Source organism: Thunnus albacares, chromosome 23 (genome assembly GCF_914725855.1).
Source record: "Thunnus albacares chromosome 23, fThuAlb1.1, whole genome shotgun sequence".
Classification (NCBI taxonomy): Eukaryota; Metazoa; Chordata; class Actinopteri; order Scombriformes; family Scombridae; genus Thunnus; species Thunnus albacares.
In genome coordinates, this window is record NC_058128.1 from 5,892,443 (window position 1) to 6,180,800 (window position 288,358).

Here is a 288,358-nt window from a genome sequence, read left to right on the forward strand (position 1 = left end):
TGTTTTTTTGTAATTTTTATTAGTTTTTGAAAGTCTTGGTACATGGAATACATACATTATTATCTCCAGAATACAGGAGCACATGGCACATTTTTATATTATATTATGGAGGTAAACCCCAGTACATAAATCCAGTAAAAAATAAACAAATAAATAAATAAATCCTGAAAAAAAAACATCAACAGAGGGAAAACATATGTCATACACATATCTTGATTCATACTACAGGATGACATAGTCAAAGAGGAGACTGATATCTATTTAGACCTATCTTCTGACTGTTGTTATACCCACAATAATGACAGAAAATGCACATGTGGATATGTTTTTGTATTTGGGACCAGTCCCCCCAGTAAACATACCTTTGGTCTTAATCAAAGAGATTTCTGAACAAAACCAACGACTTAAATTTTTCTAATACCTGCATCCAAAGTTTTCTGACCAAATTACAAAAGAGTAAATTGTTAATTTCTTGGCAAAAATACAGAGGTGTTAATCTTTTACAAGATTACACTCAATTTCACAATATGTCCTATAAACACCTAAACCATATATACCACTATATATTTCAATGCAGTTTCAACTTTTATATCTATGTTATGGCAACCCTAAACCTCCATACTTTTAACTGAATTTGGTTAGGTCTCATGCAAAGAGATCTATCAGTGTGCTTAAAGGAGAAGACTACTTATGGCATACTCACGATATGAGAAATAAAACACTAAGATTACATTCATAAACAGAACAGAAAGAGAGCTAATAAACTAGATGCAGCCTCAACGGATGCCTTTGCAAGAAGATAGAAGATGATTATCTATGTTTTTAGGTGACATTGCAGTTTATTTCATGACACTGCTACATCAACAGTGAATTCAGTCTTTCCTAAAAACCGTCTAAAGCTTTGACTAGTTGTAGAAAAATATCTGTTAGCTTACTCAGGCCGGGATTAAGATAAGCAGGATGTTAGAGGTCAACAACCCCAGCAGACTCAATCCATATGAAAAAGCTTATGTTAAACACTCATTTAACTTTTCAACTTTTACATGTCATTGTTCTTGTAGTAAAAGTAGTTTATCCCACAATTTCCCTGCATGGTGATGTAGTGAAGAAATCTCTGAAAGCACTAAACTGTTGTTTTTCTCATGCATTTCAATGTTTTTAGGACTATGTTGGTATCATGACCTCAGTGTGGCTTTTTTTTGTGTGGTTTAGACATTTTAAAATCCTCAACCCAAAACTTTTTGTTTCCCCTCTTTACTACGTCCCACACTTTTAGACTTTAAACTTATAACAGCTCATTTCACTTAGAGTATATTTGACATATTTTGTTGTTAATTTCTGTTTTATATTATTTATGATTATAGATATATATCCATGCAGGTAAAAGTCTCACTGAGATTAAACTCTCTTTTTCCAAGAGAGCAGCATAAACATTGTTACAACAATAAACACAAACAATGCAACTGTCACACACTACAAACAAGGTAAAGGACAAAAATCCAGTTATGATGCATAAGCAGGCACAATTTTCTTAAATGATTTCAGTGTAAATTTAGGAGCAATCACATTGACCTTGACCTCCTTTAAAATTCCCCCCACAGTAATCAGCTCTGACACTTTCAGGTCCTTAATTTACTTATTTATTGTGCATATATTTATTGTTACGAACCACAACAACAAGGCAAATTCCTTGTATGTGCTCGGCCATAAACCTGTTTCTGATTCTTTTAATTTGAGGTGTAATTCGCCACACTTCCTGTTGCGGGTTGTCTGACTTCACGCAGGTCTGTGCGACTCCCGCAGCAGAATTCCCTGAATGTGCGCGAGGCCGCCTCGGAGCCCTTTTGTTCGTGCCAATGGCGCTTGGTTGTGCGCCCATACAGTCGCGTGCACGAGTATACCCACAAGACGAATCACTGCCTCACCTGGAGGTGTAATAAAGGAGATATTTGGGTTCAAAGCCTGTCAGGTTCACCTCATTCTGCTCAAAATACTACACTTATAGAGGCTGTATTTATGGTATTACAAAATGATGTGTGCCAGTTTAGAGACTTTACTGGTTTATGTCTACCTGGAGCCTCAGGTCGGCACAGAGCCAATATTTATACATGGTGGCCTGCAGGACCCAACTCAGAAAAGCTGTTTTGTTTTGCTCAGAACACATGGCACTGGTAGGTCAGACTAAAATAAAGTGTAGGCAACAAGCTGTTCCTTGGAGGAAAAAAGACAGTTTTCAGAGGAAGTGATCCATCCAGCCCTCATTTTGAGGTTAAATGTATTTAAAGGTTTATTTGAAGCTAACATGAGCCTTCAGTCGTCCAACTGGGTCAAATCAAGTAGATATCTTTCAAAGCTACTGTATTTTTAGTGCCAAATTCCTTCTTTTTTACTACAGTCCTTCCACTGCAGCTGAACAGGAAAACACTGTCATCGAGACACAATGAGGGGATTTTTTTTTTTACTACAAAGACTAACTGTGGAAGATATCCGCTTTATTTGACTAACTCAGACAGCCGAGGCCTCATATAATCCTCATATAAACTTTTAAGTACATTTTTTTCCCCAAAATGAAGACTGTGGATTCTGTCCCTCAATCATAAGCACATTTGGATGAGCTCTTCTAATGGTCAGTATGAACAGCAGGAATGATTATAGCAAGAAAAAACCTGTTTCAATGTTCATTTAGGTTCCTGACTGTTGTCTTAAGACAGACGTGAAAAACTGTGAACCTGTCCTTGAATTAAGATCATTCCACACATTATAATGGGATCCACAGGCTACAAAATAAAACCTTTACAGAACACAGCTGTGACAATCTAAGAACAGTAAAGTTTAACATTAAAGTTAATTTAAATTTCTCTAAATAACCAGCCATGCAATACCCCTATAGCCTATGGCTAAATTTTGTTGGCTTTGAAATATCACTGATAGACAGACACCTGATTGCTTGTAAGGAACAGGTCTGTCAACACATCCACGTTTACAAGGTCAATCATTAAAGAGACAGCGTTACACTGAGCTGTCTCTGCTTCACTCACACACAGACAACATGAAGTTGTGTATTTAATATATTGATCTTTTTGGAGTAGACCTATATTTACATTACTGAAGTGACACCTTTTTTTGTAAATAGAGCACCTTTTTTCTCTCCCTCACTCTCTTGCCTTATATAGACCGTTAATTGTATTTTGGTTGCAGATATTTTGCTAATTAGTGGCCGCCCGTGACTCCGTCTGTCGTAGTTGGTTGGACATTTTGGATTCAAATAGCTAAAATACATAAATTACATTCTTTATTTTAATGCAAACGCTACATAAATGCATCTAGACAAGTTCTAATATAATTATTTTAACAATAACAGACTAATGATTTGGAGATGAAGCTCCAGTAGCTGTTGAAAGACTCTTCTTCAGATACCAGGATCGTTCATCAGTGTAGCCAAAACAAAAAACAAAAAAAAACGCCTCGTGCAGAGAGGCCGCGGGCCCATGCACAAGTCGCACGTGTCCCTATGTGTCCTTGTGTGTGTGTGTGTGTGTGTGTGTGTGTGTGTGTGTAAAAGGGAGTCATAATCCTTTCTCCCGCGCGCTTGGAAAAGCCTCTTCTCTGGCAGATTAATGGGGCACCATGCGCGCTCCAACCATCTGTTCCACCAGCGGCATCGCATCGGCACGAGCGCCTCTTCTTCTGCTCTTTATGAGTCCTTTGTGTGTTTTTTTTACGGATCAGACCTGCCGCCGTAAACACGACACTGAACTTCCCGTTATACGTTTCAAAATAAAACCCATATCGCGATTAATCGTGCCATTATTTGTTATAACGCACTGTGCGGGTTTCTGGAGGCTTTCTGGCGTTTTAAGGCTTAAACCAGCTGTTTTTGACCTTTTTTTGGCTTGTGGTCACTTAATCTGGTCTGAAGGTCTGAAGAGGTGAAAATATCAAGTTAGCTATTTTACAAGAAAAAAGCAGAAATGAGAGAAAAGTGACAAAAACAACAAAAATTTGAGCGACAGATATATTTTTTCTTTCTTATCTCTTTCAATCATCTGGTGACCCCTCAGATTTCGGGACCCCCAGTTTGGGAACCACATCCTTAATCTTAATCCTACCCACTGGGGTACCCACAGACCCCAGAGGTATACTTTTTTGTTACATCTCATTATTCTATCATTCCAGTTTTTCATGACTTTGTCAATCAATTTGTTCCTAATGACTTCATATCATTGTTTCATGTTTCTGTTTTAATTAGTGCTTTTTTAAAAATACCCATGTACTGGGGTCCTCGGGGGCCCCCAGTCAAAAGCACCCAATTCCATCTATGCAGTTTTAATAGATGAAACTGTTTATTGAGCTCATGTTTGATGTGAGAACTAATTTAAAGTCTCACACTTTATTTAGAGGGGGGTGGGTGGAAAGATTGTATTTGGGATAAAAGCTGCAATTTGTATTAGAGAAAAGTATATATTTTCCTTTTGCACAACATGTAAAATAACTGTAACTTTCCTAAAATAATAACAATCTAGTTTTTTTTTCAGATTACATTAATTACATAACTAATAATGTTTTGAGAAGAAGTAGGCTAAGTTAACATTTTGCTATGATGGTTGTTTCTTACAGTAGTTTATTCTTGTTCAGTCCTTGTATGTTAAAAATGTTTGTAGGATGATGGTTTAACCACATAATGAGAAGTGTTTCATGTTATAATATATCTGACAGCTGTAATTTTAGACTATTCAGTTGCTTTTTACCATATTTCACGCAATTTTCGTCAGACACCAGGTTCTTTGTGTCTTTACTGACTCTCGGAGTCATGATTTATAGACTAAAGCAGAGCCAGGATAACTTTTATATCCATGTATTCTTCTTTCAAGGAGCTTTTTCTTCTATGTTGGATGTTACTGTAGCCACAATATATCAGCTCAAACGACGCTAAACAGACAAAAACATGGCAAAAAATTTATAGTAATACGCATAACCTTTATATTTGTTTTCTAAGAATATGCAGTAAAGACATAATGTGGGTTTAACAGTTATAGCTTTATAGCTTTTACAAACGGCGGGTGAAAGTCAGGTGTTCCTGTTGGTGTTTTAGGGGATTTCCAGCAAAATGAGGAATATGCTGTGTCACATAATCTAAGCTCAAAGATCCACTTACTAAACTCTTTTTTTTTTTTTTTTTTTTTTTTACACATTCAGTACCCAAAGGTCAACTTCCACGCTCAAAGAGGAACACGCTACTTTAATTTCACTGCAGCCTCGTGTTTTAACTCCAACAAACCTCGTGTTATTGGCGACCAGCGGTAATAACAGGTTTCACTTTCTGCAGGCGAAAGGCTTAAGAGTTCAGTTATCGTCCAGTGCCATAAAACTTTCGCCATGCTACATCTCCCTGGCACCAACCTTTCCTGTGCACAACATGGAAATACAAGAACCTTTGAACTGTACAATGTGTGTGTGTGTGTGTGTTTCTCTGTGTGAGTGTGAGTGAGTGTGTGTGTGTGTGATGCAATGCGCTCCTAACCACTAGAGGATACTGTTGACTTTGATAAGATATGGCCATATGGCCATTAAAAATAACAAAATCTCAAGCTATTTCTCAAGAGCTGGAGAAAAGTGATTAGCAGAACTAAAAAATAAATTTAAAAAAAAAATCCTCAATGGACCAGAAGAAAGTGGACAAAAGAGCAAATAATGAAGCGATAAGAGATCACAGCTTATGCCCAAATAATTGAGTTTTCAGACTTATTTCGCGGCGGTTATTGCTCCTACATTAATATATAGTAATATATACTTCATTAAAAGTATTATCGTTTTTATTATAATGAGTATAGATCTATCTGTTTCTGTTAATAAGAAAACTCTAGATGGGTCTTAGATATTGGATCAAATCGTGGCTGTAAACAGTAAAAATGAGACATTAAAAACAATATAAGCAGCCAACGATGACGAGTTGATATATATAATTAATATATATTTGTAGGTTAATACTATCACATTTGAATATGCTTTAATTCGCATAAAAAATATTTGTTGTGTAACACACAGTTTCTAGCTGTGCTGTGTTTGGTTTTGTCGGTGTCGACTGAACTTCAGTTCCCTATTTATAACAGGGCTGAAGAAATGTTTTTTTGCTATTGCACTAAAAGGTCAATGAAGGAGTTGGCTTGGAAATATCTGTAGATGTTTTGGACATGCGCAGATGGGAGATGCCATATTGGACTGGGGGCAGCAGCAGCAGCAGCAGCTGAAAGACGTCGCTCGCGCTGCTTTGCTCGGGCTCACGCGAACGAGGAGAAGGAAAAAAAAAACAGAGGGGGTCTCGTGAAGGAGAGGCTACAAAAAAAAACTTGGACAGGTAAGACAGGTGACGGCTCCAGCGGGCCTGGACGGATTTTCTTTGGCTGCAGCGTTTTGTTATTTTCGTTATGTCGACGAAATAAACCACCGAGAGAGTTATTTTCCTTCCTCCTCCGCTTTAAAACCCCCTGAAGTGCTCCTGAGGCGGTTTCTGTAGAAACGAGAAAATAGTCGCGAGCGTTCGCTCACGAGCCCAAGTTGCTCAGAAAGTGTCTCTCACGCGCTGTAATTAAACAGCTTTCACAGGCGGAGAGGACGCTGTCTCGTGGCACTCTCGCTAATACCGTTTATTGCGTTGTTTTTCCTTTCTGTTCACATGTCTCATGTAATTAAACTGTTTTGGAAATGACGTGAATTTTTAATAATCTGCGTGAAAAAATACACCGCGTCACCGCTGAAACGTTATTTTAAAGCTGTTTAATGCTGGCTTTAGGAGAACCACCACGCAATTTTTGTTTAACGTTAACGCGAAGTTGTTTTTATAGAAATGACTTCTTGCAGTCATATGCGTACAGATGAGTCATTTGGGATTTTTTTCGTCACCCTGAGGTGCGTAAAAGCCAATCGGAAAATACCGGACACTGCCAAAATGTCAAACCACTCAACATGGCGGGTTATGGTGTTCAGGGGGGAAAACTGCGCCTTAAAATCTTTGAACGAGGAAAAAATAAAATGATGGCAGATAATGCGCCCGGTTCTGTTTCTTTTGATGGACATACACGAGATTTAATCAATTAAATTTAAAGTGTGCATTTGGCAACTCCGTGGGAGTTTTTTTCCGCTGCAGTTTTGAGTGTGCAAAGTACATGACCGGAGTGCCAGCCAGCCTGCTGGTCGGCTACACCCCTCACTGCCTCATCTTCCTCATGTGCACTTAACGTTTCCTCTTTCACTTTTATCATAAATGCTCCAGCTCATCCGATAGCTCTGCTTCTAGATCGCATTATATTAAATTAATGTCGCTTTTTCCAATTGAAATCGACAGCAGGAGGATTTCATTCCACCTTTTCTCTCCCCCCACCCCCCCTCCTGCCACCTTATAGATTAATATGTTGATGATTGTACAGTCGGACGAGATGTTTCTCCCAGTGTATTGTTTCACTATATGGGTAAATGTGCAACGATTAAGCCAGATAATTGGGTTTAACCGCGCGTATCTGTTTAATTATTTCTCTTTTGCGGGCGATCAGCAAATCCGGGGTTTACAGCTTTGCATTATTCCCGAGGATTCCTCCTCCAGATTAAATCCGTCACCAGAATGAACAGAAACAATAAAGACTGCACGTTATGGAGCCGGCGATAGACGTTCATGTGCAATGAATAAATCATGCTTTTAGACTTCTTGTTGCTCCAAAGACATTTTTTTTCCTATGGAGCTGCGACTGGGGATGGCTGAGCTGTAGATAAAGAAAAAAAAGAGCACTTTTAAAGGAAAAATTAAAGCTACATAGTTAAAATATAGTGTATGATCTGTTTTATCCATAGGGAGAAATCAATATGTCCTCCTGCATGTTATTGATGTTTTTTTTTTTGCAAGAACCCACCCAACAGCCTTTTTTCTTTTTTTTTTAAATCATTTATCTGTTTCTAGATAAGCCATTGTATGTTAATGTTCCTGTGAATTTCTTAAGAAAGAGTGTCACACAGTGAGCACGTCTACTCTCACGATAAACAAAAAGAGGTGGTCACTCCACAGGAAATAATGACGATTGTTTCTTTCTTGTTGGCCAACTAACTCCTGGCGTGTATTTGAATAAGGGGAGGACTTAGGCAAATAGCAGGTTTGACCTCTTCTTGTTTTTAGAAAACAAAAAAAAAAAAGTCCGTTAGTGTAGGACATTTGGTGCAAACGTCCGTGTTGTAGGAAGTTGTTTCCAGTCATTGATGTTGAAATAAGAAAGCTCTAAGGCTGAGGGAGTTTCCCCCTCCCCTCCCTTCCCCTCCTCTCCTCTCCTCTCCCCTCCCCTCCCCTCCCCTTGGCTGCTGCACTGTTTTCCTCTTCGTCTTCTGTTTTTCGTGGTCCACCAGGGGCAGTTTCTGTTTGCACTTCATCATTTATTAGTTTGCTGATCTCAGTGAGCATCAGAGGTTGTAGTGATCAGGCGTGAAACACATAGGCTGCATTTGCCTTGTGTACACAATCCACGTTTAAAAAAAAAAAAACTGTAGAAGAAATTGGAGGATAATTTGTTATCAAGGCTTCCTGTTGCCAAGAGGAAACAACTCTTGGATGGGTCTAAAAGAGGAGAACCTAATAGGGAGTAATGCAATAAAACCCCAAGCCCATGCAGTGGTAGTTAATCTCCTAAATCCCCCATTAAATCTTTGGCATGGATGGGTTTAGGGAAAGGCAGGAGGACAACACGTGGATGCCCAGTTCCCCATCAGGGGCTAATCAATTAAACAAAAAAAAAAACAAAAAAAACAAAAAACCCCTCCTCTCAATCTGAGACCATGGGGGCACAAATGTCCTGCGTCTGAGATTAACTCTCCCAGACTGGTTTAATCCCCTGATGCCCAATCTGGGCTGTTTCCTCCGGGACGCTGTAGCCCAGTAAGCTTCATCAAGTAGAAATGCTGAACTCTTAACTAACACTAGTTTAAAGATAAAGACTGAGTCACATAGTTGACACTGACGCCTAATATTCTGAACAAAAGCGTGTGGATGGTTTCCTCTCCCTGAGGGTTATGAAACTTGTTGAACCAGTGAAGGGACCAAATCAAGGAGAAAAAAAAACACACAACATGCTCTCACAGGAAGCTGACTGAATCAAGTTGACTTTTTAAATGTTGTTTTTTTTCTAGCTATGATTAATTACAATATGTCACTTTTTTTTTTTTTTTTTGGAAGAGGATGATTGTTTAGTTTCAGAAAGTCTTGATCTTTTCAACCCACAGAGAAATTACTAATAAAGACCCGGCATTGTGAGGAAAAACTGTTTTTTTACATATAAAAGTGGGTCGTTTTGTTTCTACAAAATGTGGAAATATGAAACAAGAGCATTCTTTAAGACCTCAGGGAACTTTTTTAAACTTTTTTTTCTTTTAAATAAAAAAAAAAAAAAAAAAAAAAGAGTAAAATATGTGACATTTTAGATTCCAGAGGACGTACAAAGTTCGCCAAGATAATAAATATGTCAGGGTGAATTTTGGGAGAAATGAACAACACAGTCCATAAGTATTTGGACAGTGACACATTTCCTGTTGTTTTGGCTCTGATCTCCAGCCAGAGAACTGGATTTGAAATGAAACAACTTTCAGCTGTAAAGGTTAGAGGTTTTTCATAGTGAATGATCAATGTAGGCCCTTTTTTTTTATTTTTTTAATACATAAAAAATGCAGCACAGTGATGAAAAGGCTCCAATTTCAACACTTTTTCATCTGATGTGGATGTTAAAACCCTCAAATTAAAGCTGAAAGTGGGTACTTTGCTCTCATGGTCTTGGCTTCATTTCAGATTCGATGTGTCGGGAGAGCGGAGCAAAAACATTAAAAAAAAAAGAAAAAAAAAAGTGTCATCTTCAAGTTTTTAAGAGCTCGCTGGAATACTTCCATAAGGGCTTTAACTAACAAATGTTTTTTCAACCATCAATTATCAATCATTTAGTCTATAAAATGTTGCCAGAGCTCAAGGTGAAGTCTTCAAAAACACTCCAAAACTCAAAGATACTGAACCCACAGTGATGTAAAACTGAGAAAAGCAGCAAATCGTCACATTTTCAAAGCTTGAACGAGAGAATAAATCGCGTTTTTGCTTGATAAATGACTTATAGATGACCAAAAAAATCAATTAATATTCTGTTCAGCACACAAACACCATTTGCTGTTTTTGATGATGAATGGTTGCAGAATATCTGTGTGATGTTGTCATTTTGTGTGTGGTGGTGGGGGGGGGGGGGGGAAGTCCTGCTTAAGGGGAATTTTAAGGGAAAAACCAGGATCTGTGAACAACTTGTACTGTTTGATACCAGTGTTTGAGTGCACTTTGAGTTTTAATGAGCACTGTACCCGCTGCTGCATGCTGACGACAGCGATGTGTCAATGCTGCAGAAGATTGTAGGGCACTTAAGCAAGAAACACTGATAGGCTGTGAGGTTGGTGGGTGGGTGGGGGGTGGGGTGGGGTGTGGGGTGGGGAGAGAGAAGGGCAGCAAACGGCGTCATGTGAGCCAAATTAGCTCAGCTTGTTGTTTACGCAATGGATGTATGCTGGAGCCACTGTGGGGCGTCAGGGGTGTGTGTATGTGTGTGTGTGTGTGTGTGTGTTTGTGTGTGTGTGTGGTGAAGGGGGTGACACACACACACACACACACACACACACACACATTCGGGTGGTTGTGGAGACTGTCACAGCCTTTGTAGCCTCACAGTTCTGTAAATACTCGCAGCAGAAACAGCAGCTTGAGCGTTTTCCGTGTGCTTTCGTTTTCTCTGGATCTTTTTTTTTTTTAAAGAACTTGTTTTCATCAAAGGATTGTCGGACTATCACGTTTTTTTTTTTAATTTATTTAACTTTTCCTGCCTGTGTACATATCAAGATGGCTCTCCTAATCAAATAAGGATACTTCCTGCTTTTTTTGGATATTAATTTCAATGTTTAGATTCTGGAGTTTGTTTTGTTTTTTTTGGCTTTATTTGAGGATTGCGAGCGTGCCTGAGTGTTTAACTGCCAGGTTGATGTAAGTGGGTGGAAGCCGGTAAGTGAGTCACTGTTGGTCCATGACTGAGCGATCAAGGACAACCACCAGGCAAGTGTCAATCATCGTCTGTTGTTTGAAGATAATGATTTTCAAATATTGTCTCACCGATTACTGAGAAATAAGCAGGTTTTTTTTTTGAGAACTGTCTGCTTTTCATCCTGTTTGTGCTTTGCCATTTTACTGTGGGTTGCCTTTTTTTGTCTTAAAGATGTAAATTCTGCTGGTTTTTTTCCATTGAAATAGTTTTTTTTCTGTAACGTACTCTTAGAGAAGTTTTGAAATCACAAGACAAATAGTTTCCATGTGTCATTCATTTATTTCTAAAACTTGAACAGGAGTGCATTAGGTACACACAGATATACTCAAACAGGCAAAAAATGCCCCAAAAATACTTTAAAAAAAGATGTATTCACTCCAAATATTGCTTTGTTCTTGTAAAATACCATCTAGCCAGTAATAATTGCTTAAATGAAACCACTCTTTGTTGCGACTGCTCACTTCTCAGGCTTATTAAGCTTCAGGAAAAACTACCAGCAAAGACCCAGATTTAACAAGTGAGTCGACTGTTTAAAGAGTCATCTAGTAACATTGATAAGGAGATGAGATACATCAGGATGTGTCTGATTTAGCTCAGCGGGTGATTCATTGACTGACTGATCATATCGTATGTTTCACTTCACAGCAATTAATCAAGGCAGCCTGTTGCAATTTCATGAAAAAAAAAACAACAAAACCTGCAGAGTTTTTTTTTTTACAAGTTTGGAAAAGTAAAGATTAATGATCCAATCAGTCACAATCAGGTGCTGATGTGTGGGGGTGAAAAATATCTCACCTCTGTACTACATGCCAGACACATCAGGTTAAAGTTAGTTTGATAATCACCAGTCGGACATGTTTTACCGGTGAAGTTGGTTTAAAGTAATACTGTCTTTTTGTAATGTTGTTTTAACGTATGTTCTTGTTTTTAGTTGTATCTACTGTTCCAGGAGTAGCAAAAGTCATTTTTGTTGTACTGGAAATGTGCAACATCAGTAAAGGCATTTTATTCTATTCTAATCTAAGCATAGACTGTGAAAAATAATGGATGTAGCCACCTTGCGTTTGCATTTTGACTGTCGCCATCTTGGATTTTTGGACGAGAGGGTTGAGCTGACGCTAATGCTAGCTGCTAGTTTAGTTAGCATGGTGCGTTTACAGGCAATGGTTAACTGTGCTAATGCTAATGCTAAGTTTTGCTAGTGAAAAACAGGCTTAAAACAAAACGTGCTTACCCGAAAAAACTGAACACCCGACTCCTTAGAAGGTCTTTTAGTTCAACTAAACACTGAACAAGACTTTTTAAGGCAATCAAAATGTTACATTTACCATGGTAACGTTACCTAACCAACGTTGTCACCGTGGTAGCGCCTTGCCTGTGACAGCAACCACCTGTCATTCAAAGCGGCCAAGCCCCCTGTACAGTTGTCATGACGTGGGGAAATTAGCCATAGAGACAAAAAAACGTTTTTTGTACCAGGCTGTAAACATGTTTATTTCTGCTGTGAGGTTGGGTATTTTAACATGGGGGTGTATGGGGAGTTTTTGAGCCAGATTCAAGCGACTGTACGACAAACTTGCAATTTTTGGCTCCATTTTTCAGCCTTAGAGGTTTCTGCTTGATTCAGTTTATTGGTGCGAACCCCTGAAGTAGACACCGCTTCATTTTAAGGGATCATAAACCAAAAAACTTTGGGAAACACCTTTCTATGGACATGATGGTTGTACTGGAATGTGATATCCACAGTTATCTTTTTATAACTGATGTGTCATTCCAAGATGTATGTTGATAAAGAAACATTTGCTAATTAATACATTAAATATCTAATTAATAGCCTTGTTAGTGAAACTGATTGTGAGTCATATATCATGGTGATTATAGCCTAACAGTTTATTCCATATCAAGCTTCATCATGACATTATTCTGCAGTTGTGTATCATTTTCTCTCCACCGTTGCCTGAATGAATATTTTCTAGTCTGACTAATTTGTTGTCTCGCCCGTGTCATTCCGGTTTTTCTACTTTTCTTTGACTCTGATTGGTTATCTGATGGCGTTTTGCTGTGGTATGCAAATCCAGGCTGACCAGACAATATGCATAACCAGATATTATACTGTAGAAAACTCACACTGAACCGGTAGAGGCTGGTCTGCAATTAGACAAAATAACAGGCTTTTCACTCAAGTTTAACAATGCTGAAAATTAGCTTGAGTGCTGAAAACTGCAAAAATCTTTTGTTTTTTTTTTGTTGTTTTTGTGTCTTTTCTTAAACTTTGTGTCTGCTTTTGTTGCTAAGTGCTCATTGCAGCATAGTTTTTGTTCTGCACGTCCCCAGAGATGAGCTGACAGTCAGTGCGAGCTTTTTTTTTTTTTTTTTTTTTCCTTGGATCTTTTGTTTGATTAAGTGAAGGTTTCTGGAGGTGGAGACTCTTTTCTTTTTTGTCCGTTCAGCCCTGTGGCAATCGCTATTCATTATAATAACCACCCACTTCTTCTTTTGTTTATTCTAAAGAAACTGGAAATGCATAGTGCATCATTTCCTGTCTGCTAGATGATTTTCCAAGGAAATACTTATCAAATAGTGGATGTTTGTCTGAATAAACGCCAAAGCTTTCATTAACTGTCTTCAGTTTCAGGGGATTTGGAGAGCAGTGGCAGCAGATTTAACTCTTTTTCTGGGAATTTTCTGGATTTTTTCTAAAAGATTTTTTCTGGCTATTATTAGATAAATCACGACATTACATCTGTTTCTCTTTTCTGTAACAGGGATTTCCAGGAAAGTGAAAGATGCAGTGAAGAACTGCCGCTTGCACCACGAGTCCAAGGTTAACTCACTCTCACCAGGAAGTAGAGGAGCAGGATGCAGTCTCGCACACAGGAGCAGCTGTTGGCTCCCACTGCTGTGAAGTCACATTATCCGACCAATGGGAAAGAAGAAGAGGTGAACACAGGTGAGGCTCGGAAGTTTTTTATCTTTTTCCTTTTAAAAGTGGTCAGGTTGGTTCAAGGATGCCACCCTTATTACATCAGCAGACTGGAATGTTAGAGGCAGGTTAGATAAGGAATCGCTTCTGTTGCTTATAATATGATTTTAAATGTGATTTTATCATATTTTTTTGAATGAAAGGAAACCTTGATTTTGCTTCTTCTCTGTATTATTGTGACTCTTTTAGATTTCCTTATTGTTTGCAGGAAAGAAGCTCACATATCTTAGCTAGACATGCCATATATTGTTATATTACACAACTTAGAAATGCCATAATTTAGCATTTAAGTAGTACTACACATGTTTTTCCCCCTGTAGATTCAAATGTATTTGAACAGACAGTAAATATCTATATATGAATGCACAGAAGAGGTGTATGAAACACCTCAAAACATTTAAGTTTTCTGTGTAACTCCACACTCCTGCGCCGTCTTGATGTACGTCATTGTATGTAAGTTGTCACTGTCCTATTTCCCATCCCCATTGTTAACGCGTCAACCCTCCGCTAAATTATTACTCCCGGGTCGCCACATCTCAGCTATTGTACCTCGACTATTTCTTCTTGTCTTTTTGACGTGTGGAATTTGTGCTTTGGGCATCACTTGATTGCATCAGATGACACAATGCTGCATGTGTTCAGTATTTGATGTAATGTATTGATAGTGTAAAATGAAAAGAGGGGAAAAAAAGCCAAGTTTCATGTATTTTTATCACTTTGATTGATTTTCTTTTTTGTTTTTTCCATTTGGTATGAACATATTTTTGAGTTTTGGCACCACAGTTTCCATAACAGCACCATTACACTCACTAATACCAAAGCAGTGGAGTCATTAAGTTAGCCGTGGGCTACACCTTCATTTTTTTTTTTTTTTTTGTTTTTTACATCTTGGCAAATCTGGATCTTGAAAAGTCTTGCATAATTAGTTAGTAGGAATTCCTGTTTGCTCTGTAACACTGACAGACAACTGGTTATTGAGACCAAATCATGTGTTGCGGTGTTCAGCCGCAGGATCAAGCGGACGTGTGTGGGGGTTTTGGGCGTAACCGCTGTGAAACAATCACAAAATAACATTTTTATCGATCTGATTCATCGGCTTTCTCGCTACCAGCGCTCCCCTCTCTTCATTGGCTCTCTAGCTCGTTCGACCACAGCTGCTCTCTCTCTCTCTCTCTCTCTCTCGCTGGTGCTCTCAGCTGCTCTCTCTCTCTTTTTTTACCTCGTCTTTTTTTTATAACGAGTCGGGAAGATGGCAGCAACGTCTAACTTTACTTTTAACGTTCGAAGAGAGAAACGTCCTCCCCTCGTCCCAGTAACGTCTTCGTCCTCCCTCAGGGCGGAGTTTACAGCTCTGATCAGCCTGATCTAAGACTGTGATTGGCCACCGCAGCCTTCAGCCGCAGTGACGTCAGGTCGCGTTTCTCCAGAAGTTGACTCTTGCTCAACTTTCAGGTTGCAGCGGCTAAACCTGCCTGATTTGGTCTGAATACGTCTTTACTGTTGATACTGAGGAAAAAGTCTGAATTTGATGATTAAGAACATTAATAAAGGAGCAGCAGACCTACACCAGACTGACAAACTGTAAACTGATGTGTGTCTTGACGTCTGTGTGTTTCAGTTTGACTGTGGAGAAGAAAAAAATCAGTTGTGTGCGAAGGGTTAATCTCTGTTTATTAAAAAAAAAAAAAAAAAGTGTGTGTGTGCATGTAAGCATTAATGAGAAGAAGCAAGCCAGCCCTGTGATCTATTTGAAACAAACTCCATCAAAACGTCAAGCTTCTTATCGGCCCCTCTCATTAGACGGAGCAGGTTCAGTCCCGCACCGTTCACACAGGAGGAGTCTCTAGAGGCATGTACACATAGGAAAACAGCAAAGAAAAAAAAAACCCCCTGACACATTATACTTCGGATATATCTGTCTCCCTCAGGCAAAGCAAACAATTCTCACCTGCAGGAAAGACATTAGTGGCATTACATAAGACAACTTGAACATGCTGCGCACACGGATGCACACTCTAGATTATTTCCTGTGACTTTTATGTTTTGGCACGACAAATTACATTTACAAATCAAGAGATTGTATTTAATTGCTGTTCTCTACACTATCATCTCCCGAATAAAATGCATTTTTAGCCTCCAGCAAAGGCGTTTTTTTTTTTTGATGATTGATGGGAGATTTTGTTTATTCAGATGCAGATTCCATGGAGGAAGAGGCGGAGTTTAACTGGGAGGAGTACATGGAGGAGACGGGGGCCGACGCTGCCCCTCACACCACCTTCAAACATGTAAGTGACTGTGTATGATCTTCACCTAGCGCTTTAATCCCATCCCTGGTTGATCCTTTAAACACAGCCTCATGGATAAGTACCATTATGCAGAAATCCTTTAACGACATATTGGAAGAGAGAGAGAGAGAGAGAGAGAGAGAGAGAGAGAGAGAGAGAGAGCAGCGCTGCTCTAACGCAGTTCAACAGTTCCCTCTCTGAGGCTTTGTTCCCTCGTGACGCACAAGTTGTCAGACGACCTTTGCCGGTTTTTGAAAACACAATTGAGGGTAATTACTGAAGCAATAAAAATACAAAACAATGCAAGAGATATAAGTGAGTGACATACTGCTGGGCTTCCCAAAAGGATGTGGAGTAGCCAGTAGCGGATGTGGCCTCCGTTAGCCATCATATACTTAATCATTGCATATTTTAATGAGTTTGCCTCCTTGATTGTGAACATGTAGTGAATTATTATGAAGGAGAGTTTTAGCCCACGCAGTGTGTAAAATAGCTATTAACATTTAAAACAACACCTTTTCCAGACCGACGAGAACTTTTGTAATTAAGAATCATTAGACCTTATTTATTATTTACTAATTGACTCCCTCGCTGTAACGTTTATCAAGACATGCCACAATGACGGTTAATGAACTGTTTTAATAGAAACATAAATGCACTCTCATTCAGGGAAAATAAACAAGATTATCTTAAGGGGGGGGGGGGGGGAGGGATGTTTTTAATCCCATATCTTATCTAGCTATGTATTGGTTTTAAATTCAAACCATTTATAAAGTAAACTTACGCCAAAAATAACTCTTAAAATAACAAATCATGTGAATCAAATCATGTGCATCTGCTGAGTCAACTCAACTTCCAGTCATCTTCATCTTCACTGTTATCCTGAGTGTGATTTACTTTGACAACATTGTCTGTTTTAATGTGTTTTGTAATGAGATGGCTCTGCTGTAAAAAGCTCAATGTTTGTAAAGATAATTCATTAATTAGTTCATTCATTAAGCCCGTAAACATCTGTGTGGCGTATATATAGAAAATACAGCGCTTTCAGTCAGTCGGACGTGTTAATACTTACTGTGCAGTCGTCAAGTTGCTGCCACCAGTATTTCTGAAGTAGCCCGTCTAACGAGGACGTCTGCAATTCTTATTTTGCTTCTTCTATTTTGGGGGGGGGGGGGGGGGGGGGGGCGGATCGATACAGACAGAAAGGCACGTTTCTCCATCATCATGCTTGTGTTGTTTTGAAGCGGAGGCTAAGTGGTCATAAATGTACACGCATAATGAATCGCAACTTGTCAATCAAAACTTTATTAGAGTCAAAAATCAATATAATAAAGTAGCCGGCGCTTGTGGGAAGCTCTGCGTACTGTTTCATTTCTGGTTTATTTGAACCCGAGGCATGTATTTTAATTGCAGCATCCTTAAGGTTGAAATCATTATCATAATATTAAGATATTTTCCCTACATGTATAGATATTCTTATACATCACATCATTTGACCAGTGGTTTCGGAATCACATGTTGTTTTCTGGTGTTTTTTCCGTAACTTCCTTATTTCTAATTTCTACTGAATGAACTAAAAACGGCTCCTACATGTATAGTTTCATGATCTAAAAAGGTTCAGTAATGTCCTAAAACAGCTGGGCACTGCAGGTTTCAGGAAATGCAACTGAAACCGGAGTAAAAACTGCATTTTTAAGGGGATATTTTCATCATCAGCGGATTAAATCAGCATATTTGGTGCTCTAGTGAGTATTTACAGCAGCAGGTTGATGCATGTGGGACTGATTTAAAATAAACTACAGTATGTGTGTGTGTGTGTGTGTGTGTGTGTGTGTGTGTGTGTGTGTGTGTGTGTGTGTGTGTGTGTGTGTGTGTGTGTGTGTGTGTGTGTGTGCACGGTAACAAAGGAAGACGTCACCCAGAGCAACGGTGTGGCTCGCTGATGTGTTTTTAATAGTTTTTTTTCTTTTGGATAATAATGGAGCTCTCTGGCACAGAGGAAGAAGATAAGAGGGTTTTTCCGTGGTGGTTGGGGTAATCGAATGTGTTTTTAACCACACAGCATGACGAGGTAAAAAAAGTGGTTTACCTGGATGACGTGTTGGAGGTTTGCTGGTTTGCGGAAAATCCAGTAAGAGGCCCTTCATCTAACGTCTCACTGTGGCTGTTTCTGCTTGTACTGTTCACTCCTGCAATGTTTAGAACTGATCTGTTGACCAAACATCTTCTTATCTCTTTGTGTAGGTCTGTTTTTATTGATGAATAAAGCCGCTAACTCTGTTATCAACACATTTAGCTTTAATATGATGTAGGAAAGGTTGAGTTTTCATCTCATACAACTGTAAAATAGTTGCTGTTCTTCACACAGAATCATTAATTTGGTCAACAGACATTGATAAAAATCATATTGTCAACTTATGATTATGCTTAGTCAATAGACAGATAGTTTATAATCAGCATTTTTCATGCAGAATCACAAAGCCTGTGTTGCACTAAAGCAAACTGCACTATGTGTTAGCCACGACTGTTCTGCAGGATGACTGATTTATATCTCGGATATCTGAGTCAGGAAACGGCTTAGTGCTTAAATTCTCTAGAAAACTGAATCATCAGGTTTAAAAAGAAATGGGGCACAACTTAAAAACCTGTCTGAAATCTATTTAAAGCAAGCGAGCATATCTACAAGATCATGAATGCAGAATGGTAATCATTCAGCCCCAAAGTAGAGAACCGTTATGGAGAGAAAGGAGGTGGCATGAAAGGGGAAGGTACCTTTTTTTTTTTTTTTTTTTTTTTTTTTTTGGCAGTGACTCTGCAGGCCAGCTGTGATCCGCTCTGATTCGCTGGAATGAAACTCATATCTGATACCAAAGTGAAGTGAAGCGCAGCCTGCTGAGTTAGTTCAGACAGTCTGACATAGTCCAGGTCAGCTGAGGGGTCAGCTGAGCCGCATGTTGCCATTACCAACTGGGCTCTGCCTGTTTAACATGTCAAACTCACCTGCTTATTCTCTGCTGCTGCTGCCTCGTAGGGATCTCACCTCAGGAGCAGGAGCAAAATCACATTTACATGAGTTTTTCCTTGAAATCTTCCTATTCAGTGTCTGATCTGGTTGAACCGATAGCTGCTGTATGTTAACAAGGCACGTGGGTGCAGAGTAACTGAAAAACTGAATCAGCTAATTAGCTTTCCACTGTACGTTGTTGTTCTTCGTGATAATGCCAAGCTCAGCAAAACCGCTGCCGTGCCAAAGTGATGAATTTACTTTCTAAAGCGAAGCTGAAGTTAATCACATGTTAATCCTGTCCAGATTAAAATTTGAATTAAATTCAAATGTAAAAACATATTAAACGTCACTTCTTCTTTGTGTTTGTCATAAACACGGAGCACAAAAAAGCCTCGTTGTCCTTTTGAGTCTCCACCAAACCATAAAGTACCAAAGGCTGGCGTTGAATGTTTGTTTACGGATTAATTCGATATTTTCTTATTTAAATAACTTATTTTATTAACATTTTATTTGGGTAAAGTTAGTGTGTTGCTGCCTTGTTGTTAAGACAACATTAAACACTGATGCATTTGAAATGTTTGGCTTTTTTGTGGAATGAAATAGGTCTTTTTTTGTTGTTTTTCTTTAGAAAATGTGCAAATTTACACCAAGTCAAGTGTTTTTTCTGCATGTTGTATATATTTATGTATGTATCTATGTTTTTGAGGCACTGTGGAAACAAATTTGTTCATGTGGACAGTAAATAAATCTGTCTGCTGCTGCTTTTGCTACACAGCTGCTGTAGACGAGGTGTAAGGTATCAAATCATTATTTTGGTACCTAAATGCAGGTTTGGTGCAGGATCTGGCGCCTGTATCGGCTGGACCACGTTGTTGTTGTTGTTGTTGTTGTTGTTGTTGTTGTTGTTGTTGTCAGCGCCTTACAAAGCGTCACACATGACCATTACAAAAACAATTCATGTGACTGTTTTCTGATCGGCCACAGCTACGGTTCAGGTTTAATAAGGTTTAACAAATCAATCGGTTCCTCACAGTTGGAGTGTCTTGAAGAGTTGTTTGGCTTCTTTAAGTAAAGTTTAAAGGACGAGTTCACAATTTTTCAAGTCTGTCTTAAAACAGCAGTCAGGTGTCCATATGAAGAGTGTAATCATTCCTCCTGTTCATACTGGATGCTAAAAGATCCTTCAAATGTGATTTCAATGTAAGTGATGGAGGCCAAAATCCACAGTGTGTCATTTAAAAGTTGATATGAAGCCTATATGAGGCTTCAGCAGTCTGAGTTAGTCATATCAAGTGGATATCTGACACATTTAGCATCAAATTGCCTCTTTGTGGTTCCCTTTTGAGCTGCAGTGGAAATATAATAACAAAAAGACAGACTTTGGCACTAAAAAGACTGTAACGTTGAAAGATATCTACTTGATTTGATTCATTTGGACTTATCTGAGGCTTCATATCAGCTTCAGATAAACTTTTAAATACATTTTTTGCACAGAAGGAGGACTGTTGATTTTGTCATCCATCATTTAAGACAGACTTTAATCCCTTTTCCCAGAATTATTTCTCAAAAACAGTGTTAAAGTAGCTGTATTTACTCTACTGCCAGCTATCAGGATTTCAATATGTTCAATATAACTTAACCAAACATCATAAATATCACTCATATTTTAGGAAGGTCATGTAATTATTGTGTTTCATCCATTCTGAGTGAAACATCTGAATGTCGGGTCAGTTTCATCAGCATAATTTTACCCGACTATCTGCAATCCAGAATAAACCGTCACCAGCTACGAGGCTTTGCCGCCGTTAACATGTTACATCACAGGAGACGGCCAGATGGGCGAGAGCAGTTGATCCTGCATGCGAGGTCTTTATCCACCTCAGCTGACTGTGTTTGACCGACGGAGCAGCTGTCCGCCCCGATGAGGCTCACAGCTCTCTCCGCTCTGGGCAGGGCCGCGCCGCGAAAGGTGGAGACGTGTCTGCTGGTAATTTAAGATTTAAAGAAGTGTGTCAGTGTGTTTCAGTTTCTTACATCACTCGGAGCGATGAATGTAATGAGGGCAGGAATAGAATATATGGGTTTTTATGAGTGCGCCACGATGTCGGACAAATTGTCTGTGTGGTGATTTGAACAGCTGAGGTCTCTCGGGAAGCTAAATTGCCTTGTTGGTAAGTGGATTGAGTCACTGGGAAACAGACCATGAATTCCCCAGAAAAATGTGATTCAGTAAAGTGCAGCCCTCATCTCTGTCTCTCTCTCTCTCTCTCTCTCTGCCTGGACAAATTGAAACAGTGATTTTTCTTGGGCCTGTACACACACACACACACACACACACACACACACCCACAAACACACATACACGCACACACACACACACACAGGCAGTGTTTGCTGCCGAGGCTGCCCGTAGCTCTCTTACATAAGCCAACCAGAGTGATACAGCACGTTTGCATTGTTGTAGCAGGAAGTCACGGGGCCATTCGTATTGTGTTTATTTCTAAGATGTTGGCTTTTTCCATTCACTTGTGAGTGTGTGCGTTTGTGTGAGTGTTGAATGTGAACATCCTGTTGGGCTTGTAGTGTTCTCAAGCATTGTATGGCAGCCTGTGGCTATGATGGAAGAACAGTATACTGTGCTGCGTTCACTGTCTTGCGGACTTTCTCCGCACAAGGACAAACTGTAAGACTTGTGTTTAGTACAGCAGAGGTTTGTTTTTTTGAGTCACCAGGTTTATTATTTCTGCTCGGTGATTAACTAAACCTCACCTGTGGTTTGTAACAGTGTGAAACTCTTCCCAGTTCCAACGCTCAAACTGGAAAATCCTTGCTTGTTAAAATTAATCACCTGGCACCAGATTCAGGTGATATTCTGTCAATAAGATACCAGATATCATATGAGATTTTGTTTAGCGCTGCAACTAACAATTACTGTAATTATTGACTGATCTCTTGATTATCTTTTCAATTAATTAATAAATAGTCTGAAAAATGCGCATCATATTTTCCCAAAACTGATGGAAACATCTCAGAATCACTTGTTTTGTCCAACCAGCAGAGCAAAACCCAAATATATTAAGCTTACAATGATTTAAAAACAGAGAAAACCAGCAAACATTTGGCATTTCTTACATGACTTAAACAATTAAACCAAAAATGATATTGCATTATAACTTTAACTTACAGTTAAAGCAGCCTCCAAATTGCAGATACATCTGTTTTGCACAAGTTCCAGAGGAATAAACACCTGGCAGCACCTTCGTGATCACCTGCTGGGAGAGACGTCTCCGGAGAGAATCCCATTAAATCAAATGTGCTTGATATTTGTCATCCTGTCACTGTGGACATGACGCTTCAGCATTCAGCAGCACATGAAATCTGCTGTGTGGCCACTAACTGAGTGTTTGCTGGGAGTTTTATTTAGTGAGTAACCACAATAAGAGAGTAACCACAATAGATGCTCTTTAGTTATTTCAGTTTCTGCTCTGCTTCTCTCTCTCTGTCTTTCCTCTCACTGTTTTCTGACTAGGATTTTTATTTGGGTTGCTGAGGGATAGACAGAGAGAACCAAAACATATGATATGATTCATGACTGGAAGGTGACTGTATCTGGTGTTGACTGCCTTTCCACAGAATATACTGATGGGGTATCAAGAGAGCAATTTTTTTTCACCAGATGTACCAAAGTTTCATCAGATTGTGATCAGATTATGTAATGTGCCTCCACCCTTACATGACTAATTTTTATAAGGTTATTTGGCTATTTTAGTTAAACTACTGTCATATCGGGGTATTCGGTCAAAACATGGTGATGTTAAATTTTGTTATTTTGCTCCACATTGTGACAGAAGCACAGATGAAAACCTTCTCTTATAATAAAGTTCTCTTTTGGAGTCAAATTGTTAACGTTTTTGGCCATTGTTACTATCGGTTATGATAACATTTTACTTGAGATCTGGGAGGCAAATTATTCCTGCAGTGCAAGAAACAAGAAACGAGCGATCAGACAGGCTGTAAACAAATTTTTATCAACCTGTTAGGGAAGTCAAACATTCAATTTGTTTCCCAAAACTGTCAGTAAACATCAACATGAGATTTTGCAAACCGACTTCCTGCTTCATCTCTGACCTGCTGTATTTAAACAGTTTTTTTCGTGCAACAAGGGATTAAAACCGAATAATAAAGTGGTTTAGCTAATAAACTGGTTTAAATAATAACTTGTTCGATAAAATGGTATCATAACTGATAAGAAGCTATAGTAACTATGAAAACAAGGTTGTGAAAAAGACGGAATATCCCTTTAATGTTCTGTTGTGTCTGTTCCAGGTGGAGATCAGCCTGCAGAGCAGCTTCCAGCCTGGTATGAAGCTGGAAGTGGCCAATAAGAACAGCCCGGACACATACTGGGTGGCCACCATCATCACCACATGTGGCCAGCTGCTGCTGCTGCGCTTCAGCGGCTACGGCGAAGACCGCAAGGCCGACTTCTGGTGTGATGTCATGACAGCCGAGCTGCACCCGGTGGGCTGGTGCGCCCAGAACAACAAGACCCTGATGCCCCCTGAAGGTAGGAAGAAACACTTTGATACACACATGCACCTGAACCTGGTTTCTTACACACACACACACACACACACACACACACACACACACGAGCCAATGTTAGATTAGTATCAGCAGAATCAGATATCAGACAGTCGTGATAAGGATGGAGGCTGCATAAGAAAGCAGCTACTGTTCTTTTAGACTAATCTCATTTAAAATTAATCTTTTACTTTTACTGTCCTATCATCAAGTTTCTTTTTTGAGGATCATGCTGAGCTATAAATCTACTTACTGTGCGTTATTTTCAATACAATCATGTGACGCTAATGAAATAACGTCGTTGTCTAATAATCAAATGACCTAATCTGATACAAAACGAATACATTTTGTTCTATAATTTGAAGGTACTGTACAGAGCTTTGGAAAAATGTTTTGAGTAGGGGTTGCTGCGCCCTCGTCTGAATACTTGAGATGCAGAGAGGCTGTCTAAATCCTGTCCAAACCAAATCTACCACACAACAGATCGACATGGAGAAAATACTCTGGCACACTATCATAAATATTATATAGCTCATGATAATCTCAACTGGGAGAGGTGGAGTGTATGTGGGTGATAATTTGGGTAAAAATCTTTAAAAAAAACTAACTATTTCATGTTATCTTGTGATTCATTATATTGAATAATTATTATATTTAATTTCCTGTGATTGTACAGTTTGTGAGCACACTTTGTCCATGTTACGCAGCCTTTTTGACAAAGCTTTCCATCCATGAATATGTAGAAAACCTATCAAAACCTACCTATTTTTTTGTCATGAAAACAAGAGACTTTCTATCAGCACAAAAGGTCAGTCAGTGGTTGATTCATTTCATTCGTTTAGAAGCATCTCACACACACACACAAAGGCTGACATGAACACACAAACCTCCCATCTTTACCTTCTCAAAGAATGCTTTAAATAAACGGAGCGGACAGACAGGTTTTCCCCAAAGGGCTTCGATTGTCAAGGCGGCTCAACTGTCATTTATCTCACTGACACATCGGACCCTCGCCGTCACGTTCAGTCGTACAGCCTCAGCAATGCAAGAAGGGGGTCGCCTCTTTTCTAAAACAACCGTCTCTACTCTCTTAAGAGCATCTTTTTACACCTGATCTCAACCTTTTCCCCCCCGAATAAAGCGTCATCCTCAACTTCTCCAGCGGTTATTCTTCCCGCTGTCCCTATCACAATATCACAACTTTGCCAAACCTTTTAGAGAGGAGACATTTCCACCTGCAACAAGCCCTCTCGCCCTCAGACAGATGACTCACCCTCTCCAACCTTGTTCAGACCATTTATTTTTCTCGACACTTCCCCGTTGATGGATAGCATGTGCCTCTGTTGTTGTGGAGACGACCTGGATATGTTTCCACCTGACTCAGGTGTCCTCGTCCTCACAACAACTCCATATGTCCTTTCCACTCAGCGCCGGTCTTTTCACCAACTTCCTCTTTTTGCCTCTTTTGTAGCAGCACTTGGTTCATAAAATGTCTGTATTCACAATCAAACCTTTATTTAAACTCAAAGAACCATTGAGGTTGCCCTCGTTTACAATGATGTCGAGTCACAGGCAAGTTAAATAGGACAAAACACAGATGAGAGTAAAGAACGATCAGTTAAAACAGTTACACATTAAAGGGAGGTTTGTGATCATGGTTTTACATTTTCCATTGGTTAGTAGAGTATTGTATCAGTCCAAGAAGTTGGGGCCTTTAAATAAAAGACTGACTTTCCAAATTCAGACCGTGCTCAGGGGACCTTAAGCATAAGCCAGTCATTTGAGTGAGTTTCATAGGGTCCAAAGTTCGAACCCAGCATCATAGCGATGTAAGGTGGTAGCTTTTCCTTTATAGATAAACAAATGCCAGTGTTTATTACTCTGCCAGAAAAGACCAACCCTCCTTATCATACAGGATACAATGGTGAGTACAGAAGCTATCACCAGTAATAAATCAGAGGGAAGCATGATAGACCGTGTCTAGTGGTTTGAAGAGTGAAAGCAACAGCATTTCTATAAATTACATCCTCATAATCCAAAAACTGATAGGGAAACTGGTTCTGTTGCTGTGAAAGAAGCCAATTTTGTGACGCAGTGTGCTGACAAGGTTGTCTTTAATGGTATTTAAATGTAGATTTCTCATCAAGCCAGATGCCAAGATATTTATATTCAGTAACTCTCTCAATGTTGGATCCATTCGCAGTGGATGTATGCATACTATTATAATCAATGGCTCTAGTAAACAGCATGGTTTTTGTTTTGTTTGCATTAAGTACCAGTTTTAAGATTAATAAGAGCATCTTGTAGAGCATTAAAGGAAAGTTGCAGGTTCTTAATGGCTAGTTGTACAGAGTCAGCAATGCAATACACAATAGTGTCATCAGCATAGAATTGGACTTGACAGCCACTCGGTGAAGAGACGGTATCATTAATATAGACAGTGAAGAGGACAGGACCCAATATTGAACCTTGAGGAACACCTTTTATTACCAACAAGAACTCAGACTGGACACTCCCCAACTTCACACACTGAAGTCTCTCAAACAATTCATTCTGAAACCAATCACAAGCCTTTTCCATCAAAGCCAATACTGTATAACCTTTGTAAGAGTGAAGGATTATCAACTGTATCAAATGCTTTTGACAGATCTATAAAAAGGGCAGCACAATGTTTCTTATTGTCTAAAGCGGATACTATATTGTTTGTAACTAATGTAATAGCTGAAATAGTGCTGTGATTAGCTCTAAATCCAGATTGGTGTGGACTTAATACAGAGTGGCTTGAAAGAAATGCCTTGAGTTGATGGTGAAATTTGCTTTCAGTACAGCAGTGGAGTGGCTTTTTCTTTGGCTTTTTCTCTTATAGTACAAGCCTTCAGACAGGATTTTGTCAGAAATATTAAATTGTCAAGATTTGGCAGCCAACTGAGATGAGCATTGTGGCGTTACTTTATGTGTCTTTGTTTCTTTTTTCATCTGGTTTGAACTCTCCAAACTATAACTCTTTGCACTGCAAATGATTATATTGTTTCTGTTACATCTACTATTATAAAACCATATTGCGTAATAATTTGGCAAAGTTGCAAAATCCACTGTCAACACTTCTGTTTTTAAAGGGGATATAAAATGCTTTTTAAGATTAATGTTACAATGTTGGATGTTTATGTTAAACATGGTCAAAGTTCAAAAACTTGAATTGAACGTATGTAGAAATGCTGCCTGCAAGTCAAAAGTCAGGGCTTAAGTCAGCTCTCACGCTCCACTTGCAAAGTTACCTCTACTTCCTCCTCGTGATGACGTTATATTGTTTCTTCACGCCCACAAACGATCATCCCTTCTGTAGCCTTTGTTGCTAAGGTTGTTTCATGGGTTGTTCTTGTCGTCCAGTCACGTATTTCAGATCTGATTCAAGATGTATTTGAGAAGGTCTTAAAGAGACAGGAGCTAAAACGGCCTGTTTCAGACAGAAGCTGAACTGAGGGGCTGATTAAAGGGCCAGTATTAGATAAATAAAGAGTTTATTGAAATGTGAACCATGCAAAGATAAACAAGTAGGGCCCCAGAATAAAAATATAGACCTGGAAATGTGCATGACTGGTCCCCTTTAAGATAAAGGCTTACAACTGCCTTATTCTGAAGAACAGAAAACTGTATTTTATGTGGATTGTTGACATTTGACGGTGCATTCTTACTTTATACTACAAGTGTTGCTGGAGTTTTGACATTTTTTCTTAGTTTCTTACATATTTGCAAGATGTAGAAGCTTAAGAAAGGTTAGAAGGTTAAAAAAAATACTGATATATAACACTTAATACTCAAATACAGGAGAAACAGCAGCTGCATTGTTCCAGTATGCGTTGAAAACATGCTTTTACACCAAAGTTAGCTACTTTTAACCATCTTCCCAAAAGCTTTTATTTCCAATTTTTCCTCCCTCCTCTGTAATTGTGACGGACAGCTGACATCGCTGCAAGTTTAATGACGCAAACAGCAGTGTAGTGTAATTGAAGGCAGTTTTCTATTGCCAAGAGGCTTCTGCAAGACACTGTCAATTTGTGAAGAAAGGGTACTTTGTTGCTTCATTTCAAGGCTTTGCATCATGTTATCCACATTTTCGTGTGTGTGTATGTGTGTGTGTGTGTTGCTTAGTCAGCTCTAATATGAGAGCAGAGAGGAGAGAGAGAGAGAGAGAGAGAGAGAGAGAGAGAGTGTACTGTTGAGTGCTTACACCTGTGTCACATTTACCTGTTTTATTTGTTCTCTTTTTGTTTGTTTTTTGTTTCTCAGATAACATTTACCTAAGAAAAGGTAAGCAGCTGAACAGCGCTTCTGACTAACTGCCCTTCTCACTAGTTGCTAACATAAAATCAACACTGTGTCAACGTTAGGCCTCAGAGCTGCATGTACAGTGTGCTTCCTCCTCCTCCTCCTCCTCCTCCTTCTCCTCTTCACCTCTTTTACAGGAAGTGACCTCACAGCTCAGTTGCCATGCCTTGCTTTTTTTTTTTTTCTTGCATGACTCCCTTCTAGCTGAGTGCAGAGTGAGTGTGTCTTAGCAGAGTGATAACACACACACACACACACACACACACACACACACACACACACTGCTGTTTGTGCCTGCTCCACTGTAAGAACAAGCTGTGTTTGTATGATAACTCGCAGCAGCTCAGTGAGAAATGTGATGCTTTGATAAACAGGCCTCCTCTCATGTACAACAAACAAACAAACTGTGTCCTACACCAGAAAAAAAAAAAACATGCACAAGTCGAGCAAAGACAGGTCAGAAATGTAAAAAAAAAAAAAAAAAAAAAAAAAATCGTGTTTGGCACGTAAAGTCAACATGTGTCACCAGACTGGCCAGGAACTTTTTTTTTTCTTCTCTCTCAAAGGAAGACATTAACAATAACTGCTTGCTAATTAATATATCAGTTGATAGTTTATTCTTTAATATATCAAAGTTATGTTAGTCAGGGTGATTTGTAAAGACATTCCACAGACAAGATGTGTGTTTTGGATAAAAAAAAATGAGAAAAAATAGGCTGCTCCAGTACTGCTTCCCTTCCTGCTTTCCTTAAATTATTTTATCATTGTTTATTGTATATTAGTTTTCTACTGCGGATGTTAGTTGGTGGGTAAGGATGTAATGATGTGAGGGTGTTGTTCTGTTTTGAGTTAATCGTGATATGACTAACAATCTATAAATAATATATTAAAATGAGTATTTAATGTCATAAATACTGACAAATGTAAATAATGTGCAACAACAGCTAAAGCATTTGTTTTACAAGTAACATCAGGAGCCTTGTAAGAAGTATTTCAACATTTTGTATATCTAAAGTTAAAGACTGTGTTGACAACCTTATTTAAAGTTGAGTCTAAAAGTGCAGCACCATAGTGATGTTCTTTAAAGGGTTTTTTCATCCAAATTTAAGAAGCACTCCCTGTGTAAACTGTTGACAGTGAGCTCTAACAGAGACGCTATTTCTGTAAAGTTAGTGTTGAATCTTTAAATGTAATTTTTCAACACTGTGAGCACCACAAACCACATCTGTTCACTTTCATTTTGTCGAGCTGGAGGCAGAAATCTTGAAGATAAATATCTCCAAAATCATCTGCATGGCTTGACGCCACTAGAGGTTAGTGATAAAATATGTCCATTTCACTCATTTACACTGAAAGTATTGGCATCATTATTTTATTTATGAGACTTAAATGAATAATCAAGTATCAAAAATCAACTTTTACTTGGCGCATTTTGTTAAAAAATTAAATAAAATACCAGACATTAAATGTACAAATAATAATGATAAAACTTTGATGATGTCAGTGAAGGGGAGGCCTTCACATAAAGCTTTAGTGAGATTTATAAAGCCGACTGTGATTTTTTTTTTTTTTTCCACCTTGAGATCTTCAGGCAGGGAAATTTCACTATGAGTCAGCCAGCAGGAAGCCAATCACATCCGATTGGTTGTTAACGTTGCTCTAGAAGAAGCAGAAGCAAACGTCTTCCCTCAGTCTCACCTCCATAGTTTCGGATGAACTTTTTACAGACTTCCCTCCCTTTAAGTTACAGTCATCTTGATTTATTTTCCTCTCAATACGAGAGAAGACACAACCACGATACATTCTGATTCGAAAAAAGGTCTTTTTTTAATTCAGCAAATCGCATAACAAACACACCTAAATCCCTCGTCAAACTCGCTTACTCACAGTTGCCTCACTCATGAAACTCACCCAAACACACACAAACACACACACACACACACACACACACACACACACACACACACACACACACACACACACAGTCTCCCTCTGAGCTCCTCCACTTCAAATGCTCCTCAGCTAACTCATGCGTTCAGCAAAGCTTTTGTGCTCATCGAATCAGCGCCCTTGTTAATCAGCGACCCTGTTTGCAAGAACAGCGCGCGAGTCTGCAGAGCTGCGAGCGGCTCTGTTGCGTAATTTGCTAATTTTTTTTTTTTTTTTTTTTTTACAAATTAAAAAGTCATTTGAAAGACAGTTTAACAGGATAAACTTTGTCGATCTTTCCATCTCACTCATAATTACTTAATATTAGTTGAAAGTTATTCATATGAGGCCACTGATGTCATACTAAATTATTAAAGGATAGGCAGGTGTCCGTATGAGCAGTGAAAGAGGTTTTTTCCCTCGCTGTGATCGTTCCTCCTGTTCATACTGGCTGTTAAAAGATCCTTTAAATGTGCTTTCAATGTAAGTGATGGAGGCCAAAATCCACATTGTGTCCACACAGTCATTTAGAAGTTGATGTGAGGCTTATATCAAGTGGATATCTTCCACATTTACAGACTCTTAAGCATCAAATTCCCTTTTTGTGTTTCCCTGTTAAGCTGCAGTGGAAGTATAGTAACAAAAAGAGGGATTTTGGCACTAAAAAGACTGTAAGATATCTACTGAAGCTTCACATTAGCTTCAGATACATTTTTGTACAGACTCTGGATTTTGTCCCCCATCATTTACATTATGAAGGGATCTTCTAATGAACAGGAGGAATGATTACAGCAAGAATCATCTGGTCTCCTCACTGTTGATTTAAGACAGACATGAAAAATTGTGAACTCGTCCTTTTAATGTGCAGGTTTTAGATAAAATTTGGTTCATTTCTTCAACATTTTACAGCTGCTTGACAACTTTAAAGTAGCTGTTTTGGTGATTAAAGGCAGATCTTGGCAGGAAAATCTTTTTCTCTATAAGCTTCTGGCAGGTGAGCCAAAAATGTTAATTCACCCAGCGCAAATATAATCCAACCTACTTTACATATTTATGGTATTTTGACTGTATATGAAGCCTCGAGGTCAGACTCAAGGAGGGAATCTTTCTCAGACGGAGTGGAGTTTCCGCCGTGAATTCCCTCAGTCTCTCCTTGTGCATGTGCATGTAAAGTGCGCCTGCGTGCATGTCGGATACATCCATCCATTCATGTAAAGAGAGCTTTTTTTAGGCTACATCACAAGTTTGGTGATGTGGTAAGGTAGCTGCTCGCTGAACAGATCCCAACAGAGGTCATTTGCATAATGAATTCACCACAGTGCTCCCTGCCAGAGCCTGCTGGAGATGAAGCTCTGAGATAGACCTGTCTTCTGTTTTGTGTGTGTGTTAGTGTGTGTGTGTGTGTGTGTGTGAAGGGTAGTGTGGTGTTTGAAGAATTGAAGGCTCAGGCTCATGCTGACAATAGGATGGTGTTGAGAAAAATACAAAGGGCTGCGTTGCTTTGGGTGTGTCCCTTGTTACCCTTCAGAGCCGGTTGCAGCAGCAGTTCATAAGTTCAAACTTAAACAACGTCCACAAAATCTGAAAACGCCGGCTTGGCGTTGTAGTGTGTGCAGGAGAAACGGATCTTTGTGGAAACGCTGTCATATCGGTGATAAAACAGATGGTTGCAGTGGCTTTTCATTGGAAGATGTAGGAGGACAGAATGTCAGGAGGCTGTCGATAGTATACGTTTCTTCTTCACTGGTTTTCTGTGGTTGAATAAATGAATAATTATCGTTGGTTAGCTTAGCATAATCTGAAATGTTCTTTTCACTGTAAACTGCATGAACACTACTAATCCTAAGACTCACGTCTTTCTCCTGGTGCACAGATAGAAATAAAACAAAGTCAGACCTACATTCTTGATCTACTTTACACGAGACGTCAGAAACTTCTGCAAGTTAAACTGAAGAAACACTTTGAGGTCTGACTGAAGCTGGAAGACTCACTAAAAACAGACTTGAATACACAACATTAAGTCTACAAACAACCTATAATGAAAAACTCTGCACTGCAGGAGCCGGTGTTACAGTAGAACGGTACTTTCTTCATTCAAAAAATGATCTCTGAACGCAAAATTGTTGTCGACTTCTTGTGATGTAATTTCCAGAATGAAATCGTATATTTAGACGAATGTGGTGGTTACTGTGCAATAAACCTGCAAAATAAAGGGACTGAAAACTGAGCAAAAACAGCCTGAAGTTCAAATGGTTGAAGTCACATTTGAGACAATCATTAAAACAATCATGTATTGATTTTTGTCCTCTGCGGCCGCACCCTCAGTCATCTCATTAACTGAATGAGAAGGCTGCGTTTTGAACACTTTCTACGATAAGCAAACAGAAGACGGTCGGTCCGCCAGGCAGACAGCTCTAGTTCGGCCACTTCACCTGCTGTAATCTCCAGATTTGCATGACGCCACAATGCTTATGTGTTTGTTTACTCTATAAAACAACGTATGTGTGTGTGTGCGTGTGCGTTTTTGCATTTTTGTGTGATTGGGATTCATTTTCATACACAGTTCGTGACCTGAGTAGGTTTTTTTTTTTTTTTATGAATGGAGGATAGAATCACAATAACCCTCACAAGCACACACATCTTTACTAGCATGTGCTAGAAGATCATGAGCCTGCAGGGAAAGCTCAGGGCAGGCAGGAAAGTTGCAAGGAGCCGGAGGACTTAAATTGATGTGTGTGTGCATGTGGGTGACGTTAGGCAGCAACATACAGATTCAGTTACTCGGTTATGGAGGCTTTGGTCAGCTGTAGAATGAATGACGGGGTGTCAGCTGTTAATTTTGCTTCCTTTTTATAGTTTTTTGTTGCTGTCCTCCAGTATTTCACTGCTATTGCTTGATGTCTTTGTCTTACAGTTTGGATGCTCTGTTATGGTGTGTGTGTGTGTGTGTAATGATGCTGATGTAGAATGAGAGTGTGCGCCGGTTTCGGTGCTTTGTTCTAAATTGTTTGCAGGCGCTGTAGCTGGATGACAGAAACGGTGATGTAGACGAGGACAGAGTGTTCAGAGAGCGGTTGGATGTATGTCGCATGTATGACAGGTGGACTTCAATTCGATTGTGTGATGAGGGTGATGCGCCATGTTTCCCCACATACAGCTTTAAAGATGATTGAGTTGATTGTTTGCCTTTTGTTCCAGGTTATTGAAAATAAGAAAGTAAAAAAAAAAAATGAAACAGTAAAAATGTGCAAATAAACAGAAACATCCAAGCATGCATACACGTAAAATCACATGTACATACACACATACTGTACAAATTCAGTGTGTTCATCCTTCAGACCCCCGGCGTCCTTTGCAATGGACGTCACATGTATGGTGTGGTTTTTTGTTCTTTTTTCTATGTGAATATATGATTTACATAACTGTCCTCTGGTTGGTTATTTAGTAGACCCTAACTAACCAATCAGGTGCAGGTACTGCCCAACTGGGTGACATTTCAAAAAGTCACACCACATTGAAGTGAAGCATGGCTGCAGTACGTCAGGGCCTTCAAAGTAAGTAACTTTTATAACAGCATTATATATATTTTTAAATATTTATTTCTTTTTGATGCATTAAATATAATATTTAAGCATTGAATTTTTTATTTTAAGCTTTATATATCTAATAGCACAACAAGTTTTTTTTTTAAAAATCATTGTCCATTATAGTGGTCATCAGGTTTAAAGAGAGAAAGTCTTTTTATATTATGAAAATTAAGTTTTGACATTAAAAACAACATATTGGACCACAGGCCCAACTATGATGATAAATCAGAAGATGTAGAGAAGCCAGTCTGTTCAGGGAAAGTACGACACACGCAAGGTGCACCTGTGTTTTGTGACTCACAGGAACTGTTTCAAAGGCTGCTCACTGAAAGTGGCCAACATGCTACGTGAAGCAGAGTAGCGGACTTTTAACGACCGTTTAGCTGGAGTTTACAGATTTAATTGACTATATACTGTAACATGTGTGTGTCTTAACGAGGATAAATTAACTAAAGCCGACTCTGTGGGTGAGTATTGTCAAAATGAACAGTTCCAAGCTGCTTGTAATTACAATTTAAATTCTAAATTAAGAGTTTTATCTATTGTAAAGTAACAGTGGGACACAGTTCGTTGCATTTGCCATTAATTTTATTACTTTATGTGATTTTACATAAAAATATCCCTACTAATATTGTCAGATTGATTGCAAACATGAAGCCTAAGGTGCATTTGTTTTGCTGTGGAAAGGGTATTCATTTTTTTTCTCTGTTGAGGTCTTAAAAAGCATTAAATTTGATTTCAAAAAAAGTGTGCAGCAACCCTGTAATATCCCCCCCCCGCCCGCCCGCCCGCCCGCCCGCCCGCCCTGTCATGAATGAGGCTATAAAAATGTTAACAATATGGCGTCTGAAACCGTCCAGGAATAATTCAGCCAAACACAACAGCCAGACGTCTCTCAATAAACACACTAATTGCACTGCGTGGCATTTTACATGCGGCCGCGTGCTGCAGTCATTATGCTCATGGCCTATTTGGAAAAGCCTGTCAGTTAAAATGGAAGTAGGTAATTGTTTGAATTGACTTGGCTTTTTTTTACCCTTGTGCGTTCAGGGGGCTGCTCATCTCCATGCCAGCGCATAATGACTGGATAAGACAGAGGGGGAATCAGGCGTAATTTGCTCCTATTAACTCTGATTAGAATCTGTTGCACTGCTGTGATCGCGGCTAAAAAAAAACACACAGCGCCGATTTTTCTTCTTTAATTATAACATTGATTACCCAAAGTAAAGCTTTTAAACGAGCTTTGTGCACAGAGCTTCTTTTATAGAGAAGAGGAGCTGGTAGAATATGCAAATATCAAGATTCATACATATATATATATTCATATTTGCTTTTTTTTTTTTTAATGCTAGATATTTGCTTGTAGACTCCAGCCGGCTTTGGTGCAGCCCTGGGCCTCTGGGGGGTTATCAGGAGGAAGGGGGAGGCTGGTTGTGGGATAGTGAAGAGTGTAGAGGAGTATGGGAGAGGAGGAGGAGGAGGAGGAGGAGGAGGAGGAGGAGGAGGAGGAGGGGTGTTTTGAAGATCTCCTCCCTCAAGGTTAATTATGCACTTATTGTTATGTGAAAGTCAGGCTTTCACCTCTATGTGTCTGCTGCCTTCAGGATGGAAATGAAGAAAAAATAGGTAATTATTTATATACAAAGCAGCGTAGTATAATGAAACCGCGAGAGGTGGGAGGGGGAAAAGGGTGAGGGGGGGCAGAGGGGGAAGTGGGGAAGAAAAAGAGGGAGAAAGAGGAGGGTGAGGAGGTTGAAGTTTGCATGTTTTAGTTTCAGCTGCTACCATTCGGCTCTAAATGTCTTCATGACTAATCTAGGCAGGATCTGTAAAAATAGTTTATCTATTTCTGCACACTTGAGGTGTGTGTGTGTGTGTGTGTGTGTGTGTGTGTGTGTGTGCACTTGCAAAGGTCCAGCAGCAGCAGCAGCAGCAGCAGCAGCAAGGAAAGAAAATAGTCTCACAGGAAAAAACACTATTATTAAACAGGCATACGGAGAGCGTTTGGGCCACAGAGACGTTCGCTGTTCACAGTAGCATCACAGGAAAAAGCCTCTCCCATGTTGACAAGTTGATTTACTTGCCAGAAAAAATCCACAGTTGTTTATTTGATTCGGTCAGGACTTCTGGAGTCCGAAGCCATGAGAGGATTTTTTTTTTTTTTTTTGATTTGGTCTCGTAAGTCAATTATGTATTTAAAATCCTGAGCAGCCTCCGTGGCGCTAACTGTCAGCCGTATATATCCAAATCTGTGATTCGGAAAAGGGATTATTACAAGTATAATAAGAAGGTTGAAAGCACTTTTTCTAAATAACTCGTATGAAGTGTGTTTCCAAAGCAAACTAGAAAAGAAAAGTGTTGTAAAGAACTACAAAGTGCTTAAAAAAAAGAAGAGAGAGAAAAAGAAGATTCAGCCTTCAGTTTTTATGGCAGTATATGAGAGTTTGACAGTGCTCCAAAACTCTTGTGTTAGATTTTCACATTTTGATGTATAATGTGTGTGTGAAGGATGACTTTTTTTTTTCTTGGCTTAAAAACCACAACGTCTCACTCTGTTAATAGCATCACCCACTTTAGCCTTCCAGTAAACTACACTGGACTGAAAAATAGAAGCACATGTACTCTTAAGAGGCTGCACATTTTGAGATTATTCAACACTAAAGAAATGTTCAGAATGAAACAGAAAGAACTCCAAAAAAGGCTAAATGTAAAAGTGTGTGAAGTGAAAATGAGATTTCTTATAATGTTCTTTAACTGGGCTGTCAAACATGTGAAATATGTGTGCGCTAAAGCCAAATTTGAAGCATCGAAAGGGTTTGAAGTGTCAGTTTAAGTGTTAAGTTTTTTTAGTTCAAGTGTTCAGAACTGTTACTACTTTTATCAGGAGTGAAGACGTGTCAGGATACGATGAAAATGACTGATAGGTCATCGTTTACGTCACGCAAAAATGCTTAAATGTCATTAATCAGAGCAGCTCGTCACACGACGGTAAGGGGAAAAACCCCAAAACTTGTTTTTACAAGTAGGGAAAAGCAGAATCGAATGCAGAGCAGATTAGTAGAATGATTCATTTCACTATCAATTAATCTGGCAGTTATTTCTTTTTCAATGAAATGTCAAAAACAAATGAAAAAGTCACCACTTCCCCTTGTGTCTTTAAACTACAAGTCCAAAACCCCAAAGATATTCAGTTCACTATTATATAAGACAAAGAGAAGCAGCGAATCGTCATTTTAGATGCTGTGAACAGAGAATTTCTAGCATTTTTTTCACTATTTTTACTTGGAAAAATGACTGAAATGAGTCATCGATTATCAGAATATTTACTCATGTCTCAATGTCTCAGTCAGTCACAGTCAGGAGGGGGGGGGGGGGGGGGGGGGTGTCAAGAGTAAGAGCTTCAGCAGTCAAACATCAGCCTCAAGTTTTAGTTTTAATTGTGTGATGTGCATCAAATTGAAGTTTGTGTAAAGTTCAACGTTGATCAGAGAGACGTTTTCAAGTCATTATAATCATATGTTGTTATTGCAAAAAACATCTGGCAGTGTTAGAAATCAAAAGCTGACATCTCTCAGTATTTTAGACCTTTAATTCAGCACTTTATGACAGCTTCAAGTCTTCTTAGTTAAGTCTCAACAAGCTTAAAACGTCTAAAAACATGTCGTCACTTTGGCAAAATCGAGAATTTTATCCATTTCAAAGTAAATCTACAACACAGTCAGATGTGCAGGTGGTAAAGGGCTCTGAATCAGTTAAACTCTGCTGTTTACGTGCTTCGTCTCAACCGTTAGCCAAGACTGGGGGAATGTAAACAAACTACAACCTTGACAAACGTGGTAAACAAGGTCAAAGGTCAGCTTCCTCTCTTGACTCAAAATCTTTATCAAAACTATAACAAGCAAAGATGTGGCTTCCTTATTTGTTCATTATCAAAAGGTCAATATTAAAGGCTTTACATTGGAAATACACGCCCAGTAAATTACAAGGAAACCGAATAAAAGTAAACAAAATATATATTCTGAGGAAAACAGGCTTGTATGTATATTTCACTTTCACTTCAGTTGCTTGATGCTTATCAGCGCTGCAGGGAATGACACTTCTCATTGCGTGTTGTAGTCATTTTGTAACTCTGACTCATTTGGCAACATTTCAGTGACTCCAACAAGTGCCTGCATTTGTGGAGGGTTTTTTGTGTGTGTTTGTGTGTGTGTGTGTGTGTTTGTGTGTAAGTCGCTGACTAACAGGAAGAACATGGAGGACACTGAAGGCCACTCAGCATCTTCCTTGGAATTAGAAGCAGTTTGGAGAAGAAGGAGGAGGAGGAGGAGGAGGAGGAGGAGGAGGAGGGGGAAAGGGATAAACAGGAGGCTGATATCGGGAATGAAGGGCAAACGAAAAGCGAAGGAAGCACACGAAAGCAGGAATTACATAACACTGTTGCACTGTGGGAAACAGGAAGCAGACATAAACCACATGTCCCTATGCAAATTTTCTGGAACTTGGATTTTTTTTTTTTTTGGCGTGGATGTGTGAGCGTTCGTGTGTGATGTGTTCTTGTACCGGCGATGTCGTGGGGATTTACCTCCTATGTGGGGATAAAAATCTGATCCCCAGGAGGTTAACGAGGGAATGGATTCTCTCTTCTTTCAAGTACAAATGTTATTTTGCATGATTGATAAGAAGATTAATGACATGCAACCCCTTTACTTTAGGGTCAATGATTCCATATAGTAGAGACAGTTTGTTAGATTTACATCCAGGAGCTGTTTTTTAAGTATTTTGGGTCGTCATTCATCAGCAGATCGCAAGTCTGTTGAAAGTCTTTGAGGTCTTTAGATTAGAGCTGCGACGATTAATCGATAAGCCGACAGACGGAAAATGAATCAGCAGGTTTTCATAAAATTTTCAAGCAAATATTTCCTGGTTTCAGCTTCTCAAATGTGACAGTTTGATTTTTGCTTCGTCATATATGACAGTGAATCGAGTAACTGAAGGTTTTAAGACTGTTAGTCGGACAAAACAAGCAAATTGAAGACGTTCTCGTGACTGCTAAGAGGTTGTGAATGCCATTTTTTCCACTATTTTTGAAGCGTTTTATAGACTAAACAATGAATCGAGAAAATAATCTGCAGTTTAATTGATAATGAAGATAATCGTTAGTTGCAGCCCTACACTCTGGACGCTGACGAATAAAGTTTTTTTTCTTTCAAAGCTGCGTTAACAGGGTTTTTTTTACATGACAGAAGTCCTTTAGTACAAAGGCCTGATAATGAATCATTAAACGAAGGCTGTGAGGCTATAAAAGTCCTGCCTGTTGTGTCTTGTCTATTATTTTACGAGGTAAAAGTCAAACCAACTCATTTTTGTGACTCAAGCGAAGAGCTGCATCTAAAGATTAATCTGTTCATTATTTTTCTTATTGTTCGATGTATAAAATGTCCAAAAATGGTGAAAAATGTCAATCACTGTTTCCCAAAAGCCAAAGGTGACGTCTTCATTTGTCCCGACCAACAGTCCACAAAGATATTCAGAAAATATTGATATTAAGGAAGCTTGAATCAGAGAATTCGGACAGGTCTTCTTAAAAAAAATGACTCAAAACATTTAATCAATTAATGAAATAGTTGCCGATTCATTTTCTGTCAATCAGCTAGTCGTTGTAGCTCAGGTAGTGGATATAGTTGAGGTGAGGATACGCCTTCAAGTCAATACAGAGTCCTCACAAATGACAAAAAGTGTGTTGGTGAGAAAGACAGATATTTGTCTCGACTGATGTAAGTGCTGTCCATTAGCGTCATAGACATGTTTGGTTTCTTATTTATTGGGTAAACAACTCTCAAGATTGTTTTTAAAAAGAGGAGATCGCTCTCAGCCGGATTTGTTGTCTCCTCAGTTAAAAATGACTCTGCTGCTTGCAAAAAGGGACGCTGTAGTCACTGTAGCTCGCAGTAAACAAGGTTGTCTGCAATGAGGACAAGTCAGAAAGCCGAGAGAAAAATGGGAAGGAAATGCTAACGACGAGTCTATTAACCATCCAGGCAACTGTTGTGGTTAATCTGACAATATTATGGGGTTTTTTTTTTTGATTTCTAAAACCTCATCAAACCTACACAGGTGTTTTCCCTTATTGTATTTGACACAGAGAGCTGCGCTCAATTCACATCTCCTGTCGCACCCGTTAAGGCGGGACGACTGCTATCATTCCTATTGATTCTCTGACTAAGGTGACCTCAAGTAATCCCTGTTATAGCTTAAATCAAACAACTAAGCAGAGGTTTAATCAGCCAGAATGACTGAAAGCACATGTGTGGGTGTGCAGAAGTTCCTGATTTCAACCCATTAAATCACATTCAAACTGAACAGAGGATATTACTACACTTGAACATGGATTGATTGTATTATAGCATGTGTAGCATATGTGTTTTTATCAGATTCCTCTATTTGTCCATCTGATATTTTCATTAATATTAGTGTTCAGACTGCCGGGAAAGTTCTCGTTCTTTCTTTCCCTCAGATCAGTTTCATAATGTCACGTTGAATCTGACGTTTTCAGTTCTGATTTGCTCTGCTTTGTGGTCTTAAACCTGAAATGAATCTAATTTGCGGCAGTTTGACCTCAGTCTCGACAGTCATTTTGGATTCATGCACTTTTAACCGCTTATTAACAGAGGAAGTTACTAATAAAACTAAATAAACTTTTGATATTCTGAACTTCTGGATGAAAACCTGTTTCTGTTCCCGTCACCATTGTGAAACAGCCACAACTGCTCCACAGAAAGCTGCGACTACACGTCTTTTGTTTTCTGTTTGCTCAGATTTGCAGCTGTTTTTTAAGCATATTAACATGGAAATGACACCATTCAAGACCGCGTTTGTCAGCGTCTTTCATTTTGATGTGTTTCCTCCCGCAGAAACCGTCCAGATGTGATGTCTTTTCTTACTCTTCTTTTGCATATGCAAGCCTAAAAAAAAACCAATCTCAGCTATAATCAGATTTGAGCGTTAAGGTTTGCAGTGTGAATGAAACCATTGAGGCTTCAGACAGAAATAATGTCACCTAAAGAAATCTCAGAATACTGGGATTTTCCTCTCCCTTCTTTTGCATAAAAACGATTCCATTCGGAGACACTCGTCCTTAAAATATTTCACATCTGCGGTAGAAAAGCTGTGTGTTTGTTTTTTGCAAGTATATGCATGCACTTACTTATGCATGCTGTTCTCTGGCGACTACACTTAGCAGCGCACTGCGGTGGCATAAAATAACACTTTGATTGTCTGCATGGTTTTTTTCAGTCTCTGTGTTGTGTTTTTTTTTTTTTTTTTTTTGTCTCTTTGCAGCCATCAAGGAGAAATACAACGACTGGACCGAGTTCCTGGTTCAGGACTTGACCGGCTCCAGGACGGCACCGGCCAACCTGCTGGAGGGGGTGAGCGAATCATATGTTCTGCAGTTCAGAAACAATTCCCCGGAAGCTAAATATGATGCTATAAAGGAAGAAAGAATAAAGACAGCCTCATTTTGAATAAAAGCAATTTAGGGCTGCAACTAAGGAGGAGAATATATTTTGTTTTTAGTTCACTGCAAAGAAAAACGTGGGAATTTGCAGTTTCTTATTTGAAAACAGTGAAAGTAGTTGCAGTTAATTAATACATGTAGACTTTTTAGTAGCAGTAGTTCTGTAATAATAAAAAAAGGATGACAAAACACTTGCACAGATCAAACTAGTAGCAGCTTTATTGATTTGGAGAATTGTGCAATCACTTTGTAATCCTATTGTATTGTATTTATTGGGATAATGTGCAGTTTTAAACATAAATGTTAACATTTGATGTACTGCACCAAGAGTTAGCTTTAAAAAGGTAGTTTTCATCTGCAATCCCTTATAAATAAAACATATAAAAGCACAATAACAAACAGTACAAAGCAAAAAAAAAAACACACAGGACACATAATACAAAGCTACAAACAACAGCACATCACATACACCCACAATGTCAACTAGAAATCAATAATGTAACCTTGTCAAATTAAAAGCAACATTATTTGAGAACTCAAATTCACATCATGAGCTGTTCTTTTCCAGCTCACATCACCTGCTCTTGTTTTCATTGGGGCTAAAACTTTATTTTTATCCTCAACGATTGAGATCATCAGCCCGGTTTATTCATTTTTTTGGCGAGAGACTTTTCTGAAAAACACATCAGCGCCTGTAGTTGCGTAAAAAATGAGAAAATGTAGTTATGCAAGTCATAAGGAAGCCAGCGAGGCCCATATCAGATATCAAAGGAACTACTTTGTGTCTGTGTCTGTTTATCTTCTCACTGAAATCTAATAGCTTGTGTGTGTGTGTGCGTGTGAGTCACGTACAAGTATTTATTGTTTAAAATAGTTGAAAGTAGAGAGGAAGTTTCTGTTGTCCTGATACATTTGCTGATACATTTCTATCTGGAGTTTGTAACGTCGTAACTGCGTCTCTCCGGAGACAACACTCCAGTTTTTCCCGGGTTTCTCTTGTATTTCATGGCCATTGCCTTCCTGTCGTGTTGTTTCCCATAATCTGCACGTCCCTCAAACTTTATGATGAATAATCGAGGGATGAGTAAGTTTTATATGTTTGTCTGACGTTGCCCACGTTGTCAGATCGTCTATGAAACACGTCCAAACACTGCACACAATTTCAACCAATCTGTCATCACAACCTGGCAACCCACAACCTGATTCAACGGACGACTTGTGTGTGCAGCTGCTCTCTGTGCAGAAAAAAAAAAAAAAAATCCAAATGCACTTGCAAATTTAAGCAGAGTGGGACTGAACAGTTTCCATTTATATCTGCTAGTCACCAGGACGGTGGTCATGCTTTTTGCAAAGCCTGTAGGAGTTGATTTTAATATAGAGTATGGGTGGCAGGTATGTAATGACCTTTGTTACAGTTCCTCTTTTTCACATCACTTCCTTTTTAACATCACTGAATGTCTACTTTACTCTGTGTGTTTCTGGCAGTTGTTGAAGGAAACGATTTAATTTAATTTGGATGTGTTTGAGTGGATCCCTACTTTATTTAAGATCATTTTATTTAAACAGGAGGCCCACGAAGTAACACATATATCATCACCTGGAGACGTATGGGTGATATGGAAGTTTAACTTGAAAGTTTCTTTCATCATTAGAATTGATTGGTCCGATGACTGAAACACTGTCTGTTTAAATTTAAGTATTTTCTGCATCGGCTTCTTTTGAGATTTCTCTGCCAATTATTACTAAAAAAAACCCATAAATGTCCATTTTTGGGCTCATGAGGTTCAGGTGAGGAGGCTAATTAACTATCCTGCCTCGATACCTGTAGATCAGATAGTACGTCTGGGTGGAACTAGGAGAAAAAGCGTGGCTGATACCTTTTTTTTTAATTCAAACCATAACATAAATAAGATATCAACTTCCTAGTTTGTTACTTCTCACCTTTTTTCACTGACTTTCACTAGAGGTGCAGGGTTAAAGGAGCCCAAATGAACATTGAAACATGTTTTTCTTGCTGTAATCGTTCCTCCTTTTCATACTGACCATTAGAAGATCCCTTCATTATGCACTTACAGTGTAAATGATGGAGACAAAACCCACACTCCTCCTTCTGTGCAAAAATGTATTTAAAAATTTAGTTAGTCATATCAAATGGATATCTGACACATTTCCAGTCTTTTTAGCATCAAATTCCCTCTTTGTGTTTCCCTGTTTAGCAGCGGTGGAATTATAGTAACAAAAAGAGGGACTTTGGCACTAAAAATACTCACTCACACACAAATCTGGACGACTGAAGCTTCATATTAGCTTCAGATAAACATTTTTGCACAGAAGGAGGAGGAGAAAAACCTGTTTCAATGTTCATTTGAGTCTTTTTTGGGCAGACTTGAGAAATTGTGAACCCGTCCTTTAAAGATTCAGCGTGTAAGAACAGTGATTCACTGCAGCCCCTGAGGTACAAAGTGATATTATGAGACAGGATGGGGCCAGAGCTAGCTGGTTAGCATGCTAACTACAGTAGAGATCTCTGCAACATAATAAATATCGGTCTTTGAAATGATGTCAAAACTGTTATTTCTTCACATTCTTTTGATAATTTTAGTTAATTTGATCTTAACTCAACCAATAAACCAGTGACTTTGCCTTTAGAGCTGTCCTGTGTCTTAGAGATTCTTGAATAAAGTAAAAACTCTCTGTCTGTCTCTCTCAGCCTCTGCGAGGTAAGAACACGGTGGATCTGATCGTCGACGGCTCTATTTTGGAGCTTCAGGACGTCTCGGATCCTTTCCTTTACTGGCCCGTCCGCGTCGTCCAGAACGTCGGAGGGAGGCTCCGTCTACGCTACGCCGGTCTCTCAGACGACCACCGGGCTCAGGACACCTGGCTGTTCTACCTGGATGTTAGGCTCCGCCCCCTCGGATGGGCTCTGGAGAACAGTTTCGCCTTAGAGCCGCCCACAGGTGATAATCTAATCTGCTCGCACCTTCTTATTTACCATCCGCCTGAAACTACCGTGGTGACAGGAAGGAACTTTGAATTTCCTACAATTTAATTACAGAGTATATGTGAAGCTTAATGATACTTAATGAGTAATGTGTGTGTGTGTGTTTGTGTTTAAAGTGTCTAAGGACTGCAGTTTTTCGAAATCTGATGCCAATAATTTCATGCTGAAGATGCAGAAAGTCAATAATATGAGACAGACTGTGAATCTAATGATATTCAGGCTCAGTGAGGGACGACTGCACAACGTTTCCAAATACTGCAAACATGTCCGGCTGAATTTTGGAAGATTATGTGCAAAACATGATGCACATGACATGATGCAACAGTGCAGTCATATAAATAAACAATGCATGTTGGGTTTGGATGTTTAACACCATGTTAGCATAAAGCTGAACAGCAGAAAATATATTCAAGCTGCAACGATTAGTCGATTAATCCAAAAAAATTGTTGTTTTTTAGTATTTTCTGACATTTTATAGAATCGGTTGAAGCTGGTGTAGGTAGTGCGCTGCAAAACAAACAAAAAAATTCTCTTCTTTTGCAATTCATGCAGTCCTGTCACTTCCTATCCATCAGCAGGAAGTGTTATTAAGTCATTAATGGCCTGCGTCAGCCACAGAAACTGGAATTTTTTTCTTTTGTATTGTCAGAACATTTGATATATTGATTGCCGTCGGGATGTACAGAGAATTTCAACAAATACAACAATAAATGCTTCTATAATACATAACGTACTAAAGCTTTAATGGAGAAAATAAGAGGCGATTAATCTATAATGAAAATAATCGCTAGTTGCAGCTTTGAATGTTGTCAAATGATTCTTTTTTTGTACATTTCAAGAGATTTAAGTGGAAATTTAGTGGTTTTCAGTCACTGAAAGTCTTTTTCTTCACCTGTAACAGCTGAAGAAGGTTTTGAATTCGATTTGCTTTTACAGAAGATGCTAAAGAGTATTTCCATCATGTTAATCGAGTTAATAACGAGTTAATAAAATCAAGCCGGTTTACGACTCTTCAGGTGTTGCACAGAGACTTTGGCTCATGAGAATCTAACTCGTGTATCTTATGTCTTTAATCCTCAGAGCTCAAGTCTCTGAAGAGCGCCTCCGACTGGCAGCAGGCTCTGGAGGACACCCGACTCGACGGACAGAGGAGTCCTCTGCCGCTCGAGGTGTTCAAGGTGAGACTCGCATACACACATCTCTGCTCTCCACACAGTGTGTTTGTGTGATTGTGTGCAGTGCTGGCACACAGCCAGACTGCAGGATTACCAGGGCGAGATGAGCTGTTTTTTTTTTTAACTGCTATTACCTCTATTGTCTTTGATTGATTGATGATATAAAACTCAGAGAACAAATGATAATTTCCTAATAATTTCCTGGAAAGATGTAAGTAATTTGGTACCAATTATAAGGAAATAGGAATAATAATAAAGAAAAGGCCAATTTAAACCCAAGTAAATATTAATGAAATGTTTATTCATTATTGGAAACTTTATTCTCTACATACTGTATGTCGATTTGTAAAGACCACAAAAATTAGGTGAATATCTCTATAAATGATGACAAAAAAAATCCATAAAAGAAAACTTATACAGTGCATCACAAAACCTGGCAAACTCTTAAAGGCAAAAGAAGTTGAAGATTCATGAGAGCAAATCATAACTGTGAGAGCAAATCATAAGAGTGAGAGGATTATGATTTTTATTAACTTCCTAAATGTGCAGCCCTTATGGTAACACTTGGTGTCTGGTGCAGGAGGTCTTTCTTTTCTTAAAACAAAACAAAAATCTCTGATTTCCAGATAGTTTAGCATGAATATATAAAGAACCAGGCACTTGGCATGAGTGGATGAGCTGAAAAAACAAACAAATGACAGAAAAAAGGAAAAACTAGCATCTATTTTGGTGTCTGCATGTGTGTTTCTTCCTAACGATCAGCACCGGCCTGAGATATCACTGAACTGGGAACAACACTTTGCCTCATCGAGGTGCTTTCATTCATTACATGCCCACCCAGCAGGGTTTGCATGACCTACATTGTCTTCATGCATGTGTGTGCATTAACAAAAATGGAGCACAATTTGTCTAAAACAGTCTTGACTTTACTGTGTCAGGACCACGTAGACCTGCCCAAGCACTCCTTCAAGACGGGGATGAAGCTGGAGATGGTTTCTCCGTGGGAGCAGCTTCAGATCTGCCCCGTTTCTGTCACCAAGGTGAGTCGGACTGAAGTCTCATCTGAAAAAAAAAAAAACTATCAAGCAGACTCCTCCCTCGAGCTTTCTTCTACTTTATTAATGTGATGGTAGATTTCTAACTGTGTTTGCCAAGGAGGCGGCCTTGTTCCTCAAGTTTGTGGATTCTACTGAAATTCCACCTTAATAAAGACTCTTTAGGGAATTCTTGGGTATTTTATCTCATCGGTATCCCAGTAATGCTTCAACTCACAGTATTTCCTACTGTAAAATGTGGAATTTTCCCTTTTTTTATAAACAAAACTACATCTAGCTTGTAGCTTTACATGCTGACTGAAATATTTAAGAGTTGTTTGTGCTTCATAATAAATACAAATGAACATGCACTTAATGTGACATGACATCAAATGTTGTTTTATGAGTAATGAGCTTCCAGTAGAAAACATTTTGTGCCAGTGTTCACTAGTTTAAGGATACAATAGCACCCTTAAATCCCCCTTTTTTTTTCTTGTAGCTAATTGTTGATGTTTAGAAGATTGTGATTTTCTAAACAGAAATAGGAAATGTAGAGATTTTTAGTGGTGATATTGCATGCTATACCAAAATAAAGAAGAGTATCTACATTAAAATTTGTGAATGTTACAATCAAGTTTTTAAATTTTCTACTTGAGAAAAGCTTGAGAACACATCTGGAGGCAAGTTAAATACTTATATGCTATAAATTCACTATGAAATATTCTCTCCATTTAAAATTAATTTTGGCCCTTTTTTGCTTCCATACATAACCATAAAAAGAAGATGAAGAAGAATAAAAACGATCAGATTCATAGTGCACTCCTGAGATCAAAATGTTTTATTACAATGATGATCAGGGATAATTTTCTTTGCTCTTCTCTTCAGGTCTACAATGAGATCTATTTCCAGGTCACGCTGGATGACCTCTCTGTTGACGTTAAGCCGCGGTTTGTGGTGTGCCACACCAACTCGCCAGGCATCCTGCCCGTCCAGTGGTGTCTGAAAAACGGCGCTGGCCTGGAGCGTCCCCGAGGCTACGAGGGCCAGGACTTCGACTGGGCCGACTACCTGAAGCACAGCGGGACTGAAGCGGCCCCCGACGCCTGCTTCCCTGATGTAAGAATGAACCGAACACCCCCTTTAAAACCAGGACAGTCCTACTTTTAAAGCATTTGTCCCCTCTGATGCAGTGACGCTCAGTAGAAATACCAGTTTTTACATTATCAGAGTGAGCCTGATCATTTCTGGGAGCAGTTCAGTGGGTGAAAATCTATTTTGGAAACCAGATATTGTGTGCAGAACATCAATACCGATCCATGAACTGAAACAGAACCCTGCTCTGATTTTCTTACGGCGCCTATACACTGTGCTATTTTGAGCTGTGAACAACAGTCCTACATCACACTATGATACACGTCCGCTGATGGCCACTTTAGAGATCTGGCAACCGGAGACAGCTTCCCTACAAACCAATTAATCAAAATATATCATTAAAATGATGTAGTATACGTCGGCCAACACATCACCAAAAGTTCAATACAGTGCAGACGAAAACCATTATTTCCAGTGGAGAGAGAGTGGTGGCTGCGGACTCTCAGGCAGCTGCAGAAGCCATAACAGTGAACACTACGCTGGTTTTCCACCAGGTTTTCAAGCCAAAGTTCCACCGAGTTAAAACTTTTCCCTCACATAAGCAGACTTCCTTAATGAGATTCTAGCCTTGACGAGACAGTGGCGATAATTTCACTGTAGAGAAAAATGGAGGAAAAGTCATGTAGCATCTCTGAAATCATGAAGTTATATAGCTTCTACTCTCCGATCCTACCTGGGACTTTGGTTAAAAGTCTCTCTAATATCTCGAATATTGTCCTCCTTCACTCACTCAAGTTTGAAACTACCATTAAGTGCCATTTTTTAAATACTGTAAGGTTAAAAAACAACAAAACATGATGTGTTCCCGCTTGTATTTACATTGTATGCTACGTCACAATGGTATTGTACAATCTGACACCTGTTTACAGGCCTTTTAAGAGGAAAATCAGGGTTAAGTCGGTGTGAATATCTTGTAATCGAAGCCTCGCTTTAGGGTTATCTCAGGTTAAATCATTGTCCTAAATGTAAAATAAACTCTCTCTCTCTCTTTCTCCTCTGTCTTTCTCCTTCTGTGTGTGTGTGTGTGTGTGTGTGTGTGCATGCGTGCGTGCAGACATGGCAGAACAGAGGCTTTGCCAAGGACATGTGGCTGGAGGCGGTGAACCCTCACCAGCCAGCGGAGGTGTGTGTGGCTCAGATCACACAGGTCAGAGGACGCCTGCTGTGGCTCCGACTGGAAGGTAAGACGTGTGTGTGTGTGTATGTGTGTGTGTTGGTGTGTGTGTGTGTGTAAGAAGGATTAAGTGTCAGAGGACTCCTGCTGTGGCTCTGAGTGAATGTAAAAACCTGTGTGTGTGTGTGTGTCGGCTGTCTACCTGTCTCCAGGTGTGGCGAAGCCCCTGTCAGAGCGCATCGTGGACGTCGAGTCCATGGACATCTTTCCTGTCGGCTGGTGCGAGGCCAACGGTTACCCTCTGACCCCTCCACTCAAACCTGTCTGTATGTACACACACACACACACACACACACACACACATATATTTCCCTGAGTGTGACAGTTTGATGCAAACTCTTTCTTTTCCACAGGCCAGAAGCAGAAGAAGATAGCAGTGGTCCAACCGGAGAAACAGTAAGAACAACAAAATATTCATCTATCAAAACTTTTTAAAGCTTTATGCAGATATGTTTTGAAGCCGAAGCTGCCACTATTAAACGCTGAGAGAGCTGAAATCCGCTCCTTTTTCGAGTTAGCGTCATTGTCATCAGCTTCAGCCACACAATATGCTGCACAGACACACGAGAGATTAAAGAAAATCTGAATAAATGAGCGGAGAAACATAACGAATGCAGATGTTTTCCCCCAAATAATGTGAATCATGTGTTATGTCTTTCACAACCACTAGATTAAGGATGCGACTAACATTTATATTAGTCATCGGTTAATTTGACATTAGTTTTTGGTCCATAGAAATGTCAGAAAATGGTGGAAAAAAAGCCCAAACTGATGTCCTCAAATGTCTTCGTTTATCCCAACCAGCCTGAAGGCACACAGCTACACACGGCCGTTTGTCTCTTTTCCTTTTTCTGCTCTCACTTAATCACCAAGAACTCCCCAGAAACTAGAAAATGTTGATGCAACGAACAAAAACACAACGCTGAACACAAACAAACCCGGGATGGTATGCGCTAGAAATGCTACAGATAATGATGATGTACCGGCTAAACAAACAAATGACAAGAAGTTTACACATTAAGTTACTTTTATCATTATTACGCCTCCTATAAAACTTGTTTTCTGAAGCCTCGAAGCTCTAAGTGGATGTAATTTTTAGGACAAAGGGTTCGCCCATCACTCGTTGCCAAAGATGTCTCCAGATTTTATTACTTTTTATTAACTTGTCCCCCAGAATGTGAGAAATTTCCCAATTAATTAAAGATCCCATCTAAAGACACTTTATTTCTGCAGTTTTTTTTCATCATTTAGAGCACAACTTCAATGAATCTTTGGTGGATTTTTAATTGTGTTTTTCTCTCCTTATGTATGAACATTTAACACTCTTTTAAAAACAACCGTCCGACGTGTTAAATGGAAAATGAAACTCACATGTTTCTATAAACCGATGTATCACTCTAACCCGACCGCACCCGTCGTCTGTTTCACTTCAGCACGGTCAGAAAAAAAATTGTTTCATTCACGACTCTCTGTTTTTTTTTTTTTTCCTATCTTCCACCTGTGAGCCAAAAATAAAAAAAAAGGTTTCTTCAGAAAAACCCTCGAGGGGTTTTTTTTCTTCTTCCTCTCTGTCACGCCGAAGCCATTAATTGAAACAGTGGCTTTTTTTTAGAGCAGAAATTGCTTTTCCCGGGGCGCTGATTGATTTTGTTGACAAATGACATGTTACACCGTTGGCTGGCGAACGCAGCCCCGGGAGTACGAGGAAGGGGGGGGGGGGGGGGAATGGCGGTCGGAGAGGCGGGAGAAATATGAGGTCTTCAGCAGCACTTTGTCAGCTCTCTCATCTAACCACTAATTCCATTTCTCACCTTCGGGGGAATCCTTTCATCAATACTTCCCCCCCCACCCCTCCCCCCCCTTCCTCCCCGCCGCCGCTTCACCTGCTTCTAAATCTGTCGGAAACTGTAGTAGCCGTTTTGTCGATTGATCAGTCGAATGAGCGATCATTTGGTTTTTGTTTCCCCGTTGGATTAGATCAGCTGGATAATTTTATTGATTACTTTGACAGGATTGATTGCCTCTCTTCTTTCTCCCCCCCTCTCCCCCTCCCTGCAGGTTGGCTCCGTCCCAGCCGCTAGAGACGGCTCCCGTCAGCCACTGCCAGCCCGTCGCCATGGATCCAGGTAATCAGAAGCCACGTTACACATGATTTATCTCCAGTAATTAATGCTAATGAGGAGGTATGATGGGGGGGGGGGGGGGGGGGGGTGGGGGAACCCGGGCTCTTCAGATTCTCCTGCACAGTTTGTGATTTCTGAGTGCCTCGTCTTCCTCTCAAGCTCCTTTCAGACATGAAAAGGGCTCCGTTGACTGTTTTATTTGGCGCTCAGGCGTGGGTGTCAGTTAGGTAAATGTTTGTTACGGCTTGATTCAGACATGACAGGACATTTACTGAATGATGCGTAATGCTGGCGTGATATTTGGCATCTGGAGTGTGATCAGCAGACATGAAGGTAGAAGAACGTTTCTGATGCAAAACTGATGGATTTTAAAAAGTTTCAAGAGGGACACTCACCCCTGTTTCTCACACTAAACCCCCCCCCCAATAGATTCTCATCAGTTTCATCATTTATTAGACTGTATGAGTGTATTTTACTGTCTATTGGGACTAAAACATGTTCTAGTTGAATGAAAATTGAAGATATAAGAATGGATAGATGGTGGGTTTGATTATTATTGTGACTTTAAGAGGGTTTGTTTTGCTTTTGGCCTCTAATACTCCACACTGCGAGGGGGGAAAAAACCACGAATAATCGCCTTAAAGGTGTGAAATTGGCTCGTTCACAGTGTTTCCTGGTTCACTGAAGTTATTTTTTTGTGTGCGTAAGGGTTGCAAAGCGATCTTAAGATTGGAAAAGATGTGTTATTATCCGTCTTTGTGAGTATTAAACCCCTGTGACGTCGTGATCCTTACGTTAATCTGACATTTAATCCAAACTTGCGTGCCGCGTTTGACGTATTACGCAAGCGTTCATTAAGATTACCGTTGTAACTTTTTGCATAAAAGTGAACCGGGAGCTTATTCGGGCACATTCGTGTGATGAGGTGCATGTCTGAAAGGCATTTTAAGAGCCCAACCCAAAGAGAAACACAGTTGTTTATATACAGGTGATGAAAGTGATACTGGAAGTAAATTATCCCCCTTGAGGAAAAAGTAATTGAAGACACTGAAGACAGAAGATTGTTGTGAGTGTCTGGTTTGATAAAAAGATTATTGAGCAGCTGAGACAAGATGCAACTTGTGGCTAACGTTTGCACTTTGGCCCATTAAGTCTCACTTCCTCTTCAGTGCAGATATTTTTTTCTCTCTGTGTGCTTGTAGAATATCGTTTAAAAGCCTTGCTCATCATAAATGCATTAGAAAGACGAGAGGTTAGTGTAGCTGCAGCGGAGCTACTACAGTATAGTATGTTTGGCCCGTCTAAGGCGAGAAAAATACACTCAGAAACAGCAACACTGAGTACAAAATATGACATCCTGTTTTTAAAAACCATGGTGAAGGGTATTAAGATCAATCTCTCAGTAAAGGAAACTTTCATTGTTCTACAACTCGGGTCTTATCTTTTATAGTTTTAACATAACAAGTCTTACTTATTTGACACGGCTTTCCAACACAAGCAGAAAACGCAGGATCTAAACCGTTTATTTGGAATAATTGGATTTATTTTATTTGGTGCTGAAAATTAATATGAACATTGACATTTGTTGTGCTTTCTGTGCAGTTTTATACATATTGCAGAGATTTCAAGTGTGTTTTTATTTGTTTTCACTTCCAAAAGCCTTCAAAAGCCTGAAATAAGTGGGTTTACTTGGGGTTCTGGTCTGTCTGCCCAGTAGAATGAGCTGTAAAGCAACCAGTGCTGCTGCAAACCAGGATTTTAATAAATGTAAAATATTATAACAGATGGGATTAAAGCCAAAATGTAGAAAACAAGGCCCAAATAAGTACTTGGAGGGATACTTGGATGCATTTTGGCAGCCAAACTAATACTTGGAGACAAATCAATAAATGATCAGTGACCTCACAACTCAACTGTACATTTTACTAAACCACACACATCCTCCCCTTATTGTCTCTACAATGTTTTGTTTTGAGTGAATCTGCATGTAAACAACATGTATGTTCAGGCACAAAGAGGGCGGAGGAGGTGGAGGGGGGGGGGTGAGCGTAGTTTCCATGAAAACCTTTGCCCTCTTTTCCAAGTTCCCCCGTCTAAAAAAAACACCCACTCGCTCATGCATATTCATCACCTCACCTAATTACTATTCACCCCTGGCGGTGTGGTTCCAGGTGCCGGCGGTAGTCAGGGGCTGCAGGAAGGGCGGAGTGCAGCATGCTGCATCGTTCTGCAGACCCTCGGTTCATGTCAGAGAGAGGAGGGGAGGGGGAGGGGGAGGGAGGGGGGGAGGTCACATGAACAGGACGTACTCGTAACCCAGTTTGACTCTGCTTTCACCTACATGGTAAAAGGCTGAAAGTTAACAGAGAAAATAAATGGACTTAGAAATTGCAATACTAGAAAAACAAACATTCAGCTTTTTAGGCAGTAAAATAAGAAATGTTAGGCATTAAAAGTCTGGTGAGAGACTTTTAAAAAAAAAACATGCTCTGTGGCCAATCATACAATAAATATGCCAGAAAAAACACTGAAGTCAAGTTTTCTGGAGCTTTCAGACACATTTTTCAGCTTTTTCAGCTTTTTCAGCATGACGGAAATTACAAATGAAGTCAATTTTATACTAATGTCCCACCATTCACTGACGAAGGCCACGAGATGTAGCTTAAACGAACTGTATTCTTTTTTTTTTTCTTTTTAAAAGTCCTATTTCAAAGGTCAATAATGAACCTTCAATAAATTCAGTATCGATCAAACTGCATCAAAGCAGCGTATTGAAGGAGGACAACATCACTTTGGCTCCCAGTTTATTTAACATAGAATCTTTATTAATTACAAATAATTTGCATGAAAATCAGAGAAAATTTACTGGTGAAATTGTTGCATCGGAAGTTTTTACATCTATAACATCTACCACAAATTTAAAACCAGTTATCTTGATTAAGTTTCATATGACAGAAGGAACAAATGATGGTTTGACAGTTTAAATATGAGATTTTTCTAATTTCTCAGTTTTTTTCATGGAGTTAATCCCTCTAAGAAATCTCACTGTTAATGTTTCTGGGTGTATTTGAACCTGCGTCCGGTGTGCTTCTGTGTTTTGTTGTGGTTGTGTGGTTTGATTCTGCACCGATCACTGAGACCAGAAGCTGCTTAAACCTTTGTGGTAAAGTGGGATAAAGCTTTAACTTTTACTTTTTACTTTCTCTATACAGTCTGTTGTTTCCGTCATTCATTCATCCAGTCGTGTTCTGCCATTTTTATTATTGCAATTGAATAAATAAATCTTAAATAAGAACTAAAAAGTGCAGTTTTTTTCACTTTTATCATCAGATCTTTGACCCTTTACCTCTCAGTCCATGTTCATGTGTGTTTTTGTTGCCATGACTCAATGCGGTGATGATTAATTTCCCAGCAGGCATTCAGGATATGCTTGTTGTTTTTGTTGCATGAGTTGTTAAAAAACCCCCCAAAAAACCTTCTTATGAGAGATTCATATCTGATTTTATTGGCTTAACTTTAATGTGTGCAAACTCTCATCATCATACTTCTATTTATGCGCTGCTTAACATGTCTGCGTTTGACCTTTCCTCCGTCAGGCACAGCCAACGGAAGATACTGCTGCTCCAAGATTTATGTCAACCACCGCTGTTTCTCAGGCCCCTACCTCAACAAGGGACGCATCGCGGAGCTGCCGCAGGCCGTCGGACCAGGAAAATGCACGCTGGTCCTCAAAGAGGTGGGCTGATGTCAGAGGGAGGTGGTGAGGGAGGGTGGGAGGTGGGGAGGTGGGGGGGGAGATGAAGAGTAGCAGGTTTAATCAAAGAGTTACACACTTTCAAAGGGAGAGGAGGGTCGGCAGAGATTGAGAGAGGGAGGAGGTGAAAGATGGAGGGCGAGACAGCGATGTCTTGTTAACCACCTGCAGTTTCCCAGCAGTGCCTTCATTTCAATGTGAGGAGCTGTCAGTCAAGTGTGTTTACACATACACACCGTCGCTGCCGCTCAGAAAAACAGCCTCTTAATTTCTCTAGAGACTGTTTGGCGTGCGTGTGTGTTTGTGCGTGCACGTATCTACGCGCCGTGTGTGTGTGAACATGCAGTTTCTAGCGTGATCTCTGCGTTTGTCCTTTCAGTTTTTGTTGCTCCTTCGGTTTTTCTACAGTTACTGTGATTCTTCTGGTGAATTGTTCCATTTATTTTATTATTTTTTTTTAATCTTAAGCGTTGCTTTCGCCTCCAGCTCTTGAGCATGCTGATAAACGCCGCCTACAAGCCTGGACGAGTCCTGAAGGAGCTGCAGGAGCTGGAGGATCAGAGCTGGGACTGCCAAGAGGAGACCCTCAAAGCCAAGTGAGGAGACCAAAAATACAAAAAAAAAAAAAAAACATGCAGTGGAACAGATTCTTCCCCCTTTTTGATTTGCTCATTTTCTGGTTCTGAGACACATTTCTATAATTATTAAACCATAAATTTGATTCTCTATTGGCTTTCATGCCTAACATATTATAAATCATAATAAACCCTCACATCTGTCCCACAGTTAGAAATCAGTATCAGGCCTTGCAGAAGAGCCTGCTGGGTTTTTTTTTTCCCCCCCTCTCTGTCCCTGAGAGTCCATCTTGCACCCCTCTATGTTATTTTTTTTTTTTGTTGTTGCTGCAGTGGTTTGTGTGAGGTCTGCATTTTCTTCTGCTGCTGGCTGCACGGAGCCAAATTATTCCACAGCTTCAGGCTGCACACTCAGTGTTTTCTAATCAAAAACTCGCCCATTTTTCTGGCTTAAACGAGAAAGAATCGGCCAGTCATAAGTTCTTGTGGTTTACCTGCAGCGGCCGACGGAGCACAGCGATCACATTCATGCATGAATGTTTTGACAACTTGACAAAGGGGTTACTTTTAATTTTCTGGGGGCTCTTATTTGCCAAAAAAGCCTCTGGTGTGAACACTGTGGAAAGTAAAAGCTGTCTGTCATTATCACCGTGATGTGATCCAAGTCTAATTTAGGAGATGAATCACTTTCATTAATGTTGGTTTTGTCCTCATATTGTTATGGTTTTCTAAAAAGGTACTGAAGGAAGAAATATAACCAGATTTAACCATTTTTATCAATATTTGTAAGTTTTGTCATGATGAGGAATTTCCTTTATAGCCTACAGCAAATATTTAACCTGCATATGCCTGTGATAAGAACTGTAATAAGGCCTTTTTTTTATGGGGTCTATTATTATCTGAATTCATATTTTTCCTATAATAATTTCTTCCAATGTTTCCTGGAAAGAACTTGGTATTCATTACAGGCACCGTTTGTTTTTCCTTAAGTTTTGTAGAGTTTATAAGCTGTTGCTAATGTCCATTTAAACCCAAATTAACATTTATTCATCGTTCATTTATTGTATGAAACTTAAGTCTTCACATATGTTGAACTGTTTGCTTGAACCTGCTGTTCACTGACTAGAAAAAGACTTTATTTTACATATAACTAGTGTCAAGATTCACTTCTTTCCAGGAAGCTTCACAGGGAATTTATTAGGAATGTCTGGACCCTTTTATCCAACAGAATCTAAATTTCTAAAGGTATCGCTATATTGCGTCGTTAAAACAAAAAGCACACAAACATGAACTGCGGTGTGCAAAAGTTAAAAAGCAACACATGAGGAACAGTTGTGCAGTGCTCACCTTTCCTAACCTTCGCTATTAAGAGAGGAGATTGCAGAATTGACCCTGCGTCACACTCTCTCCGCTCTCCTGGCTCGCCCTCATCGACCAGGCGATCTCACAAAAAACAGCCCCACTTTCACCATCATTACTGTACGGTGCAATCATCATTCATTGTTGAGTGCTTTGATGGATTACAGATCCATTGTTCTCATAAATAAAAAAAAGTATAATAACAGGCTGACAATGTCACGCCATCCCCAACCCTGCTCCCCCTCTTTTCCCTACAGATATAAAGGGAAAACCTATCGTTCAACCATCCGTATAGTCCGCCTCGCAGACCAGATCCCGGACTTCTGCCGTAAGGTGTGCGTGAAGCTTCAGTGCTGCCCGAACCTCTTCAGCCCTGTCCTCGTTACCGACAAGTGCCCGGAGAACTGCTCCGTACAGACAAAAACCAAATACAGTGAGTCTCTGTAATTATACGCATCACTTCCTTTCACCACAGTTATGAAGAAGACTCCAAATCAAAGCCTGTGACGCGGCAGAGTGTATAATTGCCTCTGATGAGTAGCCAAGTTTTGTTTTGGGTGCATTGTTTTCAACATCTGCTGTGCGTCTGCAGCCTATTACTATGGGAAGAAGAGGAAGCTGTCCAAGCCAATGGGAGGAGAGGAGACTGCAGAGGGAGAGCTGGCCAAGCCGACGCGCCGCAGGAAGAAGAGGAAAGCTATCTTTGTGCAGAAGAAAAGGCGCTCGTCAGCTGTGGACTACACTCCTGCTGGCTCACCGCAGGTTAGACAACGCTTCATCTCTTCCCTTCCCTTTTTTTTTTTTGTCTTGCTTATATTGTGACAGCGGGTGTCCTGTACACTCCTGCTCACGCAACAGGCGGATAATAAGGGTACCGTCATAATCAAATGCATAAATAACAACAAACTTGTCTCTAAATATGACAAATACAGGAAGAAGAGGAGCTTCAAAGGCAGGAAATGTAGCTCAGTGTTGCTTTTATGTTTATTCACTCATAATTTACATGCTGATCACAACCAATAGAAGGCCCCCCCCGACTCGGTTTTATGAGTGATTTTGTAAAAAAGAAAGAATTTAGAGCTTAACAAGTCTGTGATGAATGAACGTTTTGGGGTTTTTAAAAATAGCCGGCGGAGGTGAACAAAACAGACGTTACCTGACAGATCAAAGGAAGTGGGTGATGTGTGAGTGTGATAGCACTTTATTGAATCTAAATCTAGTATCAGATCAAGTTATTGAAACCAAATTGAACCTGTGTAGGTTTAGCTTTCAACAATTTTTAATAAAAGTTTAAAAATAACTTAATATTTAAGAAGTAAAACTCAAATGTTGACATTCAAAGAACTAATAGAAGTTCTGCTGGGTGTATTTGCCATCTAGTTTAATGATTAACCAAATGTTATATATATATATATTTATTATAATTCTTTCAAACATTGTCATACTTGTATTTTTCACATCTTTTTATGTGTGAATGAATTGTTTATATGCATTTTCTTTTTGCATGCTCGCTTGCTTCAGTAAAAATAGTGAGTTTAAATATTTTGCACATTTCTCTTTACTAATAAAAAAAAAGAGAGCAGAGATAAAAGATTCCTCAGGAGATCCTTTAGACTCAGATCTTAACGAATCTGGATATGAACCAACTTGGAACCGGAGCCAAATATGGACCCGGCTAGTGAAATCCAACCCTCGTTAGCAAACTAATCTAACTGCTGCCGCCTCCAGATCCTTTGCTCTCTCTGGAAACTAGAAACCCTGAAGAATCGCGGCTAACGTCACTTTCTAGCATCTTCTTCCTCCTCTACATGTGGTCAGCTCAAATGTCTCCTCCTGTGGGGAGAAAATGATGCCGACAGACCTGTCATGCGGTCCGGTTTGACCGTCATCTGGACTATTTATGTCACTCAAACGTTTCATTAAAAAAAAAAGAAACAGTTGATTAAAATGTTTCATGTCCCGCTTGAGGTAAATGTATTTATATTTATCTTGTTTGCATGGATGATGATATTTTGCAGCTTGAATCTTGCAAAGGAATGAGCGACTTTATACACCAGGAAGAGTTTTAATAATGATAAATCCACCTATGGCGAGATTTAAAGTAACAAACAAGTGAGTGCACGTCACCTCTCTGACTCTCAGCTTCTCCTCCTCCTCCCTCAGGACAGTGACGAGGGAGAGGAGGATGAAGAGATGGCGCTGCAGTCGGGCAGCGAAGGCACCAGCTCAGAGCCGCGCGAGGACCACACCGACGCCTCCTCGGTGGAGGTGACCAGCAGCCGCCCTCGCCGTGCCGCTACGCTCCGTAGGGCCGCCAGCGCCGGCAACGCCACGAGCAGCCAGGAGGCTCCCGAGGGCCGCAGGAGGTCGACTCGCTCGCTGTCGGCTTACAACCAGAACAACAACAAGTACCAGCCGCCCAAAGGACAAGACATGCAGGTGAGACAGGTGGACTGTCATCAATTAATCAAACTTTATTTGTACGGCGCTTTTCGCACAGGTTAGTGCCATTCAAAGTGCTTCACAGATGATTGACAGGCTGATAATAAGACAGAACAAATGTAAAAGGTAAAAAAAAATTGAGACTAATAAACACAAGAAATAAAATTAATGACCATGTAATAGAAATAATAATATTAATGATGTTAAAATAAAACAGAGGAGGTTCAGTCCTCACAGTGGCCAGTTAACAAACATGTTCTGTTGATGAATATATTGATAATTTGATTAGATAATTGGCGAGTCGCTCCTTTTCAGGCAACCAATCATCATTATATTAGATGGGGCGTCCTGCGGTTGTTGCTGATGGTGGAAAAACAACATCAAACAAATAGATAGTAGCCTTAAAAAAATGCTACTATCGATGCTAATCTATCATACAACAGCGGTTAGAGAAGTAGTATGTTGTCAAGATGTTGTTGTCATAGAAACAAAACACATGCGCTCCGAGCACCCTGTGTTTTTCCACCAGAGAAAAACACAACATAGACACAAACCCTAATGGGACATACAATATTTAAGTGTGTTAGTGTCTCCTCGAGACAGAGAGAAGCACATTTCATAGACGCTACAATAACTTTGGTCTTTGACTTTGCACACATGCGAGTGAGTCTGGTAATGTACAACTGACCTGTGAATAGATTAATACACTACGAGTTAACTTGACAGAGGATGAATGTACTGCAGCTCCTGTACCAGCATGAATCAGCTAAGTGATGTATGAAGAAGGATTATCTGATTATCAACTGCTACTGAGTTATTATTCATTAACTTACTGGGTCTTTTGTGTGGTTGTCAGGTGGAGGAGGAGGAGGGTCAACTGGTTCTGGACAGAAACCCTCTAGAGTGGAGCGTAGATGAAGTCGTCCAGTTTATCAACTCTACTGACTGTGCGTCCCTGGCCAACATCTTCCAGGAGCAGGTAAACAAACACAAAGCTGCGCCCCTCTTTTAAGTAAGAAAGTGGTGAACTGGCAGTTTCTCTGCACCTTTTTATTTATTTTACTCTCTTCAATCGTTTAACTCGTTACAACACTGAGCTAATATTTGTCTTGTAGTACAGCTCAGATGTCATGCAGGTGTTAGAGATATTTATTCAGCGGCTGTTGCAACATGTTGATTAAACATTTTACTCGCCCATAATTCTCCACTTTATATGACCAGGAGTATTTCTAAAACGTCTTTGCAACAACAATTACTGGAGAGTTTTTGGTGAAAATCGTTTAAAACCAACTTAATGAGTCTTTCACAGCGGTCAGAATGATAAATACTGAAAGTAACATGCTAGGGGTTTGTGAATGAAAATGAGTTGTTGGCCAGTTTCGTCTTTTTCTTTCTATTTTCCTCGCAGCTGTCGCCAAGAGCTTGCTCATGGGGGAATTGTTGGGTCTCTGTAAATTAAAGAGTAAAGAAGAAAAGTGTCCTGAGATGACTTTTGTTGTGATTTGGCGCTATATATAAATAAAACTGAATTGAATTAAATCTAAAAGCATATCAGTAAAAAGCTTTAATTTTTTTTTGTATGTCTTCCTGTGCAGGACATTGACGGTCAGGCGCTGCTGTTGCTGACTCTGCCCACAGTGCAGGAGTGTATGGACCTGAAGCTCGGCCCTGCCATCAAATTGTGCCACCAGATAGAGCGAGTCAAGGTTGCCTTTTACAGACAGTACGCTAACTGACCGAGGAGCAGCGACAGCGAGTCACCCACTGAACGTCCAGTGAGTCGAGAGAAATGTTGTGGTCATGCACGACTGGGAAATGTTGGATTAACTTCCTCCTGATGGAAACTTTGGACTACTTTTGTGGAGTTGTGGGGATTTCCAAACTGCAAGAAGAAGGGATATTTTCTTGGAGCTGTTGCACTGGAAAAGCACAAACTAAGTGACAGCGGAGTAAATAATGGAGGATGTTTCCCTACAAGGAGTTGAAGGATTCATATCTTGGATACAAAAACGTCCCCGCTGCTGGCTCCGGCAGAACAAAACACATCGGAGTCGATCCATGTGGCTTTACTGATCTGTGAAGACGTTATTTTGAGAAGCTGAGGACTTGTTTCTAAAGACAATTTTGTTTGTTTCTTACTTTTCAAATTCATTTTATTTGATAGAGGAGCACTATAGCATTTAATTTAAAAATTATTGACTAGAAAAACGCTTTAAAGGGGACCTACTATGCTTTTCCTTATTTTCATCATATATATATAATGTTACAATGTCGGATGTTCATATTAAATGTGAGCAGAGTGTCAAATAATGAGGTAAATGTAAGTAGAAGTTATCCCTGAGCAAAAAGCACCAGCTTTAGACTGCTCTGAACACTCGGCTTCCAACGTTTTTTTCTACTTTCAGCCGAGTCGACGGCGGCTCGTGATGGATTTCTTTATATGATCGTCTGCTCCACGCACAGCGCGCCAGTTCACTGCTCCGCTCCGCTAACATTATGGCATTTTTCCATTGTTTTGGGAGTAGCCACACTGAGCCATGACTCCATTACACAGCACAGCAAAGTGAAAAAAAAGATGTTTACCTGTTGGAGGTGTGCTGGTCGTCTGCAGCTCTTCATCAAACATCATCATCACTGTGGCTGTTTTTGCTTGCACTATTCCTCCCTGCATCATTTCTAATTATTCGTTATTTCTAACCAAATTTCTTCATATCTTGTTGTGTTGACCTGTCTTTAGCGCTGCTAATGAAGCTCTAATAATTCGATGAACACATTTCATTTCCTGTAAATTCTTCAGTGACAAAGGAAATGTCAACTGGGTTTTCATCAGCAGTAACTTAACACGACTCTGATACGGCTGACCCTCGGCAGGCTTCCTGAAAGCTGGCCAATCAGAACAGAGAAGGCTCGTCAGGAGGGAGGCCTTAAAGAGACAGGAGCTAACACAGCCTGTTAGAGACAGAGGCTGAACTGAGGGGCTGCATAAAGGGCCAGTAAAAGATAAAAAAGGAGTTTTTTGAAATGTAAGTCATGCAAAGCTACTCTAATTGAGTCCCAGAATAAAAATATAGAGCTGGAAATGAGCGTTATAGGTCCCCTTTAAGAGTTTACCCCCTTTTGTGTAACATAATTGGTTTCGAAAAAGCCTAATGAAAAAACATATTTAATAACCCAAGAAGTAATATATTTGGAATATTTATTGTTATCCTTATTTATGAGGAGTTATTATCTATTTGGGTGTAGAAAAAAAGAATCAAATATATCATAATATCTACATAAACTCCTGTTCCACTGAAACAAACCCTGAAAGTTATTTCACAACCAGAAACCAGAAACCGCATTAGTTTAGACTTACACTTCAGTTTGTGTCTGTAGGGGACAAAATAACACCTTCTGAAATAATTTAAACCCAGTTTTACTCTCTTCTCATTGTTACAATCACATGAAAACAATCATGTAAGCTATTCTGTGTCCATCTATGCAAATGTGTTGCAAATATTTTTGATAAGTAAGAAAATAAATTTCTATTGATTTTTATCAGTTTGTTTTGAATTTTCTTCCACAGTTTTTCTTGTTGCTACTACTACAACTGCCAGCTGTTTGTATCAGCGTGATGTATTGTACTTGCAAAACTGAAAACCAGTCAGCCAACTGTTGTGGAAATAGATTATATGAGTGTAGAATATGTACAGCGTTGATGATTGGAGTAAAGGTTTAGAAACACCAAGCTCAGCACAGCAGGGAGGGATGATAATAACTTCCCTCTGTGGGAACTTAGACTCAGAGCCTTAAAGGTGGATGCTAGGCTTTTGTAATGCTATTAATGAACTGCAGCAGTAGCAGGAAGTGAGGAGTATGTGACTGCCTGAACTAGCTTGCGGGCTTCACTTCATTAGTTTTGAACAACAGATAAATATAGATAATCTCACTTAAGCAAAAGTCCAGAAGACAATCCTGTTTTATATTTCTGATAACAGTTTCAATGAGTAATTTATGATGATTTAATAATTAATGTGTCTATGTGGAGTGCCTCTTTATTAGCTGTGAGTTAAGTTATATTTTATAACATTACAAAATCAAAACTGTCTTGATACATTATAAAGTATTTTTTGACAAAAAATCCTTGAGTCAAGGTAGACTTATCAGAAGCTTTTCACAGTCTTCACATTTAAAATGAATCTATATAAATTTTAAATGTAAAAAAAAGTTCTTCATTTCTCATAAAAAACAAAACTTATATTTCCTAGCAATAAAAACAGAGTATCAATGTGCCGTTTCCAGATGTGACGGCACATCTGTGATGAGCAGCGAGGTGTGTGAGAACAAAAGTTCCATCGTAAAAGCAGCGACATGAGTGAAACACTCGACAGGCAGTTATGAGTCACTACACAGCAGCCATAAAACAACAAGAAGAAGGAAAGTGACTGACTGACCACAATTCACATGTTGTGGGGAAATACAACAGCTACTATCAAAATGCTAGTGAGTGCTCCTTGAATTAAGAACTTTTTTTTTTTGTCAAACTCCTTTTTCCAAGGTTAAAATCAATTCAACAATAGATTTTCTTATATAAAATTTGTAAAACACAACCTGCTGTAGTGCAATTGACAAACTTCTGCTGGTTTGTTCATTGCAAGATTGATCAATTAGGTTGTCCTGTTAAAAAAAATCCAGTCCAACCTGCTGTGTATTGCGTATGCATCAAGGATGGAGCTCACAGCACATGGTCACTTCATCATATGCCCAGAAACTAACCAGTACTCCTATGTTGGAATACTACCTGGCTCTCCCAATTTTATTTGGGACAAGGCACTATGTGAGCTTCTTATAGCTCTGTTTGACACACAGGGCCACAAAATGAGCTTGTGATGCAGAGCCTGCTGTAGTTGATACCGTGTTTATAAATGTGCAGCTAATCAGACCATCTCAGACTTATCAACACACAGTGAATTCAGGGTTTTTGGGGGTAGATACCTGGTTTACCACGCTGGAGATATATCCGTTTATCATTAATGACCAATAACTCATTGAAATCAACAGAAACAAGGAACTAACTCAGGTATTACACACCCTTTCTTAATAAATTGTTAGTTTTACCTGTTTTGCATCCCCTAAAGTTGCCACAAAATAATGTTTTTTAATTGCTTAGCAATGTTTTGGTTATTTTTCTGTTCACAGAGACACTAAATGATGGTTTTATCTATTATAAATATAGTGTGTTACTGACATAATCATACATATTTAAGCTACTCATTAATTTCACATGAACACAAATCTGGGTTAGCATTAACCCATTCATAAAGGACTTACAAACATAATTATTTGAGATATTACTACAACTACTTCAAGCTAACAACCCTTCTGGTGAGAAAGTATCTTCATCAGCTCCTCATATGTAAAGCCACAGTTGTTTCAGGGACGATTAAGGGTTAACAGATGCTCGCTCATGCATGGTGAGATATAGGAAGTCAGACGTGACTGTGGTTAACAGAACAAACACACAGTAATGCAGAAAGTCACACTTAAAGAGGAACCACACTCCTCTCTGCTCTTCTGTTGAAACAAATTTCACACACTTGATTCACTTAACTTGCACTGTTCAGAAGAGGCAACTGAGTTATGCGATTACCTTTTACTTCAAGAAAGGATCGAGTAAAATGCATTTGATTAAAAGCTATTTTTAATTACATAAGAAAAAAACATACTGTAAAACTCCAGTGTTCATATTGTAATTAACAATCATTATTTGTTAAAAAGTGGTACAGTATGTAGGTGAAGTTTCTGAGCTCTGAAAAGTCACGATAAAATACAATTCTTTTTCACGATGTGAACAAAAACAGAATAATTACAGGATGCCAAATATTGTAAATTATGATGGTTTATAAAATGACTTTTTTCTGCAGTGACAAACAGACAGCGTTGACAGACACAAATGTATTCCACAAAAAAACCAAACAGCGCAATTACACGTGAAATAAGCCAGGCTGTCTCAAAACAAAGAAAAGGAAAAATACCACTAAGTGTGCAAACAAAAGCTGTAATTTTATCTTTCTTCCATGAATTAAAATATCCTTTTCAGACAGTGGGCGTCAATGCAAGAGCTCTGAAAGCTTTCTGTACAGACAGGGAATAAAGCTACAGTCCTTCATTCAAAAGCTGTTTACAAATCGAGTTTCTTTAACCTTTATTGATACAGGGTTGGTTGGCTGAGTAGAAATACTCTTTAACAGCAACACCCTGTTAAATAAACAGCTTGATGTAACATGACCAGACACAAACAGAGCTGAATAATAAAAAGGAAAGCAGGATCGGTTACAGCGGTTACAGGCAGGTGTGAGCTGATACCTGATAACTTGACACTACTGATTATTACATCATATATCATAATCCCACTGAAAACACTGGAGCAATGACTCACAGTCTAGTTACTAGCCTTTTCTGGATCTTTCATTGTCAGTCACTGTCTCCATCAGCAGAAGTTTCTATAGTGGCCTGTAGATTGAAAGCTCTGGAAAAAGCTGATACTTAGAGTAGACATTGAGGCAATAATCACGCATAATTCCCTAAGTTAGTTTGAGATTCCTAAAGCATCGATAGGTCTTGGTATTATTTAAAATTCTTTGACACCAGTGTTGATTTGGTGTAAATACAAAAACTTTATATGTTTCGAAGTAAAGTGTAAAATAAACACTTTTTTCTACAAAACCAAAGAAGACAAACCACTTACCTATCAAATGTCTTATCATAAGAGGCCATACAACATCTTGGTGTAAATGTGGTATGTGGCATTAGTTCATGCTATATACTTCCCTATAAATAAACATCAAATAAAAACTAAAATAAAATCAATCAGGAACCACGTAATCAATGACTAATTAATGTGATTGTGACCCCGAGTGGCAGTTTTTAATGAAGAAACCAAAGAATCCTGCGCTGTCAATCACTTTTACTCACTTTATTAACAACGTTTCAGTCTGCAGACTTTCATCAGATCAAATCTACACAATCAAACAGCACTGGAGCCAAAACAACAAACAAGTACGGTAACACTTTATTTTTACAGGTCCCTTAGTTCTCTACTCATTTTCTCAGTAATTTCCTTTAAATAGTTGCTATGTAAATTTAGGACATTTCTTTAGAAGAGTTGTGAAATGTCATAGTATACAGGAAACAGAGCCATTCTAAAGAAAGAACCACATATGCTAATGCATAGATTGACACAAAACTACACATCGAAATGTTTTTTTTCTGTCAGTTAAAGTTATTAAGATGTTTTGAAAATTAATAACCATGTATGAGCCCAAATATAATGAGTGGTTATCATCTGTACCAAATTGCACCACCCCCAATTTTTGGGAAAATGTCCTAAAAAATTAACTGGTAAATTTTCCAGCAAATTAGTATAAAATTAACAGACCTGCAAAATAAAGCATTACCACAAGTACCAAAAGCAAACTTCCAGTCAGATTTCTCATCTTGTTATCAAGTCTTTGCTTTTCTTACAGTGAAACATTCTTGATCCTACATACCTGTCTGATGTCCAAGAACTTTATTGTAATTGTTTCCAGCTTTCAGCACTGTACAGTTTCTGATCAATGTAAGGCTCCATACCCTCCCCTAAAAGCATCAGCTGTTCATTAGAGTGAGAGGCCAGAGTTCAGGAGATACTAAGATACAAGATGACATACTGTATAAGACGTCAATGTAAGGCTTTATAGATACAGAAATATTGATTCTCTTTAGAACAATTATTTGCAGAATGGTGGTATAGAAAGATAGGACACATGGGGGAAGAGAGAGAAAGAGGAATGCTTGCAAACAAAGCCAAAACTGAACAAGGGATATTGCAGCTACAACACATGGTATACACATTAGACCAGTGGCATCCAACCGTGTTGACTTAAAGTAGGTCTACGATATTCTACATAAGCCTTATTGTCTACAAATCCCATGAAAAAACCAACAATGTGTAAGTCCTATGCTGTCTGTAGCTCTGGTTCCTAGTGAATATGCAAATCTTTACTATATATATAGATTCATTTTTGTAAAGTTATTTCCTAAAACAGCTGGGCAGCTGTAGTTTTTATCAGACGTTACCCAAACAGGTGAAAATAGTGCTTTTGTTGGGGACTATTTCCAGCGGTGGATCAATACACATTTGGTGCTCCAGTGAGTATTTAAAGCAGCAGAATGGTGTGTGTGGGGTTGACTCAAAATAAACTAGTGTGTGTGTTCATTATAATGAAGGAAACATGTGGCTCATTGATGTGTTCTTTATATTTTTTGAACAGTGGAGCTCTAAAGCACAAAAGAACAAGACATAACTGGCTTTTAATGGGATTTGTCGACAATAAGAAAAATATGGAATATCGCCAGACTTATCCTTTAAAACAAAGAAACGACCCTCATCACATCATCATAATGTAACACGACCAGACACAAACAGAACTGAATAATAAAAAGCAAAGCAGGATCGATTACAGCCGTTACAGGCAGGTGTGAGGTGAGACCTGATTAATGGTGATGAAGTTACAGAGGAGTTTATTTTTTAACTTTCAGGTGACACTATAGATTGTTCCATGAGATCAGTGTACTAACAATAAAATAAGACCTACCTAAAACATTGGACTAAATAATTTTGACTCATAGTCAAGAACTTGATATCAAGTTGGAACGTTTTAACTGGTTGATGTTGAAACTCTCAGGAAAATAGTAACAGAAGCCCTCCACATGTTCCCTTGACCCAATTCCTATTTCCCTTTTTAAAACTATCTTTAACTCTGTATTTGAAGACATCTTTGCCACAGTAAATCACTCCCTACAGCCTGGTGTCTTCCCCATTGATTTTGAAAAGAAAGGGAACCTGGATATTTTAACACCCAGCAATTTTGGGTCTCACTTCTCCAATTCTTAAGCAGAAAGTTTGGAGAAACTAGTTTTAAATCAGCTAAGTACCCTTTTTAATATCAAACACTAGATTAGAAATGTTTCAATCAGATTTTAGGACACATCACCACACAGAGACATAACCCTGCTAAAGGTAGTGAATGACATCAGAACAATCTCGACAGCAACAAGTCTTCAGTTGTGGTTCTGCCTTTGATACTGTGGACCACCAGATTTAGACAGATTAAGTGAGCTTGTTGGCCTGTCTGGAATTGTTTTAACTGGTTTACCTCTTCTCTTTGCGTAAGAAAATGCTTTGTTTCTATAGGTGACCACTCCTCCAAACACTAAGAGGTTACCTGAGAGGAAAATTATTGTATGAATATGTATAAATCTCTACAGTAATAACAGTCATAAAAACCATGTTTGTGCATCTGAAAGAGACCCAAAGAACACCTGTTCATGCTGAAGCATATCCTGCCGTGTCTGTATGCGTAAAACCACGCGTAGAGTAGTCACAACAACTCCTGGAGGTTGTATGAAAGAGATAAATGAGTATTCACACCACTCTTCGAGGCTCACTCCTCTGCAGCAGCATGTATGTCTGTTTTAAGTATGAGTGAGTCACGCTCTGAGCATTAAAGAAAGTGTGACCATACTGTTTTGAGAAATAGTTTTTTTTTCCTCACTGAAGTCAAGCTCAAGAGGTGAAATACCCTGACAGAACTACAAGTATCAATTTTAGGACTGTTACTTTTTAATCTGTACACCTGGGCCGTGTCCGGGGTCTCTCTCCACAGCTTTGCTGATGACACTCAGCTCTATGTGGCCGTGTCTCCTGATGACACTGGGCTGATTGACTCACCTTTTAACTGGATGTCACAGAAATGTTTACATCTCAACTAAAATAAATCATTGGTTCAAAGGCTCAGAGAGAGAAACTGGGCCCCCAAACTTAACACATTGGGACTCAACCAAAGCCAAGAAGCAAGAAATCTAGGAGCAAATTTTGCCTCAGATTTTGGTTTCAAGGCCAGTGTCTCAAAAACAGTATTTTATCATTTGAAGAACATCTCAGAAATACGGCCTTTTCTCTCTCTGAGCAACACAAAGAGACTGATGCACACTTTTATAACTAGCAGGCTGGACGACTGTAATCAGCTACAATTGATAAAGAATTGTGTTGCATGAGTGCTGACTAAGACCAGCACACATTACGCCTATTTCAAAGTCTTTCCACCAGTAAGCCGTTAGTTTTCGTTTTGATTTTAAAATTCTTTTATGAGGCACTACATTGTCTTGCATGAGACTACTTCTCAGAAATGCGTTTGGTTCATGAATCAGGAAGGCCCCTAAGATCCTCTGGTTCTTCTCTTTTAGCTGTTCCACAAAGCAGAACAAAAACCTTCACTGACGCTGCTTTCAGCCGTTACGCTCCAAGCCGCTGGAACAACCTTCAGAGGATCTGAATGTAAACTAAAAACCCATCTGTTTAGTCTGGCTTTTATGTAGTGACTTATAATTTTATAACCTCTTATATATTATCATCATTATTATCCATTTTATTCTATTTAATTTAGTAACATGTTACTGTTTTATTATAATCTATTTATTATTATTTTGTTGTTTTTATTGCTTGTATTATCCTTTATCAATTATCTTTTATTATCTTAAAGGTCCAGTGTGTAGAATTTAGTGGCATCTAGCGGAAAGGACTTGGTAGCAATGGAATATAACATTCACTAGTATGTTTTAATCAGTGTTTAATCACCTAAAAATAAGAATCATTGTGTTTTCGTTACCTTAGAATGAGTCCTTCATATCTACAGAGCGAGCAGGTCCTCTTCCACGGAGGCTGCCATGTTGCATCACCATGTTTCTACGGTTGCCCTGAACAGGCAAACCAAACGCTGGCTTTGGAGAGGGCCTTTCGCGTATTTCGCGAGTTTGTTTGTAATCTGCCACCTCACCGCTAGATGCTGCTAAATCTTACACACTGGCCCTTTAACTACCCATCTTTTATTGTTGTGCTATTCAATTAACTCTTTTGCTTTTTAATTATTTTGGTGCACATTAGTCTCTAAATATATTTTTAACATCCCACTGTTTTGACAATTGCTTGTGAAGCATTTTGAACTGCATTTGATTTGTTTGAGAGGTGCTGAATAAATAAAGTTTGATTGATTGATTGATTGTCTACTTACTTACTAGAGCTTTCATTGTCATTCATTGTCTGCATCAGCAAAAGAAGCATCTGCAGTGGCCTGTAGATTGAAAGCTCTGGAAAAAATCTAACAAATAGACATTGAGTTAATTATTGATTCAATAATTGAGTCACTGTGTGTACAGCGGCTGTAATAGTTGTAACGATGGAGTTATCATTCCTTTCATAAACAGCCTAATTTGAATAATTTCAAAGGTCTGATGAGGTAAAACCATTCAGCATTTTTGCAAGAAAAGTCCAAAATAATCAGAATTTTGTGGAGCAGAAATACATATTTTATTACATCTCGTTCTAGACCACTAGGCCTAATAAATGAACATAAAGCAGATTATATCTACAGGTACATCTTACTGACATCTAAGCTAAAATTTTAGGAGTGATCACAGGGGGAAAGTATTAAAAAAAAGGACATAATGGTGGGGAATCAGACTTTACTTTATCAAAAAGAAACTGAAACAGAAAACACTGTCAGCAGCAACATAAAGAGTCCGCACAACACGTGAGATGACAGAACCATTAGGAAGGCGTTTTATTGGCAGAACATTTCCTTGGTGGCAAAATAAACACAATTACCCTCATATGTGTGGTGATGATGACTGTTTCATGTAGCAACATAATTAGAGGTAATGCAGTCACGCATGCAGCACATGACCTGATGTGCTGATTCATTTGTCGCTGTTTTCTGCGTAAGTAGAAGGAAATTCATAAAGGCGGTGATTCACATTCAGAGTGTATTCAGCAGCGAGAGGCGTCGTGCCTCACCAGCTCTCTGTACGGGTGCAGCTGAATTAATTTAATAGCTTTCTCTCTCTCTCTCATACACACACACACACACACACTAGAGCGCTTCCCCAACTCTGACACTTTGTATTGAGTCACTCTGAAAAGCTGCTACCTTATACTGTTGCCTGGCAACCTCATATCAAACGTCCGCTTTGCATGATTTTCCTCCCCTGTTGTATGTGAATACAAACTAAGTCATGACAGCAGAGGAGTAAACAGACGTTTTATTCAGAGGGAAGCCCTGAATGAGAGCAGACAGGGAGTTCATGTTTCATATTCAGCTGCTGTGGTTTCAAATAGTTTCAGTTAAAGGTTGGCGACAGATGTAACGGTTCACCAATATTGACAGAAGATCAGATATCTTGTCAGTCGTGTTGTCTGACTCCGGCTGATCAAAGCTCTTCTTTGTCTTTGTTAAAGTAGCGATCCATCACTCGTGCACACTTCAGCAGATATTGAGAATCTATCTTTGATTTTGAAGCTTTTTTTTTTTTTTTTTTTTTTTTTTTTATTCCTGTGGGAGCCAACAGACAATCAGACAGCTTGACATCATGTCTACATATTTCTAATATTCAAGTGTTGGAGTGGTTCTACAAAAAAAAAGCATCATTTATTGATAAAATTCATGAGAATTCATGAAAATTCAGAGTATAAATCCACAGAGTTCCTTGTTTGCAGTCAAGTCAAGTCAAATTTATTTGTACAGGCCAATATCACGAGTCACAAAGTCGCCTCAGGGAGCTTTACAATCTCTACTACATACATCATCTTCTGTCCTTGGACGCTTGATTCGAATGAGGAAAAACTCGCCAAAAAAAAAGCTCCTTTTAATGGGCAAAAAAAAAGGAAGAAACCTCAGGAAGAGCAACAGAGGAGGGATCCCTCTTCAATATACAGAAAGATGGAAAAATTCTTGACATCAAAGAGCACCTTTGTCCACCGAGACTTTTTGTTTACTAATCAAAGGCGCACTCCAGATTTTTCCTTCTCTCACGTTTACAGTGTTTGACTAAAACTTTCTTTAAATATGATGGATTTATGTCTTTAAACTATACTTGTCAACCATTAAATTCATATTTTTGTGGGAAACAATTAGGCAGCTTTAGTATTTCATTACTGTAGAGTGATTATATAAAAGTATCATTTATTCCAATAGTCAAATTCCCTTTTACATTCTTTAAATATGATTATTTTACACCTTTTAACTTTACTTTTTCACCTCAAACTGATGATTTTTATTCTTTCTATTGGAAACCAGCCAATCAGACAGCGTGATATCATGTCCAAATATTTCTAATATTCCAGTATTTCCATTAGATTGTTCATATTAGATGATAAACAAGCCTGAACTGTGTGATGCTTGAAGAAAAAAAAAAAAGCATCACCTTCTTTGTTGCACTATGAATTCAGGCCAGTGTAATATCCTGGTTCACCACAGACCGGAGCGGGTCATGCTGCAACTAAACTGGTCATGCTGGTAAAAACAAATATAAATATTATTCAGGTACTCTTGTGCAGAGCGAGGAGGAAAAGTAAATTACAAGCCTTTATTTAGTCAGGCTTAACGGTTTAAAGTATCAACTGGTTTCAACCTCTCAGAGCCTTCATCATGAGGGTGGAAATAATAAAAACAGGTTTGTTATATAGACTAAACACCAGGAGTAAACATTAGTCTATCACATAATGAAATGACCAAGAAATACAAAGAAAACAACACTTCCAAGCTTTTCTCCAGAGCTTTCAACCATGATGTTCCTCCTCAGTAGATGGAGATGCAAACTCATCTATTTATTTATTTATTGTTTATTTGTATGGGTATATATTGTATGTATAGATTGCGATGCCCGGCCCTAGATGGGCCTTAAAAACAGCACATAACATACAAACGACAAGCACCCGATCACTCACTTACCACATGACTGAACTTTTTCTAAACTGTTTCAGTTTGACTTTAAAATGTTCGAGTTCAGTGGGTGACGAGTTCCACATATTGATCATCCAAACAGAAAAAGTCGTCATCCGTCCAAACGAGGATTTACAAAAAAGGCACCTCATGATTCCCAGTAGACTCGCCTCGTGTTACCGAGCCGCACGTCACCATAAAAAAGCACCTTTAGTTCAGGTTTGTCTATTATTGTCTAAAGATGTGATGTAGTTTTCACGGATATATACAATTCCTTTAAAATAAGACCTCAATCTAATCACCAACTACTAAAATCAGACACCGATCTCTCCCAGAATGCAATGCTGTCAGAGGACATGTTGAACTTTTATTTGTTTATTGATTTATTTTGGGTGTGTGGTATGTTTTTTTTTTGTTGTTTTTTTTTTCTTGACTGGAAAAATCTATCTCTCCCTCCTCCTACATACCGAAGCCACAGCTGAATGGAACAAGCTTGTGCCGCCTCTCTGTGGGCTGTCAAGAGTCACTGGGTAATGTAGGAAATCACATCGTCTCATGTGCTGCGGAGTGGTTATACAAAAAAAAAAAAAAAAAGTACCATTGATTCCACTGGCAAAATTAACGCTTACTTGTTATTTTATGCCTTTAAATCTGCCGTTTTTCACCACAAACTCACGATATCTCAAGAATCTGAGAGTGGACTTCTGCTTTAAAAATATCAAATAAACTAAACTTTCTTGTTAAGACGAGCTGCCATCAGGTCATTAACCTGGAGCGGCTCAGTGAAGAGCTTCAAGGGCTGTGCTGCGGGTGAGTCTGAGAGGAAAAAAGTAGGAGGCAGAGGTTGAAGAAGGAGAGGAGGAGGAGTGCAACGGAGGACGAGTGAGGGGGAGGGAAAAAAAACAACTTGAGGTCTGGTGGTTGGAAAGGAGAGCGATACAGAAAATGTTTAGACGGATGCATCAGTTTGTAGATACAAAACGACGTGGAAGATGATGATGCCCTTCTTATTTATAAAAAAAAAAAAAAAAAAAATCTGATTTGGTCACGGAAAGAAATACTTATTCCATTAGACTGCATTCAATGCTTTTAAATAACACATAGGAACATTTTCAGGCACATGTGGGTGTAAAAATGTCTGCCATTCTAACCAGAGAATTTGCATGAGATGAGGTGATAAAACTCAAAAATGTGAACCCTAAAAAAAAAAAAAAAAAAAAAAAAAGTTTATAACACATTTTTATATGCAAATCTAATAAACTGTTTTATTGAATCTGAATGAAGTCAGTCTCCGTCTGTCGGCCCACAACTTTGGTCAAAACCGAATGTATTGCCATGAAAATTTGTACACATAATCCCCGGACTTTTCCTCCAGTGCTACAAATAATCCACACATACAAGTCAAACCGGACGACATGCTGCTATAATATTTACATCAGAAACCTACCAGCACATTTGTATTTCTGTTAGTGCACATTAATCAACATTAAAATGTAAATGTGAACTCTTGCCACAATGTTGAAAACTGACCTCTTTTATCTACGTGAGCTCACCAGTAAATCCACTGATATGTGTTTAAAAAAAACCTGTTCAAATCTATTAAAGCTGCAGAAGATACTCGCTACTAAAACCACACAGGACAACACACTCACTGCTCAACAGTTTAACCCCTCCGCTCTAAATCAGATTGGATGGTATGGTATTCAACTGCGGGTAACCATAGCAACAATACTTCTATGCTTCATACTACATTATCACATAACTCAGTGGTCGGACTAACCAAAGCATGTGTTAAACTGACTAGGGATTTATTTTAAAAACAGTTTAAGGGTCGAGGATGTTTTACAGATAAGAAGCCCTTTGAGGCACATTTGGATTTTCTGATTTTAGTATATGTTTGATATTTTATTAATGGTTGTTAAGTTATTCATAAAACAAAAATGCTAAACATTTGCTGTTTCCAGCTTCTCAAATATGAGGATTTGCTGCTTTTCTCTGTTTTTTTTTTTTATATATTGTTGTGAACTGAATGTCTGTTAGGTTATTCATTGTTGGTCAGATATAAAAAACAATGTCAAGATTCACTATGTTTTGACAATTTAAAGACTATTTTCATGGCATTTTTTTTACTTTATTTGACAGTTGCAAGTGCAAAGAGAGACAGGAAAAACATCTTAACCAGTAGGCTACGATTGTTTGTCTATAAATTGCCGACTATAAATTGATAATGACAATAATTGTCAGTTGCAGCCCTGACCTTTATAGAATATAATAAGTTTCTTTAGTCTTCTATGACAGTAAACTGAATATCTTTGGGATGTGGACTGTTGGCTGAGACAAAAGAAGACATTTGAGGACGTCACCTTAGGCTCTAGGAAACAGACATTTCGACATTTTATAGACCAAACAACTCATTAAGAAAAATTGATAATTGACAATAATTGTCACTTGCAGCCCCAATCTTTATAGAATATAATGTCACAATAATTCACACTCCATTAATTTCTAATCATGCATCATTGCTCCTGGTTAAAACCTGAGGCGGAGGGAGGTTACTTCCACAGTACTCGGAGATGATAAAAACCTGTTATACCTGCTAAAACCTGTTACAACTTATTACAATCTAAACAGCCCCGAGTATCAAGAGTCAAATCACACAAGACCTGCGACAATTACACAATCAAAATCTCATTAAAATGGGTTAAAGGATCCATAGAATACAATAGAAACCCACATTATAGTAGTTAGTTATCAATCATTATTTACATCAAATCATTTATTCAATCAGGAAAATAAAGTTGAGGTCAATCATGACTGACAACACAGAATAAAAAAAAAGGTTTATAGATGTTTAAAAAGAGGGTGCAACCAAGCAGCAACTATCATGACTGAAACCGATGCAGAAGTACCTTAAAGTGCCACAGACGGCCTCTAGATGCTCCGACTGACTCCCGTTCAAAATGCTTCAACTTCTCTCCGGAAACAGAGTCAATAATTTGTTTCAACGAGTCATTACGGTCTCAATCTCTAAATTCAGACCCTCTAATAAGTGTGCTGGTGGACATTTTGGAAATTATTGCTCCATTAATAAGATTTGAAGACTTATCTAGCTTATCTAGACTTATGTAGCTCTCCCCAACGACTCACAATGAGCCGGACTGTTGTTGCAATATTGTTGGTTTGCATTGAAGCCGGTTTGCAGAGTTACAGCAGATAGTCGACGCCATCTTTTACCGCTTGGAGCCAAGACCTTTTAAATAAGGAGTGCTGGGCATTGCCTTTCACGCTCGGAGCGAAGCTAATTTAGCGATTGAGACCGTATTGACTCGTTGAAACAAATGATTGACTCGGTATTTCAAGAGAGAAGTTGAGGATTGTTGAACGGGAGTCACACGGAGCAGCTAGCAGCCGTCGGTGGCGTTGCACTTCAAGGTACTTACACTTCAACCTCAAGCTGCTCCTTGCTTCAAAACAGCTCTAATGAAAACCAGTGGTTGACATCACACTGTCCTTACACCCACACTGGGTTACGACACGTTCACACAAATAAATCAAATTTGTATCAACTCAGGACACAACCAGATAAAACACAATTTGCACCCAAAACCCCATTGCATGACAGGAGACAGCTGGATGAAGGTAATTTAACTGTGAGTGTGTGTGTGTGTGTGAGAGTGTGAGAGTTTAGGTATGTGTGGATGTGGGGGAAGGCGAGGTGTATGGTTAACCATAGACTGAGCTCTCTCTGTCTGTTTCACACACTCATACACACAAACCATCTCTTGCATTGCACTGCAGACTTGAAATCTAGGTCATGGTAACGCACACACACACACACACACACACATGCAGTGTTTAAAGGCTCGGCAGTGAAAGAGAGAGAGAGAGAGAGAGAGAGAGAGAACAATCAGATGTGATGAAGATAAGGCTCGATCTGTCAGCTCACCACTGCACTACTTTACTAAACCTTTAAAGGAGAAATTCTCTCAAAACACCGTTGGGTTACGTCGGTGTTTCAGCAGTTTCGCAGTCTCTTACGAGTGATTTTTTTTTTTTTTTTTTTGATGAGGTGTTGCGATTTTTTTGCTCTTGTTGTACACAGTTTCTTTCATGCCTTTCAGCACAAGCCAGAAAAAAGTGTGAATTTGTTGCAGTCAGCTTCGGGTTAGAGGTGTGAGCAGAGAGACGTTAACAGCAGAGTTTCTGCCTGGGAAAAAGTCAGTCACGTCTAAAGGTCGAGGGTGAATATAATTATTATTATGCTAATGATATGATTTGAATGTTACAACTGATCGCATAAAGTTGAACTGATTCTACATTGGGTGTAAAATAATTAAATCTATAATGTTTAACGATGATGATCTATCAGCTCAAGAAGGATCACAAATGTGCACCACAGAAATAAAAAATAATGGAAAAAGAAAAGTTTGCTTCTGTTAAAAAGTGAAAATGTAAAAATAATAAAAGTCACATTTCATACTGGAGCAGCCTTGATCATTCTTTTATAAAAGAATTGGAAAAGGGGGAAAATGGAGAAAAGAAAACGCAGCGAGCACTGTGAGAAGTCTCTCTTTTCATTTTACGTATTGAAAAACCTGAGTGGGAACTAAAAAATTGATATATCAGAAAAAGAGAAGTTGTGAGAAAGAAAGAAACAAGTTGATGTTACTGTAGCCGCTTCTGCTTCTTCTACTGCAGATAAAGTATTCCTGCTACTCACTGATACAGACGTCGACGCCACCTGAAAGCCCCCAAAAATAGCCAAAATAATGAGAAAGTTACTATTTCTCAATTAGATATGTCATTTTCTCATGTCCTCTAAATTTGTTTATACAAGTGGGTAGTTGATAGAAACGTGTACTGACTGACATTTAATTTTTCAGAAATATCAGATATACCTTTCAAACTTTTTTGTTTTTGCATTTAATAGAGATTAGAGACAGCAGGGAGACCAACATGAAACAAACGTCTCTAATCAGACTCGAAACTGAGATGTTGTGGTTAGCAGCCATTAAGGCATCCAATAACTTGCCTGACATTTAAGGAGAAAGGTTAAAGGTTTAAAGTTTAATGGCATTAAATAAATAAAATTGTCAATCTATCTTTATTAAGGTAGATTTATGAAATTGTTATACTGTGTTTCTTCATTTCTCCAGTTTTTTTTTGTGTGTGGTTCTCCTCTCTGGGTGTTGTGTCTTGTTTCCTTCTTTTTTTTTATTAAAGCAGCTATAATCGATATTTTTTATAATAATGTATGAAATGACAGTGTGTAATGTGTTGGTTGTGGCTCGTAGTGATCAACCTACAGAGAGTTATCAATGACTCTGCAGCTCCTCTCGGTTTTACAGAGCTTTATAGTGAGTTGTTTCATTGTCAGTCTGCTGTGTTTCGGCAGCTGTTCTCAGAGAAAAAATCTCAAAAAACCCCTACTGTACCTTACCTGCTTAGCAGCAAATGGCAAACAGACACAGTTAGCTGTAGAGGTGTACTGGTGGGCCAGTAGGGGGCAGTGACGGGGACACTGTGCTGTAGGAGAAGCCGAGGTCCTAACTTACTGTGGTCATTAATGATCCCATGGCACTTATCGCAAAGGGTAGGGGGGTTCCTCGGTGTCTTGGCAAAATTCCCAACCTGGCTCTCTCCATCTGGCCACCTAATCATCCCGCAGCGTAATTGGCTCAATGATTCCCTTCCTCTCTACCTCAAGCTGATATGTGGTGAGCGTTCTGGTGCAAAATGGCTGCCGTGCATCAACCAGGTGGGTGCAACACATTGGTGGTGGTTGAGGTGAGTTTCCCCCCTTCACTGTGAAGCGCTTTGTGTATCAATATAAGCCATTAATAATAATATTATTATTATTGTTGTAGACAATCTGGTGAACATAGTGGAGCATTTAGCAGCTAAAGAGCCAGATATTTCCCTGAGGAGTTGGTAGAGAGCAGAAACAGAACTGAAAGAGAGTGAATATTGGACTTAGATTCACCAGATGGACAGAAACACGACTCCAAATGAATGTTAGTGTTGCTCCGTAACTGCTGGATGTGGAAATAATCGACTGTTTGCTCACAAGTTCAACATATCAACTTGTTTCTGCTGAAAACATGTGGCCAAAAAAAATCAGTTAATACAGGTTTAACAATCTGTTGGATTGTGTCTTCAAGCTTTTTCTCAAAACACAACATGAGGTTCAAACTGGTATCTTTCTCTTCTGCTATGAGGTTTATCAAATTTGAAAGAGTTCACAATCCAAAATGGCAGCTCAAGAAAGACTCTGTCACTGTGAGTAACAGACAATAAAACCTCACTTTTATTATTGATGTTTTAGGTTGTGAGCAGCTTCCCAATTCCCAATTTTTCAGCAGCTGCAACAGAAATCTGTCCTTGTGAACCTCCAACATTTGGCAGACTATCCACTGGATTAAAAAAACACACATTAGCCAATTTTTTTTAAAAAAAAAGGTCCAAGAAATGCAAAGTGTGTCGCCAAAACTCTAGTCTGCACGGCTAGTTTTCACTCCCGCAGAGTGCAAACTTCTCCTCATCCCTACCTTTGGGAATAATCTGTCTTTTGTTTCTAAAACGCGTCGCGACGAGAGACGCACGTATCTCCTGCATCAACAGATCGCAATGTCGAATCCGGCGAGGCATGTCTCATAAATTATGCGCTCCCCGAGCTTTTGATAAGCTAATAGACGTCTGAGTGGAGGCAAATTGATGCCGCGCTCATGTGATTCAGACAGTCAGACACGATTCGCTATTGATTAATGTTTAGCGGGGGCTGAACGGTGGCCTATCTTGAACATCACACTCCTGTTTATACGACAGAGCGGTTTCCTCTCTATTGTTCATTATTCATTAGTCATCTGGACTGCCTGTGGGACTCCCTCCCATCTGCTACGGCTCCATTTCCATATGCCTGGCTCGACCAAGCGAGGTATACATCTGATATGGAGAGAGAGAGAGAGAGAGAGAGAGAGAGGGGAGGGTTTAAACTCATCTCTTTCTGCTTCCTTCATCTCTCTTTCAAAAGGTAATGCATTCATTGATGTTATCATTGGGGGGGAATGGATGAAATGATAAAAATGGTAATAAATTGCTGCTTTGAAAAGAGACAGCACAGTACTGGGACACAACAGGACTGGTGTGGGAAGAAAGAAGTGTGTTTGAGTGCTGCGGGTGGGCGGCAGGGGAGGGAATTAAAAAAAAAAAAAAGAAATGCATAATTAGGAGTTGGCTGAGGAGTCTGCCTACATGGAAATTCACATTGAATAATTTGACACATAAAGATTTAAAAAAAAAAAAAAAAGTTTTGTAATTTTGCAGCACTACCTGCTAAAAAGCTCGTCCTCTTATCTCACATTTGACTTGGTTTTTATCATTTATTAACACATTTATCTCTACTCAGGTAGCAACAACATGTAGAGAAAAAAAAAAACTTAATTAAGACATAAAAAGGAAACAATGGAACCATTTTGTGCTTATTTTCAGGAATCTCTTAATTTGATGTATTCATGCAAAAAATAGAAATCCAGTAATTGAGTTTTCATGTTCCTGCAGGGTTTTTATTGCTTCTTCTAAATTAATGAAATTTTGCACCGGAGGTTCTCAATGTGAGGCTGCTTGATATGTAGACGAGGCCGTGAACGTGTTTGTTTGATACAGGAAATAGATTGAATAGGTTCAAAATAACACATAGTGTTTTATCTCTTCGAAATTTCTCACCATGTTCTGTAAATAGAAGGTAAAAGTAACACCCTACTTCACATGCAACTCAAAAACTTCCTGCAGTTAAATTTTGAGAGATAAAAAGAGGAAAAAAACATTGATTTTAAAAAACAAGGGACACTGAACTCTACAGGAAACCTGGACGATGATACAACAACCGCTGTGGACGCAGTGTGTGAATTGACTTTCAAACAGCTCTTCACAGAAACAGGCGTGTGAAAATGGTCACGATGTCTGACACCACAACCGAGGAACTGGGGGGGGGGGGGGGGGGGGGGGGGGGGTGATGCATTCATTTGTTTGTTTATCACCTTTTTTGGGAAGACATGTGTCAAAACAACATGAAGGCAAAGTTTCAGAATGAGAGGAGGAGGCTGAGACAACTGACAGGAAATCTACTTATAGGACATATTATAGGACAATGCACATTGATCAATATTGTTGTAAATGTGCAGGAAGTAGCTCAACGTCTAATTTGCAATTAAGAAGCCTACATTTATTTTTTTCTCTCTAAAGACTATAAAAAACCAGCCTGTTGTGAAGCAGCATTGTCTGTATTTATAGTGTTATTGGTGGAGAAATGATCAGGTTGTTACAATGAAGAAGCTCCAATGGAAAAATCTCACCGAGGACCCCAAAACGCACACTTGGGTGAAATTACATTGACATTTCTAATAGGAATTGACTCGACTTTAAGGTTGTTCTGTTTGTCTTCCTGTGTGATATTGATCTGTACGATACATAGAGGATGTAATCAATCATACGGCCTCGTCATCCGTCATATCAGAGATGGATGACATTGACTGACTGATGCCGGATGTTTAATCAAAGACCAAATTGATCCCAGATATTGTCGTCACCCTCGATGAATTCAGGTTATCAGTCAGATGAGATGATACAAAGCAAGAGAGAGTTTACTTAAGTAAAAGTGCAACACTGCGAAGGATAAATATTATATAACAAGTAAAAGCATTTTAAACATTTAGTAGCAGCAAAGGAAAAGTATTTTACATCTTTTCTTCACCGGTGTTGTTGAGTAAAGCTTCGTCTGCTCTGCTGGTGCGTTCAAAGCCTCTGAAGTCACGAAAAATGATTGATGTGTGTGTGCGTGTGTGTGTAAGTACAAGATAGTGATTTTCCATGAGATATGGATCATGGGTACAAGTTATGATTGAGTTCACATAATACATAATCCTGTACAGACAAGATATTATCTTTCACGCTTACACATAACCTTACACACATGTGAGATATTCACTTCTTGAACTTACTTAAAATGTATTTAAATGTAATGAATGATGTCAAAATGGGTTTATTCATCTAAAACTGAGATGATAACATCATTCAATCATCAAGTATCCAAAAACTGCAGATATGAAATGAGATATAAATGAAAGATTCAGTGTTTTCTATCAAAAAACTTGCTCTTTCACACCATTTTGGGGGATTTTTGTGATTTGAAGCACATCCACAGGTTGAGAAAAACCTCTATAAATCTGAAATGTACTGAGTCATTGAGCCGAAACCATCCAGAGACCCTGAAATATCATCCTTGAAAGCAAAGTAAGCTGAAACTACAGATGTCAGATAATTTCTCTCTGGAAAAATACTAAATTATAAAGTCACAAGTACCTCAAAACCTCACAGTACAATATTTGACTCATTGTTAATTATTACGTCTCACGTTTGGACCTAAACAATCACCAAACTAAAATACAAAGTCTCAGTTTGACCTCACTTCATTCAGTCAGACACCTGAAGTGGACACCTGGGGATCAGACACCTCGCCGGCTTGTAAAGAACATGAGTGGATTATCAGGAACGGTAATCTCATGTCATCCTGTCATAGTAAAAAGCACTGGACTGGGCTTAGCAGTGTGTGTGTGTGTGTGTGTGTGTGTGTGTGTTGGGCCCTGAGGGGTAGGGCTGTCAGTAATGTGAGACCAGGCCTGTGTTGATGGTCGAGGGGGTCCATCTCTGGAAGGTCGATGAGAACACTAAACACGGTTCTCCTCTTCCTCACTGCGTCAGGGAAATTCAAAACCTCACTGGAGTGGCAGAGGACACATTAGCACGCACGACAAACTGAGGCCGGACCGATTTATCCAACTGATCCAGGACTTTTTATTCGCTATCGGATATCAGTCCTTCAGTGCGAAGGCGGAAAAAAGTTTGAAAAACCTGCATAGACTGTTTTCTGCTTTGAACTTTTCTGATTAGTTTCTTATTTGTCAGATAACATCGCGATCTCTCACAGACTTTCCCCGACTTTAAATAAAAGGCTGAATGTAAAGCAGTTTTTAGTGTTAAGATAAGATAAATTTACCTCTGTGGATTCAGTCAAATGTCAAAGCAGCAAGAACTAAAAAACAAATGCACAGTATAGATAAATAACCTCATAGACTAGAACACTATATACATCATTAATAGCAAATACAAAAGCAATGATTGTGTTCTAAAGGTTGTTTCAGAGTATTTTTCTGCCTAAAAAGAATAAATTTGAGCTTTCATATGACACAGTTATTTTCTCAGCATCTAAAAAGAGATATTTCTTTGATTAATAGTGACTAGTGAGTGTTTTGTTTATGTGTTTAAATTACATTCAAACCAAATGAGATTCAGAAAACAAATAGTAAATGATTGTTGTCAAGTCATCCATCCATCATCATGCAGACTGTAACGTACATTTACTCTGTGTTTAAGTACAAATACTGTACTTTTTCAGCTACTTTATACTTCTATAATAGTAAACTGAATATCTTTGGGTTGTGGACTGTTGGTTGGGACAAAACAAGACATTTGAGGATGTTGTTTTGGGAAATATTGATCACCATTTGTCACCATTTTCGCACATTTTATAGACCAAATGACAAATTGACTAATCAAGAAAACAACTAACAGATTAACCGATAATGAAAATAATTGTTAGTTGCAGTCCTACTTTTTACTCCAGTGCATTTCTATGACAGCTGTAGTTACTATTTACAGTATATATTGTGATTTTTGATTTAAAACATATGATCAGTTGCATTTTTGCAAGAGTTTTAAGTATTTGAAATGAGCTGAACTTCAACCATCTGCAACATGAAAATGTGATATTTGATATGTAGCATATATGATGTACTCTGCATAATGAGAAACCTGAACTTCTGATACAGATGTTGACATTAAATTTACTTGTAATGGAGCATTTTTATTGTGTTTTTTTCTTTTTACTACTTTTACTGAAGTGAAGGATCTACTTCTTTAATTATTTCTTTATCTCTCTTTCATTATTTCTCTTTGTTGCACAAACATCTTAATTCCTCTTAATTGTTCTCTTGTATTTCATGTTCACATGTTATTCTGCACAGTGAGGAATCTGCCCAGATGTTCAATGCAAGGCGCTGCAATTATCATGCTCTATTTGTGTGCACATGTGTACGCATACAGTATTTGCACCCAGTGTGCATCTTTTGTCAAGAAAAAAAAAATATATATATATATATACACATAGTGGCTGATTCTCCACCTGATAATAAAAAGTATTTTTATTTCAAATTAAAATTAAATGTTGAACTTTTGGCTTTACAGTGTTGCGGTTATTCTGTTCTCAAATAGCTGACTCACTTCCTGTTGTGTCTCCATAGTGTATCAACTGCTGCACCGCCATGTCAAACTTCAGTTATGCATCAGACCTCTGCACCGCAGCTACGCAAAGGTGTGTGTGTGTGTGTGTGTTGTAGTCAGGTAGAGGGAGTGTATGTGTTTCCTTTCCAGTTTTTTAAATTTTTTTATTTGAAGGCTTCTTCCTTCTTTATACTGTAAAGAAACACTCAGCGGTCCTTTTATAATAATCCATGTGCTGGTATGCAATATGAATGTGCAGAGGAGAGGGGGGGTGTGTGTGGAGGATGGCTAGGAGGAGGGGAAGGTAGTGGTGGTGGTGGGGGGGCTTTCTCTTGGTTCTTGCAGCAGCTGGTTGGCTGCTGGGCTGGTTTCCATGGTAACGTGTGTAAAAGAGTACAGGCTCCGTCCCTCAGTCCCGTATCGATGCTCTGTACAAAAGAATACCGTTTTACAATTACATGCCCTCCACTCATCCTGTCTCTCTCTCTCTCTGTTTGTCTTTAATCCTTCGCTTAACTCAAAATGAGTCAGTTTTTTTTATGAGCATGTTGCTTTTAAAAAAAAAAAAAAGAAGACGTCTGATTGGAAATGAAATATTTAAATGTGAGTTTTATTAATAGACAATACACAGACTCTCGTCAGAAAAAATCTTAATCAGAGTGCGAGACTGATCTCGTCCAAATGCATATTCTGCACACAAAGGATAACTGATTAGAGAAAAAAATAAAAGCTTTGCTGGATTTGCTGCTGTTCATATTCAGCTTGTGCAGGAGGATTAATTCAGTACAGGGAAAACCCAGCGAAAGACTCAGTTAACTTGTGGTTCTGCTCACAAAAATAAAACTGATCACCGAGGGACTCTTAGAGGAAATGATATCAAGTCACCATCAGACCTGCAGCCGGAGTAATATTTGCTCTGTTGACAAAGCCGAGAGTTTGATTGTGCTCAGTGTGTTGACTGACCTTTTCACACGTCCTGCTTTATGAACGTGTGCTGCGCAGATAAGCTTAACATTTAACTCTAGCCAAACTTTTACTACATACAGTATAGAAGTCTGAACTACAAGGAAATATGTGTAAAATGATGCAAAAGACACATATAGATTTACTGTGTTAAGAGTGTGTTGAAACTCTAATGAAGTGTCAAAAAATATGAAAGAAACTGGTCTCAAATGTATGATATATATGGTCTTAAATGTATGATATACTGGGAGGTTTTCTTGGTTTTTCAGGATGGCAACTGGTCTTTAGTTTGCTAAATTGGTAGCCGACTGAACCCAAAAGGTTTCCTAAAAGGTAAGATGAAAGCTTGAAGGTAGAACAGTTCAAATAAATGAAGTTGTTGTTGTCACCTTTGAGCAACCTCGACCCTGCACGTAGCAGTTTGGTTTTGGCAGGAAATCTGCTGGATTTTTTCACATTACGAAACAAAAAAAAAAAAAGGTGCTGATCTTTGCAAACAGACCTAAAAATCTGTTGATGTTTGGAAGAAGCTAGAAGGAGTGAAAGACTTGGAGGAGGAATAAAGGGTTTGTGAAATACACTATTATTATAAATAAACTATTACTGGCACAAAGCAGTAAGGTTCCCTAAGGTTTTAGGGAAGTTATTCTTTGCCTGTTTAAAGGGAAACATGTTTTGTAAGTATGTAATGCTGCCTGCAAGATTTTTCTTCAACAGATGTACCATTGTATTGATATTATATAGTAGATATAAGCAATACATACTGCCAACATTATTCAAAGGGTAGACCTGTGATATCTGCATGCAGCCAAAACCACCAACAAAAAACATTATTTTAAAACTTCCGCTATAATGGCTAAATGCTTTCAATTCAAAACAGATTATCTCAGCTCATGGTTAGTTTGGAAACTTAAATAGTTGAGTTTCAACCGCATTTTCTATTACATGATGGGATGTTAATCAACAATAATGGTTGTGCAGTTTAAGGAAGTACTGTTCTGTTCACAGCTGCAATATAGCTCCCCCATTAAACACAGTTCACTAGAGGTTAGTACAGGGCAATAGAGCACAGTAGAGGACAGTAGAGGACAGTACTGCACTGAACAGTACACCATAACACAGGATGAGAGAATGCAAGGAGAGGACACAACAGTACAGTAAAGGACAGTATAAGATGGCAGAAGACAGTAAAGGACCATACAGTAGAAGACAGTAAAGGACATTTCACTAGAAGACAGTAGGGAGTAGAAAAGAAGAAGACAACACAGGGCAGTAAAGGGAAGTACAGTAGAAGCCACTAAAGGACAGTACAGTGGAGGACAATAAAGGACGGTACAGTACAAGACAGTAAAGGGCAGTACAATAGAAGACAGTAAAGGGCAGAACAGTAGAAGACAATAAAGGACAGTACAGTAGAAGACAGTAAAGAGCAGAACAGTAGAAGACAATAAAGGACAGTACAGTAGAAGACAAAGGGCAGTACAGTAGAAGACAGTAAGGACAGTACAGTAGAAGACAGTAAGGACAGTACAGTAGAAGACAGTAAAGGACAGTACAGTAGAAGACAGTAAAGGGCAGTACAGTAGAAGACAGTAAAGGACAGTACAGTAGAAGACAATAAAGGGCAGTACAGTAGAAGACAGTAAGGGCAGTACAGTAGAAGACAATAAAGGAAAGCACAGTAGAAGACAGTAAAGAACAGTTCACTAGAAGACAGTAGAGAGAAGTAAAGCAGAAGACAACACAGGGCAGTAAAGGACAGTAGAGCAAAAAATATTATAGGACAGAATAGTAGAAGATGGTAACAGACAGTACAGTAGAAGACAAAGGTCAGTACAGTAGAAGCCAGTAAAGAATAGTACTGTAGAAAACTTCACAGTATAGTAAAGGACAGTAGATCAAAAAATATTAAAGGACAGTACAGTAGAAGACAATAAAGGACAGTTCACTAGAAGACATTAAAGGACAGTACAGTAGAAGACAACAAAGGGCAGTAAAGGACACTACAGTAGAAGCCAGTAAAGAATAGTAATGTAGAAGACAGTACAGCATAATAAAGTACAGTAGAGCAAAACATATTAAAGGACAGAACAGTAAAATATGGTAAGTAAAGGACAGTACAGTAGAAGAGAGTAAAAAAAAAACAGTACAGCAGAAGACAGTACAGTACAGTAAAGGACAGAAGTAGAATAGTAGAGGACGGTAAGTAAATGACAGTATAACACTGCAGAAGACAGTAAAGGATAGTACAGTAGAAGACAGTAAAGGACAGTATAGTAGAAGATAGTAAAGGACAGTACAGTAACAGAACATAATAAAGGAAAATGTTAAAGGCCAGTAAAGGGGTCTAAAGTTAAAGGATGTCGAATGTTGTACAGATTGTAATTTGAGGCAAATGTGTGATTCCTGATATTTGGCCATAAACATAAAGTTTGACTTGACTTGAAGGGTCAGAGCAGTACAGTAGAACAGAGTAAAGTACAGTACAGTATAATAAACAACAGTACTGTACAGTAGAAGAGAGTAAAGTACAGTATAATAAACGACAGAACTGTACAGTAGAAGAGAGTAAAGTACAGTACAGTATAATAAACGACAGTACTGTACAGCAGAAGAGAGTAAAGTACAGTACAGTATAATAAACGACAGTACTGTACAGTAGAAGAGAGTTAAGTACAGTATAATAAACGACAGTACTGTACAGTAGAAGAGAGTAAAGTACAGTACAGTATAATAAACGACAATACTGTACAGTAGAAGAGAGTAAAGTACAGTATAATAAACTACAGTAGTGTACAGTAGAACAGAGTGAAGTACAGTACAGTACAATAAATGGCAGTACTGTACAGTAGAAGAGAGTAAAGTACAGTACAGTATAATAAATGACAGTACTGTACAGTAGAAGAGAGTAAAGTACAGTATAATAAACGACAGTAGTGTACAGTAGAACAGGGTGAAGTACAGTACAGTATAATAAACGACAGTAGTGTACAGTAGAAGAGAGTAAAGTACAGTACAGTATAATAAACAACAGTAGTGTACAGTAGAAGAGAGTAAAGTACAGTACAGTATAATAAACGACAGTAGTGTGCAGTAGAAGAGAGTAAAGTACAGTATAGTAAACAACAGTAGTGTACAGTAGAAGAGAGTAAAGTACAGTACAGTATAATAAACGACAGTAGTGTGCAGTAGAAGAGAGTAAAGTACAGTATAGTAAACAGTAGTGTACAGTAGAAGAGAGTATTGTGAGACGCCCTGTTAACTAGTTAACATTTCAACGTCTTTGGTTTGATTCCAGCTACAGACGTTTTATGCATGTCATACTCCTCGAGCCTCTTTCCCAACACTTCCTGTCTATCTCTGCACTGTCAATTACCAAGTAAAGGCAAAAATAGAAAAAAAAAATCTTTCAAAAACAAAAAAAAGGAACTTACACTAACAGTACAAGACAGTAAAGACAAGTAGAACACAATACAGCAGTAGAGAAGAGCTCAGCACTGTCAGCATCTGGGTTTCATCAATTCTGCTTAATTTATAACGAGAATATCATAAAACTGCTCAGTGGGAACTTTTAATTAGTATTTATGATCGTTTCCTCTGTGTGTCTCTACTATGTGGTGGCAGTTACACTCACAGAAAAACCCTTAAAAGGAGCTAAAAAAACTGAACATTTGAGTGAAGGAAGTGTGACCTCATCGACACAGTTCACACACACATTCTTCCACATCCTGCTTTTTTTTTTCTTTTCTTTTTTTTTTTTTTTAATTTTGAGTTAATATTTAAAAAGTCAGAAACTTTAAAAGAGGAGTATGGGTGAACACAGTTGGCAGGCAGGCATCTGCTGTGTTATCTAATCTCCTGATTTGTGATTGGCTGTGGAGGCGAACTGCTCCCTCTGCCTCTGAACAGGATGGATGAATAAATGGATAGATGAGGGAGGGATGAGCGACTGACTACTGAGAAAACTAGTTCCAGGCTTTTACTAGGTATACAGATTATATGTCATATTATAAACATAAATTAGATTACTTTTTCCAGGATTTACTGCTTTATCCAACATCATCCATCTAGTGGTGTTTGCCTGTATGCTGCAAATACAAATTACATGAACACTGGCACCTCCTGGTGGAGAAAATAAAAACTACTGCGTCTATTATGCACTCAACACTTTAGTCCTCTTTTGTAATGCTGCAGAAAATCTCCGTGTCCAATTTTCTTGAAAAAAAAGAGAAAAATCTGCTGATTATTAAGCCTGTTTTCAACTAGTTTCAAGCATTTTCTGTAATAAAGCATCATTTTCTTGATATTTGTGCCTTATTACAGGATGTTTTGTGTTCAAAAAGTTGATTTTTTGTGTCCAGAAACAACAGAAAAACAAAAACTGCAATGGAAACATGTGATTTTATATCAAATCACAGAGTTTTTTTTTTGTTGTTGGTTATGAGGCCTGATGACATGTGACGATAGTTGTTTATTTATTTATTGCAGCGTTGTACATGTGTGTTGTGTAATATATTATGAAACGCTCTTTAAAAGAAAGAAACCCTTGATTGCTCTCGTAATACAAATCCCTAAATCATGAGTAGAATACAGTTTAAAGCAATGACACAACAGTAACTTTGTGGTGTTTATAATGACCCGTTTTTCTTGAGAAAAGTATTGATTTAAGTCATTTTTGAGTCTGCAGTTTGTAATATTGCACCGGATTGCACAATACTGCAAGATGTTAATGTTACCCACTCATTTTGTTTGATGAGTCAGTGCGAACAGTCGTCTTCTGATGAAAAAAAATGTCAGATTTCCCCTCAAAAGGAAGTACGATAATATGTTATTTATAACTCAGTAGTGGGTTTTGACCCTGCAGTCTGCTCCCAGCAAGCATCAACTTCATCTTGAGAGATGAATGTCATGAATACCAAAACCCGTCACATGACCGGGCATCCAAAAGCAGAGCGGATCCATTTTGATCGCTTTTACATAAAGATGTTACTGTAGATGTTTAGTTACAGTCAGCGGTGGGCGAAGTACTCAGTTCCTTTACTTACTGTTGTGTAAAAATACTCTGTTACAAATAAAAGTCCTGGATTGAAGATGTTACTTAAGTAAAAGTTTAAAAGTATCATCAGCAAAATGTACTTAAAGTATCAAAAGTAAAAGTACTCATTATGCAGACTGTGTTATAGTATTATAGTATATTACATGTATGAGCATTTTAATGTTGTAGTTTATCGATGTGGAGCCAATTTTAGATACTTTGGGTAGATTAATAGTACTGCATCATATTATATTATACATAAGTGTACACTTTATATAGCACCTTAACACAAGCGACAATTTAAACAACAGAATATTAAAATGTATTGTTTTATGTAAAATCTCCATCTGAAAGGTAACTAAAGCTCTCAAATAATTGTAGTGGAGTACAAAGTACAATATTTCCCTCTGAAATGTAGTGGAGTTGAAGTATAAAGTAGCATCAAATGGAAATATTCAAGTAAAGTACCTCAAAGGTGTACTTAAGTACAGTACTTGAGTAAATGTACTCAGTTACTTTCCACCACTGGTTACAGTATAGATGTTTTGTCTTGTATCAGAAACTTTGCCCTGCTTTGCAAGGTGGTCAAACGTCACCTTCTTGAGGATATTAATGATAATAATATCATTGTAATTAACTAATATTATTATAATTATTAATTTTAAGTGTTTTACAGAATAGTATGCTGGTAGTTACATTTTTTGTCGCTTATAAATAAAACCTAAGTCTTTAAGCAAATTATTTAGTTATTTATTTATGCCTATTTAAAACAAAACCAAAAAAATATATAATGTGAAATAAATTGCAACCTATGAAACATACACTATATGTCTTAAGGAACTGGATGCAATTTACTTTATTTCTTTGTTGGCTTTCCATTAAATTTGATATGAAATATCAATGCAACACTTACTTAATTAAGGTGATAGACAGGTAACATGCATGTATCATTTGGATTGCCATCCAAGTAATTACATTTACGGTAAATTCGGCATTTACAGATCAACTAAAAAAAGCACATATATTGCACATATATATATATATATATACACATAGGTCCAGTAAGTTGTCTCACTACCGCCCTCAACTTACTGGAAAGAGAAGAGCAGGCAGTGAAGTCTGTGCTACTTTTGTTTGACGTGTATGCCGACATTGAAGCTAAAAACAGGCATAACTTCCCATAAGGTTCACCGTATGTGTCCTTTCATTTCTTCTTTGTCTGCTCGTTTCACAAAGACGTTTCAACTCATATGTGGGTGGATGGCTGCATGCTGCGTTCAGCGTCTCCTCGGAAGTTGCAGTACGCGATTTACAAAAAAAAAAAAAAGTTGTAAATACGTTATTAAAGAAAAATGCATGTTTTAAATTTTAATTTAAGGGGGCATTTATGTGATTTAGCAATCATACGGAATGAGAATGCGCTCATTTTTAATGAGCTTTAAAAATGCAACAATAGAATGTACTTATAGTTATACATAATGTTAATGCTGCCCACCCCCTTTAAATGTCATACGTAGGTCGGGTGCCAAGAAAAGGAAAATTAAATTTCCCTCTGTTATTTTTCTCTTAGCACCAACTCGTGCAAGGCTCAACTTATAATGTTGCAATATTCCGACAGTCTTGAACGCCTCATGGCTTCTCGGTTAAATGCACCGACTCTGCTCCTCTGCGGACTGTCACACAAATGTTCAGATGGAGAGCAGCTTCTGTCCGCGGGCACTGAACTGCAGTTGTCTTCTCCAGGTTGGTACACCTGTTTTCATGATTCACGAGCTAGTTTTACAGAGTTTTTAAAAAGTACTTTCAACTTTTCCTCGCTTTCAACACTATCTGTAAACTAAACGAACACCTTTCACACGTGATGAAAGTGATGCTGACATAAAAGTGAGCAAAACGTCTGCGTGTCTGTGTGACATGCGAAAGTAACCTCTCGTGTGTATTCAGGCCAAGTGTTTGTTTCTATTTGCCTGTTATGCTACAGATTTATAATAGTCATGACTGGCTTGAATCTCACTGAGTTGACCAGTAAAACCATTAATAATGATTTTTTTAAAAAGTGCCCATAGATCCCATATTTAAGTGAAAGTAGCATCACAACAATGTAAAAAAAAAAATGCAAAATGCACATAAAGTACGCAAAGTACTCATTATGCAGCAGAATGGACTCTGTGTGTGTTATATTATGACATAGTACATTAATGGATTATCACTACTGATGCATTAACATGTAAGCAGCACTTAAATGTTGTAGCTAATTCAAGGAAGGGATTTTTCAAACTACCCTATATACACTACTGTGTATGTAGTAACTACAATGAAGCATATTTTATGAATTTATTTATGTAGCAAGGGCAGCAACTAACAATTATCTTCATTGTTGATTAATCTGCTGATTATTTTCATATCAAATAGTCTATAATATGTCAGAAAATGGTGAAAAAGGCCTGTTTCTTTTCTTAAGGATCATGGTAAAAAAAAAGCTTCAAATCCTCACGTTAGAGAAGCTGCAACCAGCATTTATTTGGCATTTTTGCTTAAAAAAAAAGACTTATATGCATAACTTGTAGCTGTCAAATAAATGTAGTGGATTTAAATGTATAATATGTCCATCCAGTATGTTATAGTGAACTATAAAGTAGCATACAGTGGAAATACCACTTCAAAATACATTGATTACATCTCGCCACTGCAAATAAACACAACAGACTGTTACAGAAACATTAAATCTTAACATATTACCTCTTTTCACTGCCCTAAATTCGTTTACCTGTTAAGCTAATTCATTGATGTAAGTTGCAGAGGGTCACATCCTTGTGTTTACTATGTGTTTACCTTTGAATGAGCGACCACTTCAGGGACACTTTGAGTGCTTTGGCGCTTGTCAAAGCCGCAGCTATAGTCAAAGGCTTCTGTCACACACACGGCCCTCCTGTCAATAACAACAAAGATCTCCCCGCCCTCCTCCTCTCTTGGCTACTTCAAAAGGCTCTGGTGCGCGCACACACACACACACACACACACACACACACACACCCACTCACACACTGAGCTTTGATGGTGCTCGGTACAGACAGTCAGGTGGGAGGCTCGTTTGACTTTGCCCTGCCTCATCAAAGGTTTGTGAAAGGTCTCTGACGTTGGCACACCGGTACGTGACCTTCCTTGTAATGTGTGTGTGTATATGTGTGTGTGTGTGTGTGTTTGTAGAGGGGTTTTGGTGGCATTTGAGTACCCATGGGTGGTTGCAGTAAAGTGAATATACCGCCTCAGATGGCACCCTGATGCCTGCACACATAAAACAGCACAATAAAGTGCTATTTAATCTTTCTGCCGCACTTAAAAAGATAAATAGCAACCGCAAGAACAGAAAATAAAGATATGACTGACTCTTCTTCTTTGGCCTCAATATAAACTAACAAAAAACAAACTCACATGAATAAAAAAAAATGAATATGAGAGCTTGTGTTACGTCCTCAGGTGTAGAGAAGCACTTAAGGCTTCATCAGCAGCTGATTTAAAGTGTTTAAAGCTGCTGTTCAGTCCAACAATCAAAGGCGTCCCAATGTAAAGATTAGCAGCTTGTTTTAACAATGACCCCTGTGTTAGTCGTGTCGAAATCCACTTACACCTAGTGTGCGCTTACATTATGAGGAAGAAAGAGGGCATAGACTGTGTAATCCCATTAGGACGTCACCACAGGCCTGATACTTATCATTACATCAGTTCAAAAGCTGCACAACATTCGGCGTCTTTTTCCTTTCACTACTTTTTTTTCACCTGTTTTGCATTCTGTTAAATTTCATGTTAACTCTTCTTAGCATCACGCATCAGAAACTTCCTGGTTAAATCAAACCTGCAAAAGAAAGCAGATGTAAGTTCATTTAAGGATAATTCAGTTATTTTATAACTTAAATTGTACACACGATGACAGCAACATCGCTAGAGCTGCGACGATTAGATGATTAACTGAGGAGTCGATTGATAGAAGATTATTGTTATACTGTTTTGATAATAATTAATCATTTTGAGTCTTTTTTTTTAAAGACAAAATGTCTCAAATGTGAATACTTTCTGGTTTCTTTAGTTTTCTATGACAGTAAACTGACTATCTTTGGGTTATGGATGGATTTTTTTTTACCATTTTTGGACATTTTATAGACCAAACGACTAACTGATTCATCAAGAAAATGATCAACAGATTAATCGATAGTGAAACTAATCCTCCAAACATCGCTACAACAAAGTCAGACAGAGCAAGAAACACGAGAGGTCGTAAACAAACGGAGAAAACGAAGACAAACAGTAAAATCCTTACATTTTAGTCGTGCTTTATTTAGGTTTTACCTCCAAATAAAGTGAACATCTGGATAAGCTGCTGGTTTGTTTACAACCTGTATGACTGTCGGACTGCTTGTGTTTCTTGTCCTTTCTTGACTTTTTAAGCGACGTTACAGTTTCCACATTATGTCATTATCCAATCATGTCTAAACCTCAGTCCACATCCTTAATATGCAGATTCATATGCAAGGCTTAAAGTCACATGTGTCAGGCTTCGGTATAACGTGCGCTCCCACTTCTGCAAAACATGTGATCGAGCAATTTAATCACAAACGTCAGAATAGGAAGCGTTTTTCTTGAAGATACAATCTGCCAGTTACAGATCATTTAATACAGGAACTAAACAAGAACTAAATCAATAAGTTGTTAATGTTTTGTGATGATTTTAATGGTTTGTTGACATTGACACAAAATATCGTGTGTGAATTTTTAATGTCAAAAATGATGCTATGGACCTTTAAATCAAGTAATCGGCAGTATTTAGGAAGGTGAGATGATGCTAAAATTGTCTTTTATACAGCAAAAGGGGAAAAAACCCACCAATGTATTAATTTAGTATTGATTACCTATTTATTAGCTGCTTTTTACCTTCATGTAGTTGATTCAGCACTAGTCGTTTTTCTTCTACCTGAAATTTCATCACCGTCACAGTGATCGACCTGAATACTGTTAACTTTAGTAATCTTTTCTCTGCTCTCTGCCCACCTTTTCAAAGAGCAGAAGCATGTTTTGTATTTGATGGTGTTTTTTTTCAAATTCTTGTTTGCAACAGCCCCACCTGTGAAGCTTCAAAAACGAAAAAAAAAAAAAATTTAAAACCGCCCAGAGAGAGAGGAAGTGTGGTTACATCGTGACTTAGGCACAGGAAGTTTTACTCATTGTATAACAGGTTCAAACTGCACAAGAGGCTGCAGGTCTGCACATTTTCATAAGTATGAATCTGTGTTGGTAGGAGGGGTGTATGTGTGGGTGTGTGTGGGTGTAAGAGTGTATGACAATTTTAAAAAAGAAATCAGGATAAGTATCAGTCTGTGTCTATATGTGCACCATTATATTCTGCAGAAGAGACTGATGCTATTTAAATTTAATGATTGAAATATGTATATAAATATGCAGAAAAAGGTGGGAACTACACATCACAATTTAGCATTTAGCTGATATGAGCAGTTTCACATTATATCTGTTTATTTAAATGGGACGTTACTGAGCTTACAGCTGTGTCCCAGTTGTTTACCACAAAGTAACTCTTAATGATGTTTTGGCTATAAATATGTAGGACATTACCAAATAATACTTCAACATGCTAGCAGGCAGACAAAAAAAAGCGCTTGATTTCTGAACATGATGCATCACACAACAGAAATAGAAGAGCTGCTCACAGCTGGAAAAAGTGAATAAGGTGTGAAGGGTTATACGGCGGCTCCGGCAACAGCTCATAAAACAAAAGAGGAACAAAGATGTTGGAAGTAACTAAGTCGATTTATTCCAATACTGTACTTATATACAGTACAACTTTGGTACTTAACCTGATTTATTTCCATTTTGAGAGACTTAACGCTTAAACTTCTCATTTCAGGGAGAAATAATGTACTTTTTACATCCATCTAATAGTAGTAGGTATGATTTCACTTGCAAAAACAAACAATAAGATCATAAAATATTGTTATAGTTTAAACTACCCAACAGCATTATAACATACTGTAGTCAGTCTTAATACATCACATTTACATTCATGCCCCTTCATACAGGCCCACATATACATAAATACACATGTACACATTCCCACATATAGTATATATACACACACACACACATATCTGTCCATAGTGTAGAATCTACAGTACCTACAATATTAAAATACTTAGTTTAACACTGAATTTAAATTTTGGATTGGATTTTCTTATGGATCTACAATAACACGCTGAATGTAGTGGAAAACATGTTCAGTAAAATCACTTATTTCCCACATGTTAAATGTTTGTTTTTGTGGTTTTGTTTTCATTTTGAGTTTCGGTTTTCAGCATTCAGAAGTTGACCAATCAGAGCAGAGTGGGCTCATTGGGAGGGGGGTCTTAAATGGACCTGCATGATACATCCCATTTAAAAACCAAGACAAGTTATGTAACATCAATAAATCATTTAAAACAAAATTATAGACTAACCCAGAAATAAATATCTACACCAAAAAAACCTAAATACAACAACACACGTCTTATTAAAGTGTTTTAAAGTGTTAAAGTAAAATTTCATGAATAACCTGTAACCTTGTACTCTAGATGACCTCGGACTGACCTCTAAAAGTAGGACATCAGTATCAGAAAAGGGGGTTTCTGGCTGCATGAAAGAGGTTAACTTTAATCATATGTACCGTCACTTTGGGACTTTTTACTCAGCCTTTAAAGGCTGCAACAGTTCCAGTTTATTGTCATCTGTTTTGGGATAACTGGACTTCTTGTACCTAAGCACTCAATTAAAAAAAACACAAAGACGGTAATTTCACCACAGAGTTTTAGTGTTGGATACCCTTTCACACTGACAAGAATTGAACTGTACAGGTCATAAAGTTGAGAATAATTCTGATCTTAATCTCCGAATTCTGACTTTAATCTCGGAAATTCTGACTTTAATCCCGGAAATTCTGACTTTAAACTCTGAATTCTGACTTTAATCTCGGAAAGTCTGACTTTAATCTCTGAACTATGACTTTATTCTCAGAATTCTGACATTTCTGAAATTAAACTTAATTATCATATAAACTTAGTCATAGTTTTTTTCTCAGAATTCTGACTTTAAATTTAGAACTCAAATACATTTTTAAAATATGGCCCTAATCCTCTTCCGTAATGAATACTCTTTTGAGCACAAAATATTGGTTTAAATGTCACCTACTGTCTACTTTTCTATGTTTGTCTCTCCACATGACACCACTGACTTGGGGTCATTGAGGGTCACCATAAAAAAGGTGACGTGCAGGGTTCGACAATGACCATGATGAGTATTGCGGACTAAGGCACATGCGGTCGTTTATTCCTGATCTGCGTTTAGTATTTCAGCTCTATTAATAGTCACCTCTCCAGCCACTGGGATTCACACACACACACACACAAACGCACAGCAGCGCACACAGCCCTCCGGCAGGACTCAAATATCACATCGACCGTCACTAAGTCGAAGACTCTGCTATCAGGTCTGCTGCAGTAGAAGCGGCAGGAGTTTATTTTTCTGGTTGATCACATAAAGCAAGTTGGAGAGATTTTTTTAGATTGTTTTGTTTTTAAAAGATGCTAAAAGCTGAATGTGACAGCTGGTGTTTACAAGTCCCAAAGGTATGGCTGATTTTATTTTTGTTGTGCTGAGGTTCAGAGTCTCCCTCTGTCCCCACAAAATAGACACTTAGCTTAAATTTTTTCTTGTCCAGGGACTCCATACGAGGAGGTTTTTTGTTGTTGATTTAGTTTTAAACCCTGCCAGCTGGAGCAGACAGAGTTTTGAGTTTGCAAGGAAACTCGCTCTCAGCATGCTCTTGTGGTTATGGTGTCACGGGTGATGAAATATCTCTCTTTTTCTTTATCTCTGTCTCTTCCTCTCACAGGTTGTTTAAGGCGTCAAGGGCGGAAAACAGCAAGCCTCCTCCCCTACTAGCCCTTCTTTCCTCTGGAGGAAAAAGGGGCAGTCGGCGTGTACTGCGGTGGAGGAAAGGAGGTGGTAGCGGTGGTGACAGTGACACCGGGGCTATCTCCGAAAATCTGAGAAATCTCATCTTGTGAATCTACTTCACAAAGAGGCATCATCGGGAGGTTTTCTGGATTTTGTTTGGATATTTGCGCGGGGCTCTGAGAGTGAAAACCTAGAGCCATGTCACCTTTCCTGCGGATTGGTTTCTCCAACTTCGAGATGGATCCGGGTTTGGCCTACCATGAAGAGGTGCTGAACCCCTACTGTGCTGTCTACATGAAGGAGGCCATCGACACAGGTTAGTGATTGTTTGGGTTGGTTAGATTAGTGGTTTTACTGATTAGGGCTGCAGCTAATGATTATCTATCCATTCAAAATTGTATCTATAACATATCAGTAAACAGAGAAAATGCCCATCACAGCTCAAGGTGTCGTCTTTGAATCTCAATATCCTTAAAGATGTTCAGTTTACATTGATATAAAACAGAAAAGAACAACAAATCATCAAATTTGAGAAGCTGCAAGCACTGAATGTTTGGTGTTTTCTCTAGCCAACTGACTTTAATGATCAATCAATCAGAATTGTTGGTGACTGACTTTCTGTCGGTCGACTCATCCATTAACTGACTAATTGTTTCCACACAACCAGTGATATCACGAGAGTTAAACCAGTATCTCAGCCTTTGTTGGCTTTTTATTGACAATCACATGTGGTTGTTGTGTTACTGTCATCCAGTTCTAATGTGGTGATAATTGATAACGTGTTTCCAATACATGCTTAGGGCAGAAATGATCAAGACGGTGCTCTCACTGTGTAGGAGAAAACTGAATGAATTAAATGCGGCATCTCTATACTTAAACACCAACACATGTTGATGAATATGTTTCTGTGAATATGTGAGGCGTCTCATGGTTTAAACTATTCAACATTCAATAGAAGGTGAATCAGCAGCTATTTTGGTAATTAATCGTTTGAGTCACCTTTCAAGCGAAAATCCCAAACATTCATTCATTGGTCTCAGCTTTTAATATGTGATGTTTTGCTGCTTTTCTTTGTTTTATATTATAGTAAACGTCATATTTTGGGGTTTTGGACTGTTGGTCAGACAAAACAAGCTATTTGAATATGACACATTGGGCTCTAGGAATTCTGATTGTGGTATTTTTCCACAATTTCTATGATCAGTTGTTGGAGAAAATAATCAATAGCTGCTAGTTTAAACTGATGAAGACAAAGAATACCATTTCATGTGGCAATACGGTTAATTTGTAACACTTTGGGCATCAAAATGGACAAACATAAAACAACAAATCCTACTAATTTCTACTAGTTTTAACACACTGATAACACACACACACACACACACACACACTTGTAATTCAACCCTAAATTTCAGTTCATGGAAACTTTTACATTTGTTCTTGTGAGCAACATATGATCACTGGGTCTTTCCTAGAAAAAAGAAATTCTTCAGTCACTCAGGAAATGATGCATTGTATGCTCAGTAAAGCAACAACTGGGGGTGTTGGGAATAAATATAGAAATGTAGAAGTACTATCTTTATTTTTGGAGTATGTCTGACAGTATGTCAGTAACAAATGCTAATAAAACAGGGGTTTGCAACAGTTGTGCAACAGCACTCTGCTTTAAATGTTGTCTTAGAATCAGCTATTTTCACTTTCACTTTTAAAGAACTTCAATGCTGATAGTCGTACTGTTGTAGTAGCTGTTCAAATTGGCTCCATACAGCTTGACTATTAGATGTTGAGAAATTCAGTACAGCATATGTGAGTGTTTCCATTACATGTAATTTTTTTTTTTTTTTTTTTTTGAATCAGCCTAAATATCCCTCAGTTTCTGCATTGCGGTTGTTGATTCACGTCCAATGTCACAACTTTGGGCAACTTCCCAGCTTGATAATGGACTCACACCAGATATCTTTGCTCTGCATCTGGCTATCTTTAACCACTGGTGAATATGAGTGCAGGATAGAGATAGAAACAGTGTCACTGTGAGGAAAGAGGGGGGCTCTGATGTTTCTTTTCCTCTTCTGTAAACCACCAGACTGGTGCTACGAGGGAGCAGAATGTGTGTGTTTCAAATTTGTTCGTTTTATTTTACTTTACCTCTGTTAAAAATCTTTTTCAAGCCTGAATGAGCAACAAAACACTGGAGACATTACTATTATAAGTTGATATGTTCACATTGAAACTGTCTTGATACATACATGCATTAAATGTCTCCAAAAATGAACAATTTTTAAGTGAAAATTTACAAACAACACTATATTTTCCCTCCTTTCTCCTTAATAGCACATAACTGTTCATCACATAAGATAAGCTTTGGTGGTTTCAGTGTTTATGATGGACACGATGCTCAGTGGTACCATGCTGAGCTTGTGAAATTAAGACCTGATGATGAGAATCTCTCAGGCTGGTAAAAACATTTTTAATAAAAAAAAAAAAAAAAGGATATATAACTCCCATCAGGCACTTTGGCTCAGAGGGTCTAATTTCATCTTCAAAGGAAAAGCTGTTTAAGAAGGCTTTCCATTACTACATTACATTTATTTGTAGTAGTCTACAAAGTTGAGTGTTCAGGCTCTTTTGGGGGATTTTTCTTTTCGAGTCTGCCAAGCACAAGTCGTATACAGAACTGCAACATTAAAGGCCCGGTGTCATTTCAGTTTCATGGTTTTCGGAGTCAAGACATCAAACTCAACTTGAAGGAAAGTGAAGTAAACCTGCTTTTAGTGTAAATAATTTTATTTTGTTGTTAATCAGTTGTCTGGTCTACAAAATAATCTAACATACATACTGGTTCTGTATAAAATGGCCAAAATAGCAGCAATGCCCATTATATATTAAGGTATCTAGTAGTTAATGTTTCACCACAGAGATTTTACAAGTGTTAGTAATTATAATAGTGATATTTATGACACTCACTAGTCATTTTGCTTCATCACTATCAGCTGTGGGGTCACGTGATGGTTATTTACACATCAATAAAATGTGGAGCATTGCATCGTGGGATTGTTGGCAGAAAGTAGTGTACATGCCATGGGCTTATTTCATGCTGTTAGGAAATTTATGAGGGCATTATACAGTGGATATATTTACACACTCAGCATTCAGACACTCAAATAAAATGGCAGAAAGTAAATGTAGTGCACTATATCGTAAATAGAGGGTGATTTCGACACAGCCATAGTCTTTGTTTGAGGAGGCCTTTTTTGTCAAATGTTGGCAAGGCCAATATTTCAGATGGCATTTTCTTATTGCAGAAATCTGTGTTATGTTGGCTGATAAGTAACAAGAAATTGCAGTTTAGAAATATCAAAGATAGTAAACAGATTTTACAGTCACAATTACATGCTGTATTTCATCCACCAAAGAGCAAGTTTGTTTTTCCAATTGTAAAATGTAACGCTCTGTACATCCTTATCAAATATGTTGATATATCATTATATATCATTTTTCAAACTCTCAAATATTGTTATTGACTTCAAAAATGCAGCATCAGTTGATGTGTGCTAATTGACGGCTTGTTTTCCTGACATCAAGATATCTTCCTGCACCAACAGATAAAAACGCTACATTCATGAAATATAGTGATGGATGGATGCAGCTGTACATTGTTAATTGTACAGACTGTAGACGTACAGTCATAACTTAGACATATTTCCGAGATTGTGATTATGAAAATGCTGCTAGCAACACCTACGGGAGCCTCAGGACTGACTGAAAATGACACCTGAGAGACGAATACTTAGCTTGTTCCTGATGAGTTAGGCCGGGCAAAACAAATAGAAATGAGCTGACATGATACACAAATAATATCAGACTGAACAATGAATAACTCAACTCAGTCCTGATTATCAGGTCACTGTAGCTGAACAAACAGTAACACAATCCTGTACATCAGCTCGTGCACTACAAGTAACGACGAATGTGTTTGTAACTGCTCATGTGTTTAACAGTTTCCTTTTTTTGTTCCTGCTCCCGTGTTGATGGAAAATCTTGTTAGACAGCTTGTCACAGTCAAACAGAGGGCCACTCTTGTTTAAGTTCCACTTTTATAATTGTATTCAAATTAAGCAAAAAAAAAAAATGCTGAGTAAAGGTTTTTCCAACTCAAATGCTGCTGATAGGATTGCTTTTTGTTTAGTAACTGGAGGCAATGTTTATATGTCTATATTTATATCTAAACTGGTTTAAAACTGCAATAACTAATGCAAAAATATCTTTTGATAACATCTTTAGTGCGTAAAAAAGGAAAGAACTGAGACACACGAGAGTACACCCAACTCTAAATGCCACCTGTGTACTTTTTCACAGAATAACACAGGAACTGAGTACTGAGCACTTGCTAAAACCAAAACATGCCACCTCTAACTCTGCACAACGTAGCTAGGAAACATCTTAAAAAAAAAAAACCTCACAAGTCTGGTGTGGCCTGTGCGTCTGGGGAGAAACGGACATATTTTCGTCTGTGGGTGCTTTAATCGGCACATACAGCAGCTGGCAGAGCCGATGGACAGGCAGGCGATGAGCCCATGATGGAGAAGAAGATCACTTTGGGAGTAAAAAGCTTAGTGGGCTTTATTGTTGAAACAGCATGATGGCATGTGGCTGTTATGTAAGTGGATATATGGGATGTTATTGCAGAGAAAAATCAGCAGATGTCAATTATGAAAGCCAGGAGGGTTTTTTTTTTCTCCTGCTAATGTGACCATTAGATGATAATCATAAAGATCTGCTGGCCAGGTGGTCAAATATTTAGTCTGTATGTTTAAAATCCTGCAATGAATACCTAATGTATTAACAACAACAGATGAGAAAAATATCTAAAGCTTGACCATGAACATGATATACTATTAACATACTTTAACTGAGACAAACGATAGATATCAGCTTCAGATGACAGCTTGGTGCCGTTAAAGAGCATCTAATCCCCTGCGAGGGATACACTATACATTCATCCTATTTGTCCAGATTTATTCCTGGTGTTGGTTTTCCAACACAGGCAGGAAATCTTCTCCATCATCCGGATGTTATTTATCAGGATAAGGCCAGAGATATTGTACATTTTTGTTGGTGTCAACAAATCTCATGAAACCTGCAAAACCATCAATATGACGGTCCGTCTCTCAGTACTTTACAACCTCTCTAACCAGGCCCGCTGTTTCTTAAAAAACAGGTCATGAATGTATGGTTTCATTTTTACAGAATACCATACCGTAAGCATCTTCTATAAATGACAAATGAGCACTCTTCAGTTCAGATAAAAATGGAAACAGCAGTAGTGGTCTTGGCACTATTTATATACCCCACTAGAAGCTGAGAAGATATTTAATGTGATGACGCAGAGGGTTTCTAGGTATTGAAGTGAAAGTCAAAGTGAAAACTGCCCTGTGTGTGGCTTTAGTTTCATCTTCGCCTGTAGCAAGTAAAGAGCCTGCCAATACACGAGTGTCTTTTCTCATTATTGCATGTGTTTTTCTCTCCAGAGAAAGGCCAAGTGTACAAGCAGAAGAAGCCCACCATGTACCCGCCGTGGAGCACCACGTTCGATGCCCATGTGCACCGTGGTCGTATCATGCACGTGATGGTGAAGGACCGGACAGCGGAGCTTAAGTCCGAGGCCACGGTGGCTCTGGACTCGCTGGCGACACGTTGCAAGAAGGAGAACGGCAAGCTGGAGATCTGGGTTAGTGCAGTACTAACCGGCTGTTTGGATACTTTGGCAATATCCAGATGGTCTGACTCACTTTAAGGTTAAAGTGTTTAAAGTGATAATCCTCCTTTTAGCCATTAAAAAGACAGCAGTGTCCCTATTTTTGTTGCTGAGCATCATCACTTGCACCCCGAAGATGATATAACAGGATCTGATGTAGACCAGATATGAGTTTACATCACTGTAAACCAGAATCTTGTGAATTTTTTATGTAATTATTACAATAAAACAGGAGTTATATAATGTGTACAAAATAATTATTTCACAACGTTATTATGAAGGATAAATTTACATCGGCTATGTAAAGATCAATAATTACAAGACCACAAGTCATAAAAGTGATTATCAGACCTTCAAACTCATTGCCTTTGGGATTAAATTTGATGTTTTGAATAAAATACATGAAACCCGTGTTAGCTTACAAGTCACCAACAACATTAAGAAAACAAAACCTTCATCTTAAAGTGCACAAGAATGCCTCACTTACATGTTAAGATTGTAAAAATTGGAATATCCTGGTGACCTGCTAGAGGTTTAACATCTAGACCATATAACAAGTAATCCTCTCTCTATATACTCTAATTTCCTGTTATCTCATTATTGTATGTCATTGAATAGAGGCAACGATGCCCTAAAAAGCATATAAAAGCACTTACAATTTTGTAAATATTTAATAACGGCGGGATGCCAACAGACCCTCCTACAGAACTATCAGATCTTGACACATTTTTCATTCCTCCTGAATTAAATCCACATTATATTAAGGTCATGGAGGCTATCACTGCTCATGCTGATTAAACTGTTCTTCCTTAATATATTTCACATTAACATAAAGAGTTTTTTTCCTCTAGAAAGACTTGTCTCTCCTACCAAACAATGGATGAGACAAATCAAATACATACTGGGAGTGAATTTCCTCCCCAGTATGATTTGTATGAGCCAGCCAGTCTGCCGCTCTCCGTCATACAGTGAATGCATCATCATCTTGAACTCACATCCTTCCCTTTTCTTTCTAAATGCTTTTTAAAATGAGTTTCTCAGTAATTTCTTACATCATTCTGTTTTTTATTTATGTCTCAGCTGGACCTGAAGCCACAGGGACGCCTGCTGATGGAGGCCAGATATTACCTGGAGAAAAGCGGTGAGTGGTTTAAACCTTCATAACTTAACCTGCTGCCAGTTATAGTTATATAAATCCATATTATACTGTGACACACAGGGCTTCTCAGTTACCAAGAATAAAAAGATCTTTGAAGTGAAAGTCAGAGATAATGATGTGTTACTGTGTTGTTAAGATTATTAAAAAATGTATTTAGCTCATCTTTTATATTTCTGCATCTCCAGGAGATTATTTGTCTACCACCAAACCCTGTTTCATTTATTCCAATCTGTTGCTGCCAAAAATGGGAAATTGCATCACTTACTGTGCAACGTATTATATTTTCTGGCAAAAGTTGTCAAAATCTGCCAGATTATTATGTTACAGAAAGTCATGACAGAGAGCGAAAAAACATTTATACTGTAAGTTTAGCCACTTTCAGTCCTTCCTTCTTCAATTTATTTTCTTTTAATTGCTTTTCTACCTTGTAACGTGGGATATTCTTGGATTTTTTATTATCTATGGGGTTGAAAAGTTCAAATACTGCATAAAGATGATGAATATAATTATAAAATACTTGCTGTAATTAGTTTCTATCCTAAACTGTTGGTGCAGCCCTTCAAAATCCTGTATTGCTGGCGGCCTTGTTTGTTTTAATGAGCCTTAATCTTCCCTTCCTAATTACATTTTCTTAAACTAAAAATAGGAGTTTTGACCCTCTGCCCCCCTGCTGGTGCTAAGTGCTGCAAGTGGATATGTGAGCGCATTGTGTTAGATCCTTTTCACCGGTGCTTTCCTGACATTAACACCGTGCCAAGGGCCTGGCAAGTCAGAGAGAGCTAATAACAAAAAAGTCCTCTCATGTTTCTATAAATACACCTAGTAAATAGGAAATCCCTGCTCAGAACAACAGGTGGTATGGCAACTGGTGCATAGAGACAATTTGATCTGTACAACTTCCTCTTTAACACACACACACATCATATACTGTATATGAACAACTTATCAATACACATCAAACTGTATTACTCCTTTCTAAAGACTAACTAAAGGAATAGTTTTGTGAAATTTGCTTAATTTATTTTCTCTTCAAGAGTTAGATGAGAAGACTGTTTATGCACGGGTTAAACAAATGAGTAACGACACATTAATTAGGGAGCTTTTGATGCAGGCTAGCTGTTTGCACCTGCATCAAGTCTTTATGCAAAACTAGACTTAACACATCCTGACTCCAGCTCTGTACTTAAAGCACTGACATAAGATTGATATTGATCTTCTCATCTCACTAGCTAAAAGAAAGCAAATATGTGTATTTCCCAGAGTGTTCCTATTCCTATAATTTAATGCAGATGTTACCAATTGGTCAATCAACAAAAAGTTACTTGCCATCAAAAATCATTAAAGTTAAAGCTGCATTTTCTATTGCTATAGTAAACTAGGGCCAGCTATTTACTGGCAACACATTTTTTTTCTTTTTAACACAAACAACTGTCCCATTCCTGCTAGTTGAGATGATATAGATTATCACTTTGATCAAAATGAAACTTCTCGATGTTCAAAAGGTGAGAAATCGAAACTTATGAGTGAAATTCGAACCATCTTCACAGCAGTGAGTGATCACTCTGTCCAGAAAAGGTTGAGCTCATCAGCAAATGTATCTTTTGCATCTATTTTCCTGTTGGTTCTAAAGAGTGTGATGTGTTTTCAGATGCGACAGGGCACACTGAGGGAGACCCGGAGTCCGAACAGGAGAGGGAGGGTCTGTTCGCTCTCCATCACCGCCGTGGTGCCATCAAACAGGCCAAAGTTCATGTTGTCAAGTGTCATGAATTCAGTGCAACGTTCTTCCCTCAACCGACCTTCTGCTCTGTGTGCAAAGAGTTTGTCTGGTAAGCAACCGACCGACATATTTTTGAACTGCCATATTAGTCATTTCTTTATGATCATGAGTCATTTCACCTGTTTTTTCTCCACCACAGGGGTCTTAACAAGCAGGGTTATCAGTGCAGACGTAAGTGTCGGATTGCTTTCCTGTGAAGTTGTGAATGGCCAAGTTTGATACCATCAAACCACCTCCATCTGTCTCATCCTGTCCTCTTTGTGTCTTTCAGAGTGCAATGCAGCTATCCACAAAAAATGCATAGACAAAGTTATTGCCAAATGCACTGGCTCAGCCATCAATAGCAAAGAAACGATGGTAAGTATTTGCTTCACATTCGTTCTTAGACTCACTGATTCACGTAAAATGCTCTATGACTCTTTCTTCCCAGCAGAGTCAGAAAAATTTAGATGTCACAACAGTAATACAGTGCTGGAGGTGTAAAAGATTTGTAAACTTGTGGTTATAATGCTTACTAATCAAATAGTCACCTCACACAGAAGTATCATTACGCCAAACATTCTCATCTCGTCTCATTTGCCACTTTTATCTTCTTGCTCGTTTCACTTCCTCCTCAGCCAGATGCCTGCTGAGATCATGTGCATGAAACCATGTTGTAATACATAGCATAAAGTACACACCTGACACCCACTGTTTGGTTCCAGGAAGTGCTTTTACTGCAGTTTACTAAAGCAGGGCTTCCTTGATAAGCTGTGCAACGTGTCTTGTGTGTCTGTTGCAGATCCACAAGGAACGCTTCAAGATTGACATGCCCCACAGGTTCAAAGTCTACAACTACAAAAGCCCCACCTTCTGTGAACACTGTGGGACTCTGCTGTGGGGGCTGGCCAAGCAGGGGCTCAAATGTGAGGGTGAGAGGGGAGAGTTTTACAATTTCTGGGGTTTTATGCATTTTGTGTTTGGAAGAAATTTGAGCAAACCAATCAAGGGCTACATAAAAGGCCAACAAAAGATAAACAAGGAGCTTCTTTAACTGTAAAACATGCAAAGATATTCCACAAATATAGACCTGGAAATGTGTATATTGTGTCCCCTTTTAAAGAAGCGAGTGAGTGAAGCACCATAGCCTAAAAGAAACTGTTGCCATGAGGGACAAGCTCTGGATTTTGCTGTCTAAATGCCAGCTCGGCTTATGTGCAAAAAAATAAACACAGCAGATGGCTGCAACCATGTAAAATCACTGGCTCAGAACAGCTACACACAACAAGTATAGTATCAGATATTTTACATATTAGTTAATCGACAATATGACATGATATACTACACCATAAAACAGCTGACACAGCTGCAGATATTGAGACATTTCCGGTGGGCTATCATATTTATTGCATGTGTTAGTCCCTCGACCCAAAACAAACTGCAGCTGCCACAGCTGGAGGCAAATGCAGCATTCCATATCGAATGGATGAAATTTCCGATGCAAGCCCACACACTGATGCAGTCTATGTGTGCGTGAGGCTTTGGGGTCAACATATGTTGTCTGATGTAGTGTTTAGTGTATACTCTATGTGATGAGTACATGCAACAACACAGGGGGAAAATCTCTACAACAAAATCAGAAACAAAGTAATTTCCTTAGTAAAAAAATGAGACAATGCAACGGCCAAATACGAGAATAATATTCTTTATCTTGCTTTATCTTGCATACAAGTGGCTTAACTTCCATTTTTAGAAAGTATTGTTGCCTTATCATGTGTGAAAATATGTAAGTGTACAGTCAGTGGCGTGTTATTACCTGATAAACTACGGTGATTCTGTCTTTTCTATGCAGAATGCTGCATGAACGTCCACCACAAATGTCAGAAGAAAGTAGCCAACCTCTGTGGGGTCAACCAAAAACTGATGGCTGAAGCTTTGGCCATCATCGAGAGCAAACAGCAGGTCCGACAATCAATGTTCTTCACAATAAAAATACTTAAAACTGTGTAGATTTATGAGAAAATGTTTTAGTGAAAACTTTGACCTTTGATACTGTATGGTGGAGTGTCTTTTCTTTATCAACCCTCACCTTACCTCACCTTGGACTGCTGACACACCTAAAAAACGTTTGGGTAGTATTTACTTACCTTAAACAACACTTAAAATATCTCAATCCAAGCACAAACCCTTTAATATAGCCTAAGGATCTTTTAAATTGAGTCTCTTGAATCAGTCAGTCTGTTTTGGATCCATTTCACCTGTTTTACCCTTTAAATTTGAGTGTCCGTTTCACTTTCATTCTAAACTTACAAGGGTTTTAAGGTGTTTAAGATCTTCTGTTTTCTATTGACAGATTTTGAGTGTGTCAACATGGTTTAAATGCTATTTTTAGAGGCTTTTACACCTGCTTAAAAATCCTTAAGTCCATTAAAAAATGGTCAACAGAATTTGAACCCCAAAACCTCATAGCGTACCTTTGATCTCTAGGCCCGAAGCACCAGAGACAATGAAATCATTGGTCGAGAGGGTCCAGTAGGTGTTGGCCAGGCAGGGGTGGTCCGGGCTCCGTCTGGGTTAATTATGGGTTTACCAGCAACAGCTACACCTGCACCTGCAAGTAAAGGTACACAACCCTTTAAAATTTGTATTTGTCAACAAGCCAATCTTTTCTTCTTTATAGTTTTGTAACATCATGCATTTGCTTCTCATTCCTTTGACCTGACCTGCAGATGTGCAAGGTATTTCATGGGAGGGACCAAGAGACAGGTCGGTCACTGGGGCGTTGATGGAGGAAGAGCCTCTGTACGCTGTTCCGAGGAAGGATCACCAACCCAAATTTACCATCGAAGACTTCGTCTTGCATAAGATGCTCGGGAAAGGCAGCTTTGGCAAGGTACTGGAGATGATGAGATTCAAAAAAGCAAAGCAAATAAATAACATGATTAATGATCTTAACTGCAAACTATTTTGGCTTCACACAGGTCTTGCTTTACTGTATTGCCTATTATCAATTGTAAGTTATAAAATGTGTTTATAAGTGTACAAATAAGAAGCACAAATGCAGGGTGTGCCAATTTTGCCAATTCACAGTAAGAGATTTATTGAGTAAATGTGTAAATGTGTGTCTGTCAACATTTAAGATGGAAGAATAGTGACATAAAACCACAAGGTTCCACATGAATATACGAGCAGAATGGTATCAGTTATGGACGAGGGCAAAGAGAAGTGGGATACAGCACTGATGAGAAGGACGAGATGATTCCAGCAGTCATACAAAACCCCTTATAGTCACAATATGTTTCTTAATTCTTGTAGTGAGTGTTAGATAATACCTTTAGAAAAAGAGTTTTTCCTTTGGTTTGTCATCAAAGCATGATATTTTAGTCGTTCTCATAAACATGCAGCCGTCAGCACATTGAGGTTTGTGGTCACACTTGTTCATGCAGCCAGTTTCCACAGAAAACCTGACTTTGTCTCATTTTGATGTCAGTAGTACCAAAGTGCTCGCAAGAGAAACGGCATGAGAGAGGGGGGTGTTAGACATGGGTGGGCAGCACGCAAAAAAAAAAATAAACTGCTGTTTTTCCAGGTGTTCTTAGCCGAGTTGAAAAAGAGTGGGCAGTTTTTTGCGGTGAAGGCTCTGAAGAAGGACGTGGTTTTGATGGACGATGATGTCGAGTGCACTATGGTGGAGAGGAGGGTCCTCTCTTTGGCCTGGGAAAATCCCTTCCTCACGCACCTTTACTGCACCTTCCAGACCAAGGTTAAAACCCACTTCAATACACATCCGCAGTGTTCACTTCAACCTTCCTTTAGCAAACTCCACTGAACTCTCTGCATTTTTGTGTCCAGGAGAATCTGTTCTTTGTGATGGAGTATCTGAACGGAGGCGATCTCATGTTCCACATCCAGAACTGCCACAAGTTTGACTCGCACAGATCTACGTACGTATCAACAGATTTTTAGAATTATTTGTCCTTATTTGTCCAAGTATTAAATCTAAGAAGGTCATGTCAATACTAAGGCCTCTAGTTTCACAGCGGTACAGGGTGGTGCTTTGCGTTGGGGGAAAACCCAGGGGTGGTATGTGTAAAGCTGGTGGGCAAAGGTGGAGCTAATTCAAAATTAGCCTGACCTTCATCTAAGTTTAACAGACCTTTATCTGAAAAAAATTAGTTTAACATTCAGATCCATCAGCCTCCAGACAAACATACAGTATTTATCTACAGCTGTGACAGAAATCTGAGGCGAAACTCTCGATCTATCGTCTTAAAAAAAGGAAAAGGAAAAAGTTTTCATCACGCCGTCTTAGTATCTCATTTCATTATTTAACCAGTTCCAATTCCATGTGCATAAAAACAAGCCTAAAAATGAAATTTGTTATTGATTAAATATATTTCATGAAGGAATGTTATTCAGCAGGAGTGAATGAAAAGTTTAGACACACAACTGCAGCTTTTTGCTGTTTGGGTATAATACAGTCATGAGTATCATGTTTCCTCTTTTCATTCAAGTCAGATGAGTCACCGAGTAAGCATCTTTGTTGACTCAGTTTCCATATTTGCAGTGCCTTCTGTTACTCTGTTCTTCCATTTTAATTTCCAATACAAGTTAAGAAAAAAGATAATTTAAATAACCAACCAATCTGCTTTCCTCCTTTCCTCAACGTTACTCCCTTGTTGTAGACAATTGGTAAAGACGAAGGAGAGATTAAACAAGCAGGGGGAAAGTAGCAACTTGTTATAAAAATTATGATTACACTGTGTGTATAAGTGTTACTATTTTATCTAGATCATTATGAATTGCTCCTGTCTTGCACTGCAAATCTGCAACATCAGCAGATTCATCAGCTAAGGTTACAGGAAGTTCAGCAACATATTTGTTAAGAAGGAAGATGTAGAAATTAAAATTCGTTCGAGAAAGGGTGAGGCATGTCATCTGGAGGTCAGTTGGGCAGGATGGCTCCTGGACAGGAGAACTGAAAACAGACATGACGTTATCTAGAAGTCTGTATTTGATAGACTTGTACAATGTAAATGACAGCTGTTGGAATTTGTAACACCCACTTAAGTTGTATAAAACCCTATTATAAGCCCTCCACTGGTAGCCTTTTTCCTTGTAACCTCATCCTGTGTGTTGCACTGCGAAACGCTCCTTCTTGTACAAGAAAATAAATTCTGTTAAATTTTGATACTTCGGCTCCGGTCTCTATTGTTTAATGGTCATTACAAAGAAATTCTTTTAACACATCATCCATTCAATTCATTTTTTTCTTTCTCTCTTCCTCTTTGTGTCTTCCTGCAGCTTCTACGCAGCTGAGATCATCTGTGGGCTTCAGTTCCTGCACTCCAAAGGAATCATTTACAGGTAGAGAGTCTCAGCCTTAAATGAGACACAGGACTTGAATGGGTGGAACACAAAATTGCCAAACTGGAAACAGCTTTCTGTGATTTTCCTCTCTCTTGTGTTTGTCCTCCTGCTCCTCTGTAGGGATCTGAAGCTGGATAATGTGCTGTTGGACTCTGAGGGCCATATAAAGATAGCGGACTTTGGCATGTGTAAGGAGAACATGCAGCTCGACTTGCGGACCTCCACCTTCTGTGGGACACCCGACTACATCGCCCCTGAGGTGACCTACATGTTATAATAGAAACACACATTTCTATTTATACAACATTGTGGATTTAAGGGTAAATCAACACTAAATCAGACAGGGTAGAGAAATGCTGTTGCACTAACGTCTATGGGCCCCAAACAGTGATGTCACAGAAGATGTTTTACCTTTGACAGATGATGGAAAACACCTGCTGTATGAGCTGCCAATCCTTTTTCTTGTTACGGTCATATGATACTGTAGATATCTGTTGCAGAAAGAAAATACTGACACATTTAACAAGTTTATAATGTTTAACTCAAGTTATAGCCTTTGGAAAGTTGTATGTAATAACTTGGCACAATAGACTTGTTCCTCAGCAGATATTTCATAATGTCATGGCAGGAAAAGAACAGGTGTAAATAATAACATTAATGATGGCTCCAGTGCTCCAGTAAGCCATGCCAATGAGCCATCATGGACAGTACACGGGATATAAAGGAATGCAATCATCATTAATGTTATTAATAACACCTTTCTGCCCTTCATGTCAAATAGTCTGCCGTAGCAGAAGTATAGCAGGACCCTGGTGAGAACTGACAACAGCAATCTCTTGCCAATAATCAGATCACAGTGCATCAAGAACATGTGTGGAACGTTAAATACGCGGTTTTTATTGTTTGTGTTCATTATAAACAAAAAAAACCCACATAATCTCCTGTACAGCACTACAGTATCACATCTGTAAAAAGTGCATCATAGATCAGAATACTGTGGGAATGTGTACGTTTTCACTTCCTGCAGAAGTTAACTACAACACTAGTGGCCTAAAATTTAAATTGTGACATTTTACAACAAACAAAGCCATTACATAAGTTTTGTTAAATAAAACCAGGAACAGGTACTTTGTAAATTAAGTTAAAGTTGAGGTTTGTGGTTCGATCACTGAGTCCTCCTGGCCACATATCAAAATGGCCTTGAGCAAGACACTGAACCCCAAATAGCTCCTGATTGGTGTATATGTCAGGGAAAAACAGTGCAAGTTGCTGTAGATAAAAGTTAAATGGTTGTAATGTCCTTTAATGCAATGTTATGTTGGCATTAATCTCAAACTACTGTAGAGCTGAGGCTGATGGGACTTCAGTAATTCATTTTAGAGGTAGTTATTAATCACACTCCATAGATATGTTGAGATATTTCAATTTGGACTAAAGTGTTGGACCAGTAGACCCTTTTCATGGCAGACATTTTGTCTTGTGTAACTGATACCATTAACAATGGTTTCATTCCATTAATTGGCCCAGTAAGCCATGTACTGTAAGTCATGCACAATACCAGCTTTGGAACTGACACACCTATAGCAAGCACAGCTATCATTAACATGCTTTTCTGGCTTTGACAAATCAACCTGTCTGCCGTGAAAAGGGTCTGTTGTCTCCCTAAACTCAAACTGCTAGCATGGCTGAAACTGATCTAACAGGTTATAGATACCTTCAGGAAAGAAAAATATATTAGTTCTATATCTAACATCTATCTATTGTTTGTTAGATCCTTCTGGGTCAGAAGTACAACAGCTCAGTGGACTGGTGGTCGTTCGGAGTGCTGCTTTACGAGATGCTGATCGGTCAGTCTCCGTTCCACGGCCGAGATGAAGAGGAGCTGTTTCAGTCCATACGAACCGACAACCCTGTTTATCCTCGCTGGCTGACCAAAGACGCCAAGGACATTCTGGTCAAGGTTGGTGGTTGGTTAGTGTGTTTAGATGGTTGACTGCTCAGCGGTATTAGAGGTACTAAATTCATTAATCCCTCCACGAGGTAATCTATAATTCAGTTTTTTGGGAATAACCTAACCGGTCAGTTAAACGCTGTTCTAGTGATGATTATTTTTGTAGGCACACATGCACAAGTTTTTGATTGTTGATAAATCAAGAAAATCAGCTTTGTGACAAACTCTTGTTCAACATGATAATGTCCACAAATCAACACACTTTTTTATTATTTGAAGACAATATATGCAATCAAGAAATGTATCTAAAAAATTTCAACAGCTGTCATTTACATTGTACAAAGAAATAGGGACTTTGAAGTATATATGGAATTTTTAATCAATAAACATGGCAAATTAAATGAATAAAACTGAGAAGGGAAGGGAACCCATGGTTTAAAATTGCTTGTTGACCTCTGTGATTTTGCATCGTCAAACTGTAACTCCGTAACCACCATGAGCCACAGAATTCACTCAAACATCAGCTAAAACAGAAAATGAAAAAGGAAAAAGTTGTTTGTAGCGGCTACATTTTCTAATCGGCAGCTGGGCTCTGAAACTACTCTAATAATGGGGTCAAATTTAAAAAGAAACCACACTTCAACCAACTAAGACATTTAGATGAAACACCAAAAGGTGAATGTTTATTGTTTTTAACTGGTGACTTTCACTGCATATGTAAAGCTGTCACGTACAGTATGTAACCTTGGTTCTGTTTTTTTTTTTTTGTGCTGCAGCTGTTTGTTAGAGAGCCTGAGGAACGACTAGGAGTGAGGGGAAACATCAGGCAGCACAGTTTCTTCAGCAGCACCGACTGGAACGCCCTGGAACAACGGCAGGTGGTACCGCCCTTCAGGCCAACTTTAGTAAGTACAGCAGGGTCTGTGTGCAGGCTACAGATACACAAGACAAACCCACTCAGTCATGTCTACCCTATCCTTCATCCTAACAATAAAGTTCTAAAAAGGGATTTTCTTCAAGTGATTATGCAAGCTGCAAATATTTAGATCTATGTAAAATATCTCAAAAAATGTTATGCTTAAAGAACATGTAATAAAGGGTAAAACATATTTGGGTAGGGGCGCTTCTTGGACTCAGAAATGAGTTTGTTTGAGGTGCTCTTTGGATACGGATAAATATAGACACAAAAATACAAGAAAACTCCAAGGCACTCTCTTTTAGAACAATTAAAATGCCTTTATTGTCATGGCATGGTCATCTAGACTTTTAAAACAAAGCTCTGACGCATTTCAGCATTGAGCCTTGGTGAGGGAGTCAGGTTTGACTATATGATATATATAAAAGTCTAGATGACCATGCCATGACAATAAAGGCATTTTAATTGTTCTAAAAGAGAGTGCCTTGGAGTTTTCTTGCATTTTTATGCAATAAACAGACTGCAGGACCAGCTTCTTCATATTTCAGCCACCAACTTTTACAGGTCTCTGCTACACTAGAGAGCCAGAGGAAACTACTATTTAATGAAACTAATGTAATGTATAGATGCCATTTACAGTATTTAAAGTGGGAAGCTGCAATGAATTACCAAGAAAAACTCTTTTGATAATGCAATCCTGTTGTGCCCTCTTCAGAGGATTCACACTTGATAAAAAACATAATATGCATCTTCTGCCAATTTACTGGAGAATTTTTTTACTAGAATTTGGATAGAATGAACATGTTGAACTGTAGATAACTGCCCTTGTAAAGGATAATAAGAAGGAGACAGTAGAAACAGGTCTAGTAAGGCACTGCTGTGTGATGGAAAGACAAAAACACACAGCGCAGCTCATACCAAGAGGTGTTACTGAGACTGAAGTAAAGCCAACTATAACTGAAGTTGTTTTGAGTTACTACAGTTCTATCTAGAAAGTAAAATATTCAACCTACTCATGCTTGAATATTTAAATTCACTACGCAAGTGAATGTTTCCACAAAATCATTTCACTTGACTAATCATGATAGTTGAGCCTTTCATCTAATTATAAACAAGTGAAAATGTCAAGTTGACTTCTTGGTATTGCCACAAATTATCTTTTATGATGGAGTTAAAGAAGTGCTACAAAACACTAGGGCTGCAACTAACAATTATTTTATTACTGATTAATCTCCTGATTATTTTCTCAGTTAATCGATTAGTCATTTGGTTTATAAAATCTCAGACAAAGGTGAAAAATGTGGATGACTGTTTCCAAAAGCCCAAGGTGATGTCCTCAAATGTCTTGGTCCTGACAAACAGTCCACAACCCAAAGATATTTTGTCATAGAAGACAAAATAAAACAGAAAATATTCAAATTTGAGAAGCTGGAATCACGAATTTGGACATATTCACTCAAAGGATTAACTGATTATCAAAATAGATGGTGATTAATTTCCTGTCGATCGATTAATCGTTGCAGATCTACAACACGCAATCTCCAAGAAGGGTTGCAACAGCTTATGAGACTTATAGATCAGTGTTGTGTTGCAGCATTGCAGTAATAATTTAAACATTTTCTCTTCCATCCTTGCAGACATCGCCCAGTGACTGCAGCAACTTCGATAAGGAGTTCATCAACGAGAAGCCCCGGCTATCGTGTGCCGACCGGACGCTCATCAACAGCGTCGACCAGACGATGTTCAGAAACTTCTCCTTCGTTAACCCGGGAATGGCTCGCGTCACAGGACGCTGACCACCTGAACAACAACCTACTACCTACAAACAAGCCGCCCAGTCACAACCAGCACTTACTGTAACTAAACAAACTACAGAGACTTTAAACCGTGAATGTCGCAACAAATTCAACTGTATCCATAACTTTATAATAACCACTAAGGGGGTGTCCTGGGTGTAAGACACATACTGTATAAAGTAACTGTGATGGGATTTTTATCGCATGCATTTCCTGGCTCTCTACATTTTCAACTTTTAAGTAAAACACAAAAATATTCACAAACATTTTGAAAAAAACAGCCAGCAACAAAACAGAAACAAAAAACCTCTAAGCTAAAGCAAAAAAAGATGAATATTTACCTAAAATCTATTATGATGTCTCACAGATTATCTAGTAAGAGGCAAAATGTTTCTAATTTTGTGTAATTCAGACAATTCTCTCGGTTGAAAAGCTTGTAATTACTCATAGAATTGCCCCTTTAAGTATTCAACCCCGTTAACTTGACTTTGTGCTTATCAGGATGTGTTTGTTATAGAAAATGTGCTTGTAATGAACTTATGGTGCCTCATAATACTTTATGAAGTTGACTTCTTCTTAGTAAAGCAAACACTGGTTTTACCTAAAGCCAAATTAGATGTGTTGTCCTGTTTTTGGTTTTTTTTTTCTTCTCCTATTCCACAGTATATTGAGTCTTTTACCTCCACTTTGGGTACAGATGTTAAAAATGTATTTCTTTTAATGTAAATAACTGTAATCTGTTGATATATTGTACTGTTTGAATAGATCTATTAATGTGTAGCAAAAGGTCAATTACAGGGTTTTTGTTTACGTGCGTTTTCTTACTGTACCTCAGGAGTTTTATTGACAATGTCATTTGGATCAGGTACTTAGATCCCTGCAAACTGTAAGTTTTATTGTTCTCTTCATTGTGAATCGTGTACAATAAAATAAGTGGGTTTTTGTACAGAGTTGTCAATGTTTGTATCATTGAGGGATGGATTTCTGAGTAACACAAAACTTGTTCATGTGTAGTATTAGTCACCAGAGGTACTGAGAGAGTGAAGGTGGAGGCGTAGACCGAGAACCAAACCAGCTCAGTTTTTCCACTTACTGCCCTTTGCAATATGTTTTTTCCAAAGTTGATGAAATTGAAATGAAAAAGAAATGAATAAAACATCTCAAGCTGTTTTGTTAGGTAAGAAAAAAAATACTGAACTTTTTACAACAGTCAGCACAATCATGATACCAAATATCATGGTATCATCCGGAAATGGAGAATATATAAAATAACCAGATGGGAATGCATGTTTTTCACAGTGAATTAATGCTTTAATCGAGGTACTTTATCAACTGAATGCAATAATCCTGTAAATCCAATATTTCCATAAAGCAGTCCTGCTCATTATTCTGCAACATTGCCCATGAATGGCAAATACAACTACAGATACTGTACCTAAGACATACAGTAGCTTTCTAAATATGGAAAGTCACTACAGTTAACACTTCTGTATCATGTCATGTATTTACTGTCATGCCGCCCAACCTCATGAAACTCTCAACACATATATTGAACTATTATTCAGGCTACAATCACTCATGAACTGTACTGACTGCAGCTGCAACTATTAGTTGTTCTGTAAAAAATAATCAACTATTTTGATTCCTGCTTCTAAAATGTGAATATTTGCTGGTTTCTTTAGTCTTCTATGACAGTAAACTGAATATCTTTGGGTTTTGGACGTGACAAAAGAAAACATTTGAATTTTAGGCTTAGGCTATGGGAAACACCTTTATTTATTTGGGGAAGTTTCACTGAGAGGAAGCCTCTCTTTTGCAGGAACACCCTAATCACATTCACACGACTACACGCATTCACACCTAGAAGCTGCCCAGTGCAACCATAGTCTGGTGGTGGTAATGAGGGAGGGGGAAGTGCAGCTTTTTCACTTTCTCCACCTAGATTTATCATGCCGGTCCGGGGATTGAACCAACGACATTCCAGTCGCAAGCTTGTTTCTCTAACCTTTATGCCACCACTGCCTCTTTAGAGACCAAACAACTAATCGATTAATCAAAAGAATGATCAACAAATTAATCAATCATGAAATAATCTTAGCTGCAGCCCTAATACTGACTAATAAAATGAAACAAATGCTGAATTGAACAGAGAAAGAAAGGTGACTTTACATGACAAATACAGGGAATAGAAACTATTTACTTTAAATCTTATACAAACACAACTTCAGCCATGCCATTTTTAGTTGTTAACGATGTTTGTGCAACATTTTTTGTTGTTTCTCTATAGTAAAAGAAACCTCAGGAGAGCACTTCCAAGTAATTGTGTGCTACTCAAGCTTCTAAAGGCTTGCATAATATGTTGGTTACACTAGCAATTTGTAATCCAGAATACCATACCATTAATTGAACAGATAACAGTTTGTTCCGAGTATATTTTTTATTTGGACTGTGACAGTGCCCTCAGTTGACATGTTCCTAGTAATCAAGTATAATTTGGTATCATTTCCCTTTAACATGACCTCACTCACTCATAGCTACATCCCACACACGCATATTAAAAGGAACTGCTATTTCATGTGAAACTAGCAAGTTGATCTCATAGACATAACATTTTCATGGTGGTTTGATGAGTAACAGTATAATACAAAGTGCAGCAAACACACAACCACAGATCTGTTAGAGAATCAAAACCAGGGGTCAACCAGCTCTGAACTGCTGGCAGTGGAAACCAATTAAAACTGCAATACATGTCTTTTTTTCAGCGCATTTCCATTTTCCAATACAAAATGACAAAATGAGAATAAACACAGGACAATAAACCTGAACAATCATCTTGCTACTTAACATAAAACGGTGGCAACAAACATTTTCATAAGGTTGTATTAAATAATTGTGACAGGTGTAAAAACTAGAACACAAAATAATCCATGTGTCCCCACAAGATTACAGTATTGGGTGCTCCATGCTAAGACTTTAATTTACACAATCCCCATTCAGAGCAATAGCAGGTTAAACACAAACACTAGCATGGTGCCTACTTAGTTGAGCAGTAACATTAGCCATCTCTACACATTGGTGAAACTTATTTCCAATTATGGCTGCAACCAACAATTATTTTCATTATCAGGTAATCTGTCAATTATTCTCTCAATTAAACAATTATTTGTTTGGACTAGAAAATGTCAAAGAAAATTATGAAAAATGTCAATCACTGTTTCCCAAAGCCCAAGACAAAACCTAAACTATCTTCTTTTGTCCCAACCAACAGTCCACAACCCAAAAACATTCAGTTTACTATCATATAAGACTAAAGAAACCAGAAAATATTCACATTTGAAAAGCTGGAATCAGAGAATTTGGAAATTTTCTCAAAAAATGATATCAAAGCAATCAATCAATTATCAAAATAGTTGGTGATTAATTTTCTGTTAATTGACTAACTGCTGCAGCTCTATTTCCAACCACATTAAGCTAGTTGCATTAACGTTAATGTAGATCAAAAATGACAAGTTAGCTCCTCTGTAGCCTTAAGACTGTCTAACTTATCTTGATAAAGGGTGAGCTCCCCTGCAGTTTACACACTCTATTTTACTTAATAACATCGAGATAAATCTCCTGTACAATATTTGGAAACTCACAGTATAGTTCAGCCCCAGTTTGTGCCTCTTATGTAATGTTATTCACCGTTTCCAACCGTTGAGTTATATTTGCAGTCACATTATGCTAACGCTAGCTAAGCTAATTTTCTCAAAGACGTAACAGACACAAACCAAACTCGAGCTCGACTAACAACACTTACCGTTGTTTTGATGCTATTTCCACATTTCTCAAAGACTCTTCTAGCCAGCTGGAAAGAAAAAAGCTCAGTCTGCTCTGCAATAAAGACGTTTAGCTCAACATCATAACTATAGTTACGATTTCCGTTTATTAAATTAACAAAGATGGCTACCGGAACTGATATTTTGCTTCGCTCTTCCTATTTTTTTTATTTTCCGAAGCTTCTTCTTTATCATTTTGCATTATGAGAGAAAAAATCTAAACGTTAATATTTTAATTGTATATAAATACTGTAAATTAAGTATCAGTGTGCAATATAATGTATATTTGTATATATCTTAATTTGTCTCTCTTATCTTTCTCCTCTCCTTTAATGAATTTACAATTTTAAATAATTGTAAATATTTTATTATATGCTCTATTTGGAACTTGAGCTTGAAGAAGCCAAATTTCACCGCTTTAAGATCTTAAAAGACCTGTCTGTAGAATTTAGTGGCATCTAGCTGAACAGACTTGGCACAAATGAAATACAATATCCATAAGTATGTTTTGATTAGTGTATAATCCCATGAAAATAAGAATTTTCAAGTTTAAGGGTTTTCGTTACCTTAGAATGAGCCCTTCATATCTACATTGAAAGCAGGTCCTGCGTTTCACCGTCATGTTTCTACAGTAGTCCAGAATGGACAAACCAAACACTGGCTCTAGAGAGGGGCTTTTTCATGTTTTTCGTAAGTTTTGCGGCCACCGTAGTTTCTCCTACATGCTTGAAAGGAGAGGGGGAGGGAGAGGGGTATTCAGTTGGTTGCAATCTGCAACCTCACCACTAGATGCCACTAATTCTTATACACTGGCCCTTTAAATCTCGAATGTTCATGTATTTTCTTACCCAGTTTTGGTGATTTTTAATTTTTTTTTGTATGTTTTTTTGGCCTTTTTGCCATTATTCAGAAATAGTGGAGATGGACAAGAATTATAGGAAGAAATACTATCTTTGTTTGGCTCAATAATAACAGCTGCACCTCGGAAAATATGCTAAATGGTCTTTTTTACACAGCCCTGAAATTTTGTATTCCAGCTGTATAGAAGAGTTTTGAGGACTCTGGAAATGGCTTGTGTTGTCAAACAACCTGCAGGGTTTTTCAATGTTTCACTTGTATTTTCAAGGATTCTTTTTTTGATGTTATGTGAGTTAAATGTAATAATCAAGCAGAAACAATGAGGCACAAACTTTGGCTAAATGGTCAGACATGTCTTTACATGTTTAAAAATGATCATAAAGCTTGCTTTCTGAGAAGTTTTATCTTTCTCTTTGCTACATCTGTGCCGGAAGCAGGATGTTGAGCTGCAGCTGCTACATGTTTTCACTGAGAGGTTGTTGTTGTTTCTTCAGGCTATGACATGACTGACCATACAGCCAAATGAGAATCAGCAGCTGAGTAGTAAATTTCCCAGGAGTAAAAAACACTGTTGTACTAATTATAAATGCTGGGAATCAACCTTAAATAAGTTCTCAGATGGGAATTTAAAAAAAAAAAAAACAAATTATCCTTCATAGTGCTGTGCAGGTCTATTTTATGCAAAAACAGCTACTAATATGTGACAGTAATTTTCTAAGTTTGCCTTTCACATAACACATTGAAGCTTTGATTTGAAGCTCTATGGCAACCCATAAATTCCAGTAATGTTTCACAATGTAAACCTTGTTTTTGTTTAAATTTCATGTACACAGTATTCACAACCAAATGGTCAAAAACACAAAGATCCACATTCCCATTCACACATCCTTCATTATTTATCGAGATATTACATTCCTCGTGTTCAACAGTAAAGCTGCAAACAAAGATTACACATACAGATTTTTTTTTTACCCCTTAGAGAAAACAAAAACATTTTAAGTGCTTCAGGACATAGGTTTTAAGATTGGGCCAGTTTTCTCGGCACACACTACGCTCATTTGCAGTTCTTAGATATCTCTTGTTTCTTGTGTTATTTTCTTAAATACTTGGCATAGAAATGGCTATTGTGTTGGCTATTGTGTAATCTCATATAGGAATGTTACTTCATTATGTGGATAAATATGGTCCTTCAGTCCAGATGGAGGCATTTGTCCAGACCAGAATCTCTTCATGTTTCAGTTCTCTTATTCATCACAAACCACAATAGAAGAGATGTAGATGCTGAGCACATATGCAGCATAACTTTGTGCCTCAACCAAGACACTTTGTAGAGAGTCTGTAAAATACGGTTCAGCTTCACATCTGAGGTCTTAATTTTTTATAATAGATCCATTATGGTCAAGAAGGACCTGCATAGGCCACTATAAAGGGCTTGATACTGCAATAATCCATTATTCTTGTGTCCAAGTCCTCCGTTACAGTGAAATATTACCCATGCAGCTGAAACACCAAACTAAACAAACCATTTCCTTTAATAGAAACGCCTTGTTAATGATCATCATCATGTCTTTAATGGCTTGTGAATTTCAGGATGACCGTGTCTCAGATGAATCACAATCTTAACATCCAAACCATGATAGCCAAGAAATTTCTCCACACGTCTGAACTTTACATTTCTAGAACTTTCAATCTACTTCAAATACTATACAAGTTATTTCCTCAATATGCAGGAGGCAACACGGTGTAATTACAGAATGATTTTTCATATCATGTAACATCTTTGTGTTTCCAGCAGCAGTTTTTATCGCCTCCCAGTGGTGCCGGCAGCACTACTACGATTGAGGTTACGGCTCAGCTGGGGGAAGTGTACTGTGGGTGTTCTGGATGTGGGGCCGTAGAGACCGAGGTTTCTGGCTGCCGCTGATTTCCTGGGCTGTTTTACAGAAGGGAACGGGGAGTAGATCTGCTGTTTAGGCGTGGAGGTGGTGGTGGACGGGAACACCGGTGTGGACGGGGAGGAGGAGATACGAGATCCAGAAGATGACGCAACAGAGGAGAGTGAGGCCGTGGAGGGGGAGGAAGTTTTGTAAAATGTGGAGGAGGTGGGGGTGGATAGATTGGACAAACCATTCACTGATAGGGATGATGTGAGGCGGGATGTGGAGCTTGGGGTAGGAGTGGAGGGTGGTGTGGGGGAGGAGGTGCAGGACAGATCAACAGAAGCTGATGTAGGGACCGGGGAAGGGGACAGACTCGGAGTGGAAGGTGAGGAAGAGGGGATGCAGGAGCTGGAGGAGGGGTGAGGTGAAGGCAGAGTGACAGAGGGTAACTGTCTGTCAGAGCCGGTGCTTCTTTCTGACCCGGAGGAGTCAGACTCTTTGTGTCTGTTTGAGGACGGTGGTGGAGGGAGAAGAGGGACAATGGGTGCAGGCTTAGACTCTGGTGGTGTGGGTTGTGTATCTGGGTTTGTGTTGCTCGGGGAAGTCAGGTTTGCTTCGTCCTCGAGATCCAGGGAGCCCAGTCGTTCCACCACATTTCCCACTTCTTCTTCTGTCACATCTTCAACCTGTGAAGCCTCTTCACATACTGACTCTGTACCAGAGGGATCAGGAGATGGAGATACAGAGGAGTCACTCCCTTCTTTATCTTTCTGCTCCTCATCATCTCCCTCCTCTTCCTCCATCTTCCTGTTTTCTTCACCCACTGATCCTTTTTCTCCTTCCTCCTCCTCCTCTTCCCTTTCCTCTGAATCTCCAAATCCCAGCTGTGCTCGGGCCCTGGCCACATTTCTCCGATGAACCCGGACATGAGCACGCCAGGGTGAACCCGTGCCTCCTCCAGAGCTCCCTGGAGATCCGCTACTGTTGGAGGCCAATGAGCCACAGCGCTGCCTGCCTGGGGAGCCATGAGACTGGGATAGAGAAGTAAGTTGGGCCCCTGGTAGTGTGGATGTGCTAGTGGATGTTGGCCTGGAGCCCCAGGGACCTCCACGTGGTTTCCGACCCAGAAGGAGATGGTTGATCACTGAACTGGAAGGATTGAGTTGGGAGGCTAGGACACGGGTTGCAGGGCATTTGTCTGGAGGAAAGGTCAGAGGTCAGAGGAAAGACATGAAAAAATGTTAAAACATGCTCACAAATGGTGGTTCTGTAAGTCCAGATTGCAGCTGAGAACAAATAGCATCTAAGCATATAACAATGAGGCCAAAGAGATATTTGAGATAGTTGTTTTATAAGAGTAGGTGACCTTATGAGCTAAATGTGTAACCTTTTCAAATTTTATTCAAGTGAGTCCTCCAGTGAGATAGATTAGCTTCAAACTGTGGTTACTGCAACACAATGAACCATGTTTTAGCCATGCTGTATCTTGAAAAGAGCTCAGGTAATGTAAATAAATAATCTGTAATCTATAAAATGCCAAACCTAAACTACTAAATCTCAAAGTGGTGCCTTAAAATGACATGTCTGACTAACTAACAAAAACCCAAAGTATATATTTACAATTAGAAGAGTGCATTCAATAGAGTGCAAATCTCTGCCAGGTGTGTCTTGGGGCATGTACAGTATAGTCTCAGTTTTCTTTATAGTATAATGGTATTGTAACCAAGCGTCCTCCTGGGTTCATCTAACTGTATAAACTTAATAAGGTAACAACCTCCCTCTACCCTCCCAGCTCCTTTACAGTCAACATGGCAGTGAAGTTAACAAAAACAGGGATTTATTCATCTCCTATCATGCCTAACTTAAGTGGATCATAACGTATCAGGTACAGAATTAATCTGCAGATGCTCCAGTTCAAGATGAGACCAAACTTTTCTATGGATGTCAGTTTTTGAGCCACAGCAAAGGCCAAAATGTGGCCTGCAACAGACTAGCGGCCGGTTAAGAGGAGTGAGGAGTCAGCAGTCAATGACGGTATAAAATGCATTATAAAATTCAACAATTGTGAATCACTGCAACCACAAGAGGTCCTTGAGCATACAGTCATACATGTGCAAGAAATATTAGGCTGATGGATCCTATAATATATGAGATTAGCTGCAGACAGATGCACACATGGACACATAGACAAAATAAGATAATATCACATTTGAGAAGCCATAACCAATAAATAATTGGTATTTTACTTGATCTAAACAATGTACAGTATAAGAAATTAATCTATACTTCAAAATTTTCAGATTACTTTTCCGTTGAGTGACAAATGGATTAATTTTATCAGCACTCAATTTATCACAGAAATTGCCAAAAGCTGAGCACCTCCAGCGAACACCAGAGGGCGTCCAGAGTTCTGGTTTAACCTCTGAAGGATTTATTCATCAAGCCTCTCACAGAATGAGACAGCATTTGGACTACCAACTACTGCATAATAATTTCCCTGCTCTGACAAATATTATATAATATATACAGTAGTGGTATTTTGGCCTTTCCCCAATTTCATGAAACCATGTTAATGTAAACATGTCTTTATGAAAGCTGATTAATGGGTTTAGAGAGTATGTTTATATGGTGATTAGTGTGGATAGAGAATGTGTGCAGATGTTTGAATCTGAAAGGGAAAAACCATCAAATCGCACTCTAATACTGTTACACAAGCCTCACAAATCATATGTTAGCATGAAATAGGAGGAGCAACAAACAGATAGAATTAGAGGATGCAAATGAAGGTTAGTGACGGGACAAATCAGAGAAAACCTCAAACATTTAGCCAAAGAAACACGACTCATTTGCAAAGTTGAGACCAGTTGGAGACACCTGTCACTGTTTATATCATCAACACTGTGATACCTCATTGCAGTTAAGCATAAGACTATAGGTGCATTAAAACATATAAGCAATTGTCAATATCATTGTGAAAATCATGATAAAAATGTAAATGTTGAATACCTTGTAGGTACTACAATTTTCTGTCCTTATTAAGAAGTAAAAATGTTGATTTATGCACCTGATTGATTTATCATTGGCTTACTTTCCATCACAAAGCACTTAAAACGAAAAGCTATTTTTTGTCTTTCACAAAAGCATCAGTGACATTTACAGTTTTTATCTTATGTACTGCAGTGAAAGGTGTCTCCAACAAGATATTTAGAATTTAGCAGACTTTAACTTTGCATATACCAGCTGCACCAGTACAAAACCATCACCAGATGTCCCAGCTACAGTATTCTTTATACCATACATATTGTTTCTTGTTAAAAAAAATAAAATTAAAGCAGAACCCGTTTCAAAAATGTTCTCAAAATGCCAGTCAGAGGCTGCAGTACTTCACTCATTTTTGTAACTGTGTAAGAGAGATAATGGTATCTAAACATTTCTACTTTTTAAGTGTAGGCTTGATCTGTTTGCTGAGAACAACACTGCAGCTGCCTTTGCTGTTTTACTAAATGAATCATGTATACACCCTCCAGCATTTTGAGAGCATGATATTCATTCAAACTAGGACAAGCATAACGTATTTATAGTTTATATTTCTAAAATCTGGAAAGGAGTCAACATTTTTGAGCCAGCAGTTCCCTCGCCAGATTTCCAATGCTTTCCCCCCCAAAAGGGTTTTTAAATTTATCAAGGAAATGCTCTAAATGCTTAAATTTGTTTGTTATAAGCATGAGAGAGGTTGTCTTTTTATGATATAAAATACATCTGTTTCAATCTCAACAATGACCTCTTAAGCTGTACAATGTTAGTTACAGTATGTGCTTATATTAACTGTATGCATGCAAATATTCAATTGGAAATCTGGCTTGGGAACCCGTGTTAGACGCAAGTTACAGCTTATTGTACAAAAAGATGTTACAATAAGACTTTTGTTCAAGCACCAATGAATCATTAGAGACCCTCAAATCAGAGCACCCAGTTTTAAATAGCCTGTAGGTTCGACACCAGTACCGTCAGTTCGATGGTCGGAACCATTGCTGTGTTTGTTGGGTAGCTCCTGAAGAACCCCTGGACTTGTAGCCACTTCAGGTCCAGGTCCTAGGAGTCACATATTGACGTCAAACATCTCGTGTATGTGTGTCTGTCCCTCCTCTTCTACAGTTCTCACCTTGTCTTCACAACTTTGTCTTTGCTTTGTTTCTGTTTGCTCCGCTGCTTCTTAAGGAACGGTCCACTGTTGTTATTTACAGAAAAAGCACGGCCGCAATGGCTTTTTGGCTTTTAATACAGATTTGAATATAAACTGCCAACGCCAGCAAATAGTATACCAGTAAAATCAAAGTATAATCAAATGAAAGCAAGTGGGAGCTCACACAACACAGCCTGTGTTCTTCATTCTGTAAATTAATGATCTATTCTCTATATGTTTTCTGTTATTTCTATTAATGGAGTTTAGACAATACAGGTTTCTGAAAGACAATATCTCTAAATTAAATATAATATTGTCTCTAACCTAAGAATTTTGTATATTTATGAACAATCAATCTTTGTGGCTGCTGCCTAATGTTAGAAAAAGTAGTAGCAGTTGTTTGAAAAATGAAATAGTGTCCCTATTTCCTGTAAAGCTACTTTGAAAACTTGTCTCAAATACTATTATAAAGCTATTCTTAATGTTATTATTCCTAATATTAATCTCCCCCCACCTGTGCGTATGTAGAGTTGCATAGCCTGTTGCTGCTGCCGCCTCTTGATGCGTGCGTATTGCTTCTTCAGGGCGCAAATGTCGGTGCTCATTCTCTCCATCATCATGCTGTTGATAGCTGCTTGATGCTCCGCCTTGGCACCTCCTCCACCTCCTCCTCCTCCTCCTCCTCCACCTCCTCCTCCACATCCTCCTCCTCCACCACCTCCGGCTCCCACCGCTCCTGGGCTCAGCTCTGCGATGTTCCCCTGATCTGCTCGCTGGTCTGGAGGTAGAAAGAAGGAACACGGGTCTAAGATGTCCATTATGATCTTGGATGTTTTCCACAACAAATATACAGTAAGATCAGAGGAAATACAAGATAGTAAAGACAATGTATTTACATATTAAAGCATAAAAACAGTTGAGAATAGCAGTATGGGTAAAGAGAAATACAGCAACACGTAAGACTCTTGGATCATGTTTTTACCTTTTGGTACATTTCATTATTATATTCTCTATTCCAACATTAAATCATTGTTCTGCTTCCCTTATCTTTTTTGCTTTTTCATCTTTACTTGTTCTATAGCTGCGATGTTTACATTTAAAACATAGAGAGGAAAAATCAAGTGATTCAAAGGATTAGACTCATGGGCTTTGGTTCAAAAAAGGACAACAACCCCCAGCGTGAAACACAAATCTGACAAAATCCAGTGTGACATTTTTGGGTCTTCGTAAGCTCCTTTTCTTACTCGTTTGCTCACCCAGTTTTTGCTTTCATCTCCTTGAACCGAAATCAGCTGACACACTCAAGACACTAAGTGCCACATAAACAAGCTTCTTGATACTATGTAAAGAAAACGATAAAAGAATTGTGGAAGTCTGTATTTTGGTTTTGAAACATGAATATTACCTGGAATACATGCTGTACATGACTAGACATGACTGACAGCACAGCCTCTAAGTTATAATTTTTTAAAGACGTTGGCTCTGAATGAAACCAGCCCAGCAGACTTTTAGTCAGTCCCTCCTGTTAATTGCATTATCTATATTATGCTTTTACACAAAAGTGGCCTTTGAAGATAAGATAAAACACTGACTTTGCTGCCAACATACAGCAAATTTTATTTAGATTTGTTTATCTTCACTTAAGTTAATTTGTTTTCTCTTTGGCTTTCCTGAAAAATGAGTTGGGGTTATGTTATTTTTCCATCATCTTCCTGCTTTTGTGCTGCAAACCAAATACAATGAAATGCCCTGTAGATGCCCCGTGGCAGCTGGTGGTCTAGTTTGTTTACTGTAATTATACTGGTGTCTCAGAAGGACTGTGGTAATGACTTATTGATGTTCGTGTGCCACCCACAGCTCTTAAGAATGAGCGATGTTTCGCTTTTGAACCGGGTCAAGTCGGCTGTAATGAGATCTACTTATGAGGTTAAACAGAGCGCTCAGTTCTATCTGGAGTCATTTTTTAAAATCTCTCTCCGAAGTGCGGCGACAAGTATTTCAGATCTTAACCAGCAGTTTTTAACTAAATCCCTCAGGCTGCTTGCAGTTTGTTTTTTTTTTTTTAATGTTTGGAAGAGTCATTAAAGGAGGAGGAAGTAAGGATTTGTCTGGAGGAAACAGATCAGAGACAGTTTGTACTTGGAGTCAAATTGAGGGCAGAACACGAGGATTTGAGGCAGCAGTTCTGACTGAAGCCACTTGGCTGCTGGCCCTTGTACCCTCTCCAGTGGCTGCCGCTGAAATCCTGTGTGGCTTTACGGATGGCTGCACTGACCTTTGAGATGTTTCTGGTATCTCTGCAGCTCGGGGGCCAGCAAGCCACCCAGCGGCCCGAGACAGCCGAGCGCCGTCACCACAGAGTCTTCATCATCCATGTCGGCATCGTCATCGCTCTCCCAGCTGCCCAGACCACCACTGAAATAAGACAGGGACATCATCATCATCACTTACAGTACATATATGTATACTGAGCGCTGCAGTACTGCCAGTGAAATTTATGGGACCAACCTTCCATTGGATTTGACTGAGGTAGGGAACGGAGTGATGTTGTAGGTGTATTTCTCTCTCAGCTCGGCCAGTTGGGGAAAAGGAAACACCGCCATGGAGTAAACCTCCTGACAGACAGAGAGGAGGGACGAGAGCAAAATGATATTAATAGCGCATCCACTGATTTTAAAAACAGAAATTTAAAAATGGTTAAAAGTAGGTTTTGTTTCTACACTCATCTCACCTGCATGAGTTCAGTAGGATCAATGAGGTTGTGCTCCAGCATCTCCTGAGTGAGACATCCCATCGTGCTGTAAAAGTCATCGGCTGTCTGGCAATACTCAATCCTCCTGGATGGAGACGGAGGAGGAAGGCAGGCACCGGGTAAAAGAAATCCACACAGAAGAAGAGGAGGGAAAAGAAAAAGCACAATATAGATATTCACATTTAGTTTGCAAATAATGTAACATGAAGATTTCTGATGATATATAATTTGATAATACACACCAGTACTTTTTGTAGAATAGATACATTTCATTTGATAGAACATTTCCATAAAGCTCTCTAGCATGTATTGTTTTAGTATTAGTAGTATCTGAAGTAGTTGTCGTAGTATTGGTAATGTATACATTTAAGTAGTTACAATTAAAAGTAACTACAGCAACAATTTCATCATTGCTCTGAGTTTCAGTGGGGAGTTTATAGTTACTACAAGGAATTTTGTGTTGATTTTAGCGGCTGCTGTGGACAAAAGCGGTAGTGTTTTCCTGGATTGAAGGCTGCATTTCCCACCAGCACCACCGCCTAGTGCCGTACAGATTTTGGCTAGCGTGTGTATTTGTTTTGGAAGTGAGTGAAAGAAAGACGCTAGTTATTTTTAATACTATTTTTCTTTTTTTTTTTCTTTTTTTTTTTTTAAACACAGCTGTTTGCAGGATGCATAGCGATGATGTAATGTATCAGTTTGTGGCTATGTAAGATTAAAAATTGTAATATGACGACAGTGAGGCAAGGTAACCTTTGTTTTTGTACCGTTCATACACCTGTAAGGCTGCATTCACACCAAATCCAGCAATGTGGCACCTTCCTGCAGGGTTGTGCGGAGATGTGGGTGTGTTTATTTGTGCTTTAGAGCGTAACCGTTGTGAAACAATGAGAAAATAACGTTTTATTTCTCAGATTCATTGCTTTTTTCTCGCTACACCGCTACTCGCTCTCTTCATTCACTCTCTAGCTCGCTTGACCGCCACAGCTCTCTCTCTCTCATGCTCTCAGCTCACTCGCAGACTCTCTTTCTCTTTTTCTCTCATCTTTTTTAAAAGTGTGTCAGGAAGCCGACAACAAGTCTAACGTTACTTTTAATGTCTTTGTACTCCCTCATGCTACAATGCTACATCTCTTGTAAACAAAGGCTCTTCCGGTCTGCGTGCTGTAAATTGTTTCGTCTGATTTCCCAGAAAATCTGATCCGGTGGCAGACATTTAAAATAACTATATAGAAATAGTCAATCTTCTTACTGACGGTCTTGTTTGCTTATGTAGGTCACAAAGAGGCATCACCAGTTAAAAGTTCCTTGTAGTAACTTTAAGTGTGTTAATTTTATATAGAACACTGAATGCTACAACACTAACAGTGAGATTGTTTTTCAAAATCCCTACACACACACGTCAAATCCTTATCTATGTAAACAACGGTCTACTCACTCTCCCAGTCTCTCCCAGATGGCGAGGGCGGCCCGAAACAGCACCTCTGACCCCTCAAAGAAAACCGAGTCCCAGATCTTCAGCACGGTGGCCGCCGGCAGGCAGGTGGCGAACATGGTCAGAAACCACTGCATAGTGAAGACGTTGGTCAGTGGAGGCTCGTAGCTGCCTGAGAGAAGCAGACGCACGTTATTTGTAATATTAGAATAAGGGAAATGGAGACATAATCATGCAATAAGTTTGTTTAATATGCAGATAATTTTAGAAATAATGCTATTTTCTTACATTTCTAAAAATATTTTCATCAGCATAATTTAACAGTTGGAGCAGCATCTTTCATACCAGGTTGCATTTTTGTAAACACTAAGTCTTTCACAGGGATTCATACCTCCAGCTTCTCTGTTGGCAGCTTTCTGAAGGTGGTGGAGGTGCTGGGACAGTCTGGGCAGCTTCAGACGCAGCAGATCTCTGAACACTGCCATGTCCACTGATAGAGAAGGAGACATTTTAAAGTAAAAACTGGGATGTCTAACAGTAAATTGGTTAGAGATTCAACAGAATTCTGCTCATTATGTGACTGTAATTAACCCTAATTGTAAATGTTTGAAGCTCTGTCACCTCCAAGATAATTTGTGTGTCCTATCAGATCTCTCATTCATGTATCTGGACTAGATCTTTTACAACAAATGGACAACAACTTTTGTGCTTTTTTGTACAAAATTGTGAAACTTGTGGGTGAGTTCTGGGTTGAAGCTGCCTTTTTCTTTTTCAGGATAGTCTTCAATTTCAAGACAGATCCGCTTGTGTGTGTCTTTGTGTTTACCTGACAATGCTCGAAGGTTGTTGGCAAAATAACTCTCGGGCAGCACTTTGTCAATCAAATAGATCATCACCTGAATACAGAAGAGTGGATAAAGCTCAGTTTCAGCACAATGAAAGGCATAAATTAGCACAGAAACATATAAAAATGATATAAAACTCCCCCCTTTTCATACTGTATGTACACAATTTTAAGCATGTTGTCATATTTTTATAAATCTGCATTCATTATCTGTCCATCATAGAATATTAATATTATTACTGTGTGTGTTTACCTTTAGTGCATCGCTCTCATTGCCCTCTGTAACTTCCAGTATGAGTGCAGCCAGTACGTTAAATCCTTGGCAGTAGCCAACAGCTTTATTCCAGCGGGCGTATGCAAGCAGCACCCTCTTCAACACCACCCTGTCCTGCTCCCCCTCCTGGCCACAGTAAGAACTGCAGCCCGTCCTGTGTAGATCCTAGGATGGAGGAGGAAGCACAGTGAGGATTTTAATCCAAGTCAGTGCCATACCTGGATAAATGGTTTATCATTTGATGCATTTAGGAAAGAGACGGAGATTGGAGGGCAATTGGATTTTGCTGTGTAAATGGAAACAGGTATATTTTTAAAGTCCCTGAGTCATAGAGAAATAAAAAAGAGCTCTGGTGTTTCCATGATGCAGTCACCCAGTGCTCTGACGCACGGTCATAAGCAAACATCCTCCACCGGACACTAATCTTAACGGTCACATCAAATGCAAGCATGGCAGCTTTAGAGGCACATGCTGTACTCTATTAGGAGAATATGTTCAAATATACTCAGGAGGAAAACATCAGCTGTTCAATCTGCAATATCTTTTTTTGGGTGTTTTCTACCTCAAAGTAACAAAAACAGACACACTGGCAAATAATCTACATTCACACACATACAAGCTTTTTTCCCAAACTTTCACATGCATCTAAATCAGCAAGATAGTAAGTTAGTAGTAAGATGATAAAAATGGTCGAAATACTGTTCCCAAGATCGAGAATTAACTCTTTCACACTCAAACAAAAAATCTCTGACTCTAAACATCAATCAACTGTCATCAAATGACAATTCTTCTGATGTTTGATCTTTACTTATCTTAAAATCTGCATAAAGAAGAAAGTATTTAACCTCTTAAAGCATAACTTTTCACAGCCATAGTGGAGGTATTATACACTGTAAATGGCATTTATGTCTATAAGAATATGTAAAGTGGTTCTACTGCTAAACTTTGATCAGTTTTGAGAAAAGTGTGTAAATATTTTATCATTTAACCAGTTTCAATGGAGAAATTTAGTGTCCCTTGACGGCCGAAAAGACCTTGAACACAATTCTGTCTGAAAACACTGAATACAGTGTTTATTTTGTATGAAAGTGGTTAAAATCTTGTATGTTGGATATCCACTGCTTTCAAAAGGACTATGCATGACACTAATGATTGTAAGTAATATCCTTCTAAATGGGCTGCAGTATTATTTCTGATGGAAACCTACATGTTTGGAGTAATGGCGTGTTTTGGCAACCCTGAACAGTCTCTGCATATTGCTTCAGTGGCCATCATGCTGTTTCTGTCTCTTATAGCTGCGTTTTTTATCTACATGCTATGTAAAAATGCTGAGGCTTCAGCACTGGGCAGCATATCGCTGACTCAGGATGCTCACTTTAAGAAAAAAACAAAACCAATGCCCACAAACTCCCCCCCAACATATAAATACAATCTGTTTACCTTTACGATTTGGATGCCAAGAGAGTCATCGTCTGGGTTGCTCCGCTCGTTAAAAGCAAAGCGAAGCGTCTTCTCCCAGTCGATAGAGATACTGTGAAGGTACTGGTCTGCTAGTGTCAGCCACACCTGCAGAAACAGTAACAGATACACAAAGAACTGCATTAACGCTTAAATTGTAGAGACGTTTACAACACCTGTCCCAACTGAGCTGTACAAGCAAATGTTTAAACTTTCCTCTTTTACTGTTGAGAATATTCTCAGGTTTCTCTTTCCTGCAGCACTTGTACAAGAGACGCTTTGTTCAGAGTGATTCATTTTGTTTTGCAAGTTCACAGAAGAGACAAAATTTCATTGTTCATCTCCTCTGACAAGATGAATGTAATCACTTCCATTTCCCCCGCTCTTTTGTTCCCGAGAGATAGAGTTAAGATGTGTGATGAATGGAGCGTTGTAGACAAACTGCCTCTGCATATTGTTCTTTTAGACTACGCCGTCTCTCTCAAGACTGTAAAACTATAAAACAATGCTTACAGGTTGACAATAACAAAGAAAACAGGCTTTCCTTGTAATAGAACAACTGGGTCATCAGTTGATTTCACTAAATGCTAAGTGGGTTCATAACAGACACAAATAGAGAAGAGAAATACAAAAGCACTTAGTTGTCAATGCATCTTTTTATATGGAAGATATTTAAGGCCCAAACAAAAGGGACAATCAAAGGTTGTGGCTCATAGTTCACAAAAGTTCAAATGCAACAATTACAAGGCTGCATTGGGAAGTTAAATCTAGTGGTTCAAAATAATCTGTGTATCTCAGTCAGTACAGTAAAGCACTTAATTACCAGCACTGTGAAAAAGACATTATTGTCCCACCAACACAATATATGTTATAGTTGGCTGAAGTCACATACCCTCTTTCTCCATTCTTTTGGGATCCCAGTAGGAAGCCTGGCCACTGCTTTAAGGGCGTCGTACCACTGCATGAAAGAAAACACACACACAGTTTAATTTACACCTTCAATTAACTAGATTACTTCTTCTGATGCTGTGGATGTCTTGTTGTGACCTGGAAATACAATATCAATAAATCTAGAGTCAGTATTGCCACATTCGCTCACACACACTAAAACATTATAGAAACCGCTAAAACCAGTAAAACTACAGTGTAAAGCTTACGATTTGGGTCTCCACCAGTGATGATTCCTATCCTGAATCAATAGGTTGCAGCATACTTTCAGAGTGCTCACCTGTTGGAATCCATTCTTTCCCAGCGATGGTTCGATGGTAAACTTCAGCCGTGTGTCAACGCCTGCAAACCAACAGAGACTCTCAGTTAGACGATACAGTCAGTCTTGAATCGGATCTGGATTTTCAAAGTTACTGAACTGGTCATCCTGATGTTTGAGGTCATATATAAAATGATTCACACAACGTTGACCATATTTTTCTTTGATGTACAGCGGGTCAACCTAGCTTAAACTAATGCAACAGCAATAAATCCTACCTTAATAAACATTTTAAAGAAACTTTTTTTGTTTTGTTTGTTCAAATTTATGTTTACTTTTGAGGCTATTATTTGGTGTTATTAGTGGTTTGTGGTGCTGTTGAATGATATAAATGGGATCATCTCTCTCTCTCTCTTTACACAACTGGGCGTAACTGTAAAGCAATAAAAACAAGGCATCTTAACATTGGAATATATGCAGAATATATTGTGATATTGTCACAACTGTTAACATAAAAAAGCTGGAAAGAGTCATTTAAGGAGATAATCAGGTTGCAGGAGGCTCAGTCTGTTCTCAAAACAGAATCAAGAAGCTTTAGCTGATCAAATATTATGATTGACTCAAGTAGCAACCAGTGACATGGAAGACTAAATGCAACAGAAGGAAATATATGACCCCCAAGTTAATCATTTACCATTGATAATTATATGAGATGGAGAAAAACCAAGTAATCAAAAGACTCTACATACAATACATCTAGAGTCCAGAAGACTTAATTTGTATATAAAATGGTATCAAGCAACTTTATCTAACCAAATATTATGAAAGAAATCAGGGCTGCAACTAAGCTAATTTCATTTTCTCAATTAATTGAATAATTGTTTGGTTTATAAAACATCAAGAACAACATCCATCCCAGTAGGAGATCCCTTCCCAACATGCTTCTAAAGAGATGGGGAATATTCCACAGTCCTCGATTAGCACAAACAAGTTAATCTGTGGCTAATATAAGGTTTCAGCAAACTTATTTAGTTAAATCAAGTCTTTTTAGTATAAAATTACATTTTTGTGTCTCCTGATTGAACTGTGGTTGAGGAATAGTAACACAAAATGTGAATTTCAGACTAAAATACGGTAACTTTGGTAGATACTCACTTGATTTGGCTTTGATTTAGCTTAAGATTAACTTTGGATTATATTTACACAAAATGAGGACAGTGGATTTTGACCCAGATCTCTTACTGTACATGTAAAGTACACTAAGCATCACAAAATGGTCCGTATGAACAGGAAGCACGATCACAAAAACGGTATCACTGTTCATATGGGCACCTTATTACGTAATCCCATAACTACTGTAATAACTAGATGCTTCTCAAAACGATATATATGGAGGCTAAACTTTTCTATAAATGAAAAGATCAGTAAACTGGCTTCACATACTCAAAATCCGACATTTAAAAATCCAGTTTACGTCCACTACAATAAAAAACCTTTACGCAGCTTCTTATACAATTTATTTTCAAGAAGAAATATTAAAAAAAACACATTATTTAAGACTATTGTTTTAATATTTGGACATAAACAGGAAGTCGGAGCTTCACGGAAGAGTCGCTGTCCATCCGTGTGGTGCTGAAACCGCGTTTCGCTGAAAATCTCTCGGTAAAATCTCTCTGAAACACACACACATCTATATATATACACACACACACACAAACGTCTTCGGAGAATATTTAGCACAGTAGCTTTAGCCTCCCCCGAAGACCAAACGGAAATGAAATTCTGATCTGAAGTTAAGAGGGAAGGTCCTGACATGTTTCGGCTCAAAGCCAAACAGCCCCGACCGCTTCTCTCTCTATCCAGCGGCGTCTCTGGAGGATTTGTCGGTCTCTTAAACGGCAGGGGGGATCAAGATAAAAAAAGTAATTTTCTCTCTGAAATAAAAGTAATTACAGACAAAATAGATGTTTAACCTGACTGGTCCGCCTCTGTTGTTTTGTCCTGCGCCATCGTGGATGAGCGCTGCTTTTCCTCCCAGAGCTTTGAGAAGAGGATTAACACGGAAAAACCCTCCTACTTCCCTGTCACAGATTACTGCAACACGGGTGACATGAAATGTGTGTCGGCAACACCCCTGGAGTCCAGAGGCTACTCATAATAAGATACATTATTTCTCCAGAGAGAAAACGCTGGGGGAGAGAGGGAGGAGAGAGGGAAGAATGAAAGAAAGAAAGACGAGGAAGAAGCTAGAGGAAGGAAAGAGGGGAGTCTAAGTGTTAAATTAGAAATGGGAGAGTTTGGAGAGGCAATAAACCCAATAGTGCTTTTTCTCTTCCAGAGGCTGTAGGTCAAATATCTTGAAATCCTTTAGTTTTAAAAGCAGGGCAATTAACTTGTTCTCTCCACCACATATAAACAAGATTATAGCTTAGCTGGATGTTCATGGAGTAGTTTAAACAGCATTCAACAGCAGAGGAACACCATAATAACACATTTAAACAGTTAAACATCAGTAAATATGAACCAGGCCTTCTGTGCTTTATCCTCTGTCTGGAGTTTTCATGTATTTACTCATAAACTCTTTATTTGCAGCTTTGTTGTTTGGTAATCTAAAGCTATGACTGTTCAAGTGTATGTACAGTTCAGCCATTTAACCTGGAAGCTGATCAAATATGGAGGCAAAGCAAGGACAGGTGAAAACATCAGCACAGAGGCCAACAAACAGCACTGATGGGCCTGTAAAAACCATAATTACCATATGAGACTTCTACTACAACAGCAGCACACATAAAAACCTCCAACTGACATCCAGCCTACATATTAAGTCCAACAGGGTGTCCTAAAAATGTCTGCGGCAGAAGTGAAGTAATGAATGATGACTGACAAGATGTTATATGGCAAGTATGATACAATTTTAGAGCCCTACACGCCCCCACGGTTTGATTCTGGACTGTATGTGAAGGTCAGGTTGGTTATTTTAGGGCCAGTGTTCCCGCTGGTGACTTATGTACAGTTCAGTTCAGATGAAACCTTGAAGATCCTTTTGGGGGAAACTGGATCCCTGCTTAGCAACAGCCAATAATAATGAGATGCACAGCACAAGAAAGTCATTTCAATTGCTTATACGCTAATAATATGTTATTATTTCACCATAATATACTTATCTCTCAGCTTATATTAGGCCAAAATTATTAAAATACTATTGGTGTGTGTGCTGATATCCAAAGTATGAGTTGATATATGATCCATCATTTTGATAATACAATATAAATATTGTTATAATCTAATCAGTTTAAATGTGATCATTACTGGCCAATTTAAATTGGAAGATGAAAAAAATGTACAACAAACAGGCTGGCTTAAGCAGAAGGAAAATGAAAGCATTATCAATTAATCTGCCAATTATTTTGTTGGTAAATCAATTAGTGTATGAAATAAATACTTGGTAATGTCTTTACTTTAATTGTTTTGTCTGACTAACAGTCTTAAATGTTTAAGTATTCAATTAACTGTCATATATGACAAAGGAAAACAGTAAATTGTCACATTTGAGAAGGTGGAACCTCAAATATTTGGCATTGTTGCTTGAAAAATGACTGAAATAATTGATTATTAAAATAGTCGCTGTTTAATTTTCTATCAATTGACTAATCAACTAATCTTTGCAACTCTAGAAAGTATAAAGAACAGTATATGTTCCTCCTATAAAGCCACAGACTTACATATAGCCCAAATAACCTATTAGCTCTCCTAATGTCAGGCTAGCACTTTGTTTGCAGATATCTCAGCCTCTATGATGCGGCGTCTTTTCCCTGAAGATCTATTTAAAAATATCTCATCGGGTCACCTGGCTCTAAGGTGCAGAGCAGCCGGGGTGCGCTCCTGGATATCCCGTTCCGTTTCTTCAGGACGTTGCTGATGATGTTACCGACCCCTCCCGATGCCTGCTGCCGCTGCTTCAAGCCCGCCCTCGGCCTCCTGCCGGCGGCGGGGAGCCGCTCCTGCCTCATGGAGAATCAAACCGTTCAACCCGATCAATCACCTCATCGTTTGGTCCCGTTGTCTTCCTTTACGTCTCCTTTGGAAACAGCGAATGCATCCCGACGACCAGAGACGCAGCTGCTCCTCTCTTCTCCGATATGTTAAAAAATTAATCGATTAAACTGATTTATGTGTTTCAAATCTTCCGGTGGAGGCTTGTATTGTCCGATTTATCTCAAGAAACGACATCCATCATTCAAAGCGATTCAAATATCTGCACTAATTATGATGTAGAAAACGTCCCAAAATAAGCTGATTAATTGAAGTGGAAATAACGTTTCTCTGCTGCTTGTGGCCGGTTGTGCAGCTGATGCTGAACACCTCCTCATCCTCCTCCGGTTTGGCGTCAGCAGGAGGAGGTGCAAGGATGGAGGGATGCGGTAGGATGGAGAGGCACGTGGGGAGGAGATAGAGATGGATGAGGTAATGGTGGTGGAGATGACATGAGAGGGAGCAGGGGTGGATTTTTTTTTGTTTCCTTAACCTACCGAGCGGCTAATAAAACAATTAGTGCGTAAATAGGCTGCTGTGTATGTGCTTTATGAAAATCACACTGACTGAATGGACTTAACAGATCCACACATTTTCAAACAAGTTACTGACTATAATCTGCTCAGAATACATTCAAGTTCTGCATCATAGTCTTCCTCTCTGTTTAAAGGTGTGCTGACTGTTGACAGCAGAGGTGTAGAAATGATGCAAATACTGCAGCAAATCACTGCAGGGAAAATGTTTTATTTCCAAAACAGCTTGTAACGACCTCAACAAGATTAAGAGTCTACATCCAGGCGAGCAGCTCTGTGAGGTTGTTCTGTACAGCAGAGCGTCCTAACATTTCCTAATTAGCACTAAACATAAAGTACAGCTGAGGCTGACAGGAAGTCATCAGTTTGCAGGTATTTGGTTAAAAACCAAAGCAAGTGTTAGATGAAAGGTTAAGGTTGCAACTAACAATTATTTTCATTATCGATTCATCTTCTAAATAATTTCTTATGTAATTGATTGTTTGTTTTGACTATTAAATGTCCAAAAATACTAAAAAATTCCCATTATGATCTCTCACATCCCAAGGTGATGTCTTTAAATGTCTTATTTGTACGACCAAAAGTCCCAAAACCCAAATATAATCTGTTTACTGTCGCAGAAGACAACAAAAAACATAAAATCATCACATTTGAAACCAGCACGGCTAAAACAGAACAGCGTGACAAATCATAATGTGGTGATAAAAAATATGAATCAAAATGTTCATATTTGGTGTGTATGGTAAAGTAAATACAGAGCTGCGTATGGCTGGCTAGGTGTGAGTTTTACACACTGAATTATTGAATTTTAGGGACAATTAAACCTTATTTAAGTTATGATGAAGTGCATTCAGGTAAAATCATTTATCAATCATAAAGGAGCAGAAGTAATGATTATAAACTTTGACATTACTGAGGTATTAGTACTTGATACCTTTAAGATATTGACTGAAATATCCCAGTATCAAGTAGAATCGCAACTTCTCCAGTCAAACGATACCTGCATTTGATCATTTTTGCACCCAGATCTAGAAAAAACAGACTATTTGTGTGATTTTTTGCTTGCGGCCAATCACTGCAAGCATTCTTTGATTTAATGTGACGTGTGATTGGCCCACTACTGCAGCAGCTACAACCCATACAGACTGTGGTGATAATACTTCATTGTACAGTTTTTTACAATTATTTCACAAATATTTCAATAATTTGAACACTTTCAAAATGTATTTGTATAAAAATCATTTGGATGGGGAGGAGTGGTGGCATTTTACACAACTGAATGCTTCCAATCACATGATGGTATCGAATGACATACTGGTACTCGTATCACTTTAAGGGTACTGGTATTGTAATTTGTTAAACGATACCCAGCAGATTGAGGTGGAAAAGCAGTACAACTTATATTATGAAGAAGAAAAAAGAAAAGAACTCAAATTAAACCCATCATCTCAAAATCATACGAACTAAGATTTCGCACTAAATAACCGTTTTGCTTATTTTAATGATAGAAATTGAATAACTGAAATCTTCACCTCACTGCCATGAGTCACACTCTTCAGGGCATAAACAGGATGACGCATCTTTAACAGTGTTAAATGCAAACAACTCTTTATTTAGTTTCAGTAACTCATACTGAGATTCAAACAAATACTCTTACCTTGAGACCAGAGCACACACTTCCTCAAACCTGGGAGTTATTCATTACATACAAGCCTGCAAACTACTAACTACTACTAAGCCTGTAAGACGATGATGATAAATGATGATGAGGATGTAAAATGCAGTGAAAATGAAAAAGGAAACACTGATTTTGCAGGATCACCTGCTCAAACCGGCTGCAGAGGAACACACAATAATCAAGGAAATGACGTTTGCGAAATCTAAATCAATGATGCATGACATTATGATTCAGTCTTACAGATACAGTAAGTGCTTCCTGAATGGAAAACACATCCAGTCTTAATGACGTTTTGAATCGATATCAGCAAATAGCCTCGATGATAACAATAAAATAAAAAAAAAGGTCTTGATGATCGTGTTCCTAAACCAGTAAAACATCACGATAAAATTATTTGACACTAGATGTTTGAGCTTGTTTCTTTCACTTTGGGCTACAGAGATCTGTTGATGTAGCTGCAAAACCTTTGATAGACAGAGAGGTCAATAAAAGATCTAGATACTGAATGAAGCCTTAAAGTAAGAGCTCCAAGTCAGTCTTAAAACAATACTCTCATGTATGTCTGTATGTACATTGAAACAGATTTTGCTAACTGTAATCAACAATCCTCAATCTGTGTAAAAATGGCTTCCTACGTTCAGCTAAAGATAATACGAGTCTCAAGAAGTCTGAGTTAAATTAAATTAACAAAATATCCTTCAAAATTTACATTTATTTTAGTACCAAATGTCTTCTTTGTGTCAGGATCCGGCTCAACAAGGAAACAGCGTCCAAGGACACACAAAGAAAGAATTTCAGATTGTAACTTTGGCAGATACTTTAACTTTCTGAGGCTTCGTATTATCTTCAGCTCACCTTAAGAAGTATGTTTACACAGAATGAGGACAGTGGACAGTGATATTTTCCATCTAATTTGGCTAACATTTTGTCCGAAGAGAGTCCTTTTTCTGAGAAACTCTACCCTCATGAGTTTAAATGTAATTGTAACATTAAATATCAAGTAATTCTCCCAAAATGATTCATTTCTTTTGGCTAAATAAAGACATCATTCATGCATTGTGGTCTTTTTGTAAAGTCAAAATCATGATGTGACATTGTTGACATCACTCAACTCTACAGTAACATTGTGTTTATAATGGCAGCAGCTTAGCTAATCAGAATTATTGATCAATGTCAGTAGCCAGGTGGAGATTGTTGTAATACTAAATTACAGTGACAGAAAGTTTGGTCTTAGTGGTCGTGTTGGTTCTGCAGGACTCATGTTCACTGCTGACTAACTGATAATCCAGTATCAGTTACAGTATAAGATACTGGCTATACTGGGAATAATGGCACAACCTGGCCATAAACCAGTGTGCCTGATAACGATGCAACAGCACTGACACACACGTTTATTATATTACACCCTACCTCCTTCAGACTCATCATGCTGCATGTTAACAGAAAAGAATCGTATCAAAGTTAAAAATAAAAGCAAAATAATAGTACAAACTTAAATTCATTCAGTTATGTTTAACTTTGTTGGATCATTTCTGCTTTTTTCTCACATCTGGAAAGAACAACCACAGACTCAGATCAGTCTGTAAACACTTGGCTCATAGAGACTGAGGACGATCTCCCAGCTCTCATTAAAACTGAGTAAAATAACAGAGTTTTTAAAAAAAAACCTGCATTGCAGAACCAATCCAAAGTATTTAGGGCGGCCCTTTATATTGGGCCAGTGATGTGCAGATCACCTTGGAAGAGAATGGAGGGAGAGCATCATTTCCAGTAAGGCATATCCTTGACAAAATGTGAGGTTTGTAGGCTTGTTAGCGGCTGTTCAAGCAACTATTGAGCATTTAGAAATCCCCAGACTTTGTCCGGTATTGCGAGACTAGAACAACCATGACAGAAACTGAACTACTTAATGACTGGAGTGAGAATCCTTTCTATACTGTTGTTATGAGAATTAAAGCCTGAATAAAAGGGTGATTGTGAGGAGAAGCTCATTACAGACCTCATTCTATGAAGTCTGTGTCTGCTGACGAGTGAAAATGTTAGAAAAATAAAACACTGTCCAAATATATGAATGTTGGACTTAGTTGATATCTAAAAGAATTAAAACAGGACTAAGTTCCTGGTTCATATAGTTAGTCAGGACAGTGAATTTTATGTATTTATTATTCTAGGATGAAGCTTAATCTTTTCCCTGAAGAAATGACCGTTGTAGCCCAAAAGATACAGTCAACAAAACAAATTATTTTACAGGCAGTTTAGGAGAGAAGTGCAGGGTGATTGGGTTGAGCGTTGGGCCTCGTTGATACTCTATTATGTAAATTTGAGAGTTATTTTCATACAACATGTGATAACTACAACAAGTTCTACTAGTGTACAACCATACAAACTGACTGCACCTATGCAAAAGTATTGGCATACTGTACTTTTTGTCCTGACATTATTTAAAAATGCATTACATGGCATTATTTGCCTGCTAGTGCTATACAGAGCACTGAATCCTGTCATATATCTGTAGATAAATCACATGAAAGCACAAACCTACAATAAATGAGACATCTATACTGCACCAGTATTCACCTCCTTCGCTTTTTTGGGGCTAAAATGCAACGTTAGTAATTACAGAATATCACAGAATTCCTATATTGGATTTCAGGGGGAACAAAATTTACTTGGAGGAAATATTTGTTTCGTTTAAGAGCCAGTTTTGCTTCAATAAACAATATGAGAAGGTCTTGCTAAGATCTCTTTAAGATAACGATTATTTTCTCGATTAATCAATTAATTGTTTCATCTATAAAGTGTCAGAAAATAGTCAAAAATGCTTGTTATAATTTCTTAGAGCTCATGGAGACGTCTTCAAATTTCCTGTTTTGTCAGATCAACAGTGCAAAGATATTCAGTTTATTATCATGTATGACACAGAAAAGTATCAAATCTTCATATTTGAGAAGCTGCAACCAGCAAAAATTTGGCATTAATGCTTAAAAAAATAACTAAAAAATAGTCAACGGTTTATCTTCTGTCCATCAACTAATCGACTAACTGTTGCAGCTCTAAAAACCACTTGTTAAAAAAGAGAGAACACATATGACAACAAGTATATTTTTGTTTTATATTATTTCAATGTGTTCTAGTACGCTTTGGTTGTGAAATTACTTGATGAATGACTGAGCCAATAGGCAATTATAGGCTCTGCAGCACCTGACCTTACAGTGTGAGAACACACACACGCTGTAAGACCTGTTCAATATCAAAGCAAAAAAACCCCAAGATATTCTTACGTCGTTTTTGGGAGACAGCCTGAAGGCACGCTGTGATAATGTCGTAGTTCTTTTGCAGTTTGTGGCAAAGTCGGTCTCGTCTCCTCAGTTGGCGAATCAGCTTAGCCGACTGCAGGCCTGTACGGTATTTGACCTCTTGGATGATTGAATGCAGCTCTGCAGGGGCTAAAAAGCAAACACACAGAAATGCTGGAGTTTAATCAGGGTTCCCATGGCAATGATGTACATTTAAGATATTTCTCTGACAATATTTTTATCTCAGCTGTTTATTAAAGGATCAAACAATCTGATTTTCTCTCCAGCTGGGAGGAAACTTACAATCTAATGTAAAGAATATCTGAAACAAGCCAGATATCCAACCTTTTCACCAGCACCTGAACGCATCCCACATTCTCTTTTCCTTAATGTCTAAAAGAATCTACAAATAAATGCAGCCAATTATACACATACCAGGTAATACATGAACCAACAACTTTCTTAATGAGTGCAAAATCATTTTTTGGAAGAAAAAAAAAAGGATAAAAGATGGATATGTTGTAAATTTCACTCGTGTACTCGTGTGTGCATCATTTATTAGAAGAAACAACTCATATTTCAACATATTTCTTCCTCACATGTCGTTTCAGATTCAGTATGTATTCGTGTCTGTCTAATATATTTTCTATTTTAAGCAAAACAAAGTTGATCATCACACACACAACATATAATTTGGATTAACTTGTGATGTCTGTACTCTGCTATTAGATAATAATATCACAGTCATTAGTCTGTTTCCAAGCTGCAGGCAAAAAAGGAAATGAAAACCAGAACGCCGCCCCACATGAACACACACCCTCCTCACATTGAGACAAAACTATTTAGGCAAAAAAATAATCTGATTTTTAACTGAAGGTGATCTGAGATATAAACACACACATCATAGTTTTTGTTCTCCCTTTTATTGTGTATAAAATCAAAGGCTTGATGTTGTGAATTACGTTCAAAAGTGAAAGCATGGTGATGTTTTGAGCTCTGAATTTCCTGGTACCAACTTAACTAATTAACCAATGATTCAAACTTTAAAACTGAGGAGGAAAAAACCTTCATAGTGACCCTTTCATCTGCCATAAATGAGACAGTGGTCGTGTTCTTGGCTAATCAGAAACAACTGTTTTGATTCCATTATTGTTGCTTCTCACAGAAATAAAATGGACAAAAATGTATTCAATTATATATTTTTTATAATTAGTTCATCCTTATGTTCTTCTATCAAGTAAAACTAACAAATATTTGCTCTTTACACTTTGGAAAAAGCAACGATTTCCTGATTTTCTCCATTCATATTGTTTGAATGACTGAAGAGAAATGGATATAGATCAAATAATCAGTATGAAAACAATACATACAATACATATGGCATATTAATCAGTAATTACAATAAGAAGTTGCAGCTCTAGACAATATGAGTAATGATGATGACTATTTATTTTACACTTCATTCACAGGAAGGTCAAAGGTCACCTTATATTTCGCCCAAAAGAAACCTTAACTTTCCCACTTGCCAGTTAAGTCCTGCCCTAAAGCTTCAGAAAAGCCAGCCAGTATCATTAAGTTGTTCTTTGAGGCTTTATCACAGTGTTTCCAGCCCCACCGGCTCAGGAGCTCTCTTCCTGAGTGTCAACTCTCCGCATTGTTTAACTTGACCGAGCCTCACATGTGTGGACACAGAGGCCTTGAGCTGTGTTTACTGTAGGATTCCACTTGAACAGAGGAAACAATCGCAGCGCGTCGCTCGCAGTGACATGCCATTCAAGACTCTGAGGCAACACACACCGGGAGGAGCGGTAAACCAGCTGTCAACACACTTATCAGCTCTGCGTCGGAGTGTGTTTGTGTTGCGTGAAGGTTTGAATCATGCGGCTTGTTGTGAGTCACGTGAAGCTAACCGCCATGTCTAATCTCCAGCCGGTTTAGCTTCTTCTGATGTATGATTACAGTGAACCCTTGCAGAAGTGCTGCACTACATATCTTTATAAACTCCTGACTTAAAAAGGCACATTCCTTTCATTACAGACTCATCTTCTTGAACTCATTGAATGAACTGTGTGAGGTTTTGCAGTCTAAAACCTGAGTTTAAGGCCAAATAAACAAAAATACTAACTGTTCATCTGGCTCATATATAGTGGTAAATGAAATGAATGGATCATTTATAACTTCCAGTGATGATTCCTTCCTTACTTACTAACAGTTTACCTGTTATATTGTGATGTACAGTGATGTTTAGTGCAGGAAAAAAACTGCCTCTTTAATACCGACAATATGACTCCTCTGACCACCGGATGGCCCTGTTTACCCAGGATGCATCTCTCTGGCATGGTGATCACAGTCAGGAAGATCTATTGTGTTATTTTTGAAGCTTTACTGTATGCGTTAAAACCAAAACTTTGATCTGTTTTCAGTTATACTCTATAAGCTTTGACAGTGAGTGTCGGTAAAGCAGCAGATGTGCCACCTGTAGGAGACTAATGACATGCCATTTATAAAGTGGCATATGCCAGAACAGCAGTGTCATGCTAGTTTCAAAGTGTTTACAAATCATAGATGGAGACGAGCAGAAATAACTTACAACATGCCTGCTGTAACATTTATTTTGGCATAATATCAAATATTGTGGTTAATGTTTTCTACAGCAGGTGGATTCCTAAAGATGTGAACTCCCTTCAATCAATATAATCAATGCTACAGAACAATGAGATCTAAAGGATCCTTTGTACAGAGTTCTGTCAATATAATCAACAAATAGCACCTAACTACCTGTAAGCTGGGAGGTTTAATACATAAGTTGTATCATATACTGCTGTGATGTTGATAATTTTATGATGCATAAACTTTGAGTGATTATTTTTTCTGCCTTTGTGTGACTATAAAGTTTAATCTATACTATTCTATAATCGTCTATAGATATTCACAATAAATGTATAGATTCAATTGTTATTTTTAAACGAATTAGATTACTAAAAAGTATTCAAATATTAGATCTCATGTATTTAGAGCTGCAATGACTAATCGATTAGTAGCAAAGCATTAAGTTAAACTGTTAAACCGTCAATTCTCTGCCTCCAGCTTCTCAAATGTGAATATTTACAGGTTTCTTTGGTCCTCTATGGTAATAAGTATCTTTGGGTTGTGGACTGTTGTTCAGGAAAAAACAGAACCTTTGAAGAAATTAACATGACAGATAAATCGATTATGAACATAATTCATGTTAGCTGCAGCCCTTGCTTATTGCAGGGCTGATGTATTACACTGCATTCATTTTAGCTAATAAACTGGCAACTGTTTGTTATTAAAAATCCCCTCCAGACATGTTTTAAGATATATGAAAGTACTCTGCTTTGATTTTTTGTCTAATATAGTAAAAAAATATCAATGGAAACCTTTATAATGATTTCTACTCTCTATCCCTCAATGAAAGATCCAGAATCAATCAACATTTTTCACCATTTTCTGATATTTTATGGACCAAACAACTAATTGAGAAAAGAATCAACAGATTAATCGATTAACCCTACAAATATTAGACCAATATAAAGCTATCGAGCAAAGTTAAAAATGTACAATAACATACAATTATTGTCAAATGCAGATAAGTTGCCAATAATCTTGTACCCCAATATGATATAAAAAGATAGGCAAAAAAATGCATTTACTTAATTTATGCATTAAGAAATTATTGAAGAAGCAATCTGGCCTGTACCCATCCTTACAAATAATAAATACTAAATAAACATGGCAGGTTTGTTGACAAAGTTTTTTGTGGAGTTTTTCCTTCTTATTCAAATATTAGGTGTTTATGTTGACTCTAATGATTGTAAAGCCCTTTGAGGAAAATGTATGATTTGGCTATGATAGACTAAAAAGATAAGTAAAATAATGTAATGAAGGGCTGAACTTGTAATCTTCACAAATAATCAACAATAACTCAACTTGGCAGGTTTGCTGACAAAGATTGAGGGTCTTTTGTGAAGTTTTTCCTTATCTTATCCAAATAGATGGTGTTTTCTGTTGTACTTAGACTATTATAGGGTAAAAAAGATGTGTTTACTTAATTTATGCATTAGGAAGAGCTGCACTTGAACAACAGCAATCTGGCATGTACCCATCCTTACAAATAGCCTACTAAATCAAATTTGATCTGATGACAAAGTTTGAGAGTTTTTTGTGGAGTTTGTCCTTATCTTATCAAAATAGAGGGTGTTTAATGTTGATTGTAATGACTGTAAAGCCCTTTGAGGCAAACTTATGATTGAATATTAACAATATTAACTTGTCTTCTGTTGACCAGGTGCATTGTCTGTGTCACAGGAGAAACAGGACTTATAAACGCCCTCTAACACATACAAAAAACCACCCACAGACCCCTCACCTTTCTGGGCCAGGTAGTTCATCTGATGCCTCCTGGTGTGCTTCTCCTGGAGCTCCAGGAGAAAGCTGGAGCCGGAGTTACTGCGGCCCAGGAAGGCATCAGAACCGGAGGCTTCGGTGGAGCTGTCCCAGCTGTCCACATTCCTCCTGCTGCCTCCGCTGTACGTCTCATACAGCTCCACCAAAAGACAGTCAACTATGGAGCTCCTCTGAGCTCTGAGTCCATCTCCCTGGGGCTCAGAGTCACTGTCGCCGGCCGTGTTGGTCCTTAGGGCGGCAGCAGCAGCAGCAGCAGCAGCGATGCCAGGCGGGGCGGCTCCGTGCTCCTGCTGTCCCGGAGGTGATGATGTGTCAGTAGGTGACTCGGCGGGGCTCGTCCACTGCTGAAAGCCGGAGAAATCATCCAGGAGGGAGGCGGGGGAGGTGACAAAACAACCGCTCTCGTCCTCGGAGCACACGCCGCCGCCACCGCCGCCGCATATGTCAACTTCCAAAAGTTCACTCCCGTTTATTTTAATTTCCGACGCCATTTTTTGTGCACTGGCGGTTAATCACAATAGTTTTTTTTCCTACGGGTGAGTTGTCATTTTTTCTGCACAACGAAAGTTTTCTTTGAGCGTCTCGAGGAGGATAGAGTTCCTGGAGCACTCCATTCCTCTCCTCAAAAAACAGGTGGGGACCCGTCTGACAGCCTTTATTTTCCTTCCTGAATACTCCCCCCACCCCCCCTCTCCAGGATTGAACAATGGTCCAGCCCACTCTCTTAAACTTCTCAACGGCTGCTGAAACTTTCCTCAGGTCTGTCGCGCGACAGGTGCGGCGGATTGACCAATCACAGACAGGAGCTAAAAACTACAGCGACCAATCAGCTTCCTTCTTTTGCTACTATACACCACATCGTTCTAGAGGCTACAGCCATTCATAGGTGGAAGAAGTACTCAGATCTTTTAAGTAAAAGTACCAATACAGCAATGTAAAGGTACTCTTGTAGTTAAAGTATTGCAGTAAAAGTAGTAGTTTGGTCCCTCTGACTGATATATTATTATATATGATATTATTATTAGATTATTAATACTGAAGCATTAGTGTGTAAGCAGCATGTTACTGTTGTAGCTGTTGGAGGTGGAGCTAGTTTCAACTACTGTATATACAGTTAGATAGTTTAGTCCAGTGGTTCCCAATCTAGGGGTCGGGGCCCTTTTAAGGGTCATCAGATAAATCTGAGGGGTCATGAGATGATTAATGGGAGAGGAAAGAAGAAAAATGCAATAAAAATGCAAACCAAAAAGCATTATTTTTATTGCATATTAATAAAATAAAACAATTACATCAGCACAATCTGCTCTTCAAATAATAAGAAGGCTGTTTAAAAGATTGATATATGCTATTTTTACATTCTCCACATTCCACTGGTCTTTGTTATTGTTAATGACTTGTTTAAATAAATAAAGTCTGCAAAATTAGATTACAATTTAGTGTAGAAAACAACAGAATATAACATAAACATGACAACTAATCACATTGCTATCCACACACAGTACAATTTTCAATAAAGTAGCTTAATACTTTATATTGTTTTTAGATTTTATACATTTTTCTTGTTCATGTGATGTATTTCTGCAGCAGGTTAGTCTAATAAATCTATAAAGTCTGTTTTTTAGTATCAAGATTTGTTGACACACACTATTTAACACACATTTGTAAATGTATAGAGATGGGAGCCCAAACACAAGAACGAGAAGCAGAAAATGCTAGTTCATAAGACACCGAAAAATAAAAGCACAATAGACTTCTAATGACTTACCTCATTATTGTAAAGTGTCTAGAAATGTTGTTTTTCTGGTCAGACCTTATAAGCAGTCTGTGTGGTTTAGGAGCTATTTCATTTTGGTATGTCAAAGTACACTAAATATTCAACAGATACAAATACTAAAACAAAATAAACACATGGCTTCCCTTAGTGTTTTAAACCAACAATACCCATTTTTGGCCCAATATGACTTTGACTTTTCCATGAAATGTTATTATTTTTTACTTATTGAAACTGAAATATTGTCATGACACAGATTGTCTTTTGTTGTATGGGCATCTCATATTAAAAAGTTGCCACAGCCAGACTCATAACCAGGTCCAACAGTAGGGGACACATCACACTGGTTTTCAAATCACTTCACTGGCTCCCAGTCCATCTCAGAGTGGAGTTTAAAATTTGAGTGATCACTTCTAAGACTCACAGAGGGTTAGCTCCAGAAAATATAGCTGACCTCCTAACCTCCTGACCTCTTGGCCTCCTACAAGCCTTAATGCAACCTGAGATCCTCTGGTGTATATATATATATATATATATATATATATATATATACCAGAGGATATATATAATAAAAAATCCCCTTCTCACCCCATCCATTCTGACCTTGGGACTTCCAGCCCATACTCAGTGCAGATGTTCTTGTACACTATGCCAGCCACTTGGTTATGGCGCTCCATGTACGCTGTTCCTGCCTGCATCTTACACCTTGCTATTATGTGCTGAACTGTCTCAGGAGCATCTTTGCACAGCCTGCACCTGGGGTCCTGTCTGGTGTGGTAGATCTCCGCCTCTATTGATCTTGTACTAAGTGCCTGTTCTTGTGCTGCCATGAGCAGTGCTTCTGTGCTGTCTTTCAGTCCAGCCTTTTCCTCCTCCTCCTCTGCATCATCGGGTTTCTGCTGCCTGAGGTATTCACTTAGCAGTTTATCTTTGGGGGCCATATTTCTGATGTATTCCTGGATCTTGGTTGTTTCGTCCTGGACAGTGGCTCTGACGCTCACCAGTCCTCGGCCTCCCTCATTCTGCTTGGTGTACAGTCTCAGGGTGCTGGACTTGGGATGAAACTCTCCATGCATTGCAAGGAGCTTCCTTGTCCTGATATCAGTGGCCTCTACCTTCTCCTTTCGCCAGTGTATTATACCAGTGGGGTATCTGATGACTGGCAGGGCGTACGTGTTGATGGCTCGTATCTTGGTATTCCCATTCAGCCGACTTTTCAGGACTTGCTTTACTCTGTGTAGGTATTTGGCTGTGGCTGACTTCCTTGTGGCCTCCTCATGGTTCCCATTTGCCTGCGGGATACCAAGGTATTTGTCCTGAACATCTGCAATGGTGCCTTCTGGTAGTTCAACCCCCTCAGTTCTGCTCATCTTCCCTCTCTTAGCAGCTTGTTAGCTTAGTGGAGCAGCTGGATAGCTCAGTGGTTAACACAGCTGACTTTGGTGCAGGAGGTCAGGGCGGGGTTACACCAGATTCCCTTACCACAAGATTGAAAAACATGACTTCACTCCTCTGAAAGTCTGCTGTGAATGTGAGTGCACTACATGCTATCCCTACTACCAATCAGCTGATATACACCACAGCAACAGTGAGGGATGCTTGGCTACAAGATAAACACCATAAGTCACAAAGACCATTGCCCACCATGGAGAGACACAGAGAGAAGTTAGAAGGGAAGTTCAGGCCTGCCAAGAGAGGAGGCAGCTCTGGCTATCTGCCTGAGATACACAGGAGAGGCAGAACCATTGTCCAATAGTGGAAGAGGTAGAGCTAGTGGATCTAAGAGCAGTGGCTAACTGCTCAGGCATCATAGTGGAATAAAATCAATAATAAAAAAAAGCAGTTGGGGTCACATTTCAGATGTCTGTGAGTAGCACCAGGAACACTTATCTTCATTTGGTGTTTTGATGATGGTGGTGGGGAGTGCTGTCAGTCCACAATTTTTCCTATGATGAAACATCATGCAGTGACCATTCCCTCTAAGGGGACAAGTGGACCCAAACCATGCCAGCAAAATGCCCCCCAAAGCATAACAGAGCCACAGGATGAGCCAGTTTTTCCTTTGTCACCCATCTGTATATGTAAAGCCCCTTGTAAAATTGCTACATATTATATTATATTAATAAAACATTATAATAAAAAAACATTAAAATAAAATGATAAAATACAAGGAAAGATAATAAAGTAGTATGTATGTGTGTACTTGTATGTGTAAACATGTGTAAACATACTTGGCCAGTAAAGATAAAGATGATTCTAAAGATGAATGTGATGATGATGATTATTATTATTGCTGTTGGGTTCTCAAACTTTTTCACATCAAAGTCCCCTAAACTGAGACAAATTAGACCACGGACCCCCATCTGATAAGATTTTTGCTTTAGATGTTTTATTACAGAAAGTGTATGAAACCCATGATCAAAATAGTCATACATTCTGTCAATGTGTTACTTATGGATGGAATTATGGTGAAAGTAAAGGATTCCCCTTTTTGCCGGGGACCCCCTAGAACCTACTCCCTAGAACCTACTCAAGGACTCCTGGGGGTCCCTGGACCCCACTTTGAGAACCACTACTTTAGAGGACTTAATTGCAGATTGTGAAATTGTATCAATGTATCAATCAAATGTATGGAATTAAACATAAAATAGCATGGTAAAAGACAGTAACATCCCTTTTAAGAGCTCAGAATAACAGTTATTTCTTCACATTACTCATGTTGCTCATCAGCTGATTCGAGCTTCCGTAGCTGAGCAGCACGTGACCAGGAAACAGGAAGTGTTGTGTTAAACAGAAACAGGGCCGAGTCTGCCTTGTTTTTCTCTTCAGTTAGAAGACACCCACTAACAACATTTCACGCTGTTATAAGACACAGCGCTGAGAGAAGAGACGGACAGCTTTCAGTTGTTCATGATTAAACGATGAAGATGGTTTCAAATCGCTCCTGTTTGTCGAGCTTATTGATCTGCGTCACTTTGTGGAGCCACCTGAGCAGCGGGGTGTTTGCTAAATCATACCGGAGACCAAACATTGTTTTGATTCTCACCGACGACTTGGACATCGCTATCGGGGGTCTGGTCAGTGCATTTACTAAATATTTTTCTGCTTATTTGCAAATGTTTGACTTTTTATTAGCTTATCTGAGAGTCATGAATGAGTCATTGTGTTTACACAACAGTTGTAGTCATGTTCTAGATGTGTGTGATTAATTGGTTAAAACTTGACATTTAGTCCAGTCTGAATAACAAACAAATCAATCAAAAAATAAATCAAATCATAACAAATCTTTTAAACAGCCTTCTTATTGTTTGAAGAAGAGATTGTCTCAGTGTTTGATTTTATTAATGTTTTTTAATCTGCATTTTTAGACTTGTAGATGTGGTATTTTGCCAATATTATAATTACATTAATCACATACATTTAATTTGCTTGTTATTACTAAAATTGTTGAAACTAAACAGTACTCTTTCCAAACATTTTAAACACCTGAGACTATGTTATAATAATAATAATAATCAATTTTATTTATACAGCACTATTTAAAACAAAGTTACAAAGTGCTTTACATGGTTAAAACATTTAAGTACTACAATTAGGGATTAAAATAAAACATTATAAAATACCCCTATTATTGAACTTTAAAAACTGTTATCAGTAATGAATCTCCTAATGTTTCTTTTATGGTGTTTTGTGTTAGCTAGCTAGTTAGCTTAGTCATTGGTGTACATTTACTAAAGTACTGTACTTAAGGACAATTTGACTCTACTTGAGTATTTCCATTTGATGCTACTTTATACTTCCACTCCACTACATTTCAGAGGGAAATATTGTACTTTCTTCTCCACTACATTTATTTGACAGCTTTAGTTACTTTTCAGATGAAGATTTGACACAATGGATAATATAACAAGCTTTTAAAATACAACACATTGTTAAAGATGAAACCAGTGGTTTCCAACCTTTTCGGCTTTTGACGTCTTACAAAAAGCAGTGTGTAGTCGGGGTCACATTTCAGATGTCTATGAGTTGTTAACAGCTCCACCAAATAGTGATTTTTCCCTCTAAACTTCTCACATGCTTTCATTTCAATAAATGTTTAAATGATCAAATACTTCACTAAAAATCAAAGATTAGAGAAAAAGTCCAAAAACTGAAAGCAGATTTGTGTATCAGAACTTTGGAGGGGCCCGACCCCTAGGTTGGGAACCACTGGGCTAAACTAGCTAACTGTATATAAAGTAGTCCAAACTAGCAGGACTTTTACTTGTAACAGAGTATTTTTACACTGCTGTATTGGTACTTTTACTTAAGTAAAAGATCTGAGTACTTCTTCCACTGCTGCTGATTAAGCTGACTACTCACATTCCTGGTTGGATGCATCATTTCGGCATCTCACAGAGTCAGCAGCCTTATCATTTGTTGTAACCTGCTCCCACAGTTTTCACCAAACTCTCTCCCTCCTTCACTAGAAAACAAGTGTCTGAATTTCATTGTAAAATGTGGCAATTTAAGGGAACAATATGTGATGCAAATAACAGTCAGATAGCTGGTAGTGGGTGAAACTCTCATCACTCTAAAATGGTTTAACAGGTCTTTTCATACATGGACAAATACTAGACATCAGCTCTAATCTACTCTCAGTTACACTGAGTTAAGTTTGACCATCCTCATTGATATAAATAGGGTGGACAAAATATAACAAACACATTTCAGTTTTACAGTTCAGTAACACCACAAACAATAGCCTCCAAAAATCACCATGAATATTACTCAACACCTCCATGAAACAATTTAAATATAACCTTCTTGAAGACAGGAGTTATTGCAGGTCTGTTATATGACACTGCATTATTTCTAGCTAGCAAACTGGCAGCTGACTGTTAATGTTTTCTCATACAGCAGTGAGGGAAAGAAGACCTTATGATAGACTGAGAAACACTAACTACAGAGTTATATATTTTGCTCAAACTCTTTTACATTCCTCTCCTTGTTTTAGTCATTTTTTTAAGCAAAAACGCCAAATTTTCAGTGGTTGCAGCTTCTCAAAATGTGAATTTGAAGCTTTTCTGTGTCATACATGATAGTAAACTGAATATCTTTGGATTTTGGACTGTTGATCAGACAAAACAAGATATTTGAAGACGTTGCTTTGAGCTATAAGAAATTATTATTTTCTCTATTTTCATACATTTTATTCATAAAATGATTAATCAAGAAAATGATAAAAAAAAATTATCATTAGTTGCAGCCCCTCTTACCTCAAATTCACATGGTCACTGGTTTTGTTTTTAAACTTTAATATTTACAAAAAACATCTGTAGAGATTTAGACACATATTTTAATGAAATATAACCAAATCCTTTTTATCATAAGACCCTACTATTCATAGAAGATGTTAATGGGTGGGTTCATGCTACCAAAAAATAGTTCTTATTTACCTCATGTGGTATCTCACCGTGCTGATGATTTCAGTTTTATTTATCCAGGTTTTGAGATATCTGTCTTTGAGATTTCCACCCAAATAAAATGGAGCTGAATAGAATTAAATTTTCACTGCTGGCAGGATTGAAAATAGACTTAAAAACAGTGTCTCAGTTAATCTGGATAATCCCCAGATTTCACTGCTTTCTACCAGAGAAATAAATAAATAATAAAACCAATAAATAACTGAACCGATGTTTGTTGAGTGTTAAGATATAAAATGTTCACATCTGTTTCTTTCAGAATCCACTAAACAAGACCAAAAAACTCATAGGTGATGCAGGGATATCATTCACAAACGCAGTAAGTATCATCGGTTTCATCATCGTCCCTTCTCACTGTTATCAGTCTATCACAATAATCTCATCAGGGATCATTTAGTGGCTGAAAATAGAAAACATGGATGGATGTAGTCAAGTGACGGAGCCACTTTTCTGCATCTCATCCTTTTTAATGACTTCCTTTCTCCCTTCCCAGTTTGTTGCCAGCCCGCTGTGCTGCCCCAGTCGAGCCAGCATCCTGACGGGGAAATATCCCCACAACCACCACGTCATCAACAACACCTTAGAGGGAAACTGCAGCAGCAAAGCCTGGCAGAAGAGCGAGGAGGCTCACACCTTCCCCGCTTTGTTACGGACCAGCGGCTATCAGACCTTCTTCGCTGGGAAATACCTCAACCAGGTGAGGAACGCCGTGTGGGAAATTCTTTAAATGATCAGAGTAGGGTAGTAACGAAAGAATGGATAAACATAATAAGGATCAAGGTCTTCATTTGGCTTCTGACAACTTAATTAATCAGCAGAAAATTAATTATCAACTACTTTGGTAGCTGATTAATCACTTTGAGTCATTTTTTTAAGACAAAAATGTCTAATAAATTCTCAAATTAGAATATTTTCTGGTTTCTTTAGTCCTCTATGAGATTAAATTGAAAGATATTTGAAAGATAATAACTTTTCATTCGTCAAATAGGAAAAACTACAGTTATCTGAAGGATGATGCAAGTTTAAAATTATTCTCTTAAGGCAGGAATCAGCATAAAGACTCATAAAGAAGAACATATCTTCTGTGATATAATACAAGACCAGAAATATAATTGATAACTTATCCACTTGGCCAAAATACTGTTATTGACACAAATCTGCTTTGGTCAGATGGGCCACATTATGTTTTCTACCTTTTGTTACGCATCTTGTAAGTTTATAAGATGTTATGAGGTCAATTTTATTGGGGTTTACTGTACATGAGCCTCATGTTTACATTATTATCTACTGTAGATTTATGAAGAGTCATGTAGAAGACTTGATGTCAACTATAAAAGGGAAACTTCAGCTTTTGTTAGAGGGATTTTGCCTGCAGGCTGCTATTTGCTGACTGCTGCATTAAGGTCCTTAGTTCTGTTTGCATCTGATAATTGCAACTCAAAGCAGTTTGACTTCCTGTTGTTGTTATCAGTGTTTATCAGAAGCATCATTAGGATGTTGTCTATGAATGTAGGAAATGATGAAGGAGCAGTGATTGCTCTGATCTGCACCACAACCGTTATAGAGAAGAAATTGTTGTTTAACTAATTATGTTTAAAAAAAAAAAGAAACCCAGCATGACAAGAGAGACGTTCTGTTCACCGCAGTCCAGTCTGATCTAGATTCTGACTTTCGGTCATTTCAGGTGTTTGTTAATAGTGAAAACAGTCATAAGATCTGTTGTCATGCGATTCGTTGTCGTGATAAGTTGCGTTACTCTTTTGATTAACAGATGGTCAAATGGGGAACCAGGTCGTCTGTGTCGTCTGTTTGTTGGTCTGTTTAAAGGCTAATTTCACCCAAATGACCAAAAAAAAGACTCTTAATTCTGTTTTTCCACTTTCTCAGACTGAAATATCTCAAGTATCTCAACTCTGTAGACACATTCACACCCTCCTACAGGATGAACTGTAATAATTGTGGATGATCCCCCTGACCTTTCATCTAGCGCCATCATCAGGATAAAATGTTAATTTGTCCAACGCTGCCTCAGTTGTACTTTGTGTTCAGTGTAATTAGTAAAATGTTGATTGGGAGCATGTTAGCATGCTGACGTTAGCATTTAGCTCCGAGCATCGCTGTGGTTAAGTTAGTAAAACCTCACAGAGGTGAAAGAGAGGGCTGCAAAGCTAAAGTCAGTCTGAAAGTATTTAATATTAAAATAAACTCTCTGATCTTTAATAGAGCTGCAACCAATGATTATTTTAATTGTCGGTTAATCTGTTGATAATTTCTTGAATAACTGATTAGTGGTTTCGTTATCTAAATGTCAGAAAATGATGAAAAATGTCGATCACTGTTTTCTCAAAGCCCAAAACACAACCTGAAATGTCTTTTTTTGTCCCGACCAACAGTCCAAAACTATTCAGTTTGCTGTCATTGAGGATTAAAGAAACAAGAAAATATTAACTTTTAAGAAGCTGAAACAAAAGAATTTTAGTATTTTTTCCTAAAAATGATTCAAAATGACTTATTGTTGCAGCTCTAATCTTGAATATCAGGAAAGACTCTTTTGTACGCTGCTATGGAGTCACAACTTTCTAACTTTGATTTATTTGTTGTTTTTATGTTTTTATTCTACTTATCTGTATCTTGTTTCCTACTTGTGCTGCTAAATTTCCAAACCTGTGAATCATAAAACTTTTATTTTAATCTTTCTGTGTATATATCTCATTAAATAACTTTTGCATTTGACTGTTTTTGTGTTCCAGTACGGACACGCGGAGGCTGGTGGAGTGGAGCACGTTCCTCCAGGCTGGAACTACTGGGTCGCACTGGTAAGACTGAAACTTTATATTTTTAACCTCTCGATCACAAAGTTGCTCCGAGGCTCCGGTCGGACGTTACGGGCCGGTTTAACAGCTTAATGTGTCAATCAGGCTTTAGCTGTCAGACTAGTTCTGTCACTGAAAACCTTGAAATGTCAGATCAAGATAAAAGGACAAAGACACCAAGCTGGATGTTAATGTTGTTTACAGGCAGCAGACAATAAACACCAGACGTTTCTCCTACATACTGTGAAGGTCTTTAATGTAGAATTTATCTGCACTGATGATCTCTGGAAGACAATTAACCTCTCTGGTAATGGTCTAAATGTTGTGTCAGATGCTTTCAAAAGGTAAAATAACAAGTTTAGGGGGAAAAACATGATCATTTTTGGTATTAAAACTATTGAATCATATAGAAAACTATTTAAATATCACAGAATTTTAACAAAAATTGCCTGTATGAGCCATTTTCTGCATATTATCCGTATTTTTATCGTATATAGATGTGTGTTGATGAGGTTTTAGCTCTCTAACAATCTCCGTAGGAAGTTAATTTCTCATGACGGTGCTTCAGGGTGACGATATGAGCTCAATCTCTGTGTAGTTGACGTGATCATGTGACTGAAAGCTCTCCACAAGAAGGAGCCAGACTCATAAATCATCTGAAAATTAGATTTTTTTTTTTTGGAAACTTCCAGTCAGTCAGTCAGTTGAGCTGGTTTTACAGGAGTCGTTACACAGAGGTCACCTCCAGGATACGACTGCAGCAGCGGCAAACTGGTTTATCTTCGCCGTTGCTCGCTGAGCAAACACAGATGTCAAAACTGGTCTCATGACCTGACGGCTTATCACAACACGGAGGACGACTCATGCTAGTTTATGTGGTTTCTAGAGAGTCGATGTGTTGGATGAGACTTTCGCTTATTGAGCCATACGTGTCGCCGTCTCTGCAGGAGACTTCTCACCTGTTTTTGTCGGCTTTGCTGCTTCTGAGGGAGCGGATGCCGTGTCTAACAGCTGCCACGATGCATAGAGAGTTTAGATATGAAAGCTTATCTTGGATCATGTGTTGGATCATGAGACCGTGACATTGTTTGATCTGCATTTGCTTACAGAAGCTAATTGAATCAAAGGGACTATAAGAGGGGCGATGCAGACCGCTGGACTTGTTTTTGTGTGGAAAAGCAGAATATAATCAGAAAAAAACATCATGTCTAAGTGATTGAAAACATAACTGAAACTGTTTTTATGCGACAAAAGAAAATGCAGTGGGCTTCATTTCACTGCTGGAGCCCAGACTTGCATCATTGTCGCTAAAGAGGAAAGTCTTTAAATGTTGATCACTGTAAGATCCCTGGTTTTGCAAATCTATTTAATTTTGTTCACTAGCACTGTTTAATCCAGGACTTTAAGATGTGTTTCAGAAAGCCGCTTTTTAAGGCAGAAATTAAGTGTTAAAAATAAGGTCCAGTCCTGGTTTAATTTACAGTTGAAACAATTAGTCCAATCATTAGTTAAATCAGCAGAAAGTCATTTTTTTCATGCAAAAATGCAAAAAAATCACTGGTTTCAGCTTCTTAAAGGTGTTTATGTGCACGTTGCTTGGACTAACCAGACAGTTTGAATACTATATGTCAAATTCTGATGTTTTTCACTCTTCACTGACTTGAACTGCGGATTTTAATGAGTATAGATCCTGTAGGTTTAACTAATACTGATAACAAAATCAAATAAAAGTCCATTTATATGGTTTATATGCTTTATTAGAGCACCGTAGTCCGCAGTATTTCATGTAGCACAGTTACAGTTGATATTGAATGCAAGTTAATTGGGATCATATAAAATAAAAGCCGTTGTCGTGCTCATGAATGAACGATATTTCACAGCAGTCTTGTGTTTTTCTTCCAGGAAAAGAACTCTAAATACTACAACTACACTCTGTCAGTGAACGGGAAGGCTCAGAAACATGGAGCGGACTACAGCAAAGATTACCTGACAGACGTGCTGGTGAGACGTTATTAATGTTTACGTTCTCGTGGCAACGACTCATTTATCACATTATTAATTCCCACAGCATGTCATGAAGACAACAAGGTACTGATTGAAAAAAACAACATAATTGTCAGGAAAAGTCTGCTTGATACTTAAGATGTTGGCTTATAGTTTACTGTGAACTTGTTTTTTCACCATTTAAATCTTTATTGACAACATTACACAGTGACAATAAAAAAATAAAACAAACACACACATATAAGCAAAAAAAGCTGAAGTTCATTCACATTTTTCCATCATTCCTGTAGATGAGTTTATTTGAAGCTCCATAAGGCCCATTATTCTTATTTTTCTTCTAGTTGTGCTTCTTGTAATCTCAAGATATGTGTCCGTTTTTCCTCTTTAAGACGGTTTTCTTCAACGATTGCCAGCCAATGATCTTTTGTCTGATGCTGTCTCCTTCCCCCAGTTAATTGTACTTGCTATTAATAGTATTTTTTAAGTATCTGTCACTTCCCATTACACTCTTTTCAGAGAAATTACAGAGATACAAAACCATAAAACTCATAGAGACTTTATCGCCAGACCAATTACAACATGACTTTGCAGATTCATCTGGTTCCCACGATAAACACTTTACCATCCCCCAAGACAGTTCTGACATTTCTACATCAAATAATCCACTTTCTCTCCAACGTATCTGACGTCTGTGTGCCTTCAGTGTTGTATCCTCCAAAAGTGTTGCTGATCATTATCCGAAATCACAATATTAAGCTGTTTCTCTTTTATATACTTAGTTAAATGCTTATAATTGATGTTGCGAACTTTTTAAATCCACTGACAGTCAGAACACACATTTGAAAACAGTGATATCGACCAGTAGAACAGCTTTTTATTAAGCTTAGTAACTTTCCCCTAATAGACATGATTTCTCTCTCTCTCTCTCTCTCTCTCTCTCTCTCTCTCAGGCCAACATGTCTCTAGACTTCCTCCAGTATAAATCCAACTACCAGCCGTTCTTTATGATGGTTTCCACGCCGGCGCCACACTCCCCCTGGACGGCAGCTCCTCAGTACCAGGACGAGTTCAACAACACCAAGGCGCCCAGAGATCCCAACTTCAACGTCCATGGAAAGGTAGGACGTCTCTTCACTCAGGGATTTTTCATATAATCTTTCATATAATATCCGATGTCAACATACAGAGAAGTGATTTATGTCTCGTCTATATTTCTGTATTTTCTTTCTCTCTTCAGGACAAACACTGGTTGATCAGACAGGCTAAAACCCCCATGACCAACTCGTCCGTTCAGTTTCTAGATGACGCTTTCAAGAAGCGGTCAGTCTGTCCTCCTCCTCACCTTCCTCTTCCTCTTTCAAAGAATATCTCTCTCAACTCCTTCACATTAGATCATTCTCTCTCTCTCCATCTTGTGATTTTTCCTTCCCCTCCTCCTACTCTTCCTCCTTTTCATCTTACTAAAGGCTTTTTTTTTAAGCCAAAAAATTTACATATTTCTCTTAAGTTTCCATATTTATATTTGTGATACCTTAAAGCATTTTTTGCTGAATTAATACTCTTCTTTGCCAGCAAACAAGGTAGTTACTCTAATATTTATTATGCCTTTTTATGGCAGAAGCTAAACGTGTTTATATATTTAATTCTGCAGCCGATTGATGAGTCTGTGGTTTCACTGCAGGTTTCTTGTCGTTCATTGTGACCTGCAGGTGGAGAACTCTGCTGTCAGTGGACGACCTGGTGGAGAAAATAGTGAAGAGGTTGGAGGTCAGAGGTGAACTGGACACGACCTACATCTTCTTTACCTCTGATAACGGGTACCACACAGGTATGTACCTGCAAACATGTGTTTGTGTCAATAAGGAGATTGTATTTTTGCTCCTGGTTGTCTTTAAGAACACGTGATATTGATATTTTTAAAGGATTTCTGGATCACTGAGGCTGATTAACAGATTAAAATGTTAATTTTCTTTTATTACGATAATTAATTTAGTTGATTTTGCAGCCTGTGTGGAGGTTTGAGTAGTGTTGAACTTCTCCCCCGACTGTCTTTCAGGTCAGTTCTCTCTTCCTCTGGATAAGAGGCAGCTCTATGAGTTTGACATCAGAGTTCCTCTCATGGTCAGAGGACCAAACATCAAACCCAACCAGACCAGCCAGGTACAAACACATCACACACCTTTATCAGGTTATTTAGCTGTCAGTGTCGTCCTCATCTGATGTCATTTGTACAATGTATGTAGTTATATGTCAGTAAAATTAAGTAAAAATGCACTTTTCAATAAACAATTTACCAATATAATTAAACTGAGAAGAGCTACAACAACCAGAAATTTACCCAATCAATCAGTCCACAGTCCAGTCTAGAGTGATCATACTGTGTTAATTAATACAAACAGTTTATAAGTGTGACAGCAATAAATAAAATACTATGAACTGATGTATTAATAAATGTTTATTACATGTATTGTTGGATCACAACCTCAAAACAACTGGCTTTATTTTCAATGGGTATTATTGCTTCCAATTTTCCATTATGGATGGTAATAATAATAATAATAATAGTAATAACTTTATTTGTGTAGCACCTTTCACATAAAAAATGCAGCTCAAAGTACCTTATGACAAAAGAAATTACATCAAAAGAGACTTAAAATGAACAAACATGTACATAAGACAGAAAATAAAACCCACTTGATAATATTAATAAACACAAAGTAAAACAAAGTGAAAATACAATACATAAAACGTGCACTTCATTGGTTTTAATTTGAGACTTAACAAGTGAAAACTCAGTCAGTATTTCGTCATGTGAACACAATCTGTAAAACGGCGCCTCGGTCTCTGAAGACATAACAGAACCTCCCATTTCCCAACAGACACGGACTCACCACTGGTCTCCAGTCTACAGCTGCACTGAAACCAGGAACGTTTAGGACCTTTAGGATACGACTGGCTTTTTTTATTTTTTAGATGAAGCTGAAACAAATAACATTAAGAAATTTACTGAATTGGACACATCAGACACTAAAAATGACTCAAATCTGAACACACAGACAAGATCCACATATTTTTAGATTAAGTATTATAAAGAATATATCGTAGTCTCTGATGTTCATCACGAATAGACATGAATCCACTCAGAAATCCAGAAAAAAGACGCTCCTTAGAACGTTGTTTACATTTTCTTAGCCATCAAAGTCCTCCAGTGATAGTTATCTGAACATTCATGGGGACATTACAGGTTTGAGCCCACAGCTAACTCACTGTATCCATGGCAACGTTATACTTCCTGCTTACATCCCCTAAAGCATAATCGGATCTGTAGCTCCAAAGCAGAGAAGATGATTATCTCCCAAATTGAAGTTTTTTTCATGTTGCACTATTAATATTTTATAACGCTAATGCTCAGAATCGTTGACACTGAAACTCTCCTCCATCTATTCACATACTGATAGTGTTGAAAACCAGTGGACATGCAGACAAAAACTCACTTATCTGTCTGAAATTGGCCTTGAGGGGGGCGACAGTAGATGGGTTTGTGTTGGGAGGACGAGCGGTCGTCTCAATCTAACTGAATACGTTTCATCATGTTGTCAGATGCTGGTGGCGAACGTCGACCTCGGCCCGACCATCCTGGACATCGCCGGGTACGACGTCAACAAGACGCAGATGGACGGCATGTCCTTCCTGCCCGTTATGGTGAGACTGATTGCTAAGCTAATGTTTTTTTTTTCCTCTTTTTCAGTATCTGACTAACAGAAAGTTCATTTCCATAATTTTAATGCCTTTTACAAGGACAGAAAGACGTCGTCTCAACTTAATTCATTGTGGTCTGTCAACGTTTTATATTAATATACATTTATCTGAGACAGAATTCATGTCCAGTAGTCTGTAAAAAAAAAAGTTACTGACACTTATCTCCTTCAGAAAGACATAAAAATGAACACTTCATACAGATGATTTGAACATTTTCCAACTGATAAAACCTTAAAACTCGTCTGGAAACTTGACAAATTTCTCCTTAAGTATTCATCACTATTGGTTTCTGAATAGATACACTAGGAAATAGGTCATACAGTTGCTGAATCATGCTTCGTTTGATGTAATGCCTGCGTTAAATAGTCAGTAAGTCATGTTATTATATGTACACTACCCACAGTTTTACCGATTTCCTCCGAAAAACACACATTTTTTTAAAAGGAGATGATTGTTCAAACTAATTTTCACCCACATTTTTTGTATCACTGCTTTTTAAATATTGAAAATAAGCACACATACATTTCCAGATTATCCATGATTTTTTAATTTATTAAATAAAGAACATTTTAATCTGTTTTATTAAAAAAAAGGGAAAAAATGAACCCTACATGTGTATTCTCAGAAGACTCTATCCAACCTTGACTCACGTAACCAAAGCTGAACTTGTAGCGGTGAAGTCGAGGAAATGATGAACGAAATGATGATGATTATGCACAAATCACATTTTGAGCACTTGTGTGTGTGTGTGTTTGTCACCAGGAGGGTAAAATGAACAGCAGCAGCTGGAGAACAGACATCCTGGTGGAGTATGAAGGAGAAGGAAGCAACGTGTCCGACCCCGCCTGCCCTCTGCTGGGACCCGGAGTGTCGGTGAGAAGGGAGGCGGGAGATAAAAGTTTTCTTTGCTGCAGGAAATAAATACTCAGTGGTGAAACAAAAAAGGCCTTTTTGAACACACACAGATTTCAGGGATAATGTGTGTAAACCAGTAAAAAGCAGACATTTTCTAGAGAAAAAAAAGTTATCTGTCTCTTCCCTTTGCTTTTCTTCTTCTTCAGGAGTGTTTCCCAGATTGTGTGTGTGAGGACTCGTACAACAACACCTACGCCTGTGTGCGCACAGTCGCCCCCTCCGCCAACCTGCAGTACTGCGAGTTTGACGATAACGAGGTAAAGAAACTTTTCACCAAATTATTGTGACTAAAAGATTAGAAATGAAGGCAGCTGGCATGACAAAAAGGGAAAAAAAAGGTAATAAGTTTAAGTAATTATGTAACTTAAACCTCTATTAACTGATTTTTTTGGTCACTTGTAGACAGTGGCAACAACACTGACATATCGTCACCTTTTGAGTTGCACTCAGAAATCAAGCAAACAGTTGCTTATTTCTACATCCAGCAGTTACGGAGCAACATTATCATTCATTTAGTGTTGTGTTTTTGTCCACCTGGTGAATCTAAGTCCAATATTCACTCTCTTTTAACTCTCCTTAGGATTTGGTGGTCTCCACCAAATCCTAAGGGAAATATCTGGCTATTTACCTGCTAAATGCTCCGCTATGTTCACCAGCTAGTCTACAGCTAACTGTGTCTGGTTGTTGTTTTGGTGCTGAGCAGGTAGTGTTCAGTGGCTTTTTAGAGCTTTTTCTCTGAAAACAGCTGCCTGCTGCAGCCCAAAACCATGCTATGAGAGCACTGAGAGTGAACCAGAACAGTAAAATTGCAGCCAGACAGCTAAACAATGAGCTGAAACTCACACAACACATTACACACATTTGATACCTTGTGATTGTAAAAAAAAAAAATCAATTACAGCTGCTTTAAATCCACTAAAAGCAGGTTCTGATAGACGACACATCGACAGAAAGCAGTGCAGTTTGACAGCAGACTGTATGTTTTCCCCCTGTAGGTGTTTGTAGAAGTCTACAACGTGACAGCGGACCCCTTCCAGCTCACAAACATCGCAAAGACCATCGACCAGGAAGTCCTGGAGAAGATGAACCATCGGCTGATGATGCTACAGTCCTGTGCCGGACAGTCGTGTCGGACACCCGGCGTGTACGACCCGAGGTCTGTTACGGTGCTGCTTTTTAATATCTGAGTCACTGTTTACGGATTATCGTTCTGACAGATTTTAACTGAAAAATACCAGATTAAGCAGCCAAATTTAATTTCCCCACAGATCTGAAATTAGTTGTTTTTCTCTTACAAAAGTGATTAAAAACACATTAAAATAGGTTTAATTACAGAGTTCCAGCATGGCAAGATGTATTGTTTAAAATCCAATTTGTACTCACATTATTATTATGTTTTATTTTAAAATATTTTATTCAGAATAAACACTTTGCCAACAATTGCCAGCTGAAATTTTGTAAATTCCAAATTATTACCAAATTATTTCAGAGATGTTTCCTGTTAAAATTTGGCACTAATATAAAGAAAATAGAAATGTCTTTGAAAGAAAAGATCAATTTCAATCCAAGTACATGTTTATTAATTATTAATTTATAAGTGGAAACTTAATCCTCCATTTATATTGAATTTTACGCGACTGTACACAAATTCCACTTTTTTTTACTTGCTGTGCAAAGACTAAAAGTCTTTCTAGGTGACGTTAGAAAATAATTACATTGATTAATTGCACCAATAGAAAACAGTCTCTATTATCTAGTTACTATTACCAAATTACATACTGGAAATTACTCACAAATTACGGACCCGTAAAATTTTTACTGTATTCTGAGGCACTCACTTACTTGCTTGCTGTGCACAGACTAAAAGACTCTCTAGGTGACGTTAGAAAATAATTACATAAAAATAACATTACAGACCTGTAAAATAAATCATTAGTAAAGATTTTTACTGTATTCTGAGGCACAAATTCATGTTAAACCTGCTTTGTTGACTTCAGTCTCTCCAGCGCAAACATTAACGATCTGTCCTGTTTTTCTCAGGTATAAATTTGACCCTCGACAGATGTTTACCAGCCACAGCTGGCGGCTCAGCAGACTCAGACAAACGATGAAATAAGAAGAACAGAAGATGACGAGGAGAGGACGGAGGAAAGAAGGGCTGTATTGTATTTTGTATTCAGCCTTTCCTGCTGTTGTTGCCTTGTTTTCGGGCCTCCTGAGCCAGTCTCTGTTATAGATGGATGGAGAAGGGATCGTAGGCATCGTATTTTTTGGGGAAAATAGGTGGGTTGCCATGGAGACGGGAGGCCTCTCTGGGTGCAGCACCCACCTTTTAAACCTTCCAGTCTTGGCTGCTGTTTAGTGATTTTTGTCAGTGGCTGTGCAGGGATGCCAAATTATCGTTAAGGACGGATTTACACTAGTAAGTCATTAATTTTAATTGTGCATTGAATGTCTGCTCGGTCAGTCGTGATATCCGCTTAAAATCCTGGAAAAATGTGACAAAAGATTGGCCCCCAATGCATATAAATTAATGCCTGTTTCTCTGTGGAGAATATCATATCAACGATCCAAACATTTACTTCTCTGAATACACAGTGCCTGATTCGTCTTTGGTGCATTCGGATCGTCCTCAAACATCTGTCGGAAATTGGAAATTTTCAATACCGGAAGTAAACACATTAACTTAAACAGTAGGGCTCATTTATCGATAAACAATTGAATATTTCTGCTATTAAACTTTTAGCGTATAAAATAACAAACATGATGACAAGAACGTCACTTGTTCCCAAATGAAAGTGTTGCGTTCAGTTTAAGGCTGCAACTAACGATTAATTTCATTATCGATGAATCTGTTGATTATTGTCTCAATTAGTTGATGAATTATTTGGTCTATAAAATGTCTGAAACTGGAGAAAAAATCTTAATTACTGTTTTCTCAAAGCCTCAGATGCAAACTAACCCAAAAATATCCAGTTTACTCTCACAGAGGACAAAAAACCCCAGAAAATATTCACATTTAAGAAGCTGGAATCAGAGAATTTTGGCGTTTTCATTTGTAAAAATGACTCAAAACTATTAATTAATTATCAAAATAGTTGGTTATTAATTTTCTGTTTACTAATAGATAGATAGATATAGATACCATTAGATTAATCGTTGCAGCTCTAGTTAAATTTTTATTTTTAAAAAAATCCAAAGTTTATAAATTTACACTAACTACTACTATATAAATCTAATTCGTAATGACTGTTTTAGCCTTAACGGACAACTGGTTAATATAACTTCCATTTGTCTGTGATAATGTCAACAACATTAAAGTGGTAACTTAAAAAAATGTCAAACTTTACAGAACAATGAGGACCAACCAACTGCAGCAAAGAAAAATCTTCTGATAGGAAACACAAGAAGAAGAAGAACTACAGACAGCTGATAGACAGACAGTCCAACAGACAGACGTTACAATGATCTCACAGGAAATTAGTGCCTAATAATCTCCAAAATATAAAAAATCTTGTACTGGAGTTTACACATAGTTAGAGAAACCATCCTGCGGTGTGACGGCGGCTTCAGAGGAAACGCTGACAAACTTTATGAGAATTTGGACGCAAGTTTTCAGGATATTTTGATCACAAATCAGACAGATTGACCTGTTGACCTGTAAAAATAAATGGCAGTTAACCACCTTTATTTGCCAACAAGGGTGCAAAATTAACTTTTTTATCCATCAGCCAAACATCTAGTGAACGTTGTTTTTTTTTGTCTGGTGAATGAAGTAAATCTACCAAACACTTGTGTATTTTACAGGTGACTTGTGCTAATTTTGTTGCCACCTGATTTAAAAACAGGAAATGAGTTGTGAGGGTCGCGAGAGGCAGCAGGTCGTCCGTGAAAACCTCCATCCAAGTTCAATTTATCTGATTAATCGGCTCGTTACCGACGCTGCAGACGCTCAAACACATGTGTCTCCAGCATCAGACGTATCTAAACATCATTTCAATGATTTATCCGACTGTGAGCAAGTGTTAAAGCACCTTTTTCATTCATGAAATTCAAACTAATATTACTTTTTTTTTTTTTTTAGTCGTCTTATTGATTTCCTTTGAATTTTATCAGTGTGATGATGTCACAGTTTAATGGACAGCTGCATAATTTCACTGATCATTTCATAATTTATTATTTTATGAATCATTTCAACTTTAGAGTGTTTTCACTATCATCTTTTTTTGTTTTTTTTTGTCATTGAGCCAAAGTTTTAACACTTTAGTGATTCAGGACAGAGTTGGACTGTCTGGTGAGAAAGCAGGAAGTGATTCTGCCAAAATAAGAGAAGTAATTTTTCCCTGTTTTATTTTATTTTATTTTTTTTAAATCTAAAATTAATTTTCCTGATCAGAATTCTCATGTGCGGCTTGTTTTACATGTTTGATGTGAGAATCTTTCAAGGTAAATTAAAATACTCAATTTTAAATCAGTGAACATTAAAAAAGGAAAATAACCGACAGTATTTTATATATTTTGCAACATGCAACCCTTTCACTCCAGCTTTAAGGGAATTTTTTTTAAAACTTTGGATCATCTATACAAAAAAGAAAATTCAAAAAAGTATTTTTCTTTCAATCTTTTGTCAGCCTGCTGATATTTCTATTGTTGCAACAGTGAAATCTGTGTTTCAATGTCACTTCTGTTGGATTTTTGAATCCAACAACCTTTTATGTTACAGGAATAGCTTCAGATTTTTGGGGGAAAAACACTTATTTGCTTTGTTGTTCGGAGTTAGATGAGAAAATTGATAAAACTCTCATGTTCGTCTGTTATAATATGAAGCTGCAGCCGGTAGACCGTTAGCTTAACGTAGATCCGCCTGCCAGCATCTCTAAAGCCTCTAAAGTCTTATTTATGCAGCTGTAGAGATGCTGCTGGAGGGTTTTTAACCTTTGGAGTTTAGACAGAGCAGACGAGCTGTAGCTTCATATTTAACAGACAGATATGAGATTTATTTTCATCTAAAACTAGACATAGAAAGCAAATAAGCAAATGTCCCAAAATGTTAAACTGCTCTTCTAAAGCTGCTTAGAACTAGAGCTGTGCGATATGATGATATTTATCCTGTAACCATAGAAACACCTATCGTTTCATATTATGCTGTATCGTTTATGTCGCAAATCAAACTCTTTATGGCAATATTTTTCTTCATTTGGACGATGGTTTTTGTTATACTTTACGGCATGGATGCAGGCAGGAAATATGCATGAAAGCGACACAAACAAAAATGGAGGACAGTGAACGAGACACAGAACGGGGTTAATTCTGACCAGTCGGGGCAAAACGAGGAGCTCGTAGACAAAAAGAGGGGCAACCTCTGTCACATGGACGTGGTCTGGCGGTACTGATTCTCCAGACTTCAGCTGATCAGAAAGAAGCCTCAGAGCCAGTTCCCAACCACAAAAAAAATGCAAAAAATAATATTTAACTGGAGAAACAACCTCACAAGCTTCCACACAATGGAAAATACTCCTTTAACAACAACAACAACAACAACAAATGCCACTTCAATAATAATGAAAATATGCCTCTTCTATAATGTATAAAGGAGGGTTTTTATGAAATAAAGCCTGCAGGCGTTAGGATATCGTTCGGCAAGGAAAACCTCTTGCACAAAACGCAAAGATCTGCTCTGATGCGGACTCAAACGGGCCTGAACAGACCAGAGTTTCTGGCTGACGATCTCTAACAAACGAGGACCGCAGTGACCTGGGTGTGTAGTTCCTCTCTTTCTCTCTTAAACCCCAGAAAAAGGGCGTCGTCGTCGTCACACTCTGATTGGCCGAGAGGGGAAACGCACCCAGCTGCTCTTAATTACTACTCGGGTAATTACAGGTGACCTGAAAAACCCTCCAAACAACTCAGAGGGATTTCTGACATTCAGCTACACGGATTCGGGAGAATAAGTGACTGCTGCAGCGGTTTTAGGTATGAAAAGTCCGTAATTCTCCATGTGGTCATTTTATATAAACTACTTATTCATTTAATTTACAGAAAATGTGCTACAACATCACCTGTATCGGGTTATGAGATTTCGGTCGTATCGCACAGCCCTACTGTACCTACAGCCGATACTTTATGCTGATATTCAAATTTATTTTTTAAAAATACGATCAAATATTTGCAGATTATTAACATCTAACCAAAGATCTGATGTAGAGACTTTGGTGCAAACTCTTGAGAAGCTAATCGAGTTACATCTGCATGACGTTTGTCGTAAACGACTGACTCTCTTCTTCTTTTTATGTTCATTTTAATTGTGATGTTTTTTATTTTTATTACTGACAAGCAGGCAGATAAAACCGGCTGTTCCGTGTGAATCAACTACAGCGAACATGTTAATCCGTTCCACCGCTACCGTCTGTCGTCGTTTTATTCTCGGATGATGATACTTCTGTGCGTTCATACAGCTCTTTCTTCCTCTGTAGTCAGTTTGTTCTGAGTCACGACTGGACTGAATTCAATAAGTTTCATGTGAGAACACTGAGATTAAAAAAAAAAAAAAAAAAAAAGTCCTGTTGGTCACATAAAGAGAAAAAAAAACAAAACAAAAACAACAACAGAGACAACAGGACTCAACATGCACCACGTGATTAATTTCTTCCTCTTAACAAAAAAAAAATCAATCACTTTGTTCCAATTCACTGATGCACTTTCCAATCTGTCAGAACTGTTTTGTTGTTTTGGCACCCTTAGTTTATTTTCAGAGTTAGTTTTGATGATGATGATGATGATGATGTATTTTTGGCTTGTGTTTTTGTCCAAATAAAAAATATTCTCGAGATATAACAGAGACGGTTTGTTCAGTTAATGTTTGACACGACTTTTTGATTTCACAAACTCTAAACACGCAGGTTCTGTTTCTATTTCTGCTTTAAAAAGCCTTAAAATGTCCTAAAAGTTCTTAAATTGTCTTAAAATTGACACATTTTAAGGTCTTTTTTGTCAGATTTAATGAAACATTTGATAATCTGTGAAACCCAAACCTGCCTTCATACCTTCCTGCTTCATAATTAGCTGTCAAGATGAGACATATTTTGCTGTAACATACAGTAACTTTTACTTGTTTTACATCTCTCAATTCATACTAATGTTTTCTGCTAATTATCTCCCTCTTTAGAGTCAAAGTTTAGACAAACAACCTGTAGAAAAACAACCTTTACAACATGCTTGTTGTCCAATAAAAGCTCACAATGAAATGTGGATTTAATACAAATATATTTATTAACAAATACAACTTCCTAAAATAGTCGAATTGACAGTTTACATTCTCACAGTTTTAATTTAATCTAAAATTCATGTTTCAGAGGTTGATTTAAAATTGGATTAAATGTACTCAGAGTTTAATTAAAGCTCTGATGTCAGTAGTCACCTACTAACAAACTGAGTTATTAAACGGTAAATAAGTTGAGAAAAATCACTCATCTTTAAGTGTCTGTGTTAACTGTAATTTAGAAGGAAAGTCGATGGATTCAGTGTCTCTTCTGCAGTTTGTTTGCAGTCATTTAAACCGCATTTACATTTTGCCTGGTACAAGAGACCCAATTCTGATTTTTTGCTCACATTTCTCACAAATCGGATATTTATTATTATGAACGTGTAAACAGGAAAAAAGCACATGGAATCAGATATTCTCAGATCCGTTTTGGGCCTCAATCATATGTGGAAATAAATCTGATAGTGATCAGATATCTGCCAATGCAACTGTCTTATACTTTTTCGCATTTTAATGACGTATAATGTTACTTTCATATGCGAGTGTAAACACAGGTATCGGATATCGGTCACTTGTAAAAGTGGATGTAAACAGACGGTCAGAAAAATCAGATAAAAGGCAGAAAATGGGACCTGGGCATCAGGATATGCAGCGTAAATGCAGCTTTAGTCCAAGAAAACAGAATAATATATTTATTATATATTTATCAGCTCTTCATTTCAAGTTTCTGTTTAATCTCTGCTGCATTTAATAACTTCACTGCTGAGAAAATGCAGCTTTGTTTTGTGTGTAAATTAAAGGCCACAGTTGTGCAGAGAGAGTTTAACATCTTGTATAAATGTTAAACTTCCCTAATTTCTATCATACTGTTTATTATTTTGTGAGATAAAATACAGTTTAAACTCATGATTTTGGGACGTTAAATGTTTTTTTTTGCATCATTTCCAGTTCATCATTTGAGCAGATTAAGACTTTTTCTGTTAAAATGTTTCTAAAAAATGTTTTAAAGTTATCGTAGCTGCTCATTTCACCACTTTTGGTTCCCTAGTGGTTGATGGGAGGTTTGATCTATGCAGCATCCACATGTCGCTCCAGACAAACTTTAAAAATGTAAAAAAAAAAAAAAAATCCAGAAAGTCCAAAAATTAAAATAAACCGACTGTACATTTAGTTTTCAGTGTTTGCTCGGCTTGAAGTCCACCTTTTTTTTTTTTCCCCCGTGGCGCCGTCATCAGCTGTCCCCTCCCTCGAGGACGGGCAGGAACGGCAGGTCGGTGCTGCCCAGGTAGGTTCTGCCTCGGTGCTGGAAGACGTCGCTGATGGCCCACGTCAGCCGGCCTTCGGGGTCGTGCAGCGTTCCCACGAGCTCGCAGTCCAACCCGAGCTCCAGGACCAGAGCGTAGCGCGGCAGCAGCAGGTTGTAGCCGCTCAGAGGAATCACCTGGAAACACAAACACAGTCAGTTATACGTGAGAGCTGATCAATGCTGCAGTATTCTGGTTATTTATATAAAAAAGATCTTAATTTGAAACAATTTAAAGCCTACAAAGGATGTTATAAGATTAGTTAGATTTCATTTGGTTTGATTATACTGGAGTCTGTCAAATGGCAAATATTTAGCATGTACTATACTACTGTTTTGTCTCATTTTAGCCCATTTACTACAGATAATATAGATTTTATATCAACTATTAAAAGCATCATAGTGGTTTAGATGTTTGAATGTTTTTTCTACCTACAGAAGCAGGAAGCTGCTGGTTTACTGAAGCGTCAGTAAGGTGTGAAAATCAGCTTTAAACCCGCTAAAAAAATGTTGTTTATTCCTGGCAGTGAACATGTTTCTGACTTTAATTTTACTTCTAAGTTATATTATTGTTTCATGGTAATGTGTTGCAGACTTTTCCGTTCAGTTTTCATCACCACAGAATAATAACTGACGACAAGACTGAAACTAACGATTCATCATCCATTAATCTGTTGATTATTCTCTCAATTAATCGTTTTGTTGATGTCATTTCAGTGAAAAATACCCGTTAAAATTTCTTAGAGCTGACAGTGACGTCTGATCAACAATCTAAAACCTGAAGATATTCAGTTTACGATCATGTACGACACAGAAAAACAGCAAATTAATTTTCTGTTGACTAATTGATGAATCTTTGCTACTAACAGCTGCAGCTCTGATCTGCGACTTTTCTCAATCAAATTAATTGTTTGATCTCTGAAACATCACAAAATAGTAAAAAAAAATACATGTCATAGCTTCACAAAACACAATATGACGACTTCAAATTGATTCTTTGGTTCAACCAACAGTTCAAAACACAAAATATATTCAATTTACAAAAGTATCATAAAAACAGAAAACTGAAAAATCCACATTAGAGGAGTTTGACTTTAAAGATTGATCGAGCACCAATTAGCCAACTAATCGTTTCTGTTCAGTTACAGGGATTAATATACCTTCATACACACTGTGCTTATAGTATTTTTATTCTGTATTATATTCAGTCGGCCAAATAACTGCCTGTATGTGGACATAACGGGCTCCTGGAACGACCTGCCTGACGAGATAAGGCTCCGCAGAATCAGCAACTTCTTTTAAATCGCTTCTTAAAACCCATTTCTACAGACTTGCTTTTATGTAATGTTGTCTTTCCATCATCTTTCTATTGTCTTTTAATCTTTTTATCATCTCTTTATTGTTTTTCTTTGTCTTTCTTTGTCAGACCTGTAACTGTTTCCTGTGTCGTGTCTTTGCTTTGCATCGTACTGCTTTTGCTTTGTCTGTCAAAGCACTTTCTGTTTTTAAAGGTGCTATATAAATAAAGATTTTATTATTATTATAATAATGTCATCACACATCGGGAGGAAGTGGGAGCGTTTATGGTGAAGATACAGGACGTGTTGTTGTTGTACTGAGAGTCAAGTCACCTCAAAAAGGTCTTTTTCCCGTCTACTACCAGTTTAAATGCTCCAGAACAACAACAAAAGGAGTCTTGATGTGATGGATAAAGTCTCAAAAGTCTGCTTATTGATTTTCATACCTTATTAAAAATCAGTGGAAACCAACAGCTGCGTGAAATGTGGAAAAAAACCAGATTATAAAATATAAAACACCAGAAAAATGGTTGGCAGGAACGATAAAGTGTGTAAACAAATGGAGACATTTCGATTTTCAATAAAGTTTTCTACTTAGGGCTGATGTTTTACTAAGTAATCACTTCGTCCAATTAGGTTTAACTGAGCTTCAGTACTTTTCTCTTAATGGGAGTTTTCCTGCAGCTGAACTGGAATCACTGGTCCGCAGCTCATTTAACATTTTAAGAGACGTTTCTCCGTCTGCGTGACCTCGACTGACATTTCCCAGAGTTCACTGGGAGTTCACAATCCTGCTACACACACACAACTGCAGGACGATGTGACAAATATCTTTAAGTGTGTGTGACAGAGGAGTGTATTCAACTTAAAATGTGTGTGTTTTGGTCTAACAAATCCGTGTGTGTGTGTGTGTGTGTGTGTGTTAAAGGGTCTTGGCCCTGTCCTGTGAGATTTCACACTATCTGGTCTCATTGCAGCCCAGAACAAAGCCTGTTATTCTCCACCGAGTGACAGACAAAACAATCGTGAATCACACAGCGTTCCACAAGGAGCAAATGCATCATGGGAAAGTAGATTTGGTTATAACTACTGATAACGCTGCTACGCTGCACGGCCTTAAATGTTATTTGAATATCAGGATGTGGAGTTTGAGGGGGGGGGGAAGAGTGTTTGGAAGCTGAAAACATTTTCTGGATCAAAGTAGCAAAATCACAAATATCTTCTGTTGATATTCAATCATTTTTAGTTTAATATTTGTTGAAAACGATTTAGTTTCCACCAGAATATAAGAACTTTCAGTAAGTGATTAGTTGTTTTGATTCATACTGTGAGTTTTAATGCTAATTAAATATCATGCTGCAGTATTTTTACCTATTTTCTAAGTTACAACAGCTACAGATGTATGTTTTGGCGTCTTAAATCCTCTTTATTTACTAAATTTAAATAATATTTAACTATTAATAAGAAAACAAGGATCAGAATCATCTGTACTTCTCTGTGATTATATAGTTTTTCTTTTTTAAGTTCTTATTTTTATTTAAATACAAAACCAAAAGCACAATTACATCAAATTAAGTCCCACGTAAAGCTAGACACTCACCAAGAGAGTTATTATTGTAATTATAATATGTTTGTTTTCTCTTAAGTAAATAAAAAATATTAACATTAACAGAAATGTGCAAAAGTTTGAGCCACTTTAGATGTTTCATGCAAAACCATCAACCATCTGCAGCATGACAACGACTCCAAACACGCAGCCAGAGTCATAAAGAACTAATTTCAGTAACAAGAACAACAAGGAGTCCTGCAGCAGATGGTCCGACCCCCCCAGAGACCTGATCCCAACATCATGGAGTCGGTCTGGGTTTTTAAGAGACAGAAGCAGCTGAACTGTTTTAAAAGGCAAAGCTGATTCATGTCATTTAGGTTTTTTTCTGTTTATTTAACTTTTAGTGCCTAAAACTTTTGCACAGTACTGTACATACACGGATGAGCCACTTTTAGACGCTAATAACATAATTTCGGGTAGTAAACGCGCTTCTTTTCTCCAGTTTTCTCCTGAGATCATATCTAGCTCTAACTAGAAGTTTTGGAAATATTCAGAAATAATCAATAATGTGATTAAAACCCTCCCAGTGGCACCAACCTTGGCCAGGAAGCGTTTGACCGCCGGGTATGGGGCGATCATGTCCAGGAAGGGAGGCATGAACTTCCGAAATCGAGGTGTTGTTATGCCGACCAGGAATGTCCCGTGGTCACTAAGGCGGATGTTGTCAGGGTAACCGATCATGTTGTCCATGATGATCTCCTTCGTTCCAGCTTTGGGGCCTTTGAGCCAATATCTGAGAGAAGAGTCAGACTCAGTATTTGTCCTCTGAGTAACTGATGTGGATCTTATCGTGCGTGTTTACCTCAGTATGCGTCCGATGCTCGTCTCCGCCAGTAGCAGGAAGTGTTCGTCGGGCGACAGGACGATGCCGTTGGGCATGTAGAGAGAATCCAGCAGGACCTTCACACTTCCTGTCTGAGGATCGTAGGACAGAAGACGACCGAGGCTGTTCAGCTCGATCACCTGAAACATCGGACAGTTCGGTTCAGTCGACTTAAACTTATTTTAACTTTCTGTGACTTTGTTCAGTTTAGTTTGGTTTCGCTGAGGAAGACCACACTTGAAAGCTCTGGAGAAAGCTACTATGTGGACCTTGAGTTAAAATTTTATACATCAAACTAACTTTAAATTTATCTTAGCTCTTTATTTTAGTTAAACTTTGTCATTTTAATTTAATTAAGATTAATTTATTTTAGTTAAGTCTGGCTTTGTTTAGTTTATGTTAGCTTATTTTGTTAAGTTTAGCTTAGTTAAGCTTTGTTTATCACAAAACAAAAGTTTAGTGTTGCTTAAGTCTAGCAATTAAGCACAGTTTAGCTAACTTAATTTGAGCTAAAATTAGCCTAGTTTAGTATAATTTAGTGCTTAATTAAGTTTAGTTAAGCTTGGCTTAGTTTAACTTGGTTTATCTTAGCTTAATTTAGTTTATTATTTTATTTATTTTAGCTTTCTAGTTAGGCTTTGTTTATCTTTTGTTTAGTGTTGCTTAAGTTTACCTATCTATCATAGTTTAGCTAACTTTAATTTAGGTAAGCTTTGCCTAATTTTCTATAATTTAGTTTAACTAGGCTTTATTTAGTTTAGTTCAGAGTAATGGAAGCACTGGAATAAATTAGATCTACTTATGAGGGAAAGGAAAGTATAGAATTTCATAGAAAATATAAAAATCTATGTTTAATTTTGCCATTTGTTGCATTAAGTATTCAACCCTTTCCATAAATATTGTGTTTTTAATGTCATGTTTTTATTTCTATAGTTTCACCTCCAACAATCTGGTCCTTGACAGTTAGTATCTTGAAAACTTGTGGTTGGATTTCTAATATTTACAGTGAATATTTGTGATCTGTGCCCATCACAAGTGTGCAGCAACTTGCTGAAATGAATGGATGTTTAGCATTTTCCTTTTTTGGTAAAAATCGGCCGGATGAACAACAAGAGGCCTGAGTGTCCTTGTGTGTTTTGGAGGGTTGCAGTTACCAAGCAACGATGAAAAAAAAAACTTAATGGACCCTGAATGCATCAGCCTTCCTGTGCCTGGTTACTTGTTAGAAGACCAAAGTGTTTCCTAGAACAGTCACACACCCGCTTCTTACATCATTTCACCTCTTTTCAACTCTTCTCGACGCTTCACTGTGCTTTTAAAATTCACATCTAGAAAGAGAATTATTTTAAAGCTTCTAACTGGCACTGAACTTATCCATATTTCTCTGCATCTGACCTCCAGTTTGACGTGTCTGCGTCCCCAACGACTGGAAGAGTCTGTGAAATAAATGATGCCAGTCTGGGAGGAAATGTCGAGGCCGTTTAAAAAGGCGAAGGGAACGCCGTCAGCACCTGAGGACGGAGAGGAGAAACGAAGCAAAGACGGGTCACAGACGGAGAATGAATCTGCAAATTATGATTAACTTGGCTTCATGCATATCAACAAACACACACACACACACACACACAAACACACTCTCTCTCTAAACCTTGTGAATTAGCCAGCAGCAGAGTTTTTTCTCCAGTTTTAGGGTTGACGCTGTGAAGCCCAAAGTAAGAGTCGGCGACTATCAGCTGACCGTGACGATCCAGACGAACGCCGTGAGGACGACCACACGAAGGCTCATAATCTGTGCTGCTGCCTGCAGACACAAAAGACACAAAATACTTTTGTTTGTGTTTTCTGGCTACTGAACCAATTTTGTGATTACACGCTCACATATACTGATGATTATCTGCTTTAACAAACTGAGAAAATGATGCAGAGATAAAATCTAAACTAAAAAAGACATGAAAACATCCTGATTTTAAAAAAAAATGTTAATCTATATTTATAATGTATTTGACATGGATTTATGTTTTTGATGCATCAAAGAAAGTTCTGCTGGAACATACTGTTCCCTCCAGTTTGTAGTTAAATATGGTTACAGGAAGTGTAGAGAAACAGAGAAGAAGAAAAGAAAATAATCTCCTGATTTATGTTGCTAACAGGCCTGAGTCCCTCTGAGTTATTGAGAAAATTAAAGATGAAACAACAGAATGTTTGAACTGTGAAATACTGAGACTAGATAGCATCTTAACATACTTCAGATACTTTATAAAGAACTGGGGTTAAAAGGAGAAGTTCATATTTTTTCAAGTGTATTTTAACACAATACTGACGTGCCCACATGTACATTAAAGGAGTTATTGGTCACTGTAATTGGCTAAAATAAAGATCTCTTCCTAAAATTAATGTAAGTGATGTTTATGTTCATCTGCAGACAGTCTGAGTTACACAAATCAAGTGTTTATCTTCTCGGGCTGCAACTAACGATTATTATCATTATCAGTGAATCTGCTGATGATTTTCTGGATGAATCATTTACTAAAAAAAAAAAAAAAAAAACAGTGACAAAACGGCACAGTGATGTCTTCAATTTGTTTGCTTTGTTTGACTTATATTTCAAAACCAAACAATATTCAATTCAGTGTCAAATATGATGAAGAAAAAAAGAAATTCATCATGTTTGAGAGGCTGAAAGTAGAGAATTATTTGCTTGAAAAATTACTGAAGCTTTGGCTTTGAAGCCAATTCAATTCAATTTCTGTCAACCGACAAAAAAGATTAATCAAAACTTTTGCTGTGAGATTCCCTCTTTGTGCTTCAACATACAGAACAAAGAAGAAACCGTGTACAACATAGGCTGCAACTTTGGAATCCAATTAATTTGATTAAGTTACACTGCTGAAGCTTCATATTAACTTCAGATGTACTTTTGAAGTCAGTTTAACGACGACTGTGGATTTTGACCTCCATCTCTTACACTGAAATTGATTTAAGAAAAAAATCTTTGTGTCCATTTTGAACAGGAGAAACAGCAAAAAGAAACTCTTTCATATGTGCATGTGAGTATTTTAAGACTTGAAAAAATTAATGAAAAAATGTGAAAGTATCCTTTAAACTTAAGCAAATTACTAAAACTAATAAGAGCTGGGATGCAAACAAGAGCTACTTTTTCTTTCCATCTATTGAACTTTAAAGAAAATTAACTAATGATGAAAAAACTTCAGCACCAAAACACAGGCTGCAGTGTTGAAAAGAAGAAAAAACAAAAACAGTCACACACTGTGCAGGAAAAAGAGCCAAATAGGACGAGAGGAAGAATAGCGTCATCTCTGAACGAAACACTAACCGCATTCTGGTAAATTCTGGCCCATGTGGGTGACGAGGGTGAGGCTGTCGTCTGGACCGATCCTCCACAACTTCCCGTCAACTGTTCCTGTGTACACGTTACCTGGAAAAAGACACACAAACGCACTTTTTCAGGTTGATTTTTTTAGTGTTTTATGGGTGAAAAAGCAACAGAAAAGACATTTAAACCTTCACGGGACACTTTATAATATAAGAGAGAACATTTTTTTACTAATGTGTGGAAAAGAAAAACTACAAAAAGCAACCAGGTATCCAAGCAGATCAGTTCAAGATCTACGACACAGGCATCCATCAAAGGTCTGGAGCAGATAAGAGGGTCAAAGGTCAAAGTCCCTGACAAGAAAAACCTCGGAGAGTCAAAAGAAAATCTGTCTACAAAGTGTAAATCACTTGTGTAACTCAGACACAGATAAGATCCAGCACACTCACCCTCCTCATCGGCAGTGAAGGATTCTGGTCCGTGTAGTTTCCCAGCAAATAGTCTGCGGCCCTTCTGGAGACGGGTGTTGACGGCCAGCGGCCCCTCGAGGGCCGGAGGAGGCCCCTTCAGTCTGGAGGAACATATTTAACTGTTACTTCAGGTTTTCTTGGTATAAATAATCTCTAGATAGAATATTTATCTGACAGTTAATGGAATAAGATGGAAAACACACTTTTAATGACTAATAAGCATGTTTATCTTTTAAAATATTTCTGATTAAGAACATTTATACAGTTTATGTGCATCTTCTTATGATGTCAAAACACTTCAACCAGGATTAATGTGTATTTTTTTTTAGCTCGTTATTGCATCCAACAAGTGTGCAGCATCAGAGGGATTGGAGCTGAAACGATAAGTCGATCGGCAATGATTTTAGAAACAATTAATCGTGATATTTCAAGCAAAAAACAAAATAAAACACCCAAATCATCTGGTTCCAGCTCTTCAAATGTGAGGATTTTCTGCATTTCTCTTTTATATCATTATAAAGTGAATATATTTGGGTTTTGGACTGTTGGACAGAAAAAAAACAAGATATTTTAAGATGTTATCTTGGTTTTTTTTTTCCTTTTTTCACTATTTTCTGACATTCTATGAACAAAAACATGAATAAAAAATAATCAGTAGATTAGAATTTGTTAGCTGAGCAACACAAAATCATTTTCATTATCTATTGATCTGACAATAATCTTCTCAATAATTGATTCATTCATCTTTTGAGCCTCCGATGCTCATCAGAAGTTTGCAGAGTCCATCTTCTAATCGCTTGTTTGGACTAAAACTCAAAGATATTCAGTTTACAACAATGTACATTTTTGCTTGAAAATGACTTTAGCGATTAATCGATTATCAAACTACACGCTGATTAATTTTCTGTCACTCGACTTACTGAACCAAACCAGAGTGTACGTTTGCATGTTTGTACTGTTCATACTTACACGTGTGGTTTGGGGTCGATGGGAGACGGCAGCAGATAAACTCCAACAGCCACAGCAAGCAGAACCACTGATAACGATCTTTTACCCAACCTGACAACGAAAAACACAGCTGGGAATGACTAAAAGACACATTTAAAACACACTGGCTAAATTATCTAACAAGGGCAGTGAAGAGGATTGTTACTGAGGATGTAATCTGTTAATGTGACAGAGCAGCGGTGATGTGTGTTGTTTTAAATGTTTTTATCTTTTCCAGTAAATTCCTCATACTGTGTTCACTGGGATACAAAAACATGTTGAAAAACGATAAAGAGTAAATTAAGTCAAATTTCAAAAAAATGGTTTAAGTAAATACAAGTAGAGTATTGTAATCAATTAAAAGAGCTACAACGTTTAGTCGATTGACAGATAATTAACAGCAACTATTTCGATAATCGAATAATCTTTACAGTCATTTTATAAAGTAAAAAAAGCAAAAATTAGCTGTTTTTTTTTTTAGAGGATTCAATGCTTTTCTTTGTCACACGTGATAATGAATTGAAAATGCAACCTTGGACTCTGGGAAATTGTATTATATGTTATATATTTCACTATTTTCCGACATTTAAAGACCAAACAATTAAATCAAGAATAATCAGCACATTAATCCACAATTTAAATAATCGTTAGTTGCAGCCCTTAATTAAAACAACAAATATCTTTAAAAAAAAATGTTATTCTGTGCACAAACCCCTAATTTAAAGTCAGGATCCCTTAAATCACAACATTTATAGGCTTAAATTATAAAAGTAAAGAAAAATGGAGTCTGATAAATTTATTTATTAAGATATTTTGAACATTTGGAATTTTCCGGTACAGGATACAAATCCTCTACAACAGACATACAACAATATACTTAATAAAAATAACAATAATTCCACAAATAATCACCTTTATAATTATATAAAATGTCCTTATTTGACCAGAGTTTGTCTGTCTTTAAGAGTTTACTGAGTTGTTTAGTTTGTAAACAATCAAACTGAGTCATTTTATCCCTAAAAGTTTCTTATTCCATGCAAATGTCACATTAATTTTAAAGTCCAGATGAAACGGCATTTCAAGACTTCCGTATCGTGACGTATTTCCGAGTGAAACAGGACAGACAGACGGGACGTAACGTTGGGAGGATTTTGATTTGAATGTTGAAAAGTGTCGTAATGAATCTGTCGCTAAAAGCTGAAGATTGATTGATTGATTGATTGATGGATTTGTTGGGTTTTTTTTGGCATTTATTGATAAACAGGTGCACAATATGACTGAGGATGTGATCTGAAAGGGTTAAAAAAAAGCATTTATACATTTCATCTCGACTTTAATATAAAAAGGGTTTTTAAAGCTGCTGTTTTTGTGTTTGCAGCTTATTATCTAGTTAATAAGTCAACAGTGTTGGGAGACACTTGCTGAGGTGAACTTTGACCTGTATGAGATGTTTCTCAGTGTCGTGGCTGTTAGACACAGTTATGCAAAGCAAACAGTCTGATTGAATCAAACTACAGATCAATATTTAAGTAAATCAATAAGATTGTAAAGTATTTACGTGGAATTCCTTTACATGATGTACAGGAAGAAACAAGTTCTTTCTTTAATGCTATCAGAAGTAAAAAGAAGATGGGGTGAAGCAGCAAAGATGTCAAAATTTTAACATGTTCAATTCCAACTTCCTTAAGTAGCTTTATTTATCTATTTTTGTTATTATCATTATTATTTTATTGTTATATTGAAGCTACATGATCCCTCTACTATCTGGAGTACAAGCTGTGTTTCCTGTCATGCATCATAATCCAAATGATATCGAGCTACATGTCTTCTACATCATTTTATGCATCTTCTCCATTGTTTTGTTGTTTAAGTGTCTTATTTCTTGGCTGTTTGCTTTAATTGAGTTTTGAAGCACTTTTCCTTTAAAAAAAAGGTGCCATATAAAACTTGAAGATCCACTCCAGACATGTTTTAAGACATATAATACTCTGCTTTGAATCATAATTAGTGTGTTTTTTCCACACAAAAGTTCAAAGACATCTACTCTTCTGCCTCATTAAAAAAAACAAAACAGGATTGGTTTCCAAACTAGTTGTGATGTCGTAAATCACACTTGACTTTAACTCAGATTTAAAGTGAGCTCAGAGAAAGTTTCCAGTTTCAGCAGCTGAATGTGAAAACAGACGTCTAGTGTGAAACTGTGCACAGTGAAGCTCAAACATCCAAGTTCAGGGACAATGAGCGGAGGGGACTTGTAACTCTGTTACGCAACCCAGTTTGTCACCTCTGGTGTCTCTGGAAACACTGGGATCTCCACTCTAATTCAACATTACATCTCGCTGGTTAATGTCCTGACTGCTGAGGGAGAAGGAGGGGAAACATTTATAAAAGAAAATTCCAGAGAGTAACCTGAGATTGTTCCCCGAGGAGCTTCAAAGCAGCACATACAATGATCTAAACTGTTGTTACTTCATCAGATAATCACTGATCAATGTGTCGGCTGAGACACGCTGACAAAGCTCTGCAGTGAACAGTGTCATGAAGAACTGTCATCAAAACCAGCTTGTTTTTAGATGAGACCTGCAGAAAGTATCTAAACTATATTCCATAATTTGTAGGTTATTTGTAGAAGCTGAATTCACTGTAGATCATAATATATTTTGGACTTTACCATTAAGCAATGTAGACAACTGCCTGGGCCTCCAATTAAAAGCTATAGATTTATTAGGGTGTTTAGATATGAAGAATATTAAATTATGTTACTATTCTAACTCGTTGTACCCTGAAATAACTTACAAAAGGCCCGAAAAGCGCTAACAACAGTCACTTCCAGGTGACAACTGGTGATCTGGGTGGTGGAGATATGAGAAATTGGCAAATTTGTTTATTTCTGTTGTCATTTTCAGCCGTAACTGTAACGTTTAAAGATATAGGCTAAACTTACAGTGGTCCGACGTATCTGCTGTTTCTGCTGTGTTTATTTTATGTGCTGTGTTGCTTTGTTAGCGTCTTTATAAACCAAATCTACCCAACAGCAACATCTCACTGCTGGTTAGGCTAACTGCCTGCTGCCTTTGTCATAATGGGAACCTACCTTACCACCACTTTACTCATTTATACTTACTTATGCCTACTTTTAATTACTCTTACTACTTATACTTATTTAAATACACAGGGGTTTTCTACCCGGAAGTTAATGTAAACAAATATCGTGATTGGTTCAATATTTCTATTATACTTCAACTTCAGAGGAAAACTTTGCAGGGTTTTGTTGAAACTTTATATAGTATTTCAGTGGACTATATACCAGCGCAAGAGACTGAAAATAGAGCCCCCCAACACTATCATTTGTCTTGTGTCTGCCACCTTTATTTTTCATGTTTTTGTTCCATCTTGGTATAAAATTCAAATCCCTACAGACACTTTTGTCTTTCAAAGCATGATTTTTTTTTCACTTTATAGCCCACGACACTCTAAAGGTGCATGTACAAACTGTGTACGCCGCACCAAGAACGCTCTCCAACTTTTCCCGACCTTTTACCCCGAGTCTAGACAGAAAACATGGCATAAGCAGCAACATGTCAGCAGAGCAGCAGCAGCAGTGACTGCTCTGTCTGTGTGTCTACACTGGAGGCGTTCAGGTGCAGTGTTAAGCGTAGGTCACCCGCGTGTTGGAAGCGCTCCGAGCAACAATACACATGACTGTAGTGACGCACGTAAAACGGACTAAAATAGACTTGAAGCGTAAATGAACACCTTGAGATTTCACTCACAAAAAACAACAATTAAAATACGATGTATTATTATTCATTAAACTATCCAGCATTATATAAAATAGTTTAATAGCTTCACCTTGAACACAAGTTAAGTAAATTTAAGTTCATTGTGCTGATAATTCCTCTATTTCACTCTTCACTTTTAAGTGGAAAATTTGAATGCAGTATCTTTACTAGGTGGTACGACACCAGCATTCCCAGTTAGAGAAAGGATGGAAGTAAACAGACAGACAGACTTTGCCTGAGGCCACCAATTCAGTAAACCCGCCCCTGGGAAGCAGCAGGTATCTGTTACAACTTCAACAACCGCCCACAGATTGTTAATCTGATTAATTACCTAAACCTGTGGGAGTAAACCTGCGGGTGTATTTAATTAATATAACTGCTGCTGGATACATTCAATTAATGCCGATAAGTAGACTGACTGTTAATGGTTTCAAAAGAAGTGTTGAATTGATTTCTACGTCGCGGGTGCTTTCACGACAATTAAAGTAAAATTAAACTGACAGATTTCTGAACGCGGTTTGGCGACGCAGAAATGACTCTCATACTTCTGGTGTTTGGACGAGTTAAAAGAAAACACCACAAACACTTTAAATATTCATTATGTGCGCGTGAGTTAAGAATGAATAAAGTGTCACACTTACATGGTTGAGTTCTGAGTCTTATCGTCGCCTCTTCCAGTTGAATCTGAGCGACGGGAGCAAATGAATTGACGCCAAAAGTTTATTTCCTAGGATGGCGAAGTTATAACCCGTCCACCTCTACTCCTGATTGGCTAGTTCTCGCTGCCTTCGTTGGTTGGATTGGTTGGGTGAGGAGTGAGATTGGTTAGAGTTAGGGAAACGATATAAAGATCAGCCAATCAGAGGCAGAGGAGGGCGGGACGTGACTTCGCCATCCTAGGAAAAGAAAATATCGCGAGTGGGACACGGAGAACAAAGTGTAAATAACATAAACAGCACATCCGGCTATGACTTAAAATAAAAGTAGTGTTGAGGCACAGTTTTCCAGTCTGTGCTCCTCTATGGTTTCAGACGTTTAGCAGTGGTGGAAAGTAACTAAGTACATTTACTCAAGTAATTTTGAATGGGATGCTACTTTATACTTCCACTCCACCACATTTCAGAGGGAAATATTGTACTTTCTACTCCACTACATTTATTTGACAGCTTTAGTTACTTTTCAGATGAAGATTTGACACAATGGATAATATAACAAGCTTTTAAAATACAACACATTGTTAAAGATGAAACCAGTGGTTTCCAACCTTTTGGGCTTTTGACGTCTTAGCGTGTAGTCGGGGTCACATGTCTATGAGTTGTGAACAGCTCCACCAAATAGTGATTTTTCCCTCTAAACTTCTCACATGCTTTCATTTCAATAAATGTTCAAATGATCCCATGTTTCACCAGAAATCAAAGATTAGAGAAAAAGTCCTAAAACTGAAAACAGATTTGTGATTTGTGAGAACTTTGATTTTCCTTCTTTCCTCTCCCATTAATCATCTCACGACCCCTCAGATTTAGCTGGTGACCCTTTGGAGGGGCCCGACCCCTAGGTTGGGAACCACTGGACTTAACTAGCTAACTGTATATAAAGTAGTGTAAACTAGCTCCACCTCCAGCAGCTACAACAGTAACATGCTGCTCTAACACTGATGCTTCACTATTAATAATCTAATGATGTCATAAATAATAATATATCAGTCAGAGGGACCAAACCACTACTTTTACTGCAATACTTTACCTACATCACGCTCATGATACTTATGTACTTTTACTGAAGTAGGATTTTTCATGCAGGACTTTTACTTGTAATGGAGTATTTCTACGTTACTGTATTGGTACTTTTACTTAAGTAAAGGATCTGAATACTTCTTCTACCACTGCTTTTCAGATAGTTAAACTCAGGTATTGAACCTGAATACAATTTTAAAGAAGGCTCTTAACTTGTACGAGTACTTCAATTTAAAGAGACACTGACTACACAACTGAGGGAAGTACTTTAAAGTCAGCATTGTGCATTGCTGAATTGACATATTTGCAGGACCGGGTGAATATTTTTTGTATTGGCCGCCTTCTGACTCCTGCACCTACTTCCCTCTGTGCTTTGTGTTTGTAAAATGAACACAAATTTATTTTACTAGATTTTAAAAATATATTCTGTCAAAGGGCCCCTCTGAACGACAGAGCAACAAGTAGGACTGCCACTAATAACTATTTCCACTTTTGATTAATCTGCCAATTATTTTCTAGATTAATTGATTGGTCTATAAAACACCAGAAAATAGTGATGCAATCAAACTGCTTGTTTTGTTTGACCAAAATGTAAGACATCCTGTTACACAAAAACATAAGAAAACACTTACAATTCAGAAACTGGAAGATAGAAGTAAAGAATGTTTTGGCATTAACAATGATTTAATCAATTAACAAATACTTGCAGGCACTACCTTAGTTGATTATTAGTTAGTTAGTTTTACCAGAAATTCACAATTCAGATTTTTTTTTTAAGCTCAGATTTTGGATGTTTGTTTATCTCTGAGCTCTTACGTTGAAGGCAGCATTGCTTTTCATCCTGTATTTTTCAGGTGAACGTCTGCAGTTTGACACACACACAGAGTTTAGTGTGTGTGTGTGAGACATGAGGAGGGGGGGGGGGGGGGGGGGGGGGGGGGTGGTGGAGGAGGAGGCGGAGGAGGAGAAGGAGGAGGAGAAGGATTTCCCATTTACTGCCTTTCAGGTTGTTTGAGTTGGGGTCAAACAGAGGACAAGAGGAGGAGTTGTTGCTTCTGTTCCACACTTCATTACAGCCTTAACACTGACAGCAACAGTATAAACACAATTTATATGCAGTGAGCTATAAATAAAGACAGTGTTTTGGCACAGACGGGAGCCTCAACTGCTTTCTTACAAAAATCAAAGTCTGCATGCTGGTACTTGAGATGCAAAGTAAAAAAAAAAAGCATTGGAAATTATCAGGTGACTAATTTGCAGTATTTATTAAAGCCTTATAGTTAAAGGACCAGTAAGTAAGATTTATTGGCATCTAGTGGTGAGGTTACTGATTGCAACCAACTGAATTACTATATGTAGTAGCTGAGTTAGCATAGCTTAGCATAAAGACTGGAAGCAGGAGGAAACTATCTAGCCAAAAAAAAAAAATCACAATTCCTAGTTTAATACTTAATTTTTTTTCATACGGATTTCACCTAACAAGATACTGATAGAGATATTATGTGCTAATTAGTGAGTTTCTAATAAAGTTGCTGGTAGAGGGATTTTGTTACCTTTGGACAGAGCCAGTCTTTATGCTAAGCTAAGCTAACCAGCTGCTGGCTAATGGTATCAAATAAGAGTTTTTCTTTTAAAGTTTTAAAGTGTTTAAAGGCTCGAAGCAGAGGATTTGTATGCATGATGAGGGTTTTGGATATTTTAAAAGGTTGAAATAAGCAAAATATTAAATTTTTAGAAAGCTCCAACTCATTTTATTTGATGAGCCAGAAACAGAAAGACAACTTTACATGTTGCTGTCATTAAAAGATGGGTTTGTTGGTTTGGAAACTCCAATAAATGTTAAATGTAGGGCTGCAACTGACGATTATTTACATTATTGGTTAATCTGCTGTACTTTTCTTATTTAATTGATACATTTTTTTTGTCAATAAAATGTCAGAATGTAGAAGAAGTTCAAGGTGACGTCTACGGATGTCTTGTTCTGTTTGTCCAACAGTTCAAAAACCCCCAAAATTCAATTTATATGATATTTAGTGATAAGAAAAAAGCAGCAAATGTTCCTAGTGATCTTTCACTTATCGTTAAATATAATGAACAGCAGGAAAAAAAAAATCAATTTCCAAAATAATCTTAGCATAACATCATAATCCAACCTCAAAAGGTCTCACACGATCAAAAGCTGGAGGGGAAGTTTCTTTACAAAACCTCGTTAAATTAAAAGAGACACAACACAGACGCCCTTTTTTTTTTTTTTTTTGCTTTTTTAATTTCACCTTTAATAGATGCAGCCGCCCGCCTTCTGTCAGGAGGAAAAGGCCACGTTTGGTAACGATTCAAAGATAAACCTACAAAAATAAACCTGCCGCAGTTACTGTTTCCCCTACAACAAAAAGCAACATCTGATGATTTTCTCCTGCAGGTTTGTTTTCTGTCTGCGGCTCCTCATTCTGCTGCTGTCAAACTTTAGAAAGGCACTGCTGAGGCCAGAGCTTTCAGACCGAGCCGAGGGCCAAGATTCAAATAAAAACGTCCCTAAATATGACTTTTATTAATATAAATCTCGAGTAGACAGAGTAATGAATTGAAATTAGAGAATTAATCTTCTATGAACCCACTTTGGACTTTGCAACTCGGTCTGAAATTAAAACCCGTTGACCTTTTTTTTTCCTTTTCCATTAACAGAGTGTGTTTTTGCACTCAAAAGCTTACAAGGAACCAATCGTGAGATAAACCTGATGGTTTACAGGGCGTCTTCTGTTTATAGTCAGTCCCTGCGTACAACAAAAACAGCATTGTTGGAAAAAAAAAAAAAAAAAAGTAAACGGTAGAAGAGCCACACACAGATCTTTGGCTTTTGAATTTAACATTACAGTTTTTGGCTGTTCAAACTAGAGACACAGATTGCACAAAACTGATCTCAAGAGCCTAAAAACAGATGAGATTTAAGCTGATATTTTAAATAACTCATTCAGGAGCTGATGAGAAAACAATCTCACCACCAGGGTCCATTTAGCAGCTGTTCTGGAGCTTTCAGTCATATCGTGAGTTGGTTTCTTCAACTCAAGGTCACAACTTTGTGAACTGAATCTCAGCTTTTAAACCAACATGGATGTTTTTTTTTAATCCTTAAAAGTGCTCAAAAAACTGGAAATTTGAAAATCTACAGTTCTTGTGCTGATGAGGATCATGTAATATGATTGAAAGCTCCAGAACAGCTAGTAAAGCTAGCAACGAGGTCTTGATGGGATTTTTTTTTCTTCAACAGCTGTTTCCAAGCTCAAGAATTAACTTTGAACCAAATATTTTTTTTGAACAGTAATAAATTAGTAATTAAGAAAAAAAAAAAAACACAATAAAAGAAACAAATACTGTATCCTTATATCAAGTATAAAATCAACTTTCATTTTACACAATGTAATGCTGATATGTGAAAATTATATTCACTGACAGCATGTAAATAATTTGGGATGCAAGAAAACTGCATTGTTAAATGTTTACCTTAAATTTGCGGGGCACCCTTGGGACTCCATAAAATCAGGCTGATCCTGTTACTTAGACAAAACTAAAAGTATAAAAGTAATTCTAGCTAAACAAAATAATAAAATCATATTATAGGATGCATTATTATCATTATACAGTTCAGCCATTATGACAAACTAAATGGTCTAAACAAGGTCTACTTTTCCAGAGCTTTCAGCCACATCTCATTATAACAACAAAACCATCTCCATGAAAACTCCAACCGCTGATGAAGGCCAGGAGATACGTCTGAAAGACCCAGTAAGTGGACCTTTTTTTTGTCAAACTCAAAGCTCAGCCGATCGTTTGCTCGCTCTCCGCCTCTAATTCTGATTAAACAGCCTTAAAAACAAGATGTCTGAATACATAACAGGTATCATACTGTATATCAACTCTTCATACATCAACACTACTGGCCCAAAAGCTTCTCATAACAGATAATAGATCAACAAGCCTACTTTTCAATAATATCAGATCTGACAGCACTTGAAAAATAGTATTTAAACTATTTTCCAAACACTATCTGACTCTCTGTTTTATATACGCATGCTTTAATGTTGAACAGCCCAGTAGTGTGTACAGTAATAAGCATGTATGTATACAAAAAAAGACAAACCGGAACACATGCGAGAGTCGAAAATCAACCAAACGTTTCACAGTCTACAGCTAACTGGGAGCAGATCATACGGAAGCTCGTCCAGACACGAAATTAAAAAAAAAAAAAAAAAAAAAAAAAAAAAAAAAAAAAGAGCTTAAAATAAGAATTCAAACTAACTTCTGTCACGCTGCACTTTCATTTCGTTAAAAAGGGAAAAAAAAAACAACATCAAATTATGAGTGGAGCTTTTACAAAGATCTTCCAAAAATAAGATTACATCACAGCGTGTTACATGTTAAGATAAAAGTACAGAGTGTGATGGCGGTTCGCAGGCGTCAGATTAAACTGGTGAAAAAAGAAAAAAAAAATTAAAAACCCGTCTTCCCTGAATTAGAAGTTAAAGTGCCCAAAAAAAAAAAAAAAAAAAAAGATAGTTTAGTTGATACGACTGGTCTGGTCTGTTGTTTTTTAACAGCTAAAGTTGTTTATCAGATACACAAACAACAACAACAACATATTAAGATTCATTAACTGTTTCCATGCAGACACTTGTATCATTTTAAATTATATCATATGGAAGCAAAGAAAGGCCAAAACTATTTTAATTTTTTTTTTTCTTCTTTCAAGCAACTGATAATTGATCACTTCTGTCATGATGGGAGTCTGACTGATTCAATCCATGTTTGGAAGTCCAAATGTTTTTCCATCTTGAATTTTGCATATTGCACGTTTCAATTTTTCAAATCTGAACTTGTGAAACCTACAAAATTTCTTAAAATCAAGTTTTTAAAAGTGGCATAACTTGAAATTACCTACTGGAAATTTAAGAGGGGAATTCAAACCACTATAAAATCAGTGTTTTTTAAATTTCAACATTAAATATTCAGGTGTACTCCAATGATTTAGGACTGTACTTCCATTAAGTTTGGATACTTGTATGAAACAGATTAGAAATATGAAAAAAAAAAGGTCATGATTGATGCAACAGAGGCTGAGTTATCGTGACTTACAGTACCTATTACCTAGCAAGCTCATACTAAACTTTTAAGTCATCCAAATCGAGAAAACCCTGATGACGTCACAGTGATGTCACCAGGGTTAATTTTTCAACTTTGTTACTTCCTGAAAAACCACAGAAAACATTATACAAGGAGGGTAAACTTAGCTTAATGTATGAAATTGTTGTAACGCCCCTTTAAATGTCACTAAGATTGAAATACTTTCGACCTTTCTTTGCTTCCGTAATATTAACCCAGTGTTTGATAGTAGAATAAACTACCCTTTAAATAAAACTCTACACTATATATTTTCCCTCCAGTGGGACGAGGCCTCTAATATTCTTTGCTCCAGGCAACACCACAAAAATATCTTTGGTTATAACATAAAAAAAATAAATCAAAAATAAATCTGTAAGATGATCAATACATGTTTGACACAGAAATGAGAGAATAGTTGCAGTATTTGTCCACTAGATGGCGGTATTGTATAGAAATGCAGCGCAGCACCGTCAGCTTGACTTCATTCAGTACCTGCCAGCTCTAACAAGGAGGCATCTCTGTTTGTTTTTGTTGAGCAATGATACATTTTAACAGCCAGGATTTATACTTTTGATTGTCTTTTTGATTTAAATTAATTTGTTTGTCCGTTGTTTCATCAAATAGCAGAACAACTTCTGATTCTAAAAGCAGAACAAGAGATTTTTCTTCATTGAAAAACAAGCCTCTTTGGTCTCCAAGTCATATGCAGTAAAATAGATTATATATATATATATACCAAAGAAGAGATTGAATAAATATACTTTAAGGCAGCTATTTACTTGCAGCACTATCAAAAGACCTTATAAGAAACCTTTCATGAACCCAAACTGAACTGCACACACAGGCCTTAACTTTGACTTTTGTACCGTCTTTTGCACTTGCTGGTGCATATTTGTCTTCTGTGTATTCAATCTCTGCCACTGTCCTTCCTTTATTTTTCCCTTTTATCCAGCAGAAAAAAAAAAAGAAAGAAAAAAAAAAAAAGCCTTGGGTTGACGAGGAGGTCACGGCTGCACGTTTTAACTCGAGATAAGAGCAGAAACACAGGCGTTTTAAATGAATGCCTGTAGAGAGACGGACTGACAGAGGAGGTCCGGACAATGTGACCATTTTCCTCCTCTGTCCTCTCCAGCTATCAGCCCTTACAGACCTCCTTTTCTCTCAGCCGTAGATTATAGGAGCTTTTTCATAAATGCAAACTAGCAGTTAATCACGGCGAGGAAAATCCCGTCATTGTCCTCAAGGTTATGGTCACGCTGCTTTTATGACAATCTCACCCCATGTGTTTCTCCTCTGACCTGTCAAAAACAAAACTAAACTTCTGTTTTTTTTTCCTCTCCTTCCTTCCTCCATCTATCTAATGTTTGTCTTCTACTTGCTCAATGCCATAATATGTCAACTTCCAGAAACCAGTCTATTCTCACTGCTCTGCCTCCGCCCATACTGGGTGGGAGGTCAGGGGTCACCGTCTATCCAAACGGTGTCGACCTGTTCAGTTTGTGCTTCATCAAACTCTGCTGGTGGTGTGAAAATGCAAACAAAGGCTTTTAAATCCCACCACTCGCGTCTCCCACACGTCATAACAAACAATCATCACTTTTTACAGACCGCAACCAAAACTAAACTACTTCCTGTGCTTGTGAGCTTCTACTTGACACTCTACTCTATCAGGTTTTCTGTTGAAACCTTTCCTCTTTGGTTTATGTTTGTGTGTCTGTTTACAACCGTTTTTCTGCACCTTCTACAACATACAGTTTCAAGGCAACATCTTATGGGGTCTGAAATGTGCCAATAATAATAAAAAAAACAACAATAAAATAATGATTAAAGTTTTTTTTAAAAAGCAATTATTAATTGATGAAATAAATTTGCAAAAAAAATTACACATTAAGTAAGATTTTTTACTTTTTGGAAAATGTATCTTTCGTGTTATTCTTAAAAAACAAAAATAATTAAAGTTTCCAATTAATAAAGCACCTTTTTAGTTTATTTATTTATTGTTTACTAATGTGTCTGCTCACAAGGTTGCAAAACTGTGTAATTATTAAAGCAGGAGACAAATTAATTATGAAATTCAATATGATAGGCAGACACATGAATAACAGCAAAATTTAGAAGCCTTTTAAATGTTTTAAATCTCTTTTTAAAATATAATAATCAATGTATCATTTAGAGGACAAAATTTTTTACTTTACCACTTAAATATAATGTTAATTAATCAATTTATAATTGCTTGCTTTTTAAATGTATCCATTTTGATTATACTTAAACATTAAAAAAAAAAAAAAAAAGTCTATACAGTTTTGGCACACTCGAGACTCCATAGTTTGCAGACTAATTGTCCCTTTCTCACTTCAGAAATATTTCTCAACTTTCAAACTAAACCAAACATAACTTAACACCAATCAAGACGTCTTTACTTCCAGGTCATTATATCTGTTATTAATCAGGTATTTCTGTCATATTATAAATGCAGCTTATGGGCCTGTTTGTGCATCCAAATTTAATCTCGTGTATCCACCTCTAGCAGAAGTCTGGATTAACTATTCTCTGTATCTGTGTCAACAACCAGATTGTTGCTCCGCCTCTGTAGAATAAACTAAAATAAGACTTTTTTGTTTTAAGAAAAAAAACAAAACAAAAAAAAAAAACAATAAAAAGCTTCACCCATATAAATTAAGAAAAAAAAATATGTACAGACCTTAGCAACAAACAAATTAAATAAAACTCTAAATCAACGTACAGTATGGCCTTGAGTCTTTCACAAGTTTAAAGGATGAAAAAAGGAAAAAACAAAGAGGAATCAGATACACTGCATAAATTATGTGATAGCAGGACAGAGTGAGAAAAGAAGAAGAAGAAGAAAAAGAAGAAGAAGAAGAAGAAGAAGAGAGGGATGGACGGAGAGAGGGAGAGAGGATGAATGAATATGGCACAATGATAATCAGAGTGAATCTTTGGTGTGTGCAGGCAGACGGAGCAGAGCAGGCAGCAGTTTGAAGTCTTGAATCCAGGCTGAAACAAACTCCAGTAAATCCAAATTTTGTCCGTTCAGGCGTCTTTTTTTTTTTTTTGCTTGCCGTCCTTTTTTCCTTTTTTGTTTCCTGTCCTCTTGTCATATCATCCCTCTGTCTGTCTGCATCATCCCTTCTTTCAGGCGCTGGATCCTCTCTTCTCGATCTGCGTTCACATCCCTCTCTCCGTCAAAATGTACACTATTTTTATCCTCTGAGGAGGTAAAAATAAACACCTCTTCCGTCCCTCTGGGGGTGGGGGGGGTAAAGTAGTTCTGTTTTATGGAGGTTAATCCTCTAAGAGGGGCCTCTGACCTCCCTCAGCGCCTCTTGCAGTCTCTGGCGGTAGGTCTCGTAGCGGCGAATCACCGCCTCCCTCTGCTCTTCCTCCTCCTTGTCGAGGATCCGCAGGAAGTTGCGTAGCTCGGGGATGGAGAACGCATCCCACTGAGAAGAGGAGCAAAAAAAAAAACAAGCATGATAAAGTACTTGTTTATAGAGAGATGTCACGTCCTGGTTCCACTAGCTTCTGCAATCTCTCATTTATCCGTCTTTGTGAAAAATGAAGTGTTAATGGAGTTTATTTTCCATATTTTAAGATAACTCGGCATCTACCACAGCAGCTGCTATCAGAGGTTGAAGCGTGGCAGCGCCGGTTCTTACATCATCATAACTTGGTATCATCTATATCTATAAAATTCAAATTTCAAGTTGTAATCTCTGCTGTCTAAAAACTTCTACACTGTTTGCTTCTCTCAGATATTCGACTCTGTCTCTTCTGTTGAGCCGTGACGTTTACCCCACGGAGGTCTAGGACTTGGGGGGGGGGGGGGGGGGGGGGGGGGAAATGGTCTTCGTTAAACATAAATATCGAGTAAAGAACAATATTACATCGTTTTTCAAAATGCTACCAGCCCTTATCTAAACATATGAAGCAAACCACATGACATACTGTTGAGAAAGGTTCTGTGTAATTACACATTAATGGGATTTTGAATGAAGTTTTCTTATTTCTGGAACAGAATCTAGAAGTTCACTTTCTATTGATGATCTTTATTGTGAACAGATTGTCTCTTGATTGTACAGTGAATATGGTCCTTTCTTCTTCTAAATTTGATGAAAATTAAGATAATAATGATAATAATAATGTTTTACAGAAAGAAAAAGGAAGAAGACAAAGACAGTTTAAAAAGAAGAGAAACAAGAGGATGATTAAATGAAAACAAGGATGAATAAAGAAATAAAAAACGTAACTATAAATATTAGAATTTGCATTTTAAAAGAGAGAAGAAGAAGTGGGGAGGTGCAGCGTTTACCATGACTTCTCCGGTCTGTTGTTCTCTCAGTACGAAGCTGAGCATGTCGTCGTCGGGTCCCGCCACCAGACGAAGGAACAACGGCTGCTCGCCATCCGCCAGCTTACACATGTACACTGCATGACACACGCACACACGCACACACACACACACACACACACACACACACACTCAGAGGTTAATTCAGTCTGTACAGTGTGCATGTTTCATCAAACCACACGCATGCAGGCACCGCTGCGGTCGCTGCAGTTAAATTTTGCAGCGTGTGTGTGTGTAAAAAAACAGACATGGCAGAGCATGAAAGGATGGGTGCGGCACATTAACAACCACAGTAATTATACAAAAAGAGAGATCCATGTTGTTACACAGAGCAAAGTATTTACATCTGAGCCCGATACCGGATTGTTAGGCCAATAAACAAATAAATATTCCAGAATAAATATCCGATAACGATATAATCTGCCATTTTTTTTTGAACAAACATGTTCGGGAAGCATCTCTCAACTTTGGTTATTTAAAGGTTGTGTTGGACGTGTCTGCAGCGGGATGTTTAACAGTCAACTTTAAGCAAAGATAACAATTATAGCAGATCACTTACCTTTGAACAGTCAACTTCATTATCAATTAAAGTATTAAAAATGTGTTTTTTAAGAAAGATTAACCGTATCGCCTTTAGTAGATTAAGAGTAAAATAAAGAAATGTGACTATTATACATAATAACTATAAATAAAAACATATATACAACTAAAATTGAAATTCAAGAATACATGAAAAAGCAATTAACACATTATGAAATGTCAATATAATATTGTAAAACAGAAAACTTAGCATGTCTGCTAATATCAACACTAATACAGAAACAATATATCTGGGATCAACCAGTATCAGCTGATTTACATGTTTTAAGGTTGTTTTTCTTACTGTCAACAAATCTCATGTGTATGAGCTGATCTACTAACAAGTATTGTGTGTATCTAAAGCTTGATATATCTTATTCCTCTGTGCTGTAGACCTCCGTTATTGTCCAAAAACTATTAAAAACACGTCAGTGAGCCACACTGCTGCACTGGGTGACATGTTGCTTCACCATGAAGAGTTTTGGTCAATGTAGTTTGTTTAGAAACGGCGCCAAACACTAATAATTGCATCACGTTTTCAGTCTCTGGAGAGTAGTTCTGTGTAAGGCAGACGCTACTGAGCATGTGCGGGAATGTAGTTCTGTTTACAGAACTTTATATTGAACTTCTTTGAGTAATTTAAGTACAAATGTGTTGTGATATGAAGCACAAATGGAGCCACATTCCCGCACACGCTCAGTGGCATCTGCCTTACACAGAACTACTCTCCTGAGACTGAAAACTTGATCGCTATTTATAGTGTTTGGAGCTGTTTCTAAACAAACTACAGTACTGAAAACTTTTTGTAATGAAGCAACACGTCACCCAGTGCAGCAGTGTGACTCACTGATGTGTTTTTAATAGTTTTTGGAACAACAACGGAGGTCTACGGCACGGAGGAACAAGATATAATCAGGCTTTTGACACACACACAATAGATCGATTCATTGTTGGTTTGAGAATTGTTTACAATAAGAAAAACATAGAAAACTTTTAATTTACATATATAAATAAATATCACCCAGATGAAAAAGTAACAGAAACAGTGAGACAGATTTATTGCTGTTCAAGTCTCCTGTGATCCCAAAACATTCTTAGTTAAAACAAACCGAGTGTATTTATTTCTCTTTTCTTTCAAGCAAACATTCAACTTGTCTTTAGATGTTTCTGTCAAAACCTCAACTGGAGTCATTCAGTCTCATCCTGAAACTGAAGGTCACAGACATTTCTGCATTTCTAACCCACAGCTTCACATTTCTGATAAAAGAGCGATGACGAGACTTTAACATCTCGTTTTTATTTCAGGATTTGAATGAAACTCGGATGTTGTCTGATAAGTTTATATATATATATATATATGAGCTCATGTACATATGCTGTATATCTAAGTCAGACTTCTGTCTAGACGTCGTCTTTTATGAGCAGGCTACGTCTTACTGCAGTAATGAGTGAAAACCAGACCAGAGGCTTGTATGACAGCAGCAACATGAAGGGGGAAAAACACCCCAAATCTCTATAAAAGTTTGGGGGCAAAATGCTTCAAACGAGACATAAAAACAAGACGCACAAATTTAATTGATCGAAAAGTCACTTAGGGTCTTGTATACGGCTAATAAACTCTGTCTTTTCCTTACTTGGAGATGCTTAGTGGACTGAAAGATCATATTTGATACACTACAGCCCTGCAACAGCTGTTTATTCATAGTGTGTGTGTGTGTATATATATATATGTGTAAGTGTGTGTGTGTGTGTGTGTATTCCTGGGTATTCCTGGTCAGCTGTTGATAGTGGGGAGAGCCCTGCGGCATCCGACAACCGGCAACATGAGGACGAGGTGTCCAGAAATACACCCACACACACACACATAAACACACACAGAAGCAAAAAACACACACACATACACACACACACACACACATCATTGACACTATGTCAGTGCCAAAGCATCTGATACCGAGCTTGGCATGAGCGGCATGAAACGCTGTCTCTGGCCCTGTCGCTTTCACTGTCTCTCTCTCAGTCTCACACACACACACACACACACACACACACACACACACACACACACACACACAGTCAGTAGGCGCTGAGTCTTACCCTGCTCCTCCGTGCTGTAGCGTTTGTACAGAGCGTATTTGGCCGGGTTGTCCGCAACTGTGAACTTGTTCAGCAGGGCGACGATCACCTGAACACACACACACACACGAGAACAAAACACGCAGAGACATTAGACAAGTCTGAATTTACTTATTTACATTTAATAAATACACAATAGAGAGCTGAAATATCTTGTATAAGAGGGGAAATAGCCATTTTGAGCATCTGGACTGTTTATGCTCTATATAGTGTTCTCAGCATGTAGCATGATCACTACTTTTTGCAAAAAAATACAACGTTGCAATGCTTCCCTTTGGCTAAATGTGCAAATTTGCACCATTACCTATTTGTGACGGCACAAAAGTGTCAGAAAATAGTGAAAAATGTCTGTTATAATTTCATTGAGTCTTCAAATGTCTTGTTGTTTTGTCTGATCAACAGTTCAAAATCCAAAAGATATTCAGTTTACTATCATGTACGACACAGAAAAGCATCAATTCTTCACATTTCAGAGGCTACAACCAGCAAACAATTCATTCTGGTTTAAAAAACGACAAACAATTATTGATTTATCGATGAATCAACTCATTGTTGCAGCTTATTGCAGTTATTCGTGTGGTTTATTACCATATTTTAAGATAAATGAGTACAGCACTTGCTATTAGAATTTGAAACTATTTGTGCTTTGAACAAAGTTAACATGACGATTGATTTGTTGGCATTCAGAGATATCTTAGATATCTTATTATTACTATTATTCTGTTATTTTTTTAACTGTTTGTAGAAAACTCAATGGACACTCTGGTGAATATTAATGAGTAATCTGACCTTAAACATATAATTCTTTAAGTGAGCGTTAATCTAGACCACAGCTAATATCTTTCTATAAATATAAAATTTGTGAAGATAACGAGGCAGTTTCATCTGTGCATTATTTTCTATATTAGAACACCTCACAGTCTGTTATTGTAGTTAAAGCACAGCCTCTTCATCGTCTACTGATACGTGTGTTTGCAGACAGTTTGACTCGTGGTTTGGTCAGTTTCGATACTAAGAGTTAACCACGAAGCAGCAGTGCTGTTGCTATGGTTACCTAAAGTTTATTGTTCACCGAGCACGTATTTAGAGCTGTGGTTGAAACGTCTTACATGAAACTGTCAGTTTATTACTGAAACTGAAGCTGTTTTCCTTTTCTTATTGTTTCTTCTTTATTTGGACTTTATAGGTGCCTCCAGGAAACGATGATTACAATAATTAAGTCTTGTGATTTTACCAAAATGACCACAACTTTTCCACATGAAACGGTCAAATCAACAGACCCGCTTGTGATTTGGACCAATTGTCACATATTGTGTTGTGGTAACTTCATTACAGCACATAGGAAGTGAATATATATGACTCTTCATCGGTAGTAGTTTTAGATAATCGCATTATCTTCCTCTGCTGGCTATTTTTCCACAATTCCTGCAAATCTACTGCAAAAAGAGGACAATAGAACTAGGACTATAGAAGAATATTTGCCCTGAATATGTTTTAGTTGTCCTGTTATTTGATTTTAACAAACATATTTCCTGTGGTTTAATGATGTATTGAATCAGTTCAGCTTAATGAACATATCAGAAAACAAACCGCCAGATTGACAAAACCGACTGGACTCGATCCAATTTTTAATAAAAGCTCAACATCAGCCGGCGTCCGTCTACCCTTCGACTTCAACCCGTCTGTCATCAGATCCTAATTAAGTTAAATCAGCAGGCTGTTGACGTGTGTGTGTGTGTGTGTGTGTGTGTGTGTGTCAGCCACCTGTCTGACGGTGTTATTGGAGCTGATGTGGAGGGTGTTGGTGACTCCTTTGGGCAGATAGAAGGCCTCCGGCATCACGGCTCCTCCTGCTCCTCTCTGACCCCCCCGCATCGTCACCGGCCTCCTCAGGTCCATCTGGACCTTGATGAAACCAGTATACACACCAGTATGACCCTAGGAGAGAGAGAAATGGAGAGAGAGTGAGAGTCGTACTATGTGTAAAGTGTACAGTATATCATTTGTACAACCTGCTTTGGCAACACAGTGCTTCTTATGTTCTTGCTAATAAAGTAAAGAGTTTTAGAGCTTTTTTCTCTGTAAACAGCTGCCTGCTGAGGCCGAAAACGACGCTACGAGAGCTGTGAGCGTGAACCAAAACAGTTAAGTTGCAGCCGAACAGCTAAACAATGAGCTGAAACTCGCTATAAAGCTCCGTAAAGCCGAGAGGAGCCGCAGAGTCGCTCATAACTCTCTGTAGATTCATCACTACGAGCCACGCCTTTCACATTTGGGCTTTGTTTAACAAAACACTCCAAGTCAGTATCCCAATATTATGATTTCAGATGACTTATTACTGTCATCTTTTATCTGTTAGGGAGGATGTGTGGCGGTGGAGAGGTGGAGTCTAGATTTTCTCTAAACCGGGCTCTAAATCACTGTTTGGATCGTTTCAGTTAATAACTTCCTGTGGTCAGATAAGAAGAATAAAAGATAAAAATCACCAGGACTTAATTTAGTGAAACAGGGTGAATCTGCAGCATCAGTTTGGGGGGGATGAGACGCTGTTAAAGCAGAAAATATTAGGCTGATAAAGTAATAAAATAATGATTAATATGATGATATGACCGCAGCTAATATCATCAACATTAGTTATGACAAAATAATAGTAGTTGACGACCTTTTTCTTTTTTTCTTCCTTTTTTTAAACAAATAGGAAGTAAAACTATTAGCTGTTTGAATGCAGGATTAGTCTAAGTCTTATTTGAAACCTGCATTTATATCAAGAATCACACATCTAATGCTCTACGGCTGCACGATGAATTGTTTTGTTTAATAAAAGGTCAATAGGTCAAAGGTGACGTCTTTAAATGTCTTGTTTTGTTTGACCAACAGTCTAAAACCTAAAGACATTCAGTTTATTATCTTGTATGACAAAGAAACGCATCAAATTCTCACATTTGAGGGGCTGATGCTGGAAAAGTTTTGACGTTTTTGCTTGAAAAATGATTGAAACGATCATTTTCTCTAGTATGCTCCTGACTAAAACTAACAATAATCAATAATCAAATGGCTAAAATGTGAGTAAAACTAAATTAAAATCAGGTGCTAAACTTTACACTGAAGATAGCTGAAAAGCATTAAAATCAGAGTTGCACTCGTGCACATAAAAGCCTCAGTCAGCTACATTTAAAGTTTCTAGAGCTTCACTTCATGTTATATGATCTCTGCAGATGAGACCAGTTCACCCATTAATCCCAGCATGTCCTGCAGGACAGATGGCCCCAGACGGAGGAAGAGTATCTAAATCCCATTACTCCATATGGGGCCTGGAGGACTGTGTGTGTGTGTGTGTGTGTGTGTTAGTATATATATATATACTAATGTGTGTGTCTGTAAAGGTCACAAGCAGACAAACAAGATCAGCACGACTAGAAGCCAAAAAACACACACAAGCTGAAACTAAACACAGAGAGAAAAACTTGCGCCATCGCAGATGAAGAGATAAGAAGACAAAGAAGGGCATAAATAGAAAAGAAAGAAAAATAAGAAGGAGGGGAAGACAGAAATAGAAACAAAGGGTGCGGATAACTAAGAACAGCATAACCAGAACGATGTGTCTTCACAGTGATACTATCAGCTCTGACGTTAAACATCTACAGCTGTTCAGCAGCAGCTTTTAGACGCATATTTTTCCTTCTTATTTTTATGTGACTACTTGCTGAATCTAAAAAAAGGTAATTTCCACAACACCTGGGCTGCTTTAAGTGTAGAAAAATATTTCTTATCATAAAATCTTTTCCCCCCCAAAAGTATTCACCGACGTTTCCAGACGACTTTATTTGAATTCCTCCGCCCTTAAAAACGAAGCAAAAATCTTTATTATATAATCTACAAGTGCTGCGAAATAATCCATCAGAAGAAAAATTAACATGCAATCTTAACATTTGAAAGGTGTTGCTGATGATGATGATTCGACATCCACGTTGCCTTCCTCCTGCTCTCGGCATTCCTCAGCAGTCACATCAGAGTGATGTGATGTTATTCCTGCTATTGTTCTCCCCCCACACTGTTTTCCTTGGCAGAGTAAAAAGCTGCCTGAAGTTATATTCACACCACGTTTGAAACGAAATCTTCTGGGTGAAGCGAGACTTTCTGTGCTGTCACATAATCAACCAGTCTGAGAACATTTAAACACAGAGCTGCAACTAAAAGGTTATTATTGATTAATCTGAAGGTTGTTTGTCTCAATTAGGGAATGAAATGCTAAAAAAAAATAAAGAAAAAATAGATGCAATCATGCTCAAATATCTTGTTTATATGTATCTAAGCATGCACAATAGACGCTGAAAACTCTCTTGGGAACAATAAAGAGTATTTTGCTTCAGTATTAAGCCTTTTTAAATAACAATACAGGTATTATGATGCTTCTTTTGTCCTTGTGTGATGACTGTCTGACTTTTTCATGAAGTCGTAGTATTGAGTGTGATTCCTGCTTTGGCTGCTTAGATGAAATGGCACTAAATGGCAGTAGCTTACAGAATTATCTCCATAATCCAGTGTAGATAAAACACTCAGCTTTTAAAAAGGAGAAACAAGCTCCAAGCTGAATATATACAACTCACTAACTGACCCAGAGTGTGTGTGTGTGTGTGTGTGTGTGTGTGTGTTCTCCACTCACAAGTGTCATTTTAAGGTGGTCTTTGGTCAGGGAGTTGTACAGCTCGATCTTCTGCCTGATTTCCTCCCTGCTGAACTCGGTCCGCAACTTTCTCTCCTTCTCCACATCCTGAACAAAAGATAAAAGAGAGAAAATGAAGATAAACATGAAACGAGCAGGTCACAAGCCGACTAAAAGAAATTAATAAAAACAATCCGGTCTCTGTGCAGACAATAGCAGCAGCAGTTTTCCTTATCAGAGCTGAGAGTCTGTGCAGAGTTTTTCACATGTCGAGACACAACCTCAGTCTCAATCTGGGATCTTGGGGTCATAGATAAAATAGATTGGACCTACTATGACTGTGGCACGTTTACACGTAGGCGCTTTTTCAAGTGTTATTTATTTAACCCGGCAGACAATGATATCAGGATTTTATTTAGATAATATTTTATATTTTCACAATAAACTCATGATAACAGAAACGAAAAACAGAAGATAAATGCAATTCCTGTCTGATATAAATCACTGTTATGTGTAAAAACCTATATTTTGACTCTGTGAAGTGCTTTCAAATGTATTAAATGGATTCACAACTGAATAAACAGTGTTTGAAATGGAAAACGTGGATTCTAGAGCTGCAACCAACAACTCATTATTGATCGATCTGTCGATTATTTCTATGACTAATGTATTTGATGTTTAGTCTATGAAAAGTCAGAAAATGTTGCATCATTTCCCCAAAGCCCAAAGGTGACGTCCCAAAGATATTCAGTTTACCAAAGAAGGACTAAAGAAACCAGGAAATATTCACATTTTAAAAGCTGGAAGCAGAGAATTTGGACATATTTTCTTTAACAAAATGACTCAAAATGATTAATTGAATATGAAAATAGCTGGCGATTAATTTTCTGTCCGCTGACTAATGGATTAATTGACTAATTGTTGCAGCTCAAGTGGAATCAAAGCTGCAAAACAGTTTTTCACCTTGTTTTTGAGAATAAAAATGTCATCTCAGTTGTACAGACAACACAACAATCTATTTATAGAAAGGAGAAAGTTGCTGACAAATAATACAACAGATAAATAATATCAAGCGGATTTTATTCTTTACCTCTGGGATAAGAACCATAACAGTAGTGAAGGCCTTCAGGAAGCAGAATAACACAAGTGCTTTTTCTTTTTGTATATATGTACTTTATATCATTACACGGTGCATTCGGGTACAATACGGCATTATAGTATTTTCAATGTGGCCCCGCCCACTCATATGATTAAAAAAAAAAGAGGGAGGAGATAACTTGGGTAGTTCATGTTTTGGTGTATTATTATTATATTACTGTATTAGCACCCAGAGTCTGCTGCTTCTTTTTAATATGTACACTTATGAGGACATTTGACAAGAAAAGGTGCTGCTGTCTGGCTGAAAACAACCCCCCCCCCCCCAAAAAAAAAAGGTTTCTCAGACTCAAAAAGTGTGGAAAGGCCGTCACTGCTGGAGGGTCAGCACATGACAGAAACACGTTTCTAATCAGCCGGGGTCCCATGGTGAGCGACTGACTTTCTAATTTTAGATAAGATGGAAAGCTCCTGCAGGAAAAACAGCTCCTGGTACTGAACGTGTAAACAATTCACAGCTCAGCAAACGCGAGAGACGTTTGAGGTTAGTTTGACTGACTGACTGACTGACTGACTGAGAGACACACGGACTTGAAGAGTGTGTGAAACCGATTCGAACAGCCTGTGATGTGTGCGGCGTTTATGCATATGTGTGTGTTTGTAAAGTCAGCCGGACAAGAGGCTTCATGCGAGGACAGAGGAGAGTCGCAGTCAGCAGTCGACACTGTGTTCATGTATAAATAGCCTCGGAGGGCGGGGAAGGTCACAACAGAGGTCAGCTGATAGAGAAAGCTCTAGATAAAGATAACAGACGTGTATGTGTGTGTGTGTGTGTGTACAGAGACTCAGAGTCTGCACGTCTGCACGTGAAATAAACACAGATGTCATGAAAACACACACATGGACCAGGTTGGTTCAGTCCAATCCTGAATCCTGAAGTGTATTTACTTGTTTTTATTGTTTTATTCAGGGACACACAGCCGCAACTGCAGAAAAGACATGTAAAGTTATAATTTAGGTCACATGACAAAGCCAAATATATTACAGTAGTAAAGAGTCAGTCCACTGACCTCAGAACCAATTAAAGTGTTTTTAAGCAGATCCTTCGTTTTCAGGATGCACATAAACAACTGGACGTCCTGTTACTGGACCGCTCTGCTTCAACATCTCAAACTCAACAACAATAACGACGTTTTGTTCAAAATAATGACTGTTGACTAGTTCAGACCTGCATAACAGGATATGTTTTTAAAGCTACGATCAATTGAATTTAATGAGTCTGTGTAATGTGAAAAGGTCTCGTTTCGAGTTGCATCAGTAAAAGTCATGTGACATCATTCACTCGCATGCTCATTGGTTAGTTGTTTCTGGGGCGACGGCGAGAACGTAAACACAGGAAGAAGCTCCACAGCTGCTGGTTTCGCTCATCTGCGTCCCAGCATGCAAAGCACACCTGGCTAGAGGAGCCGTTTAGCTTAAACTTGCAGAGGACGTCTGGTAGGTCACGTTCCCGCCACAAACAACCCGTTACTGAGTTCAGATCTGCCTGAACGAGGCGGAAAACCAACTAGAGTCCGATTCATGCGGACTAAACGAGGCAGGTTTGATTAATGTCATGAGAGCCAATAAAGACAAACTAGATAGTGATTTCAAGGGTCAAAGGTCAAGGTTGATCCTCCATTGAAGGAACTGCAGCATAAAAATACAAGTACACTATTAAAATAATACAAAAACCTAAACACACATCCACCCCATAAGCAAACACTCTTATAATATGATTTAAATGTAAATATTAATAAAAAAAAGTCAAGAACAGAGCTGTTACTGACTGTAAAGTGATCCAGGTTTTATTTCCAGGTTGCATTTTGTAATTTTTGTAAAATATAAATAATTAACACTGTAGTTTAAGACACTGTAGTGACATAAAACTGCACTTTCTAAAACCCAACAATTTTTAAATACAGTGTTTTGTTGTTTTTGTTGCCTTATTGTCACCAGCTGGAGGTTTGTTTTGATAGAAAATTAATTAATAACAACTGTAATAACTGATTTGCTAAATTACTTTACGAAAAGATTAAACAGTTGTAGGTTCGAGGTTCTCCAACGTCTCCAAATTAAATCCTTTTGCAACAAAATAAGCTTCTCGTTGTTATTCTTTATTTTGTTTTACTTTTTTATAGACTTATCATAATGATAATAATCATTAGTTGCAGCCTTACTCTACATTAGCACATGATGATGAAGCATCCTTGTGTTTCTGTGTATCAGTGAGTTTATCTGGATGAAGGCCACAGCTTTTTTTTCCCCACCGATTTTAGCTTTTTTTTAAGCCTTGAAACAGTCTGTGTACAGTAGGCCGGTGCCAACGCAGCGTCTTTAGACTCGACTTTAGAGTTTAATTCCTCGTTGTAGTGTGTGTGCTTACATGGGCATAGCACTGCTCTCTCCTCTGCATCTATTAAAAAACACACACACACACATAGTGCAGAATCCAAGGAGGCTTTGAAGGCACATACACCCTTATATGGATAACACACACTGCTCAAGGGGAAAGACAAGGTGCCAATGCAGCATGTGCAAACACTGCAGACACACAAACACACACACACACACAGCAGCAGCAGCCCTGAGACTCTCTAACATTATAATCCTGTCGGCTGATGGGTTTATAGCTCTGAGAAAGAACAGGAATGCCGTTCACTCCCCTTTATGTCTTCTATCACATGTTTAGATTGGATTAAAAGGAAGGTTTGATGATGTCTGCAGGAGGAAGGAGACATTTAGATAAGACAAGAGACTAAAGATCTGATGATATGTGAGGTCAAATCTGGCGTTTAAATGCAACTCACATCTGGTCCGGTCAGTGTCATTCACAGCTGGAACGGTAACATGACCCCGTTGACTTTCTATGAAAAGTCTGTCATCAAAGAAATATTCTGCTTTCGTGAATATGTTGATATTCATGTTAACATTCAGTTTGTTTGTTTTTAGATTTGAATTAGTGAGAAAGTTCATTGGTGAGTTCATTTATGGCAGAAAAATGAAAAACATTTGCTTCTCTTGAGCTTCTCAAATGTCAAGATTTGGTGCTTTTTTCTGTTTTTTATCAACATAAACTGAATATTTGGGGGTTTAGATGATTAGTTGGACAAAACTAGTAAAGTAAGGACTTCTTTCATTCATCATTTTTCAATATTTTCATTAACAATTAGACACTGGGCAATTTAAAAAAGAATATTTATACTGGTTTCATTGGGATTCAACATAGAATATCTTAAAATACATAAAACTGATTATATTTCTGTAAGTATAGTTTTACATATTTAACTTTGGTTAAATTGAAAACATTTAATAGATTATGGAGGTTGAATAATTTGGTACATAACAACAGCTATTAACAGTCATTAAAATATTCAAAGGCTCGTTGGTGTTTACAGCGACTCGGCTCGTCTGACCTGATATTAGCTGTCGACACCTCGGTGATGGTGACCTGTCTGCTCATCCCTCTGACAGACAGACAGACAGACAGACGCTGACTCATCAGGATTTAAGGGAGACAGACGAGGACTGAAGACCTCAGCTAATCTTTTACAGCCACAAAGTCACAACAGCAGGAATCCGAGGCTGACGGATCTCTTGATTTACGTCTAAATGTTTATGTCAAAATGAGCTTTCGTGACGCAACGTCAGGGGTTTTTTCCAACATTCGATCAGCAACGTTAAGCACCTGCCGGGTCAGATGAGTCAAAGCTTATTACCAGAGAGTGACAGGTAAGGAGATTATCTGTCATCCACAAAAGGATTGACGGAGAGGGGGGGGGGGGGGGGGGGGGGGGGCACGGGAGAAGAACAAACAAAAGAGAAGTTAAAAAGACACAAATACACGATAAATGAAACTCCCTCAGGGGGGTCCTTCATCTGGTGACTGAGCAGTGTGTGTTTGTTTGTGTGCAGTCAGCAAAACTGGGTGGCTTAGTTGATTACCGTACTTCCTCTAATAGAAGGTAACAGGCCTTTATTGGAAGCAGGCTTATATTAGAGAGAGGCCTTTATTTCTAATTCTCTCTGCTTGATAAGTATATTTGAACATATTTTAGTACAGTACAGTAGTATATTTTAGTTAGTCTGTTAAATTATTGTTACTGCATTACAAGTTATTACGGTAATCAACTTACTCTGACATGTGGAACAATAATTCTAGCACTCGAGCTCCACCCAGAGCGTTTTTGCATATTTAGCATTTTGTTTACTTCAATTTCTTGTCATTTATCGGAGGGCTGATTTATTGATCAGGCTTCAAATTACTTGTTTTGTTTGACTAACAATCCAAAACCCAAAGATCTTCTAATTATTATCAAAACAGACTGGGAGAAACAGCAAATAATCACATGTGATACACTGGAACCAGCAAGTTTGGGGCATTTTCATAAAAATAGTAAGTTTGTGCTGATCGACTGATTGATTCATTGACTAATCTTTTCTGCTCTGTGCAGATTTCAGGTCTTTATCTGATAATACTCAAACATTTTGGAGACCTGTCTGTGTCTCTGGCAGTTTGCACCAAACGAATCATCACCTTGTTTTGCACGTTGACTAGATGAATAAATTTGCACTGATCATCCATTAAATGAATCAGATCTCTGAATGCATTGTGTTGCTATGGGGGTTTCTATGCATGTGTATCATTATCATGTATTAGACCTGAATAGGCTTTTACAGGCCACTTATGACCAATATTTTCTTTATTTAGTCCTATAATTCTGGTGATTTTCATGCCAAAAAAAACCCCCACAAGTCTCCAGAATTGTATTCTTGTCAGGGTGGAAAAACTTCTGAAACAACCTTTTGACCAGCCTCACAGTAGAGACTCCACTGATTTGTCAGAAAAAAAAAAGTTCCCTAATGTCACTTCTACTAGCTGTGTTCAGCTTCGTCACGTCCGAGCTGGCCCGCAGCGGCGGCTTTATTGGCCCATAAACATCGCTGTATCCCCTTGTGGTGCGTGTGTCCAGTCCGGGCTGTGCACAGCGAGGGTTAAGAGGAACTGGGAGGATGAGAGCAACCAAATCCAAACAAACAGGAGAAGCAGAGCACGGCCGAGCTACAACACAATGAGGTCATGGTCCTATTTAAGAGCGTGGCGAATCCTCCCACTGAAGCTGGAAGATCAACAGCGGACAGAAGGCAGATGAGAGAACAGAGAGAAAAGACAAAGACAGTAGCGATGTTTAAACACAGCCTCACGCTCCACTTATAATCGTGAATAATAAATCACAATAACTCTGAATAAAAAGGCGGTGATGTCAGTGAGATTCATGGGAATTCTTCTTTGTGATGTTGCGCGACACGCGTCGTTTAAACACACATCTGATCATGTAGCTCATTCAGCTTTTATGTGAAGAGTTTGCAGCTTCTTTTTTTTTTTTAAACTAGGGCTGTCCCAAAATACCTTTCTTTGGGCTTCTGCAGCAAGTATTTGTATATTTTTCGAAGCTGAAACTGAGGCTGAGGCCTGTGTTTTTCCTTACCGCTTTAGGCAAAACAGGCACCATGTATTAAGAGTGGTCAAGTGTTACAAATTACAAATTGTGTTATTGGTCTGAAATGTTAAATATAGGCCGGTCTGTCATCTTAATAAATGGATGCTACCTACTTGAGCGACTTTAAAGGAAAAGGAAATTCTGTACATGAAAGAGCATGTTCACTGTACACTTATCACCAAACTAAATCTAACTGAATGCTGTGTTTTAGAGTTTTGCATGCAAGGCCTGAGTCCAAAAACAGAAGTTTCCTTCAATTTCTAGGCAACAGAAGACACAGATAAGAGGATGACGTCAACCACATGCAGCGGACGGCCAACTTTAGAGGTCTTAGAGGTCGTTTAAAAGGACTGCGGGATGTGAAAAAGCCTCCAGTTGTTTTATGTCATGTCTGACACCTTGTAGTTCTCACTAAATTGCAGCTGCAGTGACGTGAACTTTGAGGAAATAAAAAAAAGGGACTTATTTCGGTCATTCAAATCAGACAAAGAAGGTATTATTCAAAACAATAATCTTATTATGACAACCTGAACTCTATAACAGGACTATTAAAAATACTTTCCAAGTGCGGAAACTGACAGTATTCTAAATTTAATTCATGATTTAAAAGAGTAATCAAATTTTATGTCTCGGTATTATTCTTGTTAGGTACAGCAGAAGAGGATAAAAAAACTTTTTGGCCTTTGCGCTGGAAAAAAATGCAGAAGAGAAAGAGAGAGTACAACGAGAAGTGTGAAGGGAAAAACCTGAGAGAGAGAGAAACGCACATATCAGGTTTTATATTTACTTCTGACTCTTCTCTGACTGTTTTAGGGATATCTTGGTGGGTTTAAGTTAAGCCTGTAAGTGTGTGTGTGTGTGTGTGTGTGTGAGAAGGTAATGACACTTCTTCCTCAAACCTTTTATCACACACACACCTGCAGCATTCCTGCCTTTGTTTAGCACCGTCACGCTCGTCTGCATACGGTGTCTGTAAATAGATGACATCACCGTGCGAGTGTGCGTACAGACAAAACACGCTTAGCTCGGCTAAATAGCACCTAAAGCGCTGTATGTTTGTATGTTATGGAGGCTGCAGGAGGACCAAACATAGTGATTTAGTTGAATCGAACCTATATTTTAAAGGGAAGGGGGGCTTTAAAGAGACAGAAGCTAAAACGGCCTGTTTCAGACAGAGGCTGAACTGATGGGGTTGCATGAAGGGTCAGAATAAGATAAATGAGGAGTTTTTCACTGGAAATCAAGCAAAGATATTCCAGTAAAGCCCCAGAATATAAATATAGAGCTGGAAATGTGCAGGATGTGTCCCCTTTAAAAAAAAAGGCCAAGAGAGAGACATTTTATATTTGTGCCAGTGTTTACTTTTTCATGTGACACTTTTCCCATTTCGCTGTGAATGTCATTTTCAATTTGCAAAACAATGGCGAGGGGAGTTTCCACTGCCAAAGTAGTTTTCCTCTGCCAACGTGACACATTCCTCTAATCACTCTACTATTATTTATCAAATATCCTTCCAAAAATATACTTTACAAGCTGGAAGCAACACCAACACCTTTCTAAAATCCTTTATTAATTAATCAATACTTAATCTACTTTCTCCCCTGCTAATTTCTTCTAAAACTCTCTTAAGTACATTCTTCACCCTCCTCGCCCTCATCCCCTCTCTCCCTGTTACTTCCTGTTGAGTCCACGGGGGGAAGTCGAGATCGGCCACACCTTTTCCTCCTAGCATTCCTGCACTAATGGGTACACACACACACACGCGCACGAAGACGTGTAAGTGCTCACACCTTTCCTCTGTCACAGACGTTCTGCTAATGGACAGAAAGACGCAATCGCTCAGACGTCTTGAGTGGACATTCCCGAGCTAATGGACAGTGTAGCGTCGTTTTTATAGCCTTTTATAGGCATCTCCGTCTCTGTTGTCCAGCGTTAACTACTCTACATGCTGTTTAGTGACCGCAGCTGTCCGTTTTCTACCGCTAACCGACATTTATTTACACCTGGGAGACCTGTGGTGCTTCAAGGTTGATACAGATACATGTGTTTGGGGTTTGAAGCTGTCTATGTGATTTTTTCAATATGAAAGTAGCCAATAATACCCTTAAAAAGAGTAAAAACTAATAATAATAATGATAATAATAATAAAACATGTTCACAAATAGTTATATGGGCTCAGATCAACATGTTTTGCTTGTAAGAATCAGTTTTGGTGATCAGTTAATCAATACTGTGTGTATTTGAACAAATTAGAGCCTCACTGATATATATTAGTGGAGCCGATATTGGCTTTTCATTGATATATACAGCAGGTATAGGCTTTGACATTGGCAGATGGAGTATGAAAGGAAGAAATTACAGTAAATAAATGTGTGACATTTTTATGTATTTTATGTAAATTGGCTCACTTTTTTTCAAATTTAATGTATTTTAGCTGTTTTTGCATTTTTTGTTGATTATATAATAATAATATTAAAGCTCTCCTCCACAAATGTTTTAAAATACATGTAAAACATTCTACTTTGAATAATTGTTTGCATCTAAAGTTCTATAATCTCATTAAAATCCTTAAAATGACATTTTCTCCTTCTTCCTCTTTAAAAATGTCCAGAAACTACAAATATGTAAATATTGTTCATTTCAAAAAGTTAAGTGCTGGAGACTCTCTTACTTCACTGAAAAGTCAATTCTCAGTGTTTGTACACTTAAGGCTTCGAAAGGCTTGCAAATTAAATACTGGACCATGATTGGCTCCAAACTAGTTGTGATGTCACGAATCACTCTCGCAGGTAAACATCTTAAACTCAGATTTAAAGTGAGCACAGAGAAACTTTCCTCCTTCCAAAGATGAATGTAAGAACAATAAATCATTGTGCACAGTGAAGCTCTAACACCCCACTGAAGGAACAAGAAGAAAAACACATTTTTGAGTGGAGGCGGACTTTAAGTGTTTTTCAACTGTAAAACATCCTGCCTCAATACCTTTGTCGCAACTTTTTAATCACCTCGTTTGAGAGATCCTTGTCAGACGTGTTTAGGGCTGCTGTTGATTATTTTGATAAAATCTGAAAACGTCACCTTTAACTTTGGGGAAAAAGATTAAATCATTAAATGAAAATAATCCCTAGCTGCCTCTAAAGTCCTGTATCAGCACCTCGTCTTCTCTTCTAAAGAGAGAGAGAGAGGAGAACAGGAGAGGAAAACTGTTCTATTGTTTCTGCAAACAGAGAAGTGAAACCTGCAGACTAAACTAAGCCGGACCGCATGGAGACAAAGAGGCTGCGTTCAGCACAATGATGTGAACCAAAGTGGACGACTGGCACCGTGCTGCAGCGCTGCCAGTATGTTTCCAGTGTGGTTCACTGTGTACAGTATGGAGAGCAGAGAGAGTAAAAGGACACACAGTTATGGTTCCACTCCCTACAGTAGACTAACAAGGAGTCTGTTTGGAGGGACCACCCAGAAAAATGAGCTTCATCAAGGCCTTTATCAACACAGAAGAAGAGGATATGAGTGTGGATGTAGAGGACAGAAAAAATAATGAAAAGGGAGGAAGACACGAGCGAAGGTTAAGAATAATTATGGAGGAGCAAAAGGAGGAGAGGCGAGAGGATGAGTACGAGCGGGATAAAAAAGAAAGAGGAAGAGACAAAGAATAAGAGATGTCAAAGGAGGAAGAGGAGCTAAAGACAGACATGATTGATTATGAGGATGTTTATAGGAGGAAGAAAAATGTGAAGTTGAAGAAAGAGACAAACAAAAAGAGAGGAAGGAGGAAATACAATTATAATCAAACGGATTTAAAGCTTTTCCATCTTTAGCAGTGATAATATTCTAAAAGCTGCCACTTTTCAGACTCAGCTACTAGTCGTGCAGTTAACTTTGGAGAGTCGCTGGTCATTTATTCTGATTGTCAGCTCACACTGCTACCGGCTCCCCGCTGAGAAATGTTCTCATTAAGCTGAAAAATGGCTTTTGATTAAAACAGCTACATACCGGGGGAGCGACACAGCTGGCCGAGGCTTGTATACTCATGCACACAAACAGGAAAAGTTCATGTTTGGTTGTTATCAGATTGCTAAATACATACTGTAGAAAGGTCTTTGCACAGGATTCGTAGAAAGAATTGGGCAATAGACCCAGTGAGTAAGCATGTGCGGGCTGAGATTATGAAACTTCATGGTTCTGACCTTGGAGGAAGACAACATAGGAGGGGCGGTGGAAGAAAAAGAGGTGTGTGAGTGTTTGAGGAGAGTGAGCCAACAATAAGCCAGACTTCCCCTGCAGAGTTTCATTTGTCAGCCAGCTGCGTACAGAACATGCCTGCAGGGCTGCGAGTGATGAGTGCTTTTTTTTTCTTCTGATGAATCGTTCATTGTTTAGTCTATAAAATGTCAGAAAATAATGAAGAAAAAACGCCCGAAAAAAGTTCCCAGAGTCCAAAGTGACAACTTTAAATAGCCCAAACCCCCAAAATATTTAATTTACAATAATATCAGGGCTGCAACTAATGATTATTTTCATGATTCATTCATCTGTTGATTATTTTCTTGATTGATCGATTAGTTGTTTGGTCCATAAAATGTCCAGAACCCAAACTTATAGGAGCATTAGAGGGTAACATTAACGATAAAAGTTATGAAGTGCAGCTCTAAAATGTAATGAAAAACAGTGGCGGAGAGATGTGTCTTTAATTAAAGTTTTAAGTTTGAGTTGTAAGTTTTTCATTAGCAGACTCCAGACTTAAAAACTCGCTGACACCGACATCACATCAGAAGATTGTTTATTGCAAAACTGAGGGCAACCCTTATAACCAATTTTCCAAAGTCTTACATCATCATCTTTCATGCCAGAACAGCACCAACGAAGTTAAATCAGTTAAATTAGACGGTGGAACTTTTTTTTTTTTTTTTTTTTTTTTTTAGAAGCCACAAAACTACATATGATTTAAAGAAATATCAAGACAGCAAAAGCAAACAAACAAAAACAAAAATAATAAGGAAAGCAAGGTTCACTGCAGTCGACTCGCAGCCTCCATGACTCAGATATGAAGCAACAGATCAACATGCCAGTCACCATCAGTCATATCCGATAATGTTATTACTAAACGACTGACACTCCGCCTACATGAGCACACGGAGCCTCTGCAGGTTGCTCAAACAGACATTATGTGTTTATGACACTTTTCTGTATTTACAGCAGGTATGAACCTCTGTGAACACATTCATATGAAGACTATGACTGATTTAAACACCCACTGTTTATCATGTGACTATGTTTTTAGCCCCACTACACTAGTAGTTTGGTTCTAGCAATGGAAACATTGATCAATCTATCGGTGCGACAGTTTGATTCAGACTGAAAAGTCTCAAGAACTACAAGACTGATTGCTATGAAACTTGGTACAAACATTCATGGACCCCAGAGGATGCTAACATGCTAATATTTACCATGTTGCAAGCTTAAAGAGCAACTTAACATCATGTTTACGCTTCAACACGCTCCCTTCACAAATTCAAAAAGCACCACAAAAAAAAAAAAAATCAGACACACCTCCGCCACAAACATTTAAGAGTCTTGCGGAAAAGTTGGTGTGATAAATAAAAGCAAATTGATTGAACCACCACCAGATGAGCTCCACCTCCTGAGTCATACCAGTCTTAATGATAACGCCTGTGTCAAGAAGTTTATCTTGTATTTTATGTCAGGTGTAAGCTGAGTATTTGTAGCTCATGTGAAAACATACAGACAAGTCTTAAATTACATAACGTGGTATCGCAGTACTGCTAGTCACTGCTGTGATACAATGAAAACAATGAGGATGTGAAAGGCAGGTGTGTCTGTGTGAGGCCTGATATTGGGAAACAAGGGAAACAAAACCTGCTGCTCTGTGAGTGTGTAATGATGACTACGGCTTAATGTCACTCCAGCTCCGTCACCTGGGCTACAATGGAAAAATCCCCCTAAACTCACACACACACACACACACACACACCTAAACACACACACATATATTCCCCACATCAAACTAGCCAAAACACAGACTGAGTGATATTCAGCCAGCGTGAGCCAAATCCCAGTTTACAACCACTACACACGTCTACATAATGATCAGCCAGCACATTTAAAACCCACAGACCTCTGAGGTTTTTAGTAGGAATTTGTGTGTCTGTGTGCAGCACAAAACATTCGGAGTTGCTCCATTTTAAGTGTCACATGAAACAGCTAATGACACACAGGATGATGGGTTATTCGGCACGCAAACCTGTGAGTGTGTGTACTATAATTACGTGTGAACCTGACATTAAGCACATTATGATGTGATGAAAAAGGTTTATGGAATGTCATTTACTGCTCTGCAACGCCAATGACACTGTTTAATGTCATTTTTGATGACGTTACCTTGATGTACGACTCGTTCAGCTGCATTTATTCAGCGGCAAAGCACCGTTAAGGCCTTTAAATGGCAACAGTGCTTTTAAAATAGCATGTTTGTATCACAGTCTTAACTTTTAAAGGATACGTTCACAATCTTTTGTCTTAAAACAACAGTTAGGTGGCCATATGAACAGTGAAAGAGGTTTTCCTAGCTGTAATGTCCAGGAGGATGAGGCATTAATACCTGTTGAACAGATACTGGATTTTTGAGGTTGATACCAATATCAATATTTAAGACTTTACAGGAATAGTTCAACATTTTGGGAATTACGCTTCTTCGCTTTCTTGCTGAGAATCAGACGAGAAGATTGATACCACTCTCATGTCTGTCTGCTCAATACGAAGCTGCAGCCAGTAGCCGGTTAGCTTAGCTTAGCATAAAGACTGGAAACAGGAGGAACCAGTTAGCTTGGCCCTGTCCAAAGGTAACAAAATCTGCTTACCAGCACATCTAAAGGTCACTAATTAACAAGCCGTATCTTGTTTATTTAATCTGTACAAAAGAGGAACTACCTTTGGACTGAGCCAGAGTAGCTGTTTCCTCCGCTTCCAGTCTTTGTGCTAAGCTAAGCTAACCTGTAGCTACATATTTAGCTTACATACATGAGAGAGATATCGATCTTCTCATCTAACTCTCAGCAAAAAAAAAAAAAGCAAATAAGCAGTTTCCAAAAATATCAAACTATTCTTTTAAATCTGATAAACAATACAAACGATAATTAATCTCATTATGTAATGGTTTTCGAACGTCATAACAATTTCCTAGAACACAAGCTGATATTTTCAAGCCAACTAACCCTTCAGAAATATTCAGTTACCACATAGAAAACCAGAGAATGTTTTGAGAAGCTGAACCAGTGAATTTTTGTCACTTCTGCTTGAAAAATTATTAATCGAGTAGTTGTAACAGTTTTTTTTTAAGAACTGGAACTACAGTGTGTACTGGATGTTGGATATGTTGAAGTTGAAAAATAAACTTCAGTCGTCTCTGGTGGACAAACATTGTAATGGTGACATTTCTAAAAGACCTCAAACTCTTTGGTATTTCGGTACTGCAATTTCTTATTACTTATTGGCTGAAACACATGCTGATATATCTGCAATAAGTTCATACCAGCCCGACCAATTTACAGAACATTACTCATGCAGAGAAAATTTTGCTCAAACATAACATACACACCTTAACCTTCAGCTTTTCCAAAAACGCCTCGCTGCGGCCCACGCTTTAACCTAACCCAAACCACAACACCCACTCTAACACTCCAAAAATGTCCCTCTGAAAAGCAAGAACCTCCAAAAAAAAAAAAAAAAAAAAAAAAAAAAAAAAAAAATGTCCAGGGGTTGAAGATTGCTTTCAAACACACAGTTTCAGTAGACCTGAGTTGTAATTTATCATCTCACTTTCTCCTTTGCACATCAAAGAGAGCACGAAACCGCCTCAAAGTGCGCTGTGGTTTGGTGATAATGGCATCCTGGAGATCACAGCCGGTCTAAAGTGCTCCCAGATGAGAGCCTAAGTGAAGAGTGGTAAAATATGTGACAGGGCAGCTCACGGAGCATGGCGGTAACAGTAAAGGCCAGCCAACACATGCTTCATTACTGATCATATAAACACGGAAAGAGCAAACCTGCGCTCACACATTTTCAGCGGCAAAACTAATCCAAACTTGGTTGAAAGAGTGAAATTATTCAAAATAAGCACTGAATTTTATGGAAAAACATTTATTCAACATCAGAGCTAACATGCTTCTATGTAAACGAGACAGAATATCATTTTTTTTTTTGCTTTTGCCTCATGTTACATGTGGGTCGTACACTTTGTCATCAGGGTTTAGTTCTGGGAAAGTACTCGTATACAAAAACTTTGAGCTTAGCAGATTATATGATGTACTGGAGTGTCAGCACCTCTCATCTGCAGGCTGTTAAAACGCAAGAAAGTTACTGCATTTTAAGATATATTCAATGTTTAGTCATAAAATCAACCAATAGATAAAAAACTTCAAAATCTGCACCTATTTTGATAATCATTTAATAATTTCACTCATCTCTCCAGCAAAAATGCCCCAAATTTGCTTGTTCTAGTTTCTCAAATGTGAGTATTTGCTGCTTTTCTTTGTTTAAAATTATTGTTAACTGAATATCTTTGGGTTTTTGACTGATGGTTGGACAAAAAAGAGACATTTGAGGGCATTATCTAGGACTCAGACAAAACGGAGTGCATTTTTTACACTACTTTTTGACATTTCATAGACGATTAATCGAGAAAATAATCGGCAGATTAAGCAATAATGAAAATAAATGCTAGTTGCAGCCCTGAAAGATATTTAGAAAACATAATCTTTACTCATAATTAAGAATGAAATGTTATAACTTTAAAACCTTTCAATAATCTTCATAGCATGATGATACATTTTTAGGAATGTCTACTGCCACTGCTAGTAAATAAACATACTAATCCAAGTAGGAATATAGCATGTAGTCCACTAACAAGGCAGGTTATATCCACTATCTTGCACCCTGTGGCCTTGTAACATGATGCTACAGGTGGTCAGTTTCTCCACAGAGGGGGGGGCAGGAGAAGCAGGGGGAGGAGGAGGAGGAGGAGGAGGAGGAGGGGTAACAAACCACTTGACCACCTGTTCAGTGACTTTGGACGAGAGCTGTACAGTTAATAGTCTGTTTAAAGCAGCTGGTCGCCTGATTCATCACTGTCAACTAGCATAAGCTGCGAGCAGGCACGCATGTCGGGTAAAACAGAGACAATAACAACAGGGCTGCAGAACTGATGGTTATTTTGATTGTCGATTAATCAGTCTAACTGCAATCGTTTAGTCTATAAAATGTAAGAAAACAGTGAAGAAGTACTGACACGAGTTCCCACGGCCTGAAGTCACGTCTTTAAAGTGCACGTTATGTCCCAACAGTCTAAAATCCAAAGATATTTGATTTAAAATGATATAATAGACAAGCAGAGACAGTGCAAGGAGGAGTAAAAAGATATCACAAAAATTAGATGAAAATATAAATTCATGTAAGAAAATATCTAAAGAATTACATTAAGGGTTTCCCATATGCTTCCAGTATCTAGTATTGACCCATTTTATATTGAAATCACATCATATCCATCATATAAAATGTATATAATGACCATATTATAATAATATTTTCATTGCAAAGTCATCTTATATATATCTTGAATGCATCCTTGTAGACTGTTCCAATCTTTCCCTTTTGCACTTTCTCCCCCTCACATACAGTTCTGACAAACACCTCATATTCTCCATGACGCAGGTGACTCCTTTCAAAGGCAGATTTATCTTATTATACAACACAGCCCACTGCTGTGTGTGTGTGTGTGTGTGTTTCCAGGCATATAAAAGCACTCCAGTCCTGTTTGAAGAGATAGCGAGGGCCGCACAGTTAAGAACAATTCCACTTATGTTTCCTTTGGAAAGGCACAGCACAGGAGAGCGAGAGAGAGAGAGAGAGAGAGAGGGAGGGAAAAGGCAAAAGAGTCTCATAAAAAGCTTTATGTAACCTGCAGACAGTCAACAGGGTCTGGACTTCAAAACACCAGACTGCAGTAGGTCTCAACACACACACACACAGACACACACGTCCTGCTGAACTATATTAGGCTTGAGGTAAAGAGAAAGACTGTAGACTTATTTCATACCTAAACTGGTCATTTTTGCTTGACGTTTGACATTATGCAAATTAAAAGTCATGAGTTGAAGTAATTAATACATTATACTTCATGTCTAAGGTAAATGAAAGTGGAAAAGTTTCTGTCAGGTTCCTCTTTTTGCACATAAAACTAAAATACTTCTATCCAAAACATGCTGTGACCTCTTACATATAGTAAATTTGCAATATTGTCTGAAATTACTACAAAGCAGTAACTTTAGCTAATGAAAATAATCATTAGCTGTGATGTTGGAACTCCGGTTCATAAAGTAAAATGGCTTCCAAACTAAGTAATATGAAAAAAGAAAGGTTGACCGTGAAAACTGCTTTTATAAGTTAATTTTACTCAAGAGAAGCACAAGACCTAACTTGTTTTGCAATGAAACAGTGGCCATAATGAAGAGTACGAATACAAAAACACCACTACGACATAAAACATGCCCATTTTGAAGAAAACTATCCCCAAAACACGGAAGTAAGAACCACAAAGCTGAACCAGTTGCAGACGTCATATCAATCCTCCACCAGAATAATTGTTGAGTCACTGATAATGTCAACAATGAATACAGTGAAGAAAACATACTGCAACATAGTCACCAATGAACACTTTAGGCAACATTCAGACTGAAAACAGTCATGTGTTAGAAAAAGGTGCAGGTGTGTTGTTTGATGTACTGATGAGATAATGAAACACAATCCAGAAAGTCCAGTTGTTACAGATCTTATCAGGCTTATCAGAAGCCAAAACAGTAACACTGCACAGACAGGACTTCGCAACTCTGCAAAGTTATCACGGCGGCAACTGTTTTATCTTTTGTCGTGACGATCACGAGGTAAGCAGCTGAATATGCTGTTCACATTACAAAGTAATCAATCAGGAATGTGTCCTTGCATGTATGTGATCCAGCACCTTGCCGGATGACGTCGGGTTGCAGCAAAAGTTGAGCCCGTTTTAGCTTTTTTTTGCCGGATAACTGCTGCGTTTGTTTGTCGAGGCGTCTGCGGTGGCGCCCACGCCGCGTAAACGCACCGCTTCTACTGCTGATGTTGGTCTCAACGTCCCCTTACACCAGTGTCTCCGTCTGGCCATCGCACCTTTTTATGCACAAGTTTAAGAACTTGGTTACACAACATAGGCTTCGAATCTCCCATTAATACAGAAATGCTGTTCATGAGCATAATTCTGGAGCTTTTAAAAGTTAAATATAATTAAATGTATCCTCACTGGACTTGTAGACGTTAAAGAATGTGGTGGAAAATTGTTAAGTAAACCTTTAAGACTTGTATTTGAGTACGCCTACACTACAGTAAAGTTTACAGGGAGTCCTAAATTTTATTCAGGGTGTATAAACCTCTCAATGAAGACCAGTAAGGGACACTAAAAATGAAAATGAAAGTCAGACCAAAGACATTCTCCTACGTGTGAGGAGGCAGAGTTCAACTGCAGTTTTTTAACACGACTGTTGCTGCATAAAATCTTCCGTCAACGCCCTGAAGGGCTTTTTCTAACCTAAAAATAACAGCAGAAACACGTACACCAGATGTGGTTTTGCAGGGGAAAAAAAAAAAAAAGAAGTTTGCATATCAGAGGTGGTGGTATGTTTTAATAAAACACCAAAATCAGCTCAATTTTTCGGCACAACGGCCGGTTTAACGAGTTGCATGTGGTGCTATTAGCCTTTGGTAGACACAAACATGAAGATCTCCAACACTAACTCTCCTGTTTATGGTTAGCTTAGTAGATTGTTGTGAGTCTAAACACCTTTAAGGTTGACTGAGAGGACTTCAAACACGATTGCAGTTCACATAATGCCAAATCACAAACACACACACACACACACACACACACACACAGTCGCTCACATGATGCTCGATGTGCCAGACTGTCAACCTGTGGCCTCTTGCTGTGGCAACTGAGGAAGATATAATGACGCTCTTGTTAAATCCTCATTGTTTTCAATAACAGGCCGAGTGGGTGATCCTGCTGCATCATGTAACTCAAACTCCAAACACTTTTTTTATTAATCAAAAACAGATGGATCGGAGCACTTTTTTTTTTAAACAGCTTTTAAAAAGCAGGAACAATTCTTAGTGGGTCATGAGTTTAATCTGCATCAGTAGATGTGGACTAATAGTCTTTAGCGAGGTTCAAAGACGGTCAAGGACAGCTCGACTGAGACTCAAACGCGCAGGCTTACGCGTACAGCATCAGACAGGAGTAGCAGGCTGAAACTGGGCACAGACACTACATTTTTGACATAATACAAGTCTAATATAAAAAGCTACGAGCAACTTGTCAGGGGTAGAAAGTGTGTCAGGACTGTTACACAGTTTCGGTCAGGAATGAAAAACAGATGTTGGAGCGGCAGAAGGAAGATGTGACAAGTTGAGAGAAAAGGAGGTTAATTCATTCGTGGATCAAACATGACAATACAAATATTTATTATGTGTCACCAAGATCCTGTCAAAGGCAAACAGGAGGAGTCTGGTTTACACATTAGTCCCTCCGAGGGGAATTTAGTCACTTATCTTTAGAGTTTATGTTCATGTAGCTGCCTTCTGCTGACATCATGAACACTTTTATGAATATTAACCTACACATGAGAAACAGCTGAGGCTCTATTTCACACAGCAAATTAAGCAAATTGATGATTAATCAATTAGTTAATCATCAGTAATTAATCGTGTCAGTCATTTTTCAAGCTCAAATGGCAAACATTTGATGGCTGCAGCTTCTCAAATGTGTCATATATGACAGTTATTCCAACTATCGATTATTCTGACGATTAATCGCTTAGTCGTTGGTCCATAAAATGTCAGAAAATATCTTTTTTTGTCCCGACCAACAGTCCATAAGCCACAAATATTCAGTTTACTATCATAGAGGGCTAAAGAAACCAGGAATATTCACATTTGAGAAGCTGGAATCAGAGAAATTGGGTATTTTTTTCTTTAAAAAAATGACTCAAAACGATTAATCGATTGTCAGAATAGGTGGCGATTGATTTAGGCTAATAGTTGGCAACTAATTGACAAATTCTTGCAACTATAAATTGAATATCTTAACATTTTGGGCTGTTACTGACCTAAAACAAGCAAACTGAAGACATCAGAGACTATGTTTACGTGCACAGAATATCGTGGTTTTTTCCCTTATTCCAAAAAAGACAATATTCCTACTAAGCTGTTTACATGGCTACTGAAAATGAATGAATATTCCCGTTTACATGCAGAGGGTTTTCAGGGTTTCCCTCTGCTCCGGTGGGAACAAGATCTCTGCAGGCAGTGACGTAAACCAGCAAGGTGAAAAACGTCAGTGAGCTGCTGCCTGATATTTATAAGTGACATCGATATGACTGATACTATAAATTTATAGTCACAGGCACATCCAGTTCCTAGATTGATGTTCACTACACTGCATCACACCGAGTCCTCACCCTCAGTCCGTGGCTGCATGTCAGGATAATAACCAATCCCCTCCGTCCTTGTCGTGGAGAACATGCGCTGTGTTTTCCCAGCCTGCCCTGAACAGCTCTCCTCTCATACCTCTCCTCTGTTTACAACCCGCCGTGTGTCGGAAACTGCTGTAAAAACCCCGATCGAGACGCATATTCCAAAAATTCTGTATACGTGTTTAAAAAATGCTCCTAAAACCTGAATAATATCATCATATCCCACATGTCTTAATCAGAAAATGCTACATTCGGAATAAGGCCTGATTCGGAATATCCAAACGGTATGCTGTTTACCTGACCCCTATCAAATTCAGAATATTGTCATATTCGGAATAATAGTAGAATATTAGTGTGCATGTAAACATATAAACGTTTTTTGATTGGATCAACAAATACTGTAAAAAAAAAGGCCTGTGTAGGGTCAAAAAAGTGATTTAAAATGTCTAAAAGAACAAGTATATTATCCACTGTTGCGTGTTACAAGTTTAAGTCCATCTTGATTCATGTATAAAAGGATGTCGGACAGAAACGATAAGTCATGGATAGAATCTATGACTCAAATCAACCCATGCATGGTGTCATTACTGAGTATCAGTCCGGTTTTAGTCACTGAACTATAACAAACGCTGGGTGGCCTTGCTGCGTTGAGAGAACAGGATAGAGAGCTGACAACAGGCAGGACGTGACATACAATAGAGGAGGAACCCGGATGAATGGAAGGAGTGAGGAGGATGGAGGGGTGAGGACGAGGATGGAGGGAGGAGGAGGAGGAGGAGGAGAGGGGGTGAGGATGGACCGACAGAGGAAGGAAATCTAGAGAGGGAGAATGTGAGAATGGAGGGATTTGGATTCAGATGTCCTTGAGGACAGGAAAGACAACACCGGATTTTACTAAACTGGCCTTTCAATATAAATACAATACAGTCACTTTGGTTTATAATACATCTGTTAGACACTGGTCGTCTATGAAAAGCCTCCATACTTGACTAATTATAGTGCAGCATTTTGATTTGATTTAACACACATGGACATTACATGTTGCCTGCAGCTTATTATATATTATTTATTATTATAATTACATCAACTCCTGTCTCATAACTGTCTCTTTTGCATGTGGAACAGTTTATTACTTCAGTGGCTCCTCCTTCCTTTCAACCAAAATAAATATTAATTAAAAAAAACTCTGAGAGGAAACAGGAAACACTCGTAAATACTTCAAGCATGTAACCAATCATATTCAACAGGCAGATATGACCCTACATATGGCTCAAGTAGGACCCCCAAGGGGCTTTTCTGTTCTCTAGAAGACACTCAAACAAAACAAAACCACTATTTGGTTGCTATGGTAATAACTGAAGGACAAAGGGATGTTTCTCTACAACAGGGTCACAAGCCAAAAAAGTTTAGGAAGCGCTGTGATATCAGATGAAAAATAAACAACAAAAACGCAATAACCGCTTTAAAAAAAGAAAGCATCGGTTTGCAGGTAAAAGACTGTTCAAAGTCTGCAAAATGAAGCGTGACTAGTTTGCTGCCGCAGGCTCAAACAATATGCTGGCTGGTGAAGCCAAAGAGAAGTTTAAGTGAGTGTGTGAGAAGGGGAAAAAGAGAGCAAAAAGATAAGATCTGTATCTGTCTACCACTGTGCCAGTCAGTCTATCAGTCGCCCTTGGAGATAAAAACCATGGGGTACTTTTCCCACCGCGAGCAGATAAGGGAAGTTGAAATCTTTTGCTGCACGGTACTTGAACACATGCTGGGATTCCAAAGAAAGTCCCATTAAAAAAAAAAAAGCTGATTAGAATAAATAAAAGCAGTGAGAGAGTACTCAAAGACCACAGAGACTGGTTTAACTGGAGACATGAAATGACTGTCAGTATGTTTAAAAGGTAAACAGAAGTGAACAGAATAGAAAAAACAGACCTTTACAGAGCTGCAAGGCGTGGTCAGGTACAAAATATCATACCATAAATCTATCGGGGGGGGGGGGGGGGGTAAACAAACAAACCTCTCGTTATCAAAACACTGTTAAGTACACGATGATGTCAGTGTTTGGACTCATTTGAAAAGCAAACACACAAGAACACGACTGTGAAACTCTGTTGTCTTCTCCAGTGGAACAGTGAGACGCTTCTTTTTTTGTCAACACGCACAGCTTGTGAGGAAATACCGCTTCTTCCTCTGGACTGACACATACAAAGTTCCTCTCATGAATCGGTGACACGGTGCCAACATTAATACTGTCATGTAACACTGCTGCTGAAATAATAAGCTGATTTATAAGTTGGCGATTCTGCTTATTCTGGTATGACTGGTGCGCTGTTAGAAAGCGCTGGGAGTGCGATGAGGTCAATGCTTTATGATACAGCTCGTCTCTGAGCTCAAAAAGGCCCTCGAGCTGAATATTCTACTTCTTTTGTGGTATATCGAGCGGGCTGCGGGTGCTCTTTAGAGCTTATTGATCCTTTATTTTCACAGGTTTATGTCGCCTACTACTATTATACTACTATTTTGATAATCGAGTAATCGTTTTAAAGCAAAAATACTGAACATTTACTGGTTGCAGCGTCTCAGATGTGAGGATTTGAAGCTTTTCTGTGTCATACATGATGGTAAACTGAGTATCTTTGGATTTTGGACTGTTGATCAGATAAAAATCAGACATTTGAAGACGTCATAATGACTGCTATGAAATGATAAAAGGTCGTTTGTCATTAATCTTGAGGTATGTTGTCGTTCTTATTGGTAAAGAGGCATCAGAAAATAAAGACAAATATAAATATGCTCTATGTTGCTATGCACAAGTTAACGGTTTGCAGATTTACACTTGTTTTTTTACTTCCTGGACATGCTAGTATTAGCTTTTTCCGGGGATGCATGAATCTGACATCAACAATGCTGAATTCTTATACCACGCTGCAAGAAATACTTCATCACGTTAGACAGATTTAATTAAGTGGAATCATTTTTGCTGTATGAAGCTCAGCCACACTTTGAAGTACTGGTACCTGCGATTTAGATGAAACAATGTCTACTACAGTTACACCAAAACCTGAACTACTGCAAGACAAAATGTCATCTGTTATGATGATAAAGTACCGTAATATAAACCTTTGCAAAACTAATAAAAGTGCTACATGGACAGAAGCACAACAGGCCCAAACTTCTCTTAAAAGATATCAATTTCTTCTCAATGCTAACTTAACTTATTCATGATCAGCTGATACTTGTGACCAACTGCTGACCTGCGGCCACACGTCCGTTACACACAACACAACCACTGTCACAGCAAACTACATTAAATGTTCCAAAATGTACAGCCGAGCTGTTGTTGTGACGTACAGAAAACCACAAGTGAACACAGCCAACACGCACTGCAGAACAAAACCAGGACTGTTGATCCTATCGCTCTATTTATTACCAAGGAAATATACGATTATTTAATCTATTCATCTCATTTTTAGACTCATGACCTTTCATGATATGCAGACATTAGAGTTATGGGATATTTGAGACTGCAACATTTATGCTTGTTTGGTACATTTTTTGATAAAAATGTATGTTAAGAAAGGTGCAAAATCGATCATAATATCTATATAACTCAGTTGGCTTCACACCTTTTCCATTATGTTGTACCACTTGAATTGGAAAGTCATCGTACTTTGCCCCTGGGTGTGACTGTTTTTGTCTCTTAATGACACTGGAAACCTGCCGAAAATTTACGTCAGTGCTGCAACAATTAGTTATTAATCGATCAACAGAAATTAATGATCAACAATTTACTGTTTTGAGTCATTTAGGACTACTAAAGATAAAGATTATTAACTAAAGATTAACTAAAGATTATTTTCATTATCGATTCATCCTTCGATTATTTTCTCCATGAAGCGATTAGTTGTTTTGTCTATAAAATGGCAGGAAGTGGTGAAAAATGTTGATCATTGTTCCCCAAAGCACAAGGTGCAACCTCTAATGTCTCGTTCTGTCCCAAGAAACTTCCCAAAACCCAAAAATATTCACTTACTATCATAAACGACTAAAGAAACCAGAATGTATTCATATTTAAGAAGCAGAAACAAGAGAATTTTAGTATTTTTTCTTTAAAAAAAAAAAAGACTCAAAATGATCAATTGAGCTCATCAAAATAGTTATCGATTAATCGACAAATCGTTGCAGCCCCAGAATCATTTTCAGTTTTAGGCTTTTGGCTTGCAGGGAACATTTCTACATACGTTAACCTCAAGTTTTGGAACTTTGACCATGTTAAACATAGATATGTGACATCATAACAGTATATAAATAACAGATTAACTAGAAAATGCTTAAACCTGCAGTGAGCAACTTTAACATATAAATGAACGTCTGTTTTCATTTAAGACAAACGAGCTCACACACTGCTGATTAAACCTTTCACCACCAGATCAATCTCTGTATTTCACAGTATATGAAGTTTTTAAAATCTCACGTCGGGTGTTAATCATGCAGACTTTCCAAATGTTATCAGACCGAAAAAGATCAAATTCTGAAAGTCGAACAATTCGTGGGTGTTGTGTGACGCTCCAAACAATTTATCCAGCGTTTTACAGCAGCAGCAGTAGGTTACAGCCAGCGGTGTCCAAAAATACATTTTTGGGCCGGTGGACCATCAAAACATATCCGTTCTACTGGCCCTCTTTGTGCGCCTGTCATTCGGGGTGCACATGAGTCCGTGCTGCATGCCTGCCAGGCAAACACAGCCAAACCCCCCCCCGCCCTCCCCGCCCTCCCTCCTTCTTTACTCTCACTGCCAGAGGGGGGAGATAAAAGTCCCCCATCCCAGCTTTAATATGCCCCCTTTAAAATGTCATGTCTGAAAGATGATGAATACGCCACAGTAAGCCTACTGTACAGTCTGTGAGCATGATTTGAATTGAAGATGAGCTGATTTAGCTGTCCAGTGTGCATATGTGTGTGTGTTTGTGTGTGTGTGTGTGTGTGTGTGTGTGTGTCTCCAGGGGGGGGTTGGGCGAGATTACCCTCTTGTGTTTTTTCACGAGACACACAAACCCAATGGTCAGCGTGACATTTCCCGACAGACACGCCATTCACACACTGAAAAGGTGGAAGTGGGGGCGAGAATGTGTGTGTCTGAGTGTGTGTGTCTGAGTGTGTGTGTGTGTGTGTGTGTAGGATATAGAGATAAATCCTCTTCTGGCCAGACTATTACATCTCATTTCCCTGTTTGACCATCCAGAATCAGTTTATCAGCCATCAGTCTTTGTGTTCCTCTCTGTTTGTCTTCTCTCTCTCTCTCAGTTTACATTCGAGCTTATTAAACTTCACTTTCTCGTAACGACTCCGGCTTGGTACAACATGATGAAAAAATGTCTCCTTTCTCCTGGGGAAACACTGTGATTAAGAGTCATGAATGGACTGGCTTTAAACTGCAACTACAGTTACTGCAAGTACTACTGCAGCACAGTATTCACACACTGACTCTGTGTGTTTGTTCCATAGAAACACGCAGGAATGCACCATTCTTTTCAACTGATGTGCACTTTTGGTGGCATTTCTACACAGATTTGAAAGGAAAGAAAAAACAAAAACACTTTTTTTTTGAGTGGAGGCAGGTCTAATTGGATGTAATGCTGAAATAAATGCTATGGTATACAAAGAAAAACACTGCTGATCTTAGTACAGCTGCTACTTTTAGGTTCACAGTTTACTCCAAACAATGACCAAATTTAGCAGTATGTTTGTAAAAGCACTGCATTAGGAAAAGCATCTGTCTGGCCAATATTAGGCTGATATTATTAGTAAATATCAACTCAGAATACATATACTGGTACAAGAAATTGGAAGAATTTTAATCTGCAACTATACTGATAATCGACTAATCATTTAAGTCATTTTATTCACTAATTTCAGCGTCTCTGATATAAGGATTTGCTGACTTGTCTGTTTTATTTCACAGTAAATTATATTTTGGGACTGTTGGTCAAACAAAAAAAGACATTTGAAGGCATTTGTGATGAGCATCTACTCATTTTTTGTGACTATATAGACTAAAAGTTTAATAATGAAAATCATAATTAATTGCAGCCTTGATCTCAACATGGTGTTGCCTCCATAGCATAACTGTAGCAAAAACATGTAGCATAATTTAGGTAGAATCATAGACTATATCTAAAGATGGACGTGGCAAGGTGTGACCCATTGGTTTGCTTTGGAGCCAGTTTGAAGCCCAGAGTTGTAGCTTATGGTTGGTGCCATCTTTTCCGTTTGGAGACCTTCCAAATAAGGAGTGTGTGGCGTTTCTTTTAAACGCTAGTCTACAGGGAACCGACCAACCGGCGGTGCACACCAATGTTTGCTTAGCTATATTGTGCTAACAGGGCAGGTATCGTTATCAAGTAACATTAAACTGACTTTTGTGACAAAAGTCTGACTCAGTGTGAGTCCTGGAGCCGGGGAGAGCAGCAGGTGAGTCAACGGAACAATAATTTCAATCACACAATGACCACCAGCTCACATCACGACTTGCTGAAAAAACTTTTCTGGAGAGAAGTTGAGGCTTTTTGAATGGAGCCAGCATCTAGTGGCGGTCGGCGGCGTTGCACTTTAAGTTACTTCCGCATTGGCTTCAGTCTCAAGCCGTGGTAGCTGCCACTTCGCTAGAATAAGCACTACTCAGCGGTAAACATAAATACACACTGACTCGCACAATAACCTTCTATTTTTCCGATATGGAACCAGTAATTTCATACGGCGGGGCCAACACATTTTCCCCAAAGGACACGTCCCTTCTCTAGTTGTAATTACTGTTGGCATGTGGGAAACCACCAGACAGCAGCCAGCGTCCCCATTTCAGGCCCGGAGCCACAGTTTAAGACACCACAGGTCACAACCTCTCAACAGCACTGTATGGGCCACATTGTGCATCCACTCCACACACACACAAACACACATACACACACTCCAATGAGGAATGAAGACCTGCGGCTTGTTGTGAAGGGGTCTTGCATTGCAGAAATCTGCGAGGAGTCGATGTCACACTCACACATTAAGTGGGCAGAGTAGAAGAATTGCTCAATTCTGTTACAGTCTTGTGGAACAAACCGGCTGTGTTTGCGATACTGTGTGTGTCTGATACTGTGTGAGTATATGTGTATGTTGTGAATGCATGCATGTGTGTGTGCACAAGCGGTTGAGTGTGACTAAGAGCTACTTGAAGACTGTAGCAGGCTGGTATTTGGTCAAGGAGAGTGATGGAGAGTGACCTAATTTTGAGTTCCAGACATGATAAAGCCGAATGTCTTTGGTCTTAACTCAATCCAATGCTCAGACTGGACCTAATTCTCCCAGTCTGCGAGCAAGGGAAGACTTCACAAACACATTTTAAATTTAGGTTTGGATGCACAGTTTTGTTAAAGGTTGTTTAAACTCAAAATGGCCCAAAATGGGTCACAGGGCTGAAGTTGTGATAGGGTCATGAAGAGTCCCTCGGGGGGCTAATGACCACTTAGACTCAAATCTGGATTATATATCTTTTGTTATCACTCACTACTTAGTTTAGGGTAAATCTAAATGCAAATTTTTTTAAAATTTTTTTTCAAGTTTAAAGAGCTGTGTAACTGAGAAAGGTCTATGCAACAGGGAGAAAACAAGACATTTATTGTCAAATGAAATATAGGTTAAACTTGACAACTGTCAAAAGGGGATTAAGCCACAAGCTGGTTGTTGTAATGCAAATATTCCTTTAACTTGCTGCAAGACGTGCCAAACAACATTGAAAATAACGTCGATTTAATGCTCGCATCCCTCTTATTCAAGGCATATCAGAGGCAGAACACAAAAATGTATAATTTTATAATAAGTATATTAATAATAGATAAATTCGGCATAGAAAACAATTTACAAAATCCTAACTTTTAAACTAGGCTGTCTCTCTTCATAATGGATTTTGTTGGGAGAAGGGAACAGGAAACAACAGGTGGACAAACTAAAGAAGTGATGATTTTATTTAAAATTATGCTGTTTTATTGCACTGAATGCATGCCGAAGTCAAGAATGATTGCTAAGGATTTGCAGGTGGTGTTCACCATATTTCTACTTGATATGCATCTTTGCAAATAAGATAGGAAATATTGATTTGCAGGATTACTGATAGGAGTTTTGAATGGAGCCTCCTCGGAATGAGAGAACCGGACTTTGGAGTTCATTTACCAGGCAATTACATGTCGATACAACACAGACAGCTTTACGAGGAGAAAGAGGCTGGTGTTGTGTCATATGTTTACCTTGTTCTCTGTGACTTTGCCGGAAGGTTTCTTGAAGAAAGAGGTTCTGGCCGTGAAAAAGTATTCTTCGGAGTCCTCCTCCAAGCTACTGTAGCCACTGCTCATCGTGCTATTCCACGTCATTTGCGGGGAAAACTCGACTCAAAATCGGCCACATCAAATACCACCTCTCCTCCCCACCTCCCCAAACTGAACGGTTATTAGCTTAAAAAAAAAACAAGCTAAAAAAAAGGCTGTCTGTCCTGCTCACACGAATCGATGTTTTCTCAGTATGGGATGATTTCCTCTTTCAAATCCGCTCAACCGTAGTGTCCCAATCCCCTCCTTCCTCTTCTCTCCCGTCAAACACGCTCGCTTAACTCCACCGGCATGGTCAAAAACTCATTTAAAGGTCTCCATTTTAAGAAAATAAAACAAAAAAAGAAGTCATTATAGAGACGTTGGTTTGCTAATTTTAACTAATTTGTCAGTTTATAAAGAGAAAACGACTGAAATCCAACGCGAAGCTCCGGTTACTCGACTCTGCCGTTACACTGTTTAACGTTTGGTCTAACTTATCTGTGTGACAGCCAGGCTACAGTAAGGCCCCGCCCACTTACGAGAGCTAACCGCAGCCAACCAATCACACGTCTTACATTTACTAGAGCAACGCCCACAACACTATACCCAGCCAATCAACGCTTTTGATGGCCAGTTTGAGTGCAGATTGATTGATTAAGTGCATATTGAAGAGGATAAAACACTGTAAATAGCTCATATTTGAATTGTCACTTGTATGCATATATTTATGTAAATTATTCATGTTTCAATGTACACTTAATTCTAACATCTATGCACTTTACCACCGTAATAATATCCACCTGACATACACTAATGCACAGTGTACTATACCATAGCAAATTAGTATAATTGAACAGTGTTTACTCAGCAAATAGTACATTATAGTTATATCTATTCTATTTGTTCATTTAGAATATATTGTTATAGTTGAATTAGTTCATTTAGTTATTGTATATATTTTAGCTTTTAATTGTAATTGTTTCTTTTACCTACCTCACTGTTTTTGTATTTTGATTTATGACAAGTTGCTGCTGTGACACTTTAATTTCCCTTTGGGATTAATAAAGTACTCTATCTAATTTATTTCAAATGCATATATCTATTTTGTTCTTATCTTTTAATTTAATCTAGTTCCTTCCACATCTTTGTCAAGTGTACATTTTTGAAGTGTTTAAAAGTAAAGGAGATTTTAAGATTTTATGAAAATTTTAAGGTAGAGGGGGGCTTTAAAATAGTAGTTTGCAACTCAAGTTCCACTTACTAGATTTTTTCTGAGCTTACAACCATATCACAAGGTCTTCATTGCCAGGTGGAGTTTGCTCGGTTTGTTTTTTCCAATGTTACTACAGATTGTAAAAACATAACTTTTAGCTTTGAATTATATAACAATATGTTCAGTTTGGGAGTCTCAGATGATTTCAGGGTTGTTAATAATCTGCATGAGAATGCTGAGCAGATTCTAGCTTGCAGTTTTTTCCTCCACCACACATTTAAAGTGCCAAGAGGCAATGTAAGACCCCCCCGACCCCCAACCCCATCCTCTGTCTGTCTCAGGTGGTGTTGAGGAGTTCAGGTCAGGATCAATGTCACCCTTAAACCTCAGTATATTCAAAACAAAGCTTGAAAAACACACCAATGACAAGAATAAAGTTACCCACATTCCTAAAATAGAAGGTCAGAGGTCAGTTAAAGAGCTATGAGCTATAGTTACAACCTATGAAACACTCCCAGGCAGGTATTTTTTTTTTTATAACAAATAAGCAAAATGCAGTGTCTTACCTTAATCAACAGGCAAACAAAAGCTCACACACTAGGTTATTTCCTCTGCAACATGCTTTCTGCTCCAGCTAGCATCAAGTAAACTAAAAATACTGACACCAAAGGCATTTAATAGCTGCTGCTGCTGGACTGACGCATTTTGTGTGTGTGTGTTTAATTGCTAAGGAAAATGTACGCACGCATCTCAACGGGTGGAAAAGACACACTTTTAGGCATTTTTAACATTTCCAGAAGGGCTACATAGTGGTTGGTGATAGCGTGCTGTGTATGTGTGTGGTTGGTGGGAGGTAACATTTCATCACAGTCATTATTTAATTAAAACAAGATGATATTTTTTTTCATTCTCTCAACAGCCTTTTACCTCCGTGAATGTTTTTTATGTGACTAGAGCTAAAGTGCTCCAGCTAGAATGAGGATATTTATCTTTTAACTCTGATTTTGAAGGTAATTACTTTGGAAAAAAAATTAGCTGGAGCCCCCAAGATGTTTGTTATTGGTCAATTTGTTTTGTCTCCTGACTAAACAAATGTTCACTCTGCCTCTAATTCTCTAGATGTAACCTGAAAAGAGGCCTCAGGCAAGAAGAAGCTCAGCACAAGATAAAAACAACCACTGACACACTGAAAACAATGACTACAATACTATGTATATCAGGTCTATAAATCTATTTGTCTGACATGTTTTTTGCGAGTCATTTAAATGTTTTTCTGGGACAATGGGAGGCTCAGAATAAAACCAGTCAAACCCAAATCAGTAGCCATGTCTATTTGGTGTGGTTTGGTTTTACCATAAGGCATGGTTTTGGTGCAGGGATGAATCCAGGGAGTTTACAGGAACAGAGGACAGGCCTTTTGTGGGAAGAAATACTGACTAATAAAATGGATTATTGGGTTCGAACCATTTTGATCTTTTAAGGTCGCCGCCAGTAGTTTTGGATTTAAGTTTCTGATTCCTGAAGTCTTGTGACATTCAGTAGATTTCACTTTCAGTAGTTTCCTGAATTCAGTGTAAAATTTTACATTTTCCCCAGAATTGTTATTTTTTCAGGATGGAGCAGCTTAGAGAATAACATGAGACACTAACATTTCTCTACTTACAGCACACCCAAGACCTTCCTATTTTAATGATATTTCTACATTCATGTACATATATACCATAAAAAAACAAAACAAAATGCATGTCAGTCTGTCACATGTCTGAAATTAAACCCAAATCCAAAGTTAAAAAGTAGAAACTGATTGTTCAAAAGCATTTTATAAGTAATTAAAGGCTTTTTAGATTTTAAGTTCGTCACTGATAGGTGTGTTTTTACTCACATTAACATCAATAAAACCTGCTTTGACTTGCACTGCAGCTAGTTATTCTACAGCAATACACAGAGGCCTTTTCTGCAGTGTGTTTCTAATGTTCAATTCAATGCAACTTTATTTATATAGCACCAAATAACAACAGAAGTTATCTCAGGGCACTTTTCACTTTTTCTAGATTGTACTCTGTATTTTACAGAGACCCAACATTCCTCCATGAGAAAGCACTTGGCAACAGCGGCGAGGAAAAGCTCTCCTGTAACGGGAAGAAACCTCAAGCAGAACCGGGCTCTGGGTGGTGATAATATGGTTTAATGTGATAAATGCGCCTATAGCGCCTGTGTGCTGTCGTCATACACCATCATAAAACATGGATAAGAGTCAAAACACTTAATGAAAGCATATTACACATGTGTTCGGTCGAGCAGCAACCTGAACGACTGCTGAGTTAATGCGGTCGTAAAATGAATCAGAGTTTTACTCATGTTTTCAGCGGGTGGCGTTTAACTCTCTTATATCGCCCCTTCATGGGCCAACAACTGGAAGCTATTACCGGGAAGAGAGACAATTAAAAGTGTAAGTACCTTCTGTTTTCAGCTACTTTCAGGGCCTTGTTCCCTACTGGATGGAGAGTTAAAGATTTTTAACATTGCATGTTCATATGACAACCCACCCAGTTGCAAGGAAAAAAAAAAAAAAAGGCTGAAAACATCAGCAAAGCAGGTTCAACTGAAGGTTGAAATCTATGGCACATCTGCACTAAATCAAGCCTAACCCACACACACATATACACACATGCACACGCGCTGGGAACAACTAGTGTACTAGCTGGGAGATTTTTAGATAGACAAGCTCTAATTTAAAACCAGTGGGGTTAGAAAAGGGACCAAGAATAAATACGGCACATGAGGGGCAGCCAAACCACCATCCATCTTTAAAATACTGCAGAGATCCATCCAAAACACACACACTCCACAGATAAGCAGGCATGTCACCATCTTGTCCTTTGCTTCACTACACTGGGTTTTTCCAATGTGCTTTAACAGGAGAGCAAAGACAGAAATACAAGATTCAAGTTTCGAGCACTCAAACTAATTATTTAAGCACTTTTTACACCATCATCTGAACCTAATCAGAAAGTATTTGCATCCTTTAACCCTCTCTGCCTCATTTTACATTATTTTTGTCCACCAGACATCTGTGAAAAGGGTTTCTGCAGGCTTTCAAATATAAATAAATTGGGATATTTTTAAATTTGAACAATATTAAGTGTAGAAATTGCAAATACTACTTGAGAGTGTCAGTGTGGAGGAATGGGCAACATTTTCATGCAAACATCAGTGAAGCCTGATCAAAATGGAAAAGTATCATGCAAGAAATATGTAAACACCAAATCCTGGTTTCAGCAACCTGGATAAGCCCTTATCCCAGAGTTCTCCAGTAGAAACCGGAATACTGTTGCATGTAAACACCTGATCCATGTTTCTGATCATTCTCTGTTGGTACAGAAATGACTGGCTGACATGTTGTGGTATTAAGACACAACTACACAAAGGTGATCTTAAACCTACCTGTTCACAGACTCCTCATGGTCTGTTTAAACATCGCATCCTGAATATGATCAAAACCAGGTTAATAATGTGCATGTAAACATACTCAGTTTGTGTGAGTCTCAGAAAAATCCTCTGTGCAAAACACAAAAAGATTTTCTTCATTCTGTAGCGACTGATTTACAGGAAATCTTTACAAAAGCTCACACTTAAAGCAGCTATATTTGATATTTTCTGTACTAACAATGCATGAAATGATAATATGTCAGAGGTGTCGCTCTTAGTGATGAACCTACAGAGACTCTGCAGCTCCTCTCGGCTTTACGCAGCTTTATGTTGATTTTTAGCTCATTGTTTAGCTGTCGAGCTGCAACTTTACTGTTTAGTTTCACTTTTCCATTGTGTCGTTTACAGAGAAAAAGTTCTAAAAATCCATTGTGCACCAAACGGCAAACAGACACAGTTAGCTGTAGACTAGCTGGTGAACAAAGTGGAGCATTTAGCAGCTAAAGAGCCAGATATTTCCCTCAGGAGTTGGTAGAGAGCATAAACAGAGCTAAAAGAGAGTGAATATTGGACTTACATTCACCATGTGGGCAGAAACACGACTCCACATGAACGATAATGTTGCTCCGTAACTGCTGGACGTGTAAATAAGCAACTGTTTGCTAACTACTTTGCCATATCAACTTAAAAGGCGATGATATGTCACAACTTGCTTCCGTTAATCCACGTTTATGATAATTGATTTGGATTAAAGGATGACTTTTGCTCCCTGATCACAAACAATCATTTGCCAGAGTGAGATGTTGGTCACCAAATGCAAGTCAAATCGCCTCTATAACTACCTAAACTACCTGGTGGAAAGTTGTTTAATTCATCCATAACATTAGCTGCTGTAATACATTCAAACAATGATTCACTCATTCATTTTTCATACAGTACTGTACGTGCTGATTACACTCTCGTAAACAGTCTCGTCTATTGTTCCTCCGGCTTTGGTCAATCATTAATGTGCTGTATATTGTATTCACACACACTCTGTCTGTGGTCGGCTCCAGAAGGACTCCTGGAGGTGACCATGTGGGAGCGTGTGAAACCAGCCTCGACAAGATTTCTCACACACATACACACTCATTCAGAAGAAAACTATTTCTTCACCGTAGTTGAACTGAGAACCACACCCAAGACAAGCATGTACACACACACACCCACACACACTTGCACAGAGAGGTTTGTGCGTGCATACGGTCACTGCTAGTGTAAAGCTGCTGTCCAGTCACTTTGGCCTGGAGCCAGTCTGGTTACACATTACAGACATTCCAGTGAGGGCAGCTCCTTACTAACATACAGTCACTGTACCGTAACTATGTGGCTGTTAATATGAAGACACAAAGGAGACACGAAACAACAAGGTTAAAAGATTAAAAAGTTTCCAAAGGTCTTTTATGGGCAGAAAAAGTTGTCCTACCTCTTAAAACACCATAAAACCCTTCCAAACATCTCAGAATTGTCATGTTTAGCACACATACATTATTATTAAAAATAAAACATATGCTATCATCTTTTTTATGTATAAATATTTCACCCCCACTGTATTTTTATTGGGATAGCAGGAGAAGAAAACAAAAGTTTGTGCATCACTAGATTCAATGACAATTTCTTATACATTTTTTTTGTAATTTGGTTGAACTGAACCTTTAAACAGAGCTTAAATATGTCCCATAAAGTTATTTTTTTCCTTTTTTGTCATTTAAGTTTGTATTTATTGTCCCATTTCAACATTTTATAACATTCAAAAGAATTTGAATTTTGTAAAAATTTGATATAATAGATATAATTTGGATGCAATCCTGTAGCATAATAACTTAGAGATACTTGAATATAGAAAAAAGGGGGAAACTACACAAAAAAGACTAAATACAACAGAAATAAATTATGACATCAATAAAAAAACTATGTAAACATGCACTTATTCTTGCTAAGATATAATCTGATGTGCTTTGCTGTGGAAATTACTGACCCTATTACACTCTGGTCTATGTGGGCTCTTCCAGTTAAGTAAATTTGACATTGTGGAGATACTTTGCTCTCGTTGGACTGAAACTATAATAAAAATATACAGAAATAACAAATATCTTGAATTAGGAAGTACAGGTTTTCAGCATACAGCATGAATGAAACGTGTGTTAAATTATGAATTACAGCCACTGAATGATTGTCAAGATAGATGTAGAGAGACATGGAGGTTGTGGTGGTGCAATGTGGTTTGGTGGTTTGGTCAGATGGATGATTGGAGCTCTACAGCCGTGGTTATACATTACATACATTACATACATTACATTGGTCCTGATGTTCCCAACATAAAGTCTGCAGCATTGGTCAGTGCTGAGTTGTTTTACGTTTATTACCTCTAACTTTACCAACAGGCTCTTACTATCACTCAGAAACAACCAGTATGACACTGTTTGGACTGTACTTACACCTACTGATAAACTCATTAATTCACTTATTTAATTACAGATGAGAAATTTGCTTAATTTACTTGTTACGACTCCAAAAACAAGCAACAAGTGTCTCTCCAATGTATTTTGTCCCTGATGTTAGAAGAACTATTTCATTGTATTTTCATTATCAGGATTAAACAGTAGAGGGCTACAACTAACGATTATTTTTATTATTGATTAACCTGTTGATTATATTCTTGAATATTGGTCCATAAAATTCCAGAAAATTGCATTTCCCAAAATCAAAGCTGCAACCTAAAATATCCTGTTTTGTCCCAAACAACAGTTCACAACAAGGATATTCAGTGTACTGTCATCGAAGACTAAAGAAACCAGAAAATATTCACATTTGAGAATTTGGAAATTTTCTTCGTTAAAAATGACTCAAAATGATGCATCGATTATCAAAATAGTTGGCGATTAATTTAATAGTTGGCAACTAATTAACCAATTGTTGCAGCTCTAAAACAGTGTAAATATGAATTCAATGTAAAAATAAAGATTCACGTTGCATTAAATGTATTCATTGTTTGGCCAAATATATCATTCACTGCTCCTTTAAATCCCAAGCTTGAAGAGTTTACCAACTTTTATGTAAACAGTGTCACGGCTCTTGTCAATCAGATGTAATTGTCTTTGAGGAACAATTATTATTATGGATAAATTATGTTATGAGCAGGTTGGGAAAGCAAAGGGGAAAAAACAGTTGGCAGTATGAGCAACTGTTTTTGCACAAAACTATGACAATATTTTGGTCCACCTTCTAAAAAGTATTGTATTACTTTGGGTTTTGCATACAGTTTCAGTCTTTTTGATGGTCTGAATACTGGTTTTTACTCCCTAACAAGACCAAATCCTGTGACAAACACTGGTTTGTATCTGCAGCTAAAGGTCTGGTTAAACATTAATCATGTTTGAAGGCAGCAACAGGCTCTAACAGACCCTTGTTTCACCTACAGTCTGTATCCTGAGTGATGAAACACTGATGGGATAGAGCAACATCAAAGCATCAAGTCCAGGTGTAAAGATGAAGCTCTTTTCATCCATATTGTGTCAACTTCTTTACTCATTTGAAGTATTTTATATATGATGTTAGCAGTAAATGTGGCTAACGATATTTTGTGGGGCTACAGGTTACTTTTTATGAGCCAAGTTAACAATAGCACATGCACTGTGTAGTATTTCTACATTGTCACTACTAAATCAGATAACCGCTCTGTCTTGATCATTAGTGGATTTAGGGAGGTTTAAACTCCAGCAAGCATAGCCAAACTTTTTATTTAGATAGTGTTACACCCACAAAACACAACAGTTAGTCCTTATCCGAAAATCATTTTTTCTCTTGTACTGTTAAAAGTAATTAAAATGCAGTTTAAATATATTAACAATAAAGTATAAATCTAACCTCTGGTTTGCTTGTCCAAGTAAGTTAAGCAACTAACAGTGTTAGAAATAACAGTCTGATTTAGGACTAGTTCTACACTGCAATAGATGACTTTCCCATGTATAAACAATCAAGGATGTGTATGTATGAACATTTTCAGTGTTTAGAAAGAAAGAAACTTGCTTGAAACCAATAAAACCACAGTTTAGAGATGAATTTGTATTTGATACTCATACTACCATTTCCAAATCTTTTTGTTTTTTACCACACGCCGCCTTTGATAGACATCTGTTAGCTAGCTCCGGCTAGCTAACGTAACACATATTCCAGTGAGAAATGGCAGCTATAATAGCAGTAATAATATTTACACTAACTATACAAAGAAAGCTCCACAGATAGTAAGAAATGAAATGTAAGGGTCCCAAGCCAACAACCACCAGCATGTCTTAAAAGTACGAAGCCCCCCCTCACAGAAGTAACGTTAGCATGACATTCCTGCTGTTTGACTGCTGTACAAGTGAAGAACACACACACATTCATTCTGGTCATTATCTTCGTAATATTAGCATGTATGAAAATCTTGCTGTTACCTCAAAATATACCAGACACTGGACTGCAGTCAAAGCTTCACTCCTAAGAAACTATGTCATTACAGGATTTATTTATTTAAGATCACTTTTACAAGATTCTCATTTTAAGACAAATACTAAAATGTTATCTTAATTAGCCAGCTAGCTACAACAAGCTAGCCAGCACCTTAGCTAGCAAAACTAGTCAGCGGCTTGAAATAATGAGACTGTTGGTGTCTACGTCTGTCTGAAATAAAGAACCCATTGTTGTTGTTGTTTTCTTGATCTGCCACTGTTATCTCTGTAAATAGAACATGAAACGTGCCAAAACAGAAAGGTTGAAGTTCCTATATATTTAAAGGAAAGGTTCACAATTTTTCAAGTCTGTCTGAGTTAGTCATATTAAGTGGATATCTGCCACATTTACAGTATTATAGTGTTAAATTCCCTATTTGTGTTTCCTCAGACAGTGTTTCAAAAAGAGGGACTTTGGCATTAAAAAAGACTGTAAAGTTGAAAGATACCTACTTGATTTGACTAATTTAGATGGCTGAAGCTTCATATCAGCTCCAGATAAACTTTTAAATACATTTTTGCACAGAAGGAGGACTGTGGATTTTGTCCCCATCACTTACATTGTAATTGCATATTAAAGGAATCTTCTAATGGTCAGTATGAACAGGAGGGACGATTATGGCAAGAAAAACCTATTTCAATATTAATTTGGACACTTGACTGTAGTTTTAAGACACACTTGAAAAATTGTGAACTCATCCTTTAATGTACTGGCTGCATATATAAAGTGACTGTAGCTAAGTTTAGCTTTAAAGGCTTGGGCAGGATTGTTGGTGTAGATAAGTGTGGAGGGTAAGAAGTCACGTTGTGGGAGAGGTTAGGGTGGAGGGGGTTAAAGAGTGAACAAAGGTGAAAGGTCAAACTTTGAGGAATGTGTCATATTTATAAAACCTAAGAATGAGAGAGAAAGACAGAGAAAGAGGAAGAGAGATGTTAAATATTTCCCCTCAGGCTCCCATGACCGCATTCAGTAAAGAGAGACCTTGTGTTAGAGTGTGTGTGAGAGACTTTTACTGTGTGCTGTTTGTGCATGTGCACAGGTGTGTGTTTGGAGGAGGGGTGTGTGTTTTCTGCAAGTGGGTGTGTGCCTAATTTAAAGGCAGTGTGTTTTAAATCTACTTTAAAAGGTGAGAACCAACAGTGAGTGTGTTTCTGTTGGGAAATGGAAGTTTTACAGCTCAACTCAACATCAGACCTCACCAGTGAGGTCACTGATCAAAACTGATACTCGAGACCGAAACCCAACAGTATTTTAGCCATTTAGCTGGTGATATCAGTCATTGCATTTTCATCTACCTGTTTTTATTTCAACTTTCAACGCTGTAAGTTTGGCTGAGGTGGATAAAAGCATAATGCAGTACAAAGTACAATGGAAACAGACTTAGCGAATAAATCATGATGTATATAAAGCACATGACTTAACATCCACTGAAGAGATGAAAACCAGCGGCGGTTGAAATACATAAAACAAATAAATAAATGCTATATATTTTCTTTTGTCAGTTTTTTGGAAATCTGATTAAAATTTTCGCTACAATCGGATGGAAACCTTTGCTAGTGACGACAAAAGTAGTTCCTTCATGAACATAAAGCACAGGCTATGAGACACCACACGTATTATTGTAACCAAAGAAGAGTTATTTTTTTATAGGCACATAAAAAAATTTGGTTTTCTAAAACTACTAAACTACTAAAAGTACTAAAGTAAGGAATTAGCTCCCAACACAGATCAACTTCTCTGGTCATCCCACGTCGCCTCGTGTCTTGTGTCTAATTCTGAAGTCAACAGCTCGCTGACTGCCAACAGAAGAACTCCACCCGTATGAGAGGAAAATAACTTCTCAGGAGTCCTTTTCTCATGAAAAGCCAAGACAAGCTAGTCGGCTATTGTCATACCACTACGAATCTGATTAAACAGTTAAGGAAGAAGAAAATGCAGAGATGAAAAGGTCAAAAAAGTTAAACTACACTCATGGGATCAAATCACTAATTCCAGGGTTCCTTTTTTAAGCCTGTTGGGACTCTAGTAGGTTGAAACAAACACCAAAAATCGTCTGGGGATACTCAAACTATAGAGGAGAGAATAAAACCAAAGCCTGAAAGTGAAAACATTGGAATACTAAGAAGCAGATTTGCTGCTTAAGGACATAGAAACAGGAAACAGCAACAATTTATGGTAATGCAGCACAATGTGGGGCCTTCATAGTCCTATAACACCTGTGAGGACTCCATTGTGATGGTGTTACAGGTGTTAAATATCCAACCATAGCCTCAGGCCGTGAAAGTGATCTGCAAATTGCATGAAAGCCTTTGTGTGTTTTGTATTTCACTCCCTCTATCCATGGAGATTTGACTATGTGTAGTATATTTTTAGGATTTCAGATGCTGATAGGCAATATTTTGTGTGTATCTGAGTTTTTTTTGCTGTGTGCCCCAGCATCCTGTGTTTCTTCCCCCGGAGGCCCAGTATTTCTTCCTGACAGACAAAACACCGGGTGCCTCGTGATCAAAGAGCGGAGGAATGCTGTCTGAGGATCACACGCAGCCTCGGTGTATCACATAATCACAGACAGACAGCGAGAGAAGGGATGCAGGCTTCAACTCAAACACTGCAGCCCCCGTGGGTTACACAGCTGGGGCAGCGGGATTACACGGCTATTGATGGTTAATGTGGTAGAGTCACAACCCAGTCTCCTACAAATTACGTTTGTACACTACTAAATTGAAACAGCAAACACATTTTTGAAGGAAACATAATGCCGCCCGAATTACACTTTCTGTCAACATAAGGAGAAAACGTGTAAATGAATGTATTTGGCAGGTCTCAAGTTGTTTTTTTTCTTCCCATTTATCTGATCTTGCAGCACAACATCCACAGGTAGTGACTACAGCATTGTTTAACTTTTTAATGGCTGTGTTAAGCTACTGGTAGCACTTGGTTATGGTTAGGTAAAGATCATAGTTTTGGTTTAATACAGAAAAATGTCTCAGCTTCTTTCAACACTTTTTTTTGTGTACAAACCAGTGTAGCAGTGTAAATTCCTTCGAGGAGAGTCTATCCCAAAGTGTGCAGCCCAGTTATTTTTGCCCATAAACTGTAAAAATATGGACGTAGCCATTGTGACGTCAGCCATTGGTTTTGAAGCTCAAAGTGGAAGCTTAGTTGCTGAAATAAGCTACCTAGCGGCTAGCGACCTGTCACTCAAAGCAGCCACGTCCATAATTATGTATAACTTTACGGCTTAATAAAATTTACATAGGTGAGTTATAAAAACATTCACCCCCCGTACAATTGCCATGAAAGGGAAAATTAGCTATAGAGACCAAATTCAGTTTTTTGTACCAGGCTGTAATGTTTATCTCTGCTGTAAAGTTGGGTATTTTAACATGGGGGTCTATGGGGATTGACTCGTTTTTGGAGCTTCATGTGGCTGTTCGAGGAACTGCAGTTTTTGGCACTTCCGCATTGGCTTCATTTTTCAGTCCTGGAGGTTGCTGCTTGGTCTTGTCCCTCTCTATCCTTTATTACTCATGCAACCATAAGATGTTGTTTTGAGACTGTTTTTAGTGAGGTGTGCAGAGGTGAGAAAGCAGGCAGCAGGCTTGTTGCCCAAGCGGCAACCTCCGGGGCTGAAAAATGAAACCAATGCGAAAGTGCTAAAAACCTGCATTCTATCTAATGGCCATCAGGGGGCGACTCCACTGGCTGCAAAAAGAAGTCCAATTGTACGGAAGTCTATGAGAAAATGACCCTACTTCTCACTTGATTAAGTGATTAAACTGTTTCCTAATGAGTTTATGGTCTCAATTGCTAGTTTCAAGTCTTCTTCAATACAGCATGATGTCATTTTGTTAATTATGGTCCCATTTAGAGTAAAATAGATGATGAACCAGCGTATGCTTTAGGGTGTGGCTACATTGTGATTGATAAGTCGCTACCACGGCGACAACATTGCTTACGTAATGTAACCATTGCGTATAGGTGCAGCTGCTGCTATTTCACAGTGTGTTTTCAGTTCACTAAAGTTAATTGTTACATTTTGGTCGCCTAAAAAAAGTCTTATTCAGCGTTTGGTTGTAATAAAAGACCCACCAATGACTCGGATGATCAGTTTTTCTGGTACATTTTGTTTTAACTGTTTTAGGCCTGTTTTTCGCTAGCGAAAATTAGCATTAGGATTAGCGTTATCACTGTTAACCATAGATTGTAAATGCACCGTGCAAACCAATGTAGCAGCTAGCGCTATGGTCCTCCCTCTTGTCCAAATATGGTCACTTCTGGCTCCAAAAAGCAAACATGGAGATGACCAAATCCAAGATGGCGATGGTCAAATCGCTACACTCGAGGCTTCAAAACAGCAGTTTGCAAACCAATGGTTGACGTCACAGTGACTACGTCCATATTTTTTACAGTCTATGTTTTCGCCCCGCATCCAAGTGTGGCCTTTAGCAACAGGTAAAAACTCAGTAGTTTTCTTAGACAACACTTTGTACGAACTAGCTCCTTTCATGCACGCTGAACCCTTTATTATTTACACAACCACAAGAAGCTGCTTGGGAGGAAAATATGAACCCGCATCATTTGAGCAAACGACTGTTGCCATTTCTCGGCTGAGGACAGTCTCCACGTTCAAGTCAGTATCTCACTTTGGAGCTGCTATTTATCTTTGCGGATATTACGATCATAAAATGGTTTTGCATATCTGTGGTGAGGCTTGATGAATGTGTTTTTCTGACAATAGTTAAATGAGTTATAGTAGCTAGCTATAAATAGGATCTGTGGAATGGAAACTAGGCCAGTGTAGATGAACTTTATGACTCTTCTGATAACACTCGCTGAGATCAAGCCTCTGCATGTACATGACATTCTCAGTCTGGAGGAAATGTGTAGCAAAAGTAGACTGTAATAGGTTTAAGGTTAGGATTCAAGAAACCCAATGTTTGCTGTTCCCCAGAGCCCCAAAATCAGTAAGGCCGAATGTTAAACTGATCCTTTCTAGGCAGACATGAATGTTTATATCCAACTGAAATCAAGTATTTTCAGACCGATGTAAGTTATTTGAGCACGGGGTCATTTGGAGGAAACAGTGGTCGTGTAAAAATAATATTTTTGCAATAAAAACTAAATTAAATTGCTTTAAATCTAACAGGATAAGAGGAAGCAGCTGGTCTGAACTCACAAGAGTTGAAGGTAACTGTTTTGAAGCAGCAGCAGCGGCAGCAGCACAATAACAGAATTGTGAGAGGTACAGAGTCACTGGCCAAACACACATAAAACACACACAGTTTAATTGAATTCAAGGAGATCTATTGGCATGATAAGATTTTCTTACTCTGTCAACACAACCTCTTTTCCTCCCTCTTGTCGTCTCTATTTCCTATATAGACTTCAGCTGAAATAAAATAATATTTTTTTTTCAATTTCAAAAAATCATAGAAATGAATGAAAAAATATGAAGATCTCACAGAGCACACACATGTGAGCTCTTGGTAAAGTGGAACATTTAATAAATGAAAACAGTAGAGCTTGTGTTCTTTTTGTTTGTATATCTCTGCTATTTCTTCGTCTTATACTTTCAATCTGACAGACATAGTCTGTATATTTTGTTTTGCTTACACTAAGGTCAGTGTGTCGCTGCTCTGTTAAAGCTGGATGAATGCTTTACATTTTTACAGCGAGCTCTTATCCTGGCTGGTCCATATCTGAGGCTCAGATTGTCCGTCTGGATAAGGACAAGATCCAAGATAACAGCAAACAAAAATACACTGTGCTGCATTACATACACACACACACACACACACAATGTTCTGTCCTACCCTGATACAGACCTGTGTTCTCCTTTGAACCCCCCGCAAATTAAGCAGAACAAGGCGAGGTCAAAACCTTGTATGTGACTGGACTGTGTTCAATGTGGTCAATGTGTGAAATTGTGGCCATTGTGTTGCAGGGATAGTCAGTGGTAGTTTCTATAATGTGAATTCCTGGATAGTAAATGTTCATTTGCAATTTTCTGTAGTGGTCCCAGTGATATTTGTTATTAAAGTGCACTGAAGTAGCATCACATGACATGGTTAAGCAATGTTTGAGTTAAAAAAAAAGGTTATAAATGCAGTTGCAAGAACAACACTTTCCACTCATATCTTGGGATGTTTGATTTGAAAGAGAACTGATTATAATTTTAATTTTAACTATTCTAATTATCTATTAACTCCCCCTGCTCTTTCATCTGTTTCTATCTGTGGATGTCTGTAAACATGTGCTGCGTTCTGAATCGCGTATCTCTACTTTTTACTTTTAGTACATACTGCAGCTTCCCTTACAAAGTACATTCTGTTACATGCAGTGTATCAGCTTGTCATTGCACTGTCAATGCGCTGCAACGGGCAATGGAGAAACTACAACACTGGGCTGGCTGACCAATGGTGTAACTTCATCACTCAGTGAGTCAGTCAGTCAATCAGTAATGGACAGACATTCGGGGTTATAGGGCTTCTCTGTAGCCGGTCCAGCCAAAAATTACTTTGAATTTGCTTTCACAGAGTTTAATTTACCTATTGATATACCTTTTAACTTCTGCACATGCTAATGAAATGAAACTGGGTTTATTTTGTGATGAAGACTGTAAAAACAGTCACATTGTTTCCATAAAAATAACTGCCCACACGAATGCAAATAAATTTGAAAATGCATCCTTGTCCTGTGTTGGGCCTTTCATTCACACTGAACACCAGTGTAATGTTGTGGTGTTGACACAAAAATAGTGTTTGTCAGAAACTCATGGACATGGAAACTCACAAGGTGCTGTTTTTATTTGCTTTTGTGGAAAAAGTCATAAAAAAAAATCCCTAAATATCGCAAACCCTCCCTTTTTCACACTTGGCTGAGGTGGAAAAGTTGGTGTATCGATAAAAACAAAATGTGATAAAGTGCAACATAAAGAGACATAGAGAATATATCATGACATACATGAAGCATATGACTTGTTGCACCTTATTCCTCTGCAATGATTTAATGACCTCCAACTGGAAAATTAATGCTACCAGCTGTTTATCTCAATGAACTAACTCCTAATATTCCAATCACAGCATGAATGGAAACACATGTGAATTCAAATTTTCTTTCGCCAATTTTCGAGAAATTAGGTTGAAATTTGCACTACATTTGGAAACAAATCAGATAAAGACGTACTCAAGTACTTGCAAAGCTAAGAGGCCTTTGTTCTGTCGCCTCCAACTCTCTCTGTGATTGCAGGTTGATCACACAGTACCAAAGACCTTTTCCTAGAAACATGTTTATTGAGTTATCTGGATAACTTGTCTGAGTAATGCCGGGCAGACACCGTACACATTAAGCCCAATTTTAGCCCCAAATTGGTTGCCCCTGACTAATTTAAAGATCGGGACGAATTTCTGCCAGCTTGGGTGTCGTTTGATGTGCAGTTTGAAGTCACAACGCCGGATTAATTGCCTGAACTATCAACCATCTGGCTCTTGGATGATCAGCTGAATTTCTGGCAGGTCAGCAATTTTGTTCAGCTGCCTGCAGTCTGAGCAGTTCAACGGTCTAATTCCCCACATGGCTGCTGTCAAAATATGTTTTTAACTACAATATAGCAAGCTTGTTTTAATATTATTGGAGTAACCACTACTACATGTTGTGGCTGAAACTGCTGTGATATAAAACTAAATTTAGCTGCAAACAAACAGATCGTGTTGTCCACATCTGCTTTCCATTCATAGTAGAATTGCACAAAGTAATGCTGCCTTTTGTTAATGTTGAGCACATGATCGTCTTTTTTTGAATAAACTTAACTAGAATTGTCACTGGACTAAACCAACCAAGGGTTCCCTGTTCAGGGTGAGCTCCCACGTCATAATTAATCTGTAGAGTGTGAGCATAAAAGTCGCATAAAGACCGGAAACATGGATTGATGTCAAAAGACCTATTCTGACTCTGCTATTCATCTGTATTTTACACTAACATTGTCACATGACTACACACACATAAAACTGTGATTTAATCAAAGGTTTTCATGCAGAAACCAAGGAATTACTTTTAGCCTTTGTTACTATTACTTTAACGATTATTCAACATGTAAACTGTCTCCCCAATCACATCTCCGGTTGGACCAAGGGATGCAGCAATATACAGTAAAATATAAATGATGAATAGCCCAATATATATCTTAAAAGATTATGGAAAGACATGGAAAGCAAACTTCACTAAAAAGTGCAAGATAAAGGAAAGATACGTCCTTATAAAACTATAATGCATCAAAAACTGTCACACAAGACTTCAAAGGGTCCTTAGGGGCAATGTGGGACTCAGCTGGCATCCGGTTGAACTTGTTGGCCATGTCGGGACACGTTCAGAGCCAAAAAGTGAAGGAAATCAATGGGACTCGTCTGTTGAGTGTGTCTCTTAAGCTTGTCGGCTGGTGTCCTGTTTCAGCTGATGATGGGGGAGCTTTGTCTGTCGGACCTGCATCTGACCGAGGAGTTAATCCTTCACAATCCACAAAGATTACAGTGTTGTTCAGTCCCGGCTGCCATAATTCATATCTCCTTTACTGCCTGTACTGTCTTTGAGTCTCTATGTTTGTTTATACAGTACAGTAGATGAATAAAATAATTTAAAAAAAGCTCATGTTACATAAGATATAGATTCATTCTCGTCAGATTCAGATAGAAGCTGGTTTTGTTATCTTTTTGATGCTTACATTGAGTGAAATTTTCCATGCTTTTGTCCATCCTGTGTGCGTGCATCTCCCTGTCTGCTTCTTTTCTTTCTGCAAAACTGGCATTTGCCTTTACGTAAACATGTTTTATCTCAACAAGTTTGACTTTTTTCCCAGACTCCTCCCTCTCCCATTTCCCTCTCCGTGTTTGGCAGGTAAGCCTACTCTCTGTTTGCCATTTTCCTTTAACACAATAGGCGGCTGATTAGAGGACTGGAGGAAAGGGGAAGATTACAAGAGATACATGAAGAGGAAGAGAATATGATAAGCAGATGGTGATGATGTTTGTTTACAGGAAGAACTATATAAAACCAGATGACAACACATTGTTAAAGATTAAACCAGTGGTTTCAAACCTTTTTGGCTTTTGACGTCATACAAAAAGCAGTGTGTAGTCGGGGTCACATTTCACATGTCTATGAGTTGTTAACAGCTCCGCCAAATAATGGTTTTTCCCTCTAAACTTCTCACATGGTTTCATCTCAATAAATGTTCAAATGATCCAATATTTCACCCAAATCAAAGATTAGAGAAAAAGTCCAAAAGCTAAAAACAGATTTGTGTATCAGAACTTTGTTTTTTCCTCTTTCCTCTCCCATTAATCATCTCACATCAAACCTAAAACCTTCTCCTGGTTTTTAAAACACCTACAAATAACCTAAACATCAGTATCAGCCTTCAAAATTCCCCTAGCAGTCTAACCCTCCTTCTAATGATAGGTGACATAGCAGAGCTGAGGTCATAAAGACAAAATGAGTCAAAACGAAAGATGTACAAGGAGAAACCATTAACTATTCAGACTTCAGATAACAGTCACACTAAAGGTCGAAGATCAGATTCTGTAAGACACAAGAGAGAGAGAAAGAGAAGAAATAGACATTATGGAAGAAGGGAGAAGACGAGAAACAGCTTCCCACACTGGAATATGTTTTCTTAAGTTTTATACCAGTTGTATGTTTTCCCTCTTTGTGGTTTTTCCTTGTGTGTACTGTAGTGAGACCCCACCCCACCCAGGCCCTAACCTAGCCAATAGCTGTTAATGAGTGACCATAAAAGACAGAGGGAAAACACATTAACATTCCTTATTTTTTTCTTTTATACATGTACTTTTCTGACTTTTAACACTTTAGCGTTAACGTAAAAGGGAAGGCCATAATTGCACTTTGACATCCATATTATTTGCCATTAACGCTGACCTCTGTACTTTTCTTCAAGCATGAAGATATCAGAAATAATAACACTAATGTACAAGATGGAGGTAAAGAGTGTTTTCTTCCCTGATGTCCATTTAACTCTGAAATATGTTAGCGCCGTATTACTCTGTTGGACTGTGGTAAAGAGTGAAATATCTTAACAAATACTTGATGGATTTGCATAAAATTTGGCAGAGAAATTAATAGTCTAAGGAGGATGAATTCTACCCTATAATTATCCTCAGACTGTTGACCAATTGCCTCCAATATGTCAAAATTTCCACTTGTCTAACTGAATTCCTGCCAGTCTCAAATGTACTTTCTGATAAATGCTAACATAGCATGCTAAAATGCTATGCTCAATAAAAAAAAATAGAACAAGAAGTAGAGAAGTAATTCATACAAAAAATGTAATATGCCATGCTATCTGTACACACATTAATTAACATTCTCACATGTAAACACTACATTGTAAACAATGATGAAACGAGGATATGAAATTGCTAAGTGTGCGCACACATGCTAACATTAGCATATCAGAATGATAATAAACTATCTATTCAGTACTTGATAAAAGAGAAAAATATGGTACCTCTTTCATGTAATAATATTATAATAATATTAGCATTAGCATTTATTGCAAATCTTTTGAGATACATATAATGCTAATAAGCTAACAAGCTAAATGTTACACTGATTAACTTGCTAATGTGGCATGCTATTTGCAAGCATTATTAAAGACTGAAGCTACCAAAGCTAACTGAATTAATGTTGATATGTTTTAGGGCTACAACTAATTATTATTTTTCATTTTTGATTTATCTGCTGATTATTTTTACTTGATGAAATGCTAAAAAAATAGTAAAAAAAATTGCATTTACAATTTCTCAGACCCCATGGTGATATCTTCAGTTTGCTTGTTTAGTCTGACTAACAGTCAAAAACCTTCAGATATCCAATTTTCTGTCATGTATGACAAAGGAAAACAGCAAATTGTCACATTGAGAAGCCTGAACGGTTGGCATTTTGCTTGAACATTTTCTTTCATTCGACTAATTGTTGCAGCTCTAGCTTATGTTGACCATCTCCCAGTAGAAAAGAAAAATATTGAACAACTGCAAACAATTTATATAATAAAGAATATACTGTACATAGTGTTTCCTGACCTCCAACAAGTCCCACCAAGATCCTCAAATCTGAGGGGTCACACGATTAAAGGGATAAAAAAGACAAAAATAATATATTTTCCAATTTTTTCCTTTTTCTAGAGAAATACTGGAAACTTTCATCTCTTCAAACCTGCCAAATTCACTCAAATAAAACAATCCGAGGAGCTAAAATAAATCTTTTGTTGAACTGCTTGTGATGACGGGTCACAAGTAGATACTGATTGGTTGGGAACTACTTGTACTGTTTATCATGCTGTGAGTATCATATCAGAGGTAAAAGACACTCCTAGAACACATCAGACTTTAATAAAAGTACAATATTGATCCACATAAAAGCCAACAAAGGTGTTAACTATGAGAAAATTGAGAGATTTCATTCTTTCGTGTAGCTCAGCTTTACACTTTCTGTTGTTTTCCTGAAAAGCTGACGGGGGTCTTTAATGTGACAGCAGGGCCGGGCTCAGATAAATTATCACCGTCTCTGACCTGCTGGTGTTAATGAGTTGCCATCAGAGCCAAAGAGAAAACACATGAACATTCCTCTCTATCCGGACTCCCTATTTATTTTCCCTCCCTCTGCGATCTTTGTTTTCTCTCCATCTCCCTCCGCCTGTGTTTGTCTTTCCCAGCAGACAGGAAGTGGACCCCATGACCAGTTACTCTCTCTTCTCTCTCTGTCAATCATTTACTGCCTCTCCCTTTAGCCAAACCAATCACATGGCGGGAGAGGAGGATGAACTGTAACTCACGCCATACAGACGCTCAGTGGTGGTCATTACTCATTTTAAAAGTAATGTTATAGCTGTTATTCAATGCAGTTACATTCTCCAAAAACAGCAACTGCATACCCCTCTCTTTTGTTAAAAAAAACAGTTTATACTTTTAAGATACTATTGCTGTCAAATGTAATTTAACTGCACAAAATCAAAGTTACAGTATGAAAACAATAAAGTAGCCTGCGTGCACTAAAAATCACATCACTGGTTGTGAGATACAACATATTCAACACCTAATCTACCTGACTATACATTACAATCAGTGAAATTGAAACTGAAATGTAATATATATTTGTATAGTTGAATAATAATAGATCCTACAAGTATATCCCTGATATAAAGACATGTACTGTAGGAAGGAATAGCTTATAAGTAAATCAAACATCAAATTTGGCATGAAATTAGTCTTTTATTAGAACTAAAGAATATAAAGAGAGTTTTTCAGTGCCTAAATAGCCTAAATGCTGTTTCAGACACATAAAAAGATTCACTTTGACACAAAAAATGATCTAATTTTCTGTACAGAAATCTGCAAAACATATTAGCTATCTGGCACATTCAGGTTCAAGAGTTCTCGTGGTCGGGTCTTGTGCGCTGCAGATTCAGGCCAGCTGATTGAATTGACCGGTGATTATGTTAGTCACTAACAAGATCTGATGGCCCAGGTTGACGTCAAACCTCAAATTGTATCTCTATTCTGTATCTGGTGTTTGCTTGTTGCAGCTATTTTCAGCTTGATTACAGTGAATTCAGACAATTTATTCATAGATAATTGCATTGTGACTAATTTTTAACTCAATAAGAGATCCATTAAGTTTCTAATTTGATAAATTCGGCTTATTGTCCAGACATCATATGCAGCTTTTTACTGAGCATAACTCTGCTGGAAAAAGAGATGCTAGTGGATGCAGTGGTGGTAAATACTCATTTTTACTAATTTTTATTGTTTGTCACCTTCATAATCATTCACAGGAGGACTTCCCCTAGCATGAGTATGACATGCTAGCAGAGTAAATGCCTCGATGTCTTGGCTGGCTGCCCTGTTAGATCACTGTCACGGTGATAACTGACACAGGTGTGTGCGTGAGAGCGTGCAAGAGTGTAAATCAGTTAGTGCTGACAGGCATCTACGTACCAAAGGGAGCACCGCTGATTGACCGAGTTATTTAAAGCAACACACACAGCACGACCTTAAGTCTACAGATACTGTAAGGATGCCGCAAAACTAACAAGTCATGGATTCACTGTAATGGGGGGGTACTTGTTCTTTTTTGGGGGGGGGGGGGGGGGGGTGTTAAGGGTTTTAGTTGCAGCATTTGTAATTAAGCCTAAATCTTCTGAATTATGATACTGATTAAATCTTAAATCTATTTTCTTATTGATGTTGTCTTACTGGGAATTCAGGATGTGTCTAAAGATCTAAAGGAAAAGTGCACAATTTGTATTTTACATTCAGTTTTGACTTTATTACTGTAGCTACACCTGTTTTTACTGCTTTATACACCAAAATATTACTAATATTATCTCAACTCTGATTGGTATAAATGTAAAAAAATGGCTACAGTATAAAGTGGAATCAACACCTTTAGTTTTAGCTAAGTATAGCTAATAAAATGGCAACTAAGTGTATGTTTGACATTATCTATTATTTATAATTTATTTAGATCTCTATTAATTGTTGCCTTGGCAACGACAACTCTTCCTTTGGTCCATGTAGATAAAAAACTAATGATGTAAGTCAGCATGTTGAGGCTCACTAAAGATACAGTTTAATACAGGACTGCAACTAACGTTTATTTTCATTATCAATTAATCTCATGATTATTTTCTAGATTAATTGATTAGTCGTGTAGTCTTTAAAAAGTAAGAAAATGTCGATCACTGCTTCCCAAAGCACAAGATGCAACTTCCAGTGTCTTGTTTTGTCTTGACCAACAGTCCACATCTTAAAGATATTCAGTTTACTGTCATAAAAGACTAAAGAAACCAGAAAATATTCACATTTAAGAAGCTGGAACCAGAGAATTCAAGCATTTTTTTAAAAAAAATGACTCAAAATGATTAATCAATTTTCAAAATGGTTGCTGGGATTCATTTTCTATCTACTTAAATAGTAACATTAAATGTGTCTATTCAGGGTCGAGAGGCTAATTAGTGATGCTAGTAATTATGTAACAACACTACCAAAAACCAGCCATTTTTGTGATTTTTCAGTACCTAAATTTGACATTTTCATGCAAGAAAATGTCCTGAACAGTGCTGAATATACAGTACTTCCCACCACAATTATGTTCTTGGCAGGAAAAGGAAAGAAAATGTAACTAAATACAAATACAAATGGCTAAAATCTGATCACTATCGGCTGCCCGGTTACAAAAAAGTATAAAATATGTCAACATTTGGCGGCCGAAACCTGTTCAAGGATCACATTTAACCTTAAAAACACACATAAAGAGAAACACAAACACACACACACGTTCTCTTTCGCTGAAACACATGAGAGCTTATGACTGTCTTATGGCTGCACATCATGTTATTATCTCTGACATTCAGTTTTTCTGGACGGTTTCTGCACCACAAACCGCAGACAGACAGACAGAAACACAGCGAGATCTGTACATGGAGACACAGCAGCTCTTTCAGATGTTTCAGGCGTTTTTGTAAATATTCTAACAGAAGAGAAACTAATCTCCTCCTTAAGAGAAAAATACATTTTCCCATGATGCTTAACTCTTTATTGTGATGTAGAAGTGCAGTGTTACCATCGGTTTTATTACTACTGTGGTTTTTATTGGTTTTAATCTTATAATTAGTGTATTTAAGTCCATTTCTTTTTGTTTTATTGTCTGATTTTACTGCCTCATTGTAGTCCTTAGATGTTTTAATGTTAATTAAACCATGTAAAACACTTTGTAACTTTGTTCAGAAAAATGTTGTACAAATAAAGTTTATTATGATTATCATTATTATTATCTGTTGCGTTAGTTTCACTGCCAATATTACAACAACGCTGACAATTACACACTCAAACCGCAGCACTGGCACATATATGTGCATTAAATAACTTCTAGCATGAATAAAAAGTCATATTTTTACTTTTTTGTTAAAGAGTAAGATACTGAGATTTTTTTAACATTCAATTTCAGCCTTTTTTTCATACTAATAATATAATAACATATTTTATTTATAGATAAAATGTGTTCAAAAGTACTCAAAAGACACTTCACAGAAGAAAAAAATCTGTATATAATACACAATAAAAGCAAGAGAACACACTAAAAGTACATTAAGTAGCAAAACAAATTATTTCTAATATGTTTTATAATCCTATAACTACTTGTAAAGCAGATAAATGCTGGAAAAATACCATTTGTGTGCCTCTGTTTAAATACACACACAGACACACACTGGCATGTCTGTGGGAAGCTTTGACAGCTCTCAAGTACATAGATACACATTTGCAACCACACACACACACACACACACACACACACACACACACACACACACACACACACGTACACACTGACTGACCTCACCGTACCCAGCTGCAAACACACCAAAAATGTATTTTTATGAAATAGCAGACAGAAGTTAAAAACCCGTAGCACCGCACTCAGCACGACTCGGTTTGAAATGTGCTGAGCTAATCCTCCTCAAGCTGCAGGAAAAAAACAAGCAGAGGAGCCGAACTCAGTCTGGAAATATCAAAACTGGTGTTCGTAGCAGCTGAGATGTAAACATTGAGGGGTAATGTCGGCTTGGTCGGTTGTAGTATTTCAGTAAAGGTTGACAAAATGTAAGCTAATAACGTAGCATAATCCAAAATAGAAAATAAACAAGCTTTAGTATTGTTAAACGCACAATATGTAATTTCAGCCGCTAGGGGTCTCAATCAAAACAATAGCAAAAGACAGAGTGTGATGACGGTGTGAAGTAGCGTTTTTATGTTTTTACCAGGAACCGAATTATCCGCAGAGGTCTCCTCCTCTCCAGAACAAACAGACCCACTGATTAAAACAGGTAAAAACATTGAATAAAGCATTTTTACATTAAAAATCAAGTGTTTTTCTGACGCTGTTCAGCAGAAAGAGGATGTCCACGAGGGGCTGCTAGCTGAGCTGCTGCTAACGTTTGCTCAGCTTGTTTCTCCGATATCTTAAGATCCAGATGTTCAGCAGGTTTTTACCAGGAGCCGAATTATCTGCAAAGGTCTCCTCTTCTCCAAAAACAAACCTACGCTGGGATTAAAACCATAAAAATATTGAATAAAGCTGTTTCACATAAAAAATCAATGTTTCTCCGACGATGTTCAACAAGCACCAGACTTCTGGGAGGGGCTGCTAGCTGAGCTGCTGCTAATGTTTGCTTAGCTTGTTCTTCTGATAACTTAAGATCCAGATGTCCAATGACTAAAATCCCTAATCCGGTTAAAAGATACAGTTAAAAACGACCAAGATTAAAAAGCTTATCATAAAAATGTGGCTTAAAACTGAATAAAAGTCAATTTATAACAGTTTCTGTTGAACAACCGCAACACGGATGCATGCATCTCATGCACGTATACTCTTTGGTAGAGGGGGTATGACGCTATTGACAGGAGACCAAATGAAACAGACTGTAACTTTGATTAAAATTACAGATTTCTCTGGGTTTGAAAATTGTTGTAATCATTTGGGATAATGTAAGTACACAACTCAACAAAATATATAAGATAGGTCTAGTTGTTTGTAGACATTTTAATGCAGAATAGTTACATATTATAGCTTTAAGGACGGCAGGAAACCAAAGTTTCTGTAGTGTTTCTTTGACCTTGACCTTTACTCTAGCACCGCCATCAAGTCAAACTGGTACTCCAAATGTTTCCTTTACCGACACCTTGATCCATGATAACGTATCTCAAAAACAATGAACCAAATTGACATGAAACTTAATGTAAGCATTTTTGTTTCTGGGAGGATGAATCCTAAATGTTCCTCTAGTGCTGCTAACATGTCAGAATTTCCACCTTTAAAGTAAAGTTTATTAAATTACATTCACAAGTTGTTCCTTGGCCCCAAGGAACAACTCTCTCTCAGGAGAGTAGTTCTGTGTAAGGCAGACGCTACTGAGCATGTGCGGGAATGTGGCTCCATTTACAGTGATTCAGTAGCTTGTTGTGCTACATCGGCCTTCATTCAATCAGACTTTATTTACAAGCACTTTTCATACAAATACAACGTAACACAAAGTGCTTAACACAATAAAAACAATACGATCAATACAATCAATACAATCAATACAACTCCACCATCCCATGTTATAAATAAAGAACGCAATAACAACAGAAACTGAGGAAACGTTATCATAACTCTCATGAATTTGCAATGAGGAAACGACAGAATACATACAAATACATATCACAACCTCTCATAATGATATGAAGTTCTTGGAGAAATTTATACTGTAGTACAAAGTCAAGAGGTTGTGACATGTAGGACAACAAGCTAGTGAGTCACTGTAGACAGAGACACATTCCCACACATACTCAGTGGCGTCTGCCTCACACAGAACTACTCTCCTGAGACTGAAAACGTGCTTGTTGTCATTAGTCTTTGGATACGTTTCTAAACAAAATACCGTAAATATATTCTTCATAATGACAGAACATGTCACCAAGTGCAACAACTCTTAACATGAACCAGACCTGCTACACACCCAGCTGTCTTCTCGGAATTACACACACGAGTCATTCTTGGTGAGTGATGCATGAGGGGTGTGTGTGCAAAAACTTGGGGTCCAATGTTTTATCGAAGCAGAAAGGAATTCGACACATTACAGGAAAACACACTCAAACTGAAACTCATGTGCTCGTGCTCAGACACACGTCGTCTTTTGGGCGGCAACTAACAGTTATTTTCATTATCGATTTTTTAAAAAATGAAACAAGGAAAAACGTCCAAGAGAACAAACTGTCATCATCCAGTGTCTTGTTTTGACCAACAAATAGTTAAAAAACCCCAAAATGTTTATATTACATTATTAGACCAATTATAAGACCAATAAAAGCAGCAACTTCTCAGTTTTTAGAACCTGGATACATCAAATATTTGGTATTTATGCTTGAAAAATGATTTAAAATGATTATCAATAATTAAAATAGTTGTAGATAATTAATTTTCTATCCATTGACTAATTTATTAATTGATTAATTGTTGCAGCTATGTAATATCTGTCATATTGTTGTTTTTGCCATCACTTAACACACATATACACTCATTTACACTCATATTGTAATTATGTAAGGCTTAGATACCTAATTTTAATCTTTTTTTAACAGTATTTCCTGACATTTATTTCAGAAAAAGCCCAATCCACATGCAATAATATTAATGTCAAGCTAATACAGACAATACTTCACTGTTCTCCTGTTTATTTTGCCTGCTCTGCTTGGATTGACGGCTCAGGAGATGTAACGACAAACCACGGCAGCCCAAAATCTTTGATTATACCTCTCCCTGGTGGTGAGACACAATACTGCCCAACCTGAAATTAGCCTGAACCTGGTTTAACCATGAACACCAAGTCTGTCAGTGATGTCTATGGAGGCTGTTTAGAGCCAAAATTCAGACTTCAGACTATTCAGAAGTTTATTAGGATGAAAAAAAAGCCTCTGAAACTGTATTTAAAGCATCATGCAAAAACAAAAATCTCCAATCAAAGCAACAAAAATCATTTAAAAACTTATAAAAACGTTATACTCATGCAAAATCCTGAATTATCCAATAAAATGTTCAACAAAGAGCTTCACACATTACTTATTTATTCTACATTATTATATTATTATACCAGGTGTAGACGACACTGACAAGATAAACCCATATTTTAGATTAATGATGACATCTAATACTGATGTTTTATATAATAAAGGAAGGAAAAAGGATCTAAATTAACACACACACACATACACACAGTTTCGTGTGTACTTACATGGAGCTGTGTGTTGTTATTGTTGAGCTGGTCCTGACTGACGGGCGAAGCTGCAGGATGACAGTCCAACGACACTTTGTCCCGACAAGCAGCGTGACACGTGTACTTACAACCTGCAGAGAAATCAATGGATTAATTGATTGATTGTTAAAAGAAGGGGAAGGGGGGGGGGGGGGGGGGGGGGGGGACATAAGTTTATCTGTGATTGTAAAACGAAAGTCACACATGGGCTACGTGCAGGTATTAAAACTCGACTGCGTGTGTGTGTAACGTATATGCAAATACGAGTTTGATATGGACAGAGTCTGTCAGTTGAGGTCAGAGTTCCTCTTTGCAAATGGAAACCAACAACATGCAAATTCTGACCTGCTTTACCGTCTGGGATTAAATATGAAAGAGGAAAAATGTCAGTTTGTCTCAGCATCAAAACAGGATTTCATTCATATATGTTTTTAATATTCAACAGCCAAAACTTTAACCCTTACACACTGTTCAGCTGTACATTTTTACATTTAAGAGCAATAAAAACAACCCGAACACTTTTCTTTTAGTCTGAAATTTAATGACTTCTCCTAATGTGACCCAGAATATACAAAAATAGAAATATTTTAACTTTTTAAAAGCATTTTTTGTGCAGCTGATACACATCTTTTGTATTGTATTCTTCACATTTAATATAATTCATTGACCTCATTATGTTCTCCTGTTTTATGTAGCAATGGACCATTTTAAAGTGTGATTGTAAATGTTTTTCCTCCACAATAAAAGCATAAAAACTTAAGAATACACTCTCTCTGCTCTCTGAAAGCTTCATAAAGGATTAACCAGTGACTGATGAGGCGATCATGAATGTTTTGTGGTTCAGAAATTTGGTATAGAGACTAATTATGAGCGGCTACTGTGACACATCAGACCATGAACAGTATGTAAGGGTTAAATGTGACCAATTCCTTTTCAAAAATACCAAATATTTGATTCTTGTCGATGTTTAAAATGGGATCATGACCCCACGTAGGATTTGACTCATATATGGACAGAATTGTGGGAGATTTCTATGACTGATTATTAGACTACTTTTATATTATTATTATGATATATTTTAGAGTAGATTCAGTAGATAAATAGGTTTAAATATGACTAAACTCAAACTGACGACCTGCAGGACTGAACGTGACCTACATTCAGCCGTCACTGCACTGAGACACATTAAACAGCTGATGTTAGCAGCTCAAAAGTTAAATGTGAATTCTGAAAATATGACTCAGTTTGCTGACTTCTTGAAAATCTACAAACAAACTTAATCGAAATAGAAATTTAAGGGACATAAAAAGTTGTTGGTTCAGCTGCTCCGGTACAACAACATTTTGGCTTTGCTGAGTGATGAGTCAGATATAATCAGATATGTAATCGTATCATGACAAAATATTTGCATTGTGAGATAATGTGTGTTTGGATGTCTAAATGAACATGACAGGCAAAATTTTAAGTAAATCTGTCAGCATTAGATCTCAAATACAAATATTTTTAAACATTTTTTTGAATTGCACACCTGTATACAGACAACAAAGGTCTTTTTTTACAGTTAAAACACAGAAATATATTTTATTGACTTTTGAGGCTGAAACTATTTGTGGATTGATTAACAGAAAATTCATTGATAACAATTTTCATAACTAAAGCCGGCTTCAGCTTATAAATGTGAGAATTTACTGCTTTTTCTCTGTTTTGTATCATTTTAAATCCAATATTTACTTTGACTGTTGGACTTTTAACATTTTATACACCAAACAATTAATCTGTTGTTAAAAAAAACAATAATTAAGGGATTCATTAATGATGAAAATAACTGTCAGTAGCAGCTGTAATGGATTTAACTTTTGAATTTTTGAAAATATAATAACATCAACATTAATTTAGCCAATGTCAGCCATCATTAAGAGCATCAGACTGAGTAAGAGTGAAGCATCTGCCGCACTCTCTATCTGTCTCTCTCACACACACACACACACACACACACACACACACACACACACACACACACACATACACAATAAACCTTCAAGACTGGCCAGACTCCAGCAGCACCATTAAGTACTGAATTAAGTCTAACTGATGGGAGGAGAACGTTTTTTTTTCCCCCTCTTCCTTTCAACAAACAAACATCTGACAACTCCGACACACACTAACTATACCTGAACTCTGCGTGTGTGTGTGTGTGTGCGTGTGTGCCCATAATCCTACCTGGCGACCTCTTTTTCACGTGCTGTCCAACTTTATCCGACAGTTTGCACATAGCTGCTCCCATCTCCCATCTTCATCTTATACACACAAACACACATTCAACTCAGTCTCCTCGTCGAGATCTATTACATCACTTCATCCTTTGTGCAAACACACACACACTCTCACACTCTCACACACACACACACACACACTGAGAGGAGTAAATCACTCATACAGTACTAGCACTCTCTCCCTCTCTCTCTCTCTCTCCCTCGTCTCTCTGCAGTCTTTCTCAGCGTCTCTCGGCTGCGCTCCAGCCTCTATCGGCCACTTCAGATGCTGATTTGCGTAGCCACCATTCTCTCTGTTTCCCCCCCCCGTCTCCCTGCCTCTGTGTTGTTGTGCTGAGTGGGTGATTTAACAGTCAAATAGAGGCCACAGTGTGATGGACAGACAGACAGGAGAGAGAGAGAGAGAGAGAGAGGGGGGAATAGGACTGCTGACTCAGTCATCTGCAATCACTCACTCTTTCTCTCCTCCTCTCCTCTCTGTTTCCCTTTGCTCGATTACGTAGCTTGTTATGATTAGTGTGTGTGCATATGTGTGCGTTTGTGACTACACGGTTTCCTGCCCCCGCCGCTCTCTCTCTCCACTCATCCGTCCACCTTATCATCCATCTCGATCCCTTTTGACAATGAACCTGATCCACAGAGGAAGAGCCCTTCTACGTCAATCCATACGGGTGTTTATTTTTAGATGTGATAAAGATACTCATGATAATCCAATAAAACTAAAAACAGAAAGAAATAGTGCACTAAATTTGCATTTTTACCAATTTATTAACAGATTAACAACATTTTTATCCTGATATTAAGGCTCGACGTTGGATCCAAATGTTTTTACTGAAAATAGTGAGTAAATGTAACTGCAATAACTAATTTTTGGCCACTGGGGGGCAGTGTAAGTGAGCTGTGAACACACCACTGACACATTTTCACCTTTAAAGTAAGCTTGTTATCAAATATTTCCATTTTTAAACGTCCAGCAGACACGGATCAACATTAGCATTCATTTAGAGTCGTTTTTCTGTCCACCTGGTGAATGTGAGCCCAATATTCACTTTTCTTTTAACTCTGTTTCGGTCTCCACCAACTCCTGAGGGAAATATCTGGCTCTAAATGCTTGACTATGTTCACCATCTGGCTTTTGGTGCCAGACGGGGGGTTTTTAAGGGGCTGTTTTAGTTTTAAAAAAAGCTGCCTGTTACATCTGAAAATGAGAGTATGAGAAAATTTGCATGCCACAAAAACCAAAACAATGAGCTGAAAGTTGCTAAAGCTCCTTTAAGAGCTGATGGGACCTACAAAGTTGGTGCTACACCAAATATAAAATATTTATTGTAGCTGCTTTAAAGGGTAGAGCTTTTTCTGTAAACAAATCCTATGAAAACACCAACATAACTGATCAAAAAACAAGTATTGTGTGTGTATTAAAAGCCTGATATATCTTCTTCCTCTGTGCCGTAGACCTCCGTTGTTGTTCCAAAAACTAATAAAAACACTTCAGTGAGCCACAACGCTGCACTGGGTGACATGTTCCTTCATTTCCATGAACACAAACACTGTAGTTAAGTAACACTTGTGAGTAATACTCTCAAGAGCACCAAACGTGTATTAAATAGTCCCTTACAGTTGCACTATTTACTCCTGTTTGAGTATCATGTGCTAAATCTACAGTACTCAGTCGTTTTAGCAAATTACTGAGTATTTTGCAAAGATGAGACCATATATTTGTGACACATTTTTAAGATTTACTACGTCTTCAGTAGGAACAAATGGGCTTGGGGCCAACACATTATTGGTTTTAGTCTTTTCCACAAGATTAGTTGGCAAAAAAAAGAGAAATAATTAATACTGTAATGCAGTCTTATTTGTTAAGTTGCTGATTTGACAAAGATTTGGCCACTATTTAAAGGTGCATCCAGGTGTTCACAATCACCAACCGACAAATCCTGCATAGTTTACCTTTAATTTATCTGTAAATCTGACAGAAGAAGACATGTATCTAGTGTTTTTTCTTGTGAGTTTTTGAAACAACAAGATTATTGGATGCTAAAACTGTACAGAGCTACATGAGCAGAATAACTGCATCAGGTTTTGTGGTTTAGGGATCAAGTTTTTGTATCAGAGAGCTTGAAAATTGTTTTCAGCCTCTAATTAAATGAATGAAAAGATGAAAATGTGTCTCTTCCCTCTCTGCTGCCTTTCTCGTCTCCACTTCTATTTCTCTCTTATCTTCCTCTCTTCCTCTTCATCGCTCTTCCTCTCTGCTGTCTCAGGGATAAAAGCATTTCCCAGACGCCACCGATCGATCAGACTCAATCAGTCTGGCAGAAGACACACAGACTCTTTAACCTTTGACGCTTTTACAACAGAAGGGAGAATAATGGTATATAATTTATAGTCACAACCTCTATAAATACTTAAAGACTGATTTTAGGAGGGAGAGTTGATGTATTTTCACTGTAGAACTAGTAAACTGATTAAATGGTGGACAGAAATTGATCCTGACATCATAAAAGTGTACAGTTTTATGTTAAATATGCACAAAAATGCACATTTTGTATTATACCTTTGATTTATTAAGATATTTAAATAAACAGCTATGAATCAGAGCCCTATATTTATTATATATATTTAATTCTTTCACTTGTGATAAAAAGCTAATTAAACCATTGTGATTTATAGCTGAATGTGTTATAAATATGACAGACTGACTGATACGAGATGATTGTTAAATTAGGATTAATAAACGATGGTCAGATAACAGAAATTGCATCAAAATCTCATTATTTTCTTTATATAAAATACTTCTAGTTACCAGATATTTTTGATAGGATGTTGCACATAAAATTTATTGTAAATGATCTGTTTTGATTGTTATGTGTAGATGATTCGTCCTTTGTAAAAAACAATACATCATTTGCTATATTTTATGAAAGTACAGCAGCCTGTGTTGCATTTGTGCCAAACCACAAACAACAGCCTGTAAATCACTCTCTCAGACGGCTCTTATTACGAAACTCGGTGCATTCAGCAGGATCTCAGCTGTGAGGTCAAAGGTTAGAAATCACAAACAGGTCAGACTCGACAGTGTCTCTTTTCTCCTGTGTGTGAAGGTTTTTTTTAGCACGAGGTTTCTAATCAGGTTTGTGTGTGCAGATGAAGGAACAATGAGTCTCCAGCTCCTCTGACACTCATCTGTTGGAAAAGACTCTACTTATTGCACACACACACACACACACACACACACACACACACACACACACACCATTTGGGCTTTCAGAGTCAACAGCTGATCCACCACACACAGCTCTGCAAACTGTTTACAGACAGTTTGGGATACTCTGTGGTGGGATTATCCTTCAAATTAGTCTTTAACTCGTCCCACCACCCGCCTGTGACTCTCGAGAGGTCAAAGGTCGCAGGGACTTTAGCAAAGAGGATGTTTGGAAAATTACGCTGTCTTTTCAGGTGTGTAAAATGAGTTGTTCTGGACCAAAAACAGCCCTGCGTTCAAAAAACACAATGTGAAATGATGAAATACAAACCTAATAGTCCAGTTTGAGTAACAGATCAATGAGTTTGAAAGCTTGTCAGACACCAAAACACTGCACATGCATCGGTTATGATATTATGAGAAACAGTAGCAAAATGAGTCTTTGTGTTTGTGAGGTTAACAGCAAAGTTACTCCAGTCATGTTACAAAATTTTGCTCTTGCGTGTATTTGATTAAAGGAGAGATTCACAATTTTTCGATTCTGTCTTTAAACAACAGTTAGGTGCCCAAATGAACATTGATACAGCTTGTTTTAAACTTTCCTCTTGTTCATACCGGCCATCAAAAGATGTGTTTTCAATGTAGGTAATTGGGAACAAAATAAAACGTATTTAAAGGGGACGTATCATGCACATTTTGAAGTTTATGTTTTTATTCTGGGGCTCTACTGGAATATCTTTGCATGATTTACAGTAAAAAACTCTTTATTTATCTTCTACTGGCCCTTTAAGCAGCCCCTCAGTTCAGCCTCTGTCTCAAACAGGCCGTTTTAGCTCCTGGCTCTTTAAGTCCCGCCTCCTGATGAGCCCACTCTGATCTGATTGGTCAGCTTCCGGTGGTTCCAGAGGCAATGTAAACAAACGTAAACAAACAGTAGCATTCATGATTTTACTTCTTTTTTCTCGTTCTTTTCTCGAAATAGATACTTCTTGAATACATCTTTACGTGTTCGAGCCCAAATCCGATCCCAAATATGCAAGTGGACAACGTGAACAACCTTAGCAACAAAGGTTACGTAATGGACGGCCGTTTGTGGGCATGTGCCAACAATCTGATGTCATCACGAGGAGGAAGTAGAGTTTACATGCAAATGGAGCGTTCACCTCAAGTTTTGGACCTTTAACCATGTGTAACATAAACATCCGACATCATAACAGCATAAAAATAACAGAAAATCATAAAAAGCACGTTAACTCCCCTTTAGAGGTTTACCTGAAGTTAATATGAGGCTTCAGCAGTCTGAGTTACTCAAATCAAGTCAATATCTTCCAAAGCTATTGTCTGTTTAGTATAACATTCCTTTTTATACTGCAAATGCTTGTACAGTAGTTGGAAAACAAAGACAGGTGTGTGTGTGTGTGTGTGTGTGTGTGTGCGTGCGTGCGTGCGTGCGTGCGTGCGTGTGTGTGTGTGTGTGTAAGGACAGGTGCATGCTGAACACAGAAACCATCTGTTGTCTCCTTATTCTTCATTATAATCTTTCTTTTTCCTTGTTCGAACATGTGCTCCGTTTTTTTATTATTCAATCAAAACTGAAGTTTAGAGCAGAAAGAATGTTGCTGTGAGTGTCACCACGTTACCTTGACACACACACACACACACACACACACACACACACACACACACACACACACACACGCATATTTACTGAATAATGACAATGACAAAACCAATGAATAGCTTTGACACTGGCGACACAATATAAACTCTTTCTATTTACAAATTCCCGTCAAGCAAAACCCAGATTTTATAAAAGGAGCAGAAGCAATTAAACTGCTTTTTATGTTCCCACACATGATGTTTTTCTGTTTCCTTTTGCCAAAACCACAACACTGCCCAGATCTCTCTCTCTCTTTTAGTGAGGACAGATATAAATAAGTTTCCATGGATACAAAGTGAAAAGAAACATGTAAACAAATCGCACAAACAACTTCTGCTAAAGATAAAAATCAACCAGCATCACTCAGAGTAATAAAACAAAAAGAAAATCCACAGTACTGCACAGATGTATGTAAGTGTGAGTATATGTTTACGTATGTGTACACGTGTGTGTATGAATGTATATTTATTATCTGCTTGTATGGACGTGTGTGTATAAGCACATATCTGCATCTTGTTTTATTATTTAACGATAATGTAAAGCACTTTGAGCTGCTTTTGGATATAATGGTGCTATGCAAATAAAATTCAAAATGAACTGAATTAAAAGTTGGAAACACGCACACACACACACACACACACACACACACACACTCAAAACTCACCAGAGTTCTTCCACAGCAGACTGACTTCCAAGCGACCGGAGCGTCGCATCACTTTTGGAAAACGATAGAAAAATCCAGACATCCTCCTCAAAGACTTTCCAAAGTTTTTGGCAAATCCCATCATTCACACACACACACACACACACTCTACCTGCCACACACACACATATATGGTACATACACACACACTGTTTAAAGTGTTTTAGGCTCCGACGAGCTCCAGATGTTGATTTATATCCAACGATAACTGGAATTAGATCCTTCGCTGTCATCCATGATGCGTCTGTGTCTCTGTTCAGGTCTATACTGGTCCCTCTCCTGACGGACACTGACCCCCAGTTGTGTCTGTAAGCATGAGTGTGTGTGTGTGTGTGTGTGTCAGCTGCCGTCCCTTGTTTGTTCAGTCGCTGTGACAGTTTGGCTCCACAAGAGACACAACACACTCATTTGTGGCGGCTAATGACACACACACAGGTGAAGTCTGACTGCGCTGTAGAGTGTGAGAGTCAATCAGCTTCAGTATTTCTCACAAAGGTTCAAAATGAGCCTCCATCCTCCAAAATATTCCACTCTACACAATGTGAAACCCTTTCCTCTGTCGCTCTGCCTTTATGTTGGTTATTTACAAAATATAAAAATAAAAAACTCGACTCACTGTGAAACTGATCTATACTGTAGGGCCAAGAACTAATTCCTTATTGACATTTCAATCAAAAATGCATAAATCAGATTTGTTTTTCTTATTCTTTTGCCCTGACAAGAATAAAATACTTGAGGAACCACTGAGTATCTTTAGTTATTTTACATTTCTGACATTAAAATTGTCTTTTTGTTGTTTAAACCTGCGTTAACTGATTTTTTTTGGCCACTTGGACGCAGCAGAAACAACATGGACATATCATCACCTTTTAAGTTGATATGTTGAACCTGTAAGCAAACAGTTGCTTATTTCCACGTCCAGCAGTTACGGAGCAACGTTATCATTCATTTAGAGTCGTGTTTCTGTCCACCTGGTGAATTTAAGTCCAGTATTCACTCTGTTTTAGCTCTGTTTTTGTTCTCCTGAGGGAAATATCTGGCTCTTTAGCTGCTAAATGCTCCACTATGTTCACCAGCTAGTCTACAGCTAACTGTGTCTGTTTGCTGTTTGGTGCTGAGCAGGTAGAGTACAGTGGCTTTTTAGAGCTTTTTCTCTTAAAACAACGAAATGAGAGCTGTGAGAGTGAACCAAAACAGTAAAGTTGCAGCCAGACAGATAAACAATGAGCTGAAACTCACTATAACTCTCTGTAAAGCCGACAGGAGCTGCAGAGTCGCTGATAGGTTCATCATCTACAAGCCACAACCAACACATTACACACTGACGGCTCAGACACTGTTATTTTAAAAATATAGATTATAGCAGCTTTAAAGATACATTATACTTAACATACAGTATTAGTATCATCCACACTAAAAGTCTAAATCTCTGATGGCCTTAATATCAAAGAATATGAGCTAAAAATATGTGTTTGCACCAATGGTGACGCTAGAACTAAGGTCATAGTGTCATTAAAATTAAAAGAGTTATCCGAGCTCAAAAAATATGGCTAAAAGGCTGCAAGATTTATTATGTATAAAAAAAAGTCTAAATGTGCCTTAAGTAGAGCAGTTTCAGCACAGACGTCTGCTCCTGATGTTTGCGTTTCTTGACCAAACATCTGCCTGATATCTGCAGACTGCTGCTGCCACCTGGAGTCACAACAGCCTCGTAAACTCCAGCAGGTGTGTGTATCGTGTAAATATTCATGTCATAATTTATGGGACTGTCAGGACTCGAGGTGGCGAATGTAACAGCTACCATGTACATTACTTTTTGATTAAAAGTTATCTTTTTGTGCATGTCGTAACGACTTGATTTTCACGATTTTATACAGTGTGCAAAAACAAAAATTCAAATGAACTGCATTAATTCGATGTATTGCTCAGCTCCAGGTTCACAAACTTCTGGGAATTTATCCTCAGTGGAACATAAAGTTAATTAATATTCTGGCCACTAGTTGTTAGTCTTTTAATCTGACTGACTTCACCATCCAATAGACAACAAAACAATCACAATTTTCTACACGTTCACTCTGTTTGGAGAGTAAACAGATTCAGTCTCTGTTGTATGATGTGAAAATAACAGAAATCAAGCTGTGGTTGGACTGTAGATGCTACCAGGGAGCTATTAGATACACTTTAATACACTACACCTGCCCATGACTAATGAAAACACACAGTAATGCAACACTAAACCCCATCGGACAAAGAACTCCGGCTCTGTTTGGCAGGTTTCTGTTACTTCACCTTGGAGAGAGACAAAGGACGAGAGACCCACAGGAAGAGTGACAGAGAGAGAGAGAGAGAGAGAGTGACAGAGAGAGAGAGAGATAGAGAGAGAGAGAGAGAGAGAGAAAGAGAGAGTGAGAGTGAGAGTCTGCCTTTTCAGGAACGGATCTTATCGAATCTCATCTGACCCACTTTGAGACACAAGTGGAAACGCTCTGAAATGGGTTCAGTGAGGATAAAACTACACATGAACTATATGTATAATTACAATAAACATTAAATTATTATAAGAATTATGACACACAGTATTATTCAAATTTTTGACTCATCACCAAATTCATCTAAAAATGTTAAGTGGTTCAACTGAGCTCAGTCGATATATCAGCATTGTTTGATTTTGGCTTATTAAAGATACTGTATACAAGCTTTTGCATACTTTATCCTCAAGAGAGAATGGACATGTTTATTTTTTAACTGTAAAATGTCCCGCTCAGTTTATGTCTTCAAAAACCAAATTTAAGGAATCAAAAGTGTTTTAGATGTTGAAAAATTGGCTGATACTGAAGAAAACCCTCCTTCCCACCCTTCCCAAAGTCAAGTTTTTACAGATGATCAGTTTATCGTTATCAGAGTTTCTAAATTCTCAAATACCAATATCTGCATTGACCTTGAAAAATGAGAAGCAGTCAAGCTCCAGTCTTAATGATATATCAAAGCCTCTGATATACTTACTTTTAACTATGCGTTTGTGTTCATATCATGGCTACCTTGCATGTTCCTTGGGAGCATTGCTCATGCACGTCCTCAGAAACATGTCCACAAGATGCAGTTCAGCACATGACCAGTGGGGGCAGTACAGCTGAGAGAAACTCATAGAGCTCATCTGTAACTACTCATCTATATGACGTCTCTATGCTTGATGTCACCACTGCTGCTTTTTCTGACTTGATTTATCGATTATCAACAATATTGTAACCTGCTCGAGAGTCTCCATGGTTCAAGTAAGATATTCTGGTGTCGACAAAGTATGATTAGGCGCCAGTCTGCCCCCTAGTGGATACAACTTTCAGTCCTCCATGTATAAACAAAGTACACAAGCAAGATAACGCAGGAATTACAGCTGTTATCTACGCGTACATGTTAGTAAAAGGCAAGTATATCAGTGGCTTAAGTCTCACCCTCTTTTAGTATTGTTGCTACATCTGTCAAACTGTCTGTTGTCACACGGTTTACAGTGACGACTGCGGCAAAATTAGCACAAAATTTTAAAGAATTTTCAAAACTTGACTTCAGACAGGCTGACGTCTCATTTCTAGACGGCGACAGTCTGACTTTTTGTGTCCAGACGACTTGTTTTAAAATAAGAACCAGTCAGTCTTAAATATGAACTGAATGGCTACATACATATCATGATAAAAGACTGAAGCTAAAGCTACAAGTTCCAGGCAAAAAGTCACAATCCTCACCAGTTGATCATCAATGAAGATGATACGGCGGTAAAGACGTATTAGAGTACAGATAGTTTGTCCAAGGCTTAGTAAGTGTCCAAAATCTCCATTTACTGCTCACTATTAAGTGTCTGTTACTGTATAAATAGAGTATTAGGAGAGATAGACAGTGTTATAAGTAAAGAAAATGTATCATCAGACTATTTTATTCTGAAATAACCAACTTCAGCTGCTGCGTTTATACACTTGGACAAGCAAGAGGTCAGATTCTTGCATTTATGTTCATGTTTTCATACAGTTTGTTTCACTTTTTCACATTACAAGAAGAAAAGGCTTTTAAGATGACGACTGTGGTGCCTAATTACAGATGCTAAGATATGACGGGACGATCGCTCTTCAGGAGAGCACTGCACTCACAAAGAGATGAAAACATCTGTATATTTAAGTCCAGTGAAGGGCATCTACTGCATATTTTGTGAACTGGAACCTACATGACTTGTTTGCATGTCCTGAAAACTGGATGAGATCAGTATTTCATTAGAGGAGTTTGCTCTCAAGCATGACAAATTATATTTTAGAAGAAGGAGTAAAACAAAACTGCTGCTGTTGCACAACCAGCTTATAAGTGACTGTTTCTGTGTATTAATAAGTGAACCAGTGGTTGAACTGGAAAATGCTCTCGAGCTCTTTGTGTAGGTTTCCTCCAAGACATTAGCAATGTTTTTTTTTGTTTTTTGTTTCTTTGAGAAAGGCGGGTCAACCGTGTTGTTGAAATCCTGATCCAGTAATGGGCCCTTAACAAGCTTCCTGAGTGGCTGTTAACTGTGGAAACGCCAACAGAGACGCACAGACACAACTTCATCAGCGCTGCTGGTAAAACTGACGGGAAACACAGAGCTCATTGTCTGTTAATGAAGTTAAAACAGTAAATGGACGAAGGCAGAGGAAGAAGAATATTTAGTTTAGAATCCATCAGCCTTGTTTTCAGTATAAGAATCAGTTGTTGTGCTTCATTTAAAATATTACGGTATATTCAGCGTCCTATAAATAACTTAACGCTCGAGGCAGAAATCACAGATTACATGAAGCCATTTGTTTGGTTTATACTTTAACTTGGAGCTGCTGCCGACACACTCACAGATTATTTATTATGTTTTGGTTTTATTGTGTTTTTGTTTCTTACCAACCTCCTTGAGTGTCCTTTGCCTTTTCTCTACATATCTACATTCACTGAGCACTTTATTAGGAACACCTGTGTGATCTAATGTAATCTAATGCAACATAAATTCAACTTTTACGAAACTTATGCATTTTTTGTTGACATTGTCAGAAAGGTGATAATTCTACTTTATATTTATTATTGAGGTTGTGGAAGCTGCTCCTAGTGAGGTACAGTGTGTTTATTACTGAGATGGAAACTTATACCTTTATGTTATTGTTTTAAGATTATGTTGTACTTCCTTATAGTCAAAAACACATCGTAAAACTTTGTGTTCTCTGCTTCCTGTGTGAAAATGTTCCCAGCAGGTCCCATCAAAGATGAGCTGTGGGGCTCCATCACTGTAACTTTACAGCTCATTAGACAGAAGCAGAGAGAAACCTCTCAAAAAATGGTAAATTAATTAAAAGATGAATACGGGATGATTGTGATGCAAATACTGACACTAAACTTCAGCCGAGCAAACTCTCTGTGAATTCATCTGTAAATTTCCACAACAATTACTTATTTTATTTCTGCTATAAACTCAGCGTAACGGCAGCAAAAGGCAGAAAGTCAGCAGCCTGTGTCAGTAATGTTAGTTAATGGTTATACTGTACCGAGTGAAGCTGTAGCAGCAAAACAGTCTTTCAAAAGTTGCACAGCCTCAGAGCTTTATTTTTGACACCATATACTGAAATGATCATCAGTTTGTACGCATGTTTCATAAAAAGTGTGATTAAATTTTGACTATTTAAATCAATTTATTGCAGGAAAGCAACATTTAAAAAGTTAAATGTAATATGTTTGGACTTCTGCTTGAAGCTGTCTTGTTAACGTGCCAAAAGCATCACTGGGATGCATGACTGAGATTCTTTGTTGTGGTTTTTCTTCCACCGATGACATTTCAAAATGACATTTACCTGACAGAGCAAACGACTAAGGAAACGGAGGACAGAGGAGGAAAGGTGGGAAACATATTGATTAACTGATATAAACACTTTGAGTGAGAATGAAGGTTTGATGTAGCAGTTGTTTGAATATTCAAACTTTTCTGAGTCTCATTTCCGTTTCCAGCGTTAAGAAACGCATCGTAGCAGCCGCGTTAGGAGTCCAACACATGAGGAAGAAGAGCCTTTTTCTGTGTCGTCTATTTTTATTGTTCATGAGACAGAAGTGGACAAAGAGGGAGGTCTAGAGTTTGTACTCCAGGAGACACTCGTTTCCTTCCAGATCTGAACCGGTCCGTCTACATACCGACTGCATTCCAGCTGCGTCTCAGAGCCGAGCCTATTTTTACCATCAACAGTCAAACATGTGATCTCACTACGTGTCAGAAAGTATTTCCTACAAGATCTGATGGGTTTTTGATAAGAATCTGTTTATTTATATGATTTGAGGTACACCTTCATTAAGTCAGTCAGTCCACATGTGAGCTACTGATGAAGCTTCTGACTCATTTTTGACTCCAAAAACTCCAATTATATTTCAATAAAACTACTGAATTATGCTCTGTTTTCCTGAAATGTTCATTATCTGTCACTTATACCAATCTACTGTTTTACTATGCTGCTATAGATGAGATTAAGGTTGCAACTAACGGTTATTTTCACCACTGATTAACCTGTTGATTATCATTTTTCAATTACACTATTAAGAGTTTCAATAAAATGTGAGAGAATAATGACAAAATTAAAATTTCTCAGACCCCCAAACCCAATAGTACAAAACTAAACTTAAAAGATATAAAGTTGCAAATGATATAAAACTGAAAAAAGCAGCAAATGTTTAGCCTTTCTGCTTTATAAATGGCTCAAAAGAATAATCAAAGTCGTTGATGTGATGGATTTCCTGTCAATCAGCTGATCAGTTAATCGTGTCAGTACTGAAAAAGATCAATATAAGTTAAAATGGTGAGTTAAAAATGTAAAAGCAGACAAAATTTGGGTGCGTTTACCGTTTGCTCGAAACACTGAGGTCACCAACCAAACTCTGTACAATGTGTAATTTCACTGTCCGGTTATATTTATTGGAAAAACATTTTATTTTCCCTACATTATGTCATGGTGCCAGATGGCACAATACTGAATTCCTTTCATTTTAATTAATTGTTGCTGTCGTTGTTTTATTTTTTACCTAAAAATAGTCAGATTTTGTCTTTAAAAAGTCAGAATCCATGTGTTAAATGTGTCCAATGCAAACTCCTATTTGTGTCATTATAAACCCTCCTGCTTCCAAACATATAACAGAGGTCATGACCTCTTTGTCCTCTCTGGTGGCTACAGCTGATCTGTCAGGTTAGATAAACATTGGTTTTCCTTAACGTCCATACACTGAAAATCAGTGCAATCATCTCTGATATGATGCTTATTGATTCACATTTATTGTAGAATTGATCAATCTTGCACTTGTTGTCTTGGGGAAACTCTTAAGAGGATTTTGGGCATAAAAATAGTCAATTTAAAGCCTTTGAATGTTTAATTTCTATTTAAACTGACCCTAATCAACCTACATATATACACAAAATCACAGAAAACAGATTAGAGTCACCTGACATTCATATGAGTCTTTAAACTTTTAAAATAAACCTCTGAAGGGGCTCATTCACTGTGGGACCCCCGACCCATAATCAGCACACTCACCTGCACAGGTGAAACCATCCTGGAAGATGTAGTGGCAGCACACATCACACCAGCTGCCCTCCCAGCAGGGCAGGAAGGTGTGACCCTCCCCGGACTCCTGCTTCACCCTGGGGTCCCTCTCCTCGGGGGAGAAGATGGTCCTCACATCGGGAGGTCTGAACCCCTTCTTCCTGCCCCGGGGCGGCCCTCCTCCGTGATCCTCCAGTCCGTCCGCCTCGCCGTTACTCCTCTCCGGGTGTCCTCTCTCGCTCCAAGCCGCTTCCAGGCTCTCCAGACTGGCCGGCTGAGGAGACGCGTGCCGCCGGTCAGCTCTCACCACCACGGCGCCCTTGGACATCCGCATCTTGGCGCCCGGTGGCGGCCACGTCGCCTCCGGTGGATCGCTGAGTCTAACCGGGGTGCTGATGATATGAACAGCCTGGACGGTTAACGGAGAGTCATCCCGCACCGAGGAGCGCGTGGGGGCGTATTTCCGACCCTGGTGCACGACGTTAAACATTACGCACGCTCCTCATACTCTGCTGCGTAACAGGTCGGTACAGGTGTGTTAAACAGTGACACACAGCAGGTGAGACGGCTTGTGATGAGCCGTGTTTGTTGTCGGTAAGCAGGTTGAGGCGGTCGGAGGTGTGCAGGCAGGGGCGGATTTACTGATTTGGGGGCCCCAGGCAAACTCTGGGGCCCCTGAAACTGAACATCCTCCTCATCCTCTCTGTCTTGCTTTATTTTTTACCTTTTCTCTAACTGGGAATGTTGGTCCTGATAGTGGTGGAAGTACTCAGAACAGTTTTCATAAGTAAAACTATTAATGATGCATTCTTAAAACACCAAAAACTACATATATTTACGTTTGAGTGACAGACGCCATCTAGCAGCTGTCGTAATTATGACCCAGAGAAGTGATGCAGGTCAGGTGACGTCAATATAAGGTGACTTCCTTATGAGGAGGAGGTGGGTTTGGTGGATGGTATAGACTGTAAAAAATTAATGGACGTAGTCATCATGATGTCACCCATTGGTTTGTGGGCTGCTTTTTTGAAGCCTTGAGTTTAGCGATTTGACTGTTGCCATCTTGGATTTGAATGTCGCCATCTTTGATTTTTCGGAGCCAGAAGTGACCATATTTGGAGGAGAGGGTGGAGCTGGCCATAGCCTAGCTGCTAGCTTGGTTAGCACGGTACATTTACAGTCTGTGGTTAACTGTGATAATGCTAATGCTAACGCTAGTTTTCACTAGCGTAAAAGAGGGTTAAAACCATTAAAACAAAATGTGCTTACTGGAAAAACTGAACATCCGACTCCTTAGAGGGTCTTTTATCACAACCAAACGCTGAACAAGACTTTTTTAGGCAACCAAAATGTTACAATTAACTTTCATGAACTGAAAACACACTGTGAAATAGCAGCGGCTACGCCTGTGCTCTGTGAATCTGGGGTTACGATCATTAGCTAATCAACGTTGTTGCCGTGGTAGCAACGGAGCCACACCCTAAAGCCTACGCTGCTTTATTGTCTATTTTACTCTAAATGGGACCATAATTTACAAAATGAACTTCATTCTGTATTGAAGAAGACTTGAAACTAGAGATTGAGACCATAAACTCATTAGGAAAGTGTTTACTGAGGTAATAAATCACGTGAGTAGTAGGGTCTCATAGACTTCTATACAATCAGACTTCTTTTTGCAGCCAGTGGGGTCGCCCCCTGCTGGCCATTAGAGAGAATGCAGGTTTAAGGCTCTTCTGCATCGGCTTCACTTTCCAGACCTGGAGCTACTGGCTTGGTGGATGGCTAGATGGTTTTCCCAACAAACAAGTTGGGCCATTTTTGCCATGATGACGACAGTTGTCACGTTTCAAGTGATCATTTTAACCCAAATCTTGATCTATCCTAAGCCTAACCAAGTGGTTTTTGTGCCTAAACCTAACCAGATCTTAACCACAGCGTTGTCACATTATAAACATTGTTATTTTAACAGTGATTTGTTTGGAAAGCAACACATTACGGTCCAGTGGGTCGTTCTGGAGTGCAGGTAGAAATGACCAACTGTATGTGTTCATTTAATTTGGAGGACTTGTTGGTAAAAGTTCTGCACTCAAAGTTTTACTTAAAAGTGAAGAGTGACAGAAAGGAATTATCAGCACAATGTACTTAAATGTACTTAACATCCGATCAAGGTGGAGCTTTTCATTCTTATATAATGCTGTTGATATATGATAGTTTAATGAATAATAATGCATCATATATTGTTATATTTTGTGGGTAAAATCTGAATCTGCAACCAGTAACATTTATCTGTCAGGTAAATATAGTGGTACAATGTTTACAAGTTGCCTGTTTTAGTAAGATAATTCAATATTTTTCATGTCTAAATATCATAATAAATCTATAGCTGTTTGGGGCCTTTTTAGTTACTTCCTCTGCACAGAATGTAAAAAATTGAGATTTATTTAAAGTGTAAGAAATTAAGCAGCTTTTGGAAATCAATATATAACTTCACAAAATCAATGCTAGATACTGAAATTCAATTAAATCCTTTTTATTTTCATTAAATTCCACACCCAATCAGAACTCAGATAAATTAAAAATAAGAATACTTATCACCATTACGTACTTTGCAAAATAAAGTATTTTGTTGTGTTGGAAAGACGAGACTGTTCCAACTTTTAATTAATTCCTTGATATGATGATGATCAAATATCTTATTTTCTTCCCTGACAGAAGTTGTCATTGGAAAACAAAAAAATTGTGGACAAACTTTCTCTGTGTTTTAGTCGCTTTTTATCTTGTATTTGTAAAATGTAAAATGCCAGACAGAGCAGATGTTCTGTTATATAAAGAAAATATTTAATGGACTGTTGGCAAAGACATAATTTTGGCTCATTTGAGATAATTGTTGGTATTTTGTTTGTTTGTTTGTGGCCTGGATGAAATGTGGCGGCTGCAATAATAAAATAGAAAATGAAAATATAAAAACCACAATAACTTCTTAACATTTTGAACTGGATAGTATCTGTTCCTCCTTTCACCACAAGGAGGTGCTGTTTTCACTTTTCGGCGTAAACAGATCTCAGCAGTTAAGAGGAAAACAAAGACGTGTACTTTATATTAAATTTATAAATTAAATTTCAACAGTTCAGTAAGTTATTGGTCTTTCAACAGTCTGATCAGATCAGGTCTCCCACACTTGTAAATCTCTACTTTTTTATTATTAACTTCCGTCTATGCATTAATTGGTCTTAATGTGTCACTTTTAACTTCTACCTTACATTGTGACAATCACATTTTTGCTGCTATTATTAGTTTTATTGCTTTTTTTAAATTTGTTTTTGTGAAGTGGCTTTTAAACTGTTTTTAAGTGTTATACAAATACGATTTTAATAACATTATGGGACATTTTAGCTCATAGATTAGTTTCCCAGCTGATCACATTTCCTTCCTTCTGCAGTCTGATACTGATGAGTCATGAAATATGAGAAACAAAAACATCCTGGAACTTAAAGTGTCTTTAACATCCTGCAAAGTTCACCAGTAACTTCTGTTTTAAAGATGGTCAGTTTATTTTTCCTGCTGCTGTAAAAGAAACCTTTTGACAAGTGAATGAATCTAAGCTCAGACCACTTAATATGACTGACAGCTGCTACGATTAGTCAATTAGTTGCCAATTATTACATTAATCAACAATTATTTTGATAATAAATTAATTATTTTTAATCTTTTCTCAGAAAAACAGTGACAGTAAACTGAACATCTGTTGGTCGGGATAAAAGATGTTTGATAACGTCATCTTAAGCTTTTTTTCACCACTTTCTTTCTTTCTGGACCAACAACTAATCGATTAATTGAGAAAATAATATTCAGATTAATGGATAATTAAAACAATTGTTAGTTGCAGCTCTAATATGACTGAACTGATATTAAATGTTAGCCAGTTCAGCTTATTGCTTCATATGTTCGTTCACGTGTAGCGAAACTAACAAACTCAGACATCACACAAGACATTTCTTTAACAAAATAGCTTTTTTGTTTTTTTAATTTTTGCTCACATTTTTTTTGGGCAATTATAAAAAATAAAGCATTACAGTAAATAACAATAACAATCACTGATGAGCTACTCTGCACGGGCATCCCTTAAAAAAGACTCATTGATGCACCTTAGTGGGAAAAAAAGAAATTTCCCCTTTTAAAGTTTATGAAAAAGTGCAAGAGTGCTGAAAAAGTGCTGAAAAATAAAAAATAAAAAAAAAGATTATGTAGTAAACAGTATTATTAAAAAGTCTGTAGCTACCCAACATCTCCCTGATTACAGTTCAGTACAAATTAATGACATAAATCACATCAATGTAGTTGTTAATGACACAAATATATTTTCTTTGACTCCAGATTCGTTTAAGATTTCTGAAAAAGTCAACTTATAAAGATAAAACATGATTTAATGTTGTTTTTTTTAATATAATGCACTGATCTGTATATACACACTGATCTGTAAATGTGTTGATTTGTGGATGTAATGCTTGTCCGGTTGGGTTTTATTATTTTCATGTAAACTGGATTTGGCAGAAATAGACAATCAGCGTCCTGAGTCTCGTTTCCTTCCTCGTACCAGAGAGACGCCTCCAGAATGATGGTTATCAAGATGGCAGTCGTGCATATTTGAGTCGTTTCCGCTTCAAGTCAAACACAAGGAAGTGGCTCATATGAGTCAGCAGATCCTGAGGGTGTAGCGTGGCGGGTTTCACAGCAGAGAGCGATGTGGAGCTGATCACTGAACATCATCCTCTTCCTCACTGTCAAAGGCTGCTTCCTGCACGAGAGAAATAAATATAGAAAGGAGTTATTTTAAAAGGTTTTATGGGTATAATAAACAGTTTAAACATAGTATTAATTGTGTGGGTGTGTGTGTGAGACGTACGTATCCCCCCTGCTGCTCTGCCCAGGATGAGTAATGATTCTGCAGATATGTGGCACCGAAACCGAGCAGTCGGTTCATCGGCAGCGTGTCGACCGCAGACAGACGACTGGTGACCTGCAGGAAACAGAAACATGTAAAGTGGTGGTTAAAACAAAAGAGACATTTGAAAAGAACAATAGTCACATATATAAGATCCAAGTGATGAGAAAAGATTCTGTGATTGTGCAAATGAACTTGCTGACACATCGCAGGAACAATGATTGACTGTGTGTCAATGTTTCAACAGAGTCACAGACGAACGAAGGTGAACTCAGACCTGTGAGACTGTCGATTGCACAGAAATGGGAAACGTGCTTAAATTTATACGTTTTATGAAGACGGAGCAAATATTCGCAGGATGTAAATGTGACTGTATGTGAAGCTGTGCAGAATATAGTTGTGGTCTGAAGCAAATATTCACTTTGCTGTAATCGCACAAATTAAATGTTTATTGACCCTCTCAGTGCAAACAGTAACGTTCACACTGAGAGTCCACTTGTGTGACAGTTCAGCTCCTGATTTAAAAAAATAGCCACAAAATCCATTTCTTTCAGTAATTTTCCTCTGAATTCTCCTCTTTTCTCTTCTGGTTTCTGTACGTTCATTAAGTCGGGTCAAAAAGCAACATGATGAACATAAATTCCTGTCTGCTCATGTCTTCTTTGACTTTATATCTAGCTTTGCATAAAGTCTGAGCACATCTTAATCGATTAGACAACACTGATGCATTCTCACTACTTGAAACTGACTTGTTTCATGCCAAAAAAAAAAATTACACAAGAAGCATCAACAGCATCTTGACAGACTGAAACGTATCAACTTGTCAGAAAACGCCACTGTTCAACTTTCCAGTCTCGACTGATTAATCCTCCAGAAAGTTAAATCCTCCAGGAGAACGAATCGGCAGACTGTGTGTCATGTACGTGACTCAGTCGGTGAGTTTGTTTAGAAAGCAGAGCGACGTGCTGAAGGTTTAACAGACTGACATAGAATCATTTTACTTGAGGTTTGTGTGACACGGCAACGATGTTCTTACCTCACAGGTCACGGCGATCTGGGTCTTGGGGGACGTTTGTGGCCCCGGAGCGTCTGGGTCAGGGGTCCAGAGGCCCATCCTCCTGAGGAGCGTCGTTATTAACGTGTCAAAGAAACGGTAATCCCTAAAAAGCTCCGCGGCGATAGATGCGTTTTTCAGCTCCTGGTGGAGACAAGAGATATTTTCTGATTAGTTTTTTTTTTTTTTTTAATGTACACATCTCACTTTGATCTATTTTATTATCTTAAAAGGAAACAGCTGACATTATTTCATAAACTACTACAAATCTTTGGTTTGTTACTTTGACATCATCTTTTGTCTTTTAGAGCAGAATTGGGAATTAATTCAATGATCTGGTGGCTGATAAATGTCACATCTCATAAATACTCAATAATAATAATAATAATAATAATAATAATAATAATAATAATAATATCCAAAAGGTTGCAGTGATATTTATTGTCAGTATTTCTTACTCTCTCGTTCAGTCTGTCTCCGCTCTCCCTCAGCAGCAGGCCGATCACTTTCTCCACCTCGTCTGTTGAACACAAACACAAACATGATTATCAATCAGCCTCAGAAAATACAAACAAACACATTGATGGGACGTTTACAGACTAACAAACATACTGCAGGTTTGAAGCCGCAATATTCCATAAACTGCTGACTTAAAAAAGAAAGACAGAACACGTCATCACGATTGTTGCTCCAACATTATCTCAGTTTAACAGGTTTTGTTCTACAGATGAGTGAACTTTAACATAATTATATTGATGTTGTTAAAAGTTGATTAACGTCCCCTAGAAATAAACAAATAGTTTTAAAAAATTAAAAATCGTAGTGCTACGATGTAAATAGAAAAAGTTAATGAGAGCAGAGTCACTGCGGTTTCAGAAAGCAGACTGAACAAACTCTGAACTGATGAACGTCAGATGAGAAACTCAGATTTCGGTTTCAGAACAGCCGATCAGATTTCAATCAACTCTGAGTGAAGTGTGATGAATGAAAAAAAGCCACCGTCAATGGAGCGCCGAGACCGCGAGTTACCATGGCAACAGGTAAATAAAAAGGCAGAGCCTCCATTTGACTACAGTGGATGTAGAGATATTAATGTGTGTGTGTGTGAACGCTGCCTGAGTCAGAGCCTGAGTCAGAGCGGGGAAAACCTCAATAAGTTTACACGATAAAGTTTTGAGTGTTCCATTAATTAATCATTTATCAACCTTATATTTCCTTAATGATGAAAAAGTGGAATCTGACTGCAGCTACATTATATTTTAAATATATTTGTTCAGCTTTAATCTGACAAATAAAAACACAGGAGGAAGCAACTGAAGATGAAAAATATAAAGATTTAAAACATCTGAGACGTGACTGTAGCTCACAGTCTGATCAGTAACAATGTGTCCTGCTTAATATACGTAGATTTTATAATATATTATAGGAATTATTCATTGATCCTATGTGTCTAAAGCTTCATACCGATATTTTAAATGTTAACAGATTAAACATTATGTGCAATAAACATTTCAGGTCAGGAGCTGCTGTAATAAACTGACAGAGTCTCAGTGTTGTAAGAGAAGAACATTCAGAGGTTTGATGCTGAGGATGAATTCACACTGTGGAAGTGAAGACAAAGATCTCTGTTAAAAGAAATGACTGATGCAGATAAAAGCATTAACTTTGGAAAGTCCCTGAGTAACTAAACTCATATCCAACCAGGATTTAGATTCTGACAGACAGTAAAGCTCCACTAATGAAGAGCTTTGATGTGGACTGAATGAACGAGGAAATGAATGTCTAGCTGTCAGAAGGAGGAGACGCAGAGAAACTCAAGGTTTGTTGAAGAAAATCTGCCAGCGAGCAGGTTAGCTTCACAGAGTTTAAGTTCGATCTCTTTCTGGAACTGAAACCCAGAGTTTCATCTCAGAGTGAACAAACTCAAAGTTTTCACTAAACCTGCTTTCTGAAACAGGTCTCAGCTCGCGTCTTATGTTTTGAAAATATAGAAAAGCAACGAAGCTTCTCTCCCACAATCTTCTTTTTCGTTCTATTTCCATTGTTTCGGTTTATGTTCTTTCTCTTAAACTTTATTCAAAAATGGTGCTTACGACATGTCAAACCAGCCAGTGTGTTCAGTGTCATTTTAATGTCGTACAAAGATAGTTTGGTTCGTAGTTATCGGCCGTTATGTCGTCCACAACAGAGAAAGGCTGCTCAACTAATATGATGAACTCCATCATCTTGTTAGTGATCCTTTAGCTTTGGCACCGTTTGTGGGGAATTTCTTCCCTTTCTCAAACGCTGTGGTCATCAAGGAGTCGGTGCAAAATTCCCACACGGGAATTTACACATTTACTTTCACTTTTATTTGAAAGCAAAACACACACACTCGTTGCCCTCTGACATCACACCAGAGTCGTATTCAGCCAGCAGCTTCTTCTCTGAATCTGAAGCTGCGTGGCTACTGTTGTCCGAGTCAGTCCGCAAATAACCAACAACATTTATCCAGCAACACAACAGATAATTATCAGTCATTGACATCAGTGAATGTCATCTTATTTGCCGACAGTGAACAAGATGAATAAATCTGTGCATCTCTACAGTCAAATGTAATGAACTACACCTGCTGATGAACATCAAGGTGAAAGAAGCGATTTACAACAAGTTCAAAGCAGGACTCACCGTCTGGAGCGTCTGACTCCACCTCTGGAGGAGTGAACGGGATTTCATCTGCGATCTCCGTCAGTCTGCTCGCTACCTGATCAAACTGATCATCTTCTGTTACGTCATCTGAAAGAAATGAAGACCACACAAATAGAAAAGTTAAAAAGGGAAGATACAAAACAATAAATACAGCCCCGACTCCAAGTACAAGCCCGTATTTTGACAGGCTTCTCCACACAGATAAGAAAAATGCCTCCTGTGACGAATCTGTCACCGGTCAAAGATTAAACCGCCCTGATGAGACCTGACTCACAGCTCACGAGGTGATTCTCAATGAACAAGAACCTGTACCTGCACGTCTGTGTCTATATTTATGCCTTTTGACCCAGTTTACAAAGGCTGAACATGTATTTACACCTGGGAAAAGGTACAAAAATAGATGACTGGCAGTCAGAGGTTTTATGACTCAGCGGGAATCATCACTTGAATCATATTCTGTTGAAGTGAAAAAGAAACGAGGGGAAGAAACTCAGTTCCACAATTTATTTTAACCTTTTCATTTCAGTTCATACCAGTAAACGTACAGTGTTATAAACTTTGAGGGATATTTACTCAAATGACCATCAAAACTCTGACAGTTTTGGAACCAAACATGTGTATCTATCTTACAAAAAGGCTTCATGTGGGGAAATGTTAGTTTAATTAATTAGTTAAATGTTGTCAGCTCACCCAAAAAAAAAAAAAAAAAAAAAAAAAAAAAAAATCAGTGATGTAAATCAGTGGCGGAGATTTTTGGCAAAACTTTTAAAAGTCCTTTGACTAAATTTAAAAAAAAAGAAAAGATAAAAAAAAGATTAAAAAACAAAAAACAGCCCTGTCTCCTAATCACTGCAGACACAGTTGGTTCATTTATTAAACATGATGTAACCCGTAGCAACAAGGTCAACCTCGACATTTCATTTAGCTCACAAGGTTCCAGTTCAGTTAAAGTTGCTCTCAGCAGCTTTGTGAATTTTTCTTAAGTGGAAACTTTTAGTTGGAAACTTTCAGTGCCACTGAGGACGACTCCTAGTAGAAAGATAAGAAACTGATGTTTCATACAACATGTGGAGATCTGCGTATACTGGGGTTATACTGGGATTATACTGGGATTATACTGGGGTTATACTGGGGTTATCTAAGATCCTGATACTCACCTTCCGGAAAATCACCACATCTGACCACTACATCATCTGGACTCTCAGGTGTTTTCTGTGGTTTCTGTGGTTCCTCATCTGTTGTCTGAGGTTTGATGCATCTGAAAATCTTTGGCAGACGTTTCCATATCTTCTTCCCTCCCTTCTTCTTCTCCTCCTTCTCCTCCTCCTCCTTCTCCGGTGCTTCATTTTCAGCCTTGGCCGGCGTCTGAGGTGAAGACGTTCCATTTGAATCTAAGCCACCATTTTGTGCGACCAGTTTGGGTGATTCAGTGCTGGTTTTCCTTCGTCTCCTCTGTGCGTACGCCATCATGACTCTGTACTCCACCGAGTCGTCCATGCTGTCTGCGTCTGATGTAGATTTACAGTCTGTATGGCTGGTCGGGTCCTGGTTGGAGATGGGGTCCTGGATCTCAATGTGCCCGTTTGCCATCTTTGTTTACTGTAAGACAATAAAAATCATGTGGATAAAAATTAAAACATGTTGTAAAAAGACTTGACAGCTACAGTCTGATGTTTTTTGGGTCTAATTTCACGCTGCCTTCTAACTAAAGCTGAAACTAGTAGTCATCAATTACTCATTACAACTATTTTTATAATTGCTCATATGATTGTTTGAGTAGACTGTTAGTTGCAGCCCTAAATGAAGGATCAAAATACACTGACGGCAGTTATTGCT

The 288,358-nt window shown here is 38.1% G+C and overlaps 8 protein-coding genes and 2 long non-coding RNA genes across 20 annotated transcripts in view; 3 read left to right on the forward strand and 7 right to left on the reverse strand.

Annotated features, from left to right (window-relative positions):
- Positions 1 to 6,211: 6,211 nt before the first annotated feature.
- sfmbt2 (Scm like with four mbt domains 2) lies at positions 6,212 to 61,299 on the forward strand. Of its 2 annotated transcripts, XM_044343807.1 has the most exons (21): positions 6,212 to 6,355; positions 13,859 to 14,043; positions 16,267 to 16,361; positions 23,695 to 23,935; positions 28,240 to 28,260; positions 41,133 to 41,221; positions 44,021 to 44,270; positions 45,395 to 45,492; positions 46,428 to 46,529; positions 47,409 to 47,639; positions 48,730 to 48,856; positions 49,002 to 49,115; positions 49,203 to 49,245; positions 50,908 to 50,975; positions 54,569 to 54,708; positions 55,213 to 55,322; positions 56,918 to 57,093; positions 57,253 to 57,422; positions 58,824 to 59,099; positions 59,959 to 60,081; positions 60,698 to 61,299. In XM_044343807.1, the coding sequence occupies exons 2-21, from the start codon at positions 13,953 to 13,955 to the stop codon at positions 60,836 to 60,838; spliced, it is 2,706 nt and encodes a 901-aa protein (XP_044199742.1). In that variant the 5' UTR covers positions 6,212 to 6,355; positions 13,859 to 13,952; the 3' UTR covers positions 60,839 to 61,299. The 2 variants fall into 2 exon arrangements, with proteins under 2 accessions (XP_044199742.1, XP_044199743.1); XM_044343808.1 differs by lacking the exon at positions 28,240 to 28,260.
- On the reverse strand, positions 46,473 to 109,705 carry LOC122975389. 5 transcript variants are annotated; one of them, XR_006400653.1, is made up of 5 exons: positions 109,622 to 109,705; positions 109,373 to 109,509; positions 53,109 to 53,199; positions 48,992 to 49,113; positions 46,473 to 46,551 (listed from the first exon to the last, which is right to left on the reverse strand). It is a non-coding gene; the product is annotated as an uncharacterized LOC122975389 (long non-coding RNA). The 5 variants fall into 5 exon arrangements; XR_006400651.1 differs by lacking the exon at positions 46,473 to 46,551 and adding an exon at positions 47,701 to 47,985; XR_006400649.1 differs by lacking the exon at positions 46,473 to 46,551 and adding an exon at positions 47,701 to 48,269.
- On the forward strand, positions 91,875 to 117,877 carry prkcq (protein kinase C, theta). Of its 2 annotated transcripts, none has more exons than XM_044343809.1 (18): positions 91,875 to 91,973; positions 98,161 to 98,541; positions 103,754 to 103,953; positions 105,061 to 105,121; positions 106,788 to 106,968; positions 107,059 to 107,090; positions 107,191 to 107,276; positions 107,701 to 107,830; positions 108,751 to 108,860; positions 109,386 to 109,521; positions 109,628 to 109,791; positions 110,488 to 110,661; positions 110,751 to 110,842; positions 112,203 to 112,265; positions 112,389 to 112,527; positions 114,040 to 114,228; positions 114,996 to 115,124; positions 116,773 to 117,877. In XM_044343809.1, exons 2-18 carry the CDS (start codon positions 98,424 to 98,426, stop codon positions 116,929 to 116,931), a joined length of 2,163 nt encoding a protein of 720 aa, XP_044199744.1. In that variant the 5' UTR covers positions 91,875 to 91,973; positions 98,161 to 98,423; the 3' UTR covers positions 116,932 to 117,877. The 2 variants fall into 2 exon arrangements, with proteins under 2 accessions (XP_044199744.1, XP_044199745.1); XM_044343810.1 differs by lacking the exon at positions 91,875 to 91,973 and adding an exon at positions 96,154 to 97,894.
- Positions 109,708 to 121,430, reverse strand: LOC122975388. Of its 2 annotated transcripts, none has more exons than XR_006400648.1 (3): positions 120,731 to 121,430; positions 112,680 to 112,759; positions 109,708 to 109,794 (listed from the first exon to the last, which is right to left on the reverse strand). It is a non-coding gene; the product is annotated as an uncharacterized LOC122975388 (long non-coding RNA). The 2 variants fall into 2 exon arrangements; XR_006400647.1 differs by lacking the exon at positions 109,708 to 109,794 and adding an exon at positions 112,441 to 112,532.
- Positions 121,431 to 121,816: 386 nt separating this feature from the next.
- On the reverse strand, positions 121,817 to 150,292 carry tbc1d30 (TBC1 domain family, member 30). Of its 4 annotated transcripts, XM_044343513.1 has the most exons (15): positions 149,570 to 150,292; positions 145,165 to 145,329; positions 135,662 to 135,723; positions 135,326 to 135,391; positions 134,416 to 134,541; positions 132,955 to 133,140; positions 132,684 to 132,753; positions 132,249 to 132,347; positions 131,861 to 132,029; positions 130,402 to 130,507; positions 130,179 to 130,285; positions 129,946 to 130,085; positions 128,185 to 128,448; positions 127,493 to 127,579; positions 121,817 to 124,685 (listed from the first exon to the last, which is right to left on the reverse strand). In XM_044343513.1, exons 1-15 carry the CDS (start codon positions 150,096 to 150,098, stop codon positions 123,409 to 123,411), a joined length of 3,453 nt encoding a protein of 1,150 aa, XP_044199448.1. In that variant the 5' UTR covers positions 150,099 to 150,292; the 3' UTR covers positions 121,817 to 123,408. The 4 variants fall into 4 exon arrangements, with proteins under 4 accessions (XP_044199448.1, XP_044199449.1, XP_044199450.1 ...); XM_044343514.1 differs by lacking the exon at positions 127,493 to 127,579 and having other exon boundaries at positions 149,570 to 150,291; XM_044343515.1 differs by lacking the exons at positions 145,165 to 145,329; positions 149,570 to 150,292 and adding an exon at positions 139,488 to 140,038.
- Positions 150,293 to 154,144: 3,852 nt separating this feature from the next.
- gnsa (glucosamine (N-acetyl)-6-sulfatase a) lies at positions 154,145 to 169,325 on the forward strand. Its single transcript, XM_044342799.1, has 14 exons — positions 154,145 to 154,455; positions 157,103 to 157,162; positions 157,337 to 157,540; positions 159,594 to 159,659; positions 161,559 to 161,657; positions 162,611 to 162,778; positions 162,898 to 162,980; positions 163,370 to 163,488; positions 163,717 to 163,820; positions 165,261 to 165,362; positions 166,182 to 166,292; positions 166,481 to 166,591; positions 167,330 to 167,490; positions 168,375 to 169,325. Exons 1-14 carry the CDS (start codon positions 154,300 to 154,302, stop codon positions 168,448 to 168,450), a joined length of 1,620 nt encoding a protein of 539 aa, XP_044198734.1. The 5' UTR covers positions 154,145 to 154,299; the 3' UTR covers positions 168,451 to 169,325.
- A 1,248-nt stretch (positions 169,326 to 170,573) lies between these two features.
- On the reverse strand, positions 170,574 to 187,917 carry zgc:194209 (uncharacterized protein LOC570908 homolog). Its single transcript, XM_044342800.1, has 9 exons — positions 187,843 to 187,917; positions 183,402 to 183,491; positions 182,412 to 182,533; positions 181,963 to 182,064; positions 180,277 to 180,429; positions 180,024 to 180,139; positions 178,608 to 178,768; positions 178,343 to 178,538; positions 170,574 to 175,036 (listed from the first exon to the last, which is right to left on the reverse strand). Coding segments are annotated over exons 1-9 (1,152 nt in total). The 5' UTR covers positions 187,845 to 187,917; the 3' UTR covers positions 170,574 to 174,826.
- A 9,395-nt stretch (positions 187,918 to 197,312) lies between these two features.
- On the reverse strand, positions 197,313 to 234,886 carry rassf3 (Ras association domain family member 3). Its single transcript, XM_044344102.1, has 6 exons — positions 234,330 to 234,886; positions 205,836 to 205,943; positions 202,937 to 203,110; positions 201,134 to 201,221; positions 198,419 to 198,534; positions 197,313 to 197,549 (listed from the first exon to the last, which is right to left on the reverse strand). Exons 1-6 carry the CDS (start codon positions 234,450 to 234,452, stop codon positions 197,400 to 197,402), a joined length of 759 nt encoding a protein of 252 aa, XP_044200037.1. The 5' UTR covers positions 234,453 to 234,886; the 3' UTR covers positions 197,313 to 197,399.
- Positions 234,887 to 261,940: 27,054 nt separating this feature from the next.
- On the reverse strand, positions 261,941 to 278,669 carry LOC122975596 (ras association domain-containing protein 5-like). The gene is made up of 2 exons (XM_044344103.1): positions 277,830 to 278,669; positions 261,941 to 262,518 (listed from the first exon to the last, which is right to left on the reverse strand). The coding sequence occupies exons 1-2, from the start codon at positions 278,326 to 278,328 to the stop codon at positions 262,319 to 262,321; spliced, it is 699 nt and encodes a 232-aa protein (XP_044200038.1). The 5' UTR covers positions 278,329 to 278,669; the 3' UTR covers positions 261,941 to 262,318.
- A 3,575-nt stretch (positions 278,670 to 282,244) lies between these two features.
- LOC122975565 (apoptosis facilitator Bcl-2-like protein 14) overlaps positions 282,245 to 288,358 on the reverse strand; it is a 7,497-nt gene continuing 1,383 nt past the window's right edge. Inside the window, exons 2-7 of the mRNA XM_044344070.1 lie at positions 287,680 to 288,121; positions 286,502 to 286,609; positions 284,293 to 284,354; positions 283,817 to 283,978; positions 282,742 to 282,855; positions 282,245 to 282,633 (exon numbers count right to left, since the gene is read on the reverse strand). Coding sequence (XP_044200005.1) covers positions 282,592 to 282,633; positions 282,742 to 282,855; positions 283,817 to 283,978; positions 284,293 to 284,354; positions 286,502 to 286,609; positions 287,680 to 288,112 — 921 coding nt within the window. The 5' untranslated portion in view covers positions 288,113 to 288,121 and the 3' untranslated portion in view covers positions 282,245 to 282,591. The remainder of the gene's footprint in view (positions 282,634 to 282,741; positions 282,856 to 283,816; positions 283,979 to 284,292; positions 284,355 to 286,501; positions 286,610 to 287,679; positions 288,122 to 288,358) is intronic.

Coding starts and splice junctions, on each gene's coding strand:
- LOC122975596 (XM_044344103.1), bottom strand. CDS start 278,328: ATGTTTAACGTCGTGCACCAGGGTCGGAAATACGCCCCCACGCGCTCC. Junction 262,519..277,829: donor GGATGGTTTCACCTGTGCAG/GTGAGTGTGCTG, acceptor ATTTCTCTGCAG/GTTGTAAGTACACGTGTCAC.
- sfmbt2 (XM_044343807.1), top strand. CDS start 13,953: ATGCAGTCTCGCACACAGGAGCAGCTGTTGGCTCCCACTGCTGTGAAG. Junction 49,116..49,202: donor CCCTCCACTCAAACCTGTCT/GTATGTACACAC, acceptor TCTTTTCCACAG/GCCAGAAGCAGAAGAAGATA. Junction 49,246..50,907: donor GTGGTCCAACCGGAGAAACA/GTAAGAACAACA, acceptor CCCTCCCTGCAG/GTTGGCTCCGTCCCAGCCGC.
- rassf3 (XM_044344102.1), bottom strand. CDS start 234,452: ATGACGTGGAATAGCACGATGAGCAGTGGCTACAGTAGCTTGGAGGAG. Junction 205,944..234,329: donor GCAAAGTCACAGAGAACAAG/GTAAACATATGA, acceptor TCTTTTGTTCAG/GATGTGGAGAAGGAGAGAAA. Junction 198,535..201,133: donor CTACAGCACGGAGGAGCAGG/GTAAGACTCAGC, acceptor TGTGTCATGCAG/TGTACATGTGTAAGCTGGCG.
- zgc:194209 (XM_044342800.1), bottom strand. Junction 182,534..183,401: donor ATCGACCCCAAACCACACGT/GTAAGTATGAAC, acceptor ATGTTCCTCCAG/ACTGAAGGGGCCTCCTCCGG. Junction 178,769..180,023: donor GCAGACACGTCAAACTGGAG/GTCAGATGCAGA, acceptor CCGATGTTTCAG/GTGATCGAGCTGAACAGCCT.
- prkcq (XM_044343809.1), top strand. CDS start 98,424: ATGTCACCTTTCCTGCGGATTGGTTTCTCCAACTTCGAGATGGATCCG. Junction 98,542..103,753: donor GAAGGAGGCCATCGACACAG/GTTAGTGATTGT, acceptor TTTTCTCTCCAG/AGAAAGGCCAAGTGTACAAG. Junction 107,831..108,750: donor GCAGGGGCTCAAATGTGAGG/GTGAGAGGGGAG, acceptor TTTTCTATGCAG/AATGCTGCATGAACGTCCAC.
- gnsa (XM_044342799.1), top strand. CDS start 154,300: ATGAAGATGGTTTCAAATCGCTCCTGTTTGTCGAGCTTATTGATCTGC. Junction 157,541..159,593: donor CTGGGAAATACCTCAACCAG/GTGAGGAACGCC, acceptor TTTGTGTTCCAG/TACGGACACGCGGAGGCTGG. Junction 163,821..165,260: donor AACCCAACCAGACCAGCCAG/GTACAAACACAT, acceptor TCATGTTGTCAG/ATGCTGGTGGCGAACGTCGA.
- tbc1d30 (XM_044343513.1), bottom strand. CDS start 150,098: ATGGCGTCGGAAATTAAAATAAACGGGAGTGAACTTTTGGAAGTTGAC. Junction 133,141..134,415: donor TTGGCATCCAAATCGTAAAG/GTAAACAGATTG, acceptor CCTCCATCCTAG/GATCTACACAGGACGGGCTG. Junction 132,754..132,954: donor ATGAGAGCGATGCACTAAAG/GTAAACACACAC, acceptor TTCTGTATTCAG/GTGATGATCTATTTGATTGA.